Raw genomic sequence first — 279293 nt, 5'->3', positions numbered from 1 at the left:
TCTCCAAACTGCACAACCAGAGCTGTTTAAAGCTAAGTTAAGAAAAAGCATGAGAAAGTATTTTTTTTTTATTGTTTTGTGATGTAAATAATTTAGTCATGTGTTTTTGATTGTAAAGAAAAACAAATTAGGTTGGGGGTGTCAAACTCCAGTCCATCAGGACAACACCTAACTCTACTCAAGTCATTTTAAATAAATGTAAGTGTTTGGAAAAATGTCCTTCCAAAGGTACTTTTATTGCACCATCTTCATTCACTCATGAGCTGCTGTAACATGAACCGAACGGCTGAATCACCCACTCAGCATGCAGTCAGGGCTATAGGGTTTTAATGACATGCTAATTTTATTCAGGTGTGTTGCAGCAGGGACACGTGTTTAGTATTTGGATTTATCGTATGAAGTACATGTACCTGCAGCTGCTGTGAGTTAAATACAAATTCTGTGCACTGTTCGCTCTGCTGTTGTACTTCATTACTGACGTTTATACCCTGGGCTCCTGCCGTTCCTACATCCTCTGATACCGGCCAAGTGAAATCTTTGTTATACTCACTGATTAACTGTAACCAGAGCTACAAAAGCACCTTTGGTCATCTGTGGTTCTGTCTTCTGCTCTTATGAAATCTAAGCTCCCTTTTTACAGGCTCTCATTCAAACTTCTTCACAAAGCTGCTGAGTGTGTTTGCTGAACAATCCTAATGAAGTTTCAGTGTTTGGATGTTTATTAGCAAGCAGGAGGTTCCTGTTCAGCTCAGGTCTTTCTGAGGGAGTTTCCATGTTCTTCCTCTCCCTGGTGCTCCAGACGTGTGTGTGTCAGGTTAAGTAGGGATCGTTGTTGTCGGTGTGGATGTCAGAGTGTGTTTTCTGTCTCTGTGGGTTGGACTGGTAACCTCTCTGAGACGCACCGCCCCTCTCGCTCTGTGACAGCTTCCTGTGGCTGTAGTTGGAGAACCAGTAAAGAAAGTGGATGAATGAACTGGACTGTACAGTATAACTGCAGAACACTGTATCTGTGTTCTGATACAGTGTCTGTAATTCATAATCAGCTCATGTAAAATTAGTGTGAAGCTGCTTGAATTAAAGCTGAAAGTCTGTAGTGAGGTGTAGAGAGGCAGAACCATAAATGTGTTCTTAGTCCAACAGGTTAAAACTTATCAGTTTACATATAATACAGAAATATGTGATTTGGAACGAGCTCATGAGCCTGTCAGCGACGGCGAGGTTCCTTAAAGATGAACACTAACACTTTAAAACAGGCTCTGAAGCTGAAGCTGGACTGATGATCATCGCAGCAGAGCAGCTGATTTCAGCTGTTACTCTCCTGTAGTCTTCCTCTTTGAGCTGTAGTCGAGTATTTAATTACACAAAGCTGACAATGATGACAAAGAGCAAAGTGTATATTTAAAAGGTTTGTTTCTCTAAAATAAGACACACTGACTGAAATCAGCTGATTATACTGGTTTATAGGGGCTCATGGTGGATTACTTACTGTTTCTGCTGCTGTGGAGCCTGAGGATTATCCTCTTTGTCAGCTTTGATACACGTACTTAAACAGATGTTTCAAGCTTATGAAGATTGCTTTTGTTAAACAAACTAAACTGGATGTGAGCGAGAAATATGAAGACAGTTTCTATTAATCACCCATTTCTCAAACTCCGCCCACAGCTTTATACAACGTTTCTGAAGTTATGTTAGTTTTCATACACATGACATTAAGGCAAAAAGTTGTAAATGTGTAACTGTTAATTTTGGTTCTTGTTGTTAAAAATCATCATTAGTATTTGTTCCATGATGAGCCAGTGTTACAGTTCCCTCTGTGTCTCGGGTCTTCTGGTTCTGATCGTTCTTTGTTATGTTTCCAGTAATGTGAGTTTCACCACTTTAAGGGGCCTGGTGTTAGCAGCTGTGTGTGTGTGTGTGTGTGTGTGTGTGTGTGTGTGTGTGTGTGTGTGTGTGTGTGTGTGTGTGTGTGTGTGTGTGTGTGTGTGTGTGTGTGTGTGTGTGGTTAAAGGTTGACTTCCCTCTAGCTTCTGCTGCCTTGACTCTTGCCCTTCCTGTGTGCCGGAGGATGTCTTACCATATATGGAACAGCCATGTGTGGCATGTTTGATCAGTTTGGCTTTTTCTCCTTTATATTCTGGATCAGGTGAGCTGAGGCTCTGCTGGATCAGTTGGTCTTTCCTGTTTTGTAATAAGCCCATTCTGGTCTAGAGTCAGAGAAAGATCCAAGAATCCTGTTGGTGCAGATTCTTTGGGAGTTGGGAAGAGATGCTCAGTCATGATGACACAGCACAAAAGCAAACACAGCGAGCTTCAGTCCCCCCCCCGTTCAAGCCAAAAGGACCGACAGGAAGTGGGTCGATCACTGGTTACTGTTTCCTGTATGAGCAGTGATCACATGACTGAGACCTGTTTGATTGTTTCTATTTTAATATCCTTAACACTGCCTTAGTTTGCTTTGTGTTTTTCATCTTTTTATTGATTTTTTCTGGAGACAAAAAGTTGATTTTCGTTTGTTACACTTTGTCACTGTGAATCTGACAGAACAGTTAGGACTCATAAACCCACAGGCCTGAAGGGTTGAAGGTTAAAGCACTCAGTGTTTGTGAGAAACCACACTCCCCCACTGCACACACACGCACACACACACACACACTCAGCAATGGGAAAACAGCGGCCTGTCTGTGGTTGGAGTGTGGGTGCTTTACAAGACTGGTGGTTTAGGCAGACAAGAGGAGGAGAGGCTTTTTATGGTTTATAACAAAGAGCGGCTGATGACGGGAAACAGCTATCAGCCAGATAGCCCAACCAACACGAGCGGTGCAGTACAAAGAGATGTTAATGCGAGCTGTGAGGGGTCTGAAATCAGAGTTCTCAATGTTGGTAACCATGGTAACACATGCTGAACATATCCTGGTCCACAGCTGAACATTTTCCCTGAATCACAGTAACACAGGAAGATGTGCAGTAAAGTCACAACCACAGAGTGGTAACAGACCACACGCTGTAATAACAAGAGAGCAGAAAATGGATCCGTTTGTTAGTCGTGTTTATCACTGAGGATTTAGATTCTGTGGGTTTTATGTTGTTTTGGCCACAAGTTAAAGTTCCCACATCTGCAGCACTCAACATCACAGCAACCTGTTTCTCTCATGTGCAGCTGTCGTGTTGTAAGCTGCTGAAACTTTCTTAGTCAATTTAACCAAAATAAGTAAAGCAGTCAGAGCTGAACCTCTGCCAGCATGTCTGCACATTGAATATTGTTCCTCTCATTATTCACAGTCTTCACTTCACAGTAACAAAGGAAGCGACTGCTAACAGGTTAATTTAGGTATGTTTTCCAGTTTGTGCCAAAGCTGCACTGGTTTCCACGTGCAGCCAGTCTGATGGCCGAGGGCTGGACTGTGTCATACTGTGATTACCATACATGATTAAACTTCCTGCCCCCTGACAAGCCCCCCATCATGGTTTTGAGTTTGTGGAGGGTTATTCATTCTTCTTTGGTATCTTATTATTATAGTTTCGTATAATTTTATAGGGTTTTTTTGGTTTATTCCAGGTTAAGAAGAGTTTTGGGTTGGAGCTCTTCTGCTTCTTCTTTTTCCCAGTGCCTCTGAGTTTCATTGTCTCTATTTCTGCCTCGTAGTTTCTTGTTTATGTCAGTTTCCTTTGTGTCCAGTGTTCCTCATTAGCTTAGGCAATATTCAGTTATCATCTTTTGTGTTCCTTGCATTTAGTTTTTTGTATTTTTGTTCAGTCCTGCCTGCCTCTGCTCATCATATCTGCTTTGATTGTGAGGGACCAGCTTTTCCTCTAAACTCTGCTCTCTCTCTCTCTGCATGGCTGCAGTGTGACCAGTCAGATCAGTTTACAGCAGCTCTACAACAGTTGCATCATATTACAGCTAGATAGAAATAAGTATTTTCTGTTTCAGATTTAATCGCCTGTGTTTACACAGAGGAACCGTGAACACTGGCATCACGTCTAATAAAAGGATATTTGCACTGGAGTAATGTGATTACTGCAGCAGGAACCTTAACAATGGCCTCATTATGTCTCCTGTCGACTTTCCACAGCAGCCACGTCTTGTTTTTTATGTGGGTGGTGATTCTTCCCTCTCTCTTAAACTAAATGCTGACATATCACATAATGATTTTAACCTGAAATCTGTTTGTGGTTTCTAGAAGTCGGCGAGGAATAAAGAATATCTGACTGATGACTCATGGTCACTGGTTCATCTGTTTCAGTCAGAGTGATACCTGCCACTAACTGAGTACATGTGGGGGTTTGTAGTACAGCCTGAACCACAGAAACTGTGAATACTGAATACTGTAGCTGTGGTCTGGATGGTGACCTGCAACCAGTGCACATGCTAACTAAACAGAAAGGCCATATATATCAGCTAGCTAAAACTAGCTAGCTGATATCTGTGAATGACTGTTGACCAACCGTCACATGTTAAACCAATGCACACATGTGAATTTTCCCTTTATGATGACAAACCAGGACATTTTCTTGGGAAACAGGTTAAAACCACCTCAGAGAAACCTGATGTTAAGACCTGTTGAGCTTCAGCCTGAAAAAACTTCCGGGTTAAAATGAAGTAAGGGGTGTTCATCAAAATCATGAAATACCGGTTTGGGCACGTAAACATCTCCGTAACAAAACTGTTTTACTTTTTTGAGTTTCATCATTGAAGCACTCTGTGGGCCTGACTCACTGTGCACATTTCCACAGTGGCTTGTTGAATGAGTTGAGGCTTGTGGCCGACCTCACAGTGAGAGCTGTTTGTCTGCACTGCACTTCAAATGCACGCCGCAGACTTCCACAGTTACTGTCACAGTGCAGACAGGATAATCGAGTCAGTCCCAGAGTGATGGTGAATTTGGACCTCTCATTGTTTTGGCCTTTTAATCCTTCTCAGGTTGATAAGCAGCAGCTAGATTCTCTCTGATTATTACTGATGACCAGCAAACTGAAGCCTCTGCTGTAACAGAGGTGCTCACACCTACTGATGATCAGGTCATCAGCGTCACCTGGCTGCTCTGAACTTACCCTTTTAATTACCATACAACAGCTGGTCACAGATACACAACAGTCAGTGCAGAGAGAAAGTGCTTCCTCCTTCAAAAAGGGGAGTCATACATAAGTCCTGCTCCGCTGTGCTCTTCCTCTGTTGTTTAAGACAGCTTTGTGTTTCAGTTTGACAAACCTGTCACTGAGCCTGGGTCGCTTTGGCCGTATGTTTTCGGTCGTTGCCCATCTGTGTTTAAAAGCATGCACTGTCTTTGAAAGAGACTTAGCAGGCTACACACACACCCTTCATACCAGAGAGGAAGAAACAAGTGCACAAAGGTGGCCTCGGGTAGAAATAGAAACAGTTTGTGGTTGGCAGCTGTGTAATAACAGCTTTAAAATCCACAGCAGCTACATTTAAATGATTTCTAATAATAACTGAAGCTCCTGAGCTCAGAGACTCTGAACTGACTCCCAGATGATGTTTGACTCCAGGAACAGTTTCCTTTATAATTTCACTAATAAAGTGAAATTATGTCAAATAAAGATCCATTGAAACTACTGTCTTTTTATGATAAAGGCTAATTCTCATATAATAGAGTCTAAATGTAGTTCATGTCAGAGTGTAATTTAGTGTGTAACAAAGACTCACAACCAAAGTACAGCTTGTTGGTGTTGTTCGTGTAAACTCGAGACATTTTTGGCTCTTTGTCAAAGCGGCCTCTGCAGTGGAGGTGGGAACGGTGTCAGAGTTATGAAGAATTATTCTTCTAATGAAACGGGAAGAACAAACACATGAATGACCGTGAGTCATTTTCACAGGCGGGACGACATCAACCTGAAAACAGCCCAAATAGATGAAAGCTAAAACTCTGGCTTCTCCACTCTGATCACTGGATTACAACATGATCCCTTAAGAATCTAAAAACTAAACCAACATTTGGATTTTCAATCCAAAAGTTTAACCTGAGCTAACAGGGCTGATTATGGGCCTGTGTGTGTTTGTGTAATCCTCATGCTTCGTCCCCGTGCATCAGCATTAACTGCAGCAGACAAGAATAACTGGAGTCTGGGTGGTGCTGAGTTAGTCTCAGCCAACTGCTACCACTGCCTCAGGCTCCGTGGCAACATTAGTGAAAAGCAACAATCAGGAAGTCCCTCATCCCAGACTGTTACTTAAACCCTGCAGCTGAGTTTAAAGAGCGTGCAGCTGTAATTTGTCGGGTTAAATTAGGCAGTTTGTTGTTTTCTCATCAAATATTTAAACTGGAGTGTTTCATGGTGAGCATTTTGTAAAACATACGAGGTGATTGGTGCACATTAAAGTGGAATTCACACGCTAACAGTGTCGAATGTGGACTGAAGTGTAAATACAGCTGATTCACTGCTTTACTTATAAAGCACCAAATCACAACAACACTGAGCTGCTTTATATTGTGAGGTAAAGACTCCACAGTGATACAGACACTCAGACGACACCAGGTTCAGGGAGGGGCAGCTATCATGGGCGGGTGGGGGTGAGAGGAGGGACTGATGTCACTGAGGATCACCAGGTGTGTTTGAACACACATAGTTACAGAGTGGTTTAAGAAACACGGGGATGTGACTGGTCACGGCTTTTTAAGTTCCAAACAAAAAATAGTCTGAGAAAGGTGGGAGCATCGGGTGGTTTGTTTCAGAGCGCACTTCTGACTTCACTCTTTGAAAAATATATTATGTTTATTTTGTGGTAAAATATAAACCAAAATTCATCCCAATCATCTCTGACAATTTAGACGTAAACTAAAGTTAACGTAACCTCGTTCCACAGGTTCAAAGAGTGGTCAAAGCTGGGCGCCGGTTTAGCTCCGTGAGTCTGACCGGCGGCCCTTTGCTGCCGGTCCTCCTTCTCTCTTCTTTCCTGTCCTCTCTTCACTGTATCTGTCAAACAAAGCTGAAAAAGGCCAAAAAAGTGGTCAAAAAATTATTTATGACCCTTCCGTCGTCTCACCTGACATTTGAGTAGAATCAGGGCTCTAAATGTCCCGCGGACACTGAGGCTTCAGCACGAATGAGTATTTTTATTCAGGTTTAGAGCAGAACAGAACCAAATGAAAGGCTGAGTTCTGGCATTGCTGTTAACATGATAACTGTAACTGTGTAATTTCTCTAATATGATCACAACTTCACACCTGCATGCATGAGTCATGCCTCCACAATGTGGTGAACAAACCGGTTCCACGGTATTATTAAGCATTAAACTGCATTCAGATTCAACCACTCATTAACTGAAAGTGTTTCAACTTTTTCCCTGGTTTTTCTTCACATCTTGTAGTTGTGGTTGATTTAATAGCGAGCGGTACTTCTGTGAACAGGTCTGAATAGTCTGAATGAAATAACACTCAAGCAGGTGACAAAGTAAGAGAGAGTCAGCAGAGAAAAAAGGGAGGGTCTTGAGGTGGGTCTATAAATACCTGCAGATCTGTCACACACTCTCATTCTGCTGCTGCTGTGAGGAATGAGCTGCTCTCCTTCAATGCACTGCCTCATCTTCCTCGTGTTTGTCCCTCTGTGTGAGTAATTCTCCTTTTTCAACATCATTTACCTCTTTTGCCTTCAACACAGCAAACAGGTCACGTTAGAGTTCATTGCATCAGCTGGGATGTTAGTGCAGAGGACTAATGTGTGTGTAACAGTAACGTGTGTGTAACAGTAACGTGTGTGTGGTTATGCTCTTTGTAAGTCCCAAAGCTTTTAAACAGGAGCTTCTGGCTGAATCACAGAGCCTGTAACTGTGTGTTATTTGTGTAATGAGTAAAACTAAGTGTCATTTTAAGACCTGGTCCTACAGTCAGGAGTGTGTCTGTCATTGAGGTCATGGCCTTGTTGATAACTATGAAAGGGACTTTTTATTTTCTCTATGCTGAGTTCTTCTGTTTGTCTTTGAGACGTAGTTTTGATCAGCATCTTTCCTCTTTGCTTCAGCTCTGTTTCATCTAAAGTATTAAGTGATTTGTTTCTCACTGGGCTGTTGTTCTGAGTGCAGGGGGTCTGCATGTGCCTCATCTGGGATTGAGCTAATAAGCACACTGGTAAAATATTTAAGTCTGCCCACCCGAGCTAAAATTATACTTTGAATTTGACTTCATTGGAATAATGATGGAAGACCCAAACATGTTGGGAGTGTTTAAGTGCTAACAAATGCAGCATCTGATCATAAAGCAAACTGTTTTATCAGCATGAGGATTATAAAGAGGTCCTTGGAAAAAATGTACCCCTGTTTGAGAACACCTGTAAGACACAGAACACACCCTGATAAACAGGTTTTCCTGCGTGCCACACCAGATCAGTGCTCACATGTGCACCTTGATTCAAGAAGTGTTTTTTTTTTCCTTTTGTGTATTAAAACTATTTAACAGGAAATTCCCCTGTTTACACACAGACAGTCTAAAGAGAGGAGGGCTGGGCTGCATTAAATGTTCACTTTGGTAGTTTTTCCTTTTCTTTGATGTTATCTGTACGTAAAAACCACAGTGAGACTGAATGATGCTGATTTACTGAGAATTTCATGTATTTGTACGGATGGTGGATAAAATTCTGGTTATAAACTTACATTTACATCCATTTAAATAAAGATTGTGATTAGAATCAATTCACTTTTACTTTATTTATTTTTTGTGATCAAATTGGTCCTTGAACATCAGGATTTCTGTTGGCAGTTTGTCAGCTGTCACGTTGTTGATCTTTATATACAGTCTGTGGTTTGAAGCCGCACGGTTAACTGTTGTCACAGACCGCAGATGTAGTCAGTGCTGTCAGATTACTGACACACGGTAATAAAGAAGAAAGCTTTGTAACTATCCCGACTGATGGTGAAGTGTGTCTGTCAGTGTCCAACCAGTTTGAACTGGTTTGAACTTTAACCACGGCAGCGCGAAACTTTTACTGGGTACAAACAGTATCCGCAGGGCGCAGGGCGTGACCGCGGGCAAGTGAGCCGTCATTTGTGAGCCGGGTCACACACAGCAGGAAGCAGTGAGGCAAGAAAGTGAGAGATTAAAAGCGGCTCAATCCCTCACACTCGCCCAGTCTGTGGCTGCTCGTGCGTGAGGATGCGCTGCTTGGTCTTCCTCGTGTTCGCTCTGTGTGAGTAACTCGCCTTTTTAATTATAAATGGCCTCTTTTGCCTTTTTTTAAAGACAAATCTGAGTTTGTCAAACTTTCGCACAGCAAACAGGTGACGTTAGAGGTTATTACATTTCGGATATTAGTGCAGATGACAGTAAGGTGTGTGTCGCTCATTGAGGGGCGGGAGTGGGGCTGGATATGTGGGGCGTCGTGCCGGTGACCGGCCTGTGCGGAACGAGATCCAGTCAGAAGGTTGAAGGCGCGATCAGCTTTCGGCAACTTTGACTTTATTTAGTTAAAACTCCAGTTAAAATTGTCGCTGACATTATAAATGTCTTTCTGAGAGAGATTTGGCCCAGAGGAATGTTACAGTAGTTCAGTACCGATATTTTAAGAGGCCAAAAAGAACCGGATTGGTAAAAATGCAGGTACAATATCACAGTTATAAAGATACTTGAAAAACTGGTGAGTGTCAGGGAGTGTGGGGCTCGGGTGGGTGCCGTTTGGGGTCTGGTTGTCTCGCTCGTTTGGGGGTGGGCCGTTGCGGCTGGGTCGTGCCGCCCGGTACCCTGCTTGGGCTTCGGTTTCTGCGGTGTTCTGAGTCCTTCTCTCTGCCTGCCCTTTAGCAGTAGCGGTTTTTGATACGGGCGACATGTTGCCCAGGGCGGCATCACGGGCATCGGCAAAAAAAAAAAATGGTGCTGGCACTCATGCTGCCGACGTCACGCCAGCGCAAATTGGGAATGGCTTAGGCACCCAGTGGCGGTCCTAGCCTGTTTGGCGCCCCGGGCTAACACTCCCTCTGCCCCCCCCCCCCCCCCCCCCCCCCCCCCCCCCCCCCCCGCCCACACACACACACACACACACACACATAAAACATATTAAGGATTGTACATTAACATAAAACTGTTGTCGGAACCATACTGAATTTCACCAGAGAAACACATGTTTCTCCTCCTCTTCTTTTTTTATTTTTTCTAAACTGAGCACCTGATGGCTTTGAACTTTTCTTGTCCATCTTCCATTGGTTTTAATTTTATACTCCAGTATAAACACCCATCCCCCCAGTGGCGGTCCTAGCCTGTTTGGCGCCCTGGGCGAACATTCCGTTTGCGAGGTGCGCCTGCTGCTTGCGGCACAGGGAGGAGAGGGCGGGGCGGTGGGGGAGTCTCTGGCTGGCTGGAGCAGCATCTAATAACCAACTCGCAAAATAAAACAAAATAAAAACAAACCAACAACACGAAAACAGCAGACATTATGATACAGACTTATAATTTGCACCGATGTTTTTTTAAAATTCTATAAAGTGAGCGCGAGAGCCCTCGGTGCGCCTGCTCGCTGCTGAAGTCAAAGTAAACTTTATTGTCATCTCTGCTACATACAGTCCAGTATCACACAGTTATCACTCCACTTTTAGCATTAGCATGGATGAATTGTAAATGTTCTTTAATGGCAGGAAAAATGTGAGAACATGAAAAGTGAAACGTGTTGCTTCTAAAACAATTCATTTAAAATGAGGGAAAAAGAACAAAGGTTTGATTCCCGTTGCCCTGCTCTGTGTCTCTCTCAGGGACAGTTGTTCCATCTGATGGAACGAGTGATGTTCAATCACTGACTGGGAGCTTTGGGGAGACCCTGACCCTCGACACTCCAGAGACTCAGCTGATCGGTGAATATAGGATCATCTGGTCTCATGTTCAAGGGGGAACCACTACAGTCTTAATTCACTACAACGCTGGAGAATGGGAGAAAAATTCAACAGACAAGCACCAGCTGGATGAAAAGACCGGCTCACTCATCATCCAGTCCCTCACTGCTAATGACAGCGGACGTTATCAGAGGCAGCTCTTCAAAGGGAGCGAGCTGATCATGAAAGAATTTAACGTGACTGTTGTGGGTCAGTAGTAAAATATTCACACAACACAAACACACTGTACATACTCACTTTAGTTAGCGTCACATTATTCACCATTATTTCTTCTTATTATAGAAATGTCACATCATGAAGTCACATTAAAAACCCTTCCTGCGTCCTTCACAATAAAAGCATCAGCATCATTAACTCATTTTCAGATGTGACAGTGACCCTGTGACACTCAGAGGATGATGGGAATTGGAGTTTCATTTAAACTTTATAAGCTTTTGCTTTAATACTGTCATGAGTGATAATATTATATCAGGCACACAGTAAAATTTAAACACAGCCAAAATCATCTAATTTAATTACACACGTGAGCTCATGAGGCGGGCGGCTGTTTAACAGATGTCACATCGATTCTTTCTGACACTGAACGTCTGTTTCACTCATTCATTTATGCACATTATTGTTCAGAGATCACTGTGTGATTTCCCACCACCGTCACACCTCAGCTCGCTGAGTGTTTCAGCTGCTGTGGTTATTGTTTGATCTGAGATATTTGAGTTTGCTGTAAATGAACTCCTCCTGTTTCCCCAGGACCGTCCAGTTATTCTGCAACACCGACACAAACGTCAGCTGATCACAGCACCGCTGGTGAGTTTTCAGCGAGGGCTCGTTTCCATATATCAGTATGGATACATCAGCATTTATTACTGAAGACATGGATAGTTTTATATTTTTATTCTTCTCTGGCAGAGAAGGGCGCCTTTCTTAATTCATAGTGTCTATTTTTTGTGATGTATTTGGGTTTCCTATTGAAGTTTTTAGTTATAATATTTAATATTTCACAGGAATTTCATCATTGAAATAAACATCACTGATATTAGTGAAACTACTTGTTATCTCCTTTTCGTCTGTTCCAGGTCCAAAACCAACTACACCTCCAAAGAACTGGATACCCTGGATCGTTGGTGTTGGTGTACTGAGTGGGTTTGCCGTTCTTCTCGGCTGTGCTGTGTGGAAATACCGTGAGCCAATCAAAGCTCAGTATGAGCGTAAAAGTAAGAATGTGGGTTAGGGTTAGTTTCCTGTGGGGTTACCCTGATGAATGAACTTTCTCAGTATGAGACACGATGAGCTGACAGATTCTCAGTCTGTGTCACTGAAAGTAAAACCAAGAAGTCAGATTTCAAAATCCTTTGAAGGTTTGATCATTTCTAGCTTTTATCCAGATATTACTACAAATACCATCACACGCTGTGGTCAGCAGCCTGCATGCATCAGCTGCAGCTGTTTGTTAATATGAACTTAATGAAGTGTCCACCACACTGAGAGAAATTAGGAGTCACAGTCAGCATCTCTTGTGTCCGTTGCTGTTTTCAGTCTGGATCTGTAGAAAGAGCTCGACTAAACCTCAGTGAGATGTTCAGTGTTGTTGTGTCTGCAGAGCTGCTCGTCTTCTTTCAGAGAGCAGCGTGACGTCTTTAACACGTGATCCACTGTCATCAGTCGTATTTTGTGTTTTCTTTTGTTCACAGAAAGGTTTTGGGCTCAGTACGCAGCGTGTGATCGAGAAGATCCTGGAAGATCCTCCAGACAGGAGAATGTAACACAGGATACAGCTGTGCAGGATACAGCTGTGTAACGGACTTCCCACAGACGTCCAGCGTTACAAAGGTCATGTTTAATGCTGAGGACCTGACAGCGAGCATTAAATATGGCCTTTGTTTTAGTATCTGTGTCTTTAAGATCCAAAGAGCAGCTGCTACACTGTGAACCTGTAACATCCATGGAGAGAGTCGTAGGTTTTTAAAGCTCAGACACATAATGAAGCCTTAAAGTCTGGCTCATGTATCTCAGTGGACCTGCTCTTTCTGATATGCAGTGCTGCTTTTACATTTTCTTCATCAGGTACTGAATACATGTTACACTGATTCTGGATGTCAGTCTCTAACACCAAAGATGCACAAGAAAGAGACATTTGTATATATTAGATCATCTTAAATGTGTAAACTTTATAATATATCATATTATTTAAGTAGTTTAGTCTGTTACTGTTGGTGTCTTGGAGCGACTGTAACCACATAATTTCCTTATGAATCACTGAAGTGCTCCGATTCTGAAGAGACCAAAGGTCACCTGAGGTCACTGACACTGACTTGAACTCAGGGCTGTCTCATTTCTCTATGAGCTGCTTTAAGCTGCTGGATGAACTCCACCCCGTGTAAAGATGGATGCTGTGCCATCATCTGATCACACTTTATAAGAATGAAGCCAAACTGTCACAGAAAGGACATCTCTGTGGGCGTCATCAGTGAGTGCGCTGTAGTAACAGGAGGGTTGAGATCTGCTGCCTACCCGGCCAAAACCATGAGAGCGCACAACAAATGGACTTCCTGTTGCAGAGCTGCTGCGGTGCTCACTGTACAACTAATCTGTACTGTTTCCTGAATGACGTCTTTCCAAACAAACCAAAACTGGATTTCTGTTGGTAGTTTGCCAGCTGTCCAGGATCTGGTTCAGTTTTACTGTAGCTGTGGGGCAGGTGGCCGTTTCACTCTAAAACACTTAGGTGTTCAGAGCCGTTCACGGTCCGCTCAGTGACTAAAAGAGCCCAAATCCTCGCCCCTCCACTCTGCTAACACTTGGTGTTTGTACTGAGTATCAGTGACTCCAAACGTGCTGCTGTGCATTGTGGACAAATGTTTCCACTTTGGTCTGATCTGTCCAAAGATCTTTGCTCCAAGCAACTAAGCTGTGCTTTCATGTTGTTTTTAGAGAGAGGGTACTTTCCCCTGCAGCCCTTCCAAAGCAGCCATACTTGTTTAGTCTGTCTGTTTGTTACTGTCATGAACTTTAACCTTCAACTTGCTGACTGAGGCCCTTAGAATCTGACATGGAGCTCTTGGGTTATTTAATCATTTCTCTGAGCATTGAAAGGTCTGAGCTTGGGGTGAGACTGGCAGCTGTGCAGTGTTTGAAAGCATCCATTTCAATCAGTCGCTTACTTTATATATAAAGACACAGAGTTTACAGAGCAGCCGTGACTGATCTGATCAGGTCACATCAAACAAAGTGATGTGAAACTTTCCTTCTTTCTTAAACCTGGATGTTTGCAGTGTGGAATCAGGCTGTCACTGAACACCAACCAGTAACTGCTAAAGTTGTGGACTGTGGAAACTGATCACTGAGCACCGCTGAGTAAACTGGTGAGCTGCTGGAGTGATGATGTAATGCTGTATGCTGAGCCTCTTTATCACAGTAACACTCAGTCCTACAGCGCAGGAACACCAGCAGGAAAGTCGTTTAAATAACGGAGCTTCTCCAAACACAGTGAGCTGTGGCCTCGTCTTCATGGTGACTCACTGTGACTGGAATATCTGGATATGTCAAACATGTGTGCAGCAGATAGGAAATACTCAGGGTCATTTCCAGCTTTTAACCTCCTTAAAAGCAAAAGGTCACCTACCCAAATACTGCAGACAGGAAGTTCAGCTGTGATTGTGTAACACTTTGTGTGTGCTGAGTGTGCTACGTGTCTGAGTCACAGCACACTTTCTTTTGTGCCTGATTGTTTGTCTGAACAGTGCAAATACTTTGTTTGTCTCCAGGTGGTTTCTTGTTCCTGCTGCTGTTCAGGAATAAGTGCATGAATCTCTGTGTTATGCAAAACATGCTCGGGGTATTTCAGACACAAAGAGCAACACTGCAGCAGTAGGGCTTTGGAGTTGACATCACGCCGCAGTGCATTGTGGGATCGCAGCGCCATGTCAGAAGGCCACAAATCAAAACAAACACACTGTGTTGATAGCAGGACTGCCAGAACCCTGCTTAAAATCAGCGCAAAAGACAAAGGGCTGTATCGCGACCGATTGTGCCCAGACGCCAAGAGACGGTACATGGAAAAAAATAGCGTGCATCGGTAATGTGGACCCGTATGAAAAAAGGCAGTGGAGCGGAAACCCAGACAGCCTACCGCCGTTGTCCTATCCCGATATCGTCGCGTACCTTGTCTGTGGAGTCAGCGCATACACGGCGAATCATTTCCGGAATTATAAATTCCTGGAGGAGCACATCTAATTCACAAACGGTTGGGTACAAGATTTGGCCGTTTTTAAGCCTCCACGTTGTGAGTACGTTGACCATATGACCAAGATACAGCCAGAGGTTGCCAGCTGTGCGTTGCCATGTAAATAGTTTGCATTTCATGTGTATGTACTTGCTAAGTACATGTCAACAGATCTTGAATAAAAAAAAATAAACATACTTTTCTTTTCTGTTTCATATTTCATATGCTGGTTTGCCTGCAATAATGCCAAATAATACGCTACTCCGTCAACATGACGTGGTTCTGCAGCATCACACATTAGGATGTTTATCTAATTATCTATGACCTCAGCGCATTCAAAATAACACGAAAAGCCTATTAAGAGAGATATGAATTTATTTAGAACTCACCGGAAAGAAAATGCCGCGAGCAAACCAACAAAAAATTGGGGATGGCAGAGAACTCGATATCCGCTCGTCTGACCGCTGCAATCCAAGCCTGACGTCTTCGTTTAGTAATATCGGATACATGAGATCCCTCCCGTTGCCTCCAGGAGGGGAAACGATGAAAAGAGAGCCCATTTTCCAGCTTCTTGCCTTCCTTATCGTGTGCTCTAACGTTGCAACACAGCACGTACGAACCATAGCTGACGCTTCCGTGTGCCTTCCTTGGCCTACTGTCATGGCGGGAGGGGGCGTGGCCCCGCTCCCGTGACATCACGCTCCAAAGCCCTGTACAGCAGGGAGACACTCCATCACTGCAGTAAGCACAGTCCTGAGTTTAGACTGTAAATCATGGCAGACGCCACCCGCAAAGCGTTTTGTAACCAGACCGTGTGACTGAGACGTATCACAGATTTAAACCCATGGGGTCAGATCTGACCCCATGGGTTTAAATAATAAATACTAAAGAAACTAAAGCAAATGAAAGGGAGTTTATGCTTCTGATCCTCTGAGTTTTAACATAGTTTATAGTTTTAATAAACTCTGAACTATGACCACAGCCACCGCCCCCCTCCTGAGTGTGCAGCCACGTTTGCCTGATCAGGTCTCACACACACACACACACACACACACACACACACACACACACACACACACACACACACACACACACACACACACACTTCATCATCACTTATCTTCCACAGCAGGAATCACATTTCTCCTGGAGATTATCAGCACAGTTATCAGCTACAATAGAGACGAGTGACGATAAAAAATGGTGAAACTTCTAAAAGGTGAAATGTGTTTGATGACAGAGAGCTGCTCTTTTCATCACTCCTGGTTAAACAAGCTCATGTTCTTATGAACTGACTGACACAAAGAGCCACACCGAGTCAAACCTCCAACAGTGCAACACGTTTTACTGCATCAGCCACCAGCTGCATATTAACTGTGTTGTTAATAGAGATGGACCGATCCGATATTAGGTATCGGTATCGGTCCGATACTGACGTAAATTGCTGGATCGGATATCGGTGAGAAATAAAAAATGTAATCCGATCCATTAAATATCAAAAAAGCACCTCACAAAACTTGCGACACGGCGTAACTCGGCTTGTAACCGTAGCATGTCGCGTGATAGAGCGGCTGTGTTTATTTGTAGCCTCGCTACCAAACCAGCATTTCATCTCCGAGGAAGTGATCCCAGAGAGAAGTAAAGCAAGTGTGTAAGTTCATCTCTGAATGTTTGTAAAGCGTACCTACGTTAAGCTTAACAACCGATATATGGAGCGACTGCCTCTTCTCTCTCCCTCTCCTGCCGCTACTTCATGAAACTGCTTAATGATCAGCTGATCGGCTTTTCTGTCGCGAGTCCGTCTCTCTTCTTTGTTTTTGGCCCACTTTGCACCAGAAAGAGGAAACCAGCGGCTGAACAACAGCAGCACGTTTAACATTGATAAGCTGTCGTTAGAATTTATTTAATATTACTTTCTAGACCAGGATCCTTTTCTACGTAGCTGACGGCTGGTAACTGTGCAGGGGCGGATCTAGCAAAGTTTAGCCAGGGGGGCCGATAGGGCATGAACAGGGAGAGGGGGCACAAAGACATACTTATCTTTCTTATTCTCATTTAAAATGTCTAGCTTTTAATAAATAATTATCTGAATCTTACACCCAAAGTTTTAATCTGATGTAAAATGTATAGAAGTCCATTACTGTATATAGTAACTGTTAAGTCTAATATACCCTAGTATGCTATAGTACTTTTTCCTTTGGGAAAGTACCATCTGTGCAGTCTGCAATTCTGTTGAAGAAAGATGTTGAATATATTTAATTATTCTTGAAAAATAATTTATTTCTGTGCATTTTTTTTTCACACTGCATCAAATTAAAGTTGATTACGTTAAGCATCATGAGGTGGAGGGTGGGGGGTGGTTCCCTTTTTTTTTTTTGCTGGGAGTTTGCAACCCTATTAGTTAGGTTGCTTAATATTTCTGCTAAGTACTCTTTAAAATACCAGAATAGGAGGGATGGAGTAGGTTTAAGTTTATTAGATTGGTCAGTGTTGCTGAACTATGAAATATTTTGGGTGCAGTGTATTTTTTACATACAGGTATAACAGAATAGCTTTAGTGTTGTTGTTTATTTAAACTTGAGTATAAACTTATACAAAATGCAGCAAGATATTAAAAAAACAGTTTTATTGATTAAAAAACACACTATATCGGATTAATATCGGTATCGGCAGATATCCAAATTTATGATATCGGTATCGGTATCGGACATAAAAAAGTGGTATCGTGCCATCTCTAGTTGTTAATAAATTAATTAATAGAATATGTGATATTTACTGTATATGTAAAATTAACATTTCTGTGTAAATATTAATATAAATTCACACAATAGGAGTGTATAATCACAGCCATCAGATAATAAGCTGAGTAAGTGTGTTAGTATAAAAGATGAGTTGATCAGTGAGCGGGCAGGGCGGTGGTGTCAGACAGGTTGGACTGGGTGGAGAAGATTTCAAGATTTTTCTCGTGGGTGTGTTCTGTATTGTATGTTCAATATATTGTACATAGTTTATTTGAACAGGTTCGTGGGTTTTTGGACAAATGACAGAAAGGAGAAGAAGTAGCAGTGATATATTTCCCAGCATGCTCTGCTGCTGTTTTTGTGGTAAAGGCAGAAACATTTCCAGCTAAAATCCAGTTCATACAGATAAATGCAGACTCTCTAACAGGACCATGACTTAAACAAACAACAGGACTCTTATAATCTGTCCGAGTCATTAAACATAGCAAACTGTGATGTGAAGCATAACAATCATGCCAAGTGAGCCACTGGGACCACTGGGACCAGAGGAATTTCCCCGATAAACTGCTGAGATGCAACAACAGCACCTTCCATCAAACCAGTTGCTGACAGGAAGCTGATGTAACAATAATGGTGTGGAGTCCTCAGTAAAAGACAGAAGGACAAACATGCCCCTCCCAGAGACAAGTGAGGGCAAGGTGGGGCTGCTGGTCTGAAGACTCTGAGGCGTGAACAGCTCGTGCTGTGATGTGCTGCTGTGTGTTCGTGTGTGCTGTGCTGTGTGAGTAACTCTTCTTTATGATGCTTCTGTAAACTGAAGCCTGTAAATGTTCACACAGAGTTAAATCCAGGTCTGATTTTGGACAGTAGTGAGCATGAGTCTGGATGTGTAACAGCTGACAGCAGGGACACATTAACTCAAAGGTCTCAGAGGATTCTCTTTACAGCCTCTGTTCTTCATTTCTAATGTGAAACACTGATAAACAGACGCTGGAGTCTCTGTATGTATAAGATGATTTTGCAGCAGAGCAGAGAGATCAGACTGAGGAATGTATTCAGCTGTTTGTTTAGTTATTGTTCATTTCTAATCATAAAACGGAAACATGCTAACAAACCACCGTATGATTCATTCAGCCGCATATTTTAGATGTTTTGTTCTCTGGTGTCTCCTCGGTCACTGTGTGCTCTACAAACAATTAAATGTTCACAACTGAACCACCAACAATCCTTTTCTCAACAGTCTGTTTACACAGTGATAACATAACGGAGAGAACACTGTCTCTGAACACAGGTGCTAAAGTGTTAGCATGAGTGTGTGACAACATCCCTACATACATGTGACCCTAAGTCTAACCTGCTCATGGTTCATGATTAAAGCTGCAGTGCCCTGATTCAGATTCTTCAGTGTTTGGAGGAAATATGAAGGGGAGCTGCAGCAGGATGTGGTGTATCTCTCCCACTGTTTATTCTCACACACACACACACCTGAATCTGGTGTGTGTGTGAACAGGCATTGCCAGACTTGCGTCTCCCTCTCTCCTCAGCATGGTTTGCTGTGGAGGCGTTGGTACCATGCAGCTCTCTCTCCTGGCACCGGACAGGGTGGGAGTGGCGTTCTGGCTTCCTTCCCCTTTTCTTTGCTGTGATCTTGTCCCCCCCTGCGTTGTGCTGGCCTGTGTGGTCCCGGGCTCCTCCCCAGTTCGCTCTCTCAGCACAGTTTCCCACACTAGTGTACTCACCTTTGCTTGAATATTTGGTCTCTTGGCCTCATCATGATGCACTTTGCTGGCTTTTCAGGAGTGTGGATATTATGAAGATTAAGGGAACAACTTCGCAAATGTGCACTTGCACAAAGCAGAGATAGCAGTAAGGGTCAAAGGCCAAAGATGGCGGCATGCCGCTGCTCTTTATGCTGTTTCATGAGTCATGCTGCATTTCTCTCGTCTGCTGTCCCGTGGGAGGAAGTCTGCCATGAAGCTTCACACACATTTCAAACAGCAGATGAACAGATTTCTTTGTTGGTCTTGATTGTTGCCTGAGGCAGTGACATGCTTCACCTCAGAGAACATGTCTGTTCTAACAGTTTAGCCTCTTAAAAGCCCCAGAGAACAGAGGTTTACTGTGTGGCACAGAGCAACAGGAACTCATCGCTGACTCGGCTCTAAAAGAAACAGTAATACTGAAAATCTGCATCAGAGTGAGTAGTGATCACAGTCCATTATGATACAACGATAAGATCCAGAACATTTTAAAAATACTATTTTTTATGTCAGAAATTTGATTTTAAATATTTACAGTTGAGTCAATAAATGGTAAATGGCCTGTATTTGTATAGCGCTTTACTAGTCCCTAAGGACCCCAAAGCGCTTTACACATACAGTCATCCACCCATTCACACACACATTCACAAGCTACATTGTAGCCACAGCCACCCTGGGGCGCACTGACAGAGGCGAGGCTGCCGGACACTGGCGCCACCGGGCCCTCTGACCACCACCAGTAGGCAACGGGTGAAGTGTCTTGCCCAAGGACACAACGACCGAGACTGTCCAAGCTGGGGCTCAAACCGGCAACCTTCCGATTACAAGGTGACCTCCCAACTTTCCCATAAAGGTGCTTTGTATTCTTTCTATCATGCAAAGGACACTAACGCCGGCGTGATGGTGAGGGCTGAAAGCACTGATGAAGCAGTGAGATGTATCAGCCTGAAGGTCTATGCTTGTGTGGTCTCGTAAATTTGTAAAACGTTACTTAAACATGATCCTGATTTGTCTTTGGACTTTGGACCGACAGGAACCAAAAGGACTGAATGGATCCATCTCCATTATCCATGGCTCACTGTGAAAGTGTCCTGCATGCTGAAATGTTTCAATTTGCTCCTTCAGAAATAATAAGAACAGCTGTAGATAAGAAAAAATGTCTTTTATTGGTTCTTTGGGTGCAGAGAGCTTTGGGAGGGTTATGATGAGTCTGCCTCAGAGTTTGTCAGCTCTTTGTTTTCTGCAGTGCATGTTTCATTTTATTTATAAGAGACGTTTTCCACACAACCTGTATCTGCAAAGTTACCAGTGAAGGGCCTGTGTGCGCCCCCCACCCCCACTAGCAAAATGCAGACTGTGCTGCAGTTTGTTCCCCTGAGAATAGCACAGCATGATTTTCGGTGGAGTATCTTCCAAACTCTGGTTTGAGTTCACTGACACAGGCGGGGCTGAGTCATAACACCACCACTCTTCTCTGTGGCCGTGTGTCGAGCTCGTAGACAGAGTGATGTTTAACCAGTGGTGGGGAAGGTTGGAGGGGATGTGTGCTCTGGTAGAGGGAACTTTAGCTTTTCTGCAGTGAGGTTAGCAGTCTGCCTTCATGTTTGACTTTATTATTATTATTTTCTTTAAATAAAAGCTGCATGCAGTCATTGCATGAATGTGATTGAGTGAATAGAGTTTAAATGACAGTAACATCCTGTCTGAATATAAGCACTGGACTGTTTCCAGGCTCTTTATTATGAGGCTACCTCATCTCTGCAGGCAGCTCTGTGTGTCTCTGTCTGATTCAGAGAACAAGGAGCAGCTGTTTACTCCTCAGGGCTCATTTAATGGTCTATTAGGGGAAACTGGGACTGTTCAATAAGCTGAGCTCATTTAACTATTGTAGTATTCATTTGATCTTTTTCTGAACTGCTCCTGGTAAGAGTCCATATTACAGGTACAGTAAAAACACCAGAGTATTATTCTTTAATCAACATTCCCCAAAAGAACTGAATAAAATGTGCATTTGTTTGTAAAATTACAAAGACTGAAATTCATACAAAGTGCAATTTTACTTGTAGTTTAATTACTTCATCTCCTTCCTTTGTCTGTCATTCCCAAACTGTTAGACCCAATAAAGCATGAAGTTCCATCCATCCTTTATCTTCCACTTATCCGGGCCACTTCCTCAGCAGAGAAGCCCAGACCTCCCTCTCCTTGACCACCTACTCCAGCCTTTCTGGGGGAATACTCCGGAAATGCCCCAGAAATGCCCCCAGAAATGCCCCAGTCCTAGAAACGTGTCTTCGGCCCAGGGTAGACCCAGACAGCAGCAGGGTGTATTTTCTTATTTGTAGTTCTCAGCCCCTGTTCCTCTCTGTGATTTCTTTCATCCAACCTTTGATGCTGTCTTTTAAGTTTTTAAGAAAAGACGCTCTGTCTTAGTTTCCCGTCTGCTTTTGTTTCCTCATTTTTAAAAGACAACAGAAGGATGCAACTATTTTAACTCCTTGAATTTCAGCGAACAGAAGAAAACAAACAAATGTGTGTAGTTGCTCTCACTGTGGCTGAAACAGAAGCGAGCGTTTCAGGAAAAGCTTCCGATGTCACCCTGTTTGTATAGCATGTTCTGCATGCATGTGATCTGTTTTTATAACCATGTGTCAAACCTGATTTGTCTAAGAGGCCACCCTGGGAAATGTTTCCTATCAAAGGTCCACCCAGGAATGTAAAAATATACTTCAAGCTCACAGCTGCTTTAGAAAGTTCCCACTGTGTCACACACTGTGTGGGTGTTTTGAGTCACTATCACTGACTGACTCTGCATTCTCTGTAAGCAACAGAACACAGGGACTGTGAATGGACCCTCTGAAGTCCTTACAAGTCCTGAGTTTTCTCCACATGCAGAAGTGCACAGAGGGCTGCAGTGAGAGAGGGTGGGGGGTCGACCTCATAGTTTCATGTCCACGTGGTTTTCGGGGGTCTTTGTCACTTTAATGTCATCATCAGATTGGATCTGCAGCAGTTCACATGGACTGATTTGCAGCTGTGAGAACAGCAACTGAAGGTCTGTTTGAGGGTCATCGTGGCACAAAAGCACAGTCTGTATGTTAGTGCTGTATGAACACTAATCCTGTGCACCAGCAGAGCTGCTTTTTTCCATTTATGGACATGGCTATGTCCTGATGCAGTTATGAACTACCTTTCTATGTCTCACACACTAACACACATGCAAACACAAGGACAAGCACACTACTACACCCTCCCAACACTGTGGCCTCATCAGGGGGAAAACAAACACAGCGGGAGCAGCCACGCCCTGCAGCAGTATGCACCCAGGAGCAGCATCGCACAACTAAAAGGCTGATTGATGTCTCCATGCACCATTTTCATGGCTCACATATTTGCTAATTACAGCAGATGGAAAGATTACCATGAAGTCATCTGTGAAAATACACAGATCAGGAACACCCTTTGGCAGCTATTCTTACTCCTGTTAAAGACCTGAGTGTTTCAGTGAGTTCAGCTCTCGACTTTGATCAGAGCCTCGTGTGAAATGCTTACACAGCAGATTTAGGAAGTACAGACACAGGCACCCAGAGAGGCGTCTGCATGAAGCTGTGGCCTGCTTATGTCTGAGCTTTAGTCATGGCAGCAGCTGGAAAAATCACAACTGAGACTTTATAGGGTGTACAGCGCACACTATAGTTTATAGCAACAACAAATGAATTGAAATAAATGTGCGTGCTGTTTGTGCGACAGCGCCACAAACATTACATGTCCTTTTATGAACTGCACAAGTAGTGGTGGTCATTAACTGCTAGCTCACTGGGTAAGGGTGTTACAAGGGGGTCTGTAGCTCTGTCACCGTTTTAGGGAACATGTTTTGTTTTAAAGTAAGTTACAGGGCTTTTATTTCACTTAAAACGATCCAATATGGATATCCATATAATTATGGATTATTATATTTATGATATTCAACCACCACCACCACCCCCAAACACACACACACACACACACATACACACACATACACACACACACACACACTGTTTTTAAAGAAAATATATTAAGTAACAGATGATATTAGGTTTATATTTCAAATTAGATAAAATGCTGATTTTACAGCAGTAAATCTATTGCATCTCTACAGTTTAAACATTTAATAAGCACAGCATGTGCATGTGTGTGTGTTTTATGTGTATAGATTTTTAAAAATTATTACTAATAATATAACAAATATTCCAGAAATGCCTCGTAAGGAGAGGAGGAAGAAACAGCTACAAAAGGAGCTGTGTGAGGCTGCTAAAGCAGTGGATCCCTCACCAGCTGGATTAGAAAGAGCACAGGTAACAATAACACATGTACCACTTGGTGCATTATAGAGGTATTCAAGGATAAAAACAGCAATTAAAACAGTTACAGTGTTTTGGTTCTATAACATTTTCTATCATTACTTTATCATGGACTTGGTGCAAAAGTTGTTAAGTGTAGATAATTAAATAATAGATTAATGAGATATTAAATTGTGTGTTGTTCTCAGATAAACAGCAAGTGGAGGTTGATAGTTCAGATGAGGACATGGAAGGAGGAAGCGAGGCAAAGACTGAGTCACAGGCAGAGCCTAGAGAGAATGTAGAGGAAAGGACAAGCCAGGAGAAAGAGACTGGAGTGAGAAAGTCAGAGAGTGAGTCAGAGCCCAGAGAGGAGGAGAGTGAAGCTAGTGAAGCCATAGAGAGGACATTCTCACACCTACTTGGACTTGCACACCCAACTGATCCTGCCCATGTCATGCAATTCCACATACAGTATGATGAGGCCTTTATTCCAATGTGTGATAATATTGGACCTTCCCAACCAGTACTGTCATCATATCCAAAGAATGAAGAGGGACGATCGTTTCAAAAGAAGTGGTACGAGAAAAATCCATGGCTAGAGAATTCTCTAGTGCTGATGCCATGTTTTGTTTCAGCTGCCGTCTTTTCTTAAATGATGAAAAGTACACGTCGCAAAACAGAAGGGTTCAGTCGGCGGAGAAGGGCTTTAGAAAGGATTAAAGAGCACAGTGCATCAGAGTCTCACATGTGTGGTATGGTGAGGTGGAACTCATTTAAAAAAAACCTTGGAGGCAGTTTTGAAGTAGCTGACCAAGTGTCACAAGCTGCAAAAGACAAAGAAAGAGAGAGAAACAGAGAAATTTTGTCTCGTTTGATAGACATCACCCTTTACCTGGCAAGACAGGGTATGCCTTTCAGCGGAGATGATGAGACCTTGTCAAGCCAAAATTGAGGAAATTTCTTAGATTCTGTTGATTTGTTCAGCAAGTATGACAGCGTAATTAAATTACAGCTTGATGCCATAAAAGAGTGACAGGGACCTGGAAAAAGACCTCTCGTCTCGCTCTTCTCAAACAGAAGTCAGAACAACATAATCAAAGCTTTGGCCACATCAGTAAGACATACAAGCAGAAATTCAAGAATGTGAAACCTTCTTCTATCATGATGGATGAAACCACAAATGTGTCGCACACAGAGCAGGTTTCCTTTGTTGTCAGATATGTGCACAACATGGAAATCAAGGAGCACTTCCCTCAGGTTGTAATGTGAAGTCCCGCCTTCGCTGTTGTGATTGGTGTGGGGGTAGGGACAGGCTTGGGGCGCCGGGGGGTTCCCCAGGAGCATCTTCCTTGGGGGACTCAACCCGGGGTAGCGGTCATGGCCTATTAAGGGCTCTGTTGGCTCTTAGGTGACAGTTTCCTCGTTGCTGCGTGCAGCGGGGCTAGGGGAGGATCTGTGCTGACGGACGCGGGTTACTGACCTGGTAGCCTGGCTGCCCCTGGGTAGGTCCGGGACCCTACAAACGTCACTGCTGTTTAGTTTTCTGTCTTCATTTATGTTGTGATAACAGAGCTGTACGTTTTAATTTGTTTCCAAAACCCTGCAGTCAGGACATGCTGTATTGTATTTAGATAGAACTTCCTGCTAACTTCTAACTCCGTTAAATGTCATAAATTCCGTTTTCATGGATGCTTGGATGTTAAACTCAATTGTTACACCTGGTAAAGCAGCACACTGATCATTTTATTAAAGATGAAAGACTTTAGACAGTTTTTCAACTCTCAGTAATGCCATAGTGATCGTTTGATATTTGAACCTGTAGCAGAGTTTAGGCCCAGACACGGCTAGTGACGTCAGACGAGCCCGTTCTCACTCCCGAGGCGTAACATCCCGACGTTTTGTCACGTCCTGCGGCGTTCCTGAGGAACGCGAAAGGTGACCTTCCACGTTGTTATGGTACGCGGCGGTTTCCAGCCCTGTACTGCAGCCCTAAACTTAACCTTATCACTAAGCCTAACCATAACCTTATGCCTAACCTTAACCATAACCTTATGCCAAACCATAACCTTATTCCTAACCTTAACCATAACCGTATCCCTACGCCTAAACCTAACCTTATCCCTAAACCTAACCATAACCTTATTCCTAACCTTAACCAGCACTTTAATGAGGTGAAATAGTGTTTTCTAAAGCGATTTTAAGGGAAAAAGCGAAGATGTGTAGATTGAGTCCAAACGGTTCTCATGTGTCCGCAGTTTTCCGATGTCGTGACGTAGGAACGCCTTGGGTGCCCAAAAACGTAATATGTTGACGATTTGTCACCTAGCGTAAAATGTTACGATTTGGGAGTGAGAACGGGTTGGTCAGACTGAACGACCGGATTGTCTTGTGTAGTCTGGAAGATGAGTGGATGATGGGGTGGGTGCAGGGGAGGCATCCCCCCCCCCCCCCCTCTGCCCCCTTCTGGCTGCCTGTGCCTCAATTTTATCTCACAACTTAGACATTCACATTACTCACACTCTCATAACACATACATATTGGATCTTGGGGGTGGGCACGATACACGGACTCCAAAAGACCATCAGGGTGTACACCTCACCCCTGGCGTCGTTGTAATCTGGGTGGAGAGTGTGGTGGTGTTGCACAGATGTGGCTTTTATGTGCAGTCCACAAATTTTCAATAGGGGTGTGGAGATCGTTGTGTATTTGGGATCATTGTCCTGTTAGAGCTGTGGATCTGAAGTGAAGTCAAAAAATTGTGATAGCAAAGAGTCTGAGATGCATTTACACAAACACACACAAACACACACACAGGAAACTGTGAGGGGGACTGCCCCCCCTTTGTTCCTCTGATACTGATGCTGGTCTGACTCACTTCTTCCACCAACAGGGTCTTTTAGCCCCGCCCTCCTGTCACTCTCCTGCTCTCACCCTTAAACATCCTTAAACACTACTGATCTTATGTTAATGGGTCTGCTGGGAGAACTGGATTTCTGTCCTGTTTGGGGTTCAGTAGGTGAACTGTTTCACAGCCACAGACCAACAAATAATACAAACAGACAGGTTCATGAAAGATTGCATAAAATTTATTGCTACCATTTTGACTGGATTGAAGAAGAAAACATTTCTCCACCCTCTTTACCTGTGTACCTTCAGACAGGTGTGCACACTCCATATGAAAGCTGATGGAGTTTAAAGCTCAGATCAGGGCACATTTCACAAACTCTGTACAAACTCACTGTTTTCAGTGAGAAATGTTTTTTAAATAAATCCAATAACATCACATAAGTTCGTTTGGATAGTGTCATAGTCAGTAGCATATCAGCACCGTCAGTCAAACATGGGAATGATTTGAAACGAGCTGTGACATAGAACTGTGGAGTACAAATACATTTCTCCTTATTGGCTCCTTCATTTGGTCTCAGCAGGACTTTGGTGAGATGTGAGAGAGGCTGAGATGATCTTTGGCCCAGAGGTTTGCAGACATCAGAGGTCACTGTGGGAACAAAAGAAACAGCTGCATTTGGATTTCACAGAGAGATCTGTGCCACGCTCAGTCAGCTGTAACTGTAGGTTTGCTAGTTTTGCCTTTTTACACCACTGCACTGGGTTTAAAAAGAAGCCGTTAAAAAGTGCCGACTCGGCTTTAATTCCAATGTGAGTCGTCCAGCATATTCCTCTGGGACTCTGGTGATTTCTCCCCCATCACAGAGGAGGAGTGTCTGGTCAGAACCATAAATCCAGAGGATATCGTCACCATTGAGCCCAGTAAGTCCAGTCTGTAGAGTGACCGAGTCTCCAGGCCTCACCATCAGATTCTGGATATTGTGACTCGTAATGCAGAAAAGGGCTATTAGACTAATAAATCAGGAGGGGTATAGGGCTCACACAAACCCGCTCTTTATTAAGACGCAAGCTATAAAATTCCAGGATCTGGTGAAGTTTAAAACAGTGCAAATAATATATAAGGCAAGGAAAAGGATGCTCCCAATCGAAATAAGTAAATGGTTCTTAGAAAGAGAAGGGAGGTATAATTTTAGAGGGAAGTGGAATTTAAAATTACAAAAAGTAAGAACAACATTGAAAAGGATGTCTATTTCAATAGCGGGAGTTAAATTTTGGAATGAGTTAAAAGAAGAAATAAAGGTCAGTAGTGATATAAACCAGTTTAAAATAAAACTCAAAAAAGAAATTTTAAATAAGTATAAGAATGAAGAAAATGCAATTAACCCAAGACAGCAGTCAAACTGATGTTTATTTTCTTGATTTTCTTGTTGAACATGACAATTTTTTTTATTTTATTTTTTTGTGATGTTATTATGTTCTAAGTTGAAGGCATTGTAAACGTTTTGTTGTTCAAATTTAGATGATGAGGATGTAAACCTGAGGGGGTAGGGCTAAATAAGTATATACTTCAGCCTACTCCTTTTCAAACAACTGCATGGAATGATTTTATGAAATGTTGGTGAATGTATATGTTTGAAATAAAAATGAACTGAACTGAACTGAACTGAACTCATTACGTCTCTCAGTAGAGTGAGAGCTGAAAGGAAAGAGAGGAAGGAGAAGATGAGGGGAGGTCACAGGATTATTATTTCCATATTAAAGCGATTTTCCACTGCTGTGCTGCGGTGCACTAGTGTGGAGTGAGAGATCATCAGGTGTGCTGTGGGACATTATTTAATTTCACTTCACTGGTCCAAAAAGTATAATTTATCATTACTGCAGATAAATTGAGTATCTGTGCTTTCAACGCAGTGACTGGTAGAGTACCTGTCAGTGAGTGACAGTGGGTGGAGCCTGTGTGCGACAGGTGGACATGTGCAGCAGTTTGGGGGGAAAAGTACAGAGTCTGGACTGGGAACTGGAAAAATGATAATCGATGAGCTCACTGCTGGTGAGGGTAACAAACAAGGCAAAAACGGTGAGCTCGAGTCAATGCAGCAAACGTTATCTTTCGCTTGGATTTACTTCCACTGGAGACCCGACTGCACCGACTCCGGTATATTCAGTGTTTGTGAAAAGCTCTCAAACAGCAAGAGTCCCAACCAAGCTGAAACATCCGTCACGCGTGAACACGCTGACAAACGGATAATGAGAAGAAACACAGGGTTTGGAGCAACTTCGAACAGACGCTGGTTTAAAGCTAAGCTTTGTTGTTGAACCTCTGGACAGTTTGGGATTTAATGACATTTTAAACTTTAATGTGTTTGCCAAAACATCCGCTGAGCTCAAGCTTCTGTTTCTACTTTAAAGCAAGTGCCGCACACGTGACTCATAGGCGAATTAAAGTTAAGGTGCGGCAGGTACCTTACCGTTAACGGGCTCAGAGCCTGCTGGGCTCCTATATCTAACATTTCCCCTTTCTGCAGTACCAGCGCAGGGAGGCTGTGGTTTAATAGAAAAAGGGTCTCTTTGCCAACCAGTTGTCCCGGTACGTACGGTACCTCCTGGGCATTTCGAGATAAGGACCGTGACAAGATAAGGACCTCAGAGTTCGCGTCCCGGTGCAAAAGTTCCTCTTTAGTCAAACCAAAGGCACAACAATAACGCAGTAAAAGCTGAATAAACTACTCACATGCGAGAGCGGCGATCCATGAAGGTATCCTTCTGCCGCTCATTCTGTATCAGCACGTCTGCGCACTGTCACAGGAGGAGGGAGGGAACGTGTAACAGCAGTCTGGCGAGGAAGGAGCGGCTAGCAGGTCCAGCGAGCGTGTGGTGTGGAGGTTAGCCGAAGCCAGTCGGTTAAATCCAATAACAGACCTTTATTCGCCGTCAGGAACAATACACTTTATAAGCCAGGTCTCCTCGGCTGTACTCGTCCGAGCATACATGCGCGGGGATTGGTATCGGTTGTTAGCGGTATTGGCCGCTAACAACACACACCCACTAGGAGACGCCCCCCCTAGTGGTGCTATAACCCAAAAGGGTTGTTACAAACGCCAGGACGCGCTGTCATTATGACATCAAATAGGGAACACCACCCCTCGTCTCTCTCTCGTTTCTTTAATGGTAACAGCGCTTGTTACCACGCACGCAGGAATGAGAGGAACGTGAAAGAGAGACACGACGAGTGGCGTTTAAGCTGGTGAGAGTGAGAGCATGCTCTGGCATCCCCGGAGTAAGAGTGTTGATTTAGGCTCAAGATGACTCGATATCATACTCGAGGGATACATTTGACATGTTTCAAATATTTTAGAACAAAAAGTTATTTATAGCAAATCCTGGAAATCAGGTGTGCATCGCTATGAGCAATGAAATGATGTCTATATGGATGGCAGCCCATCGTGAAAATACCCACGATAAGATGTTCACTGTGTTGTGTTCTGCAAATTAACAAAAGAGGGGATTCGGCTACTCTGTTCAATAAATGAAGATCTAACCTTTTTTTCTCAGAAGTATCTTCCACTACTGCATTTATGAAGAAAGACCTACAGACTACACGTAACCCCATCCCTGTTCACAGGGTGCCCCCTGGTGGCAGCAACATATAACAATTCATCGCTGATTAAGATGACCATCTTTATTGCTGTGTCCTCAGCCAGTTGTAATGATTGGAATTGTCTTTCTAAAGCTGGGATACCCTGAAATTAGTAGGTTGATGATTTTTTTTTTCAAAGATTTATTTATTGCTTTTTCCAACAATTTTTTTTAACCAACAGGAAGAGAGAGTTAAAGTAAAATAGAGGAGGAAATTAATAAAAAAGAATTAATCAGAATCAGAATCAGAATACTTTATTGATCCCTGGGGGAAATTATTTCTTTGTTACAGTTAAGTGTATAATAATAATGTATATTCATCGTATATGAACAGTGTCAGAGAAACACATAGATATAGTTATATGTACTCTCCCATGTAGATCATTTAGATATTATTGCAGAGAAAAAAATTATATATAGATAAGTAAAATAAAATAAAACAAAACAAAACCCCCAAAGAGAAAGAAAAAAAACAGACAGTGTTCCAATAAACAGGTATAACACAGTGAGACAATAGGTGTAAGTGCATTATTCCAGGGCTTCGGGCTTCGGTTTACTCCAAGGGTGTCAAGTTAGAGAGGTATCCAACCTAGCGGTTGCGACGATAAGCTGTGTCTTCTTCAGTTCCAGTCTATTTAATTTCACATCTCATCTCCTGTCCTTCTATTGAGCAGTCCAGCACTTGCAGGCTCCCCAGGTTCTCTTCAACAGCAACAGCACTACTTCTCCCATACAGATTAAATGGGTATTGTCATATCTGTTCACTATCAATCATCTCCTCACGTTCCAAAAATAACAAAAAATTTCCCCACATTTTTTTAAAGGAAGCATGTTTACCCTTTATCATAGACATAAGTTTCTCCAAAGCAAGGGATTTTGACAGTGTCGACAACCAAGTTCTCAAGTGTGGTCTACTAATGGATCTCCATGATTTGGCTATGCTATATTTCGCCTGTAACAGGCAGAAGATTGTGGTTTTTTGGTGAACTTTGCTCAGCTGGGTTTCAGCAGGGAAAATTCCTAGGATACATAGAGTCAGCTTGACACTTGTAATATGCGCAATTACATCTAAAACTTCTTTCCAAAACTTTTGGATTTCTGAGCATTCCCACAGGCAATGCATCAGTGTGCCTTTTTCCCCACATTTAACACATATGTCCGGAGTTTGGGGGTCAAATTTGTTTAATAATATTGGGGTGATATATGTTCTCATTAGCCATTTATACTGGATTAGTTTAAATCGGGTGTTTATGGATTGTGTTTGGGCTTTCAAGCAGGCTTTTTGCCATTCCTCTATAGTTATTCTACACTTTAAGTCTTGACACCATGCGAGTCTTTCTTTTTCTGAGGATGTTTGGGAGCCATCTCTAAGATTGCTGTAAAAATGGGACATCAAACCCTTCTTCAGCTGATGGTTTATTGCTATGTCTTCTAATGAGTTTAGAGTGGGCAGTGTTAGGGATTTTTGAGTTTTTAAAATGAAGCTTCTGATTTGAAGAAATTTGAAGAAATGTTTAGTTGGAATACCAAATTTCTGTGTCAAGCCATTAAAGCATAGTAGGGTGTCCTTGTCAAATAGGTCTGCAACTTTGCACAGACCTCTGACGGCCCACATTTTAAAACCCAAATCTTTCCAACCTGGTTTAAATGCCCTATTGCCCCAGATAGGTGAGAATTGGGATAGTGCTGGTATTTCATTTTTAAACTTGAGTACATCGAACCAGACACGGATGATATTTTTAACAAAGAGGTTCGATGTATCTTTCATCAGATCTTTATACTTTGCGGAGTACAGGTAAGTGCTGAGCGATAAGGGGGTAGTACTTGTCCTTTCTAAATTTACCCAGGGTAAGGTTGTCGTTGAAAACCAGCATGAGGCCGCAGAAAGTTGGGCAGACCTCCCCTGTCATACGGTAGATATAGTAGCGAAAGGCGCAGTCTGGCTCGTCTATTATTCCATATGAATTAAATGAATATTGATTTTGCCTTTGTAAAGAAGTCATCTGGAGTGCTGAGAGGGATGACTTGGAAGAGATATAAAAATTTGGGGAGAACGTTCGTCTTGAGAATATTTACGCGTCCAATCAGAGAGATTGGACGCGTAGACCATCTATTGAATAAGTCAACAACAGAGTTGATTGTAGGAGAATAATTTGCATGTACCAAATCGTTGATTTTTGGAGTGATTTTTATACCTTGATAGGTAAGACTGTCTTTGGCAACTTGAAACATTGTTTGAATAGGTGGTTTAATTCTTTCAGAATGTTTAAAGAAAAGGATGGCTGACTTAGATTCATTTATTTTATAACCGAAGATGTTGCCAAAGGAGTTAATTGTTTTGAGTAGCTGGGGAATTGAGCTCTCCAATTTGGACAACATTAAGATAATGTCGTCCGCGAATAATCCAGTTTTGGACTCAATATTATTTGTTCTAATGCCAGAGATATTTTGATTGCTCCTTATCGCAATAGCCAATGGTTCAATTGCTAGGACGAAGAGAAGAGGTGAAAGGGGGCAGCCTTGGCGTGTACCTCTACCTAGATAGAATGGTCTAGATATGATGTTGTTAGTTCTAGCTGAGGCTATAGGTTTATTATATAATATTTTGACCCAAGTCTTAAAGTAACTGCCAAAGCCAAACTGAGACAGTACCTTATAGAGATAGTTTATTCAACCCTATCGAAAGCTTTTTCTGCATCCAAGGAGAGCAGAGCCATGTCTGGATGTTCTGAATTTGAGTAAAATACATTCAGTACTCTGCGAATGCCATGCTGCGCTTGCTGGCTTTTTACAAAACCATTCTGGTCAGTATCAACGAGGAGATGAAGGTACCGTTCAAGTCTATTTGCCAGTACTTTACTTATTATCTTGGCGTCAGAGTTTATTAATATAAGATTCACATTTTGTAGGCGGTTTCCCAGACTTGGGGAATACCGTTATGAGTGCATTACGCAAGGAGGGGGGAAGCTCTTTTAAATCATAACTTTCCACTAGCATGTCATATAAAGGGAGTATTAATTTGTCTTTAAATATTTTGAACAGGTCTAGTGGGATTCCATCTGGGCCGGGAGTTTTTCCCGTTTTTAATTTATCAGTTGCAGTCGACAGTTCACTCATAGATAACTGAGAGTATAATTCACATCGAGCTTCTTCAGAGAGTGAAGGGGTGCTTATTGAGTCAAAGAAGGACTCTAGTGACTCTTGGGTCGCATCTACTGTTGACGTATATAGTTGTGAGTAGTAGAGTTCAAAGAGTTCATTTATTCTGTGAGGATCTGTAGTGTTTTCATCTGGAGTTCTAAATTCATTTATTGTTTGTTCATTCAGTAGGGTTTTTATACGCCATGCCAAAAGTTTTTGTTGATGGTTGATGATTTAATTTAATCTTACTTCCATCACTATCACAGACAGAGTCTGTTTCTTTATAGCTGTGGGGTTTAGTCTGTTGTGTTGGGCTCTAGAACAAAAACTCCTGCTCAAGCAATAACATGGAGCAATAATAATTTTAATACGGTTTGTCATGGCTGTTCACATGCCATCCCATTTCCCTTTCTGAAGTTAGGTTGGTACATTCTTTTACTCTTCAAAGAAAAACCGTAGCTGCATAATATTTTTTCCCAATACAGACCCCGGCTTGTCAGGAAACATTAACTTTGGTACTTTCATAAACACCTTCTTTTACACTCGTAACACAAGTTGAACATTCTTGTCCTTTTAAACATGCTATTCTCAAAAACAAAACTTAGCATTTCGAAATATGAACTCTTTTTTTCCAAACAATTAGCTTCACAGATCAAGTCCTTTTGGTTTAATCACTTCCCTACCAGAACTGGTTCTAACCACACCCAGTGTACAGGGTGCGCTTGGCTCAGAAACTCTCTGTAGGAGTGGACTGCATCTGTTTTGCTTCAGTTTGAGTCTGTTTGTGGGATCAGCATGGAATGACTGCGGTTCCTTCTGATTGTGCCTTGAGGTCCACTGATGATGTACAATCGTGGAGTCGGTTGGACTGATGTCACTGTGCTTTTGCATCCGTGATCCAGACCGGTTGCCCTGGTAACAATTTATCCAGCTCTCTTGTTCTGTGTCTTTTGTTAAAACATTCGGTTTGTCTCAGCCTTTTCTCTCTCTCAGAACGACAAATGTGCTGAAAATCAGGCAGTAGTACGAAGTCTGCGCCCCATGAGAAGTTGAGCCGGGCTGTAGCCATTCGCCAGTGCTGTTGTTCTGTATGCCAGCAATACTTTGTATGTATCGCTGGCTTTTTTGAGGAGATTTTTGAAGGTCTGGACGCCTCTCTCCGCCTCGCCGTTGCTCTGCGCGTATATGGGACTACTGGTGACATGCTCAAAACAGTAGTCCTTTGCAAAGTCTTTCATTTTTTGACATGCAAATTATGGGCCATTCTCGGTAATGTACTGTACCAGTGTACCTGCACATGTGATGTGACAATAAAAGTGATTTGATTTGATCTGCGCCTGAGTCTAATTTAAATGTGATGCTTTTATAATAATAATAATAAATTTTATTTATGAGCGCCTTTCAAGTCACCCAAGGACACTTTACAATAGGATAAAACACATAGTAAAACAATGGCAGAATAAGAACAATAAAACAAAAGCAAAAGCTAAAATTAACAAACAGTGGATTCACAGTGAATATGCAGATTTGAACAGATAAGTTTTGAGTTGGGATTTAAACTGGGGGAGAGAACCAATGTTTCTTATTTCTGGGGGTAGAGAGTTCCACAGCCTGGGAGCAGAGCAGCTGAAAGCTCTGCTTCCCATGGTGGTGAGACGGAAGGAAGGTACAGCAAGCTGGATAGAAGAGGAAGATCGAAGTGAACGGGCAGAACAGGTAGTGGTTAACAGGTCAGAAAGGTAAGGAGGAGCGAGGTTATGAATGGCCTTGAAAGTGAGCAGAAGAAGTTTGAATATTATCCGGAATTTAACAGGGAGCCAGTGAAGTTCCTGAAGAACAGGGCTGATGTGCTGGAGGAGGGGTTCTGGTGATAATGCGAGCAGCAGAGTTCTGAACCAGTTGAAGCTTATGGAGGGATTTTTGGGGGAGACCATGCAGAAGAGAATTGCAGTAGTCAATACGGGAGGTAACAAGACTGTGGACAAGAATGGACGTAGACTGGGTGGAAAGAGAAGGAAGCAATCTGTTAATGTTACGTAGATGGAAGTAGGCAGAACAGGTGAGATTATTGATGTGAGATTTATAGGAAAGTGAACTGTCTAGGATGACACCAAGGCTCTTAACCTGAGGAGAAGGGAAAACTGTGGAGTTATCGATGGTGAGTGAGAAATGGTTCGCCTTCAGAAGGTTGGATTTGGTGCCAATAAGGAGGATTTCAGTTTTATCCTCATTGAGCTTTAGAAAATTAGAGGTAAACCAGGATTTTAACTCAGATAGACATTCGGAAAGGGAGGAAGGTGGGAGGGAGGAATCAGGTTTGAAAGAGAGATATAACTGGGTGTCATCAGCAAAACAGTGAAACTGAAGATCAAATTTGCGGAAAATGGTACCTAGAGGGAGGATGTATATTATGAAGAGAAGAGGGCCTAAAACTGAGCCTTGAGGTACACCAGAGGTGACGGAGAATAGACGAGAGCGGAATGATCTTAGTTGAATAAACTGGGAACGGTCGAGGAGATATGATTGAAACCAGGCGAGGGGTGTGTCAGAGATGCCGAGAGAGGAAAGTCTGCTTAGAAGTACAGAGTGAGAAATGGTGTCGAAGGCTGAGCTCAGATCTAAAAGGACGAGAATAGTGAGAAGACCAGAGTCAGCTCCGATTAGAAGATCGTTAGTGACTTTAAGTAAAGCGGTTTCTGTACTGTGACATGAGCGAAAACCAGATTGAAATCTCTCGTAGATATTATTATTAACCAGGTGTAAATGAAGTTGAGCTGCAACCACTTTTTCAAGTATCTTAGAAATGAAGGGTAAATTGGAAATCGGACGGAGGTTGTTAAAGTTGTTAGGATCTAAAGAAGGTTTTTTCAGTATAGGAGTGACTAGAGCAGTCTTCAATAAGGAGGGAACGATACCGGTGGTGAGAGAAGAGTGAATGATAGCAGAGATGAGTGGGAGTAAAGAAGAGAGGCAGGATTTCACAAGCCCCGTGGGCATGGGGTCAAGATGACATGTGGCAGGCTTTGATTTACATATGAACTCGGAAATATCAGATAAATCAGGAAGATGAAAAGTGGAAAACGGCTCAAAAAGGAGAAAAGGTTCTGGAGAGGACGTAGACACAACATTTGATCTGAGTTGCTGGTGGATGTTATTGATTTTCGTGGTCCAGAACAGCATCAAGGAGTTGCAGGTTTCAGAGGAATAGAAGTGTGGTGGTAAAGCGTTGGGGGGTTGAATTAGTTTGTTGAGAACTGAAAACAGGGTCCTTGCATTACCCTCATAAGAACTGATAATACCAGAGTAGAAGCTTTGCTTGGCCTTGCTGATGGAGTCTTTATACTGAAGTACGTGGTATTTATAGATTTCTGAATCAACAGTTAAACCAGATTTCTTATATTTACGCTCTAGCTGCCGAGCTCTGGCCTTCAGAGCTCGGAGGTCAGAGGTAAACCAGGGAGCAGAGCGAGCGAAGGAAACAGAGTGGGTTTTTACAGGAGCCAGAGAATCAAGGACAGTGCGTAGACAATTATTATAATATAACAACAAATCATCAGGAGTAGAATAGAAGTCCGGAATCTGAACATTGTCCAGTCTGGTAGTGAGAATGTCCATATCAATGTTCTTGATGTTGCGGAACGAGATGAGACGGGTTGGCTTGGTAGAAGAGCAGCAGAGAGTGAGTTTAAATGAAAGGAGGAAGTGGTCAGTTATGGGGATTTCAGTAGCAGAAAGAATAAAGGGAGTAAGACCAGAACAGCAGACCAAGTCCAGGGTGTGTCCTTTAGAGTGAGTGGGAAAGTCGATAAATTGTTTAAATTCAGAGCCTTCGAGACAGGAGGAAAAGTCTCTGGTGAGCAGAAGGTCATTATTGTCCATGTGAATGTTGAAATCTCCCACCAAGATCACATTTGGGGAGAGAGATGAAAGATGAGTTAATAGATTAGCAAAGTCACTGAGGAAGACAGGGTTAGGTTTGGGGGGGCGGTATACAGTAGCTATGATGGTGGGAATGGGTCCAGTCAGCTCACATGCAAGGACCTCTAGAGAACTAAAGGTACCAACATTAACTGGCAGGACTTTCAAGTGCTGGCGAAAGAAGATCGCGAGACCACCCCCACGACCTGAGCAGCGGGGTTTAGAAAGGTAAACAAACCCCGGAGGAGTAGCTTCATTTAGCTGAGAAAAGTCATCAGGTTGTTGTCAGGTTTCAGTTAAGCAGAAAAAGTCAAACTTACGGTTAGATAGGAGGTCTTGGATGAGAGGTCCCTTACTTGTCAATGAACGAATGTTTAGAAGACCGAAGTTGAGTGGAGTAATTTTTGCCTCTCACGCAGATGTTGGCAAGCCACGGGTCTTCTCTTGAATCCAGTTCACCTAGGAAAAGTCCGTCTGCACTGTTCGCCACCTCATGCACAGTTGTAGACCTACAAACTCTCCCTTAGTGTTCACGTTCCCCACAGTTGTGGCATTCTGCATTTTTAGCTGGGCACTGTGCTGTGGGGTGCATTGGTGCTTTCCCACATTTAGAAAATGTTTTATTCTCTTGTTTTGTTATTTGTGGTTTTTGGTGCTTGAACTGCTTTTGGTCTCTGTTTCTAAATTTATTTGTCTTTGATTTTCTGACATGCATGGCATCCACGGCTGTTTTGCTAGTGCTGCCAGCGAGAGCATATAGAGCTGTTATTGTAGCTGACCACTTGGAATTACCACTCGTGACGCAGAGAGCTTCGACTGATGCAACTTTATTCTCTCCTCTTTAAACCACCGACAATATGGCACCGTGAAAACTATAAAGATGCGCTAACAAATACCATTAAACATTTGCATAGAAAGTGCAGAAATGTTCACATTTTACTATATAGAAAATTATTTTGATTAACTCAAATAGTGACATTGACATGAATCAATAACTTTTAAACAATTTATGTTACAGCATTTAAAAAATGAATTTACGACAACCTTTCTGTCTCTTAAATACATAAACAATCATTTGCAATCATTAAACCAACCTCTTTCTGCTTCCAAGGGTGCTAATCATGCTAAACCAGCTAGCCAACCTCCTCCATGCGCATCTCTTAGCCAGTCTTATCACACCACAAACAAATGAGATGCATATACACAAAAAACGAATTCAACCACATTGTGTAAACTTTCCAAAGTTATAACATGTGACAGGTAAATAAAATACATAGTTTTGCATGAGTATTTTCAAAAAATAAGTGTTTTAATCACTCTGAAGCAACGTGTTTGTGTCGTTTCACTGAGAACAGAACAGGAAGTCTGACACAATATAAGAGGAAGTGCTAAGGTACTCTTCAAAATAAAAGCGCAAAGTAAGGTGGCTTTACCGACATTTACAGTTATGAAGGAGTCAACGGTTTCTGCTGGTTGTTGTACTCGCTTATTAAACTTTGCCCTTTCATTCTTTCTGGGAACAAAATGTTGATCAAATGCATTTCTGACTGCATCGTACTGCTGGCGCTGCCCGTCTGTTAGGTCAAGTCCCCTTAGGATGCCGTCAGCCTCGTCACCCATGCAGTAAATTAATGTGTTCACTTGATTAGCATCTGGTGAGATGTTCAGATTACTTGCAACTCTAAAACGCTCAAAACCTCTGATCCCCTTCTCCCACTGTTGCGGCTTTGCGAAGTCGAATGGTTCCGGTGGCTTGATGGTGAAAGTAGCCGCTGGTGGAGCTGCCATAACCGGGACAGGCGCCGCTGCTGTCACCGGTTGAGCCGCTGCTTGCTCCGTCATGTTTGTTGCTTGCCGATTGCCAAGCTGACTTTCTTTTCCTTTTTCTTAGTTCACCGCTTAGGGCAGGTGCACTTCTGACACCATGTTGTGTTGGGCTCTTGAAAACTCCTGCTTAAGCAATAACGTGGAGCAATAATAATTTTAATACAGTTTTCTTGTGGCTGTTCACATGCCAACCCATTTCCTGTTTAGTGGGTAAGTACTGCTGCCTAGTGGCACATGCATGTGCATTAGTGATGGGATTTCCGGCTCTTTTTAGAGAACCGGCTCTTTCGCCTCCCAACCGGCTCTTCAGGTTGTTTTGCTGCTTTAATTAATTTATTATCAAAAACAATATAAAATTATGCACAAAAGGAATTACTAATGTAAAAAAAAACTTGGTTTTATTTATATATGTTTATATATAAATATGTACGGTGGCCCCTAGAGACAAAGCACGTACAAACTCCAAAACACATTTCTAGCGTTAACTGAACTTCCAAAACAGAGCTACCTAGATCACTTAAATTTCACAATTGAAAGCATGAAAGCATATGTGTATTGTTTGTGTATTTATAGACAAACACTCAAATATATTCAAATAATTAAAAAGAAAATGTTTCATTTACCTGTTACCAGTGTTGGGTAAGTTACTTTAAATTAGTAACTTAGTTACATTACTAGTTACTTCTATCAAAAGTAACTCAGTTATTTCAAGTTACTCGTTATTTTCAGAGTAACTAGTTACTATGGAAAGTAACTTTGGTTTTACTCAGAATTCTCTTGTTAAGGTGTTGCTTCCGTAAATGGATACCCAGCAAGTTTGCCAGTCTTCTAGCTTGCTTACTTGCCACAAGTGCACTGTGCCACCTACCAATAGAAAGGAAAAAATAATGTGCACATTTCCACGAGAGAAATCCCACGCCTGGACCGTCGTTGACCGCCGCCATGATTCTAGCCTGCTTTTTACATCCAACACAAAAACTGCAGTCGTGGTGCTTTCGATTGTACTCAGAACTCGGAAATTCTGCCTTCTGAATAGGAAGATGTAGGTAACACCAGACTGCAGATGAGCTGCATACAGGGCTGGACTGGGACAAAAAATCGTCTCGGGCATTTTGACTAGAGTTGAGTTCGTTACGGTGTGGGATTTAAGTCATATGCGTAAAAAATATACATGATATATGTACATATATTATAATAGAACACTGTACTGGCCTCGTAGAACCACTTTCTACTATCCAGGAGTTAAACACCTCCACACAAAAGTCACTGACGCCAGAGTGGGTTTAGACTTGTTTTATACGGCAGGTGTGAAACTGTAACAACAAAATACAGTGTATATGAGTGTCAAATTAAAATAATTATTTGAGGAGCTGCGTGACCAAGTGCTAATGCTAACACCAAACAACTGTCTACAACCATAAATTAGCACACGTAATACAGGACCTAAGTAACTGCTATTAATCAACATAAAGTGCCAAACAATAATGCATACTCACAGGGAATGCCTTTTATCAGCCTTTCACAGCATAGACCACATTAATCAGTCGATTGTCCGAGTCTTTTTTCACTTCCCCTGTCCGCACACAGACCATGCCTTTTCTTAAAGGGCCAGTGCACTAACCAAACAAAACATGTACAAATTTGACAATAGTCAGAACACTCCCCGCCTGGTATCTTAGGGATACCACAACAGATATCTAAACATCACTAGATAACAGAAAAACCATTTCAGAAATGGGTCTATAATAAGTCTTAACATTTCCCTTGGAAGCAACTCTAACTTCGGCCTTTCTGATGATTCCATCTTCACTCGCAACTGTCTTTACGATTACGCCCATTGGCCACTCATTTCTTCTTGTTTGTTTGTCCTTGAGGAGAACGACATCTCCCTGTTTAATGTCAATGTTCTTGTGGTGCCACTTTTGACGAATTTGGAGGCTGTGCAGATACTCCTTGCGCCATCTGCTCCAGAAAGTGTCTGCAAGGAACTGAACCCGCTTCCAATGGCTTCTGAGCATTTCTTTGGGTCCTACATCATCACAGATGGTGGGTACAACTCCAGTCTTTTGTGTCAGCAGCATCGCCGGTGAGAGAATGTGAGGATGTTCTGGGTCTGATGATACTGGCAACAACGGTCGTGCATTTAATATAGCTGTGACTTCTGCAAGAAATGTGGTCAAAATCTCATGAGTGAGTTGAATATGACCAGTTTGCAGCAGCATGTTATCAAGTATTCGCCGTGCTAAACCAATCATCCGTTCCCATACTCCCCCCATGTGGGAAGAATGGGGAGGATTAAAAACCCAGGAACACTTCTGATCCTGCAGAAAGTGTTGCACTTTGTCCTCTGGTGCATTTGTGGCCATCTCTTTGTGAGCACCAATGAAATTAGTGCCGCAGTCCGAGCGCAGTTGTTTTGCGGGTCCTCGGAGGGCGAAGAAACGCCTCAGTGCGTTAATTAAACTTGAAGAGCTCATCTCCTCCACTACTTCAATGTGGACAGCCCTTGTACACAGGCACGTGAATAATATTGCCCACCGCTTTCTGTTTGCTTGTCCCCCTCTTGTTCGCCTTGTAGTTACTTCCCATGGGCCAAACATGTCCATGCCCACGTAAGAAAAGGGGGGCTCAACTTGGAGGCGATCTACGGGCAAATCACTCATTAATTGCTCCTCAAACTTCCCTCTCAGCTTCTTGCATGTCACACATTTACTTATGACTCTGCTAATGCATCCTTTCCCTCCTACAATCCACAAGCCACTTTCTCGGACAGCGCCCTCTGTAAAATGCCTGCCTTGATGGCTTACTTTCTCATGGTGGTGGCGCACAAGGAGGGTAGTGATGTAGTGACTGCCTGGCAAGATTACAGGATTGGTGTCTTTTACTCCCAGCCCCGCGCGATTAATGCGACCACCAATTCTCAGCAGATTGTCACTTCCAATCACAGGGTTTAGTTTTACCAGCAGGCTGTTTTTAGGGAGGTTCTGTTTTTCAGAGATCCGCTTTATCTCGTCTGCATATGTTTCAAACTGCACATTTTTAATGATCATTGTCTCTGCTTGATCTAACAGTTCTGGGGTGATGGCCGTTTTACAAATGTGCCATCCTTTACAGTTTGGCTCAACGTTTGATTGTGAAAAGCATTGTGCGATGTGAATCAAGTTTGACATGGTTTTCCGAAGTGAGCACCATGTGGAGAAACGCTCCCAACGTCCTGAGCCCAAAACTTCCTTTGTTATATTAGTGCAAAGTGTCTTTACCTCTGGGCGCACCTCTGTGTCGTTGTCTGGGTCCAGCAATTTGTAATCAGTCTGCTCTAGATGGATGTATGAAGGGCACTGGAGAAACGCTGGACCTGTGAACCATGTCGTGTGTTCTAACTCAGCAGCTGGAACTGATCGTGAGCCGTGGTCAGCAGGATTCTGGTCGGTCGTAACGAAATGCCATTGCTCTGGAGTAGTTGACTCTCTAATACGACACACACGATTGTTTACATAGACATAAAAACGTCTGGATTGGTTGTGAATATAACCAAGAACCACCTTGCTGTCTGTATAGAAACTAGTTTTGTCTATAGGGTGATCAATCTCTTCACATATGACCTCTGCCATTTCAACCGCCATTACTGCGGCGCAGAGTTCGAGCCTAGGTACAGTGAGCTCTGGCTGTGGAGCGAGTCGTGCCTTACCTAGGGCAAACCCAACCTCTGTCTTGCCATCCCCAGTGGTGACCTTGAGGTATGAAACTGCACATATTGCCTTCATGGACGCATCTGAAAAGACACAAAGTTCTACACATTTAGCCTGTGACAGTGACATTTTAGTGTAAGTGCGTGGAACGTTGACTTTGCTGAGGCATTGGAGGGACTGTTGCCATTCTATCCATCTGCCTTTCAGATCCTCTGGGAGAGGTGAGTCCCACTCTGTTGTCTGTAGCGACAACTCTCTTAGAAGCAGACGTCCTCGAACGGTGACTGGGGCCAAAAACCCGAGCGGGTCAAACACACTGTTCACAGTTGAAAGGACTCCTCTTCGTGTGTATGGCTTTTCAGCGTGAGGAATGTGAAAAGTGAAATAGTCCTCCATTATATTCCACTTTACTCCAAGACTGCGCTGATCTGGGAGTTTGTCAGAAGATAATTATGTTTTGATCAGTTACATGAAATGCATTCTTTATATTTATCAGTGAAGCATATTTATACATGACTTTTCACCTAGTAACTTGTGTGCTGAACTTCTGCAGATACTAACCGCATCCTGTTGTTTTTAACACTTAGATGTAGAGAAGACCAAGCTCAGCTCTTTTACGAGAACATACAGATGTAGAAAAGGGAAAGTCCCGCTACTGGAGTGACGTTGTTATATTTGTACCACACACACACACACACACACAGACACAGACTTGTATAAATAAAGAACGCAGGCAGTGATGAGACGCAGGTCGTGCGTCCATGGCTGCCCTCGCGAGTAAAAATGGAACTGCAGTGTTTGTGTGTTTTCTAACTCAGACGTCTCAGCTGAAGAACGGCAGCGTGATTTAAAGAAATCCCCTGTCATTTAAATTGGTCCTTCGAGCCTAGAGATGGAAACACCAGACACGTTTCTGTGACTCCAATAAGGTCTGATTGCTGCATCCTGACGTCGTGGGAAAGCCAGAACTGAAGTCTGTCGACACCCCTCTCCAGGTAGAGGTGAAAGCCCTGGGCGTAAATTCGTATCCAGGCCGGGCCTGGTCCACGACGTTGGGGTCCAGCCAGATGACCTGAACAACCAGCAAAAGACGACTGAGGGTGAGAAAACACTTTTTAGGTCTAACCCAGTTGTTATTGTTGTTTTATTTGCTGTAAGACGCTGAAGTACTGGTGACAAAGGAAAAGTAGGTTGGATTCTGTCCCGTAAAACTGACACCGTTCCGCGGAAGTAGTCCCGGAGTAGAAGGGCGTGTCAGCAACCACTCCTGAGTCTCATACCAGAGAAAGCTCTGCAGTTGTGTTGTAACAATGGGGAATCAGCCCAAAAAACTCACTGCTGACGAGCAGTGGCTAGAAAACAATTGTCCAGGCGCCGGACAAATTAGTGCTTGTAGATGGAGAAATCCCCCCCAAAAAAAAAAAACCAAAAAAAAAACCAAATGTCCCACTTGGGAAGTTACACAGTTGAAAGAAGCTCTTTTGCAAGAAATAGCAGAAACAAAAAACTTAAAAAAGAAAGGAAAACTCTCGCAAGAATCACAATATTTCCAGGCCTGGAAAGAAGAAGCAGCTAGACGAGAATGGAGAATAAACAAGCAAAATTAACACCTGATGAGAAATGTTTAGAAAAACAACAAACCAGATCAGGCCTAATCCAAGAGAAAGACAGAGGAATGCTTAGTGGAACAGCAAGAGGTAGAGGTAGGCCTATACACACACCAAAAAATAGCTTTAAAACTGCACGCTGGAGATGTGGAAAAGAGGGACATTTTGTACGTGACTGTAAGAAACAAAGAAGCAGTTCAGACTAGGAAGTACTTAATAATCCCTGGTTAAATTAAAGATTGGAGATCAAAGTAGAAGTTTAAAAAGGGTTGGATACAGACCCAACTGAATATATATATATATATAAATACTCTTAGGAATAAAGTGGAATAAACAAAAGTTTAAATCAAATTAGAGCTTATCTCTACTATATTCAAACTAATAATAGGGAGCATAGCAACCTGTAAATTGGCATTACCAAATGAAACAAAATTGGTTAAATAACCATGCCCAGAATGAATAGAATGAATGAAAGTAGATAATTCACACGAAAACATTTTAAAATAAAATAGAGAGATGCATAAGGTATATTAAGGCTGCGTCATTGTTCAGCCAAGGACAGAGTGTGAGAAGGTAGATGTCTCCAGCTTGGGAGGGGGTGAAACTGCAGATCACCCCCAAGCCCTGGATGGACACATAATAAAATATAAAAAAATAATTTGTGTATATTAGTAGTATAGTAGTATATTCTAATATACTAATAAATATTGTAATGTACTATTGCTGTTATAAAACAAAAAAATAACATTAATAATATTAATATTGAATAATAAGAGGCACCTCAGTCAGTTATGATGTGGGGTGGATAATTGTTAAAAGTAGTCTGATTCAAGCTTAAGGTTTGCTCAAACTCAGTACAATGATATATGAGTTGAAGAAAATAAGGAAAATACCTAATCTAATCAAGTGCATAGAGACACTTGACCTGTTTGTAAACCTGTCATCCTGGATGAGACTTTGTTGTGATGAAGAGCAATCCTGTACTAACAACTAATAAGCCAAACCCGGTATACAACAGCTAAAGCTACAGGTTTGAGAAGCTGAGTTAAATATGTGGACACTACCAAGCTGTTGAGCAAGTTACACATTTTTTATTTTTATTTGTTTTTTAGACTAGAAGATGCATGTCTGTGAGCTCAGTTTTTTCCTCACATTTCTGCTTTGTTACTGGCAGCAACTTTTTTCTTTTTGCGTCCTGACTCGTGTGTAAAGCCTTAATGACATCGGCAATTTGTTTTTGTTTTTGTTTGTTTGTTTTGTTGGTTTGAAAAATAACTTTGTGATCATACTTGTGGATCACAGTGACACATAATGATTAGGCATATGACTTACTAATACCTAGTTTTGGAGCTGTGAGCTATGAGCTGTAGACAATGCCTAGTTTTCTTTTCTAACTTAAAAGTTTGAAATATGTAAGATGTGTGAGATGTGTGAATTCGTTGGAAAAAAATAGAAATGACCTAAAATGCTTTAAATAAAGATGTAGTGTTGCATCTACAACGGAGAAAAAGAAGCATACAGTAACTTGAAACTAGCATTATGGACAAATACAGTTTTAGCATTGCCTGACTATGGTAACCCTTTCTACTTACATGAAAGCAGTTTTGACAGCAGTAGCTTCAGTTTTACTCCAAGCCAATTTGTCCTGCCTCACACGTGCAAGACAACTGTCGTATGTTGGAATCTTGTTGTCACAATCTCACATTAGAATCCAGAAGTGTGGTCATTTGAACCCGAGCACACTTTTGGCCTCACCCGAAGAAGGTCATCCACACTGCTGTATGCGAGAATTAGATGAGGAGACAAAGCCACGTGCTGACATTTACAGCACACCACAACCCGGCTCAGCGTCTAAAAATAGTCATAAAAAGTGAAACCACTAACATCCTCATACTCCGCTCAGAGTGCAGAACTCAAAGCAGTCATATGTGCTAAATTGGCCGCACAACGAACTGTAGACATATTAATGTCTGCATCCTCTATGCAAATACCACTTGATGTTCTTAAGGATGGACAGAAAGCAGCACCAACCATAGAACAGAAGAAATGGTTAGAAGTGTGGAGCACAACTAAAAGATGATTTAATGACTTGTGAAGGAAGACCAATACTTCCTAAATCCCTATGTCCCTGCACAGAACAGCAGCATTAGTGACACATGGGGTGACCCATGTGTCCTCAGGGCGGATAGTCCAGGTCCTTAATACACTTTTTTATACTCTAGTGATTATAGATTTATTCACAAAATGGCCAGAGATTTATCTAGTGTAAAAAGCAGATGCAATCTCAGTTGCAAAAAGTGACCCTTAGAAAAATCTGTCGGAGAGACAGCTCTGGCAGAATGGATGGCAAAACTACTAGAAAATAAGGATATTGTTTTGAACAATAAACTGCCGTAAGACTCTTCTCCAGTCTCTTGCAGGTTGAAACCAAGTGCTATTGACAACACCCATAGCATAAAATTGCAGAGAGACCATCTTGGATACATTAGAGCCACTGCAAAAAGGTTGAGGTCCCGGGAAGCCCAGACACCGAGGAGGAAGCGCCTATGCCTGGTTGTTTCGGGGGTGAGGGTGGTAAGTGCGATTCTTGGGCCCCCGTGGGGTAAGCCCGCACTCCGCTCTCTATCCGATCAACTTTAGGTAGCCAGGTGTAGGTGTGAAGGGGAACCCTGGTGGTTACCTTGACTACAAGGCTCACCCTTACAGGACCCCAGCTGATGCCAACAGCAGCCGAGCCACGAGGCAGAAAGAGAAGATGGACGTACGACAACTTATACCTAATGGACATGACACAAGATCACATCCATCTGTGGATGAAAAATGCCTGATACAGATATGTGTTTAACAAAACCACAGAGTTACGTCTGCTCGCACATGCCGAGCACATTAACACAACCATATATGGGAAACACCCTGGGACAGGTGCACTAATTCTGATCTCCGACCACCTTCAGAGTGACTTTTGTAAAGTGCACAACAACAACATCGTCATCCTGATCCAGGAAGAAACGCTCAACTTCAACAGTCAGACCACATGACTCAACCTGGGAAACCGATGTACCTGAAGAATTCAAACTTTGGACAATTGGACAAAAGGTACTCAACTCACTCTTCCTGTGGGCAGGAGTTGGAAAACATGTTCTCAGAAGTGAGATACTGGACTATAGATTCGGCTTGTTTCTCAAAGCATGCTGCAAGGTCAACGAGGGACAACATCAAGAAATAGCCGCTCTCAGAATTGCTGTAATGCATCATCGTGTAGCACTGCACATGATTTTGGCTGATAAAGGAGGATTGTGTTTTATTCAACACAAACGCCACATGCTGCACCTACGTACCAGATAATGTACATTCTTTAAACATGGCTTCAGATGCTATAGAGACTGTTGATTGTCGTTGGACTCTTCCTGATTTTATTTTGTTTTCTTTATTTGAGTTATTCCTTGTTTAAAAGCTGTAATTTCACAGATGATAAGTTTATCATTCACAGCATACGCAGATGTACTGAAATCTATGAAGATCATGAAGACTTCTTTTCCTGTTTGTATCATGAAGGTGAAGTGTAACAAATGATGTACTAACTGAGAATGTGAAAGACAAGTAGTTACTTATTGTACATTTCATTTTTCTGATAAACAGGGCCGGATGTCAGAAGATAATTATGTTTTGATCAGTTACATGAAATGTATTCTTTATATTTATCAGTGAAGCATATTTATACATGACTTTTCACCTAGTAACTTGTGTGCTGAACTTCTGCAGATACTAACCGCATCCTGTTGTTTTTAACACTTAGATGTAGAGAAGACCAAGCTCAGCTCTTTTACGAGAACATACAGATGTAGAAAAGGGAAAGTCCCGCTACTGGAGTGACGTTGTTATATTTGTACCACACACACACACACACACACAGACACAGACTTGTATAAATAAAGAACGCAGGCAGTGATGAGACGCAGGTCGTGCGTCCATGGCTGCCCTCGCGAGTAAAAATGGAACTGCAGTGTTTGTGTGTTTTCTAACTCAGACGTCTCAGCTGAAGAACGGCAGGGTGATTTAAAGAAATCCCCTGTCAGAGTTCATCCTTGAACAGGTCCAGATTTTGGAGATCCTTGGCTCGGTCTTGAGGTGAGAATGCGTCCATCACTTCAACCTTATTTGATGCTATTTTTAAGAGGCGAAGGTTTGAGTCTGCTAGCATGTCTTGTGTCCGTTTCAGGAGGTTGATAGCATCATGTTCGGTGGGGACAGACTTTAAAGCGTCATCAACATAAAAATCACGCTCAATGAAATGGCGAACATCTGACCCGTATTTGGCTTCTCCCTTTTGCGCAGCCCTCCTCAAACCATATGTGGCTACAGCAGGCGAAGGGCTGTTTCCAAATACATGCACGCACATCCTGTAATCCACGAGCTCTTTCTGTGGATCATTGTCTTTATGCCAGACAAACCTCAGTACATCTCTGCAGTCCTCGCGCACCAGGAAGCAATAGAACATCTGCTGGATATCTGCGGTTACTGCGACTGGATGTTTTCTGAACCTCACCAGCACACCTAATAGACTGTTGTTCAGATTAGGTCCTGATAACAGCACTGTGTTGAGCGACATACCTTCAAACTGTGCGCTGGAGTCAAATACCACTCGAATTTGTGACGGCTTTTGAGGATGGTACACTCCGAAATAGGGCAGATACCAACACTCTTTGCTCTCTTGTAATGGGGGTGCGGGCTCCGCGTGCCCATTGTCCAACATTTTCTGCATAAAGTCTATCAGGTGAGCTTTCATTTCTGGGTTTTTGTCTAGAGTTCGTTCAAGTGACTTGAGGCGACTGAGTGCGTAGCGGCGATTGTTAGGCAGCAATGCTCTGGGCTGGCGGAACGGCAGTGGAGCCACCCAGCTCTGTGACTCATCCTGCAAACACTCATTGTCCATGATATTCAGGAACTGCAGATCTTCCATGGAGGGTGCAAGCTTATTGTCGTTCTTGGTCTGGCAGAAAACATTGTTTCCTATAGTTCTGTTTTGTGTTCTGTCCTTTATGTTTGAACCACCAAGTACTAAGTGTCGATTTAAGAGACTGGTGTCTGGCTTGACAGTAAAGTGGCTTTCGCACGGGGAAAAATGAGTTGGCCTTCCATCTGATAGAACGTGAGTCTTAAAAGTAGAGACTTGGGAAGGCTTATGAGTATTGCCTAAGCACACATCTCCTATTATCACCCAGCCTAAGTCCAGTCTCTGTGCGTATGGTGCATTGTGCGGACCATTGATCTGACTGCGCACTTTATGAACTCTCAAAATGTCTCTTCCAAGCAACAGCAAAATGTCTGCACCACTGTCCAAGGGTGGTATTTTGTGTGCTATGCCTTTGAGGTGACTGTGTGCATAAGCCGCGGAGGGAGTGGGAATTTCCTCTCTTTTGTTGGGAATCATGTTGCACTCGATTAACATGGGCAGCTGAATAGCGAGGGAGCTATCGATTGCCTCTATCATATACCCAGAGGCTCTTCTGCCAGAAGTGAGACCTATGCCACTGCATGTCTGGAGGGTGTATGGCTCTGCCTTACCATTAACCTCGAACATGTCAAAAAACTCAGAGTGTGCTAGTGAAACGTTACTCTGGTCATCTAACATGACATACATTCTCTGGCGTTTACTAGGATCGTTGGCAGGATAAACATTAACCAGACATATTTTTGAGCAAGATTTCCCAGAAAATCTTTCCCCACATACCTCAGTGCAACTTGAAACAACTGCAGTCTCTTGTAGTTCTTGTTTCTCCCCGCCGTGACTTGCTGGGGGCTGAAGAGCTTTGGGAAAGCGAGGAACATCTGAATGCAGAGCTGTTGGGTGCTTATCACTGTTACATTCAGAGCATTTGATTTCTGTTTGACAGTCGCGAGCTACATGTTTGTTAGAAGCACAGCACTTGAAACAGATGTTGTGTTGCTTTAATATTGCCTTTCGTTCCTGAATTGGCTTTTCTCTGAAACTTCTGCACTGTTGTAAGGCGTGAGGTTTGTTGTGCACAGGACAACGTTTGTCCGGTCCTTCCTCAGATATGGCTGTAATGTTGGTTTTATGCACTGAAACTGACCTGCGGTTGTTGCTGTAACCATCTCCAAGCTTGTCCCTTTTAACTCCAGAGTTGCAGGTTGACAGCAGATTGAAGCTTGGATCGTTGCGTGCCTTTGCTTGTGTCTGTATGAACTGTAAGAAGAACGTGAATGGAGGGAAGGTCACCTTGTGCCGCTGCTTGTAGTGTGAGCCTTCCATCATCCACTTGTCTTGTATCCCATACGGCAGCTTATCCACAATGGGAGCGACACCTCGCGCTGTATCGAGATAGGAGAGTCCATGCAAGTACCCTTCTTGTTTTGCTGCATTTATCTCCTGCAACAGATCACTAAGCTCTCTTAGTTTTTGATTGTCTCTGGGCCCTATTTTAGGAAATTGATCAAGTTTGGCGAAAAGAGCACTTTCAATGGCTTCTGGCGACCCATAGATTTCTTCTAGCCTCTCCCAGATTAGCTCTAATGCCACAGCTGGGTTTGTTATGTTTACAGCTTTAATGCAATGTGCATGCTTGGTAGATTCTGGGCCAAGTGATTTTACAAGGAGGTCGATTTGTTCGGACGCCCTAAGCTCTAGAGTGTCAATGGTGTTGATGAAAGATGACTTCCAAGATAAATAGTTCTCCGGCTTGTCATCAAACTTGGCGAGTTCAGAGGTTAACAACTGACCTCTCATTAAATATTTGGCAAGCTCATTAGAGTCCCTAGAGGAATTTGGATCTGGAGGGTAGTACTGAAAACGTCCAGCAGAGGGCGGTGTAAACCCTGGTGAGACATGGCTGAGGTGCTGCTGATAGTTAACGGAGTGTAACTGTTGTCCTTGCCTTTCAGGTGAGTGATGTCTTTGATCAGGGGGTCTGTGGGAGCCATAGTCCCTTGGTGCTGAGGGCAGTTCATCCGGTGACATGTCCGGTGGCTTAGGTCGATTTGCATACTCGCCTTTTTCTATTTTGATGTCCTTTGATTTGACTGAATCACTGCGTGCCTGATGCATATTGGCATAGTCTGTAGTTCGCTCATGAGAACTCTGTGTCTCCTTTGGTAAGCTCAGGTGCTCATCACTCATGTCAAAATTTGCAACAGCAGACTCCAAGACAGCTGCTTCAGCGGCTGCGGCCTCAGCTTCACTTTCTTTTGCTAGAACAGCAAGCTTTGCATCTAATTTGGCTCTTTCTATTTTAAATTCAACTTCCTTCTTTGCAAACTCAGCTCTTTTTTGGGCAGCTTCAGCCTTAGCACGGGCAGTAGCGGCGGCTAACATTACGCTAGCAGTGGAAGAGCGGCTAGATTTCGTTGACGTCGTGGATCTTACTTCATATCCTTCTTTCTCCATCTTTAAGCTGATTGAATGTGCATTTATGCTGACTTGATGTCACTGCGTCTGTTGTGCTGGTCTGGATACAGCGTGTAACAATGCAGTCTTCATCGTCGTTGTAGTGTGTCCCTTTTCACTGTACTGGCCTCGTAGAACCACTTTCTACTATCCAGGAGTTAAACACCTCCACACAAAAGTCACTGACGCCAGAGTGGGTTTAGACTTGTTTTATACGGCAGGTGTGAAACTGTAACAACAAAATACAGTGTATATGAGTGTCAAATTAAAATAATTATTTGAGGAGCTGCGTGACCAAGTGCTAATGCTAACACCAAACAACTGTCTACAACCATAAATTAGCACACGTAATACAGGACCTAAGTAACTGCTATTAATCAACATAAAGTGCCAAACAATAATGCATACTCACAGGGAATGCCTTTTATCAGCCTTTCACAGCATAGACCACATTAATCAGTCGATTGTCCGAGTCTTTTTTCACTTCCCCTGTCCGCACACAGACCATGCCTTTTCTTAAAGGGCCAGTGCACTAACCAAACAAAACATGTACAAATTTGACAATAGTCAGAACAAACACACTTCAAAATACAGCAATTTCCAGTTTTAAAAGGCATCAGTAAGCATTTCCCAAAATGTAAGAAATAATTAGAGAAGAAAGAGCTCTATGGTGGTATCCACCATTATGGGAAAAATCATAAAGCCTTTGAATGAAAACAAACACTGTTGTGACAGTGATGTACACTGTTCTGATGGTATATATGTATCAATCTATCAATTGTTTGTTGTAAGACTCAGATAATTATTTTTTTAAAAGCGAGACATTTTAAATGAGAATAATAAAGAAAAGTATTTCTTTGCCCCCCCCCTTTCCCTGTTAATGCCCTACCTGCCCCCCTGGCAACACTTTGCTAGACCCGCCCCTGCACAGTTACCAGCTGTCAGCTACTTAGAAAAGGATCCTGGTGTTATTTGTCTCTCAGAAACAGTTCATAACTTCAACTCATTCATGTCACCTAAAAGGTAAACCTGTTTCTCCATCACCTGTTCAGCTCTGATGATTCAGTAAGGACATCTCCTGGTTTCATCTTCATGTTTCCCTCTCACCAGATAACCAAACTGACATCCTGACCAGCAGCTTTACAGCTGTGGCTCCAGCAAACATCAGCTGATACTAGAAATTAATATTAAATAAATTCTAACAACAGCTGATCAAGCTTAAACATGCTGCTGTTGTTTAGCGCGACATCTGCTGGTTTCCTCTTTCTGGCGCAAAGTGGGCGATAAACAAACAAGAGAGAAAAGCCGATCAGCTGATCATTGATCAGTGTCATGATTGAAGTAGAAACAGGAGACAATGAGAGAAGAAGAGGCAGCTGTGCAGCTCCAGCTTTGTGTCTTTTTCATTGTAGCTGAAGTCCGGGACAAACTGTGTTCCACGATCGTTGTGGGGCGATCGTGGCTCAAGAGTTGGGAGTTCGCCTTGTAATCGGAAGGTTGCCGGTTCGAGCCCCGGCTTGGACAGTCTTGGTCGTTGTGTCCTTGGGCAAGACACTTCACCTGTTGCCTACTAGTGGTGGTCAGAGGGCCCGGTGGCGCCAGTGTCCGGCAGCCTCGCCTCTGTCAGTGCGCCCCAGGGTGGCTGTGGCTACAATGTAGCTTGCCATCACCAGTGTGTGAATGGGTGGATGACTGGATATGTAAAGCACTTTGGTGTCCTTAGGGACTATTAAAGCGCTATATAAATACAGGCCATTTACCATTTCACCTCAATACGAAACGCGTAATATTTTCTCTGAATACGAGACGATTCTGTTTTTTACGGGATGGTTGGCAACTCTATTAACTAAGGAATAAAATAAAGTTCACTATCAGTAACATCATAGCACCCACCCAGCTGTATAGAAACTCCGTCATGCTAGCTAGTACACAGTACGAGAAAGTCAGCATAACGAAAATAAACTGCACCTAAACTTGGTTTATATCTGACTCCGATAGACTGCAGGTCATAGCTTCTTACCTGAAGTTCAGTTCACCTGACACTCGGACCAGCTGCCGCTTCGGGTCTCTCCTCTTGCCTCCCTTTTCCTTCATCCACCTGCTGGCCTCCACCACTTGCTAATGTTATTGAATCTGTGGAAGCTCCGCGATAGCCACCACACGAAGTAACGAATAACGAGCCTATCTAAATCCCAGTTACGAGTAACGCGTTCCTGGTTTTGGCATAGTAACTAGTTACCGTGCTCGTTACCACAATAATAACGTAGTTACTGTAACGCGTTACTTAATAACGCGTTAGTCCCCACACTGGACGTTACCGCCCCTCCCTCCTCATCCCAGCGTAAAGCACAAGGCTCGCGTGCAGACTGAAGCGGAAAAAAGTGCGAGAGAGAGGGTGAGAGAAAGAAAAAAAAAAAACACGGCTTGCGATAAGGAGCCGGCTTGCGTCGTTCACTCCAAAGAGCCGACTCTAAGAGCCGTTTCGTTCATGACCAACACATCACTAATGTGCATTAATATAGAGTACACCACAGTCTGTGTGGTAATGCTGTACTCATGTATCACACTTTGACCTGAATATGTGCACTGATGTCTGCAGGTGTAAGTGAAAGTAAAGCAGCCGGTTCAAGCTGTAGTCCAACAACCTGGAAGTGGAACATGTTACGATGCTGGTCTGAGGGTTTTTCCAGTTTCCAGTTCCAGTTTCTTTCAGTGTGTTTGTTCTTTAACAGGAGTTTGATTAGAGGAAATAAAGTTGTGATTTACATGAGCTTTAGTCTCTTTTTTTTTTCAACATTTTTCCATCCTCATTAATAATGCTCTTTATCCTAATCAAAAGTAGGCCAGTGATGGTCTACGTGACCCCCCCACCCACCACACACACACACACACATCATCATCTGTTTTTTTGTTTTTTTTTGTGACAATAGTTTTACTTAATAGTACAGAGTGAAAAAGCACATTTCCTGTCACCTGATGTGGAAATATTGAGTTTCGCCAGTAGGTGGCAGTGGCGATTCAGATGAATGAGTGACTGGCAAAGTAATCTCTTACAAATGTAACACAAGCCAGTCAAGGTAATGGAAGCCAACAGTAGCACTGAACTGCTATTTTGCTGTTTCATGTGAGAGCAGTGCACGAGCACATCTATGTATGATTTCTGTTTACAAGGAGTTTAATGTGACCCAATGAGGAAGATCACTCAGGTTAGCCATGATGAATAACGTGAATGTGCCAGCTGAATGATGTTAGTCCTGTGTTAGTGACTTTGTATGTATGATGGTGACCCTCTTGGCGTGGATGGTGCACAGGTTGGTGTCGTCGAAGAGGCTGACCAGGCCTCCTGGTCTTGCTGGCCTCCTGCAGAGCCATGACGGCAGAGCACGAGAAGTTCTGTTCGGTCTTGAAGTCCTGAGTAATCTCTTACACCTGTTAGGAGCAGCTTGCAGATGAGCAGGTTAGAGGATTTCTGCTAACAGCAGACCTCTCAGAGAACCACGGGCCAGGGCCTGTAGCATTGAGGCTTCTGGTACTCTTTCGGGTCACTGCTTCAGAGGTGCTTTGCCTCCAGTGGCTTTGTGCTCATCCTTTCTTTATGTCTGCTGTCAATAGGAGAATATGAAGGAAGATGGGTGCATGCACTGTAAATGGTAAATGTCCTGTATTTATATAGCGCTTTACTAGACCCTAAGGACCCCAAAGCGCTTTACATATCCAGTCATTCACCCATTCACACACTGTGTGCAGGAGCTGCTGTAATGCTGTGGCTCCTGATTGGTGAGGAGACCCAACCATCTCAGCGCGCACTGCTCATGTATAGCAAGTCAATAGTGCCATATATCGACACATTTCCATTTCGTCCAATGAACAAATCAGCACTATTTGCTTAACATACTTGTTGGAGGACAGCACATTAAAAATGTGATTCGTTCCTCGGGTGAATCTAAGGAGCTTGGAAAGAAAAGCGTCTGGACTTCTTTAAGTTGCTTGAAGACGTTTCACCTCTCATCCAAATTAATTCAATTTTATTTATATAGCACTAAATCACAACAACAGTCCGAGAAGCTTCTTAAGTTCTAAGAGTCAATGGTGGAGAGTCCCAGATTTAAACCCAGTGGGAGTTTCCCCCCCAAAGAGGGGCAAAAGGATGGTGATCCTCTATCAAATCAAATGAGCCAAGGTGTGAAAACAGGTGTGGGTCACAATCAGCCAGGGTATCAGGTGAGCTAATTGTGAAACCTGGCCCCACCCTATCATGTGATTTCCTGAGGTCAGATGGCCCAGGATGTGAGTGGGCATTAAGGCGTCTGGGGAGGGAACTCAAAACTGGATTATAGATGGCAGACAGTTGGTGTCGTAAACCACCGCCTCTGTTCAAAGATGGTCGCTCACAGTGGACGTAAACGGCTTCTTTCACTCCTCTTTCAAACCATCTGTCCTCTCTGTCCAAAATGTGAACGTTGGCATCCTCGAAAGAGTGACCTTTGACCTTTAGATGCAGATGGACTGCTGAGTCTTGTCCTGTGGAGGTGGCTCTTCTATGTTGTGCCATGCGCTTGTGAAGTGGCTGTTTGGTCTCTCCAATGTAGAGGTCTGGGCATTCCTCGCTGCACTGTACAGCATACACCACGTTGTTAAGTCTGTGTTTTGGAGTTTTGTCTTTCGGGTGAACCAGTTTCTGTCTGAGTGTGTTGCTGGGTCTGAAGTACACTGGGATGTCATGCTTGGAGAAAACTCTCCTGAGTTTCTCTGATACACCGGCTACATAGGGGATGACCATATGATCATACGGATCATACGCACAACAACGAGGATCTCTACAAGCTGCTGGTTGGAGTCACCGTCACTCAGGGTGGAGTGTAGCCCAACATACAGACAGTGCTGCTGCTCAAGAAGACCAAAAAGTCTGTGAAGATCCAGGAAGCAACAAGCAGCAACACAACTCCTGCTGCAAACAAACACAAAGACTCTCTTAAGAACCGCACACTGTTCTGTCTCAGCAAAAATCCTTACCAGGTAAAAATATTCATCATTACATTTTTTTTATTTTATACTAACTGTTTTCCAAACTATCCCAAATAGGTAGAAGAAATTAAAAATAACCCCCGAAGGTTAAACTTTTAAATAAACTACTTTCAGCAGTAACTGAATGTCACGGGTCCCCAGTCATCTCCCGGAAGCTTTCTGGTTGTTGGCGATGAAAGGTGTATGGCTCAACATATTCAGGGGTGACCTGCCTCTTCACACATGCTCCAGGGCCATACTCGTCCTTCACATTAATTTTCCTGACCTGTTCAGTCACAGGAAGTTGACTGTACCGATAAGGTGACGTACGTCTGAAAGGAGCTGAGGCTGCTGCACTAGCAGGAATTTCTGACACCAGAGGTGGTGGAACAGGGAATGGCTCAGCCCTCTGAGGATCAAGTGGAAGTGATGCCTCTGGCCAAGGTAAATCCTGTATTTAATCCTCTGGTATATGAAAGGAACATACAGTGTGTGGGTAGTGCCTGGAGGCATGGTCAGGATGAGGAGACTGAGGCATGGAATTAGTCCACTAGGAGTGCCTCTGGTTCTGGGTACTGGGATGCAGAAGGTTGGGGAGCTGGCGACGTCTGGAGGGCTGAGGACCGGAGAGAGAGAGCACCAAGCAGAGTTTGAACCTCTCGTCTGAGCTGATTATTATCTTCCTGCATTTCTCTCAGTGCTGATAATACCACGTCTGAGGTGCCATGCTAAGAGGTCTGGTCAGCTGGAGTGGCTGAGGTGTTGGGATGTGCCCCATGGTCATCAGGGGAGTGGTTGTGCGACGCATGCACCTGTGGTAGTGACCTCCTCGGCAACTTCACCAAGAAGTCATCGAGGTAACGAGGCCGATGACCATCGCGACGACGAAGAGGAGTGGATGAGTAATGGAGGATGTCACTTTAAGAGGGATGGACTTGACCTCCTGACTATGAATAATGTAGATGATAAGGTGCTGACTCAATGAATCCACAATCTCAACAGGGTTGTCCAAAAAGAACGGATGGCTTATCCACAAAATCCACTGCCACTCAGGTATCTGTCGTTCACTCATTTATTTAACAAGAATCCGAGGTACACATCCATAATGTGAGTAAGGGCATTTAACAGGCTGTAAAATGCTATATACCATGTGGTGATGTGATGGTGTGGTTTCTGCAGCTCTGACCAAACTCGCTGCGTCGAAGCGTGTGCGTAATGATGAGATAGAATTGTGTCTTCTGATTGGTGAAGAGGATGGGTTGCCTCACCGCTCATTGGCTAACCGGCAGTTGTATGCTGATATCTTTACTCAGCAGATTTGGCTCTGTTCATGAGTTCTGCCGACTGGCGGGCCTTTTGTACACATAGGCTGCAGGCCTGGATGCGCTGTCTACACTGGCTGTCTCTCACCTTTTACCCATCCCTGTTGCTTCTCATGTATTTCTTTGGTGTATTAAGAGTTTTTCATGTGCAGAGGTGTTTTTTTCTGTTCTCAAACTGATCTCCCTGTTGGAGCTCAGTCTGGGGGGAGTTATTTTTTCTCCTTGTCTCTCCTGATGGTGTCTGTTTTCCACTGTTCAGTTCTGGGTCGCTGCTCGTGCGGCTGACCGGCCAGCTACCCAGCCTGACCAGTCTCCCCAATGTGATGTTTGTGTATTGTATGTACGGTCGGCAAGGTCAGTCTCTCAATTGCCCCTTGGGGATAAATAAATTCTTCTGAATCTGAATCAGTAAAGTAATTGGATTGCTTTCTTGGAGAAGTAATCAGTAATTAGTAACTATTTACTATTTTCAAGTAACTTGGCCAACACTGAGTGTTACACACTTAATCGTTAGTGTTACTCATCTGCTGTTGTTCATTGTCGCTGAGAAACTGGCAGATGATTTGCTAAACTGTGTGTTTATATATCAGCTTTACTATGTGAACTGAGTCTGAGCTTTTTGAGGAAAAACCTGTTTAATTACCTCATATTAATCAATGTATGTAACTATCAATTACTAAGTGTTGGTGAGTTTCTTTAGTGCACTTCTTAAGTTTTTCAAAGTAACACTTCAAACTTCTTCTGAGGTGAACTGTTTCTGCTTTTGATCAAATATCTATAGTCATTACTCGCGTCACTACGATGAGTTAAAGTTTTTGTGGCTGTTCCAAAATAACTCAAATTTTACTAGTTTGTTGAAAATGTGAGCAAGATTTAGAACAACTGAGTTTACACACTGCAGGGACATTTCCAATAGACCAAGGAGTCTGTGGCCGACACGTTCCTGGTTTCCAGAAGAAATGTTTCCAGTTGAATTATGACTTGAAGATTGTTTTATGTATTAAAAAAAAGACATAACAATGAACTCCTTCCAAAAAAGCATGAACGTCGCAACAAATTAAACATTGATCCATAAATATCTGTGTCAGTGAGACTCCTAACTTCTCCGCCTGCCCCTCCTCTTCCTAAACCACACAGGCTTTCATGTTTCAGAATCAGAATCAGAATCAGAATCAGAATACTTTATTGATCCCTGGGGGAAATTATTTCTTTGTTACAGTGCTCCATTATACACCAACATTAACAAAACAGACAACACGCTAACTAAGAATAGCACAATATATATATATCTATATATATATACATAAGTCACACAATAATAAATAGCAGGAAAGAAACATAAGTCACACAATAATAAATAGCTGGAAAAGAACCGTGTAGTTGTAGCAGTAACCAGTATGTTAAGCAGATGCATTATACAGGGAGATGGACACAGGCAGGAAAGATTTCCTGTGACGTTCAGTGGTGCTTTTCGGTACTCTCAGTCTCTCACTGAACGTGCTCCTGTGACTGACCAGCATGTCATGGAGTGGGTGGGAGGTGTTATCCAACATTGTCTTTATTTTGGACAGCATCCGCCTCTCCGACACCACCTTGAGGGAGTCCAGCTCCATCCCAACAACATTACTGGCCTTATGGATCAGTTTATCGAGTCTGTTGGCATCTGCGACCCTCAGCCTGCTCCCCCAGCATGCAACAGCATAGAGGATCGCACTGGCCACAACAGACTCGGAGAAAATCCTCAGCATTTTGTGGCAGATGTTGAAGGACCTCAGTCGCCTCAAAAAATAGAGACGACTCTGGCCCTTCCTGTAGAGTGCTTTAGTGTTTTTAGCCCAGTCCAGTTTATTGTCAATGTGTACTCCAAGGTATTTATAGTCCTCCACAATGTCAACACTCACCCCCTGGATTGAAACAGGGGTCAAGTGTTTCCTGGTCTTCCTGAAGTCCACGATCAGTTCTTTGGTCTTTGCCACGTTGAGCTGCAGATGATTCTGCTCACACCACGTGACAAAGGAGTCGACCACAGCCCGGTACTCCGTCTCATCATCCCTGCTGATGCATCCAACCACCGCGGAGTCATCAGAAAACTTCTGAAGATGGCAGGTCTCTGTGCAGTGGCTGAAGTCTGTGGTGTAGAGGGTGAAGAGGAAGGGGGAGAGGACAGTCCCCTGTGGTGCCCCTGTGTTGCTGATTACCTTGTCAGACACACACTGTGGAAGACGTACATATTGTGGTCTTCCTGTCAGGTAATCAACAATCCAGGTCACCAGAGAAGCATCTACCTGCATCGCAGGTATGGTGGGCACCTCTGGTAATCCCAAACAGTGATATTTCATTACCTCACGTAAACATAACTTACATGCTCTAATTTATAAACCAAACATGAACTTAATCGTAATTCCAAGTATAAAGTAGAGGTCTGGTGCAACCAGAGTCAGTCCCCTGCAGGAGTCTTTAGTACATGGAGAGCCTGCTCAGTGTGCTATAACGGCCTCAAGCACGGCACTTTTTGATAAAGATGAAGATGAAAAATGTTTTTTTTAAGTCTTTTTCACAGTCAAGGGCTCCACATCATCTGATCTATAATGAAGGATGAGTCCACATAAAATTCACTGAGACAAAAATGATAAAGTTTGTAATAAAAACAGGAAGTAGCTCTAATGGGGAAAAACAGCTCACACAGAGACAGGGACTTGTTCAAACAGGATTCAGACTGTACGAATAATAGAAGTAACAAAACTCAACTCAAATTTACTGAGTGGTACTAGTTTGGGGTAAATGTTACATGTTGTTGGATTTTCGTAACATTAAAGCTCTCAGACTCACTACCCGTGTAGTTTATGTGGCCCAAAATTACACCATGTTTTCACCACACAGTAAAGATGTGAGGTGTGGACTTTCAGCTTTATTCAAAAACTACTGCATTACTGTTTAGGACAGCCCCCCTTTTTTGAGAGGTTCAAAAGTATCTGACAAGCAGTTTCATGGGTGGGTGAGGCCTGTTCTAATTATTCTATTATTTAAAATCCATTGTGAATTCCAGTGGTGTGTTATAGTCCTTTAATTGGACTGAACGGGAATTTTGTAAGGAAAAGATTTACACCCACACAGACACCCCGAAATATGTGTAGAGAGTTGTCTTGATGAACTCTAAAGATGTACCCTTAGGCTACAAGATACATCTGTCACCATCTTACAATGCTGTGATTGCAGCCATTCCCCAACTCTCTGTGAATGGTACTCATCGACATTGATCAGTGGGCTTTGATCAATAAGCTTTGATCATTGGTTGTTGATCAGTGGTCATGAGAATTTGCATATTAATGATTAAGGAACTGACCCCCCCCCCCACCCACCCATACACATTGTTCCTTCAGTGGGCTGGTTTAAGTCATTATGACTCTTTATTGGATGCTTTGTCATCATCAAGACTCAAACAGCAGAAAAAAACGTTTTTCACTCCATAACGATGATTATTCTGACCCTGTTTTGGTCTGTAGGATGGCCTGGTTTATAAGATTGAGTCTGTAACAGCATCATGACAGTTTTATGAAAAACTAATTATACTAGTCAAACCCCAGTTATAATTTGTTGTTTTTCTTTATTTCGAGAGCCAAAATGACCAGAAGAACTAGTCATCCAAAAAGCAGAAGTGTTCATCTTCATCTGGTAATGACTAAGCATGTTACAGCTCGCACAACTGAGGCTGGGATCACAACGCCTTCGCTCATCTGCTTCCTGCTTGTTTAAATTGTGTTAAGCTTTAAAGCTGTGCTGCTTTGAGTGACATGAGGCTGTCAGCAGTGCAGCTCCCACTGCTAAACGTTATCCTAAAACACAAGTGTGTGTGTGTGTGTGTGTGTGTGTGTGTGTGTGTGTGTGTGTGTGTGTGTGTGTGTGTGTGTGTGTGTGTGCGTGCGTGCGTGCGTGCGTGTGTGCGTGTGTGCGTGTGTTCCTTTTACACCCATGGCTTAAAGACATGTTCAAATAAGGGCATGAAGCCATTCAGAGGGTTTGACCATCACCAGCCTGCCCTCTATAAAGGTGTGTTCTCCTTGTAGCTGCATCCACTGCAGCAGCATCTCGTCCTGAACAGAGCCTCCAGCATCACTCAGACCTTTCTCCACCACTGCAGGTAACAAAGGTTTAAATTGGCACAATATTGATTACAATTCAGAATAAACCACAGAGAGAATGTTTTTTTTTTCATCATCTCAAAGTGATGACTAAAATTAACGACAGTAAACATAGAAAACAGATGGACGTGTTTTTTCAGAGTCATCCTAGAGGAAAAGAAAAGTTCAGTGAAAATCAGACTAAGACCAAACTCATGTCTGTGAAACTGAGCCTAAAACTCTTATTTAGTCCTGACATCCTGCAGACTGTGAGAGGTTTTTTGTTTTTTTTATTAAAGACACTTTAAAATGAATTTTTAGACAAACATCTCCTGAAAGAGCAGAGCTGATAATCTGGTGAATGACGGTCAGTTTTAGAGAATAGTCTGCAGATGGACACTGTTATATATTCACTCATCTAATTTTTCCATCCTTGTCAAACCCACTCAGATGGCTGCTCCTTACTGGGTTTCTGTAGCTGTCGTTGTTTTGATGACTGTTAGAAACGGTGAGACTGTTATTGAGCCACACGACCTCGCACCAATTGTACAAGACATTCTGAACAGGTGAGTGAACTTTCTGTGAAATACAGAAGAAAAACTGAACATGAACTGATCATGATGATGATGATGTTGTTAACAATAGCTATTTTTAATGTGTTAAAGCATACAGAGTACCATGTGATGTGCTATTGAAAATGATATTACTGTGTTGAGCAGTGCAGAATCTACAGCGATGAACTTGAAGGGAAAATGATGATGGAGTCAAAAATATCCTTAAGTAAACTTTATAAGTAAACACATCAGCACGCAGTACATCCTCTCTTTCAAGGCTACCATCCCTGTGTCCTGCTCGCTCACTTGGCCAGTGGTGTGATGTCACAGCATGTTCCTTCACAGTGGTGCTGTGCCCCTTTGTCGTGACAACCAAACTATTGTGTCCCAGTTAAATAACAATAACAATAATGCACTCCAAAACATTTCAAAACTTGAATACACAAATTGAATATCTCAACACACTGGACTCTAACACAGATCAGCTCCTCTGTCCTTTCTCAAACTCTCAGTGAAACAAACCAACATTGTTGTGGTTTCATGTAAATCTTTCCAAATGAAATCAACATCAGAACCTGTGTTTGTGTCTTTTGGCAGGTACACACCAAGCTACATTAGTGCAAAAAACAACAGGTCAGTAACAAAGGTTACTTTAATCTGCAGCACAGTACTTACAGTGTACTTTATAGTAACAGAAGCAAGCTGAGATCATTAGAGCTACACGTAGAAGCAGAGACTGACAGAACAAATGCATCATTATATGCTCACTGTTATTGACAATAATAGTCTCTGTTATGTTCTTTAGCTCTGACACGCTGGGTGTTACTGAGACGAACATGAAACTGTCTTTAACCACAACCTGTCAATGTATCATGCAGACTTTATAGATCAATAAAACAAGTGTTGATTATTGAAGCAGGAGCATAAACACACAAACACAGCCAAAAGCGGTTTGTGTGTAATGGTGAGATGCAGGTGGTAGAACACTTGATCCCAAAGGTTGATTCTGTTCATCTGGGAGAAACGTTTCATCATCATCCAGCTGATTTCTTCAGTGTCAGCTGACTGCAGGTTTACAACCTTATAAACATCCAGATGAACAGAATCAACTTTTTGTGGATTTCCTTACCTGATGCTTGAGCTGCATGAAGATGTGTTGCTGTTACACTTTCAAAACAACCAAAAGATTTTAATCAATTTTCCAAAAGTCAGAAAAAGACTGATTTACTGAGCAAAATGAGACTAAACTCACTTTGGCTGGTTTAACACTCTGAATACTTTAATCTACACGTTATAAATAAAATGTTTTACAGGTGAATATTCTCTGTTTGCTTTGACAGAAAGTTTCCCATGTTCAGTGTGGCTGTGAGCGTCCCGTACAATGAACAAACAAACAAGTTTGATATGAATGAAGTCCGTAAAGATGATGGTGAAAAAGTGAGGAAGACGATTCTAAACTGTGACATATACAAAGGTGACAGAGTGGTGGCAGCCACAGTGCTGAGATGGCCTGATGTCTTGGATCAGTGTCCTAATGGAGATGTACAGTGGAAGGATGTTTTGCAGAAATGTGGTAAACAGCAGATTAACACATGGGCTGAAGTTAAGTTGTGTGATAAAATTAAAATACGGGATGGCAGAGCTGATCATGCAGAGTTTCGAACCCTGCAGGATTTTCAACCTTTACTCGCAACACAATCAATAAATGATCTGATGGTTTTCTACGTCCGTGACTCCCCATGTGATGAAACATGTACCAACCCAAGAAATCCTCAGAATATTCTCATTAACATACAAGAGATAATGCACTGGAAGAATTATGTTGTTGTGTTTTCAGATGTATTTAGACCTCGTGATGGTGGGCACATATCTATGGAAAAGCTGGGTGAATCACTTAAGTGGCTTGGGAATGCAATCGCAGATCCAAAGTCAAATGGTCTTCAGCATATATTCCGATGCTACAGGCAGCAAAAAATGAAGTGCTTTAGGTGCAATGGTGACAATGGTGAAGTTGCATTTGAATGTATTTTAGATTTGGTTAACAACCTAAAAAAGCAAACTGTCTGATGTTGGGAGAAGTCAGGATAGTGGGGAGAAAGAGTAAGGGCAAGAAGAAGCAGAAGGGTAACATCCAGAGAGGAGGAGTAATGAGAGAAAATCATCAGAATTAACCAGAAGAGGGAAAAAGAAAAACAGAAAATGTAATCCGTGCTTTGCATCGTTTTCCTGCTTCCATGTTTAACTTTAAATGTGTCTATACGTCACAGCAAGATTAACATGTGCTCCTGAAATCACAGCTGCCATCGTGCACTCTGGTCCTTCTAGTCCACGATACTGTCTGCGCCTCTGATTGTGTCTGTGAACTGAAACACAAACAGTGTATGTGGAGCGAGTGTAATCCATTTATAGCCTCTGATACTGTTTCTGATTAAAGCTTAATAAGCTGCATTAAAACATGTCACAGCTTGGATCTGGTCTGTCCTTCTTTTAAAGCTTGATGTTGTATTTACTGTTTCTATGATTGAATATGAAGTTTGAGGTAAAGATGCTGCAGGTTTTCTATTCATGGGTCACTCCACAGAAACTCTGGTTATACAAGCTGTCGGCTCCCAAATTTTAAAGCCAACATGATAACTTTCTCCAGCCAGTGGTGTGGAGATCCAGCTTTTTAGATCCAATTACAATCCAATCACTCAAAAAGATCCTCTGGAAACAGCAGAGTTATTGAAACAGAACAAACAGAATCACCTGAACACTGAAACATTACAACACACAGAACAGCAAGACAACACATTGTTAGGATGCCAGGGTCGGTGACCCAGTGTTTTTGGTTCTGTACTTTTACTTTTGATGGTTTTGTATTATGACTGTTGTTTTGGGGTTTAGTGGTGTTCCCTCTGTTTGGTGTCTTCCCTGCTTGTGCATCACCTAAGTGTAGTTGGTTTCTGTGTTTGGTCCGCGGTTAGTTAGCCCAGTTTAGGTTTTCCAGTTTCATGTTCACCCACCACTTCTGTTTGTATCTACTTCTGTTCAATAAATATTCACCTGCACCAGAGTTGCCGCCTTTTGGGTCCTATCTTCAATTCCACACGTCTGCCACACCGGACATGACACACATAGCAAAGCAAGCTGGGCAAAGCCCGGGTGTAGAGCCCCGATGTCACCTCTGACCCTCCATAACTCCTCCTGCAGCTGATGGGTAACTTTCCCCTCCTTGTCATCCAGACAAAAACAACAGATGTAGGTCAGGGGTCGGACCAGGCGCCATCTGCAGATGGGCCACCTTTGCTTTGTCACAGTTAGGGTTGCCAACTCCCTGAAAGATAAATAAGGGACACCTCGTGGCCAGGGCTGGGCGACCCAATTGTCTTCACCCTTCCCAGTGTGTTGAATTTTCTAGCTCTTTTTTTGTGTGTGTATTAGTCATCTATTTGTTGTAATCATCTATCCTTGCAGTTGTTTATTACACAAAATTAATTATATTATCACACTTCTGGCCACATAGCGCTGATATTAATCTTAACCATAAGGTTTAAAAAAACAAACCAGTGTTTACATACCATATCTGCTTCTGCCGTGGCCTGGTGGACACAAAATTGGTTAAGGGTTCCCCGAGCTTTCACGCCCCTCATGTTCTTCATGTGCCCACCATTAGAAGCATGCCTATGGAAAAAGTGCACCGCACACAGTGCAGTGCGCTTTGTAACGGTCTTTTGCATTTGATGTTTGTTGCATTTGATGTTTGTTGCATTTGATGTTTGTTAAGCTGTATGTCTGGATTTTGTTACTTTGCGCCCTCTGGTGGTGAACTGTGTAGGGTACAGCTTTGCTGTTTGGGTCTCCACCCAGCCACTTTTCTTTTGCTAGCGCACATGGTGTCTGCATGCTGCACCTCACAGTTAGCTCCACACATGGAGAAAATATCGTTTAAAGAGTGGAAATAATTGACAAAGAAGATGGAAGATAAGGCAATAAGGCCATAAAGGACTATTTAGCACCTCCTGGATGTCAGCGTTAATTCCATTAACATTTATAGACTACTTTTGATTCTCACTGTATTACGGGACAAAGTGCGTCCCTTATTAGCTCAATACGGGACGATTCCGTTTTTCAAGGAACGGTTGGCAACCCTAGTCACAGTCGGCCATAACACGATTAAAGTTACACATCGGTCCTAATTATGAAATCTCACTACAAGCAGTGCAAATCAAGTTTATGGGTCATGTCACAAACCATTTCATTTTCATTTATTAATTTATAAAGCACATTTAATAACAACAGGGCGTTGACCAAAGTGCTGTACAACATGACAGTGACATTAACAACAACAACAGATATAATTTAAAAGCAGATTAGGATAAAAGAATTGGTAACTCTCCTACAGTTTCGAAAGCCAGAGTAAAAAAATATGTTTTAAGATGCGATTTAAAAAGAGTAACAGTTGGGGCCTTTCTAATGTGGAGAGGTAGATCGTTCCACATTTTCGGTGCCACAACCGCAAATGCCCGATCTCCTCTATGAACCATCCTAGACTTATGTAAAGTAAGGAGTAAGTGATCACTTGATCGAAGGGCTCTAGAGGGCGTATACAGCTGCACAAGGTCAGACAAATAGTCCGGTGCCTGGCCATTTAGCACTTTATAAGTTAAAAGTAAGATTTTGAATTTAATTCTAAAACGCACTGGAAGCCAATGAAGGGAAGCAAGCACCGGAGTAATATGTTGGTGTTTCTTCACACGAGTCAAAAGGCGAGCTGCAGCATTCTGTACAAGTTGGAGCCGGGCCAAGCTGGATTGACTAACACCCACATAAAGTGAATTGCAGTAATCCAGTTGAGATAAAACAAACGCATGAATTGCTCGTTCCAAGTTTCTAAAGGATAGAAAAGATCTCACTTTGGATAGGAGCCTTAATTTAAAAAAGGACCGCTGGACAACTGAATTAATTTGTTTCTCAAATGTAAGTTTGCTATCCAAGAAGACCCCCAGGTTTTTTACATGCGTTTTAACAGCACATGTTAGGTTACATAAGTCCAAATCTGGGGCATTGAAATTACAGCTTGGTCCAAAAATAATTACCTCTGTTTTATCCTCGTTGAAGGTAAGAAAATTTGAGGCCATCCAGGTTTTAACTTCGTCGAGACATTTGACTAGCGATTCCAAGGGCGTAGAGGTGTTTTTATTAAACCGAAGATAAATCTGGGTGTCATCGGCATATGAGTGAAAGCAGATGTTATGCTTCCTAAAGATTAGGCCTAGGGGCAACATATAGATTGAAAAAAGAATTGGGCCTAATACGGAGCCCTGCGGGACACCACAAGTAAAAGGGGCTGGGGAAGAAATACAATCATCAAGGCTCACGGAGAAAGTCCTCTTGGAGAGGTACGACCTAAACCATTCCAAGGGGATGCCTTTGATACCACATTGCTCCAATCGGGAGATCAGAATGCTGTGGTCGACAGTATCAAAGGCTGCAGTTAAGTCTAGGAGCAGGAGCACAGCTGGGTCTCCTGAGTCAGTGATTAATAAAATATCATTAAGTATTTTTAAAAGGGCAGTTTCTGTGCTGTGGTGGGTTTTGAAGCCCGACTGGAACTTCTCAAAAATATTATGACTGTTTAGAAAGGATTGTATCTGCTCAAATACAATCCTTTCTAGGATTGCTGTTCCCAGGACTGCGCTCTTCTGGACAGGGATCTCCGATGTTGTTCCCGGGATCTGCTGGAGCCACTCGCCTAGCTTGGGAGTCACTGCACCTAGTGGTCCGATTACCACGGGGACCACCGTCACCTTCACCCTCCACATCCTCTCGAGCTCTTCTCTGAGCCCTTGGTATTTCTCCAGCTGCTCGTGTTCCTTCTTTCTGATGTTGCTGTCATTCAGAACCGCTACATCAATCACGGTTTCTGGGTATCAGCCACCTCCTCTATCTGCCGGTGGTACATACCTGGGGCCTGTCCTGCCATGTTTGTGCCTCTTCTTCCTCCTCTTTCTTGGGTTTCTGCTGCCTGAGGTATTCACTGAGCACACGAATGGTCGTGGCCATCTTACTGATGTATTCGTGGATGTTCGTTGTCTCATCCTGGACTGTGGTGCTGACACTCACCAGTCCCCGGCCTCCTTCCTTCCACTTAGCGTACAGCCTCAGGGTGCTGGACTTGGGGTGAAACCCTCCATGCATGATCAGGAGCTTCCAGGTCATCAAAAAAATCCACAACAAAACCTGCTTACATTTTTCCCCTTCTTATAAATCTCACACTTTTCATGGTAACAACTAGCTTCATCCGCATTGATTACATGATTAAATATTTTTCTCACTTTTCTGATTCAAAATAAAACACAAAGTTGCTTATTAGCCACACAAGCCTCTCCACCACAGTGAAATAGCGACTCCATGTCCAAGTAGCTTTAGCATGTGTTCATGCTGCTTTTTGTTTGCTGTTGTCTGTGTCAGAGTTTGGGCTCGTCTTTCTTACTGATGCTGAAAACTTATGACATGTATTTGTGTATTTATGGTGCTGCAGGATATAAAATACTGAAGTTGATGAATGAGGTTCATCTCGTAGTAACTACTTCACTGTTTCACTGGTTTGTTGGATGCATGATGGCAGTAATGTGGTTTATTGTTAGAAAACTGGAGGCCAGAACAAATTTCAGAGAGCTGAGGCTTCCAGCTCATAACCAGGCACCAACACACAGTCTGATATGAGGTCTCCAGCAGGAGGAGGACAGGACACTAACTTCCACATCACAGGAGCTGCTCAGCTGACACTGCAGCAGGAGGCGGAGCTCCACAGGTTACAGGAAGTGATCCAGAAGCACATTTACTCTGACACATGATCAGTTTAAACACCTGGTGGGCTCTTCGCTTTCTCTTTTCTTTTCAAACAAACGTTAGTGAGAGTTTGTCAGAGTTCCCCATCAACACAGCAGAGTGTCTGTGGTGAGTACGGCTCATGTCTTTAAACATTCATGAAAACAAAGCTGATCTTTGCATCTTTTAGCTTCTCAAACAGCTTTTTTTCTGATGGAATATTTCATGCAGATTTCAGTCTTTGTATTTCAGTCCTTTGCATCATGTAGAGCTCAGTAAACTCATTTATCTTAAAGAGAACCTGTTTGAAGGCTCATATTTCAGCCACTCATCCTCCTCGCCTGAGCTCACTCTGTCTGACTCTTGTAAAAATCAGCTGTTAAAAGTCTTATGCAATAATTTTTAGTGTAAGTCTTAAATCAGTTTATTCTAAATGTTTTCATTCAGAGGAAATTAAACAGAAACATCCTGTTGCCTTCAACAGGTTTGATAACAGGTGTAAACTCGTCGTTCACTCAGATCCATGAAGACGTTTCCAGCAGTGACAAACAAATAAACACAAACATGCAAACATCACAGACACTTTTTAATATTCCTGACATCTTTCCCGTCTCAGTGTTCAAACATGGCTGCTGCCGCCCGTCTGCTGACTGAAGATCAGCTTCTGTGCTCCGTCTGTCTGGATGTGTTCACCGATCCGGTCAGCACGCCGTGTGGACACAACTTCTGCAAAGCCTGCATGTGTAAATACGCAGATCCTGACGTCCCGTTCCAGTGTCCCGTCTGCATGAAGATGTTCTACCCAAAGCCCGAGCTGCAGGTCAACACTCTGATCTCTGAGATGGTCAATGCCTTCAGACGCTCAGAGCAACAGCCAGGTAGACGGGTGGAGGTTCTCCATGGGGAAGGCTTCAAACTGATGGCGATTGTGTGCATGGTCTGCCTTTCATTACTTTGGGACTGCATGAAATTCAATCATCCTCTGAAATGAGTAAAGGAGAGAAACTGGTGAAGATGGAGGCTGAAATCCAGCAGACGATCGAGGAGATCCGACTGAAGATTGAGGAGCTCAAACGCTCAGTGGAGCTCGGCAAAGAGGAAGCAGACAGAGAGATGGCAGATGGCGTTCAGGTCTTTGCTGCTCTTAAAGAGTATGTGGCCAAGCTCACGGAGGCCATCAGAGAGAAGCAGAGACAAACAGAGCTGCAGGCTGAAGGCTTCATCAGAAAGATGGAGCAGGACATCCGTGAGCTGAAGAAGAGGAAGACGGAGGTGGAGCTGCTCTCTGTGCTTCAGCTGGAGGAACCACTGTCTGAGGAGATGAAGGAGAAACTACCCAAGATGCTCGCCAGGTTCGAGCTGAGGCGGGTTCAGAGCTACGCAGTGGACGTGACGTTTGATCCAGACACAGCAAATCCTTGCCTCGTCCTGTCTGATGATGGGAAACAAGTTCACGATAGTGATGTGAGGCAGAAGCTTCCAGACAACCCAGAGAGATTTTCTTACTGTATTAATGTTTTAGGAGAGCAGAGTTTCTCTTCAGGCAGATTTTACTTTGAGGTTCAGGTTAAAGGAAAGACCGAGTGGACTTTAGGAGTGGCCACAGAGTCGACCAACAGGAAGGCTCAAATCACACTGAGTCCTCGGGACGGTTTCTGGACTGTGAGGCTGAGAGATGGATACGAGTACAAAGCTAAGGCTGACCCTGATGTCGCTCTCTCTCTCCGGTCTGGTCCTGAGAGGGTGGGGGTGTTTGTGGACTATGATGAGGGTCGGGTCTCTTTTTATGACGTGTCTGCTGCAGCTCTGATCTACTCCTTTACTGGCTGCTCCTTCACTCAGAAGCTCCGCCCATTCTTCAGTCCTGGTCTGAATGATGATGGTAGAAACTCTGCACCGCTAATCATCACCCCCATTGATTAGACCGGCCCCACAGCACCAGAGTAATGAGGTCAGGTTTCCTGGTCTTATCCTAAACCACACTGTGAACTTGAAGCTCCTGTTGCTCGGTGCATCCTCTGGTATTCCAGTAAAAGAATACTTGGATTACTTGTGTTTCCTCGAGTTTCTAAAAGTAGAATGGGAGGCAGAGCCTTCAGCTGCTGTGGGAGCAGCTCCCACTTTGGATTCAGGGGACAGACCCCCTCTCTACTTTAAGACTCGGCTTCAAACTTCTCTCTTTCCAAAACAGTTGGGACTGGATCAGGTGACTGTGAGCCAGCCTTTAGTTTCACTGCCATAGGCTCAGGCCGGTTTACACCAAGGCCGAGTGAAAGATAAGTAAAGATTATTTTTGAATTATGTAAAGTTACTCTAGAAATGCAGAGCTGATTGGGTCAAACCAACTTTACTTCTTTTTGTCTTCTTCTTCACATTAAATTTAATAATCAGACTCTTCCTGTTTATATCACTGATTTTATTTAGAAATGTTATTTCATTATTCATGTTTCCACCCATGCAGGTCATGCTACTACTGACTGATAGCATTTAGCCTCTGGGAGGTTTAAATGCCACAGATTCATTTTCCCCTGAACGACACATTTTTTAACAGAGGCCAATAACTCATATATTTTTTATACCTGAGCTGTGGGAATGACATTTTAACCTCATCAGCATGGCCGGTATTAACAGCCTACAGCCTTTCTAGTTTGAAGACCAGCTGACTCAGCTAAGTCAGAAACAGTGACCTGAGACTTTATTTAAATTTATTAACGAGCATTTATCATATCAGAAGATTCATTCCTCACTCCAGTTTCATTCAGTTTCAGACTTGTTCAAGCAACAGAAGTAAAATCGAAAGATTGCAGCAGATGAGCCAAAATATGAAAGAAAGCCTTCCAAAAATCTGATTCCTGTCATATTAAAGCTCGTCTGTTCTGTTTTTGCTTATTCTCTGTCAGCTCTGAAACGCTACAGCGGTGGAAGTTCACAAAGTTTCAAACAATGAAATGTGTCTTTGTTAAAGTCATCGCTGTGAGGCGAGAGCTCGGGCTGCAGACTGCTGTGTGTGCTGGATCATGTGATCTGGTTATTAGAATGAAGTTACTGATGATGCTGCAGTTTGGAGCCGACTGAAAGGTTCATCAACATTTCCATGTCAGACTCAGAGACAGTCAGCACACTCTCCCTCCATCATGAAATAAATTCCCAGGTATTCCCCTCAGTGTGGACTGTCACAGCATGTGGAAATGTCCTGTGATAGAAGAGGAACTTTTCCATAAACAGGTGAGTTAGAAGGAGCCCCTCATTGATAATACACCTGCAGAGCTGCTCACGGGGAAACCGGTACTTCCAGTAATGTAAACTGGTTTTCTGTTAGAGTCAATGGGGGAGGAACCTCACAGGTAAAGGCAAACATTTAGAGTAGGGCTGGGTATCGTCACTGATTTCTAGAATCGATTCGATTCAGATTCACAAGGTCCCGAATCGATTCGCTTCGATTCAATTCGATTTGATTCTGGGAAATTTTGACAGAGAAATATTATAATTCAGATCAGTACATTTACATATTTTTGTATCTATAAAAAGGAAGCTGACACACGCAAGACTTTATCAAAGGTGTGAGCGTCACAGCAGATGCCTTTGTGTCAAAGTAGCTGAAGATAAAACACAGAAAAACATGAAGGTGGTTTTCCTGGCCTGGGATTTTATAAAAAATATTCTGCAGTACATCAAAAACGAAAGAAAACCATTAATCAACATATGAACGTTGATTGGACGTTCCAGCGGTTTTATTAGAGACACGGCTAAGCGTTTTGCATTTTGCATAATTTTAAAAAGTTTGAATTTGTTCAGTATTGAACGGCAGAAATTAGGTTTCCTTTTCGGAAGTATGTAAAACGAGAAAAAAAAACAGCGTCCGACAGCGCTGTAAACAACAGTAGACTTGTGCGTAACAAGCAAGCAAATAATGCAGAAAACAGATTTTTAGACGGGAAAGTGTTCTTGAAGTACAGAGAGAGAGAGAGAGAGAGCTGTGCATGACGTGTGATTTTTATCGTGGTGGAAGCAAAACAGTAAACGTCAGAGGGAATTCATGATGATGTTTATGTGAAGCGTAGTTTGGATCTTCTTTTGCTGCTGGTTCAGTCAATATTGTTTGGAGAGAGATAAAACTAACAGCTTTAGAATCGGCGCAAAACGGCGTGAAAACAAAGCGCGGACCCGCCGACGGATCAGAATCAGCGAGCTGTCGGCTTTCAGCCCCGATCGTGTCCGTGCCGTCAGGTGAGAAAGGCGACATCTCACTGATTTTGATCCGCGGGTCCGCGCTGTGTGTTTACGTCTTTGTGCAGAATCCGTGTACCTGCTCTCATTTACTGTCTTAGCTGTTTGGTGGTTGTTGAAACTTTGTGAGGTTTCACCTGAGATTCTGGCATTTCGGGCAAAATAAATTTATATTAAAAAATCGATTCAGGATTTTAATGAATCGATTTCACGTTATCCAAGCCAGAATCGATTTTAATCGATAAATCGATTATAAAAACCCACCCCTAATTTAGAGCAGGGGTGTCAAACTCATTTTAGTTCAGGGGCCACATGGAGAAAAGTCTATTCTCTAGTGGGCCGGAGTGGTAAAATCATTGTATATATAACTGAAAAACCACAACTTCAGATTGTTTTCTTTGTTTTAATACAATCAACATAAAAAATAAAGCTAGAGCCTGTGGACAGTATGTTCAAAATAGTACAGGCACAACATAGCTTATTAAAACACCTCAAGTTATTTGAAAATTCTGAGGACAAAGAGCACACAAGCACACAGTGTCTCAGTGATTCACAGAAGTATATCAGGGTGTCTCATGCAGCACTTTCAGTGGGGTTGCATAGTTTATTTGACTCCTGATACCTGGCATCTTTTAGCTTTCACCAGCTCATCAATATCAGGCTTCACATCCTGAGCGGCAGCTAATTTCAGGATGTGATTCAAGTGCTTGTGCGTGAGCCTTGAGGGCAGTTTTGTTTTATTTATGCTCATTACAGAGAAAATTTGTTCACAAAGATACGTGGTTCCGAACATGCACAACAGTTTTGCAGCAAGGAGTGTCAAGTTGGGGTAACCTGGCAAGAGATTCTGATAGAATGTGTTCAAGCCAGCTGCAGCAAATTTGCCCTTCAAATCCGAGTCACACTGCAAGTCTATTATTTCAAGCTGGATCTTGACGGGCAGATCAGAGGGATTCACGGTGAGCGGCGAGCAAAAAACTTTGAAGTCTTTCTCCAGTTCACCAAAAATCTGAAATCGTTGCTCAAACTCTAGTAACAGTCCCGTTATTTTATCTTTGAACTGCTTCATATCTGCCACACTTTGGATCGTGCACACATTTTTCAGACAGGGGAAGTGAGCTGCATCACCACCAGCGAGCTGCGTCTCCCACAATAACAGCTTCAACTTGAAAGAACGTATGCTGTCATAATACTGCGTGACAACTTTGTTGCGTCCTTGCAGCTGTTTGTTCAAGTTATTCAGGTGCTCTGTAACATCCACCATAAATGCAAGGTCCTGCATCCATTCTGCGGAATGAAATTCTAACACTGGTTTGCCCTTTTCTTCCATAAACTGTTCAATTTCTTCTCGTAAATCAAAGAAACGCCTCAGCACAGCACCTCGGCTCAACCATCTTACCTCAGTGTGGTATGGCAGGCCATAGATGTGGTCTTTCTCTCTGAGGAGACTGTCAAACTGACGGTGATTGAGGCTTCTGGATCGGATGAAATTAACAGTTTGGATGACCACCTTCATGACTCCTGGTGCAAAATACAGTGAAAAGTCCAAAAATCACGTCCTCCATTTGCAAACTGCACTTTATCTCTGAACTTTTTTACAACGCCTGCTTTCTTCCCGATCATTGAGGGTGCACCGTCTGTAGCCAGGCTGACAGCGCGGGACCAGTCCTCTCCGACCCTGTCCAGCGCGCCGACGAGTGCGGTGAAAATATCAGCTGCGGTCGTTGTATCTGTCATCGGCACCAACTCCACGAACTCCTCGGTGACGGTCAATGTCATCAACTCCGCGGATGAAAATTGCCAGTTGTGCAACATCTGTAATGTCCGTGCCTTCAACAATTGCAACTGGAAACACAATAAATGACTTTACTTTTTGCTTCAACTGACTGTCCAAATCCGCTGAAAGATCAGAAATCCTGTCGGAAACTGTGTTTCTTGTCAGGCTGATATTTGCAAAGGCCTGGCGCTTTTCAGGGCACACAATCTCCGATGCCTTCATCATACATGTTTTTACAAATTCACCCTCACTAAATGGTTTTGAAGCTAGTGCAATTTCGTTAGCAATGAGGTAGCTAGCTTTCACTGCAGCGTCACTGATGTCTCGGCTGTGAGTAAACACAGACTGTTGTTTCTTCAGACCCGCCAACAGTTCATTCATCTTCTCTCTTCTCCGCTGTCCTTGAAAGTTGTCATATTTGTCGGCATGAAGACTTACATAGTGGCGACGGAGGTTATATTCTTTCAGCACTGCAACATGCTGGGAACACACCAAACATACAGCTTTCCCATTCACTTCCGTGAATAAATAGGAGGATGACCATTTTTCTTGGAACACTCTGCACTCTACATCCACTTTTCTCTTTTTTGACAGAGACATATTGGGGCAATGAGGGTGCCAAAGCACATCAGGTTTAAATTTCGCGGGCAAAACAAAGTAGCTCACAATTGCTATTGCGCCATCCAATGGACGCAATTGGAACAGCAGTTTCTTTTTTGAAAAATTGCAGCTCATTTTTATACTTTACAAAATGATCTCGCGGGCCGGATTAAACCCGTTTGCGGGCCTGATCCGGCCCGCGGGCCGTACGTTTGACACCCCTGGTCTAAGGCGTTAGAAAGAATCTTGTTTGACAGAGTTAGTGTGTTCATCTCTTCTCTGCATAATCAGTTTGGCTTCAAACCAAAGCGCAACACTGACATCTGCATATATGCACTCAAGGAAATAGTCAGTTTGTCTCGGGCTAAAAATTCATCTGTCCTCGTGTGTTTCATTGATGCCTCTAAGACCTTTGATCGAGTGAACCACAGAAAACTTTTTGATAAATTGAAGAGACGGGGAGTTCCTCAATACATCGTGATGATTCTCTCTTACTGGTACGCTCATCAGAACATGCAGGTTAAATGGGGAAGCAGTATTTCTGCCCCCTTTGGTGTCAGCAATGGTGTTAGACAGGGTGGGATTTTGTCTCCAGTTTTATTTAATTTAAATGGTAAATGGCCTGTATTTGTCTATATTTTATATATTTATACCAGAGACTGCTGGTGTCTTTTTACAGAGCCTCCATCGAAAGCATACTAACGTACTGCATAAGCATCTGGTACGCTAGCTGCACAGTGGCTCAGAAGAAAGCACTACAGGGAGTAATCAACGCTGCTCAGAGGACAATCGGCTGCCCTCTCCTCAAATTGGAAGACCTACACAGTTCTCGCTGCCTCAAAAGAGCCCATAACATTATAAAAGACATCTCACACCCTGGACACTCCATGTTCGAACTGTTGCCTTCAGGTAAACGGTATAGAACAATATACACAAGGACTAACAGACTCAAACACAGTTTCTACCCAATTGCAATATCCTGTCTCAATGCTACTAAAAGTAGATGACGTTCACTGCCCCTGCTGTTATTTATGCCCTGCTGTTGGAATGTTTTAGACATGTCTTGTTGGATACGCTAAATTGACTGAGTGTTTGATTGTTGAGTGATATATCAACTAGGACGTATGTTGAATGACTGTATGTGGCATTAGGCCTGGATTACTTGGGTGCATTTACTGTATGAGAAGATTGCACTTTATTTTATTTTCTACAGTATTTACAACATAGTTTTTAATATTTACAACATAGTTTTTAAGTATTTATTTTCGTGAATGTTGCATTGACCAGAGACATCTCTCAATTTCATTGTACTTATGACAATGACAATAAAGAATATTCTATTCTATTCTATTCTATTCTATTTATGTATATTTTTTATGGTTTATACCTTGTGTGTGTGTGCATGTGTGTGTGTGTGTGTGGGGGGGGGGGGGGGGGGTCTTGTTTTTATGGACATGAAGTCTGCCGATAAAGATTGAATTGAATTGAATTAACAAAAAAGGGGATTTGGCTACTCTGTATAAAATAAATGATGTTTTACCCCTTTTTCTCAGAAGGCAGGAAAAGGACATTTCACTGTGTCCTTGTCAAGTAAGCATTTATAAAGAAAGACCTGTTCACAGGGTGCCCCCTGATGGCAACAACAATTAATCGCTGATTAAGTGGACTAACTGAATAACTGTAACATCAAATTCCTTTAAGGAGTGGACTTCCTTTGTATTACTCACTCGCAGCTGTCAGGTTAAATTTTTGTGATGACTGGTTTTTACTGATGGACTGCTGTCACTGATGGTGACTAATGAACTCACGGTGAGCAACCCAGTCTTTAAATCCAGCTGGAACCTTTCTGATGGTTTTGCCACCCTCTTTCCATTATAGTGAACGATGACTTTGTTCTCTGGACCATAAGACCAGAGGCTCTGATATCTACGGTGCTGTTCTGTGATTTCACTGACCACAGTGATCTCTAACCGGGACTGGAACATGTTACGATACTGGTCTGAGGGTTTTTGCACTTCCAATTTCTTTCACTGTGTTTGTTCTTTAGCAGGACTTTGATTAGAGGAAAGAAACCCGAGTTGTTTTAATGTGGTGGTAGATTTTTGTTGTTGTTGTTGTGACATCATAGTACCAGTCACCTGATGTGAAAATATTGAGTTCTGCCAGTAGGTGGCAGTGGCGGCTCAGATAAATAAGTAACTGGCAAAGTAATCCCTTACAAAAGTAATGCAGGCCAGTCAAGGTAATAGAAACCAACACTAACACAGAACTGCTATTTTGCTGTGTTTCAGAATAATAAATCTTAATGTGCACCTGGACGAACACTGCCTTCCTTCAGTGTGTAATACAGTGTTGGCATTATTTTAACACATGCTAAGAAATGTCTGTAAACATTAATTTGTAATTATGAAGGAGTTCTAGAAACAACAGCTTGATCTCTTCAGAAGGTTAAGACGAACTCTGTCAACTAAACTACTTTCAGCAGTAACTGAATGTCTAACACTCCCATTTAATGATTGACCTATTACTTTCTTTGGAGGAGTGTGCCAGGCCCCGTGGATGTCTTTGTCAGCAAAAGTGCTGCAAAACAGAAAAATTTTAAACAGTTTTTAAAAAATCTGCCTTTTTGCTTCTGTGGGTTGGTCCTGGTGTGTGTTTCTCTGTGGCTGTGGACGAGAGCCAGAGAGAAAAAGTCAAGATTTTCCACTTTGTTTTTCAACGTTGCAGGTTTGCTGCAGTGTCCTCGATGCACCTCCTCACAGTTCTTACAGTTCCCCTGACATTCTCAAACACAGTCTCCCTCAGTGATAAACTCTGTCAGTGAAGGTTTTTGTGACTTTGTGGAAAATCAAAAATCTGCTGTCGACTGCTCCATTCTGGATGTGCAAAGCTTGCTCAGTCTCATCATCCAGATTCAAACTGTAACAGGCTAACAGCAGCAAACTCAGCACAGCTTTGTCTCTGACATCACTGAGTATTTAGACGCCCGGGTCAGCTGATGTCATCTCTCATAAACGGCTTTTCTAAACATTCACTGTGAAGCTGCGTTTGTTTGCACATGTAGTGTTACACACTTACTCGTTAGTGTTACTCGTCTGTTGTTGCTTATAGTCGCTGAGAAACTGGGCAGATGATTTGCTAAACTATGTGTATATATATCAGTTTTACTATGTAAACTGAGTCTGAGCTTTTTAAGGCACCTGGAAAAAAACATGTTTAATTACCTCATATTAATCAATGTATGTAATTAGCAATTACTAAGTAATAGTGTATTTCTTTAGTGCAGTTCTTAAGTTTTTAAAACTTAAGAACTGCACTAAAACAATTTCAAACTTCTTCTTCTGAAAAAATCAGTTGTTTCTGCCTTATGGTCAAATATCTATAGTCATTATGTGAGTCACGATGATGAGTTAAAATTTTTGTGGCAGCTGCAAAATAAACCAGCTTCAAATACCAGAATTCTGGTAGTTTGTTGGAAATATAAAGAGGATTTAGAACAACTGAGTTTACACACTAAACGCCCCCCATGCAGGACTGAGTGCCATTTTGGGCACATTACTCTTTCTGATATATTTTTTTGCATTTTCCACCTTTGGATGGTGTAGAACAGAGACTGCACAGGAAACCAGGGACAGAGTGGGGCTGACACACAGGAAATCATCTGGTGCAACCTCAAGACAAGGCACCACCTCATACCTGAAACAGAAAATGCCGTCTGATCTGGACTTTCGGCCTCGGTTGGTGACCTCAGGAACACAGCTGCTTTCCCATCGTGTCGTTGCTTAGATTTGTACAGTGGCTTTAACTAGTTTACTGTTTTCATTGGTTTTTTTAACGTGTTCTTTTGTAGAAGTTGTTCCCGTTTGCTTAATTATAGAGGCACTGGCTCACATTATACTCAGCTTTTTCCTTCTCTCACTTGTTTTGTTTGTGACTGCGCTCACTACCTGTGTACTTTATGTGGTGTAGTTTTACAACATGTTTTCACACACAATAAAGATGTGATGTGTAGACTTCAATTTAGACTTTAATTCAAGGAGTTTAATGAAAATACTAAGACCAAAGACATGCATTTTAGGTTAACTTGTCATTTTAAATAAACTCATTGCTTTAATATTATAAGCAGACAATCTTCATATCAAATACAAGATACAGACGCAAAGAATAGCTACTAGTGACTACTCTCTACTCAAATGTATGGTAGTGGGCCTATGGCAATGATAAAATGTAATTTTTCTTGCTACATTCTCTTCCCACAAATATCCTCAGTCACACAGCATGAGGGTGCAATGGATGGTTTCATGAAGATGATGTGAATTAAACGCTGTCACTAGAGCTCAATCCAGGTAAACACCTCTGTCAATATTTACTGACATAGATTGAAGCAGCTCTTCCTCTTACACCCATGGCTTAAAGACATGTTCAAATAAGGGCATGAAGCCATTCAGAGGGTTTGACCATCACCAGCCTGCCCTCTATAAAGGTGTCTTCTCCTTGTAGCTGCATCCACTGCAGCAGCATCTCGTCCTGAACAGAGCCTCCAGCATCACTCAGACCTTTCTCCACCACTGCAGGTAACAAAGGTTTTAACTGGCACAATATTGATTACAATTTAGAATAAACCACACAGAATAGTTTTCACTATGTTCAAGTGATGAGTAAATTTGTCTCTCTTTAAAGACAGATAAAGTAGAAAACAGGCAGACAGTTGTTTTTTTTTTCAGAGTCATTCCAGGAGAAAAGAAAAGTTCAGTGAAAATCTGCACTGAAAAAATGTTCAGACTAAGACCAAACTCATGTCTGTGAAACTGAGCCTAAAACTCTTATTTAGTCCTGACATCCTGCAGACTGTGAAATATTTTTTGTTTTTTATTACAGACACTTTAAAATGAATTTTTAGACAAACATCTCCTGAAAGAGCAGAGCTGATAATCTGGTGAATGACGGTCAGTTTTGGAGAATAGTCTGCAGATATTTGGACACTGTTATATATTCACTCATCTAATTTTTCCATCCTTGTCAAACCCACTCAGATGGCTGCTCCTTACTGGGTTTCTTTAGCCGTCGTTGTTTTGATGACTGTTAGAAACGGTGTGACTGCTATTGACCCAAACCAGCTCGCACCAATTGTAGAACAAATTCTGAACAGGTGAGTGAACTTTCTGTGAAATACTAAAGAAAAACTGAACATGAACTGATGATGATGATGTTTACAGCAGCTGTTTTTAACAAAGAAACTGTAGCAAGGTGTGTTAAAGAATACAAAGTAACATGTGACAAATATGCTATTAAAAACTGTAAAAACTGTATTACACTGTGTTGAGCAGTGCAGTGTCAACTCGAAGGGAAAATATCGTTAACTTCTCTGGAAACACATCCATACACAATACATCCTGTTAGAAAGTCCTGCTGTCCGGTCATGCGTTACCTGCATGGGAGGAGCGTCATCCCAGCAGTTGACGATAGAAACAATCTATCAGCCAATCAGAGTGTGCGCCCGTCCTCTCTTGCTTTGGCGATTGAGAGCGTAGTCGGAGAGTAACGCTGCTGCAGGCAAGTTATGGATGCATAATCAGTGAAAGAGATGTTTATTTTATTTCTTATTTGTACTAATTTCAGAAGCACATCCCTACACACCAGAGTGTGTGTTCAATGTGGGCCAGTTATAAATAAAGTTCTTCAATACTGTGACATCGTTCCTTGTCTCTGGCCGGGCCTTATTACCAGGGAACAGTGCAGAATCACGTTTCAGAGATAGATCCTGTTATAGGATGTTACAGCATCTCTCACATTAAATATTAAAGAGAAAACCATACAAGATTAAGCATGAGCAGAAACAGATACCATGAAAAGATTATCATAACAACATTACAGGATGGCATAAACACAGAATTATAGCCAGTTTAGCTTAAATCTCTCATTTGTGGGTCAACATCACCCTCTAGTGCGCACAATTGCTCACTCAAATGCTGCTATGGTTACGGGTGCACACTCTGATTGGCTGATGGATATCTAATGGACTCCTTCCATGCAGGTAACGCCTGACCGGGCAGGGAGACTTCTTAACACATCCTTTCTTTCAAGGCTACCATCCCTGTGACCGCTGGCTTACTTGATCAGTGGTGTGATGTCACAGCATACATTCCATCACAGTGGAACTGTGCCCCCTTGTGGTGACGACTAACATACTGCGTCCCAGTTAAACAACAACAACAATAATGCACTCCAACACGTTTAAAAGCTTGAGTGCACAAATCGAATATCTCAACACACTGGACTCTAACACAGATCAGCCCCTCTGTCCTTTCACAAACTCTCAGTGAAACAAACCAACATTGTTGTGGTTTCATGTAAATCTTTCCAAATGAAATCAACATCAGAACCTGTGTTTGTGTCTTTTGGCAGGTACACACCAGAATACCTTGGTGCAGATGGCAACAGGTCAGTAACAAAGGTCACTTTAATCTGCAGCACAGTACTTACAGTGTGCTTTATAGTAACGTGGCAGAAACAGAGATATTTAGAACTACACGTAGAAACAGAGACTGACAGAACAAATGCATCATTACAAACTCACTGTTATTCATAACTGGATGTTTAAGTTGTTCTCAATTTCAGGGCTTAAAAAAAAAAAAAAAAAAAAAGAAATAGACTGGTTTCCTCAGCAAAATGAGACTGAACTCTACCGCCCACTTTGGCTGGTTTAACACTCTGCATACTTTAATCTGCACATTATAAAGAAAATGTTTTACAGGTGAATATTCTCTGTTTGCTTTGACAGTTTCCACCCCATGTTCAGTGTGGCCGTGAGCGTCCCGTACAATGAAGACAAGTACATGTATGATATGAATGAAGTCCCTGATTCTGGTGAAGTTGTGAAGAAGACAATTGTGAACTGTGATGTATACACAAGTGACAGAGTGGTGGCAGCCACAGTGCTGAGATGGCCCAGTGTTCTAACTCAGTGTCCTAAAGGACCTGTACAGTGGCCTGATGTTTGGCAGAAATGTCGTGGAAAGCCGATAACAACATGGGCTGAAGTTGAAAAGTTTTGTAGCATAGATAAAATCAAGTATGCTGAGGCTGATCATGCAGAGTCCCGAACCCTGCAGTATGTCAACACTTTAGCTAAAAACAAACAAAAAACAAAAAATGATCTGATGGTTTTCTACGTCCGTGCCTCCCCATGTGATCAGACATGTACCAACCAAGAAAATAGTCGGAATATTCTCACTAAAATACAAGACATTATGAAATGGAATAATTATGTTGTTGTGTTTTCAGATGTATTTAAACCTGATAAAGGTAATCTCATACGTGAGAATGAACTGCGTGGATCACTTGAGAGGCTTGGGGATGCAATTGCAGATCAAGGTTCAAAGGTCAAAGATAAAAGATCGAATGGTCTTCAGAAGATATTCCGATGCTACAGGCAGCAAGAAATGGATGAAAATGAAATGAAGTGCCTCAGCTGCAATACCAATGGTGCTGTTGCACATAAATGTGTTTCAGATGTTTAGCAACCATGGGGAGAAAGAGAATAATACCAAGAGGAAGAGTAACATGCAGAGAGGAGGATCCATCCATGTATAACTTTTAAATGTGTGTGTTCGTCACAGCAAGATTAACATGTGCTCCTGAAATCACAGCTGCCATCGTGCACTCTGGTCCTTCTAGTCCACGATACTGTCTGCGCCTCTGATTGTGTCTGCTTCTGTGAACTGAAACACAAACAGTGTATGTGGAGCGAGTGTAATCCATTTATAGCCTCTGATACTGTTTCTGATTAAAGCTTAATAAACTGCATTAAAACATGTCACAGCTTGGATCTGGTCTGTCCTTCTTTTAAAGCTTGATGTTGTATTTTCTGTTTCTATGATTGAATATGAAGTTTGAGGTAAAGATGCTGCAGGTTTTCTATTCACGGGTCACTCCACAGAAACGCTGGTCATACAAACTGTCGGCTCCCAAATTTTAAAGCCAACATGATAACTTTCTCCAGCCAGTGGTGTGGAGATCCAGCTTTTTAGATCCAATTACAATCCAATCACTCAAAAAGATCCTCTGGAAACAGCAGAGTTATTGAAACAGAATAAACAGAATCACATGAACACTGAAACATTACAACACACAGAACAGCAAGACACACATAGCAAAGCAAGCTGAGCAAAGCCCGAGTGTAGAGCCTCGATGTCACCTCTGACCCTCCATAACTCCTCCTGCAGCTGATGGGTAACTTTCCCCTCCTTGTCATCCAGACAAAAACAACACGTGCAGGTCAGGGGTCGGACCAGGCGCCATCTGCAGGTGGACCAGCTTTGCCTTGTCACAGTCGACCATAACATGATTAAAGTTACACATCAGTCCTAATTATTAAATCTCACTACAAGCAGTGCAAATCAACAGGTGGCATAAACCTATGATATACATGTGAATAATACTTGACCAAAGTTTATGGTTCATGTCACAAACCATTTGAATGCTGTTCCCAGGACTGCGCTCTTCTGGACAGAGATCTCCGATGTTGTTCCCGGGATCTGCTGGAGCCACTCGCCTAGCTTGGGAGTCACCGCACCTAGTGCTCCGATTACCACGGGGACCACCGTTACCTTCACCCTCCACATCCTCTCCAGCTCTTCTCTGAGCCCTTGGTATTTCTCCAGCTTCTCGTGTTCCTTCTTCCTGATGTTGCTGTCATTCGGAACCGCTACATCGATCACTACGGCCGTCTTCTTCTGTTTGTCTACCACCACTATGTCCGGTTGGTTAGCCACCACCATTTTGTCCGTCTGTATCTGGAAGTCCCACAGGATCTTAGCTCGGTCATTCTCCATCACCCTTGGGGGCGTCTCCCATTTTGACCTCGGCACTTCCAGGTTATACTCGGCACAGATGTTCCTGTACACTATGCCGGCCACTTGGTTATGGCGTTCCATGTATGCCTTGCCTGCTAGCATCTTGCACCCTGCTGTTATGTGCTGGATTGTCTCTGGGGCATCTTTACACAGCCTGCACCTGGGGTCTTGCCTGGTGTGATAGACCCCAGCCTCTATGGATCTTGTACTCAAAGCTTGTTCTTGTGCTGCCATGATTAGTGCCTCTGTGCTGTCTTTCAGTCCAGCTTTGTCCAGCCACTGGTAGAATTTCTGGATATCAGCCACCTCCTCTATCTGCCGGTGGTACATACCGTGCAGGGGCCTGTCCTTCTATGATGGTTCCTCGCCTTCGTCCACTTTCTTGGGTTTCTGCTGCCTGAGGTATTCACTGAGCACGCTGTCAGTTGGGGCCATCTTCACGATGTATTCGTGGATGTTCATTGTCTCATCCTGGACTGTGGTGCTGACACTCACCAGTCCCCGGCCCCCTTCCTTCCACTTAGCGTACAGCCTCAGGGTGCTGGACTTGGGGTGAAACCCTCCATTCATGGTCAGGAGCTTCCTGGTCATCAAAAAAACAACAAAACCTGCTTAAATTTTTCCCCTTCTCATAAATCTCACACTTTTCATGGTAACAACTAGCTTCATCTGCATTGATTACATGATTAAATATTTTTCTCACTTTTCTGATTCAAAATAAAACACAACGTTGCTTATTAGCCACACAAGCCTCTCCACCACAGTGAAATAGTGACTCCATGTCCAAGTAGCTTTAGCATGTGTTCATGCTGCTTTTTGTTTGCTGTCGTCCGTGTCAGAGTTTGGGCTCATCTTTCTTACTGATGCTAACAAGCTTATGACATGTATTTGTGTATTTATGGTGCTGCAGGATAAGTCTGTGAAGGTTCTCAGTCATCCAGGTCATGGTAGACTAAGGAGCTTGCAAAGAAAAGCGTCTGGACTTCTTGAGTTGCTTGAAGACGTTTCACCTCTCATCCGAGAAGCTTCTTCAGTTCAAAGGTCAAATGGCCGAGAGTCCCAGATTTAAACCCAGTGGGAGTTTCCTCCCCAAAGGGGGACAAAGGACCCCCTGATGATCCTCTACCCAATCACATGAGCCAAGGTGTGAAAGTGGGTGTGGGTCACAATCAGCCAGGGTTTCGGGTGAGCTCATTGTGAAACCTGGCCCCACCCTATCATGTGATTTCCTGAGGTCAGGTGGCCCAGGATGTGAGTGGGCGTTAAGGCGTCTGGGGAGGGAACTCAAAACTGGATTATAGATGGCAGACAGTTGGTGTCGTAAACCACCACCTCTGTTCAAAGATGGTCGCTCACAGTGGACGTAAATGGCCTCTTTCACTCCTCTTTCAAACCATCTGTCCTCTCTGTCCAAAATGTGAATGTTGGCATCCTCAAAGAGTGACCTTTGACCTTTAGATGCAGATGGACTGCTGAGTCTTGTCCTGTGGAGGTGGCTCTTCTATGTTGTGCCATGCGCTTGTGAAGTGGCTGTTTGGTCTCTCCAATGTAGAGGTCTGGGCATTCCTCGCTACACTGTACAGCATACACCACGTTGTTAAGTTTGTGTTTTGGAGTTTTGTCTTTCGGGTGAACCAGTTTCTGTCTGAGTGTGTTGCTGGGTCTGAAGTACACTGGGATGTCGTGCTTGGAGAAGATGCTCCTGGGTTTCTCTGATACACCGGCTACATAGGGGATGACAACGTTGTTGCGTCTGTCTTTCTTGTCCTCCCTCGCTGGTGTCTGATCTTCCTTTCTGTGCATCTTTGCTGACTTTATGAACGCCCAATTAGGATAACCGCATGTTTTAAGTGCTTTCTTTACATGTGTGTGTTCCTTCTTTTTTCCCTCAGGCTTAGAGGGAACATGTTCTGCCCGGTGGTGTAGGGTCCTGATTACCCCAAGTTTGTATTCCAGAGGGTGATGGGAGTCAAAGAGGAGGTACTGGTCCGTGTGTGTGGGCTTCCGGTAAACTTCAATGTTGAGGTTGCCATTCTCTTCAATGTGCACGGCGCAGTCCAGGAAAGGCAAACAGTTATCCTTTGTGTCTTCCCTGGTGAACTTGATGTTTTTATCCATGGCGTTAATGTGCGCAGTGAAGGATTAGATGATAAGATGCTTTTCTTTCCAAGCTCCTTAGTCTGCTGCAGGATATAAAATACTAAAGTTGATGAATGAGGTTCATCTCGTAGTAACTACTTCACTGTTTCTCTGGTTTGTTGGATGTATGATGGCAGTAATGTGGTTTATTGTTAGAAAACTGGAGGCCAGAACAAATTTCAGAGAGCTGAGGCTTCCAGCTCATAACCAGGCACCAACACACAGTCTGATGTGAGGTCTCCAGCAGGAGGAGGACAGGACACTAACTTCCACATCACAGGAGCTGCTCAGCTGACAATGCAGCAGGAGGCGGAGCTCCACAGGTGAGTCAGAAGCACACGCTCAGTTTAAACACCTGTTGGGCTCTTCGCTTTCGCTTTTCTTTTCAAACAAACGTTAGTGTGAGTTTGTCAGAGTTCCCCATCAACACAGCAGAGTGTCTGTGGTGAGTACGGCTCATGTCTTCAAACATTCATGAAAACAAAGCTGATCTTTGCATCTTTTTGCTTCTCAAACAGATTTTTTTCAGTCTTTGTACTTTAGTTCTTTGCATCATGTAGAGCTCAGTAAACTCATTTATCTTAAAGAGAACCTGTTTGAAGGCTCATATTTCAGCCGCTCATCCTCCTCGCCTGAGCTCACTCTGTCATGTTTGCTTAGCTTTCACAAGACTTGTTCAAACTGCTTCATGAGCTCAATAATCATTAATACACAAACACTGTGGCAATCTGCTGTCACACACATTTAGCACAAGTTTAAAGGGAGCAGTGACAAAGGGAAGTAATAATACAACAGAATGAGGACAGGTTGTTGGATATGAGTCTTTGTGTGGATGAAGCTTCAGAAATATTTGTAAAAATCAGCTGTTAAAAGTCTTATGCAATAATTTTTAGTGTAAGTCTTAAATCAGTTTATTCTAAATGTTTTCATTCAGAGGAAATTAAGCAGAAACATCCTGTCGGCTTCAACAGGTTTGATAACAGGTGTAAACTCGTCGTTCACTCAGATCCATGAAGACGTTTCCAGCAGTGACAAACAAATAAACACAAACATGCAAACAGCTGTGTAAACATCACAGACACTTTTTAATATTCCTGACATCTTTCCCGTCTCAGTGTTCAAACATGGCTGCTGCCGCCCGTCTGCTGACTGAAGATCAGCTTCTGTGCTCCGTCTGTCTGGATGTGTTCACTGATCCGGTCAGCACGCCGTGTGGACACAACTTCTGCAAAGCCTGCATGTGTAAATACGCAGATCCTGACGTCCCGTTCCAGTGTCCCGTCTGCATGAAGATGTTCTACCCAAAGCCCGAGCTGCAGGTCAACACTCTGATCTCTGAGATGGTCAATGCCTTCAGACGCTCAGAGCAACAGCCAGGTAGACGGGTGGAGGTTCTCCATGGGGAAGGCTTCAAACTGATGGCGATTGTGTGCATGGTCTGCCTTTCATTACTTTGGGACTGCATGAAATTCAATCATCCTCTGGCAGAAATGAGTAAAGGAGAAAAACTGGTGAAGATGGAGGCTGAAATCCAGCAGACGATCGAGGAGATCCGACTGAAGATTGAGGAGCTCAAACGCTCAGTGGAGCTCGGTAAAGAGGACGCAGACAGAGAGATGGCAGATGGCGTTCAGGTCTTTGCTGCTCTTAAAGAGTATGTGGCCAAGCTCACGGAGACCATCAGAGAGAAGCAGAGACAAACAGAGCTGCAGGCTGAAGGCTTCATCAGAAAGATGGAGCAGGACATCCGTGAGCTGAAGAAGAGGAAGACGGAGATGGAGCTGCTCTCTGTGCTTCAGCTGGAGGAGAAACTACCCAAGATGCTCGCCAGGTTCGAGCTGAGGCGGGTTCAGAGCTACGCAGTGGACGTGACGTTTGATCCAGACACAGCAAATCCTTACCTCGTCCTGTCTGATGATGGGAAACAAGTTCGCGATAGTGACGTGAGGCAGAAGCTTCCAGACAACCCAGAGAGATTGCATTTAATCTGTTATTAGACTCAATTGGCTTCTGTCAAAATGTAAAAGAACCCACCCACCACTTTAATCACACTCTAGATCTTGTTTTAACATATGGCATAGAAACTGAACATTTAACAGTGTTTCCTGAAAACCCTCTGCTGTCTGATCATTTCCTGATAACATTTACATTTACAATAATTGATTACACAGCAGTGGAGAGTAGACTTTATCAAAGTAGATGTCTTTCTGAAAGCGCTGTAACTAAGTTTAAGAATATAATCCACCCACTGTTATCATCTTCAATGCCCTGTACCAACATAGAGCAGAGCAGCTATCTGAACGCTACTCCAACAGAGGTCGATTATCTTGTTAATAATTTTACCTCCTCACTACGTACGACTCTGGATACTGTAGCTCCTGTGAAAACTAAGGCCTCAAATCAGAAGTACCTGACTCCGTGGTATAATTCTCAAACACGTAGCCTAAAGCAGATAACTCGTAAGCTGGAGAGGAAATGGCGTGTCACAAATTTAGAGGATCATCATTTAGCCTGGAGAAATAGTTTGCTGCTTTATAAGAAAGCCCTCCACAAAGCCAGAACATCTTACTATTCGTCACTGATTGAAGAAAATAAGAACAACCCCAGGTTTCTCTTCAGCACTGTAGCCAGGCTGATAAAAAGTCAGAGCTCTGTTGAGCCAACCATCCCTTTAACGTTAACTAGTAATGACTTCATGAACTTCTTCACAAATAAAATTTTTATCATTAGAGAAAAAATTACAAATAATCATCCCACAGATGTAATATTATCTACAGCTACTTTCAGTACCATTGATGTTAAGTTAGACTCTTTTTCTCCAATTGATCTTTCTGAGTTAACTTCAATAATTAATTCCTCCAAACCATCAACGTGTCTTTTAGACCCCATTCCTACAAAACTGCTCAAAGAAGTCCTGCCATTAATTAATTCTTCAATCTTAAATATGATCAACCTATCTCTAATAATCAGCTATGTACCACAGGCCTTCAAGCTGGCTGTAGTTAAACCCTTACTCAAAAAGCATCTCTAGACCCAGCTGTCTTAGCTAATTATAGGCCAATCTCCAACCTTCCTTTCATATCAAACATCCTTGAAAGAGTAGTTGTGAAACAGCTAACAGATCATCTGCAGAGGAATGGCTTATTTGAAGAGTTTCAGTCAGGTTTCAGAGCTCATCACAGCACAGAAACAGCTTTAGTGAAGGTTACAAATGATCTTCTTATGGCCTCTGACAGTGGACTCATCTCTGTGCTTGTCCTGCTAGACCTCAGTGCTGCATTGGATACTGTTGACCATAATATCCTATTAGAGCGATTAGAGCACGCTGTAGGTATTACAGGTACTGCACTGCAGTGGTTTGTATCATATCTATCTAATAGACTCCAATTTGTGCATGTAAATGGAGAGTCCTCTTCACACACTAAGGTCAATTATGGAGTTCCACAGGGTTCAGTGCTAGGACCAATTCTGTTTACATTATACATGCTTCCCTTAGGCAGCATCATTAGAAGACATAGCATAAATTTTCACTGCTATGCAGATGACACGCAGCTCTATCTATCCATGAAGCCAGGTAACACACACCAATGAGTTAAACTGCAGGAATGTCTTAAAGACATAAAGACCTGGATGGCCGCTAACTTTCTGCTTCTTAATTCAGATCAAACTGAGGTTATTGTACTCGGCCCTGAAAATCTTAGAAATATGGTATCTAACCAGATTCTTACTCTGGATGGCATTACCTTGGCCTCCAGTAACACTGTGAGGAACCTTGGAGTCATTTTTGACCAGGACATGTCCTTCAGCGCACATATTAAACAAATATGTAAGACTGCTTTCTTCCATTTGCACAACATCTCTAAAATTAGAAATATCCTGTCTCAGAGTGACGCTGAAAAACTAGTTCATGCATTTATTACTTCCAGGCTGGACGACTGTAATTCACTATTATCAGGAAGTCCTAAAAACTCCCTGAAAAGCCTTCAGCTGATCCAAAATGCTGCAGCAAGAGTCCTGACAGGGACTAGAAAGAGAGAGCAGATTTCTCCTGTATTGGCTTCCCTTCATTGGCTTCCTGTTAAATCCAGAATTGAATTCAAAATCCTGCTCCTCACATACAAGGTCTTAAATAATCAGGCCCCATCTTATCTTAATGACCTTGTAGTACCATATCACCCTATTAGAGCACTTCGCTCTCGCACTGCAGGCTTACTTGTTGTTCCTAGAGTATTTAAAAGTAGAATGGGAGGCAGAGCCTTCAGTTTTCAGGCCCCTCTTCTGTGGAACCAGCTTCCAGTTTGGATTCAGGAGACAGACACTATCTCTACTTTTAAGATTAGGCTTCAAACTTTCCTTTTTGCTAAAGCATATAGTTAGGGCTGGACCAGGTGACCCTGAATCCTCCCTTAGTTATGCTGCAATAGACGTAGGCTGCCAGGGATTCCCATGATGCACTGGGTGTTTCTTCTTCAGTCAACTTTCTCACTCACTATGTGTTAATAGACCTCTCTGCATCGAATCATATCTGTTATTAACCTCTGTTTCTCTTCCACAGCATGTCTTTCATCCTGTTTTCCTTCTTTCACCCCAACCGGTCGCAGCAGATGGCCCCGCCCCTCCCTGAGCCTGGTTCTGCCGGAGGTTTCTTCCTGTTAAAAGGGAGTTTTTCCTTCCCACTGTCGCCAAAGTGCTTGCTCATAGGGGGTCATATGATTGTTGGGCTTTTCTCTGTATTTATTATTGTGCGATCTACTGTACAATATAAAGCGCCTTGAGGCGACATTTGTTGTGCTTTGGCGCTATATAAATAAAATTGAATTGAAAATTGAATTGAATTTTCTTACTGTATTGATGTTTTAGGAGAGCAGAGTTTCTCTTCAGGCAGATTTTACTTTGAGGTTCAGGTTAAAGGAAAGACCGAGTGGACTTTAGGAGTGGCCACAGAGTCGACCAACAGGAAGGCTCAAATCACACGGAGTCCTCGGGACGGTTTCTGGACTGTGAGGCTGAGAGATGGATACGAGTACAAAGCTAAGGCTGACCCTGATGTCGCTCTCTCTCGCCGGTCTGGTCCTGAGAAGGTGGGGGTGTTTGTGGACTATGAGGAGGGTCGGGTCTCCTTTTATGACGTGTCTGCTGCAGCTCTGATCTACTCCTTTACTGGCTGCTCCTTCACTCAGAAGCTCCGCCCATTCTTCAGTCCCGGTCTGAATGATGATGGTAGAAACTCTGCACCGCTAATCATCACCCCCATTGATTAGACCGGCCCCACAGCACCAGAGTAAGTGGTAGTGCTGCTTTCACCTCTTAAATCAGTTTGCTGTCTTTTTATTTCCGCAGATTGTCTCGCCATTGTGATAGCTTTAGTTAGAGTCAAATCTCTGTCGCGCTGCATTCTCTCCGACAGTGATGAATCTTTAAGACCCACAACGAGCCTATCCCTCAAAGTTCATCGTGAAGTTCACCATATTCACAGTTTTTGGCGAGAGCATATAAAACTGTTATGAAGGAGTCAACGGTTTCTGCTGGTTGTTGTACTCGCTTATTAAACTTTGCTCTTTCATTCTTTCTGGGGACAAAATGTCGATCAAATGCATTTCTGACTGCATCGTACTGCTGGCGCTGCCCGTCTGTTAGGTCAAGTCCTAACAGACTGGAGAGCATCCTCACACAGGACATCACATCCTGATTTGGGAACAGCTGTGTTAAGGACCAAAAAGCTCTTCAGAGGGTGATCCATACAGCAGAACGCTGCCTCAGGACACCTACACCAGGAGACGCTGGACTAGAGCAGCGCAGATACTGAAGGACCCGTCCCATCCTGGCAACAAACTCTTCCAACTTCTGCAGTCTGGTAGAAGGTTCTGCATCATCCGGGCAAGGACAAAGAGACTCAAGAGGAGCTTCTATCCCCAAGCCATCCGGGCCCTAAAGCATTTTGTAAAAGATTGTCTATTCTTTTTTAATTCACTTAATGTACAAAATTCTCCTGCTTGCTGCATACATGCTACTACTGCACATTCACCTAATGTATATATTATATATAATGTTCTTATATATAATATATCAATATAGATTACACCAGAGTCTGTGTGGTAATGCTATACTCATGTATCACACTCTGACCTGAATATGTGCACTGATGCCTGCAGGTGTAAATGAAAGTACAGCAGCCGGTTCAAGCTGTAGTCCAACAGCTGGAACACCTGCAAATTTCACTGTTAAGAAGATGGATGGATGGACTGCTGTCACTGATGGTGAGGGAACTAATGGTGAGCAACCCAGTCTTTAAATCCAGCTGGAACCTTTCTGATGGTTTTGCCACCCACTTTCTATTTTCATAGTGAACGATGACTTTGTTCTCTGGACCATAAAACCAGAGGCTCTGATATCTACGGTGCTGTTCTGTGATTTCACTGACCACAGTGATCTCTAACCTGGAACTAGAACATGTTACGATACTGGTCTGAGGGTTTTTGCACTTCCAGTTTCTTTCAGTGTGTTTGTCCTTTAGCAGGACTTTGATTAGAGGAAATAAAGTTGTGATCTACATGAGCTTTAGTCACTTTTTCCAACATTTTTCCATCCTCATTAATAATGCTGTTTATCCTAATTAAAAGTAGGCCAGTGATGGTCTACGTGACGCAGGACGTAGACCTGGCTCAGGACTGCAGTTCCCCGTGGGTCGTGTCCACAGGAGCCAGAAACGCTGCCCGTGGCAAGGATCATACGGATCATACGCACAATAATGAGGAGCTCAACAAGCTGCTGGGTGGAGTCACCGTCACTCAGGGTGGAGTGTAGCCCAACAAACAGACAGTGCTGCTGCTCAAGAAGACCAAGACGTCTGTGAAGATCCAGGAAGCGCAGCAGCAACACTCCTGCTGCAAACAAACACAAAGACTCTTTCACTGTTTTCCAAATAATCCCAAATAGGTAGAAGAAATACATCCCAAAGGTTAAACTGTCACTGAAACTACTTTCAGCAGTAACTGAATGTCTAATAGTGTCATTTAATGATTTATTCATTACTTACTTTGGTGGAGTGTGCCAGGCCCCGGGATCTATATGCCAGTAAAAGTGCTGTAAAACAGAAAATACAGTTAAAAGAAATCTTCCTTTTTGCTTCTGTGGTTTGGTCCTGGTGTGTGTTTCTCTGTGGCTGTGGACGAGAGCCAGAGAGAAAACTTCAAGATTTTCCACTTTGTTTTTCAACGTTGCAGGTTTGCTGCAGTGTCCTCGATGCACCTCCTCACAGTTCTTACAGTTCCCCTGACATTCTCAAACACAGTCTCCCTCAGTGATAAACTCTGTCAGTGAAGGTTTTTGTGACTTTGTGGAAAATCAAAAATCTGCTGTCGACTGCTCCATTCTGGATGTGCAAAGCTTGCTCAGTCTCATCATCCAGATTCAAACTGTAACAGGCTAACAGCAGCAAACTCAGCACAGCTTTGTCTCTGACATCACTGAGTGAGTATTTCGACGCCCGGGTCAGCTGATGTCATCTCTCATAAACGGCTTTTCTAAACATTTACTGTGAAGCTGCGTTTGTTTGCACAAGTGTGTACATGTAGTGTTACCCGAGATGGGCAGTAACATGTAATCCGATTACTTTTTAAAAGTAACGAGTAAAGTAAGGGATTACTTACTTTACTCGTAATTAGATTACTGTTACTTTCCTGTAAGCACGCTGCATTACTGCGTTACTAAACTGTGATGTTGTTTGTGAGAGTGTCTCATGACAATGACATATGAGCGTGCGACGTCCGTGGCAACAACAGACGTGTGCAGATCAACAATGGATAACATGGAGTGATGGAGAGAGTACGACCATGCAGCGTTTAAAGCGTGGAAGTAATCACATTACTTTGAGTTTGATTCTGTAAAAAGTGTCTGAAACTTCTTTTTACAGCGAAAAAAATCCTAAACTTCTGATCAAGCAGCGAGCACGCTGCCACGGGAATGTGACATTCACAGAGAAACCCCCGGATCCTCCCACTGACATGACCGCTGTGGGCAAACCTCCACCCACCCCACTCCTGCTAAACAGCTGATAATAGATTAGACAGATCTATGATTTTAATTATTTTCTGCTGTGTTTTACTTGCATCTATTTGAAAGAGTGTAAACACAAAACATGATTTTATTTTATATGCTGGAATATGCAGGAAATAGGTTTAAATGTTAAACACATTTCTTCAAGTCAAAGACTGTTGCATATAATATAATTTTTGCCTAATGCAATGTGCATAAAGTTAAAAGATTAAAACTAATAAAACAATTTTAAAAAGAGATTTTTTTCATTTGATGATTATGCAGAAAAAATAGACTCGTCTGTTGCTTAATTACATATCCAGGTTGTGTATCATGTTTTTTTTTTTTTTTTTTTTTTAAACTAAGTAATGAAGCAACTAATTACTTTTGAAAATAAGTAATCAGTAAAGTAATTGGATTCCTTTCTTGGAGAAGTAATCAGTAATTAGTAACTATTTACTATTTTTAAGTAACTTGGCCAACACTGAGTGTTACACACTTACTCGTTAGTGTTACTCGTCTGCTGTCGTTCATTGTCGCCTGGAAAACTGTGTGTTTATATATCAGCTTTACTATGTGAACTGAGTTTGAGCTTTTTGAGGAAAAACATTTTTAATTACCTCATATTAATCAAAGTATGTAACTATCAATTACTAAGTGTTGGTGAGTTTCTTTAGTGCACTTCTTAAGTTTATCAAGGTAACACTTCAAACTTCTTCTTTTGAGGTGAACTTTTGAGGTGTTTCTGCTTTATGGTCAAATATCTACAGTCATTACTCGCGTCACAATGATGAGTTAAAGTTTTTGTGGCTGTTGCAAAATAATTCAAATTTTACTAGTTTGTTGAAAATGTGAGCAAGATTTAGAACAACTGAGTTTGCACAGTGTAGGGACATTTCCAATAGACCAAGTTCAACAAAGGACAGAGCTGAGTGGATTTTTACTGAGTGGTACTGGTTTGGGGTAAATGTTACATGTTGTTGGATTTTCATAACATTAAAGCTCTCAGACTCACTACCCGTGTAGTTTATGTGGCGTAGAATTACACCATGTTTTCACCACACAGTAAAGATTTGAGGTGTCCTTTATTCAAAAATACTTCATTACCTGTTTAGGACAGTCCCTCTTTTTGAGAGGTTCAAAATTATCTGACAAGCAGTTTCATGGGTGGGTGAGGCCTGTTCTTATTATTCTATCATTTAATAATAATAATCGTCATAATAGGGTGCCTTTCTAAAACCCAAGGTCACCTTACAAAGAGAAAAAAGAGAAAAAAATATTATTACTTAATTATTATTATTATTATTATTATCATCATCATTAAGGATACATCTGTCACCATCTTACAATGCTATGATTGCAGCCATTCCCCAACTCTATGTGTCTGGTACTCGTGGCCATTGATCAGTGGTCATGACAATTTGCATATTAATGATCATAACCTGACCTCCCAGCCATTGTTCCTTCACTGGGCTGGTTTCAGTCAAATGTGCTGTTTATAAGGTTGGAAACCTGCAGTCAGCTGAGACTGAAGAAGTCACCTGGATGAGTGATGAAACGTTTCTCCCACTGAAAACATCCAGATGAACAGAATCAACCTTTTGGGTTATGTGTAGACAGTTTTTTTTACTGTGTGTCACCAGCTGCACACAAATGACTCTTTATTGGATGCTTTGTCATCATCAAGACTAGGGATGGGTATCGTTTAGGTTTTATCCGATACCAGTACCAAACCGGTACTTTTGAAACGGTGCCAGTGCTTAAATGGTGCTCAAACCGGTGCTTAAAGAATGGAGAACACAAACTTCGTCCAAAAACCTCTCATGTTATGCTGTTATTTTGTAAAAAGATAACAATGTTAGCCTTCTGCAGCTATAGGGCATATATGGTATCACTCTTGGCTGGAAGCAGTGCTTAAACAATGGTAAAACCACAAACTTTGTCCAAAAACCTCTCATGTTTAGCTGTTTCCCACTTTTTCTTTGGTCATTTTAGCCTTTTTTGCCAGGGTGAAGGGAGTATCTGCCATCAAACAAGAAGACAGCCGCATGTAACTACGACGGTGTTTGCTAGTTCACCTTACATGCATTAATGTAATAACGTGGTTAGCCTACTCAACGTAAATTACACACGAACAACATTAAGCTACTCACGCAGAGAAGAACGGCGGCTGCTGCCATCATCATCCTCATCATTTCTGCTACACTGGCAGGACTAGGGGCCAGGACTCTCCTCTTCGGGTTCTTGGGGGATGTTGCTAACTCCAGTTCCGATAACAGGCACCACACCCGCAGTAGATGTGCTCGGTGTGAGGTCTCACAGAAAGCTATCAAATATGGTGCATTTCTCGGCTTTTAAAAAAACGCTATGCGTCGCCAGGTGTTTCATCAGGTTCGAGGTGTTACCTCCTTTGCACAGTATCACCTTAAAGCACTTGTTGCAGGCTGCTGAGTTTGCCTCTTTTGCTGTGAAGTACAGCCAGACTTTTGACCGCTTCGCCTTGGGCATTTTTAATCTGTAGCTCTGCTCTAAAAGAACGTACGTACCTGGGCCCGCCTACTGCGCTTGCAAAGGTAAAATGATTGGCTAGAATCCAAAGTGTATGACATCTCAGTAAAAAAAAGCACCGAAATAAAGCACCGAAATGTGCGCTGCTTTTCGGTCTGGTTACTACCGTTTATGTCAGAACGACACCGGTACCCATCCCTAATCAAGACTCAAACGTTTTTCACTCCATAACGATGATTATTCTGACCCTGTTTTGGTCTTTAGGATGGCCTGGTTTATAAGATTGAGTCTGTAACACCATCATGACAGTTTTATGAAAAACTAGTCATACTATTCAAACCCCAGTCATAATTTGTTGTTTTTCTCTATTTCAAGAGGCAAAATGACCAGAAGAACTAGTCATCCACCAAGCAGAAGTCTTCATCTTCATCTGGTAATGACTAAGTAGGTTACAGCTCACACAACTGAGGTTGGGATCACAGCCACTAAACCGACATGTCTGTCACAACAGATCACAACGCCTTCGCTCATCTGCTTCCTGCTTGTTTTCAGAAACCTCTGCTTTCATTTGAGACAAAAAAACTGAGAGCAGGGTGACTGTTGGGGTGGAAGTGTTAAACTGTGTTAAGCTTTAAAGCTGTGCTGCTTTGAGTGACATGAGGCTGTCAGCAGTGCAGCTTCCACTGCTAAACGTTATCCTGAAACACAAGTCTCTGTATGTGTGTCTTCCTCTTACACCCATGGCTTAAAGACATGTTCAAATAAGGGCATGAAGCCATTCAGAGGGTTTGACCATCACCAGCCTGCCCTCTATAAAGGTGTCTTCTCCTTGTAGCTGCATCCACTGCAGCAGCATCTCGTCCTGAACAGAGCCTCCAGCATCACTCAGACCTTTCTCCACCACTGCAGGTAACAAAGGTTTAAATTGGCACAATATTGATTACAATTCAGAATAAACCACAGAGAGAATGTTTTTTTCATCATCTCAAAGTGATGAGTAAATTTAACAACAGTAAACATAGAAAACAGACGGACGGTTTTTTTCAGCGTCATTCTAGAGTAAAACAAAAGTTCAGTGAAAATCTGCACTGAAAAAATGTTCAGACTAAGACCAAACTCATGTCTGTGAAACTGAGCCTAAAACTCTTATTTAGTCCTGACATCCTGCAAACTGTGAGAGGTTTTTTGTTTTTTATTAAAGACACTTTAAAATGAACTTTTAGACAAACATCTCCTGAAAGAGCAGAGCTGATAATCTGGTGAATGACGGTGAGTTTTGGAGAATAGTCTGCAGATATTTGGACACTGTTATATATTCACTCATCTAATTTTTCCATCCTTGTTAAACCCACTCAGATGGCTGCTCCTTACTGGGTTTCTGTAGCGGTCGTTGTTTTGATGACCGTTAGAAACGGTGTGACTGTTATTGAGCCAAACCAGCTCGCACCAATTGTAGAACAAATTCTGAACAGGTGAGTGAACTTTCTGTGAAATACTAAAGAAAAACTGAACATGAACTGATGATGATGATGTTTACAGCAGCTGTTTTTAACAAACAAACTGTGAGCATACGGAGTAACATGTGACACATATGATATTAAAACTGTATCACACTGGACTCTAACACAGATCAGCTCCTCTGTTTAAGTCTGTCCAAACTCTCAGTGAAACAAACCAACATTGTTGTGGTTTCATGTAAATCTTTCCAAATGAAATCAACATCAGAACCTGTGTTTGTGTCTTTTGGCAGGTACACACCAAGCTACAATGATAAAGACGGCAAAAGGTCAGTAACAAAGGTCACTTTAATCTGCAGCACAGTACTTACAGTGTACTTTATAGTAACAGAAGCAAGCTGAGATCATTAGAACTACATGTAGAAGCAGAGACTGACAGAACAAATGCATCATTACAAACTCACTGTTATTGACAATAATAGTCTCTGTTATGTTCTTTAGCTCTGACACGCCGGGTGTTAGTGAGACGAACATGAAACTGTCTTTAACCACAACCTGTCAATGTATCATGCAGACTTTATAGATCAATAAAACAAGTGTTGATTATTGAAGCAGGAGCATAAACACACAAACACAGCCAAAAACAGTTTGTGTGTAATGGTGAGATGCAGGTGGTAGAACACTTGATCCCAAAGGTTGATTCTGTTCATCTGGGAGAAACGTTTCATCATCATCCAGCTGATTTCTTCAGTGTCAGCTGACTGCAGGTTTCCAACTTTATAAACATCCAGATGAACAGAATCAACTTTTTGAGGATGTCCTAACCTGATGACTGAGCTGCATGAAGATGTGTTGCTGTTACATTTTGAAAACAACCAAAAGGTTTTAATCAATTTTTCAAAAGTCAGAAAAAGAAAAAGACTGATTTCCTGAGCAAAATGAGACTAAACTCACTTTGGCTGGTTTAACACTCTGAATACTTTAATCTACACATTATAAAGAAAATGTTTTACAGGTGAATATTCTCTGTTTGCTTTGACAGTTTCCACCCCATGTTCAGTGTGGCTGTGAGCGTCCCGTACAATGAACAAACAAACATGTTTGATATGAATGAAGTCCGTAAAGATGATGGTGAAGATGTGAGGAAGACGATTCTAAACTGTGACGTATACAAAGGTGACAGAGTGGTGGCAGCCACAGTGCTGAGATGGCCCAATGTTCTAAAACAGTGTCCTAATGCTCAAGTACAGTGGGATGATGTTTTGCAGAAATGCAGTAAACAGCAGATTAACACATGGGCTGAAGTTGAAAGGTTGTGTGGTGCTAATATAATCAAGTATGGCAGAGCTGATCATGCAGAGTTTCGAACCCTGCAGGATTTTCAACCTTTACTCGCAACACAATCCATAAATGATCTGATGGTTTTCTACGTCCGTGCCTCCCCGTGTGATCAGAGATGTACCAACCCAGACAATCCTCGGGAGATTCTCACTAGCATAAATCAGATAAAGAACTGGAAGAATTATGTTGTTGTGTTTTCAGATGTATTTAGACCTCGTAATGGTGGGCACATACCTGAGAATAACCTGCGTGGATCACTTGAGAGGCTTGGGAATGCAATCGCAGATCCAGGGTCAAATGGTCTTAAGCATATATTCCGATGCTACAGGCAGCAAAAAATGAAGTGCTTTAGCTGCAATAACAAGGGTGCTGTTACAGATGAATGTGTTTCAGATGGTTAGCAACCTGACAGCAAACTATCTGATGTTGGGAAAAGTCAGGAAAGAGGGAAGAAACAGAATAAGAGCAAGAAGAAGCAGAAGGGTAACAGAACATGGGGGAATAAGCAGAGAGGAGGAGTGATGAGAGAAAATCATCAGAATTAACCAGAGAGGGGAAAAGAAAAACAGAAAATGTAATCCGTGCTTTGCATCGTTTTCCTGCATCCATGTATAACTTTTAAATGTGTGTGTACGTCACAGCAAGATTAACATGTGCTCCTGAAATCACAGCTGCCATCGTGCACTCTGGTCCTTCTAGTCCACGATACTGTCTGCGCCTCTGATTGTGTCTGCTTCTGTGAACTGAAACACAAACAGTGTATGTGGAGCGAGTGTAATCCATTTATAGCCTCTGATACTGTTTCTGATTAAAGCTTAATAAGCTGCATTAAAACATGTCACAGCTTGGATCTGGTCTGTCCTTCTTTTAAAGCTTGATGTTGTATTTTCTGTTTCTATGATTGAATATGAAGTTTGAGGTAAAGATGCTGCAGGTTTTCTATCCACGGGTCACTCCACAGAAACTCTGGTCATACAAACTGTCGGCTCCCAAATTTTAAAGCCAACATGATAACCTTCTCCAGCCAGTGGTGTGGAGATCCAGCTTTTTAGATCCAATTACAATCCAATCACTCAAAAAGATCCTCTGGTTAAAGTTACACATTGGTCCTAATTATTAAATCTCACTACAAGCAGTGCACATCAACAGGTGGCATAAACTCATCATATATATGTGAATAATACTTGGTCAAAGTTTATGGGTCATGTCACAAACCATTTGGACATGTGGGTTGATGGGTCTGTCTAGCACACCCCCCTCGCTGGAACGAGACAACTACAACAGCAAAAGCAAGACGCAAGTCACCAAAGTTCTTTGTGTTACTCATGCAAGAGGGAGAGAACTGTGACAAGCATGTTCCTGTCGCTCACCCCAGTCGCTCTCATCTGCTCCCTCGTGACACTGCTCTTTATTGAGGTTACATGACTATGCATAGGTTCATTAACATATGACATCTTGCATGTGAACACAGAGTACCTTGTCTGTGTGTTGTGTGTGTGTGTGTGTGTGTGTGAAACCATACATTTCACACCTGAGCCTCAACTCTCGCGGCCCGGTACCAAACGACTCACGGACCGGTACCGGTCCGAGGCCCGGGGGTTGGGGACCGCTGATCTAAACAAAAGGCACCTATACTAAAACAGACACAGAGTAGGTTTCCTCCCATAGTATAAATCAGTAAGAGAAGGCACGACTTCTCTCATGACCTTAAGATGTGTGTGCATGCCAGAGTGCTCTGGGAGGCACACAGAGTCACTGCAGACTGCTAAGGATCAGACATCCTATCAATATGCAATTGATTATAAAACTCTAAGTGTGGCAGGATGAATGTTATCCCTCGGTCCAACCCACTTTCAGCCTGGCGCATTAGGGGGCGCTAGTATAAATAGTGGCCATTTGAGTGTCCCTGGATCGCTTACCTGTGATCTCCTTTTTGGTCACCTGACTTCCTGTTGGTGTTGCTGAGATTAGTTGCGGGTTGCTCTTCTGAAGCCTCCATCGCAGCTTGTCGTAGCTGTAGAAGCCTCCTCTGAGCCATTCTGCTTACGTTTTATGACACGGCTTACTTGGAAGTGTGGGCCTTAGTTTTGCGCCAAGCTACGCAAACTGAAGGGCTGCTGCTTTGCTTTGCTGTGCTTATACCGTCTGTTCCCGTTGCGAGATTTCTTTCCCTGCTGCTGCCAGCTTTTACAGTGGACGGCGGCGTGGACAGCGGCCATATGCATGCCGGTTATCGGACTTAGCTGGCGTGCATATTGATTAACCGTTAACTTGTAGTCGTGTAGACGGCAAGTTGGAGCAATACGGCGATTCCGTTTGCTCCAGATTTTAGAGTTTTATCCAGATTGTATGTTGTTTTACTGTATTTGATTTGTAGTTTGGCTTTTTGTTACGCCACTGGTGGGAGGCCCTTTTTCTAGCTGTAGATCACCAGTGTGGTCCTGCAGTTGGGTTATCCCCCAGCGCTGCATATTAGTTTTGTTGCAATATATTAAAATTTTCTTTGTTTCTTTTATTCAGATGCGGAGCGCCGACGTGGAGGAGACTAGGGTGCCTTGGTGGTGGGAGCCTTTGAGTGTACACACCTGCCCTGTTTAGCTTATTAGTGTGAGTGTGTGCTGCACTGTCTTGGTGTATTTTCTTCTTTTTTTGAGTTTGTGTGTGGCATCCCTGCCCTCCACTGGTAAGCCTCAGCTCTGAATACCTTTTTTAGCATACTTGTACACTGATATTTATCACTGTGCTTTTAAATGTTGTTTTAATTAATAAATTGTCAATTTATTTTATCATTGAACCTCGTCTCTGTATTGAGTATAACAAACCTAACTGCCTTCGTAGTGATTAGTGTTGCCTCCAGTATTCTCTGGGTGAAATTCCCAGGGTGGCGTTGTCTTTTTAAAACTGTGAAGAGTAATTACTTTATTTCCACCTCGTGTTGCCACATAAGCATATATGAGTATATATTTCTAAGCATAAATGACAATCAACAATATAAACCTTACAGGGTTAAATGTTTAACTTCTAAACTTGCTGAATCCACATTAAAGAGCCTCATGTAATGTTTTTTTTTTTCATTGTCCCCATTTTTGTCATCTGCATTGATTACATCAGTGGTTCCCAAACTTTTTTTGCTAGGCCCCCCTTTGTTTTTACAAGAAAAATGTTCGCGCCCCCCGCCCCCTTCTCGCGCGTGCACGCACGCACAAGCACATCCTCCAACCACACACCCCCATATTTTGCTCCATTGCGGTTTATTTCACACCTCAAACATTTAGTAAACAATTAAGCAAATACAAGTAATCTGCAATAAATTACAGGTAGTAATAAAATAAACTACTAACTCTTTTAGGCTACGTCCACACCTACACGGGTATTTTTGAAAACGCAGCTGTTTCGTCCACACGGAAATGGCGTTTCGAATCACCGAAAACGGAGGTTTTTTAAAACTCCTTTTTTGCGTTTAAGTGTGGACGAGGAATACAGAGTTTGTCACTCAACGTCAAAGGTATGTGCCTTTATTCACATCACGTTATTGTTTACATGAGATGAATTGCACAATGGGAGATAGAGACAAAATACTGTTAATCTGACTATCTGCAGGTTTTACTACGGAAGAGGATTAGGGCCACTGGAAAGAAAAAAAAAAAGAATTCTGACTTTAATCTCAGAATTCTGACTTTTTTCTCAGAATTCTGAGATTAAAGTCAGAATGACTTTAATCTCAGAATTTTGAGGTGGGCATTTGCATGCATTCAGCTTCAGTGACAGGGATGTGTCCAGGTGTGCAGGTGGAGACCTAATTCACTAAACATGGTGGATATAAGTGATTTTTTGCGTGGCCGAGGGGTCCCCGAAGATGCTATTTTATTAATGGAAGAGCAGAAGGTGAGTAAAAAAAGAGAGATACTTTGGTGTCTCTTATTTTTTACAGGAAAACAGTTACGGTACAGTTACGGTTAGCTGTTAGCATGCTTGTTAGCTTATAATGTTATATAGGAATGAACGTGTTTCACGATGTTACAGTATACTAGGTGAATTGACGTTTTAACTGTTGTTGATCGCAGGATCATCCCAGATGGGTTCGTTGCATTTTATTTTATTGTTCTACTATTTCATAGGTTTTCAAGGCAGTTAAGCGGAGCTGTGTTACAGATGCTAGCCGCCTGCCAATAACACTGATATATTTGATATTGGCAGTAAGTTACACCTAGTACAGCGGAGGAGAGAAACTGTAATGAATGTTTATGCGGATATTTCACTCAGAAAAATGGGTGGCGTTCATACACAGCCACCGACACAGCCCCGGTTGTTGTTCTGACGGTGGCCGACTGACGATCCCCTCACAACATGTTAGCTAACACAAACTAATGTTGTGCATGTAACTGTGTATACGTTAGTGGTACAGCGTCGGAAGAAATGAGCAAACTGTTAACTGTTTATAATGTCAGAATGACGTCATCGTTCTCCTGCACTGTGTAATGTATGTCAGCTCAAGAAGGAAATCATATCTTATACTCTGAGCTGCCCAGTGCACTTAACGCCTGCGTGTGGAAATAGTAGGCTGCACTACAGTTCACTACCGGTAAAAAATAAACTTAATACAGTATTTGGGTTTTTTTTTTATAGAACAATAAAATAAAAAGTGCTGGCTGAGGAGCGCTGCCGCGTTGAACTTTGACCTCGGAGTGACGTGACGTTTGTTTGAACAACCAATAGAAGTGCAGAAAGTCGCAAATCAGGCATATTGTTCGCATAAACACAAAAATAAATAAATAAATAACGAAATAATCCCGATGTTGTGCCAAAGAGTGATTTGCAATGTTACTTTGTGTTCTATGTGTAATACCTTTGCTTAAATGACTAAATGGACTGTGTATTTATGACACTGTGTTATAGTCCTACATACATAAGTAACATTCATATGTACAGATAAAAATGTACAGAGATATGTACACAAGCGTGTACACAAAAGTCTACTGCTGATCGAGCTGCTCAGTGTTCGTACAGTCTCATGCAGAGGGCGTGGAGGTGTTGTCCATGGTGGATGTTAGCTAAGACAACATCCTCTCCTCCCCAGTCTGCTCAGTGGATTTTAGCGGACCGCTAAAGCTGGCCCTCCCGACCAGTTTGTTAAGTTTCCCCCTGTCCCTCTCTGCCATTCCACCACTCCAGCAGACCACAACATAAAAGACAGCAGACGCCACCACAGTGTCGTAGAACATCCTTAGAAGACGTACTACCTACATCATAACCAATCAAGTCCTGCCTTTTTTTAAATACAGATTAGGATTTACTATTTACTGAAAGGCTATGCATTAGTTTGCTTCTTTCATTATTGTGTTTCGCCCTGCATAAAATAGATAGCTTTCCTGATAACTACAGTCAGTACTCTCCTGCTGCCATTAGCGGTGACCTAAGAGGCTTAACCATAATATTGCTTTGCAGTGTAAATGTTGCAGAAAATGACTGTCTTTACTTTCTTCTTGTGTGCAGATGGACTGTGACGTCATAGCACTGATGGATGACGCAACTTTGGCAAACTACATTCCCTCGTACGGAGACCGAATTGCCCTCTTCAATTTCTGCAAAAGCAAGCAACCACTGTCAAAAAGAAAACTAGGACTTCTGCAAAAACTTCGTGAGAAAATGAAAACCAGAAAAGAAAGTCCAAAGGAGAACACTTCACATACAGATGCAGGAATAAGACAGACAAAGAAGCAAAAAGCAACACGAAATGTTGAGATAGGATGGATGCATAGTGATGGAAAAATAGCCAAACAGGTGAGAGCGAAGCAGGGAGGTGGCACTAGAAAAATTCAAATGGCCACTGATGCTGGATTAAAAGATATTCTTCAAGAAGGAAAGAAACTTTTTTTCCTGATGGCATATCTCCTAAGGGATGTGAAACAGATTTTGAGTTTGAGGTTTGGGACTTTAAACAGAACCACCTTACTGATGATACCTGCCAGTCTATTGGCAATATGTATGAGGCAGCGAGACTGACAATGTTACGCTTCTACATTGCAACAAAACCAAAAGATCCTGAAGAAGATGCCAGCGAGACATCTGAAGTGGTGTTTGTCTCAGAAAGCAGTGGCAGTGATATTAATCCATTGCAAGTGGGGGAAGTCAGGGGTAATTTTGATGAAGTCATCACTGGTTCAGAAATTTCAGATGATCCAGAAATAACTTTTGGTCCAATTTTTGATGCTGAAGAAGATACAGAAGACACATTAGTCTATGAGGGTTTTCTTGTACCCCTCAGTCCACCTAATTCAGAGAACGTAATAACAATCACCATACGTCATACTGACACTTTACGTGACATGATTACTGCTTTCTCTGATGCAGAGATTTTGAGAAAAACACTGAATGTGAAGCGCATACTTCCAGACAACACAGAAGAACCAGGCACTGGATCAGGAATACTAAGAGATGTACTCACATGCTTCTGGCATGAATTTTATGAGCGATGCACCCTAGGTGCAACAGTTAAAGTGCCATTCATTCGCCATGATTTTCCTGCTGTAAAATGGAAGGCAGTTGGGCGAATACTCTTGAAAGGTTACCAAGAATGTCAGTATTTTCCAAATAAACTTGCAATCCCTTTTCTGTAGCAAGTGCTTTTCAATGGTGTTTACAGTGATCTTAAAGCACACTTTCTACAGTTTGTCAGCAGCCAAGAATGTGATGTTTTGATGGAAGTAGTAAAAAATTTCTCTGCAGTTGACTTGGATGATCTTGTGGAAGTTCTTGACAGCTATGGCTGTAGAAAAAGAATCACTGCTGAGACTCTTCCTACAATCCTTGATGAAATAGCACACAAAGAGCTTGTCCAAAAACCAATGTTTGTTATTGACTGCTGGAGGGAGATCATCAACCCCCATATCTCCCTCAGTCCGGAGGGACTGACCAAGTTATTCTCTGAACTGCAACCAACTTCAAAAAAAGTGTGCCAGCTGCTGAAATTTGCTGTGGATTTGACTCCACAACAAAAAGAAGTGAAAAATCATCTCAAAAGATTCATCAGAGAGCTGGATAACATTAAACTTCAGAAATTTATGCGTTTCTGCACCGGATCTGATCTTATAGTAACAAACAGTATTTATGTGGAATTTCAAGATATGACAGAGTTTACAAGAAGACCAGTCGGACACACGTGTGGGAATGTTCTGCAGCTAGCTAACAGCTATGAAAACTTCCCAGATTTCCGTTCTGAATTTAATGCAGTTCTTGAAAGTAATGTCTGGGTGATGGACATTGTTTAGACTCTCACAGCAATGCGCTACATTTGAACTGCTCATTCACACTAGAGCATAACTGTAAAGAGATGTTAGGAATATGTATTTTTATGTATTTTGAACTTATACAGTATACTTTTTTTAATTAGAGAGAAGTTTCCCATCTCTGTTAGAAGTCCAGTTTTGGCTAATATTTCAGTTTCTTTTATCATTTTGAGTTTTACATGATACAGTCACAAAACAAAACGAACAGGTACACTGTTTACTACCATATCCAGAGCTGTCTTCACCAAATCCAAGCTTTCCAGCTGTAATCCAGAAACCTTCAGCAAAAGCATGAAGAAAGAATACTAAAGATCTATAAATTATAATTAAACTGCTCTTAAACTTTCTTTAATGCACCATGTGTGGTGTGAGAATTCAGCACAGTCAAATACTTTTTCAAGTAATTAGTAGTAAGACTAATTCATTCAGATGGTATTTTCTTATTAGGTCAGGGCTAAAACTGAACATAGTTATAATGTAAAAGTAATGCTGTTATTCAACACTATTGTAAAAGGAATACGTACAATTTTATACATTTGCATTTGTCATGTCTGAAAATATTTTGCTTTACAGTATATGCAATTTTTAGTTAAGGTAGGTTAAGGTATCAAAGTTTGGCATTTGTTGTTGATTACAAAGGTTCTATTTAAAGTTGGTGAAAATATTTTTTAAAATTCCAGTATTTTCTTATTGTCATATTGTTTCTAAGCATACCTGTTATTCATCCATCAAATTGATTCAAGCTGCTTAAAGGATTCAGTCTGTTTTGAAGACAGTTATTGATTACTAAGATCATAAATAAACACTGTACAGTTCAGTGCAGTGGTCAAGTGCTGTGATTATTCAGGCATCCTTTTGTAATGCCAAATTGTCATGTTCTCAGATATAGTATTAATCTTAACACCTGAAAAAATGTCTTTTTACTGCCAGAAATTATGCATTTTTATTTGTATGCATGTATGTTCTCAACCATTCACACTTGTTTTTATGTGATACCACAATAGCCAGTGTTCATGTTCTTTACAGTAAGTCACTGATGTATACTGATGTGTAACAAGACTGTATGAGATCTATAAGTTTGTTTTAAAAGTTGAGTCATTCTTGTTACAGGGCAGCTTATACGGTTATGAGTTTTAGCCATGTTATTGGCATTGGCAAGAACAGGTTTCTTGTAAACTTTTTCCAATAAAATGTTACTGTACACAGTACATTTGTATTGTTGTTTTGAATATGTTCATCAAGCTCCTTATCTATTTGAACATGCCAGAATTCAAGAGACTGCCACACATGAGCTCAGTAACATGGAAGAATAACATTTATTTTTAATTTCAAACATTTCATAAAGATACAGAAATATAAATGTAAAACATGTTGCACTTAATGGGACAATAACTTGGTTCCACTTGCAGGAACTGTTTTGTTGCATTGTTGCAGGGCAGGGATACTACAAATAAAAGTCAAAATATTTTTGGTATGTTTCTTATAATTTTAGGATTCATATCATAAAGGAGCCTTGTATACGACACCTCACACTGCATCAGTATAGCAATGACTCATGGTCATTTTACATGAAAACCAGCTAAAATATCTTACAACTAACAGAAGTGAAATAAAATAATAATTAGGTGATGGATCTTCTTATGGGTAAATGATTATAATAGCTTTGCTTTAATATAATTGCACTAAAAGCTCCCCAAAAGGCATAACGACTTGAAATATTAACAATGATACGTTTATAGAAACGTTCTGTTGTCAAGACCTAGAAATGTTAATGCTACTATGGTTTGCTGAAACATACCACAGATAACCTGGGCACCTAGCATATTATATGCTGGTGCCTGGGTTTCCAGCCATGAATATTAAGAATAAAGGTTGATACAGAAAACAATGAACAGGGAGCTGGTCAGTTTATATTTTATATACTATGCACATATCTGGCAACAAAACACAGAAATTTATATTGCAATTGACTGGTAGGCAGGTTTACACCACTTATGATTCAATGAAAAATATAACATTTGTAAATGCAGTTTAATGTATGGCCTTTTAAAAGGATTAACATGTGTTTCATAACTGATTGATAATATCACAATATTCAGCTTTTTCAAGCAATATATAACCATTTCTGTTTATTGGTAGTGTGAATGTAGAAATAAATCTTACTTGGGGGGGGGGGGGGGGGGGGGGGGAGATACCAACCAAACTGTATTTATTACTATGATCAACATAAAATGATACTAGTTGGTGCCGACCTCCTATCAGCACTCTGAATTTACATTACAGCAGTAATAAACAGCAATATTCTGACAGAATGACCTGAAAAATGGCATGTTCGGTCATACCTAAAAGATGTCTTTCATTTAATGCAGTGCAGAAATACTTGCATAAAAGGTACCTGTAAGACATGGCACCTACTATCAAGTCACGTTATCAAGATAAAGAGAAATATTTTGTATTTATTTGTACATTTACACACTGAAGTTTCTTAAATACTTTGCAGTATTTCTTCTCTTAACCTAATATACAGATCTGCAGCACCAAGTGGATCTCCTGGGGCATCCCATTCATTTTCTACCATAAGCAGACAACACAGTTCAAAGACTGTTTCATCACAGGGGTATTGACCTTTTGGGCTACACTCTTCCATACACAAAGTGATATCCTCCATAGAAATAGGTTTCAGTCTGTCCTCAGCACTGTGCAGCTCTGGAAATGAGTACATTACTACTGGTCGACCCGATGCTGCACTACCACTTGGCCGGATTTTGTGCGAGTTCCATGTGTTCACAACTTCATCAAGTTCATCCTACATGAAAAACAGCACAATATAAGTGTATGAAACAGACCATGTACCAGTAGATTTAGCCAAAGTTTAGGCTTATTAACTCATTAATCAACAGACATAGAAAGTGACCTCTAATTAATGTAAAACCAAGCAGCAAAAACAAAATAGCACTGTCACTAAAAAGCACATGGACACAGAATGGTGCTACATGATTCTACTGTTGAATAGATAGCCCAACATTTTATACTCAGTGTGCAATGATTCTACAATATATTTTCAATAGAGAATTTACCAAATGATAAGATTGCTTTCTGAAACCGTGCCCAAAGGACCACTAGGTAACAGACTCCATAGTAATTAAAACCATGTGGCAATAAAAAAAATGTAATGCTCAATGCACCTGTGCTGAGAAAGGTGCAGTTAGTTCCACTGATAACATGAGTACAATTCCATCAAAGTATTAAAATGGAATCCCAAAAAGTTGATTCTGTTCATGTGGATGTATTGTTTTCAGTGTGAGAAATGTTTTGTCAAAAATCATTCCTTACCTGGCTGATTGAGCATGCATCAAGACATATTAAAATGGAAATAGAATTCATATTTTATTTAAAGAAAAAAATGTTCTAACCATATTTATATTTTCTATTTTTGCAGCTAAGACATTACATAGCATGAGCACATGCTTTTACCTGAATAAGATTGAGAAAGCAGAACTGGATAAGACTTTTGTCCAAAAAATCCCCTGTGAAGTGGCCATCATCCTGAAAACTTTGAAATAAGTTCATCCAAAATTGTGCACTCTGTTTGCGTAGGGTAGCCCACCATCCTTCTATACGTTGGTTGGCTGTACTTCTTCCGTAAAGGAAACTTTTCTCACCTGCAAAACTGTCTGTGTGGTTTCTCCGTAAAAACATCTGCATTTGTTCGACACAACCATTTTCTGTACCTCGGTCAGCACGTAACCTCTCTGGACATCCACTGATGCATGAAACTGTTTTCAGAAAATAACTTGCAATCAATTTAGGGTCATTGTTTGTGGTATAAGCCTCCATCCATAAAACATAGCGGCTAAAACCATCTATGCAGCCACTGATAGCAATACCATATGGTTTCAACTTGTCATAGCCATACATGTGCCAGAGAGCATTTGGCCCTCTGCAGCTGTACTGACGTCTTCTCAACCGTCGAGCTCGTCTCAGTTCCACACCTTGAGGGTCTACCAATTTGATTATGCATCGTACAGTATCTTGTGACACCACAAATCCATGTTGAATTGCACGAAGATGTAGCCAACGATAACCTTGCATCTGTCCATTTGTCATGATCTCTTGTTGGACAAAGGCTAGCACTTCCTCCAAGTTTGATTGATTCTTCCTTCTAAAAAGCCCAAGTCTTTTACAGATTCTCTTTAGAGTTCGAACACTTATAATTGTCTGATGACTATGTGCTAAAATTGAAAGTATTTCTTTGTTACTGAAGGAAAGTCTGAAATACAGTCTTATTAAGTCATCCAAATCTGACATGTCAGCGACTGTTTCTCTCACTTCAAGAGGTGAAGTTTTTGCAGAAGTCCTAGTTTTCTTTTTGACAGTGGTTGCTTGCTTTTGCAGAAATTGAAGAGGGCAATTCGGTCTCCGTACGAGGGAATGTAGTTTGCCAAAGTTGCGTCATCCATCAGTGCTATGACGTCACAGTCCATCTGCACACAAGAAGAAAGTAAAGACAGTCATTTTCTGCAACATTTACACTGCAAAGCAATATTATGGTTAAGCCTCTTAGGTCACCGCTAATGGCAGCAGGAGAGTACTGACTGTAGTTATCAGGAAAGCTATCTATTTTATGCAGGGCGAAACACAATAATGAAAGAAGCAAACTAATGCATAGCCTTTCAGTAAATAGTAAATCCTAATCTGTATTTAAAAAAAGGCAGGACTTGATTGGTTATGATGTAGGTAGTACGTCTTCTAAGGATGTTCTACGACACTGTGGTGGCGTCTGCTGTCTTTTATGTTGTGGTCTGCTGGAGTGGTGGAATGGCAGAGAGGGACAGGGGGAAACTTAACAAACTGGTCGGGAGGGCCAGCTTTAGCGGTCCGCTAAAATCCACTGAGCAGACTGGGGAGGAGAGGATGTTGTCTTAGCTAACATCCACCATGGACAACACCTCCACGCCCTCTGCATGAGACTGTACGAACACTGAGCAGCTCGATCAGCAGTAGACTTTTGTGTACACGCTTGTGTACATATCTCTGTACATTTTTATCTGTACATATGAATGTTACTTATGTATGTAGGACTATAACACAGTGTCATAAATACACAGTCCATTTAGTCATTTAAGCAAAGGTATTACACATAGAACACAAAGTAACATTGCAAATCACTCTTTGGCACAACATCGGGATTATTTCGTTATTTATTTATTTATTTTTGTGTTTATGCGAACAATATGCCTGATTTGCGACTTTCTGCACTTCTATTGGTTGTTCAAACAAACGTCACGTCACTCCGAGGTCAAAGTTCAACGCGGCAGCGCTCCTCAGCCAGCACTTTTTATTTTATTGTTCTATAAAAAAAAAACCCAAATACTGTATTAAGTTTATTTTTTACCGGTAGTGAACTGTAGTGCAGCCTACTATTTCCACACGCAGGCGTTAAGTGCACTGGGCAGCTCAGAGTATAAGATATGATTTCCTTCTTGAGCTGACATACATTACACAGTGCAGGAGAACGATGACGTCATTCTGACATTATAAACAGTTAACAGTTTGCTCATTTCTTCCGACGCTGTACCACTAACGTATACACAGTTACATGCACAACATTAGTTTGTGTTAGCTAACATGTTGTGAGGGGATCGTCAGTCGGCCACCGTCAGAACAACAACCGGGGCTGTGTCGGTGGCTGTGTATGAACGCCACCCATTTTTCTGAGTGAAATATCCGCATAAACATTCATTACAGTTTCTCTCCTCCGCTGTACTAGGTGTAACTTACTGCCAATATCAAATATATCAGTGTTATTGGCAGGCGGCTAGCATCTGTAACACAGCTCCGCTTAACTGCCTTGAAAACCTATGAAATAGTAGAACAATAAAATAAAATGCAACGAACCCATCTGGGATGATCCTGCGATCAACAACAGTTAAAACGTCAATTCACCTAGTATACTGTAACATCGTGAAACACGTTCATTCCTATATAACATTATAAGCTAACAAGCATGCTAACAGCTAACCGTAACTGTACCGTAACTGTTTTCCTGTAAAAAATAAGAGACACCAAAGTATCTCTCTTTTTTTACTCACCTTCTGCTCTTCCATTAATAAAATAGCATCTTCGGGGACCCCTCGGCCACGCAAAAAATCACTTATATCCACCATGTTTAGTGAATTAGGTAGGGGTGGGTTTTAATAATCGATTCATCGATTAAAATCGATTCTGGCTTGGATAACGTGAAATCGATTCATTAAAATCCTGAATCGATTTTTTAATATAAATTTATTTTGCCCGAAACGCCAGAATCTCAGGTGAAACCTCACAAAATTTCAACAACCACCAAACAGCTAAAACAGTAAATGAGAGCAGAAACACGGATTCTGCACAAGGACGTAAACACACAGCGCGGACCCGCGGATCAGAATCAGTGAGATGTCGCCTTTCTCATCTGACGGGCGCTGCAGCTTTAAGCGGCTGCGCGCGCTCCCACGGAGGGCAATCACTTTCTGGCAGACAATTACTTTTTGGCACAACAACTGGACAGACACGGTCGGGACTGAAAGCGACAGCTCGCTGATTCTGATCCGTCGGCGGGTCCGCGCTTTGTGTTCACGCCCTTTTTGCGCTGATTCTAAAACTGTTAGTTTTATCTCTCTCCAAACAATATTGACTGAACCAGCAGCAAAAGAAGATCCAAACTACGCTTCACATAAACATCGTCATGAAATCACTCTGACTTTTACTGTTTTGCTTCCACCACGATAAAAATCACACTTCATGCACAGCTCTCTCTCTCACTCTCTCTCTCTCTCTCTCTCTCTGTACTTCAAGAACAGTTTCCCGTCTAAAAATCTGTTTTCTGCATTATTCGCTTGCTTGTTAAGCACAAGTCTACCGTTGTTTACAGCGCTGTCCGCCGCTGTTTTTTCCTTTTTTTCGTTTTACATACTTCCGAAAAGAAAACCTCATTTCTGCTGTTCAATACTGAACAAATTCAAACTTTTTAAAATTATGCAAAATGCAAAACGCTTAGCCATGTCTCTAATAAAACCGCTGTAAGGTCAGAGGTAACGTTCATATGTTGATTAATGGTTTTCTTTCGTTTTTGATGTACTGCAGAATATTTGTATAAAATCTCAGGCCAGGAAAACCACCTTCATGTTTTTCTGTGTTTTATCTTCAGCTACTTTGACACAAAGGCATCTGCTGTGACGCTTACACCTTTGATAATGTCTTGCGAGTGTCAGCTTCCTTTTTATAGATACAAAAATATGTAAATGTACTGATCTGAATGATAATATTTCTGACTGTCAAAATTTCCCAGATTCAAATCGAATTTAATTGAATCGAATCGAAGTGAATCGAATCGAATCAAATCGAATCGAATCGAATTGAATCGAATCGTGGATCAAATCGATTCGGGACCTTGTGAATCGGAAACGAATCGATTCTAGAAATCAGTGACGATACCCAGCCCTAGAATTAGGTCTCCACCTGCACACCTGGACACATCCCTGTCACTGAAGCTGAATGCATGCAAATGCCCACCTCAAAATTCTGAGATTAAAGTCAGAATTCTGAGAAAAAAGTCAGAATTCTGAGATTAAAGTCAGAATTCTTTTTTTTTTCTTTCCAGTGGCCCTAATCCTCTTCCGTATTTTTCACGCTTACATACACACGCAGTTACTGTCCCTCCATTTAGAAAGGCAGAGGCGTCACGGTGTGATTATTTTACGTGTAGTTGTTTTTTTTCATGTGTAATTATATTCAACATTGCTATCAATACATTTTTCAAAAAATGCCTCTCTGTGCAAAATGGGTTTAAAAACATAAACAGCTGTGGGATACTGTTTGTCCGTGATTTGAACAGCCCAGCGCTGCTCCCAACACAGGGAAAACCAATTCTGCAGGGGAGACCTACCTCGGCACTTGTGCAGGTGAAACCAAAGGGCAGATATGCTTCACCATATTTTCTAGTCTTTGACTTAGAATGAAGTTGGTTTGGAAACATATTCAGCGATGCTTCATCTCCTGCTTTGCGTTTCTGTGGGCGCCCCGTGCTAGCAGTGTCCAATCCCCCCCCCCCCCCCCCTTTTCATTCCGCGCCCCCCCTGCAATGGTTCTGCGCCCATTTCAGCGTCAGCTACAATATTTAGCTGATGTTTGTGTTGGTTGCCATGACAACACCAGTAGCGTGTCTGAGATTGTCATATTGTTTTCTATTTGTTTTCTTTATTTGGTACTCATGTTTGTGTACATTTGCAGTAGGAAAGGATAATCTGTGAATCCAGTGATACATCTTTCTTATAAGAAATGTTTCTGTTAAAAATTATTGTGAAGTAGTCACTTCCTGTGAGACGCGGGAACCGGAAGTTGTGCGCGGGAGAGACAAGACAGAACGGTAACACGGCGGACTTTTCGGAATGTACAACTTTTCTACTGCTGGTTTTACACGGCGTACACGGTAAAAACATTATGCTGTTATTTGTTTAGCACTTGTGCACTTTGTGAAAGGAAATAAGTGGCTGAGATGAATGTCATATGTGCTTTTGACTTGTTTCTAGTTTCCACGGTGCTCCATGATTGTGAGAGGAATAAAAGAATTGTGGACATCAGTACGAAGCGTGGATGCTTTCGACCAGAGTAGATACAAATATTTTTCTCCCTTTTGTGATTCAAATTTGAAAAAAAACAAGTTTCTTATTAGCCACACAAGCCTCGCCACCACAGTAAAATAGTGATTCACCTTATTGATTATATGATAATTGTTGCTAAATAAACCTTCAGCACGGGGGCAGGCCTAGAGGAGTATACGATATGACAGTGTTGTTTGTTAAAATAAGACAGCATTTACACTTTGAGCTCAGCAACATTTCAAATTGAATATAAATTCTTAAACTGAATATATTGCATAGTGTTACCCCCCTCCACCATTAACAAATGGTTCAGCCCATAACATGGACCGGCTTTATTTCTTGTTGTCAGTAGCAACCGATGCCGATGATTGTGCCACACGTTCTCACTCCCTTAGCGTAATATTTTACGCTAGGTGACAAATCGTCAACATTTTACGCTTTCGGGTACCCAACACGTTCCTACACGAGGAGATCGGAAAAATGAGAAAACATTAGAACCGTTTGGACTCAATCTACACATTTTCGTTCTTTTTCTTAAAATCGCTTTTGAAAACACAATTTTATGTCATTTAACTGCTGGTTAAGGTTAGGTTTAGGGCTGGAACGTCTATTACCGCGGGACCGTCATTCCACTGCAATTCATCCATAACCCACCGCGTACCATAACAACGCGGAAGGTCACCTTTCGCGTTCCTCACGAACGCCGCGGGACGTGTCAAAACGTCGGTATGGTACGCCCCGGGAGTGAGAACAGGCTGTTGTGCCAGAGCACATTTTGAATCAACGCCATGGGCATTTTTAGATTTCACACAGGTGGTTGGTTGTTTCACTCTGGAAATGGAATAAAGCTGAGTGTTATTAACCGTCTGTGTGCCGCAGCTCACATGACCGATTTAAGCTGACAAAGCAACAAGCTGCAGCCACGCGAGTCTCTATTTCAGCCCGTGTTGAAAGTTCGGACTTCAAAGTATACTCAGTTTTTACATTTTAATAACTTAATGACAAAATCCAGAGTTATGATTTTAAAAAAGTATGAACGGTTTTTAAAAAAGCATTTTCTAATGACAGTAAAACAGTAAAGAGAGGAAAAAAAGGCCAACTCTTTCCTATTGGTGGAAAAATGTAGCATGTCGACCAATAAAAAGAAGGCAACATGTGAGATTTGGTTGTTTAGGAGCTCCCGTTGTCTCAGCAGGGCCAGAAACATCTTAAAGGACACTACCCACCCCGGCTACCATGTTTTTAACCTACTACCCTCTGGCAGGCGCTTCAGCTCCATACGGGCCAGAACAAACAGACTCAGGGACAGCTTCTTCCCCAGAGTCATCACCATACTCAACTCAAACTTGCACAAAAAGTAATCTGCACTGAAATATCATCAATTCTCTGCCTGTCTGTCATCCACTACTGTACTGTGTATTTATATTTATATTAAGTGTATAGTTAAATGATTGTATAGTTTTTATAATGTGCTAAAGCATGTGTGCACATTTATAGAGCTGTTTCTAATCTTGTTACTATGTATAATGACAGTAAAGGCTTTTACATTTCACACTGAAGGACCCGTCCTATCCTGGCAATAAACCGTTCCAACTTCTGCAATCCGGCAGAAGGTTCAGATAATCCAGGCAAGGACAGAGAATCAAGAGGAGCTTCTATCTCCAAGCCATCCGGGCCCTAAACCATAACATGAACCTTGAGACCCAGAACTGTGAGCCATGCAACCACAGCCTGCTGCACCACTGAGGATTCCAGCTCATAGCCCGGCCACCAACAGACAGTCTGATATGAGCAGTGTGGGGGAGTAATGGAGTACATGTACTGACTAGAGATGGCACGATACCACTTTTTAATGCCCAATACTGATTCCGATATCATAAACTTGATATCTGCCGATACCGATATGAATCTGATATAGCATATGTTGTAATCAGTGAAACTGTTTTTTATAAATATCTTGCTGCATTTTGTATAAGTTCATACTCAAGTTTTAAAAAACAAGAGACTGAAGCTATTCTGTTATACCTGTATGCAAAAAATACACTCCACCCAAAACATTTTATAGTTCAGCAACACTGATCAATCTAATAAATTTAAACCTACACCATCCTTCCTATTCTGGTATTTTAAAGAGAGTACAGTTACCAGCTGTCAGCTACTTAGAAAAGGATCCTGGTGTTATTTGTCTCTCAGAAACAGTTCATAACTTCAACTCATTCATGTCACCTAAAAGGTAAACCTGTTTCTCCATCACCTGTTCAGCTCTGATGATTCAGTAAGGACATCTCCTGGTTTCATCTTCATGTTTCCCTCTCACCACATATCCAAACCGATATCATGACCAGCAGCTTTACAGCTGTGGCTCCAGCAAACATCAGCTGATACTAGAAATTAATATTAAATAAATTCTAACAACAGCTGATCACGCTTAAACGTGCTGCTGTTGTTTATCCACTGGTCTCCTCTTTCTAGCGCAAAGTGGGCGATAAACAAACAAAGACGGGACTTGCGTCAGAAAAGCCGATCAGCTCATCATTGATCAGTTTCATGTTTGAAGTAATAACAGGAGAGGGAGGGGGAGAGAATGAGAGAAGTAGATGCAACTGCGCAGCAAAGACAGAATAATTCCAGCTTTGTGTCTATTTTTTAATTCTAGCTGAAGTCCGGGACAAATCGCTTCCTTTTCACCTCAATATGGAACTCGCCAGTCCAGCTGTGGCTCAATATATCAGTTGTTAAGCTTAACGTGGAAATACTATGCAAACATTCAGGGATGAACTTACACACTTGCTTTACTTCTCTGGGATAGTTTTCGCCGAGATGAAATGCTGCGGTTAGGAAGCATGTAGCGAGGCTCCAAATGCTCCAACAGACCGCAGGTCTCGCAGACAACAGCCGCTCTATCACGTGACACATACTGCTCCGATGCGCCGAGCTGGGTTACGCCAAGTAGCGCGTTTTGTGAGGTGATTTTGTGATACTTCGGATCGGATTACATTTTTTATTTCTCTCTGATATCCGATCCAGTAATTTAGGTCAGTATCGGATCGATACGTAATATCGGATCGGTCCATCTCTACTACTGACATATTTAAAATACAAAATATGAGTAACTGTATTCTGTTACAGTTACCTTTTAAATAGGTGAAGTTCACGATAGTGATGTGAGGCAGAAGCTTCCAGACAACCCAGAGAGATTTTCTTACTGTATTAATGTTTTAGGAGAGCAGAGTTTCTCTTCAGGCAGATTTTACTTTGAGGTTCAGGTTAAAGGAAAGACCGAGTGGACTTTAGGAGTGGCCACAGAGGCGACCAACAGGAAGGCTCAAATCACACGGAGTCCTCGGGACGGTTTCTGGACTGTGAGGCTGAGAGATGGATACGAGTACAAAGCTAAGGCTGACCCTGATGTCGCTCTCTCTCTCCGGTCTGGTCCTGAGAGGGTGGGGGTGTTTGTGGACTATGACGAGGGTCGGGTCTCCTTTTATGACGTGTCTGCTGCAGCTCTGATCTACTCCTTTACTGGCTGCTCCTTCACTCAGAAGCTCCGCCCATTCTTCAGTCCTGGTCTGAATGATGATGGTAGAAACTCTGCACCGCTAATCATCACCCCCATTGATTAGACCGGCCCCACAACACCAGAGTGATGAGGTCAGGTTTCCTGGTCTTATCCTAAACCACACTGTGAACTTGAAGCTCCTGTTGCTCGGTGCATCCTCTGGTATTCCAGTAAAAGAATACTTGGATTACTTGTGTTTCCTCGAGTTTCTAAAAGTAGAATGGGAGGCAGAGCCTTCAGCTGCTGTGGGAGCAGCTCCCACTTTGGATTCAGGGGACAGACCCCCTCTCTACTTTAAGACTCGGCTTCAAACTTCCCTCTTTCCAAAACAGTTGGGACTGGATCAGGTGACTGTGAGCCAGCCTTTAGTTTCACTGCCATAGGCTCAGGCCGGTTTACACCAAGGCCGAGTGAAAGATAAGCAAAGATTATTTTTGAATTATGTAAAGTTACTCTAGAAATGCTCAGCTGATTGGATCAAACCAACTTTACTTCTTTTTGTCTTCTTCTTCACATTAAATCAATAATCTGACTCCTCCTGTTTATATCACTGATTTTATTTAGAAATGTTATTTCATTATTCATGTTTCCACCCATGCAGGTCATGCTACTGCCAGGAAATAACGCACACCTGACTGATAGCATTTAGCCTCTGGGAGGTTTAAATGCCACAGATTCATTTTCCCCTGAACGGCACATTTTTTAACAGAGGCCAATAACTCATAGTTTTTTATACCTGAGCTGCGGGAATGACTTTAACCTCATCAGCATGGCCGGTATTAAAAGCCTACAGCCTTTCTAGTTTGAAGACCAGCTGACTCAGCAGTGACCTGAGATTTTATTTAAATTTATTAACGAGCATTTATCATATCAGAAGATTCCCGTCAGTGAAGAATTCATTCCTCACTCCAGTTTCATTCAGTTTCAGACTTGTTCAAGCAACACAAGTAAAATTGAAAGATTGCAGCAGATGAGCCAAAATATGAAAGAAAGCCTTCCAAAAATCTGATTCCTGTCATATTAAAGCTCGTCTGTTCTGCTTTTGCTTATTCTCTGCCAGCTCTGAAACGCTACAGCGGTGGAAGTTCACAAAGTTTCAAACAATGAAATGTGTCTTTGTTAAAGTAATCGCTGTGAGGCGAGAGCTCGGGCTGCAGACTGCTGTGTGTGCTGCATCATGTGATCTGGTTATTAGAATGAGGTTACTGATGGATGCTGCAGTTTGGAGCCGACTGAAAGGTTCATCAACATTTCCATGTCAGACTCAGAGAGAGTCAGCACACTCTCCCTCCATCATGAAATAAATTCCCAGGTATTCCCCTCAGTGTGGACTGTCACTGCATGTGGAAATGTCCTGTGATTGAAGAGGAACTTTTCCATAACAGGTGAGTTAGGAGGAGCCCCTCACTGATAAGACACCTGCAGAGCAGCTCAGCTCATCCACTGCTCGGGGAAACCGGTACTTCCAGTAACTTAAACTGGTTTTCTGTTAGAGTCAATGGGGGAGGAACCTCACAGGTAAAGGCAAACATTTACACAGAGCACCTTATAGTAACGTGACGCAGCTACAGGCATTCACACTTTCTCTTCACACATAAACCCGTTTTTCTTGTGTTCACAGAACAGCTGGATGTTTATTTAGTCAATAAACGCTGAATTGATGCAGGAGGTGTCCAAAATATTTTACCCAGTCTGGTGTTTATTCCTCCATCTAGTGGCCGATTAGATTTACTGCAGGACATTTACTGGTTTAGACTCAGACTCGTGTCTGAAGAGAGCAAGAGCCTCACACAGGAGTCATTTATGTGAATGATTTAGTTTCCGGCCACTCGGTGCTTTTGGGTCTGAAAACAGAAAACAAAAGATTTGAAAACCACCTGGTGGGAGGAGTCTTCATCTCTTCTGTGAGATTCAGATGTTCGGGTTAGAATCTGGTGTGAACAACATGAAGTTGTGATCCATCCTGCCCTGTATCAACACTTCAGGCTGTAGTTGGTGGTGTTTCGTGGGATGGATCTTTTGCTGGCACACTTTGGGTCCTTCAGCACCTCCTGAGCATCATTTTAACAGCACGACCTACCCGAGTGTTGTTGCTGACCGTGGCCACAGTGTGGCATCCTCTGCTGGCTGCTTCCAGGACGGCACACACACAATGAGTTTGCTGTGCTCAGACGGCCTCCACAGTCCACAGAGGTGGAACGACAGCTTCACATCATTTATATCTGTGTGATGGTATCATGTCAACGTGGATCAGAGTGTCAGAGGAATGTTTGCAGCACCTCAGTGAGTCTGTGAGACTGAAGAGGCTTTTAAAAGAGGGTCCAACCTGGTACCTGCATGGTGTACCTAATAAAGTGGCCTACAAGCATATACACAAAAATGAAAAGTGCGTGAATATTTCTCACAATTCCTTGTATGAACTATGCAGGTGGAGATCGTGTTGTGAGCTGCGTTTCTCTGCTTCACTGAGAATAAAAAGAGTCGGGAGGCTTCACTGCAGCTGTAAGGCCTACTGCATGTGCACGAGCACGTAAACACGTGCACGAGCACTTATACCGAGAAGATCTGTGCATGTTTACCTGCAGTGCAGTTTTAGCACTTTTTCTGTGCACCAAGTTTCCTGTTGTCATTTTTAATGACACGTTTCAGTGAGTGGAGGATTTTCCCCACCTTTCATTTTTGTTTTGTTTAATCCAACATAAAAACTTTCAGTCTGTTCGCCACAAACAGGTTTAATCACAGCTGTAAGTCAATGCATTAGTAATATATTTGTGCAGCATGTTGTTGAGCGGCTCTCGCTGCATTAATGCGAGTGTGTAAAACTTTGATTCCCGTTGCCTCGGGCGGCTTGTCAGGCGCTGAAATGAAAGCACCTTTGACTTTGTTGGAACTTGTCGGGTGAAGCTGTGAGTCACACAAAGCTAATACATAAACTCTCCAGACACACGCATGCATGCACATCGCTCCCCTTCAGCACCTGGACTCCACGTCTTCTTTATTTGTGCTGAGGAGGACGAGACGCACTGGTTTAGCACAAACGAGCTGAGAGGTAAAGTAAACCTTCATCTTTACTTTCTTTATTTCAGCGTTTCTCAGGTGAGACTGAGGCTGCTGGTGTGGGTGAAGCTGCTGGTTCACCTGTGTGTTCCTGATCAGAGCACCAGCCTGTGACGGACTCATTTAGTTCATCTGAGCAAAATTAATAGAAAATATTCTTTTTAAGCTTTAGGGTTTGTTAGAAAGTGAAAAATAACTTTTTAGACTTTAGTGAATCTTTGAGGGGAAGCTCAGACCCTCTGTGTATTACAAAAACAAGAAGAATTACAATGTTTAAATATATGTAGTGGGTGAAGAGTTTCATGTGTTCATGTGGCATCACTGTCCAAGTGTAATCAGGTTGTTGTGTGTTTGTCAGCACTTTCCTCTGAGCTGTTAAACACACATGTGCAGCCTTTGCAGGGGGTTTGGGGGGAGTGTGAGTTACACTCTGCCCCGTTAATAGATTCTCCTGTTATATCAGGATCATTTATTTCCAAAAAGATGCCCAGCATTAATCTCAGTGGAAACATCTCCCCCCGGTCCAGCGGTTTAGCATCATGTGTTGGTCTGGGTTTGCAGAAGGCTGCTGGTGCCGAGAGGGCTGAGCAGCACTCAGATATCCAGAAGCTGTTTACAGAAGCTCCTGTTCAGACCAGCCTGTCACTTTCTCTGGCATCAGTGAAACATTGTTTTCCAATCAGCTTCACACATCAGCAGAGCTGGAGGCACCAGATTTTGGCATTAGTGACAAAAACACTCGAGGCCACCATTTCTTTACTCTTCCTTCTTTAACGCCTGCGAGGAAGTGAGGTGTCGACGTTCTGAGAGTAGATGAGATGTTGTCTTTGCAGGGTAACTGCTGTGAAAGCACTTGTTTCCTCCTGAACTCTGTCGTTTCCTAAATGAAGCCAAATAAGTTTTAATGCTCAGACACAACCAGAGAATGAAAGCTGCCATCTGACAGCGCAGCGCGATCTCAGTGACGAGGCTGTTGTGATTACAGTGCATTCATTTCTGTCGTGTAATATTTGAGAACTGTCACATCAGAATTTTATTGACTCTGATTATGATGTAAGGATGTTATTTTCAGATAGGCAGAAGTTAAAATGTCCCTTAAAAACTCTAAAACTCAAAGTTCTCTGAGCATCTCTGACCCACAGAGGCTGTTCGTTTTGGGTCTGAATTTAAAGATGTTGTTGAGTTGATGATAAAAATCGCAGCAGTGAGGAGTTAATCAGTCCCGGTGTTCCTAATAGACTGTCTCTAATTATGTTTTATTCTAATAAAACCTCAAATGTTTACATTTCACGATTTGGAAGAAAAAACCATCAGCAGTGCGTCATAATTCAGTTTAGGGTTTAATGTCAGAACCTAGAGATTTTAAAAATTTGGGCTCAGAAGAACAAGGAAGCAACCAAAGTACTGCAGAACAAATTATACTCAGTATTTTTTCAGAAATGAGTGACGTTGGATTATTTTCAAAGGTATATAAAGGTAGTGCATGTTGATTCTGCTTCTCTTCAAATGACCCAGAGTTTCCTACATGTGATGCTGTGAACGTCCCAACACAGTCGGAGTATTTTTAAACGTTTGGAAACTCACAGGATGAATTATGAGGTGCTTTAAAAACGTTCTTACACCGAAGCCTTAAGGTAGTATTTTCATGTCTTTAAAGCTGTTAATTCTTGTGTTTTAAAAAAAAACTGAAGAAACAATGACTTTATGTTGACGTGTAGAAGAGATAAACAAAGGCTGGACTTTTCTGCAATACCACTTTGTTCCACAGCAGGGCGCAGCAGCGCCGTGTAACCTTTATTTAAACACTCCTATTCACAAAGTTGGCTTTGGAAACATGAAGGACGACGGCCAGGAAGTCGACTCTGTTCATCTGGACGTTTTTCATTGAGAGAGACATTTGGTCACTCAGCTCAGTCACTTCTTCAGCTTTGACTTGGTTACGTTGAGATGAACAGAATCGACTTTCTGGCGTTTCCTCACCTGGATGTCTGAGCAGCATCAAGACACGTAAAGAAGGAATTCTGGACTTGTTCACGAAGCAGAATAAAAACTGAGACGTACTGTTGGCCCTTCCTTTTCTTGTATTGCGATATCTTGGGGACTAAATGTGCAGATAACCTACTTTACACTGACAGGAAGTGGATTTTCCCCAGTCTGACCCACTGAAGGTCACAGTGGGCTGTATGTGTGCCACCGTGTAATGTGAGTGTGGCATCCCCTCCTAGGACCTGGCGTCCACATATGTGGACATCACATCAAATACTACAAGGGCCTGAAATCCTCTTCATCAGGTCCCAGTCTGATGAAGAGAAATTAAAAATGCATGCCATGGAAGAGTTCGGTCCGCAAACTCGTCTCCAAGGTTACGCTGACTCAGGGCGCCATCGTGTAAAAGTACAGCCCGACCCGTCTTTAACTTCAGTTAACATCTCTCAAGCACAACACACTGACTCACAGTCCTGAGTCCTCAGCACTCTTGGTCAAGTTACTTGAAAAAAGTAATCAGTAACTAATTACTGATTACTTCCCCAAAAAGTAATCCCGTTACTTTACTGATTACTTATTTTCAAAAGTAATTAATTACTTAGTTACTTTTTAAAAACACGATTTACAACCTGAATAGGTGATAAAGCGATAGATCTTTCAGCCCAATTATACTTTTTCTGCATAATCCATCATACAAAATGTAATCAAATGGAAATGTCTCTTTTTATTAGTTTTAACCTTTTAACTTTATGCATCAAGCAAAAACTTAATTATATGCAACATTCTCTGACTGGAAGAAATTTGTTTAACATTTAAACCTATTTTCTGCACATTCCAGCTCATAAAATAAAATATTTTTTTGTGTTTACACTCAGTCTTTCAAATAAATGCAAGTGAAACACAGCAGAAAATAAATAAAATCAAAGACTCAGCGGTCCTGTTGCTCTATTTTCACCTGTATAGCAGGCGGAGGTTTGCCCTGGTGCAGGTGTGCCGCAGCGGTCAGTGGAAGGATCCGCGAGTTTCTCTGTGAATTTCCCATCACGTTGTAGCTACTCGGTGCTTGCTCAGACGTTTAGGGGTTTTTTCGCTGTAAAAAGTTTCCTTCCCACGCACAGCAGACAGTAATGTTTTTGTCACTTTTTATGGAATCAAACTCAAAGTAAGGTCAGTACTTCCACGCTTTAAACGCTGCACGCTCATACTCTCTCCCGCACTCGATATATTATCCATTGTTGATCTGCACACAGCTGTTGTCACGAACGTCGCACTCGCTTACGTCACTGTCACGACACAGTGACGTAACGGTTTTAGTAACGCAGCGTTCCTACAGGAAAGTATCTGTAATCTAATTACCGTTTTTGCAATAGTACTTACTTTACTCGTTACTTCAAAAAAGTAATCGGATTACAGTAACGCGTCTCTGGTCCTCAGTGAGGTCACTTTTTAGTTTTGATGATGCTGTCAGGGATTGTGCCCTCCAGGTTTCACTTCCTGTCTTTAACAGTCGCTCTTCCTCGAGTCTTCAACTTCCTGTCTTTGATTCCCTGACTGTTTGTCTCACGCGCTCTTCTCCGAGCCCCCTCCCTCCTTTTCTCTGTATGAACGGTCTCATCTCTCTGCTTTCAGAGTTCTCTGTGCCTTCCTTTGTGCTTTTGTGGATTCTGTAAACTTTAAACTTTTGGTTTTGAGTTGATCCTGTTTGCCTCAGTCCTCGGTTCTTCTCCCTCCATCAGATGACAGATGGGCCACAGTGCTTTGTTTTCAGCATTGATTCTGGAAGCCTTTAAATTATTTTAGTTGAGGAGAATTCAGGTGTTTTCAGTCCATTTGTTGGCCTGTTGAAAAGACCTTTGATGCCACCTCCCAGTTCATGAGTAAAACCTCAGACCTGCTTCAGTTTTGTTGAGGATTGTTTTTCTACATTCGTCCCATCTGTTAAAAGCAAAGCCACATTTATCAGGAGAACAAAGAGCTGCGTCCTTTCTGCAGAGCTTCAGCCGCTCTTTCAATCATTCTAAAGAGCTTTTTCCACCAGAGACACAAAGGAGAGAAACACGAGCTCAGAGAAATATCAGTGTGCAAACACGACCTCGGGCGTGCAACAAAGTCCACTTCACTGTAAGAAAATCAGGCTTTTTACGAGTCGTGCTCTTTCATCTCTCACACAATACGAGAGCTGCTTTGTTGTGGACTGACTGCAGCAGCATGTGTGTTGTTGCAGCAGTTAGCGTTGGATGGACAGGTCGACAGCGGCGAGGACGGTCGGCTCAGGCGGTGGCGGCGTAAACAAAGGTAAGACCAGAGAGGTTTGTTCTAAAGTGCAGCTGGTTGGATAAAGGAAAGTCAGTTTAATCGAATCACAGCTGAGAATGTATTTATCATGTTTGGACTGAATGTGAATGCACATTAAAGGCTGTCAGGATTTTGGGAAACATGGTGGAAAATCCTGTGAGAACATCAGAGACGACGTATTAACAACCAAATATTTCTTCACAGTCTTCAGAAAACCACCAAAGACTGCTCGACTGACATCGCCAAGTAAGTTTAGATGTTTTTACTTTCATGTGGATATCAATCAATAACTCCAGAGTCATTATCCATGGAGACGAAACAAATCACATCAAACACATTAATCATCATTATGTTACAGGAATAAACAAAAGTTGTTTTTAGAATCATTTTTTTCTCCACTTGGAGACAAAAGAGTAAGAAAAATATTTTTATCCTGTAGTTATCACACATTTATCATCATAACATGTTTTTATTGGTTTTGAGTCAGTATCCACTCTGCTTTAGCACATTCATCATCATTGTTTTATTTTTGCAGTGGAAACTTGAACATGTAAAAAGTTCAATCAAAAACTTTCTATGAAGAAACTAAATGTTGTTTGTTGTCTCGTTTCTGTCGCCTCCAAGTGGCCACAAATCAACAAAACCAGGTTTACAGAAATCCATGAAAAGGAGAGTCAGCTCTCAGTCAGTGTTTCGATGCTCAGTCATCCAGGAAACCACAGAAAGTTTGTTCTGTTCACCAGAATCAACTTTTCAGACTTTCAGTGAACAAGATTTCCGCGGCTCACGGTGTCCTGTGACAGAAGCCCACAGGAGGCTCGCGTCTCCGGCTGGAACTGAACCAGACTGAAGATTTAGGAGACAGAAATTTACAACCACATCTTTAACGTTGTTTGAGATTCAAAAATCATCCAGCTGAAGGATAAACTTGAACGTCTGGCAAGCTTGGATCCTCTCATCGCACCACAGGTGCCAACACAGAAGCTCTCGGCTCATCCAAATCCAAACCTGAGCCTCGGGAATCATCATGTTTTTTCTTGGAGTAGTACCTGCAGAACAAAGCATGTGTAGCTGCTGCCACATCAGTGTTGCACTTGTGCTGCTGAAGCTAAATGCTTCACTTTGTTCACGTCAGTGTTTTCTGGCGATGTGTTAAAAAGAAGAACATGAAGCTGAACCACAGCAGCACGACTGCGAGCTGTGAAACTAAAGAAAGACCTGAAAGGTGTTCAGATGACAGCTCTTCATAACTGGCACCGTGCTCTGTACAGACTGAGAGTGATGCTGCTGTGCTTCTGTCTCGTGTTGTTCCTGGCACAGGCTGGTCGGTGGCAGCTGACAGCTTATCATTTTTAATAGAAATAGAGACGATTACTGTGGGCTGCACCTGCTGTGCGCCTGGCATAAATCACACCTGAGGCTGCAGGGCTTTAATGGCACACAGTCATAAAGCATGCTGAGACACAGAGAGGGAAGCGGAGGATCATCTGAGGAATGTTATTACTTTTCTTCTTTTTTTTAAATTAAAGGTCAAATATGAACTCTGCCAGTTCGGTCTTGCAGTTCTCGCCCGGCTCGGTCCCGGCAGGCAGACAGTTTGAAAAATTACTGAACCGATGACAAGAAAAACAAAGATTAAAGAAGGAAAAAATATATTCATTTAGTTTTAACTAAGCTGTTTGTCTCCAGTCTCTTTGCCTTCAGGTGATCCATCACTGGGTGTCAGTGGGTCAGGTGGTGGAGCTGCACCCGGAGGCTCTGGAGCGACCACATCCAGCAAGGGAATCAGCACCACCTCTGTGGGAGCTTCCTCTGCTGCATCTTCAGGCGGAGGGTCTCTGGTTTCAGAGGCTTGGGAGGCGTCGGGGTCGGGTGAAGAGTTCAGGGCTGCTGCAGGCTCCTCAAACATGTCCTACAGTGCAGGAAGTGGTGGCAGAGAGGGGGCGAAAAGGGACGGAGGTTTGGGTGCCGTGACAGTTTCCACCGTGAACAAACCCGGCTACAGCTCAGGAAGATCAGGGGAGGCGAAGAGGGGCTCCTCCTCCTCCTCCGTGTTCACTTCTTCACCTGCTTCAAAGGAGAGGAAGAGCATCACCACCATGGCTGCAGCGCTGTCAGAGGCCTTTGACGGTGAGGGTCAAAGGTCAATAAGCAGTAATAAGCCAGCTTTATGTTACTGAGATACCTGAAAAAATGTATATTTGAAAATAAGATTAATTATTGAATCAGTACCAGCAAATTACAATCAGCGCCAAAAAAGTAAAAACAGACATTTTTCAGCAATCGACCAGTTCCTGTAGAAAACATGACAAGTTGTAGTAAACATTTTAAATCACCTTAATAAAATTAATGTTTTTTAATAAAAACATCACAGAAATCAGCTAAAATCATAAACAGCCTGAATCATTGAAGGTTCAGCCTTCATATATTAACTGGTTGCAGTTTGGTCTGAGTTGCAGCAGGGGGCGCTGGCAGGCTAATCCTCGAGTCAATGAAGCTAAACAGCTAAAATAATTATTTACACTGTTTACTAGAAAGAATCAAACTATCACATTTATTCTAACTGAACGAGCTTCTCAGGTCAGAGGTGAAACATCTTCAACAAACTCAAAGACGTCCGGTCACTTTCTCTTTAAGCTCCTAAGACTTTTTATTTTAGCTTCGCGAACATATTAATTATTTGTCCAGCTGAAATAAGTCATTAGCAGAGCAATTTGTTCACTGCAAGCATGAAGTGAGTATATTTAGATGTTATTGCATCAGGTAGATTAAAAAGATGCAGCTGAAGTCGACCAGACATCGATTAGCACGTCAGTATCCAGATGTTAGAGGTAAATAAACTGAACCTCTAAGCTTGTTAGGAATCCTGGAACCTCCATCGAGACCGGAAGCCTCAAGTGGTCATTTGAGGAACTGCAGTGTCGGTGTTTCTGTATTCATAGTTGTAGTAGTTAAAGCCCAGCAGAAGCTTCCACGGCTGGTTGTGGTGATGCAGCTCCCATCCCTCTGCTGCTCGGGCTGCTGCGATGACCTTCACTCACAGAAATGATTTTACATCAACTCAAACTGTAAAGAAGAAACTGAGCTTTAACTATTGTCTAAAACACGTCTACTGAACCATGATGGACATTTCCAGAAAAACAAAAGAATATAAAATATCTGTTTGGACTCTTCAGGTTCTCGTTCATGCTGGACGGTCTCGAATGTGCCCCCTGTGGAACAGGAAGTCCAGCTTTCTAACAATTAGTTCTTTAATTTTATGTTTCAGAAAGCTCCAGTCCAGACTCCTCTCCAGAGTACAACAGGAAGGATTATGGTGAGTTTATGCTTGAATTTCAGATTAAAAGCTGGAGTTTACACGTGCACTATAACAGATTTTTGGACGTTGTTTTTTTACAGGAAGTTCAAGCGCACCATCCACTTCTGTCACTAGAGGAAGAGCTCAGAGCCGAGGTACGCTCTGACACGCTGAAACCACGTGAACAATAAAAATGAAGCACGGCTCAGTTTTGTTTTAATCTAAACGTATCAGGTTAAAGGTCAACTGATTAGTTTGGGTTGCTTTCAGAGAGTGAGATCAGAGTCCGGCTGCAGAGTGCTTCTCCTACAGGAAGCTGTGAGTATCGCCCTCCATCACACATCCAGACCCTAAAGCATTCATTCATCAGCCATCATCCTCTGTTTGGTCCAAATGCACCGGTTCCTGTGCTTCAGGGACGGAGCTGGACGACGTGAAGCGCCTGCTGAGAGGAAACCGCTCCACCGGCATCAGCCCCACCCAGTCCCCTAACAACACGCTGCCCATCCCCAAGAAGGCCAGCGTGGAACCGAGGACCCTGCCTGACAGCTCCGGTGCAGGTTCGGTCACTTTAAAGGCCTCACATGTCACTCGTGTAGCAATTTAAACTGAGATGATGCACAGATGGACCTCAGGAGTTGCCCACCTCTACACACAAGCTTTAGACGGGCAACAACCGGCCTGGATTGAGAGGATTGATCCAGGATGGATCTGACTGCTGGAACTCAACCAAAGGTCCAGCTTATATTTGTCAGATGTGACATCTAGATCACATCGAGCCCATGCAACCTTTGTCAGTGCTGCAACCGAGCAATGAAGGCTGAAAGGAGGCCCAGTTAGGCCCATACATGTCTCCCATGTGAGGAGGAGGTCAGTGGATGAATATCTCCTCTTGTCTTTCTTCCCTGTTAGATCAGTACGGCAGCCTGTGTAGTGGGTCGTCTGTGAGCAGCTACATGTACAACCACAGCAACATGAGCAGCCTCTACCAGCCAGGTCAGTGACAGGCAGGGTTTCTGTTTGCCTCAGAGAGGATGGTGTCATGATGGAGGTCACGAACTTTGTTTGTTAGGCCAAACTTTCTGCTTCACGCTCTGTATGGATCTGCTGATGTGTTCCTTCAGCAACAGTAAATAAAAATAAACATGAATCCACACAATTTCAAAATTCTGCTCCAGATCAGCTCGTCTGTTCAGCATCAGTTACCATGGTGATCCAGACAGGTCACAACAGAGAGGAGTTCAACTTAAGCTTAAGCTACTGATCTGTCCTTGAATACACCAGCATAGAAAAAAGGTTTGTTTACTTTGGTGAAGAAAAATGAAAACATTCACGACTCAAACATTATCTGTAGACTTTGTTTACTTTAATAAAAAAATAATATTTTTATAAACACTGGTATAAAAACAAACCGTGGGGCAGTTTTGTTTACTTCTGAAAAGAAAAATCGTGTTAAATATTGAACATATTCAGAGACTTCATTTTAAATTTACTTCAAACAAAAAGAAAAAGCTGAAGACTTTACAATCATTACAAAAACTAAAAAGGAAGATGATGAAGATGATTTTATTCACAATAATGTGATGCAAGGAAACAAAGACAACAAAGGGAAAAATGACTCGTAAAATAAGCTACAGCAAATCTTTTGTAAACCTTTGTTTACTGAAAACATCGATAGACGGTTATTAAAGCTGCTGGGCATTAAAACACACTCCATATATTACATGCTGCATGCATGTCCCTGCTATAGATGAACTGAGGTACCTGAAATATTTCAGAAAATGAATGAAAATACCTTTTATGTAACATCATTTCCTCTGGCAGTAACAAAGTACTGTGATGTTCTCCCTCAGATCGCCCTGCACTGCATGTTTCTGCTGTAGCCCTGTGCAGGCTTTTAAAGCCTTTTCTTTGCCGTCTGTGGCAGATGGACTAATGAGGCTGTTCTGTCACGTACAGGAGTCCAGAACAACCTGACACTCGGCTCTCCGTCTGTGAACGGTGGCCCGTCTCCGGTGCAGAACGGCAGCTCCGGTGAGCCTTTTCCTGCCGTGTTACAGCGCAGCGTTCAATGCTGAGCTTCACGCTGTCACCGGATAACGACGCTGTTTGACTCTGTTTCAGCTCCAGTGTACGGCCTGCAGAATAACCTGACCAGTCCCACTCCCACTGCCCTTTCTCCCACTGCAGCCAACACACACATAGGTGAAGCACTGATCCTTTATCCAGTCTGTCCCACTTCACCTCCTAGACGTGCACATGACACTAAAAAGCACCCGAACACATTAGCTCACAGCTTTCCCCTCTCCCTGTTAAATGAGGACGTGTTCCTGTCTCTTCACAGTTTACGGCGTGCAGAAGAACGTGTCTGGAACGAGCACAGCCGCCGGTGAGGACATGATGAAGATAACGCTCCAGCTGCTGGCTGTGAAAAAGATTTAAGATATTTAATTAGGCGCAGGTCATCACTGACACGAATGTCTCGCTGTCTGTGTCTGACAGTGAGACCCAGCAGCCCCACCGGTGACGAGGCCTCGGGGAAAGACTTTAAGTTTGTGCTCACGGAGAAGGAGAACGCTCCAATCAAGCCGACAGAGCGGCTCATCGTGGCCAAAGACACCGGGAAGCAGTTCATGTCTGCTACACCTGCCAGTTTACCCGGTAACACAAACTAAAAATCTGAGCTTTATTATTTGAGGTTAAATTTGAAGATAGAATGTCTAAAGCACAGCTGTGTTTGGCTTTTGTAGATATATTATTATTTTAATGGTCCTGAAGATCTAATTCTTGATCAGGTGTCATTGATCTGTGTTCAGCTTTCTTCTCTGATGACACCCTGAAGACTGAGAAACTGAAATCCTTCAGCACAGTGGACAGAGGAACAGAATGTAGGCGGGATAACTGTCACATAGGTTATACGACTGGTTTGCACTTATTAATGTCATCTCTGTTTCTGTCGTAGCCTCGACCCTGAAAGCTGGGACTAAAGACAAAGCCACCTATGCAGGTATATTAACCGTCTTAATAAACTCCTGCAGATTTAGATTTAGGGTGTGATGTTACCCACACATCGTCAGCTGTTAGCTACAAAGCGAAACACTTAACGTGTGCACTGGGAACTGCTAGCCTGGCTCTGTGTGGAGGTCTCCTAGTCCATCTGAAGATTCAGATGGAAGTCGCAGCAGATGGCCCCGCCCCTCCCTGAGCCTGGTTCTGCTGGAGGTTTCTTCCTCTTAAAAGGGAGTTTTTCCTTCCCACTGTCACCAGCGGGGACCACTTGAAAAATGACAAAATATCATATTTTGCATGTTTGGATCTTACCAAGGTTCCAAGTAGAACTTCAACATCCAACAAGAAGAAATGGGAGTGATGAAAAACATTTTCTGAGCAATTTATTGAAAATAACGCTTAAACTGAAACAGGCTGTTGCAAAATGTGGATTCATTGTCATTTTCTGTCAGGTAGTCACACTGCCATGACGTTCTGATGGCAAAGCCAAACAAACGTTACCTTTTAGAACGTGGTCGGGTTGTTGAACTGCAGGAGCAGGGTCACAGTGCCCACAGGACAAGAGACTTCTTCCAGGAGAAAAACATCACTCTCTTGGACCATCCTGCGTGTTCCTCTGATCTAAATCCAACTGAGAACCTTTCAGGATGGATGGCAGGGGAAGTTTACAGAAATGGACGACAGTTCCAGACAGTAGATGTCCTTCGTGCAGCCGTCTGTTCCCCCTCACCTCATGGAAACGCTTGAATCAACCATGTTGCAACGAATTTTTGAGGTGATCATCAATAACAGTGGAGCTGCTAATGACTGAGTTCATGTTTGGAACTTTGATTTCTGTTTTGGGGGGTTTACAGGTTTTTTCGGAGGTGTGGTCCTAAAGATCAGGTGTAAAACAGCCTGTTTCAGTTTAAGCGCTGTTTTCAATAAATGGCTCGAAAAAAAGTTTTGTGTCACTCCCATTTCTTCTTGTTGCATGTTAAAGCTCTACTTGGAACCTTTGTTACTTAAGATTTTTCAGATGATCTTAAACTTTTGATCGGGATTGTATGATTGTAGGGTCTACCTTACAATATAAAGCGCCTTGAGGCGACTGTTCATGTGATTTGTCTCTGTATAAATAAAACTGATTTAAATTGAATTGAAATCATGAAACCGGACTTTTGTAAAAATCTGACTCGTTTTTGCAACAGTCGCCCCCTGCTGGCCATTAAAAAGAATGCAGGTTTATTTTTATCTTGTATGTAAAAATAGATCCAATATGACTAAACAACATGAATCTCTTTATTTCTCAGACATCCATATAAAAGACATAAAACAATCCAGTTTTGGCTTCTGCTCCTGCTGCAGCTGGTGGCAGTGGCTCCTGGGCCTCCTGCTCAGCCTGTTGCTCCTCTTCAGCGTCCTTTTTGGACTCATTGCTTTGGGTAAGATGGAAAGGCTTCACCATCACAGGGGTCTGTGAGCGTGATCTGCACAGGTTTACCTGCCAGCCTGCGTCTTGTCTCACAGGTGAAGAAGTCAGACGCCTGAAAGGCCGCGTGGACGTTCTGGAAGCCATCACCAGATCTGCGTCCGTCAGTCACTTGACGTCTTCTGGCAACAAAATCTCCGAGCGGGTGGAATCCACATACATCGAGAAGAACGCCGCTTCAACCCTCATCCACTCCGACAACGGGCTCAACCTGGATGGGGCTCCCACAGGTGGAGGCACGGGAAACAGCCTGGTCCAGGACAGGGCCACCCTGGAAAGACTCATACAGCAGCTGGTCAGGGATGAGCTCCGCTCAGGAGCTGTAAGAGGTGTGAAAATGTAACGCACTGATCAGCTGTCATTAACCATTTCTGGACATTTAACAAATACTGAAAACTTTATTTGGGTTTAGAAACTCTGGCACACTCACTGAAAGGAGAGAGAGGAGAGCCGGGACCTAAAGGTATGTTTGAAATCATTTAAAAATCTTTTAGAAATTCATATTTTGTTTGTGTTTATCGTCTTGGCTTCTGCATTACAGGTGACCCAGGGCCATTGGGACAAAAAGGTGAGGAGTACTTCTAGGTACACATAATAATGTACAGTGTAATATGTGGAACTGCTGACACTTGTTTTGTTGCAGGTGATATGGGAACCTCTGGCCCTCCAGGTAAGCCTCAGAACTGTGTTGTAGTGTTTCCTCCCCGGTGAGCCGACAAACTTCTTCTTTGATGTCCGACTGCTTTAGGTCTTCCTGGGCAGATCGGGCACCCAGGTTTGGAAGGACTAAGGGGACCAAAGGGAAGTGCAGGTATATTTATTTTTTTTTAATAATTTTTGTAAAGACAACACTAAAAGGAAAAAAAAAGCCCTGACTCCTCCTCTTTTTTGCCCAGGTGAACCAGGTGCTGAGGGACCACAAGGTCAGAGGGGTCGGGAAGGACCGGTGGGCCCCCGAGGAGAACCTGGATCACCTGGCTTTGGAGCCAAAGGAGACAGAGGTTTGAAAATATACACAATTATGTCAGCAAGCTAAATACATGAGAGGATTTATTGATTGTATTTTGGCTTTGAAAGGATTCCAAGGTGAGCCAGGGAGACCGGGTCCCGCTGGTATTGCTGGACCTGCAGGTCCAAAAGGTAAAGTTAAGCTTGTGATGATCAGACCAGATTAGTTTAGATTCAAAGAATCAAAAATGTTATTTAGCAGGTTTTAGGTTAAATGCTAATTAGCAGCTATAAGCATGTTTTTCTTGTCTGCTTTAGGTGCCACAGGAGAGCCGGGTGCCGCAGGAAGTCCCGGTAAAGACTCAGTTTCACATCTATATTAAAAGTGTTGATTTGTATCGAGAAACGGTCTTTTCTTCATTAAAACTGTCAAAATGTATCCAGGTGCTCCTGGATCAAAGGGATTCCAGGGGGAGGCGGGGCCTCCAGGAACCAAAGGTAGACGGTTTCTCTTCTGTTTTTTTAGACTTGTGTATAAACTGGGATGCTGACACTTCTAAGTGTGTTGTGACAATATTACCCAAAATCCATAGACCATGTGTACATTCAGTGGTGCCCAGAAAATATCCCCACACGGCTACATCACCACCAGCAGCCTGAACCTTTGATACGAGCCGGGATGGATCCGTGCTTTGTTATCCAAAATTCTGACCCTGCTCAAATGTCGCAGCAGATGTCAAGACTCATCAAGTAACGTTTTTCCAACCTTCTGCTGTCCAGTTTTTGTGAGCATGTGTGAACTGTAGCCTCTGTTTCCTGCTCTTAGCTCACAGGAGTTGCACCCGATGTGGTCTTCTGCTGCTCCAGCCCATCTGCTCTTAGGTTCAACGTGTTGTGCATTCAGAGAGGCTTGTTAAAACTGCTAAACGGTTTTAACGAGCAGTTCTTTGAGTTGGTGCCTTCCTATCAATCAGCCCTGGCATGATCCAGATCACTTGAATCCCCTTTTTTCCTCACTTCTGGTGCTCCGTTTGGTCTTCAGCAGCTCATCTCAACCATGTCCATGTACCTAAATGCATTGAGTTCCTTAACGGATAAGCATTTATCCATTTTGGACAACTCCCTGGTCACCCCACCTTTCTCCACTGTCTGTAACGCAGGGGACCGAGGAACACCTGGGCTCCCGGGAATCAAAGGAGACCACGGAGAGAGGGGACCACGTGGACCGGCAGGTGTGTCTCAGCACACGTCTATGATCCACAACAGGCCACGCAGTCATTCTGTTACACATGAAGAGTTCACTCATGTGGCCTCTCTGCTGTGACCCCCAGCACATAACTAATATTAAATATTTGAAAATCCTACAAGATTTTCAGACACATTGACCTCTGACCTTGAGGTCAAGGTCACCAGGATGTTCACAAACTCTGGTTTCCACAATGCCCGCCTGCTGGCAGGCTGACAATCCCATCAACATTTTACAGCTAAAGGGTAAAAAGACTCTGTCCGCAGAAGGGGGCAGTTTAGTTTTAGATTTTAGCCCCACCCAGATTCACTCTGCATCTTTAAGAATAACTAAAAATACAGTCATGTTGAATGCTGATATTTTGCCCACCACCATGTTTGGCTTGTAGAACTAACAGTTACCAAAAGTGTGTAAGGACGCGCTACGTTGTCAGCCAATGCAAGCTAGCAGTACATATGTATGTTGGGTTGAGGTTATGCTATTACGATACGAAGCAAGAAATAACTAGTGAGACTTAAAAATGTCATCTTCAAACCTCAACCCTTTATTTTTGCTTAAGGTGAACCCGGACAGCCTGGACCTCAAGGACCTGCAGGATTAAAGGGATCTAAAGGAATTGCAGGTGAGAAGAAGTTTGGACAAACACTGAATAACTACAGAACTGTTGACAGTGTTGTAAATGGTATAAAACATCTGTGTATAAACTGTAGGTGACCCAGGTTCAGTAGGACTTCCTGGTGCCAGAGGACCACCTGGAGTTCCTGGAGATGCCGGTCCCCCAGGTATCAAATGCCTGTCCATCTATCTGACTAACCTGAAATAAAAACCTCAATCTCTCACACATTACAGTAACACTTTTTTCCCCCAGGCCCCCCTGGGTTGCAGGGACCTCCAGGTATGATAATATTATACATACAAAAACTAACTTCTTGATGCATTCTCAATCATCCAGGAAAGTAAATCTCCAAAAGTTGAATCTGTTCATCTGGACGTAGCGTTTTGTGGGAGAAACGTTTCGTCACTCATCCGAGTGACTTCTTCAGTCTCAGCTGACTGCAGGTTTCCCCAAACCTTATAAACAGTACATTTGCATAATGACTGAAACCAGCCCACTGAAGGAACAAAGGGCTGGGAGGTCAGTTCCTTAATCATAATTATGCAAATTCCCATGACCATTGATCAACAATCACTGACCAAAACCCACTGATCAAAGAACACTGATCAATGGCCATGAGTCCCATTCACAGAGAGTTGGGGAATGGCTGCAATCACAGCATTGTAAGATGGTGACAGATGTACCCTTAGGCCCCCTCCTCGATTCAGAGATGGTCTTTCCCTTTTCACGTAAATGGCCTCCTTGACTCCGCGCTCAAACCAGCGTTCCTCCCTGTCCAGGATGTGTACATCCTCATCATTGAAAGAGTGTCCACTGGCCTGTAGGTGTAAATAGACTGCAGAGTCCTGGCCTGACGAGGTAGCTCTTCTGTGTTGTGCCATCCGCTTCGCCAGAGGTTGTTTGGTTTCCCCGATGTATAAATCCTGGCAATCCTCCTGGCACTTAACAGCGTACACTATGTTACTCTGTTTGTGTCGGGGGACCCGATCCTTGGGGTGGACGCTATGTCCAGATGAACAGATTCAACTTTTGGAGATACAAAAACTAAGCTACAGATTCAAATGTACATATTTAAATGATCATGTTTTGCTTTTGTGTTTGTGATCTGTTGCTGCAGGTATTGCAGGAATCCCAGGCCAGCCTGGTGGTAAAGGTAAGGTCTACTTTTCTTTCTAGTCAGGTTATTTATTTCCTATGAAAATGAAAAAAGTTTGGACCAACAGGGCAGAAGGTCTTGAGCTCATAACCTTAAAGCATATGAGGCTATGCTAATGAATAAAACTGGAGCCAAAGTTCCCCTAAAAAACTCAAAGAAATTAATAAATACTGTTACTTATTAAAATATATGAAACACCAAAGAGTGGTTTTCTCAAAAGCTGGTGGAGGCGTTGATATATGTTTAGACTGCATAGGTGCTTGATGAAACCTAACGTGACGCTGTGTTTCAGGTGAACCAGGAACACCTGGTAAAGTCATTTCTCCAGGTAAGAACAGCAGGTTTTGTCATACTCACTACATGCCATTCATTTTTGGTCTTGTAAAGCTTTACCTGGTTTTGGTTTATCTTCTTTTTGTGTATAGTTGGCTCTGATACTGTGGTCATCCCTGGACCTCCAGGACCAGCTGGACCTCCAGGTCCTGCTGGACCACCTGGTCTGTCGGGTCCAATTGGCCCTGCTGGCATCCCAGGACAACCAGGTAAATCTGCCATCTTGTCCAATGCGAAGCATCTGGGATGGAATAAAAATGTGGACTGATTTTTTTCCTGTGATAAAATCATTTAGGATCTAAGGGAGAACGGGGAGAAAAGGGAGAGAGGGGGCAGAAGGGGGAGCCAGGTGAGCGGTACAGAACTCTTTAGTTTCACTAAAACCAGTACTGGTTTCAGCAAAAACATATTATATTAATATGTCCTCTGTGTTTTCTTACCTAGCAGACACTTCCTCAGTGGTTGGATCCCGTGCTCCACCAGGACCTCCAGGGCCTCCTGGAGTACCTGGTCCTCAGGGTCCTCCTGGTACGTTTAGAGCTATATGTAACAAATATATGTACACTGTAAACTATATGTAAATAGATCATCAGCATAAGAGATGATTTTGGCAGCATCAGAATAAAACAGTTTTTCTCCATATTAAACCGATCTGTGTCCTCACAGGTATCGGTGAACCTGGACCTCCAGGCGAGAAAGGAGCACCTGGGAGCTTTGTGCCGACATCAGGTTGGTAAAAGAAAACTAATTTCACACAAACAGTTATTTAATAACAAAAAACACACTGTCCTCTGGTGTCTTTGCATGGCATTTGGTGCACTTTACTTTGTATCTCAGAAACCTTCTTTGCTGGACCACCCGGACCTCCAGGACCCCCGGGGCAGAAAGGGTCACAGGGTAGGTGCAGAGGACCAGATGAATATTGATGATTGAATATTTTTGAAAATTAACTGGCCAGTGTTGAAGTTTGAACGTTTTCTATAATTCTTTCATCTTAGGTGACCCAGGACCACAAGGGTACCAAGGTGAGGAAACTGCGTCGTACTTTAGAAACTCCAGGTTTTCACAGACAGTCTAAATGTAATGTTGGCTATTCCAGGTGAACCAGGACAACCAGGCCTTCCAGGAAGCCCCGGAGACCCAGGTGTTGGTATGTAGGAACTTTTTACCATCTCAATGTGTTCAGGTGCCCCTGAGGTATTTCTGGGGTCAGTAACAAACAGTCAAGCTATGATTGGATATGAATGGTTTTCACTGCAGGTTTCCCAGGTCAGCCTGGACCTCAAGGTCCACCAGGTCCAGACGGGCCACCGGGACCTAAAGGTAAATTCAAATCATTTTTGAGCTTATTGAGCTTTCCGATATCATTCACTTTTTATGTTTGCACATTGGTTGTTCTTTCTGTCTTTCTGTCTGCTTCCAACTCAGAAAGGCTCTAATTTACTTTAATTTGATTTATGTTTCCTTTCACAGGTGATGTGGGAGATCCAGGACCTCCAGGATTTCCAGGAGTCTCCGCAGGTAAAATCATCCCTTATATATGTTATATCTGTGATGTATCTTCAAAGTCTCACAGTTTTACATTATTGGAAGTAATTTGTCCCAGGGTGATGTAAAATAATTAAAGGAAAGCCCTCATTTACAGCCTATTCATCTCTGCCTGATTAGCTGCTGCTAGCACACCAAACCCAAATTTTCAGAACCCTCGGGCATTAGTTGCTCTGTATCTGGTTTGGACCAAAATGATCCCTTTTCTTTCTTTCCAGTGTGAGTTTGACAGTGTTAGATTAGGAATTAGGAATGTTACTTAAACTGTTTCAAACATGCTTTCCTTTGAACAACCAACAGGGGGCGACTCCTCTGGTTGTAAAGCGTTCAGCACACTATACAACTTGTGGCTGTATAGAAGTCAGTGTCACTGCTCGGCCAGCGTTAATGCCGCTCGCTCGTGTTTTTCTTGGTGAAGATGTAGCATGTTCTGTTATTAGCAAATATTTTTAAACTGATATTTGAGCTTATTGTCTACATGTAAATGACATTCTGGGAATTCGTGTTATCGCACCAGGTAGCTTGCTCAATCCTTGCCCCCCAGGCCTACCTGGACCGCCCGGTCCACCTGGAAGAGATTGTCCTGGATCTGGATCACTTGGTTTGACCCCGTGCATTGCAGAATTCCTTAAGAGTAAGCTGTGCACTGGCAAAGCTGCGCAGGCACGCTGCTTCTCCCTTTTCTTATACATCTCCATCAAATTCTTCTTCTTTGAATCTCCCCCTGGAGTCCATGGCAGACACTTTACAAACATTAACAAATTTGGCAAAAAGTTCCTGATTTTGGTTTTTTTGTGTGTGTGTTTTTTTCACCAAGCTTCACATCTGCGGCTCAAGCACTCCAGCGCCACCAATGGCCTAGAATTAGACTTGTGTTTATGCATGTAATTTTGAACTGCTTTATACAAATGACGAAACTTGGAATCCTTGGATCTTGTTGATTTTAAAGCATCCAAAACCACTGAAATTCGGGATTAAAGAAAAATTCAAAGGTCACAGTTGGGATAAAACTGGGATAGATGATCTTCGGGCCAAGCCTCGCAGATGTTAGGGTATAGATTTTTCATTTTTAACGTCCTCATCCATCACAGCTAACATAAATCAGCCACAAAGTTGGGAAAATTGGAAGTATTTGTCAAATTCCAATTTGGTACATTTACTTGAATCACATTTTAAGATGGCACAAAACATCCTGCAACTAAAAAGGATGCGGCAATAATTAAAAAATAACTATTTTAAGACCAAAACATGAAAAGTTGTACTATCAGCTGTCAGTTGTCATATGTCCACTTTGTTATTCTTTGAGTTTAAATATTTTCCGAGCCATGATTCCGTTTTCCAATCCACAATCTTGGACTTGTCGCCCCCTCATGAGCATCACCTGAACACTGGGAGGTGCTGCGAAAAGCAAAAAGTGCTTTCAGCCTCGCTTTGGACATGGCGCCCTGCTGAACTGCATGGCTGCTTGTAGCTTTCATTGTACTTTGTCGCTGCTTGCAACTATATTTGAAGCTGGTATTTTAACTCGGTATCTACATATGGATAAAAAAATGATGAATACATCTGCTTTGACATCAGGTGGTGGCATCAGAGAGTACTTCGTTGGACCTCCTGGGCCTCCGGGGGCACCAGGCACACCTGGACATGCAGTGGACGGGCTGGTTGATGATGTCGCCAGCAGAGTCATCGCCTACATCCACAGTATGGTCAATCACATGATAACGCTCCACAGGATGGTACACAGGACGTGTGAGTGAAGGTCTGTAACTGTTGCTCTTTCAGGTTCAGGCAGAGGTTATGACGGGACCCCAGGCCCTCCGGGTCCACCTGGTCCACCTGGCTCCGTCTCTCTCAATGACATTATCAGCCTATTACAGAGTAAGTCTCTGCTACACAGGTAACATCTGCTACAATGAAAGAAATACAAAATTGTTTCATGAGAATCCAAAAGTGATGAATCCTATCATTTGTTTCCAGGAGAGGACGTGAGGCGATACATTGCTGGTCCTCCGGGTCCACAGGGACCTCCAGGAGCTCCAGGCTATGGCAGCTACAGCTTTAACACACAGGAGGTGGCTGAACGTGTCCTTAGTTTGATGTCTGGTAGGTGTGACAGTCTTACAGGCGACCTACCAAAAAGGTCCTCTGTTGTGTCTGACTGTAGTCCTGGTCTCTCTGCAGAGAGGGAGGCACTTGGTGTCCCTGGACCTCCTGGACCTCCCGGACCACCTGGAGCTCCTGGTTTTCCTGGAAACTTTTTACCAGGTAAGAAGCATCACAAATCTCTCCAGTTAGACCAAATGGTTGACCTTGAGGCCAAACCATTTTGGCCTGGGTGAAACAAACAGGTCTTGTTCAATGTTGACCCACAGCCAGAACCCAGCTGAGTGGGTCGACTTTAAGGTACCTCAAGTTCACCGTGATTTAGTACCATTATTAATCCAATAAATATATTATCCAACTAGATGGGTATCAAACTTTAGTTGGCCCTCAGGGGCCTCCTGGTCCCCCGGGTATCCCTGGCCCACAAGGTCCACCTGGCCCAGAAGGACCACCTGGACCACCTGGATTTTTTAACTACATCAGCTCAGACATTCGTGACTACCTGCAAAGTGAGTTTGACAGAAATCTTTCACTCCACCTTCTCAAAGAGAGAAACTGCGTCTCACTGTTGGTCTTCTTCTCCACTGTCCTCCTACAGATGTTGCTTTCAAAGGTCCTCCAGGCCCACCCGGACCCCCTGGACCTGAGGGACCCCCTGGACCAATCAGTGGGTTGGTTACTTTTGCTGACCATCTCAACAGAGACACACTCAAAGCTGAACTACAAGAATATATCAAGAGTGAGTTTAAAGCAATGCTTCACCCATTTAACATCCAGATATTCTTTGGTTCTGGACCTGTTTTTGGGAATAGATGATGACAGGTGTTACAGAGAATTGTGGGTAGAGAAGAGGCTACAGTTTAATGAACTTAGACTGTGCTGCGTTTTCCACCAGGCGATGATGCGAGTGCCGCCATGTTTGGAATTCCTGGTCCACCAGGTCCTCCTGGACCCCCAGGACACAAGGGAGAGCCAGGTTTGCCTGATGACTACTCCAGTATGGCTCTCAAAGTAACTGATTACATCAAATGTAGGTGGCCGTCACGCTTCATAAAAAATATGATTGACTTCAGACTGAATCTGTTTAAACACATTTTCTTAAATCATGCAGCCCACGGTCTGCTCCATGATGCCATGAGCAACTCTGAGCGCGTGGTTCAAGGACCTCCAGGACCTCCAGGAATGCCTGGAGAGGCCCGATTGGTTAGTTCCCAACAAAATGTCATGGATGTGGTGGAATACTTAAAATGTAAGTCAACGTGACCTTTGGTTTCCTTTATAACTGACACTGAAGTGCACGGTTATGTATATAAAATGGTAAATGGGCTGTTCTTATATACTTTTTTCTACTCTGATCACTCAAAGTACTTAATACAACACTTATATCTAACATTCACACTCTAATGGATGCATCAGAGAGCAACATGGGGTTAATGTCTTTCCCAAGGATATTTGGCAGGCAGACTGGGATCAAACCACCAACTTGGTTAGTAGATGAGCTGCTCTACCTCGGGAGATACAGACAGCCCATAAAAATGATGTGTCCACTGTGATACCACTAGCGGATTTGTGGACTCTTGTGTTGAAGCTATAAAATGCTAGTTTAATGTGTGAGACCTTGTTTTGTATCCAGAGGTGCTGCCCCCTGCTGGACGTTTTTTAAATAAACAATGCTAAACACTCTTTATTTGTGACATTTGTATCACCCTGTTTCCTTTGATCTGCAGCTCATGGTGTAGTGCGGGACATTATGAGGGAGTACAGACATGTCTTTCAAGGCCCTCCAGGGCCCCCAGGACCCCCAGGTCATCCAGGATACAGCCACTGGCTTGATTCCCATGGTAACGCCACAGATCTGGTGGAATACATCAAATGTGAGTGACTGTACTATTGGGCCAAAGTAAAGCACGTCTGAAAGGACTGCTGGTTAACACTTCTCTTCTTCTCGGTCTCGTTGCAGCTCGTGGTCTCCTCCGTGACACTGAACGTGTCATCCAGGGACCCCCAGGGCCACCGGGACCTCAGGGTCCACCAGGATACAGCAGACTGTTTGGTTCTGACACCAACGTTTCTGATTTAGTGGAATACATAAAAAGTAAAGAACACATAGCAGGGCATGGTACAGCAGAATGTGGATGTGTTTTAACCACTGTGTTCTCCACAGCTCATGGAGCCATCGTGGGACCACCTGGGAGACCAGGCCAGAAGGGGGAGAGGGGATTTCCAGGACTGAAAGGAGAGAGAGGTGCAGTAAAAGGAAATCATGGACTTCATTGGTAGTGTCAGAACATTTAACGCATTGGTTTATAATCTTAAGATGTGTTTTGTGTGTGTGGACACAGGTGAGCAAGGCCTTCCTGGACATGAAGTGTACAGAGGCCCAAAAGGGGACAGAGGTCAGTGTTGCACTCTGGGAAACAGAGTTTAAAAGAACAGTTAAAGGTTTTCCTCTGGCCTGTTGTGCTGTTCATCCATCCAGACTCTTCTGATGTCGTTAACATTTCTGTAGCTACTTCACCAAAACTGGCAAAGTGCTCACTTCTCTTAAACTCAACTAAACGGCACATCAAAGTGAGCAAACAGGACGTAGGCACCATGGTAACGCAGTAAAGCCCCGATATGAAGCCCCGATATGAAGCCTCGAGCTGACGGCTGTCAGTGAGGGATGAGTCTGAGAAGGGGCGGGACTCAACACGCCCTCGGGGTAACAAACTGTCAAACTGGTAACAATATTCACTGAATGCAGTCTTTACTGCGAACCTATACATCTGCAGTGATAAGCTGTTTATAAATGTTCAGCATAGCCTTCATCAGCCACTGGGTTGGTACTCTAAAATAACAAAAAGCCATAAACATGCTTTTTAATGCCGCTTATTTGGCATTTCAGTGGTAGCTGAACTTTTTTTCTCTGGAGGCTGATTGTTTGCAGCTAGACGAGTCGGCCCCTGCTGGTCGTTTGAGAGAATGCAGGCTCAACACGCTTCATTTGGGCTCCATGTTTGAGTCAGCAGACTTTCCTGACTCAACCTCGAAGGCATTTGTGTCTCCTGCTGGAATAAAGCCAGCGACCTTTTGCTAGACAAGCAGATGTCTAAACCTCTACCTGAATTCCTTTTTCAGACCCAGAGCTGTTTTTGTTTTTCTTTCCAGTCTGTGAAAAACGCAGAATTTTGACTGAAATGTTTTTGTGAGGATGATCGGGAACGATTGTCTTTCTGTGACTTTACAGTAAAAAAAACCTAACTGAAGGTTTTCTGTCGTTTCAGAATTCACAATGACGAGTAAAAGGAGGAAGAGGAATGCTGGTGTTTGAGCTGCTGAAAGTAGTTTCCTGTTTCGCTGGTGTTTTAACTGTAAATGTGTTTTGAACATGAAACACATGAAATCAGGGACGTCGTATTGAATTAGGTCATCTGTGACGGTGTTCAGTGGTAACAGCAGACTTTACCATTTCATTTTTTTCTCATCAGACCAACAAGTATTTTATGTTTTTTGGAGTTTGTTTCAAGTCTTGGGATCAATATAAAGAATGAAACAGCACAACGTTAGAGAGAAAAGTTTATTTACATGAAAATGAAAATCAGCATTACAGGCCTTCTAAAAACTATACATGTTATAAAATGTGATGTTTTTTTGTTTGTTTTATAGTCAACATTCAGAAGTTAAGAACCAGAATTTTGTAACTGTTTGTGGTGGACGATCAGCTTTCGTACATAAATAACTGCTGAGGACGTTTTGTAAAAGGTGCACAGCACTCCTTCACTGAGTTTTGTTTTTTGTACATATGATATGAAACACCTTTGACTAACTAATAACAGCCAATCAAAGAAGATGAGATGATCAAATGAACCAATCAGAGGAGGAGATGGCCTAAACCAGTCAGGTCCAATTTTTTTTTAACATTACATCAGATTTAATAATAATAATAATAATAATAATAAAAAACTGCAAAAAGCTCATGTTGTGTATTTTTTAATAAAGAGCCGTCCCACCTCCTCAATAACTGTTAATAAGCTTCAGAATTCTTCAAAGGCAGTCGCAACAGGTATGCAGGGTATCCACGTCTGTAGCATTAAGGCTAGTAGCTAAAACAGTGTTACAGTCTGAATCCAAACCTGCTGAGCTGCATGTGGCAGCAAAAATACAGACGAGGCAAATATGAGGTGTGATGGAGTCGTATGACTTAGTTTGATCTCTCAGTTAAGATCATCTCCTCGTGCACCTCGGGACTATATTCTACAGCAGTGGAAGACACTTTGTATCACTGTGCCTGTGTGAAGCGCCTCCATCAACAAACCTGCCGAGTACAGCAGGTGGTGAGCAGAGATCTCTGTGAAAGCATCCTTCAATAAATCAATAGTGGAGGAGAGACGAACACTGAATCTAGAAGAAAATAATTTGAGAAACAGGCGAGAACGTGAAAGTCAGATCTGTGTGCAACAGATGTGCAGAAGTGTTTGTGGGGAAAGTGGTTCGAATTCCATCGAACGTTTTAAAACGAGCAGAAATAATCCAGAGGAACACAAGGAGATGACCCTGAAGGGAAGCTCGCTCTAACCCTAAAATCAGATCGCAGCGTCACATCATCGTCCGGTTATTTGTCTTAAAAACTGCAGTTTGTATTCCTTCTTCATCCCTGAATATCATTCCTACAGACAACAACAAGGAAAATGACCCGGCTGACGGGTGCGTAAATGCTTTCCTCCTGTCACCACAGTGACTTGCTAACAGTCTCCGCCCTCCTCACAGGGCTTGTTCCTAAACAACTAATAGTCTTGAGCTCAAGACTGAAGGCATTCTGAAGAAAAACCTGCAGTAAAAGTTCCTAAACGCTGCATTAAAGTCATGCAACAGATCACGAGCTAAGGTTCTAGCACACACAGATATGTACGAGTTCATCAAACGTCATCAGTCCTTCGACAGGAGGGTCCTCTTATCTGCAATACATTCTCCTTCATCATCACTTAAAAGTGATACTTACTGATCTTATTTATTCAGATTTAGTGGTAAAACTATTTTTCATCATTTCCTTTGTGCAAAAATCTAAACGGGAAAAACGTCGAGCAGCAAATAAAACTGGAAATTAACTGAATTTAAATGCCGACACTCTGCAGGCACTGCACTGTTTAGAAACATACTTCAGGAAGGTTGGACTGAGCACTTCACACGAACTCTCCTTCAAATGGATCCTGATAGAAAACAGAGGAAAAGTCTCTGCAGCTGTCAGAGGCAAGGCAGCACGGCTTTGTCTTCACCGTCTCCATCGGTGCATCCGTTCGTTTGTCCGTGTGTGTGTAGACGTCGGTGTCCTCTAGAAGCCGGTGGACTGGACGCTGGGGATTGGATAGAACTTGGAGATGCGGGTCTGGGTGGAGGGATTAAGGCACTCCGACTCGCCGCTCATCTTGAAGAACACTTCCTGCTCCTGCAGCTTCCTGGCGAACTCCTCCTCCAGCGCCTGCAGAGCACACACACGAAAATGCTTCAGTTTCCTTCGTGTAATGAACCTCAGGTAAACTGTGGGGTCACCTGACTGAGGTGATACGACTCACAGTCCAAACCTTTAAATCCTTCCTAAAACACATTTTTAGACGGTACGTGTAGGGCCGGGCGATATATCCAATATACTCGATGTATCGCGAGTTTTTCCACGAACGATGGTTAAAATGACGTCATTGTAACTATTGAGTATAGGTTGCCATGCAAATATTAAGCTGTCTGCATGTAATTCACTGAGTTTTGTTTCTCCCACGCACTGAATTAATCCCCCCTCCCAACCGGAAAATGTTCTACCCGGCGCACAGAGCTGAGCATGCGTGTTTATATCCTTCCACACAGGGACAAACATGGCGACATCGGGAGTTTCAGACTCGCTGTCGTTTGGATTTCAGATGTCGAACAAAATGCAATAATTTGAAAAACATGCCGTAAAACTGTTGCCACAAAAGGCAGCAGTGCCAAGTAATTATTCCACCGGCTGACAAGTCATGCACTGCAACATGAAGAGTGTTTTAAACTCAGCATGTGAACGTCACACCAAAGAAACCTTTGAATAAACCAGCTGTGATACGAGCTGCAGCAGCTATCAGCCAGAGAAACGGCTCAGTGAGTCTGAATCCACGTTATTGTATGGTGGGTCACAGAGGGTTAAACTGCAGCTGACCCCTTTTACGCACTGGGGCTCAAAACATATCGTGATATACATCATGTATCAGGATATAGCCAAATAAAATACTGTGATATTAAATTTTCCTCGTATCGCCCGTGATGTCGCCACTCCAGAAAACCTTTTGTTTGTTTACCTTCTTCCTGGGTCGCAGTTTCTCCCTCCACTCCTTCAGCTCCAGGCTGTGCTCCTCGTCCAGCTCCTTCAGCTTCTGGGTCTCGTGTTCGATCAGCAGGTGGCACTTCTCGTTCTGAAGCACACACACAGAGTTACGTTATTTTAGCGCAGTCTTTTATCAAACGGGACTTTGGTTTGGCGTGGTTAACGGAGCCGACCTGCAGCTGCTGCAGCTCGCGGATGTTGGCGTCACACTGGAGCTGCAGGTCTCTCATCTGGTTTTCGTGCTTCTGCTGTTGGTGGAGCCGCTCGTTCTTCTGCCTCTTCTCTTCCTGAGCTGCGAACTGGAGAAGCGATTATTGACTAAAGGCTGGAATTCTTTGAGGGAACGTTTCACTCTCCGAGCTGAAGGTGGCGTCTCACCTGTTTGACCTTCTCCCTCTCCTGCTCGGGGCTGATGATGGCTCCGGTGATGCGGAGGCTCTTCTTGAACATGGCCATGCGGGTTTTGGCTTCGCTGCGCTGAATCTTGGGCAGTCGGGCTTTCTCCTGCGTCTGCTTGTTCTTCATCTCCTCGATCAGACGCTGGTTGTAGCGCTGCATCTGCTCCATCTCCTGTACCCGGGACACCGGCCAGAGTTAATGTGGTCGACGTGAAACACATTCATGAAGGTTTCCATTCAGATAGAATCAAAAGTAGCAACAAGAAAGACGACAAAGAGTTTTTAACCTCAGATTTTATATACCCCATGTTTGCCTACTGGTGGTGGTCAGAGGGCCCGGTGGCGCCAGTGTCCGGCAGCCTCGCCTCTGTCAGTGCGCCCCAGGGCAGCTGTGGCTACAATGTAGCTTGCCATCACCAGTGTGTGAATGTGTGTGTGAATGGGTGAATGACTGAATGTAGTGTGAAGCGCTTTGGGGTCCTTAGGGACTAAGTAAAGCGCTATACAAATACAGGCCATTTACCATTTTTGTGCATCTTTCAGTAAAGTTGGCTGAAAAAAACATTGACAAGTTTGACAGGAAGCACAAAGAGAAGAGAGGAACAGGCTGGATAAAGTCATGAAGGGTTCAGCAGGACATCAGCGGTTGGCTCAAGAACAATCACTCGACTCAGCTTCTAACAGCTGAACAGGATGTTCAGAGGATTTGCTGTGTTGAAATGGCCAGAGTTTAGAAATGCTCGTTGGATTTAGTGGGAAGAGCCACTCGGTGTCTGTGAAGCTTTGTTGTGACCTTCAGCAGAATTTCAGAAGCTGGACATTTAGTCTCTAAGGGAGCGCAGTGTTGCCTTTCCCCAAAATCTTAAACTGCCTCGCTCTTCATCCATCTGTCCATCCCACGGACTACTCTCAAATCTTTCTGCCTTCTCTGTGGCAGGTCCCAGACTCTGGAATAGTCTCCCCCTAAATATTAGATCTGCACAAACACTTGAGCAATTTAAATCACTACTAAAGACACATTTTTATGCCACACTATGACCCCAGCATTCTGGTCTTATTTTAAATAGTTTTAGTTATTGTTTTAATTCTTTTCTTGTCCTATTATTGTTTTATATTGTTATTATTGTATTACATTGTTGCTTTTTAATGCCATTTTCTATTGTTAAGCACTTTGTGCAGCATCAGCTGTTTGAAATGTGCAACATAAATAAATTTGACCTTGACTTTGACCTTCAATGCAGCTCGTGCCGACTAAAAGAGAATCAACAGGATCTGAAGTAGAAGTAAAACTCTCGGGGTTCGAGAACATGCTGAAGAACCGGTTATGTTTACGGTGGCACAGTGGTTAGCACGAGGGTCCTTAGTTCAATCCCACCATCAGACTGTGGTCTTTCTGTGTGGAGTTAGTGGGGTTAGGTTAACTGGTGACTCTAAATTGCCCATAAGTACAAATGTTTGTCTGTGTGTGTTAGCCCTGCGACAGACTGGTGACCCTGCCTCTCCCACTAAGACAGCTGGGACAGGCTCCACCCCCCTGTGACCCTGACAAGATAAGAGAATGGATGGATGACTTTGGTTAGTAAATCTGTTGTGTGGGTTTGATGCAGAGGTTACCCCCACACGACGAGCCTGACTAGCCCAGGGAAACATTTGTCCTCCTTTATTCCTTTTTTCTAATAACGGTGTTAAATCATCAGTTTTTCTTACACACACGGCTGAGACAAACCTCGAGTCAAACGCTTTAGTTTCTCGACTTAAATGAACAAACATCAAATAACTAAAAAGTGACTCAATCAGGAGGACATCACAGATTTTCATCCTTTTAAGGTGAACGATGTTTCTCTGTGCACGTCTGAGGTCACCAAACTAAACCAGCAGCAGCATCCACACTGTACCTTCTCGTGTCTCTTCAGCAGCTGATGCCTCTGCATGAAGTACTGGTCTTTGAGCTGCTGTTTGAGCAGCTGGTGTTTCTCCTGCAGATGGCGCTCTTCCAGCTCCCACATGGCGGCCTCCCGTGCTGTACGCAGACACAGATTAAAAGACAAAGCTGAAGCAGTGCACAGAGGAAGCATTCACAGGCTGACAGGAGAACGTCTTCTTCACTACATAAGCAGCTCCAGACCTGCAGCGGCAGATCTGTCCTTCTTAGAGAAAAAGGCTCCAAACCTCAGCGTCAACTTTACTAATGACGGTTCACATTTGACCTCTCTCTGCACCCAGCCGGAGCTCTTTCTGAGCTCCTGAAGCACAGCTGCAGCCTCCCGTGACCTGCATTTCTGAGAAGTCTTATTTGTGCAGCTCCTGGAATATTAATCATGGGATTAAGTCCCAGTCTGTGCCAACGGGCAGCCATCCACCTCGCTCCGACTGGAAGGGGTCACGGTCAGAAACCTCAGTTTTTATATTCTGAGGTGAAAACACCTGCTGACATCAGTCTGAGTGCAGCTTACAGTGTCGGCACAGCAGGAACCATCTCAGGGGAGGAATGCTCTTTGTTATATAATACTAACATTCATCTTTGTTGAGTCGGGTTTATTTTATTTATTTTATAAACAGTCATAAAAACTAGAAAAACACTGTTTTTTGGGGGTGAGGTTTGCAGCTTATGGTCGCAGTGAGACCTTCAAGGCTCAGTCATACGAGTGATTTCTGCAGTTATCACAGAAATCCAAACCGTCTGGGAACCGACTCAAACCCAGACCTAATCTGCTTATTTAAGTTTAAGTACTACGTTTAGTTATGCTTATCATCATAAAACAGGAAGTATTTGTTGCGGGTGGGGCGAATTTAACACTGTGCACATGACTCAGACAAGCAGACCGCATTGGAAAAGACTGAAACTGAAAAAACTGGATTTTTTTTCAGTTTTAAAGTCCATCCTTAGATGGTGATCTTCTCTCCGAACGCTTACCTCGGAGGAGCTGCTGCTTGTGGTTGAGGCAGTCTCTCTCGATGGTGGCGAGCTCGTGTTTGTGCTGCTGGATGATCTTCTTCAGGGCGCTGTCCAGATCCTGCTGCTGCTTCTGCAGAAACTCCTGTTCCTGGATGAGCCAGATTAGAAATGATGTCAGCAAATCACAGATCATGTGATCATCATCCAAACGCCCTTAAATAATGTCAAAGAGCAGAGAGGGAGCTTCACATTCACACATGACAGTGTGTGTGTGTGTGGACGGGTATTAACATCTTCATGGCGACCAAAAATTGGTAGTTTACTATACTTGTGGGGACAAACAGCCCTCGAGCCCCACGAGTTTGAAGGTGTCAGGGTTACAATTAGGTTATGGTTAAGTGTAGGGTCAGGGTCAGGGTTAGGCATTCATTTTTGATGGTTAGGGTTTGGGTAAGGGGCTAGGGAAAGCATTATGTCAATGAGTCCCCACAAGGATATAAATACACACACGTGTGTGTGCCACAGGCGTTCAGCCAGGTCAGGCTAAGTGTGGTTTGAACTGATGAAGCAGACAGTTGCAGCTGTCCTTAAAGGACATTTCACCTGCCTGTCACATTAATCTGGCCTACTTGGCCCGGTGAACAGAGAGGAGATGATCTGTGACTCCAGCACGGTGACACACGCCGGCCAAACGCTTGAAAATGAGCTGCTCTTAAAGAAAACACAGAGCAGACATATTTATGTCTTTATCAATACAGCGGACTGCATTTCAGTTTGAGCAATGACACCAGAGTGATTTTATTTCATTTACAGTGTTTGTTCCAGTTTGCTCGCTCTAAACGAATAAAACAAACTAAAAATAATTATGTGAAATTATAATTCTAATCAAGATGAAAGAAGGGTTTGTTAGTGCCGTTTCCTGTGTATGATACTTTTACATCACATAATCAGTTCCAGCTGTTTTTCCCCTGAAGTCTAGTTTTTCGTGTTTCCAGTCAGAGTTAGTTTCTCTGCTGTTATGCAACTTCAAGCAGCTCTTCTTCGTCCTGCTCTGAAAGACAAAGAGCTGTGACGTCTCTGATTGACGGCTGGTCCTGACGATTGTCTGCTTTGCTAACTGGAGTCACTAAACTGGACCTTTCCACTAGGGGTGGGTTTTGAATATCGATTTATCGATTAAAATCGATTCTAGCTTGGATAACGTGATATCGATTCATTAAAATCCTGAATCGATTTTTTATTATAAATTTATTTTGCCCGAAACGCCAGAATCTCAGGTTAAACCTCACAACATTTCAACAACCACCAAACAGTTAAAACAGTAAACGAGAGCAGGAACACGGATTCTGCACAAAGATGTAAACACAAAGCGCGGAGCCGCCGACGCATCAGAATCAGCGAGATGTCGCCTTTCTCACCGACGGCAGGGACACGGTCGGGGCTGAAAGCCAACAGCTCGCTGATTCTGATGTTTCGGCGGGTCCGCGCTTTGTGTTTACGTCCTTTTTGCGTGAGATTCAGAAGCTGCAGGTTTTTAGTTTTGCTGTTTTGCTTCCACCATGATAAAAATCACACTTCATGCACAGCTCTCTCTCTCTCTCTCTCTGTACTTCAAGAACAGTTTCCCGTCTAAAAATCTGTTTTCTGCATTATTCGCTTGCTTATTACGCACAAGTCTACCGTTGTTTACAGCGCTGTGGGCCGCTGTTTTTTCCTTTTCCTTTTTAAACTTTTTAAAATTATGCAAAATTGCAAAACACTGTCTCTAATCAAACCTCTGTAACTTTGCTCTGCTTCACTTCAGCAGCATCAGGTAATGTTCATATGTTGATTAATGGTTTTCTTTCATTTTTGATCTACTGCAGAATATTTTTATAAATCCCAGGCCAGGAAAATCATCTTCATGTTTTTCTGTGTTTTATCCTCAGTTACTTTGACACAAAGGCCTCTGCTGTGATGCTCACACCTTTGATAAAGTCTCACAAGTGTCAGCTTCCTTTCTATAGATATAAAAATATGGAAATGTACTGATGCGTGATCTGAATTATAATATTTCTGACTGTCTGAGGCAAAATTTCTCCGATTCAAATCGAATCAAATCGAATATCGAATCGATTCTAGAAATCAGTGACGATACCCAGCCCTACTTCCCACCATGCTGGTGCCTCCTGGATCATTTTTAACTGAATTACAATTTTTTTTTTTTTTTAGATAATTACATTTTTAATACTTTATTACTGTGTTACTTATCACTAATCACCAAGTGTCTGTGACTGCACGCCTGTTAAGCTCAGGTTAGCTAAAAACATGGCTAGCTTCTTGCATGACATCAGTTCTCTGTATGTTGTCTGCAGGTTAACTAAGAGTACGTGACTTGGTGCACCATCCTGTGATGGAAGTTTTAGCACAGATTAAAGTCCAGTCCAGCCGCAGCTGAACTTTGGACTTTGAGTCATAGGCGTCGTTTCATCACGTTCAGATGATTGGATTCATTTTGGAAGATTTAAAACGCTCTTTAAATACAGGAATTTACAACAAGTATCTTTGTCTGATTTGCTTTTCCACACAGTTTCAGTCGAGTTTTAGTTAAATATTATAAGATGAAAGTCCAGAAATGATCTGAGGAGGCCTCAGTGACACAGAGCAACGTTCACTGACATCCTGCCCAACGTACACGAGGACAACTGAAAGGACTGAATCACACCGTGAGCCGCTCCCTGTGGATCGCAGCACGTTACACTCTGTGTCAGGTACAGCAGGCTCAGGTTTTCAAAGACGAAAGTCATAAAAACTGCATCAGATATCAACTTTCTGTTACTTTTTTTACATCGAAGAACAAGTTCAAGTTCAAAACAGCTTTCAAGATTTCAAACTCCACAGCAAACGGAGCCCTCAGACGGGGTTGGATAATATCGTCTTTAAGGTGTTTCACAATGCTTTGGAGAAACTCCAGCTGTGAGGAGCACATGGAAATAAAATTAGAAAAAGCTGCGGGTAGTTTAGGACTCGATGAGAAAGTAAATGAGAAGTGGCAGCGTAGACCGAGTTAACCCTCACCAAGATAAACACAGGTTACGCAAGCTGTTATAAGACAGATCAGAGAAGTGGGTGTGGGTGGGTGTGGGTGGGTGTGTGCGGGTGGGGGATAGGGTGGGTTGCAAATGTCAAAACAAGCTACTATAAATAGAAAGCTATCCCGTCCTTCTGAGGGCTACGTGTGGAGGTGGGAGGTGAAAGGCACAGAGACGCGTCTAACCTCTTTCTTGCGGTTCTTCAGCACGTTCTGGTACTTGGCGAGTTCTTTCTCCTGCTCGCCTTTGATGCGTTTGGCCTCGTCTCTGAGCCGGCTGGTGTGCTCCTGCTCCAGCCTCTCAATCGTCTGCTTCTGCTGCCGCTCCAGGTTCTCCACCTCCTGGTCGTACTGTCGCTTCTTACTCTGGAGGACAGACGGGAACAAGTAACCTCAGACGGAGAATCCAAATGTGATCGTATATATTACTTACTAAACCTTCATAAATCTCTGGAATATTATCTGCATCAGATAAAAAAAAAACAAAAAACTATCAAGTGCAACACTTCCAGCAGTGAACTGAGCTTTTCCTGCAGCACCTTCACAGGAAGGGAAACAAGCTTTGCAGGTTCTGTGTTATTCCCCCATAAACAGGCCGGGTGGCCTTCACAGAGGAACATCACAGGTCTAACACAGGCCAACTAATGTGTGACAAATTGTGACTCATTTGAATATTTTCTATGCTGACTATAAAAAAAGCTGAATTTGACTTCACCACAGAATGAGCTGGAATTTAATCATGCAGGAGAAACGATGATGCAAAGAGAGATCTGCAAAAAGATCAAGATTCCTCTGCAGAGCGTGAGGAGTATCTGTCCTCACACAGGTGCCCACTGCTCACACACCACATATTTTACCCTTTCATTCAAAACTTTGGACCTTAAAACATTACTCATCACTGAGCTGTTCAGTTCATAAAGCGAGCGTATGCAGGTTATCAGGCAAACCAACGTTCAAGCATGACTGCAGGTGTGCGGCTGTAAAATGATGTGACCGTTCAAACAGTAAAGACTGTTTCTGAAACACTGATGCAGGAAATCCTTCCTCTTTATGGAGAACTCATCAGCGTGCTTGGTCAGATGAGGCTACTAAGTAAGGCCTAAACTTTAACTGCTTTTCTTATAGTTATATCACGTTTAAATGGAAATTCAATTCAGTTTAGTTTATTTATGCAGCACCAAATCACAACAGTCGCCTCAAGGTGCTTTATACTGTAAGGTAGACCCTACAATAATACATACAGAGAAACCCAACAATCAAATGACCCCCTGTGAGCAAGCACTTTGGCGACAGTGGGAAGGAAAAACTCCCTTTTAACAGGAAGAAACCTCCAACTAAACCAGGCTCAGGGAGGGGCGGGGCCATCTGCTGGTTGGGGTGAGAGAAGGAAGACAGGATAAAGACATGCTGTGGAAGAGAGACAGAGATTAATAACAATCGGCCTACGAGAGACTGACCGTGGTCTCCTGCTCGAAGCGTCGGTAGATCTGCTCCTTCTGCTGCTGCAGCTTGTTGCTGAGCTGCTGCTGGGCCCTCTGCTCCTCCTTCTGCAGGAGACGCAGCTCCCTCAGCTCCTGTCGCCTGAGGAGGAGGGGGGATGTTAATCATGTGTCATTTTTTAGCTTAACGTGACACAGTCGGGTTGTGCTCTAAGCTTCCTGTATGACTCATTTTCATAATATTTGCATTAAAGTGGCGCCTGCCATTTATGCAAAAGCAGGGACTACCTGAGGAATCTCATCTCCTCGTTCTTGGTGTCATTGTCTGTGATGATCTTTGATGTCGTGACGCTAACTTCCACTCCATCCACAATGAATTTGCGAGTCTTCTTCAGCGTCTTCTTCTGCCGCCTGGTGTCCTGAAAGACCCCAGAGGAGAGTTTTTAGATGCCTCTGTGACATTTTGTCTTTGCGAGTGTGTGGACTGTGTGTGTTACCTGTATGGAAACAGATCCAGCCTCTTTTGCTTTGGACAGGAAGCTTGAAATGGACAGATTCAGGTCTACGCTGCTGTTATCTGCAGCTGAGCTGTTTCCAGAATCCGAATCTCTCTCTTTGTCGTCCTTCGCTCTGTCTGGCACCGTCTTCTCATCCTTCTCTGTGGGCTTCTCTCCATCCTCCTCCTTCAGGACAGCGTTATCTTGATCTGGTAGTGTCAGAGTCACTTTTAGATGCTTGTACCGATCTTCCTCCTCCTCTTCCTTCTCTGCTGGAGTGTTTGCTTCCTCTGTGATGGGCGTCTTTTCCTCCTGAGAGGCCTCAGTGACCTCTGAGCGCTCCTCATCCTCGGCTGTGTCCACCTCCTTTTCATCCTCCACAGCTAGTTCCAGCTGCTGTAGTTCCTTAGCAGGTGTCTCCGACTCAGACTCTGGCTCTGGTGGGGTGATATCAGCCAGAGGAACTTCTGGAACTTCTTCCTCTACCGGCTTCTTTTCTGCCTCTTCATCCTTAACTGGAGTGTTTAATGCCTCCTCTGCAGGCTGTGCTGCAGCGGGAGTAGGAGCGGGAGCAGGAGCAGGAGCAGGAGAAGCAGGTTCCTCTACGAAGCTGGTGCTCACCACGTGGTTGGCCACAGGGAGTTCAGCAGGTATGGGCAATGGAAGAATTGGCTCCGCCTTCTCAGGGACTGATTCCAAGCTGGAGGGAGAGAGGGGGATCTTCTCATCCTCAGAACTGCCGACGCTGACATCAGAAGGAGCGCGTTTATGACCCTAAAGAAGAAGAGGAGGATGAAATGAAGACAAATTACTGTGTTGGAACTCACTGTGACCGTTCTCCTTATAAACTGAGGAGCAGAATCTAACATCCTGGCTCCATTAGACAAAGTTTCTATTACAGGGTGACAAAACTTGGTCTGCAGATTCTCCTCCACAGTCGTGTGATTGTGCAGAGAGACTAACACTAAAAAGAAGGATGCTCACTGTGTTTTACTGCAACAGCAGGACATTAAAACTTGCATGCACCTCTTATCCTTTAAATGCATTTCCAAGTAAGGCACTTCATGCAAGCTGCAGATCACTGGTTTATAACTGCATTAAGCTGCAGTTGCAGCTGTAAGTTAAGAAATGAAACAGCAGGAAGCTCTTTTCTGGTATTAAGCTTCACGTATTTTTCACACCTACAAACACACAGATTCACAGTACTGCAGCGCATTTTTAAACTCCAACAGGTTCCATATCCACTCACCAGACGTGCCTCTGTCTCTTCCTCCTCTTCTTCTTCTTTGTGCTCTTCTATCTCCTCGGTGACCTCAGCCTTCGCCTCAGCGATCAGCTCCCTCAGTGGCCTACTGTCCGTCACGCTAGACACGAATGAATGCTGCTCGTAAGAGAAAGAAAAACAACACAACAGGAAATAAAGACTTTATTTAAAAAAAGAAGCACCCAGTGGGGGGAACATGTTGTGGTAAGCTCTCCATTTTAACTGCCAACCGAGATATAAACTCTTCACAGTACATCAAAACAACCTGAAATAACCATTTCAGGTTTTATTCTTCACCGTTCTTCTTTCTTGTGGTCCGAGCGCAAAAACCAACAAACAGATCAGCAGGCTTGTTCAGAGAGAAACGCTAAAGCTCACCTTCTTCGGCTTAGAAACGTGCTGCACATATTCGATCGCTGGCCTGAGAATATGCAGCTTCTTTGATATCAAAACCTTCATCGGCGGCAGACCGCTATTTTGTATTTTTAAGCCCATTGAGCTCTTCGTCCGCACAGAACAATCCGTTAGCCTCGGCGTGCTCCGGTGTACCTGTGTGTACCGACGTGTCCTCTCTGTGAGTAAGTGGCTCAGACGTGGCCGAGCACCTTAAACCCTTTGGAAAAAGAAAAGCCCGCTCTGCTGACGTCAGCTCAAGCACACGGGGATGAGCCTCGCTGGGACAGACGGTTCAGTCCGACGCCGAGCAGGTAAACAGATGTCGGCCAGCTTACGCTCTAGCGGCAGGTGGGCTGTGGGTAGGGGTTGGGGAGGGCTGCAGCATGTAAGTGTCCAGGTGTGGGGCTTAAGGAAAAGAAAACAAGTGCTCAGGGGTTTAGCTGGAGAGATGTTTGAAACAAAGGTACCTGCAGAAGCTGCATCGCACTCCATCTGTTGTCGATGTTCTTGTCCAGGCAGCGCTTCAGGAAATCACTAAAATCTGGAGACCTAAAGGTGGAAGTCATGAAATGATGCAGAATCCAAGTTACAAAGTCCAGATTTACAGCAGAGGTTCACATTTACAGCCTGACACAAAAATAATTTTGGTTTCTACAGTGAATTTATTTATTTAAGTGTGTGTGTGTGTCTACTTATCTAAGAAATAATATGGTTATGGTTTTGTAGTAGCATTAAAAAAAATCCAGCTATATATATAAAGAAGTATAAAATACATGTTTTATAATTCTTTAAAAGATTGAAGCAAAGTTGTGTTTTACCAGCGTGACGGCTGCATCAGCATCGGAGGATCGGACTTGGCTATTTTCAGCAGAACTCTCATGGGGTTCATCTCATGGTTTGGTGGCTCAACCTGTGCCATCTCAATCAGGGTGACCCCGAGGGACCAGATGTCAGCCTTGTAGTCGTACGGACGGTCCTTGGATGTCTCGCACATCACCACCTCTGGAGCCATCCTGGAGTTAGACACAAGAAGAAAAGAAATCTGAGCTGAGTGAGTGTGTTTTTCAGTTTTTATAAGCCAAAGCTTTTTTGTTTTACATTTGACTCACCAGTACGGCGTTCCAATGAAAGAGTCTCTTCTCTGGAGTGTTTTGGTGTTCTTGGCAGACACACCGAAGTCCGCTGGAAGTCATGTGATTCAAGCAAAATCAGAAATTAGCCAGAGGAATGTCACTGTCATCATTTATTTTCCAAATGCAGCCTCAAAAGCCAAATGTTCAAAATGGAAAACTGAGAGGTTCAATCACAGATTTCTGGGCATGATCTGAACACAGCATAAAACATCATTCTGCAGCTACACGTGCATGAAGGCATCATTCTTTGTATCATGAGTGAGTCACGCACATCTGCGTCCCAGCAGGCAGATGCACAGGCACCTCTGTGTGTGTTATGTCACTGGACAAAATGCTCGCTGTGTGTCATTTCCCCAGTGACTCATCCCCGTTTAAGTAAGCGTCAGTGCTGCATCTGCTGAGGATGTCGGCACAGACGCTGAGCAGCTCCACCGAACAGCCTCTGCTGTTACAAAGGCTTTCCAATTTTTGGTCCCCACAAAGATATGAATACACGCTTACACACGCACACACACACCTGTGAAACTGTTATATAACATGCTGAAGAGTCTGAGCTTGGACAGGAGTGTGAAAGAACTGAACCAGGCACAGTCTTTATCGTAGACTAACAACTTTTGCACACACTCTTCTGTTAGTGTGTATGTGGTGTGTTCTGAGTGGTGTGTATGGGTGTTTACTAGCTGAGCTTTGCTGTGCAGCCAAACTACAGCTGACAGTTAAAATGAGAAGTCAATGAGGCTTAAAACAGTCCCTGACAAGTTAATCTGACTCAGCATGAGAACAAATCAAAGAGGTTTGAAGAATATTACCACAGCATGGTGAGTAACCATCAGCCTGTCATTGCATTGATCATATTACTGATGTCAGCGCAACGGTGATGGGAACGACCCAAATACACCTTCCTAACGTGGGAGTCGACCAACAGGATTACTTCCTCCATCATCATCATCGATAATACAAGAAGACACTAAAAGCCAGAAGATATTCAATGAAACATCTGGATGGAGCTGTGCCTCTCTCTGAATCATAAAGATAAAACCACATTAGCAATGAAGCTCAAAGCACCAGCAGGATCGAAGGAGTTTAAAACAAATCTCCCTTTAGTTGTGACCATCTCCCCTCCCTCCAGAGACACAAGTTCATCATGTCATTACTGGCAGAAAATAAATCAGGTCAAATTTCTAGCAAATATTTGTGTTTCTGGAAAAACTGTCGGAACAAGCTGCACAGAGTCATGAGAGAAGTCATGTGAACATCCAAGATTCTTGTATTAGAAAGATTAAAAAGGAGGAAAGTTTGAGAGGAAAAATCTAGATGATGCCATAAAAAAACAACAGTTTTCATGCTGGTTCATCTACATCAGACTGAACTCTTATGATTCTCATGAGAAGCATTTACAAGCACAAATTCTTTTTTAGTTCTTAGGTTTCTCCCTCTCCACTTTAAACATCAGTGAACTGAGGGTCTGAGTCACAGTCTCGATCCTGGACTATTGTTGTTAACAGCTGGGTGTCACTTGGCCCTTACCCAGCTTGACGTCACCGTCCAGCGTGAGGAGGATGTTGCCGGCTTTCAGGTCTCTGTGGATGATTTTGTTTTCGTGGAGGTAGACGAGCGCCTGCAGAGTCTGCCTACACACCACCCTGATCTGAGGCTCTGTCAGGGGTCTCTCCAGCTCTGTGGGGAAAGGGTGAGGGGTCACACGAAAGCACACTTACAATTCCTCACATACTAATGCAACCTAATCATAGGTGGTAATGAGGGCTAAAGCTGCATTTAGTGTCTTGGAGAAGAACGCTGTAACATGTGGGTGGCCTGCTGAGAAATGTCTCAAGTTTAAAACGGGCTCTTTTCCCTTAGCTGGTTAGCGCTGCCATGAGAGCAGCTTTCTTTAATGTTGTAACCTGTGTGCAACGTGGGAATGCTGACTCACCGAGCATAACAGCATCCACGGCCCCTCCTGCGCAGAACTCGATGAGTATCTGCCAACACAAGGAAAGAGAAGAGTGAACACATGCATTTGTTTATGTAAAGCACACGGTGTATCGTTATGTGCAGAGAGGGCAGCGCTGCAGAACATCTCCAACAGAGTGCAGGTCATTGACGAGGCAGCAGGCTCCGGGTGAACCTGGTTACCTCTGAAATCTGTTGTGAGGCTCTGGAAGCTTCTCATCAGGGGTCCACATAATAAACATTGAGCCGATGGCCCAGGGCCAGCAAAAAGTATGGTGGGCTGTTTGACTGGATTTCCACAACTCACAGCTACGTTCACCTGTGAAGCTAGCTGAGGTGGACCTGTAGTCAGGATGAAGGCCTCGGTCACAGTAACGAAGACCGTCTGGGAACAATGTGACTGGTTGGAGGTTTGCTGGCTGTTGCAAAGAGGCTGCTATACTAAAAACCTCCCTGTGACTGCACTGGTTACCAGCAGGTTGCTGCAGGTGTCTGGAGTTTGCATGGAAGACATCGATACTCGCAAACTAACGATAAGCCGCAATGAAACTTGAAAAAGTGTGAGCAGAGAATGTTCACCTCTAAAGTAAAAGGTGAACATTCCCAAAAGGAGTCTCTATTTCTGCTTTATGTCACACTTTTCACAGTTTCCTCAGTTTAAACTGAAGTGAAGAGGCAACAATCACCTCTGTGTGATCAACTTCATGCCAACAGCTCCCAGCAGCGCTGAAACAGGTCCAGCATGGTCCTGGTTCAGACTTCCACGCCCTCGCCTCTCTTCCAGGTTAAACAGGGTGGTGTCCAGCCTAGTTTATGGTCACACTTCATCATCTCTGAGCTTCACACAGGATGAAGATGAGATTTCCTTCTGCGTCTTCACTGATTCACTTTGATGTTCAGATAGTTTATTGGTTAAGGTTGATTGTACATTAACAGTTATAACATTATTAAATCCCAGGACACTGCTTCTTTTTTAAATATGAAGACGTCACGGCAATTTTAATCTTACATATAAAACTGAAAGTTAAAAAAATAAAAGCTTACATTTACTGTAAATGACTTTAAGGAACACCTTCATGGCCCAACAGACACTGGCTCAGAGAAATATTACTGGAACATCCACTGTACATATTAAAAACACTCAGCAGAGCTCCTCCTCCTCCTCGTCATCATCATGTACCCTGATGAAACCACTGTGAGAATGAACGTCGCCTCCTCCTGCATGAATGAAACACTCTGAGCTCTTAAAGGCATTTAGGAGCTTTGAGTATGGCTGCTGATGTAAGAGGATTGGCCCAGTTGGGGCCACATTGTGGAAAGGCTTCACACAGCTGCTACCTAGCCTGCTTGATCGCTATCTTTCCAGACCTTATTCTGCTAACAGGATTATCTCTGGGCACAGAGGCTCAGGTAGCAATGAGGATGATGTGCAGGAGGTAAGACAAAGCATCTGGAGCGTCTTTTGTGAGCTTAGCTCAGCCATGTGGCGTGACGTTCACTCACACACCTGCAGAGATTTGGGGAACATTTGGCTGAACGTCACACCCACAGAAGAGGAAGTAAAGCTGCACTTCTTTAATTTTGGAAACCATTGAGAAACGACTTGTGGTCAATCGGTTGGTTATGGCCCAAACTTTTCACACAGGGTCAGCCCGAGGTTAAAAATTGAAAATCTTTCAGGAAGTACAGAGGAAGGGGGAAGACGGGTTGTAACGTAAAGTTTGAACAGTCTTCCAAGACAGCTGAGCTTTTCAAGACTGCTCCACTTCCCAAAACAAAGCCCTTACAGGACACACAATGCCTCCAGTATCAGAGCGGTCTTGTGCGCTCACACACACGGTTCTCGTGTTTCTCTGTAGGCGTGTTGTTGTTTTAGTGGCTCCGCTATCGCACAATGGTCCTCACAGTCGCGGCGGCGCAGAGAGGAATCGTGGGCCAGGGCTGTGGCTTCCTCTCCTATTTGTTTATTTGACACATACATGAATGCATGGAGAACTGCGCACCCGCATACTTTCTAATCCATTCATGTGGCACAGAGAGGGAGGATGTGATCTCACCTGCAAGTTCAAGGCCGGGAAGCGGCACAGAAATCAAAGCAGAGCCTCGGAAATGTTCCGTTTAGACAGCGCAGTGAAAGAGAAACAAAGGTCAGCAGGTGGCATCGATTCACGAGGCAGTTATCAAGAACGTCACCTGCCAGCTCCTCCTGGGTTAATGTGGGATGAAGCCTCTCATCTCCACCTCCTCTGTGCATGAATGTGGCACCTGTTCAGCACCTGACAGACATCAGCCTCCATCAGGCGGCAGTTCTTGTTCACAGGACAAAAGGAAGAAAAGGGCAGAAAGCTCACATGTACAGGTGAGCGCGAGCGCTTATGAAGGCCCAATCTTCCTTTGAAATGTTAGTGCAGACCCACATTTCCTGATTTAAATCAGACATGCTTGAGCTGTTTCAGTATGAATTTATACATTTCAGGCTTGGTGCAAGTGGCCTTGAATTCATAATTTTCCTGTGACATCACATCCTCACAGGAACACCGATTTTCAAAACAACCACAGTCGTTCAATCAAACACAGCCACTCTGTTTGTTAGAGTATGGCTATAGAAGCTCCAGAGCAGCTCAGGGGACGTGTCTGAATATTTTATTTGGATTTGAAAAGCTCCCAAATGACTGAGGTGACCCTGCAGCCACAATAGCTGCAGCATGGCCGAACGAATACTGAGGAAAGGTGCTTCAACGCTTCCTTTATTACCTCTTGTAGTACATATACCACTCTACCATCTGTTAATGGAAACACACAATCATAATAACTGACAAGTGACTGAGTTCATCATCAACAGGCTGCAGTGTTTCAGTGGTTGTTGTGAAGTTGTTGCCTTATGTGCTATAAATAAAGAGCGCTGTTTAGTGTAACCCAATTTGCATTGGTTATTGCGCTCGTGCACACACGCACACACACTGTTTAATTTAAACTTCAGTGCTGACTTTGTGCAGTTCCTATGATGCAGTCTAGGTAAGAGCTTCCAGCGTTTATACTTGTGGTGCGCCTGCTTTGCTCTGCAATTTGAAAGCCACTGGAATGCTAGTTTAGTTAGCAGTGGGAGTTTCTCTTCGTCCTTTTCCTGAATGTTCTCTGCTCGTCTGAGGCTGTCTGATAACTTGCCTGTTCATTTGTCATTAGTGTATCTTTGTAGCCAATGCCATCGTTGTTCCCTTATTAATGCTGATGATTTCTTGCTCAGTCTTTGTCTCTGCCAGAGAGTCTAACAAGCTGGGAAAGAAAGCGACAAGACTTCTTTCAAGAAATGTGAAGAAGTCCAGTTTACTACCATGACCTGGATGACTGAGAACCTACGCAGACCTGTTAGAGAAGCACACCCATCAGGTACAGCTGATTATTAACGTTTGCCTGACTTTAATCACTTCAGATAGCCGACAGTGAGTCTAGGCTTCCTTCAATGTAAACGATTTGAGCATCAATCCAGCCGTCACCAATGACGTAGGAAATCTTAAAACAACCAGAGACAATACTGGCTCTGATAATCAGATGATTCCCAGTGTCATACTAATGCACATTTTCCCCCTCCAGTACTCTTCATCAGTCATGTGACTGAAAGCTATGAGTCCCCCTCACAAGCAGCACATTTATCCAGGAACATGGCCTCAGTCCTCAGGCTACGATCACGTGTGCCGTCAGCACGTCTGAAAAGCTCATCAGTGTTTACAGCGATGCATAAATCAGCTTCTATGATGTGAAAATACCTAAATGGGTTTTTTTCACTTGAATTATAAATGTCATCAAAACACACTCATCTGTGTTACATAAATAGCTGGGGAGAAAACAAAGGCATTAAATATGAGCTCCTATCATAAGCGGATGGATTATAAACCAGTATGATGATTAACAGCACTTTAGGCTCTTAGTTTCGGCAGCTCGTGTGAACTTTGGCCACACATTTTGATAAGAATACTACAGCAGCGAATACTGGAAGAGCCTTGCACCGACAGTGCGCAGCAGACACGGGTGTAAGTCCTGAAAGCTGCACTGACATCTAGCCTGCTCTAATTTGTGATTCTGCAAGCTTTGTATTGGATCCATAATCCCCCTCATTAGGCAGTCACACAGTGATCACACAGCACATCCTTCTACTCACCCACAGTTTGCTCTCGTAATAGAAAGCATCGAGCAGTTTGACAATGTTTTGGTGGTCGCAGGAGGCGAGGATGTCAATCTCCACCATGTAGTCCTCCAGCTCCTCCTCAGTCTTTGTGTCAATAACTTTGGCTGCAGCGAGGACGCCCGTCTGCTTGTTCTGAGCCTGTAAGATTAAAATATTTTTAGGAATTATGAGAACAAGTAACTTTCCACTCCTCTAGACACTTGTCCTAAAGACTCAGGAGGCCAGAGGTGGTTTATATTAGATCTGAAGTGCTGTTGACCCCAGACCTCAGAGAAATACCTCAAACTGAGATCAATGGCTCAACAACCAACAAACAAACACTGGGCTGTGCTGCAGGTCTGAAAGTGTCAGCAGAACATGTGACACGTCTCGCCAAAGTGGAAATTCCTCCTATTTGTTTTGGCTTCTCTGCAGACAGGAAGCTCTCGATGAAGTTGCTGTTGCGATATGGGATTCAGCCACTTCCTGGTGACCTGAGTGCCAAACACTGATGCACCCCCTACAATATACTAATACTAATCCATTCTTCAGAATGGAGAACTCGTATTGCTCTGAATCAGAGTGTGGGTACTGCCCTGGTGATGTGATGCATAACTGCGACGGCCCAAAGCCCAGACATATAAACATAAAACTGCAGTTTACTATTTGTGGATCTCCTGCAGCTCGACTCTGGAGTGCAGCACAAACATGCAACAGTTCTTTGGTTTGTCTTTCAACAGAAAATAAATGTAACTAATCTGATCATTTAGGATCTTAATCCATCAAAAAAGACACAGCTTTATTCATATCTCAGGACCCTACAGTATTAGAGAACACGGTGATGGTGTCTGACAGAAAAAGACCTCCAACAGAACCTGGATTATGGAGAGGTGGCGACTTTATACCCTTTAAAGGTGTATAATATTAAATTTGCAATACATATGAGAACAGACTGATGGAAAAAAAGGTGGGGAATTACTTGGCATGGTCAAATTTCCATTATCCCTGCAAACTCCTGTAAAAGGAAGTTTGGAAATTTACAGTTAAAATATCACAACAGCATATAGAAATATATAGATGAGGACAAAATAAGTGATGAAAGGCTTGCGGGTGAAATGCTGGGAAACTAGCAACCCTGGGGCTGAATGTGGGGGAAGATTAGGCTTAACGTAAGTATGATACACTGGCCTGAAGTCTTGGGTAAATCCAACTATTTAAAAGTCTCCAAATATAGCATCCGGCAACAAAGGGGGCAAACAGAACATGCAGACTTCCTGGCGTTGGACTCCTGTGTGATAATATTTACTGTCTCTCATGGTAATGAGGCTCCAGCTAGGATCAAATCAAACCACGGACCTAAACATCCAAACAACCGAAACCAACCTGTCAGCACAAGACCATCAAAGGTGTGTGAATGAAGCTCGGCTGGATCACAGCACTCTACCTGACACCATCTCTGGCTGTTACAGAGCAGGTGTAGGGGCAGGTGTAGGGGGTGGAAATGACTGAGGTGGCCCTGCTGCTGGCAGGGTGCCCCCAGAAACAGGAGTTCATGCGAGTGGGAAAAACACAAGACACTCCAAAGGAAACACTATCATTAAAACCGAGCAAGAGACGTGTGGCACAGAGCAACGAATGGATGGTGGAGCACAAAATGCCTACCTTGAAGACTTTTCCAAAGGCTCCATCTCCCAGCTCACCGATGATCTCCCAGATCTCCTCCGGGTTTTCATCCCTGCGGACGTGCTCGTACTGTTTCTTCTTCTTCTCCGCTCCCAATTTGAATATTTTACGGAAATTAAAAAACGACATCGTGGTTTATTCAGCTGGAAAGTTCCTGAAGGAATTCAACTTTAACAGAAGTATAGATTCAGCGTCGGTCTTTGGCTGATCATGTGTGTGTCATTAGTTATAACGACTATGAAGGCTTTTCTCAGACCTAGCTTAGCCTTTGACACTGTTCTGGACGGTCCACTGAAACGCGCTTTCTCACATCACGGGTCATTGTTAACGCCTGAAAACACCAACGGATCACCTAGACGTCTTCTAGTATTTAAAGTTCGTCCAAAAAAAGATTATCTGTTGCTGTAAAGTAATAAAAGTGTTACTGGAGGCTCGTCGTTGTTCCAACTCCTGGCGACCCACTGGCCCGACAGCCCTGCGGAGCTCTTTCTTCTGCCAAAAACAAAAAAACACGGGATAAGAGTCCTTTAAAATGACCGAGTCGCTTTCCACGGAGTAATTCATTAGTTTCCTTCAGGGTATAAAAAACACGTACAGTTGGTCCGTGTATTATTATTCGCTTAAACGGTTAAAAACAGTCATCTTTCCCTGGTGTGGGACGGCTTTAGTATTCTAGCGGATTTAGTGTCGGTGCGCGTCCACGAGTGCGCGTGCCTGCGGTCTTTTCTTTCCCAGCTCCTCGTGCCTAAAGGTTGGCGCGCGGATTCCGGTCTCCTGCTGCCCCCGTCTGTCCCGGAGACCGATCACAGCTGACGGTTAAACGGTTCCCGTGCTGCATTCCCACCAGGAAAACAACCGACACACCCAGCTTTACTCAGTCGTTGTGGTGTTATTGCGTTCAACGGTCTCTGTCATTTCTATAAACAGAACAGTCGGGGTTCTTTGTGTTCGTGGAACTACATTTCCCATCAGCCACTGCAAACGTAGACGCGCCGAATTGGCGAGACAAAATATGCCTTGAAATATTTAGTTTCACACACAGAAATGCTGCTAACGTACCCTTTTTAATACGTTGTACATACACGAAATCCTTCTAGCACTTTCAGTTAGCATTTAAGAAAAGTTAAAAAGTCGATTAAAGGTCACGTGACCGAAAAACCGCTCTTTCTAGGATTCTAGTCCCGAAATAATCCAGAATGAATAACACTCTACGGATTAGATGAATTTCGTAGGGTTAGCACTTTTTTTCTGTCAGCGTTCTTTTATATGAGGAGTTTGGACATTTTATTTAGTTTTTAGATAGTTTTTATAGCTTCTCGTACAGTTTAAAAAAGAAATGAAAAGAATATTTATATTGGGGACTTTTCAGCACCTTGTTCCACTTTACGGCATTCGCCATTTTGCTTTCAGGCATGAAGCGAACATCCCCGGAAAATCAGTAACAGCGTACGCCTGAAACAGTCGAGTTCACCCACCACAACCAGATAACTGTTATAAACACATGATCGTGTCTGTTGTGGTTGAACTTCACTGATAACGCCTGATTACTTTTTCATTTGGCTGCCATCAAGGTAGTGTGTCCTGTCGTAAATCCTGACTTTGTGGGCAAAATCAGCTTTGTAAGAAAAAGTGAAACGCGTGTGGTTTTACTGTATTTTGAATGCATTGGAAAATAAAATTTGTGAAACCTGAAATAAAACCTGGATTGTATCTTCTGGATGAAACTGCACATTAAGTTCGGTCCACTTTTATTCATCGTGAGCGCCCTCTGCTGCGCCTCCGGATGAACTACAGGTTCATCTCCCGTGGGATTAACAGGAAGTGACGCCACTGAAACCGGCTAACTTTGTCCTGGAGTCGGTTTGTGTGGCTGGCGGGAAACCAGTGAAAACAGGTAAACCATCAGTGTTTGATCCCAGGATGAAATGCAGACAGCTGCGATGGATCCAGCGGAAGAGCCTCCGTCGATGTTGTGGGGACTGGATCCGGTGTTTTCCGCCTTCGCTCGGCTGTATATCAGAGACATCCTGGAGATGACGGAGTCCACCCAGGTACCAGGTAACAAACTGGACCTGTCCCTCACCTTTTACTTGGTCGTCACTCCTGAAGCTCTTTTTAATTTGAAATTAGATTTTGTTAAAGCTCCTGTTAGCCTGCACCACGCATTGTGCAGAATTTTACATTTATTGAGCTCCTTTATTTTTATATTAGCATGTATTGTAGTTATTTATACCGTTTTAAATCCTCCGTTATTTCATTTAAACTACACCACCTGATGGTGTGCCAGGTGTGATGTGTTGTAGTTCCTGTCAGCGTATAAATGTAAACCCTGCAGGGGTGATGGAGTGGACCAGGTGCCCCAGCTCAGAGGTCCACGGGGTCAGGCCCCATGTGATGACGTGCAAAAAGACAACAAAGAAACCTCCAAAAGTTGAATCTGTTCATCTGGACGTAGCGTTTTGTGGGAGAAACGTTTCGTCACTCATCCAAGTGACTTCTTCAGTCTCAGCTGACTGCAGGTTTCCCCAAACCTTATAAACAGTACCTGCAGTCAGCTGAGACTGAAGAATGCATCAAGACAACAAAGAAACGCAAACATTTGCAAAGTTGTGCCAAATAAATCTGTGATATCCAGACTGATATCACAAAGTTTTTACTGTCTGGATATATTTTAGAAACCATAGTCTGTAAATCAAAGAAGGACATAAACCATTAAACACAGCAGCCATATTACTGGTCATGTAATTGCATTAAAAATAGTCCAACAGTACAATCCCCGTCCAGAGGTCCAGTTCAGGGACTCCAGTTAGCTCAGGTGAAGTCTAGCTAGGCTGGACGATCAGGAGCAGCTTCGCTTCAGTGTTTTGCTCAAAGACACTTCAGCACGTGGAGAGGAGAACACGCTGCTCTCTCACTGGAGCCACACATTCACCTTTAATTATCTGTTGTTTTCTACTCAAAGGGATTTACTTCTACAACCTGCACCCGATCTCCAAAGTCGATGTGCTGGGAACGGTGGTCTACAAGAGGGAGAGGGAAGACTTCTTCTGCTATGGAGGTGCTCTTCATCACTCACTCCCATTTTGGAGTTGTGCTCATCACTGCTGTAGTCGTGAGAACTCACGATTGTATTCTGGTCACATGTGCTCTGTTTTTGCCTCCGCCCACGCTCTGCTGCTGCGTGCTCACAGTGGATGATGGTACGGGTGTTATAAACTGCCTGTGCTGGAAAAGTGACCTCCTGAAAGAGGAGCGGGAGCCGAGCAAGTGTGAGTTCATGTTTGGATCTCAGTGTTAGCGTGGTGTTGCTTTCAGTTTGTTAGGTAAAATGAAGCGCTCTGCCGCCAGCAGACATGTCCTTGTTTCTGATTGGTCGGTTGCTGCGTGCTCGTAGATCAGGAAACCCCGGGCTGACTTATCGACTCCATAACCTCCTTTGTCAGCCTGGTGATGCTTCAGATGCAGAATCGATACAGAGCGAGTGTCCTCGTGTGATCTCCAGCAGGGGCACAACTCGGCGCCGCGGCTCAGGGAGGCTTCGACCCGGTGGAGGAGCTGCAGAAGCTGAGACGAGCCCAGCGGACGCGCTGCCGCCTGGAGATCGGAGAGCTGCTCCGAGTCAGGGGACCGGTGAAGACGTCGAGGCAGCAGAGGGAAATCAAGGCCTCCACCTACTGTGAGCGGAGACGGCTTCATCCGCACACACTCTCATAACCACCATCGCTGCAACACCAACTGTCTGCAGCTGTTTATTCCACAGTTAGCCCACAGTCCTCCACAAATAACACAAAGAACCACAAACGGAGCGACACATGCACTAGAAACACACACAGAAACACACCCACAGTGAATATTTGGATGTGGGCAGGCTCCGCCTCCGTCCTCACCCGTGTGCATGTGCGTCCTCAGATAAAGTGAGCGACTCGGTGATGGCGGTGCAGATTTCCTGGATGATGGAGGCTCCTCAGCTCTACAGACAGTGTTACGACAAAGTGCCTCAGCTGGAGCCTGACGCGGCGGGGTACGAACGTCCACCCAACACACCAGAGAGTCAACATTCAACCCTAAACACACACACACACACACACACACATCCAGTTGCTGAGTTTTCCTCAGTCCACATCAATAAACCACATCTGACCCAGGATCAGCTTTTCTTTTAAAAACAATAACTTCAGTATATTTAATGAAGCCATTAAAAGTTTTATCTTCCCACTCTGAGTGATTTCACAGCTGTGGGGCCAGAATACACACGAGTGGGTCAACATTTCACACTGTTATGTTTTTTCTCCATAATTACAGGAGATTTCATCATCACATTTTCAGGCTCTGTTTGAAACTGCAGTCTAAACTCCAAGTGTCACAGTCTAAAGCCCAAATCTGTTCAGAGATCAGTGTCACAGGATTTCAGTTGGTCTGCTTTCTGATGATTCACTGCAGAGAACCTCTGAACGTCCTCGGAAAAAGAGGAGAAGCTAAAATGGATGCAGATGTTTTTTATTCCCACCTTGTTGTGCCTTGAAATCCTCGAGCTGTGGTTATTTCAGGCTTACAGTAAACCTGACTTAGTGTTTTTACTAGAGCAGCTCGAAGGGTCACGATGAACATCTGTCTTTCAGAGACTCGGCTGTCAGCTCCCTCAGCAGGGCAACAAAGATCTTGAAAGACTTTTTAAAGCAGAAGTCGGTGAGCAGGTTCAGACCCTACGATGTCCAGGACCTCCTGCAGCCTCTGATCTCCAGCCAGCCTCAGGCAGCATCCGCTGACCAGGTATGAACTGGGAGGGGACGTGGAACCAGTCGTCACACCTCAAAGCCTCCTTTTGAAATACTGAAATAAACACCAGGATTTGATACTTTGCAGCAAAGTAAAACTGATTCTTCTGACATCACATTTTAAGATCTCAGAACCTGGTGTGCTGCATGCTAATACCAGTGTTAGCATGCTAGCTAGCAAAGATTTGAAGATGTGAAAGCATGCCATCAAACGGCGCGTGCATGAGGCGCGTGTATGTTTGATATTTTCCCCAGAGAGTGTTTCTGATCTGATGCCATGGCAAAGAAGGAAGCTGAAGCCTGACATGTTAGCATTGGTTAGTGTTAAAGCCTAGAGCAGGGGTCGGCAACCTTTCTGATGATGAGTGCATCTAAAATTCCCTCAGAAGTCAATGTGCCATATGATTGCATTAGCAATAAATTTAGTAACGCTCTATATGAACAGTTACACACTATATAGAACAACTTTATAGAATTATATTTGTTTTTATAATTTTATAGAATTATATTAATACAGGGATACACATGTTAATGTGATCTCTGGTCTCCCACTCAGAGACACAGGTCTCCGAGTGTCCAGCATTCAGAGGCTACCTGAGGACACTCATGTGAGAGAAAATCTGCTCACACAGACATGTAGAACCAAATACTGTCAATAAGGCCTCTGCAATGTTCTGAAGACAGTTAAACTTGTCAGGTAGTGATGTCCAGCAGGTGAAAATGCAGCTCCATGAACACGCACAGCTGTGGATTCCAGCTGTGTTTGTAATTCTTCAAACTTTGACCCCCACAGAGTCGAACTTTTCAGTTCAATCAGCTGCATTTCGACATCCTGTGTGTCCAGCCAGTTAATGCGAGACAAATCCAGCTGCTCATTAAAGCTTTCTGGTTTGATCAGAAATGAAAACATTGGTCCATACACCTGAAAGTCCAGAAAATACATTGTGAATTCTGTCTCGAGTCTACGGATGTATCCGTGTATTTCCGTGGTGCTGATGCTGCGCTGAGCGGACAGCTGCTGAAGCATTTGAAGTGTTGGAATGTGGAAATTTCAACATCGCTTGAAAAAACTGCCAGCTAGCAACGTCCCTCTCACCGGTAGGCGAAGTGATTTTTAGTCTGGTAGTTGGGGTTGTTAGCTAAGATACCGTCATTAAGAAGCGGCAGAGCTAATGTGTCTATGCGAGCTAATCTGCGATGTGCACCGCTGGCCCGGCCATTTATTTTTAATGCACCTTCTCAGATTAACTCACTGCGTGTCGTGTCCAGGGCTGGACTGGGACAAAAAATCAGCCCGGGGATTTTGACGAGAGACCGGCCCCCCAGGTATTAAAGCCATAAAGCCTTTGAATGAAAACAAACGCTGTTGTGACAGTGATGTACAGTCTTGTTGGTATATGAATGATTTCTATACATTTTACGTCAGATAAACACTTTGGTTGTAAGATTCAGATAATTATTTATTAAAAGCGAGATATTTTAAATGAGAATAAGAAACGTATATCTTTGTGCCCCCCTCTCCCTGTTAATGCCCTACCTGCCCCCCTGGCAAAACTTTGCTAGACCCGCCCCTGCACAGTTACCAGCTGTCAGCTACTTAGAAAAGGATGCTGGTGTTATTTGTCTCTCAGAAACAATTCATAACTTCCCTTCAACTCATTCATGTCACCTAAAAGGTAAACCTGTTTCTCCATCACCTGTTCAGCTCTGATGATTCAGTAAGGACATCTGCTGGTTTCATCTTCATGTGTCGTCCCCCCCCCCCCTCAAAAAAGAAAACCCATCGGCCCATAAAGATGAAAAATCACCATCGGGCATAGGCAAATGTCTGGTATGCCCAATGGCCAGTCCAGCTATGGTCATCAGTTAACCCTCCACGTGCCAGCGGTGGCACGCGTGCCCAGGGTTGCCGACCCCTGGCCTACACTAAACCTCCACCAGTGATTTTAACATGAGTTCCCTTTAGCATTGAAATGTCTAACTCATGTGGAGGTGAAGTCGGCCTGTAAGTTGAGTGACAAATGTGTTCAGATCTGAAGCAAAATTCCTTCTTTCTTCGTTTCATTGGGTTTTTCTGTCTCGTGCTCCTCTGATGCTGATTAGGAGCCTGTCGCGGGTCCGTCTGCGTGCCAGCAGCTCCGTCAGCTCCTGAAGGAGGCCCTGCAGATCCTACAGGACGAGGGTGCCGTGTACCGCAAGGTCAAGTCCCAGGACGAAGTCTATCTCGTAAGAAACTGCAGATACATTCATCTCTGGGAGCTTTTTGCTGTGCCGTGTGTGACGCTGTTGCTCCTCATCAGGTGAGCGTGCAGGACAAGGATCTGCTCGTGGCCGTCAAAGACATCATCAGGGAGGACTCGAGGAGGGAGAAGTGTGCGTGGACTCGCTCTCAGTGCAGTACAGACAAAAAAAGTTTAGATTAGTGATGCCCTCACAGCTTTTCTGACTCTCCTCAGAGGCACTAATTATTTTTCAGAGGATGTAATTAAGAATGAAAGCTTTTACCTGCTTGTCAGAAATCAAATTAGCACAACAATTACACCTGTTACTCTCTAATCACAGCTCCGTTTTATCGTACTTTTAGATCTCACTTCTGTGTGTGTGTGTGTGTGTGTGTGTGTGTGTGTGTGTGTGTGTGTGTGTGTGTGTGTGTGTGTGTGCGTGCATTTCCTCCTCCTGCGCCTGCAGACGTGGAGAAGGGCTGCCATGTCCTGCACATCCTGTCAGCAGTCAGGCAGCGGTACAGCCTCAACGTGAGCCGCGCCGCTCTGGAGCTCGTCCTCAAGACGCTCGAATGCAACAGTGACATCATCAGCACCAGCGACAGCCACTACACCGCCATCTGAGGAGCTGCCGCCGGCCCCGAGCATCAGCGCTCGGTGCATAAATCATGTTTAGCTTTTACCCAGCTGCTGTATGAGCGCACAAATGTTAAATATTAAGTTATTAAAGTTTCTAAAAACCATGACAACCACATGTAAACAAACCATCACTGTTGTAAATATATGTTCAGTTTTTAAATAAATAAGAAACAAAGATGGGCCTCGAGCGTGGCTGAAGTAGCCTGTGGGAGGTTCCCCGCGGCAGGCCAAGTCTCCTGGGCTCCATTAAGCACGTCTGCTCAAGAACATCATCAGATAAGGTGCCAAGAAGAAGAAACCCCACATAACATTTCCCCCGTGGCTGCCTCCTCATAACATCAGTCCATTACCTCCTTATCAGCCCGGCTCCCCCCACAAGCTTCATTAGTCACAAACGTTACATCCATGGAGGATAAACATGGAGAAGATGGTGTTTAAAGCAAAACTCGTGGCTTTATTATCGCTAGGAGGCTGGAAACACGTGATGACCATGATTACACTCACCTGCTGCTTCAGGCCTTATTCCTGATTTCTGTCGTTGATGATGGAGAATTGGAAATTGGACAAAGAGACAGAATTCATAGATGATGAGTCTCTATCCTACCGTTTTAACTTTGCCACAGCTCACTTAACCCGACTCAGTTTTATATGCAGTACTTTTAAAGATGAGCGCTGCCTGCAGTATGTGAGTAAATTATTAAAGTGAAGCAAACAGTAATGTAATCGATGTGATGCTGCATAACGAGTACTCTTACTTTCATTACTTCAAGTACATGTAGATGAAACCTTTGTACTAAATTCAGGACTTCAGATACAGTACAAAGAGATGTTTAGGCCTTTGTGCAGCATCGTGGAGGTGGAGGTGTGGGCGTCTGTACTTCGACCGCTGTGTGCGCAACCAGGACGGAGATAAGAAGGATGGATGGACAGGCGGACCTCCTGCACGTGAGCCAGAGAATCAGGCCCAGTGTTTCCTGCACCCCACCCCCTCCCTGTGCCACCTCCCTAGAAACACCCCTGACTGAAGTTTGTCTCCTACATTCTTCACTAACTTCCACAGCGGCTCAGAGTGGAAACATCCCTGTGGCGCCACAACAGCAAAAACACACAACGGCCTCATTGTCACGGCTCCAGTTCATCATGTGAAACTGGTGAAGCGCTGCTTTCAGCAGAGATGCATGTTTTTTTCCCACAGACACCCAGGTCCTGAAGCCTCTGAGGATTCAAGCGCCTGGGGCAGATTTGTGCATTTTGCCTGCTTGGTAATCTAGCCTTATAAATGTAATTAGATTACCACGGAGCAGATGAGCCTGCAGCAGGAAACCTGCAGCTTCCAGGCAGCTGCCCAGATGTGCTCCTGCTTACAGCAAAGCCTCAGATATGAGAGGGTGGGTTTTTTTTTAAGTGATTTCAAACATGTTGAGGTACTTGAGTGTTTTTAAGGTAAATTATTATCTTTAAAAGTAATTTATTTATTTCTAAATAAACTGAAACTATCATCAGATTGTGAAAAAAATCGCTTTGAGTTTATGTCTTAAAAAATCGACTGAACATGCGGTGCGCCAAACTTCTACGGAAAGCAACCTAGGACCTTGCAGTACTGTGGTGTAATACCACTTTGTACCACAGGGTGGCGCACACAGTGAGTCAGAGTAACTTTTATTTAACCAGTCAGTCTTATTTACACGTGCGGACTGGGAAAGAGCTTTGAGGAGATGCAGGACGTTACAAAAGTAACACCAAAGGTTAAACAGCAGCACTCATAAGACACGTGGAGCGGTACCACACCGCCCCCTGCTGCTGGGAGTTATAGCTGCAGTTTGCAGAGCGGGATCACAAAAAGGGTCTTTAAAGGGTGCTGCTCCGTGCGCAGGGGGGCAGTGTTTAGTCACTAATTGGCTCCTTCATGTGGAGCAGAGGGGCGGCCGCTGATTGGTCGCCAGTGAAACATCTGTATCCATACTTCCACTTGCGCGTGTCTCCGGCCAGAAAGCTGCCGCTGCGTGGGACAGTGGTGGTTGTGGTGTTTAGCCTGTGACGTTCCCAGCCGCACGTGCTGCCAGATGTCCACAGCATTTCCGGTTCTCTGAGAGGGGGACGCTCGGGGGTGGTCGTACAGATTTCGGGTTCCGTGTCAGGGCAGCGGGATGGAGGCGCAGCCGGTACCGGCTCGTTCTAGTCTTCAGCCGTGAGGACGCGCGTGAAGCCCCGCCCCCCTCCGCCGGCAGCTCCAGGTATGCAGACCGCAGACACAAAGGCAGCCGCCGCACGTCGTTTCCGTTTGTGAGGTGACCGCCCGCCGCCGGCTCAGCCTGTGGAGGCTGCAGGCGAACCCGCTCACGGGCACGCGCTCAGATGGACCGTCGATAAGTTTGGGGTCGGATCGGATGCTGGTTGCGTCACGAGTACGGAGCGCCGAACCGTTAGCCGACACCGGCGATGCGCGCGGTGATTTCTCTGCCGCGATAAGAGTCAGCTGACCGGAGCCCCGCGGCCGCACGCACGCGCCTCCATGCAGAGCCTTTGCAGGGTGAAGATGCAGCTGCGCACCGTGCTGGACGTCAAGGTGGTGGACGTGGAGAAGAGGCGCAGTCCGTCCAAGCACTACGTGAGTCACCTGCACCCCCGCACCCGGTCCCGCTCACGAGTGTGTGTGTCTGTCTCTGTATGCGTGTGTGTGTGTTTGTCTGTTTGTGTGTCCCTGTGTGTGTGTCTGTGTCCCTGTGTGTGTGTCTGTGTGTCCCTGTTTGTCCCTGTGTGTGTGTCTGTGTCCCTGTGTGTCTGTATGTGTGTCTCTGTCTGTGTGTGTCTGTGTCCCTGTGTGTCCCTGTGTGTGTGTGTCTGTATGTGTGTCTCTGTCTGTGTGTGTCTGTGTCCCTGTGTGTCCCTGTGTGTGTGTGTCTGTATGTGTGTCTCTGTCTGTGTGTGTCTGTGTCCCTGTGTGTGTGTGTCTGTATGTGTGTCTCTGTCTGTGTCTGTGTGTCCCTGTTTGTCCCTGTGTGTGTGTCTGTGTGTCCCTGTTTGTCCCTGTGTGTGTGTGTCCGGCCTGTTCACAGTCACAGTGTGACACCTAAACGCAGCGTTTAGCCCTCTCTCCGTGCGGCCTGGCTGCTGGGGGAGAACAGCCGCTAAGCTCGGCTCGAGTTCCTGCTATCAGTGAAGGAGGCGCCGGAGCTCGGGCAGCAGCCCGCTCAGTGCTTCAGCACAGAGCACGAGCACAGGTGAGCTGTCACACAGCCAGCCTGCTGCCTCTGCTCATCAGCTTCATCGTTATTCTGAGCTCCTGACATGCTTTGGTGCAGTGTGGACACACAGGCATCACTGTGGAAACACTGTACCCACAGTTTACCTTCAGGGAGGAGCTGTGCTCACGAGCATGACACATTAACGGTAACGAGTCGTGTTACCTTCCTTTACAGACATCTGAGCGTTTCCTCTTACTTCTGTCAAGAATCTGTTTCATTCTTGAGGAAACGATGCTCCAGTTAAAAGAAGTTTGCTGCAGATGTTCATATCTCAGCCTGCTGATTTCCCTGTGGTGAAAGCCCCAAACCTCTTTGGTACCAAACCCTGGTGCTCCGTTTGAAGCAGCAACTCACAGATGACTTCAAGCGCACAAGGAAAGGCGAGCAACGCCTAAACAGTGCAACGGTGAAGATAACACTGATAATACTACAGTAATGTGTCCTCATCGTGTGATGGCACATTTCAGATTTATTTGTGGAGATTTTCTCCATTTAAAGCGATGCATTATCAGGGATTGTAACATCTCGTCCTTTTACTGAATCAAACTGTTTCTAAAATGTGTCCTCTGCCTGTTTCTGAATCTCTTTTTAACGCATACATTTGTGTTTGTGAAGCACTTTGCAAGTCTGGGTTTTGTCACACAAACAGCTGTCAGTATTTATTAGAAGTTACTGTAAGAGTGACGTGTACAGAGGGTCTCTGCCTCTCAGCCTGTAACAGCTCAATGAATAAGTGGAGGATGATGGTAGATGGATGGGTGGATGTTGGGTGGATGTATTGTGAGATGATGTTCAGGCAGAGAGCAGCAGGAGACTTTCAGCACAGGATAAACATGATAATCTTGTCGCTCCATGTGTCTCACGGCTGTGTTCGAGCAGCTGCTTCTAGAACAAAACCAGATTCTGTTAATGCAAGAGGACGATGATAAAGTTCCTGCTCACTCTGCTGTGTTTGTGCTGCAAACCTTAAAGCTGTTCTACATCGTTGTGCGTCGTATCCAGGGGTCGGCTGGCCTGTCGTAGACTCAGAGAGCGTTTCCTGCTTATTTAAAAGGATCTTCTCGCTTTACCTTCTGACTTACACTCATGAGAAAAGTGCAGGAGGTTATTTCGTCTGTCCCAGGACTCCGGCTGCTGTCCCCAAAGCTCCCCTGAGTTTGTAGGAAACGGCTGACTGAAGTGTCTGCTCTCACCGAGTGACCGAATGAGTTTAAGGTGATGTTTGGTGAGCTGGAGGCTGCAGGTGTTTTGTCTGGATGTAAGGACCCTCGCCCTTTACCCGAGTCACTGATGTTTCAGGCTGTAGTGAAACATTTAGATTATTTATGGCTTTTACATCAAACACTGATTTTACGCAGCTGTGTTGGATATATAAAAGCGGCTTTATTATCCTGGATAAATACAAATGTTATTGTCTGTAATCTTAAGTGTAAAGAACAGAGCGCGTCCTCGCTGACAGGCCATTCGACGTGTCGGACATTGCAGCCGTGATAAAGTCTCGTACGGCCGTCACTATCGGCTCTGGATAAGAAGCTCGGGGCCATTTTTAACCAGGAAGCTGAAGTTTAAGTTGATGTAAAATCACGAGAGGATAAATTCTGTACATTAAATCTCTTCTTTGTTTAAAAGTTTGTGCCAAGGTGAGATGACCCTGCTCCGCACTGAGCATGTGCAGAGCGGGTTTGTGCACAGTGGCTTGATTTTATTCGTGTGACAGCCAGATCGGTCATTCATCCTCCATAACCTGTAATAATCCTTTTTGCAGTCATGTGCCAGTTGCTCGCTGTTAATGTTGTATTTAATCTCTTAAAGGCCTCGTTGCATTAAACCTCTTTCCTGTAGGAATCTCGGTCACTTTATTCTCCACTTTCTGGACCAAGCGAACCCTCGTGACAGGCTCCAGTGGTTATTATTACTATCCTGAAGCTCACCTCCTGTGGCCTCGCTCATCAATACCACACTTGTTATAAGCGTGACAGCGAGAGTTTGTGCCGGGGCTCTGCACCTCACATCCCCGCTTCAGATCCTATTTCAAGCTCATAAACAAGTCAAAATAAATGACCGCCATGAAAGGAACACGATCTTGCTCATATGCAATTACATTCCTGCAGGCCCTTAGGCTCAATGATATGTGGACACAATTAGCGCACTTATTCTCCTCAGTGTGCCGGGACACAACGAACCTGCTGCAGAAAACGAAGGAAGATAAAAAACCTTGTTTTCAATCATTTAAGGTCTGTTTAGGAGCACGTGACACGTCCAGCATCACAGCACAGTGCAGGCACAGAATTCTGCAGTGCACACAGACTGTAAATAAAAGATGCAACTGCCTCAATGTCACCGATTGGCTGCCACCGTCTTAGCTTTCTGAAAACCAGGAGTGATCATATTTGGAGATGAGGCTGGAGTGCTAAGTTAGCGCTAGGGCTAGCTAGGTTTAGCACGGTGCAGAGAGCTACAAGATGGCAGTGAGACCTGCTGTGATGGTTTGCAGACGATGGAAGATATTCAGATGTTTACTGGGAGTGAGCAGCACGGACAGGGTTAGAGACCAGTCCATCAGAGTGACTCTGGGTGGATATACTGGACAGAGGACGATGAAGAAGGAGCTGCCAGGCAGGAGGAAAAGAGGAAGACCTGAGAGGAGATTCGTGGGCTGGTGTGACAGAGGAGGACAGCAGGGATGAGGGACGAGCGATGGATCTGCTGTGGTGACCCAAAAGAAGACGACCACCCTGTGTGGAGCCATCCATTGGACCTGATTGGAGCGTTTTGGTTACTTTTACCTGCAGTGACACTTCAGTCAAAGCAGCCACATCTCCTCATATGGATGAGTTTTAAAAAACACACAAAAATATTCCTTTACTTCTGTTCTGTTGGGATAAAGGCAGGAAAACCAGGTGGTGCAGATCCTTCTGGATGTAGTCAGCTGTCACTGCACCAGATCTTTGCTCTGTCCTGCCTTATCCACTAATACATTAAACATAGAAGTGACAGATTAAGAAGCAGGGATGGAAACCACTATCTTAGCTTAATTTAAGATATTAGGATGATAAAAGTCACCGTCTCCTGTGTCCCGCTGTGCTTTTGGACGGAGCCCGGCTGGCCGGTTGCTCCTGTCTGCAGTGTTTGTGCTCATTAGCATAAAAATAACTGGAGCTAAGCTGATCTCTGCGTCTCCAGCTCCATACTTAATACACAGACAGGAGATCAGTCTTCTAAGCTCGCCCTCGGCAGGAAAGCGAATAAATGCACTCCTCAGAATGTCAAATTATTCCTCAAAAACACACACACGGAAAGCAAATAATTATTCTTAGCAGACTAATTGAAAATACACCCACAGGCAGGTGCTCGGAGACACTGAATTAATGGTCTACTGTTGATAATATAGACACAGTTTCAGTGCAGCGTGGGCTCTTTTTCCCTTAGAGTGGATTAGTCGTGTAACACGAGCTTCCCAAATCGGTCCTGCTCTATAGGAAGACTTGCTGAGCGCTATCCAGGCCACTCGTATGTACAGTGAAGGAGTAAGAGGAGCTTCTCAGAGCCGTACTGTGTTTGGAGCTCCACGGTCTCAGCAGGCTAGTCTGTGGCCTAGTTTCCCTAGCTACCCGGTCTCAAGGGACGAGGCTAGTCACTGTGAGAAGAGAAAAGTGGGAGGCGGGGCGAGAGGGAAGCGGAGAAGACGAGAGGAAGACACAATCTGTGGCAAACACTGAATCCCATTTGTAATGTTTGTGAAACCAGCTGGAAATGCTTATCCTGTGGGAGGGGAGGGGGGGATTAGAGCCCGGCTTTTGTCAGAGGGAAAACTGGACCGCTGAGTCGCAAACACGAATCAAACACACACTTTTTTTAAAGGGTTTGTGTACTTGCAGCAGGAGGAGGAGGAGGTGATAAAAGAGAAAGCAGGCCGGGCACGGCCATGTTTACTTTAAGCTTCTGTTTCCCTACAAGTCCCAGTCCCATAACCTTTCATTTTCCAGAGACTCCTGCGCTGCGCGAGGCCCAGGCTGGAAGACGCCGTAAAACATCTCTTCAGAGGGCTGTCCACACTCACATGTTTATTGGCCTATCAAACACAGGCTGATATCTCAGTAAAAAGAGTGCCTTTTTTCCAGACTCGCCTCTAACTGGGAAGACGACGGTTTACGAGGCCGCCTGCTTTTTGTTTGGGAGAGGTTGATGAGCAGCGGGCGGTGCTGCGAGGCAGGGGCTTCTGCTGGTGTCAGTGCGTTTGAGGCGGGTGCCGTCACACCGCGCTGATATCACCAGGACCTCGGGGTCGTTTTCGTGCGTTTGATGATCGAGGAAAGTTTGTCTCGTGCAGAACGACGACTGCGTTTTTGGTGAAGGCACATGTGTGAACACCTCCTGGCTTTCTTCTGAGCAGCTTGACTTGCGATGACGTCATAACTGGAGATGATGAGAGATGGAGTGTGTGTGGGCATCACGTGTGGCCTGCACGGTGCTGGCTTTGGTTTTGTTGTTTGGGAAACGGTTCGATCTTATGTGAGAGAGCAGGCGGAGTGACGGAGGGAGATGGAGTTGGCTTGCAGCTCTTTTCATGAGATTACCAGATAGTCAGGGAAATTGGTTAAAACATTATTAGAATTAGACCGGCTTGATCAGCATGACAAGATACTGTTTCTCTCCCAAAGCACAAGGGTGATTTACGAGGAATATTTGAGCACAATCAGCTACGGTACAGCAGCAGTTAGACTCAGATAGTCACACGAATACTTCAGTTTAAACAGTTAATCCAGTGACTTAGACTGTTGCTGTAGCCGGCAGTTGGAAGATAAACTCCCATCAGTTTGGTTTCCAGAGGCAGCGGTTAGCTGCTATCAGCAGGAAGCTGCAGACAAAGCCAACAGACATCACCTGTCAGATTAAAGCGCAGGTGTGTTGGTAGTCTGTAGCTGCAGCGCTGACGTGCACATCCCTGGGAATCACTACTGTGATTGGCCTGTTCAGTAACGTTTGGTTCCTCCTCAATTCAGTTTTTTTATAGCTCCAAATCACAACAGTCGCCTCAAGGTGCTTTATATTGTACAGTAGATCCTACAATAATACATACAAAGAAAGCCAACAATCATATGACCCCCTATGAGCAAGCACTTTGGTGACAGTGGGAAGGAAAAACTCCCTTTTAACAGGAAGAAACCTCCGGCAGAACCAGGCTCAGGGAGGGGCGGGGCCATCTGCTGCGACCGGGCAAAAGAAGGAAGACAGGATAAAATCTCTTCGGGCCTCAAATGAAGGCTCGGTGATCTTCCATGGAAACAGCGGCTCGCTCTGTGCTATCCCTTCTTTTAGTTTGACCTCACGTGGCTCTGCCCGTCAGTGCTGCACAGGTTATGAAGTCATTGTGACCAGCGCGTCTATAACTTGGGTTGCGGCTCTGTCAGCCGTCTAACGTTGCTCTGGGTTTCTCACACGAGCGCCGATGTTCAGACTCAGAATCCGCCGTGCAGGGCCCGCCTTTGAAGCGGCGTTGGTAGAGTGATTTATTTGAGTGCACGACCTTGTCTGCTTTTTCACTTCGCTGGAATCTAATATGGAATAACTTGAGAATTGTTCTTGTGTATTGTGCAATTGTATGAAGGAGGCTTCAAAGGTGCACAGGACTCTACCTGCTGAGCAGACACTTCCTGCGGCCGCAGCTCGGGCACGCGAGGCGTGACCGGGCCCCTTCAAAGCGGCTCGCTGACAGTTTCGAAGCATCGCTGCAGCGTCCTGCTGCGTGGCTGCTAAAGGCCACAGCTTTGGCTGCGGGAACAAAAACTGCGTCTTTGGAGGGGTTTCCAGAGAATGAGCTTGTCCTACAGTTTGTTTCGCTGCTTTGACATTTTTGTCTGCAAACAGCTTTAAAGCTTTACTGTCAGTTGCTCGGGCTGAACCGAGAGACTAAGTGACCCTATTAGACTCGAGTATATTTAGACCAGCTCCATGTGGAAAGACTTGAATTTTTCCAGCTCGATTTTTTTTCTTTGATGGTTTGAAAGTATGCCGTCCGTCTGTTTTATAAGTTCCTTTAAATATAGTTTAGGCGGGGTTCAGCGCATTTAGTGGCTGGGCCCACATTCAGTGCCCCACCAAGAGCTCGGCTCCTTTGCCTTCTTCTCCTGGAAACGGCGAGGCTGGGTCCTGGCTCTTCTCCGACGCTGTAAGTTTTGTTTTTGTGTTTTTATACGTTCTCTGCGATCTGCGATTGTCGATGAATTATTTTAACGTCCTGGTAATTAGAGGAGCGCTCTACAGAGGCGAGGCAGGGGGGAAATAAAGCGAGCTGTAAGCTTGGCATGAATATTCATAACCGGTTCAGATGAACACGATGAAATAATCAGAGGTCCAATTTGTTCAGTCGTAAGAACTCGTGTTTCTGTCGTTGCTTCAGAGCATGAATAAAACTTTTGTTTTCAAGTAGCTCTTCCTCTGTGGGATTAACAGATGTGTGAGTGCTTTTCTTCCTATCTGGGACGTGCTTCCCTCCCAGGCCTTGTTTTTTGGAGTTTTTTCCCCACGTTTTTGTTTACGCTCTTTATGAATCATTTTTTCTGACTGGTTTGAAGGAAGAACACGTCAGTGCTGTGGAGCCTGAAGAGAAGCTTCTATTCTTACATATATATCTTATGTATTTCTCCTGTTCTGTAGCAGCTGTGGGCTGTTTCTCACGTCAGTCTTCTCATCTCATTGTTTCCTAATCTCGTGGTTTTAGCGTCAAACACCTTCCTGTTTCCAGATGTAGGCCTGGTTATTATCAGCTCACTGTTAGAGACCCCGAGATCACGCAGATGTTTTAATGTGGCCACCTCACACAAATCTCAGCCTCGGTTTTGGCCTTGCAGCAATGCCTGGTCCTGACATGCCTGCTGTGCAGCAATCGCAGCTTTTTTAGCTCACTGTCTGTGGTGATGAAAAATGTATGCGAGTTAATTTGGAGATTTGGATTTATTTAATAGGCAGACAGATTATTTCCTAACTGACATTTGAGTGAGTCAATCAAACACTTGATTCGAGGCATTTAGGCTCTCACGACTGGGCGGACTTGAGCTCTGAGTCATCTCAGCTCGCCTTATTTTAGTTGCACGAGTGTCTGGAAAATGCAGCTACCATGTAAAATGCAAACAGAAATGATACAAATGTAATTAGCAGCCAATCAGACGATGTTTGCTGCTAGATTTATCCTGAGAGGCGGCAGCGGCGGGACCGAGCGTGTGCAGTTTTTTTTAGGGAGTGGGAGGGCGTTCTGTTAAAGCGTGATATTTTGGGCTCGAGCAGACCTGGGACCTCGTCGGTTGTGTTTTTCACTGCGGTTGCCATCACATACCCATCTGCTTCTGGGGTTTGGATCCTTTCACTGAGTCCACATCCTCCAGCCTGGCTCCCGTCTTACACTTAAGCTCAGCACGGATTTTCATCCGAGTCGAATTAAGTGGTCCAGAGGCATGATGGGAGGATGATAGTCTGGCATGCCATTAAGGTCAGAGGAGTTTATAGAGCACTCATTCACACACAGCCACTTGGTAAAATTGCACTGCTGCGTGCTGTTAGGTCCAAGTTTGTGTCGGCTGATTCATGTCGAAGTACTGCTGCAGAGACATGACAAAGACTTGTTTTACGCACACAGTTTGCTCCCACACTCGATCATCCAGGCTGATCCTCGTCACATGGTTCTGCATGACATCAGCATGCCAACAGCATGCCAACGCTGCAGTTTTAAACTCTGGAAACAGAGAAAAAGTCCAAACTCTATCATAAGCTGTTTTTCTAGGACTTACCTGACCGGATGTTAGCCCATCTTTAACCTCCACACTACAGTCTGACAAGCCCGTCGGCGTGACATCGACTTGCACTGATGGAGGGCAGGGCAGCTTCCTTACCTAACCCACGCAACAGTGGGAATGCGTCCACAGCAGACGGCGTCCAGCTGTGTCCTACATATTAGACAGTTGTGGAAAACATCCCCAAATTATGCAAAGTTCATGGGAAAAATGTCTTTTGTAGCCCAAAGGAACGTGTAACTCTCTTTTTTTTTTCTCCTGGAAGTTTCAAAGTAATTTGAGTTAGAAAAGGTCGTGGAGGAATCGCATTTCAACTTAATTAAACTTAAACCTTTCACTACATCTGGAATCAGATTTGAGTTTGTGGAAACGCTCACTGGCCTCTTCATTAATGGCAACAACTTCATGTCTTTAGGCGTGTAGGTCAAGCTGACCTGCTGAAGATCAAACAGAAAGTCAGAATGGAGAAAAAAACGACTGATCAGTTAGCAAAGCAACAGTAACTCAAATGACTGCAAGTTACAGCTACGGTATCTCTGAACAGCACAGCGTGGCTTAAAGCAGATAAGAACAGGAAACTGAGGCTAAAACCTTTGCCTGGTCTGATGAGTCTCAAAATTTAAAGACGGGAGGGTCAGAATTTGGAGTAAACCACATGAAAGCATGGATCCATCCTGCCTCGGATCAGCGGGTCAGGCTGGTGTAATAGTGTGGGCGCACTTTGGGACCCCTAATCCCAGCTGAGGGTCCTTTAAACTCTGGTCAACAACGACAGTCTGAGTGTTGTTTTTATGATCTTTATCATGGCTGTCAACATGGACCAAAACCTGTCGTGGATGAATCTGAGCCACGGGAATGAAGCGGCCGGTGACTGTGTGGTGTTTGTATCTTCTTTGGTGACCCCGTCTGTCCAGGAGACAAAGTCATCCAGGTTCAGCATCGCGTCACTCTGTAGGTAATCATATAGACAACAATGCCGGAGTTATTTAGCTGCTGCTCAGCTGTTACTGAGCACAGTGACACTGATGAATCTAACAGTGGTACAGATATTTGAATCGCACCAGCTTAAACACAGCGATGTCACTGGTGTTATAAACTGATTTTTTAAAATAAACTGCTTAAAAATAATCATCATTAAGCAAAAACAAACTGTGAGAAGAGCCGGGGGCAGACCCTCCATCCTCCCTCAGGCCAAGTCTGATGTGGGCTGCCATTTACAAGAGCACATGTTTGTGTTTCTGCTTCCTTATGTATGATTACATGAAGCTTTGAAGGTGGGACGAGGCCTCGTGTTACCCGAGGACACCTCAGCCAGCTGATTTAGTTTCAAAAACTCTTTTCTTTGATATTAAGGAGCAGTAAAACAAGCTCTTTGCTTCTTCTCACAAACGCTTGTTACGCTACAGAGACACTTGGATGTTGCTGACTGTGGCTGAGCCATTTTTGCGACTCAGCATAACCCCGGGAGCACATTTTCATAGCAGTAAATGCCAGAGCTAATCACTGTGGTGACACCCCACCGTGCACGTTTGTCGGTGCAGTGTGACAGTCGCAGCTTCTGCATGCCAGCAGCCGTGTTTGCATGAGAGTGAACGTACAGCGGTGGCTCACTGCCAGCAGCAGCGAGACCTTTTAACCCTCCGCCTTTGTTGTGGAAGTTCCTTTGTTCGGGCTGTTGCCCTTCCTGCGTCAACGTCAGGGCTTTTGACTCAACCTCATTCATCTCGCCGCTGCTCTTGAGACTCTTGGCAGGTACGGAGGGTTGGAGCGACGGCGTAAGATCAGTCCCAAAAGATGGAGTCTGCTGAAATAAAGAGCAGCAATGGCTCACCGGGGAAACACACACCGCCTGTTTAATGCTATACGTGAGGCAAAGGCAGTTGTTTGCGCTGCGTCGAGACCACTTTACTCAAATGCTTTGGCTGGGTGACAGTGCTATTTTACTGCAAACCACTTGATAATGGCCGTTTCAGTCGTGCAGAGAGTACTTGCCAGATGTATGTAGCTTATAAGTACAGCAGCAGCACCACAAGTGAAGTTTGGATCGTCTCTGGCAACAGCAGTGGAAAAACCTTGATCCTAGATTTGAAACCACGATAAACGTCAGTGTCTCTTCATCATAGTTACGATCCTTATCTTGACTTCAGCAGCTTTAGTTGCCTCAAACCTGCAAGAACTAAAGTCCAGAGACTGCCACGAGGATGACCGGGAGTTCCTCCCACAGCCAAAATACTTTCATTGTCTAAACGTAACGAGAACTACAAACTGAAATTCCAAAAAAAGTTACAAACTTTAAATAGAACCGATACTTTATTCCCACTACGACACAGAAAACATGTCAACGTCTAAACGCACGTTTGAACTGAGACATTTTAATGTTTCGTGAAAAAAAGAGCACATTTTTAATTTGATGACTCAGAAACGTTGTGATGGGGCAACGACCGGAACTAAAAAGAAACAAATCAAGTTAACTGGCAACATGTCACATGATCGGGTCCAAAAAGAGCATCTTTGAGAATCTGACTGTGCATCTACAAGCTGTGGAAGAGTTTCAGTTTTGAAGAATGAAGACTATCTGATCAGTTACAGGACATAATATCATCAAAACATGATGTCATGACGTGTCGCTGCCATCGGGTCCAGAATGAGCTCGCTCAGTTTAAACATTTGTTGTGTTTAGATCTTAAAGTTATTGCATTAAAGTCACTTTTAACCATGAAGGTGAACTTTTATGTAAAAATCAGCCTTTTTTCTGTTAAGCAAACTTTTGTAATGAAGGTTTGTGTCTGATATGCTGTCCACTGTGTGCTCACTCAGCATTTCTGTATTTGCATTTAGGGTGTTTCATATTCGGCCTTTAACTGCACAGAACAGGAAGCACTTTGTGCAGCCTTAAGTGTTGCTTGGTGAACAGTTGTTTCACATAAATTGCTAATAAACACATTCAGAGATGATTTTAATATTTATTCTCACTTCCTATCATTTTGGCGGTGGCTTTGTTTTAACATTTTTTCTCGGGGCTGACTAAAACCTCTTTGGGCTGCGCCAAAAATTCCTTTATGCAGGAAAAAACTTTCAGTTTTATTGACTATCTTCGATTGTGCCCACGGCAGCTCGAGCTTGCAGTCTGTTATGTAACAGCTTATCCACTCGAGTAATTTCACATCCAGGTCTTCTCTGAGCGCCTTTATAACAGCAATTGAGAGATCCCACCTGCTCTTAACGTCTCTGATGAAAATTTCCTGGCCTCCGGATCCGTTACCTTGGTTATCTATGTTTCATTAGATTAGAGATGATGGCAGCATCACTTAGCTCCTCTTGACAGATAAATGGACTCTATCTCAATCTTATCAGGCCTCTCAGGGCTGCAGCGTGGCTTCGTCTGGCAGGGTAAAGGCCGCCAGGTCAGTGTGCGGGGAAAAGAGGGATGATGTCACCATCCATCCTGTGGCTGGATGGCGGTTTTATGACCGTCAGCTACTGTGACGCATCAGTGCTTTAGGCGAACGATTGCGAGTTTGTTTCCACCAGTGCTGCGAGGATGAGCAGAGCAGCTGGACAGACAGAAAACCATCACGAGTACAGTTATTGATGATTTGTTTGCCCTTTACCAATCGTCCCTCTATTACCCCTCAGCCGGGCTGTTGTTGTTGCATTGAAACCCAACCTTGTGCACACGACAACTTCAGAAAGAACCTCACACCGTAGGTGCATCTATGTGCTTCGTTTCTGTCACATGTGCTGCGTTTGTGAATTTCACAGTCCAAGCTTGTTTGCTTTTTTTCAGCTGGAAGTGTTGAACAAGTCTTCTGGATTTAAAGATTAAACCAAGCTGCAGTTTTAACTGTGCCTTCTTTGTCTCTGCAGGTGTATCTCATCAATGTCACCTACTCGGACAACACCTCCCACATCATCTACAGAAGATACAGCAAATTCTTTGACCTACAGGTAATCCCCCGTCAGTCTCGCCCCGCTCTGCTGCCCTGTGTGGGCCGTGCTTGGATTGAAGTCCCCGATGCCGCCGCCCGCTGATGTATTCTTCAGCAGGTCGAGCGTGTGAACTCGCAGCATTGTTTTGTATAGATTAATGTGTAAACCTGGCACCCGTTTGCTGCTGCCGTGTCTCTGGCCGTGTTCGCCACACCTCGCCGCCTCAATGAATCGATGTGTGAGTTAGTAATTGGTCGGGGAGCGGGGGAGACGTGGTTTGTATGCCTCAGCCTGCACCTCTCTCTCCTCCCGCTCTTCTTCTTCCTTTCTCGTCTCATCGCTGGCTTGGCCTCAAAACGTCAGGGAGCTGACAGGCCTTTTTTTATGGTACAAGCAAGAAAGCCACATGGAAGTCAAATTTAATGTACCAGGCTTTGCAGTGGCTTGTCGTTAGATTCTCTTGCTACGCCTGCTCTGATTGGTGGCTTCTTTAAATAGAGCCTCATACGGAGGAGGCTTTTTCTGCTTTGCTGTCTTGGCTCAGACGCTTTACTCCCTTGTTTAAAATGTTGTTGCGGTGTCTCTGTGGGACTATTTATTTTGGAATGAGGCAGGAGTGGGAATGAAAACCTTTCCTGTATCTTTCACATGGACTCTTCCATACTGAGAGAATGTTTATGTGCACTCCTTCAGCCCCCTCGGACCTTTGCCCTACTGCAAGCTGATACCATATGTAGAGTGCACCAGGGGTCTACCAATAACTAGTAAATATAACAGAGCCATAGTGTGAGCGTTACAGGGAGCACATCTCAATAGCTCCAGTGTGCCCGTCCAGCAGGGAATGATGTTTCAATCAGCAGAGGAAAGGTCCTTTCTGAAAGGTCCCATTGATGACCACTGGGGCAGTGAAAAATAGACCCTCACCCCTACTGCAGCTGATTAGTCCCAAACTGGAATAAAGAGAGAGGTAGAGTAATAAACACAGAACAGTATGAATGCTTCATACACTCCGAAAGAACAAAGTACCTTATTGTAGTGGTTGAACAGCTGGGGTGGTGCCCTCTGAGGCACTACTTTGTGTAGGTGGACTTATTTACACCCTTGTGGTTTGTACTCGAACCTCTGGTGACAGTTTTTATTTTGGTGCCAAACTAGTTACAGTCTGTGATTAAAGCTGCAACTCTAACAGTGAAAATAATATTTATCCAATGTCTTTGTGTATTTTGCCAAACACAGGTCTACAGATATCACAGATTGTGGAAGATGTGGTGCAAATATGCACCTTTTTAAAAATTTGTTCCTTTCTGGTCCTTAAATGTCCACAAATGCCATAACGAGCCTCAGACGGCACATTTGTGGCGGTTGTACCTGTGGGGACGTGAGTGGACTTTGGATTTATCACAGCTAATTGCTGAAATATCAGAAACAGATTGCATGTAATTTCTAGCTTGGCGTCATTCAGTAGTAGATTGTTAGACTGATGGTAGTCTGGCTCCTTCTTATGGCAGCACTTATGGCAGATCTTAGTGACAGTGAGAGAGGTTTTTCCTATTTTATAAAACAGTTATTAATGATAATAATTTTGTATAGATGTGGTGTTTGGTGATTCGCACCTCTAATATTCACCTCGCCTTCTATAAGAGTGAGGTCCTCAAATTGCCTGGGAGAAAACTAATGAGCCTTAATGGTTCCTGGATAGCTTTGTACAAAATTACTCCCAGTCAGCAGCAGCAGGATTGATTTTGTTAGGTATGTGAGATGTCACGGGGGCAAAGGTCGTCTAACTTGGTTCCTTTATTTAGTCAAATACAGTCATGTCAACAGAGTTTGGCTGCTTTTCAGTCAGCTCTGTTGTGAAGAATCTTCTGGTAAATATTTCAAACATTTACCAAATGCCGTCTTTAAATCACACTGCAGTGCATCAGCTCCAGCACAGCTCTCCTCGCCCGCTTTCCCGATGTTTCCTTTTCCACGGTGACATTCATGAATAAAACCACCGCTGGCAGCAGTGACAGGCCAGCTTTCTAATCCTCATCTCTGTCGGTGTATGCACTCAGAGTGAAGTTCTCCCTGCCAGACTTTGATCTCTCTCGATGGCTTTGATGGTGCCTTTTTGATCTCATTGTTTCCAGTGAGACCTGGAGCCTCTCCTGTCCAAACATTTATCTGCTGCGGGGTCCCCGCTGCTTTTAAGCCGCCTCGCTGTAACCCTGAGGGAGAAAAACACGGACTGGAGCTCTGAAAACTGCCAGAGAGCAGTTTAACCAAATCCTTGGCAAACACCGCTGGGGATTCCAAGACAGTTTCCTAGTAATAACCAGACCGGGCTGTGTTCCTGGAAACACTGGCCCCGCTTCCAGGCTGCCATCCAAATGAGAGGGACCACAGATGTTGCTTTGACTGACTTTGTATAGGTTGAGTCAGGGAAACAGGCTCTTTATGTTGCGCTGAATGCACGGGCAGTAAAGCTCACATGCTTTGATATTAGACACACATGAAGAGTGGTTGTAATGTAGCCAAAAACTCTGAGAAAACTGAATCTGAAGTTCACAAATCCTTCAGTTTCAAAGCGCTTCTGTCTGCACAGCGCAGAGAATGTGTTAAGGTAAAAATAATAGGAGCCATATTAGTGCTATTTTGTGTCCCTCTGTGAAAAAGGAAGTCATTTACGGATAATAGAGTGAATATATTAGTGCAAAGTGTTGCCAGAATTGCCCTGGAGGGAACCATTTTTTCTGCACTTTCACTCTGTTAGGAGTGTGGATCCCACACTCTTTAGAAAAAAGGTTGTACCTCCGTCTGCCACCGTCGTCCATCCAGTATCACTTTATTGGATGGTGTTTTTTCTTCTGGCTGGAGCTTGGCGTCGGCAGTTTTCCCGACATTTCACTCGATGGCGTTTCTGTTTAAATAATGAAAAAAGTCAAAGATAAACTGCTGATGATGGAAGTCACAGACGTCACTATTGATTTGACTAAGCATTTTAATTTAGCTGCCCTCGCTATCTGGAACCAGTTTGCTCAACTAATTAATGCTGTGATTGGTGTGCAACCAGTAAATGAGCAGGGCTGATCTGGTCTGTCAAACCAGCATCCTCCCAGTGGTGTCTGGGCCGACTCTCAGAGATGGAGAAGCTCTGTCATCTTGAAAGTAGCAGCTTGCATCTCCTTCAGTGTGATTGCTCGATGTCCCGGTGAAGCTTGTTGCTGTTGCAGACACCGACGCCTCAGAGCTTCTTCAGCCACAAAGCTTTGACCAGCTCACGTTCATCAAGACGACTAAAACCCCAAATAGTCATAAATAGTTGGTCAGTTAAACTTTGTGTTTCACAGCTCGCTGGGCTCTGCTTGGTGGCAGAGTCATTGACAGTGTTTCCACTCGTCCTGGTAGAGCGCAGTGCTGTGATGCCACATGAGTTCACTTTGAAGCTGCTCCTCCAGCACACATACCTGAAGCATAAGCACATACATGTGCACCAGTCCTCCTCATTGACTGACTCTTGCTGGCTGCTGTGCACGGATGTGGTTTTGACTCAGACCTGACTCGTGAGCAGCTCTGGAAGAAGTGCCTGAGTTAATCATCAGGTGGATGGAAACTGGGACAGGGAGCAGCCCGGGTCAGCCAGCGGTCCCGGGAGGAAAGGTGGAATGATGATGACGAGGTGATGAAGCAGTGGAGAGCTGGAACATGAAAGCTTTAACGGTAAGTGACGGTACTGACGATTAAGATTCAGGCTGATGACGACGCCGGTGATGCAGACGGAAGACATGAGTATTCTGATCATCTGCGTTTCTTCGAGGTCACTTTTTACAAAATGGCCTTTTGTATTCCAGGAAGCCGTGAGGAGCGGGTGATGGCGCTCCGGGTGTCCTTGGGCCTCTGCTGAAGTTAGTCTATTTAAAGCTGTGGCGTGGCTGTCCATGTGAAGGAAGGCCTCTGACTCACGCCTTTACGAGGCTCTTCATTTGTACTCTGTCGGCACGCGCCTTCACAAGCACTCTTTTTCTTCTTTGTCCGAGTCCGCACTCACACGAGCTTCCCTACAGCTACTGAATGTGCGGCTCAGGGAGGTTTTCATGCTGCGGCTTTCCAAAAATCCCTTTTATTAGTTGCTGAGTCTCAAGGCTGGAAGCAGCTTAACAGATGCTAGCAGCAGGCTTCTGGTAAAACGGGAGCGCGTATATATTCAGCAAATTACACAGTCGCTGTGGTCAAATCGCTTACAAAGAAGGTCACTGACTCGTGAATCTCTAACCTCTATGTGGGCTGTTTGATGGAAACGTGTGTCTAGACCGCGAGGCATTATCGGTATGCCATCCTCGAGGACAAACTGCTGAATGGACAGAGCGCTAGCTCAGCCTCTTTGTCCTTGAGCTGCTTTGTGGACGAACTGTAACTCAGCCCATTGTTTCAGGTCGAGGATAAAGGCTGCTTTATTTTATTTATGGGCGTGTGCGCCTGAGAGAAAAGAGAGAGGGAGGTACAGACAAAGGAAGGACACCTACACGCCAAACACTGGACGTGTCCCTCTGAGTTACAATCAAGCAGTTGAGAAGATGGCTACAGGCCGGGTCCTCACTGGACCCAGAGCAGAGGGGGGGGAAGTATGCAGCGTTTCCCACAGTCACAGCGAGGCGCTCGGGAGAGGGGCTAAATTTAGGATGAATGAGCACAGTTCATTTGTTTGTGGGACGTTTCCGTGGCTTGAAAAAGTCAGCAGTGTGACTGGAAGTGTTTCAAGGAGTGAGAGAGGCGGCAGAAGGAAGCGCGACAGTCGACATGAAACACGAAGCGTCTGTGCTGACCAGAAATGCTCCGTGTGGTTAAGCTGAAGGCAAGATGAAGTAGCCTTCATAATGAGCACAAAGCCTCCCAACGCCGATGGTGTGTCGTCACCAACAAACAGCCAGTTAACCCTCTAAAGCCAGAAGCTGTGTCTGTGTTCCTCACTGAGCTTCTGATTGCTCTCGCTCCCAGACACTGGCAGCATGAAGTGCATGCTGGGAGTTGATGGCTGCACGTCTGTCACATTCTGTTTTCATGCCATTTTGTGGCCCGACTCAGAGGTCAGTGCAGACTTAAAGCTCTATTTTTACAGTAGTTTTGTGTTTCTGTGCAGCTGTATCCTCCCTCCTGCACTTCTTCTCCCGACTTCTGCCGGTTGCAATATTTGATTAGATACGGAGGCAGCCTGCAGATATAAGGCCTCTGCACGTTCCCACAGTGTGCTTCCTCTGTTTCCTTTGCTGCCTGTTACCTGCGATGTATGTGGTAGCTGACAGACTTCCACCGTCGGCTGTCTCACTCTGGTTTTCTTTCCTCTCTCTTCTCCACGCTCAGCTGGTCAGGCTTCGTGTTTTTGTGCAGCTCAGGGTCTTCTCCGCCGCTGAGCTCGGAAGGAGACTCGATGAAAACTTGGGAGAGCTCCGGCAGCTTCACGCTGAGCTTTGAACAAAGAAGTTGCTCAAGGTTTTTTTTGCTTTTTCATTACATTTCTGCCCAAGAATGACGTGCCTCTGTTCACCGTTTGATGAATAACACAGTATTTATTTTACACTCCTGCGGCGTCTGTTGTTCAGAGAGGGCGGGTGGTGTTCTCTGTATGTCCGGATATTGTTGAGCACAGGGCAGCTTTCACTGTTCAGTGACTGAACAACAGATGTTATCAGCAGTGGGGTGAAAAATAAACACATGAAGTATAAAACATGACTCTGGCTACTGGTGAGACTGAGACGTGGAGGAAGACTGTTTGGCCAATCTGAAGCAACGAGTGTGTTCAAACTTTATTTTGGGGGCTCGAAAAACAGAAGAGATTGTCATGACATCGCTCCGACCGGGCTTCACAAACAGCTGATCGATCTGGGACTTGGTGCCCATGTAAGAAGCAGCAAGCAAGAAGAACCAGGAGCTGGTGGAAAGAGACTGGAAAGTGCTCAGAGAGGCTTTGCAGGATGGCCATTCTGCAAAATCCTCAAACGACTGAGCCAATCAGGGCCTCAGTCTGTGAGGCACTCGGTGACTTTGGATTAAGAGGTTGATCTGTGGTTGGTTGCTGGTGGGATGCAGGTCGGGGCTTGATTAATCCCGGCTGGGTCTAATGTTTAAAGACAAGAACCCCCCCCCCCCGTGACCCCACCACCGCAGATCGCTGAAGATGCATCCCAGAGAGATCATCTAGAAGATGGATAGATGCATCCTTCACGCGCTGCCAGGAAGCCGCTTCGCTTCAGGAACCAGATGGTGGGAATGTTTGCAGGAACGGGTCCCAGCTGAGTTGGGGGAGAGAGAACCGACGTGCAACCAGATGTTGTTGGTTTTGGTGGCGATGTTTAGTGTCCACAAGCAAGAAGGGGACAAACTGAAGGGCCTGAGAGTGCTGCCAAATCAAAGACAGGAACAAAAGCAACCAGCTCACAGGATGACTAAACTACAAACTGCTGACTCCTCGCCAAGAAGAAAGCACCGCTGCCTTTGCTCCTGGTGTGTGTGCAGTGTGTCTAAACCCGGCCCAGCCTTAGGCAGCAGCGAGTAACTCCACCCAGTATCTGCCTGTTAGCAGAACACATCCTCCCAGTGTCTGCCTGTAGCATTTATGAACTGAATCACAGGCACAGAAGGTGCACTGCTCACATTTAATCACAGCCCACCCTGAGTCACAGCCCTGTTGGGCTTAAATAGGGCAGCAACTAGGAGGACCCGCTGATTGGTGGGTTGGACTCGGCTCCCTTCCAATCAGTAATAAGTGCAGCGAGGAAGCGGAGTGACTGGCAGTAGCGTCACCGGGGCCAAAGGACGGCACGGTAACGTCTACACTTCCCCCAAATCACTGTGATAGTGGACGGTTCCCCAGAACAGATATGAGTGGAACTGTGAGCCAAACTAAGAGACTGAGATCATTCGCTTATTTAAGGTTTAACCAGTTAGCACGAGGCGCAGCAAGGCCGGGCGCAGGACTGCTCTGACCTTTGTGACACAAACACAGACAAACTAGGCCCACTCATAAAAACGATGCACCACTCGTGGTCAAAACGTCACTAATAAAGCTTTGCAGCATGGAGAGCCTGAAGCCGTTAGCATGACTTAACATCACGTTCTTTTTAATGGCCACCAGGGGGCAGTACCTGTGGTCCTGCGGCGTCACAGAGCAGTCGAGTTTATGCGCTCGTTTAAAGTCGCACTGAATAAAACATTAAGCACTTTTGTAAATTATGATAATTCCAAGAGTCAGAAAGTAAATTATTCAGGATTCGCAACTCATTAACCAAGGAGTGTGCTCATTCTCTCATTTACTCAGGAGCTCATAGCAGGAATATGCAGCGGCTACATCCATGTGTCATACAGTGTGTCCTGCAAATTAGTGACAGTAGGCCTCCTCAGTTGTTACTAAGATTCGCTCTTTTTGGTTTTAAAATGTGGGCTCAAATATGCCCGACACAGTCTGCAGTTTGCCCTTTAATGCTATAAACGTGCTAAAGGAAACCTCAGCCTAATCCGGTGTATTTGAAAGTAAATCGAGCGTGCTTCCTTAATCTGACGCCATCTACGCTCTGCTAGCGCCTGGAACGTCTCCCATCATTCCAAACACAAACTTGTGCTGAATCCAGGACTGAAGTTCTCACAGTGCTCCTTATCTGCAGTATCGGTGGCCGGTCCCAGCCCAGCTTTATTTCGCTGCCTGTAGGTTAATAAACAAGGACTGAGTAAACAGCAGGCAGGATAGGACACATGGGAGAGGTCGAGGTAGAGGAGCACAGAGATAACAGATGAGGGAAAATCTCTCACGCTGTCGTCTCCCTTTTTCGTTTGCCTCCCTCCGCACTTGTCACGTCTCCCCTGCTGCCTCACACTCTTCGTTCACATCAACTTCCTGCGACTTGTCGATCTGCGTCTCTGCCTGCATATCTGTTTTCTTCCCCCGTCTCTAGCTCTCTGCAAAAATGCCTCCCTGGCTTCAACCTTCATCACCTGTGCGCCCTCCTATCTCCTCCCCAGCCAATCCAGCGCAGCTTCCAACCTCTCGGGGTCGAGCGCTTTCGCCAACTCGGCGCACATCTCGTCAGTTTGCATGTCCGTGGGCGTGCATGCACACGTTTGCATGTGGGTGTATGCGTGATGCCTGAGTTGCTGGCGTTTTCTCCTGATTACCCAGGCAGTCTTTCTGTTACGGCGTGATCCAATTTAACCCCGCGGGGACCTCTCCATCTCAGCCGGATTACATTTTATAGTGCAGACACAGGAGGAGCTTTAAAGGAAATAAAAGACCTTTGAATTAAACCCCTTTAGCAAACCATAATACCATTTACATTTGGAAAGTTGGCCTCTGGGGGCTGACCCTATGGAGTTAATTATGTCCCTAAAAGGAAATGGTAAAAATGTGAGCGCGCAAATGAAAACAGCAACGCAAAAGTGTTACTGCTGCGTAATAACAAACGTTTACATTTTAATGCACGGAAATATGCATGCACATTTTTGCAGCTTTGGCGTGATGGTCTCACCTGCTTGAGGATAGTAAGTTTTAGTATTCATTGATTAAATGTTTCACTATTGGAAACTTGATGTGGTGTGCTGCCTCTTCTATGGTTTAAGACACACAGCTACAGTACTGTGCAAAAGGCTCAAGCTCCTCTAATTTCTTTATATTTTGCTCTGAGCATGGGGCATAGGTGCATGAATGTGCTGAAACATGAGCAAATATATATGAAAATCCACTGTAGAGGCAAAAACAGTGTTTGTCCAACTCTAACAAGCTTGAAAGTCGATATTTGGTTCGAGCGCCTTTATTCTGCAGCACAGCCGGAAGTTTCTGAGGACGCCATGGAAGGAACAGGAATAGTTAGGAGTAGTTCAGGAATAGTTTTGGACTGACGTTCAAAGGTCTTCTTTGGATGTTTCTGCCTTCTTGTTCTGTTCTCTGTCACAATGATCCGTCCCTGCTTCACGATGCTGAAGTCTGGGCTCTGACGAAGCTGATCCGTGACTAGTTTGTGTGTTTGGGATCATGGTGATGCTTTCCAGATTGAATTGCATGCTGGATCAGAATCTGATGGTATTTTCTCAGGTTCATGATTCCTTCAACTTTAACAAGATCTCCAGCACCTCTGGCTGAAGTGCAGCCCTGCACCGTGACCGAGCCTGCACCGTGTTTCAGCGATGTCTGCAGACACCTGCTGCTGTACCTCGCTCGCGACTCTCCTTACATGTTGATTGCTCCCTCAGTTCTTGTGTGAGTTTCATACTTCAGCCTTCCTCTGTGTCCAAGCCAGCCGCTCGTCCACGCAGACATTTCTGTTGAGGCTTCAGTGAGCAGTAGATGGATCACCTGAAGGTACAGATCAGTCGTCAGGTCTCTGCTGGATTTTTCCTGTTTTCTTTATGATGTGATTTTTAGATATTATTCATCTGCTGTAGTTTTTTTAGGCCTGTCACTTGTTCTGTCCTGTACGGAAACGCTGCACACCGTGCTGAGACCAAGTTTGCAGCTAATAGCACTTCTGCAGTCCCCGTGCTTCTGCAGAAATGCTATTTTATGCCTGTCAGACTGTGTTATCTTTGGCATTTTTCATAGTTTCAGCTAAAGAAATGGAAATGAATGATGTGTTTTTGGCTTCTGGTAACAAAGAGCCTAAAGATACAATTAAAACTGAGTCTTTGCCAGCTTTTCTCTTGTGTGCAGACTCGTTGGTTGATCTTCTGAGTTGGGGGGCCTTTTTATGGTTCGAGGACTCAGAGGTGTGTGTGTGCGGTTCGAGGACTAACTGAGTGAAAAAGCAGCCAAAGTCCAGAGAAAACGTGACAGACCTTCAAAAAACCTCCAACTATTACTCAACACCACAAAAATTATGCAAAAGATATGAACCATTGCCCAGTTCTCATGAATGGGAGCAACTGGTTTTATAGTCACAGTTATAATTCTGGTCTCAGTGAGATTTTGTTTTCCGTTGGCGTGCTGTGCGTGACCACTGGTGGACATTAGCAGCAGGGTTGGTATTAGTATCCAAGTCCACGAATGTGTAAAACACAACAGTTGGTCCAAAGTTTGATTTCACATAAAACAGGCTTTTATCCTCTCCACGAGTTCCTTGTGTATAAATAACTTGGCACCAATCAGGGACGGCTAATTCGAATCCACTGGTTTCTTCCACTTGGTTTCCAGTATTTTCTGCCTCCTGCTTCTCTCAGCCCACTCGTGGTTGTATTCCAAACCTCACTTCTCATATACCATCCCCACCCTCAGCCATGCAGTGCACTGAGAACCAACACACACACACACCGATTCACCCCGTAGGGAGGAGAATGAGGTTTAGCCACGCCGCCCGAGGTCGGTCCTGGCTGTCAGCATGGAAACTCTGGAGACCGCCAGCATGGCTAAATTAGGTCCTCAGCTGCTTTATTAGCACTGAACTCTGGCTCAGGTGAGGGCCTCTCCTCTCTGCCTGTAGTGTAACTGTAAGCTGGCTGGCCTACTTTCTTAACCCAAACTAAACACGCCCATGTTCTTCGTCCTGGACCGAGGCTGCAGCTGCTCTAAAGAGCAAAGATATTGTTGGTTTACTCCGGCAGGACTCAGCCAGGCTGCTGAAGCGATGACTGGCCTGAAAATGCCACTGGAGCATTTAGTCGGTGCCTCTATTAAATGTGAAGGGAGGTTAAACTGCTCGGTGCAAATAAAGGGCAGAGCTCGTAGGATAAAATAGTCACTCTTTGATTAATTTTGCCCTTCAAAACTGCTTTTTATTATGGATTAAACATCAAGTCGACGGAGCTCAAACGCCGGTAAAATAAACTCTGTGAGGGGAAAAGCAAACAGCTTCTTTTCATTCTCTTTTGCACTCGGCGCACCGACTCAGTCTTCAGAGTTTTTCACAGCAAATGCTGTTTTATGTCTGTGATTAATGTATTTTTAATGGCCGTTTGTGAGCGAAGCACCCACTTGTCTGAACCTTAACACCGCTACTTGTGCCGAACTCTTGAGATAGACACGGAGAGGCGTGCGGATTGTTCGAGTGCCTCACAAACTGCATTTTTCTGCCAAGCTTCTCCTCCAGCACAGAGTTGACACAACTGGCAGTCCAGCTCACGAGTCTTAAATGGTTTTTCAGTGAGAGTGCTTGGATGATATTACCCACTTCATCTGCACCTTCAGCTGCCACGTGGAGTGGATTCAGAGTAAACTGAGCCGAATACTCAAAGTTTCAGTCGTAATTTGTGGCCGCACGTTCACCTGCTGATCTTTAAAACCAGCTAAACCAGTAGCTACTGGAGCCTGACTGATATCCAGTGTTTTTAAGCCGATACCGGCATTCAGTGATTTTAAAAATGGAAGTATCGATATATGAACCAGTTACACGACGTCTCCACAGCTCGGAGGTCAAATCATAGATGGGAGAGATTTTTAAACGGTCTTTTTGTCACATGACCAGAGAAACTCCTGGCTGATTAAAAAGCAGAAATGAAAGCCTTAAAACCTCAGTGGGCTGTCCTCTTCCTCTAGATTCTGACAAAGCTGACAGCTGATTATGTTTGGCCCCACATCCCGACTCTGGGTGGCTTTACCCCGGCTTCCAGGAACACTGGGAGGAACCTCGGAGACTGGGATATGTCCTTCAACGCGTGCCTTAAACAAATGTAGGACCGCTTCCAATCATCGACAGGATGATGCTAAAATTAGAAGCATCTGCTCTCAGAGTGATTCTGTCGCCAAACGCTGCTCAGAGCAGATCGTCTGATTGTTGGCGTGTCTCTCAGCGCTGTCGGGGCTTTACTTTACTGTAAAGTACCCCGAGGTGACTGTTGCTGTAAATTGGTGCTAATAAGATAAAACTGAATTGAGCTGATGTTGATTAATTGCTAAAAACTCATAGAAACCTAGTTTGTATGCTACTTAAGCTCGGTGAGGGACCTGCAGACGTTGCACCTCGCACAGCTTCCTAAAAGACCCACTGCAAACATGCTTTAGCGGAGCATGCAGGAATATGACTCAAAGCTAACATTTATATATCAGAGTTATTAGAGACACGATGCTTGGTGCTCATGTGAAACTACAGAAGAGGCAGCAGCAGTATTGCAGATACTCAGTGTTGAAAACAAATGCTGTCTGAAGCCCTTTAATGTTGCAAAGATTAAAGTTCTTCCTGTTGGTCTGATTATGAGTATTCGTGTGACTGCAGATGCCACAAGGAGTTGAGATAAGCTGGAATTCCGGTTCATCCTCTAGAGAAAACAGGATCTCATTCCAGTAAGGGAGTTTCCCGGTCAGAGTCCATTTCTCGAGCCTTGTTCCAAAGCTCACAGCGGGCCCTGCAGCTCGGGGTTGGGTAGTGATGACGGAGCGACTGCAGATGGACGAACATCAACACACGCCTGCACCTGTTGTCGTACTGAAAGCGAGGGGAGCCCGGCTCGCCGCGTGGGGTTAAACACCCTGCGGCGTCGACATATTCGTGAACAGAGCCTCAACTTTTAGACAAATCCAAGCCCCCCGCCTTACTCCCACGCATGCATTCGCTGCTTAAAGCGTTCAGGAATCCAGCATATCATGTTCCGACCTGATATAATGCGCCCACCACGGGCAGTGATCTGTCCGGATCTGCTGCCAGGGTGCCGGTCTAAATTTAGAGACACAACTGTGAGTGATTGTGGTTGGAAAGGAACGCCTTCCCTCCATAATCTGAGACATCTGCCTCTCTGAAACTGAACACTGCTGGGTGCTAATGCATGCTCATGCTTGATTCATGTGCTCCATTAGTTTCTGCTTGTTGGATTCGAGCTGTGATGAAATAAAGATTTCAGGAGGCTTTCTAATGGAGACCCGCCATGTTTCTGCTTGTTTTCTGTCATAATGGTGAATCTTTTTATTAAACACGTCCAGATTTTCAATTAATGAGGTCGACATTTGACCCAAAAGCTCAGGTTACAGACTGCTCGCTTCTGTTTGGGAGGGGCAGCCAATCAGAAGATGGTTGGCTTGAAGAAGGAGGAGCTTGTTTCAAACAGTTAAACAAACAAAGGGTTGCATTCATGTACATAAGGATTATTTTGAACTGTGAGTCATGCCGAGCTTCTCTGGTAGCGTCCGAGTAATAAAATCTGAATCTGGGAATGAGCAGAAGGAATCTGACAGCTCCGGGGTGTAAAAGCGAGCGCCGGCATGTTGACTTTGTCTGTGACGGGATGTTTGCATACTGACACGACAGCGAGAGCAGCGACCTTATCGGGCGCTCGCCAATGAGGAGAAGCATGCTCGAGCCGGCGGCCTCACTCAGCAGATCACATGGTTGCTTTGTCAGGACAGTCATGAGTTGTTCCAGACGTTCGTGTGTGTGTGTGTGTGTGTATTTCCATTCCACTCTGTTCCACTCCTGCAGAGCCCGGGGTAAACCCACATCACCCACAACAGGAAGTGAGGCATCAGTTGGCTATAATGGCACTATGGCATCCCCCAAGTTTGTGCCAAGTGACTCTCACAGCTCCTTATAGAGCGGCTCTATTCTTAGCACATGTGTATGAAGCAGAGCTGCTGTTAGTCTCTGAGCCCCGTCGTTCCTGAATGAAGCTGAACTGAAGTGAACGAAGACTAAAGTGAGACTAAAGCGCTCCTATAATAACTGTATCGCTGCTAAAGCTAGTTTGACCAAACGCTGAGCTGGAACGTTCTCTTGAAGGTGGATGTTTCTATGTTTTCAGAGACAGATGTCTTTAGGTTTCATGTGGAAAAGATGAGCGACCTCTGCTGGTTACAGTTACATCTTCCTGCTTTGTCTCTGTTTTAGTCACAAAATGATGGTGCACATTATGATTTTTTTCTTTAGTCGACTAAATGAATGAATACACAGTTGAATCATGGTGAAACAAATGTTACTGGAGCCTTTTCATCATTGCCCAGTTCCTGCGTATCTATGCTAGCCACAGAGGCAGAAGTGCATCCAAATATATTTCTAAATATCTCGATTTTCTGACTCGGTTTGTTAGCTGTAGAACAGAATTGGGGGAAGAGGACTGAATTCTGCTTTTATAGGCAAAGTTTAATAAGCTACACTTCCTCAGTGACTGTGTGGAAATCATAGACGTGTCAAAGATGGACAGCGATGTTTACGGCTCTACAAAATTCAAACTGCCTTGATGTTTTTATGAATTCAGCCATTGCACGTGTCAGCCCTGTGGGTCCCTGATTGGTGGAAATTCTCGTGCAATCAGCGCACACAGACTCTCCTGATTATTAGAGACTGTTGATGATAAATGTTAGTTTTCTATATGCATTCTGTTTGCCGTCATCCTAAAAAGAGGCAAAATAAGTCAGTGGATATTTCACTTACCCACAGTTGTAGTCCGGTGTCATTAATGGTGGACGGTTTACTTTCACTCACGCACAGCACGAGCCGTCAGCGTTCACGTGTGTTAGTTAAATAGAGACACAACATGTCTAATATTGTGGCTGTGACCATCAGTGATTACTGAAAAATGAAGTACTGTCTGTTACTGACTAGGACTGGGACACATCTAAACCCTGCAGGACACCGGCCCTCGAGGCCCGGAGGTCCCCACCCCTGCTCCAGCCGATGTGCTTTGTCCAGCACATCGGCTGGACAAAGCACATCTCTGTCAGTACAGTCTTCCTCCATGACCTACATGCTCGTCTTGTTATGAGAAGTAGCTACACCCTCACACACACAAACATTGGGAAATGTTCAGCATTATTGGGTTTGGAAGGCAGGAGTCTGTCTTTTCACATAGATGTATGAAATGTATTTTAGAACACCTGACGTTAAAGTCACGATGGGAAACACAAGCAGAGTCATTGATAAAGGATTTCTGTATAAAGTGGGACTGACCCCACTCACGTCGTCGCTGAAGGAGCTCGGCTGGTATTTTTGTGCTGCTTCATTTTCAAGGTTTTGTTTTGGACTCTAAATCCAGAGCTGCTGAATTGTAGTCCCGAGGCTGTCTCAGGACTACACACCACCTTCCTCTCAGTACCTACACTCTGATCACGTTTATGCTTTTAGCTCCTGTGGTAATGTGGAAATAAGACGAGCGTCAGCGCGAGCCGGACAGTAAGCATTACATCATTGCTTCCTGGATTCACTCTGAGGGGAGACGAAGGAGAATCTTTTTTTTTACCTGACTCCCAACATTTACACCAGTGGTCCAGAGCTGCACCGCATCATCCAATCACATCTCCTCACAACTCTTCTTCACACTCTCTCTCTGCTGGTTACCAAGGAGACAGTGAAGTCTGAGAAGTGGAGCGATGGTTTGGCGTGGATGTGTTTCTTTCTCTTTTGGCATCCTCAGAGTGGAATTTTACCACCTGGACTCCTGATCGTCTGCTATCGTGCTGCAAACGTGCACGCTCGCAGGCCGTGCACGTGCAGCCTGTGTGCATGCATCCATGTAAAAGAGCAGTTGCGCCCGTGGCTGTGTCACCCGATCCCCGCCGTCCCACCTGTTCTCACCATTCTCTCTCCCTCGGTGATCCTGTAACTCCCGGCAGGTCGTGAGCACGCTCTCTCCTGCCAGGAATCTGTCAGCGGCGACAGGAAAACATGTATTTCAGGACAAGCTTCGACCAGCCGGAGAGTGTCTCGAGTAATGAGCTAACCTTGATTCGAGTGGATCAGTTCAGGCTGCACCGGCAGAGTTTGAAAAGGAGGGTGGGGGTGTAATTAGTTTGTTGAACTGAGACAGAAAGCTGACATGACGACCCTTACGGTTACGTCTGTCCTCTCAGTGTGTCGCACCTGCACGCAGGTGAGCACGTGCCGCACCTTACATCTTTGCCTTCATTAAGAAAGTGGAAACGGTGGCACAGTCACACTTCAAACCTGCGAGTTCAGCATCGGTGAAATGTTCTGTCCATCATCCATCCGTGTGTCACGGACACAGATCCTGTGAGCAGGATCCAAACCGTTTAGTGCCGTGGCAGCGTTAGAGGAAAAGAGTGGGGCATTGTCAGTGGAGTGTAAGACTTCAGCCCAGTGGATGAGTGGAAAAAAATAAGACAGGAATTCAATGAAAAGGTGCAGGCAGACTGACAGATGGACGGGGGAAATGGGATCAGGTGACGGATGTTTCCGGAGTGGGCGCTGGGGATTAGTGCGAGTGTTTTCTGGGTATCTTCTTGCGTCCAGAGACCCACCCGGCTGTTTGCTCGCTCGGTTCCCCTTTTACAGCTTTCAGCCATCACACACAGACACGGCCGACAGCTCTCATCTCCTGTTATACCTCTTTATACCCCTACACACACGTGCACACATGCTCCTTCCCGTCTCTGATTCTGTAGGAATCCGTTTGCTGCAGTGCTGTGCAGTATGCCTGCTAACCCTCTGCATCTGTCCTCTGCTGTTTTTGCTTTCTCTCTAATCTTGATTGATTTATTTGAAGAGTGGAAAAGAGCAGGAATCTGCTGCGTTCCCCTCTTTCTCTTGACTTTCTCCTGTTTTTGTTTTTTCTTTGTCTTTGTGCTTCGCTCTGCACGCTCCCTCTCTCTGCGCCTCCTGCTCTGGTGTCAGCACTTCTCTCACCGTGTTCATGTTGTTCATGCTGGTTTGACTCCCGTGAACCCTGCGGCTCATGAATCCGCTGCACCTCGGACCCACGGCGTGCTAGTGGACTTGTTTTTTGTTTTTTTTATTGATACCAGCGTGCAGCTTTGGGACTGAGGTGTAACGCTCGATATGATGCACAATCACCCCTGAGCAGAAAAACTGTTTCGTGATTATAAAGAAGCGCTTTTAGTAGATTAAGAGGTAGTTACTGTTTTGACCGAGGCTCTCTTACTTCATATTTAAGAGTTACCTTCATTCTTTTTGTTTGGAAGACTCAGAGGAGGAAGTTTGGTATCAGCAATACGTTTGCTGCTAACATGTTCCAGCAGCTAACCAGATACAAAGAGATGCTTAATGTGTTGAACAGACACTACTGTGGTGATGCTAAGCTAACTGCTACTGGTCTTTGTCCTCATGTTAAACCATTGTCTTTTTTTTTTTTCTTAAACCTGATTGGTTACCAGCCCTGTGGTAGCTGGGATAGGCTCCACCCTGTGCTGTGGGCTTTATGTTAGCATAGCATAGAAACAAAACAGAAACTTGGCAGCGTCAGGTCTTAACCTACATCGGCACTTTATCTGACGATTTAATCGCCATTAACTGTGATTCACCTTCATATCTTCCTTTTAAAAAGGAGTTTTTCTTCACCACTGTTGCCAACTGCTTGCTTGTATGTTGCTGTCGTATGATTGGAGGGTCTTCAGCCTTGAAGCAACTGCTGTTGGAATACAAATAAATACATTTATTATAAATAAAAGTGAATTGAATTCATGGCCAGGGTTGGTTTATAGCGTTTACCTTTTTGTGCAGCCTCCTGGTTTCCCACAGGGATGAATAACTGTTCTGGTGCTGCGCTAACTTTGCTGCAACTTTGCTTTTCCTGCTGCTGTGACAGCAGTGCATCATTTCCCAACTATATGGTGTTTGAGAGACTGAGGGTGCACACAGGAGTGAGCACCTCATTGATTTCTTTAATTAATAAATATTAACTTTGTGACAATAAATCAGCTGCCTCTCCACTTTCTTTCTGATCATGTGTCATTGTCTTGGATAACTGATCTAAATCTTTAAATTCACTTTTGCATTACTCTTTATCCCCCAGTGTTCCTCCTGCATCGTGTTTTGTCTTTACATCCACACATGCATGGCCAGAGTAGCAGATTGTGTGCATTTATATTTGTATGAACACACGGCTAAAGATTTACTGTTGCAGAGGCCTGAGGCTGAGCCTAACCCATTTTTCTATATAAATAATTAATGACAGTCAAACATTTTTGAATATTGCTCACAAATAAGGAAAGAGTTTAGGTCTCTATAACTAGAGCTAAAAAGGTAACATGCACACAAGCTGACGCCTAAGACGTTTTGCTTTTAAGGAATGCCATCCTGGAATTATTTCATGCAGGGTCGTTTATCTTTGGTTTTTCTCAGTGTCGGTGAGAATGATCTCTGAAGCTGCTCTCAGGAATATATTTGAGCTAAAGAGCTAGGCTAGCTGTGTTTATGCTAAGCTAATTGCCTCCTGGCTTCAGGTTTATACTCGACATGACACACGAGATTGATATCGATCTTTCTTATCTCGTGCCCAGGAGAGACGGCAGATGATTCCTAAAACGTGAAGCTGAGCCGAACATAAAACTAAAGCCGTTTCCTCTCCTCGTGTTTCCACAGATGCAGATACTCGACAAGTTCCCAATTGAGGGAGGGCAGAAAGACCCGAAGAAGAGGATCATCCCATTTCTCCCAGGTGATAGCCTGCTCCTGAGCTCTCGTTATCTGAACAGGCTCCCATATTAATAATGTATGACTGGCACTCGCGGGGCGTCAGAGTGTGTGTGTGTGTGTGTGTGTGTGTGTGTTACTGCTGATGAGGCATTATCTGTGACTTTCAAATCTCAGCTGTGTTTTCGTGCCTGTGCGTCTGTGTGATGTTCATTTTTGGATGTGGAGAGCGTCTGAGTCACATTATGATCATGCATGAATGTGATCACTTGATTATGCGGGTCTTGCATGTCTCTGTGTGTGTGAGATTGACAACACATGCTCGTCTCTCCTCACATTCAGGTTGATGGTGACCTGCAGTAGTGGGCACGATGCTGCGTGTGTGTGTCCACCTGTGTGTGTCCACCTGTGTGTGTCCACCTGTGTGTGTCCTCCATGTAGATTCTCCAGCTCCGTGTGTGCTCAGGCAGTAAAAGGCTTCTGTGTGTTCACAGCAGTTTATTTTGGTAACCGCTCTGTTTAAGCCCCCCGGCCAACACGTGGTCCCAGCATCAGCTTTATAGCCCCCACCCCCCCACCCCAGCCCTCCTCATCCTCATCCTCACACTCACAAACAAAACCAATCTGGAAACCCACCAAACACAAACCTCCCACTTTGCTAGAAAGCCAGTGGCGCCACATGCAAACATAACCGACTGTCTGCGGATCCACGCCTCAGCTCGGACTCTAAGCCGCGCAATTCTTAATGGACTCTTTCAGTCTGAAGTTGCAGGCCAGCGTTTTAGTTTCAGAGCTCGGCAATAAAAAAAAAAAAATGAAATCACCAAGTGTGCAGTTTTTCTACTGTTTCGAGTATGGAAGCCAAAAAGTGCCAAAAAAGATTTGATTATTAAATAAATGCAAAAACAGGAGCAAAATAACGGTTTTGAGTGTTTGGGAGCCCACACGGTGAGTGGGTTTAAATTTGTTTATATTCAAGAGGATGCTCACGGCCCCACAGCGGGGACTGTGGATACGTTCAACATATAAGGTCCACTTCAAACCATTCTGCTGTCGCCACACTGAGCTCTCAGAGATCTTCTGTTAATGATCACGCTGTTTTCCTGAGCGGATTGGTCAGTAAGCGGCTGTTTAATGTGTGCTGAGCTCCTCGTTGGAACATAAGTGGCTCAGAGGCAGCTCAAGTCAGAGGTGAAACACCTGTACAAGACCAGAGACGGTAACATGGAGACTTTAGATTCTGTAGAGAGAATATGTGCAGTTAGGTGGTGTTTAAGGTCAAACTTTTCAGGTTGCAGTGAAACAGTCATGTTGGCCTCTGGGTCATTTTTCTGGGATCAACTGAAAAGAGAGAGTACGACTGCAGTGAAAGTTATTGTATGATTTTTGCATTTATATTCTGGTGCCACTGCATGTCTTCATGCAGCATGTAGCATTTGAAAATGTCTGCTTCTCTTTACTGCGTGCATGCGTGCGCCTGTGTGCGCGTGTGTGCGTCACAGTGTTGACTGATGCTGTAACATCACATTAATGCTGCTCCAGGTCCAACGTTGCACTGTTTTTGTAACTCACGGGGAAAAATGGGAAAAGGTCTGTGCTGGAGGATTCCCCTTTAAACAGTAATTCCGGGGTTCCTCACACAACAGAGTGCACAACCCCGGGCCTGCCGGGGTGGGGGGGTGACACAGCTGGAGTGTGGGCCTGAGATGTCATTCATTACTGACATCTCCTGACAGGTCTGAGTATTACAGGAAGCTTTGAATGCTCTGCAGAATCAGCTTAAATGTGTATTTTTAGGGATGCTGTGCATGTCTCCAGTATTTACTCTTCTCCTTTCCTCTGTTGGCCTTCACCTCCATCCTTATTATTTTTTGTCCCCTTTCCTCCCCTTCCAGGCAAAATCCTGTTCCGGAGGAGTCATGTGCGAGACGTGGCCATGAAGCGGCTGCGTTTCATCGATGACTACTGCAGGGTAAACATCCCTCAGCTTCTCGTCTGTCTGTGGGGGGCATCCCCGAGCCTGTCAGGGGTCGAGGGTCACGATCCGCGCTGTCTTTCACACGCTGTTCAGACGGGGGGGGGGGGCTCTGATGGGAAATGTTGTAGTTGTGCATAAAACTTTCACACCTTAAACTGACCTCCATTATTTTAAAGTCCCTCTCGCTAACGACCTCCTCCCCTCGTTTGCTGGTTTTGTTTCCGGCAACAAAATCAAACTTTAAAGTGACGAGCGTTTGTAGTCCTGCGGCTCCAGAGTGACTTTCCTTATCACTTCCTGTTCCCACTCTTATTAGTTTTTTTTAACCCTCCATCGTGCCCTCCCCCTCTTCCTTCCTTCCTTCCTCTTGGCTCAAAGCTGCACGAGCAGAAGGGAGATTCAGGCTCTTATGTTTGTCTCCACGCATAATTATGGAGCAGTATTCCTCGCCTGTGTCAGGCAGGGTTACCCACAGCATTAGCTCAGTAATTGGGACTAGTTTAAGAAGCAGTTCCACACATGTGAAGTGAAGCTGGTCCTCAGCTCAGCACAGGCGAAGGTTCACACAAAAGCCTTTTCATTATCCAAATAACCTAAAGCGCTCCAGTGTTTACAGTTGCTACAGCGAGCTGGTGTTTTTCAGCCAGCGTTATGGAGCACGCCGCACTGTTTACTTCCTGCATCCTGTTTATGAGGCAAACACAGAGGAAGAGAAATTATTCTCCAAGGATGGGCTCCCCGGAGCCTGCAGGGTGGAAACCCGGCCGGCTGCGTTGCACATGGCCTCTGCTGTGGATAATATAGGATCCGATGAATGAAACATGAAGGCAGCTCAGACTGTGGCAATTTAAATAAAACGCCTACGCCGTACATATGTTGTGTATATTTCACGGTCCAGCGCGCCGAGCTGTACGAGAGTCACTCCTACAGCTGGAGCCAGTGACATCATTAAATATAGTTATTTAGACTGACATGTGATCCTGTCTCTGACTGCGGGCTGCTTCTGTGTATGAACAGTCATTGATTGTGTGTTTGTGTTCTGCAGATGTGTAGCCAAGCAATCGTTTGCACACACATGCAGTAGTCTGTATCATTCAGCTTGTATTGAAACCTTAAATATAAAAGTCACTCCAGAAACAAAGATCTAAATTTAAACTGATGTTATTTTTATTTATAGCGCTCAGTGGGAGAAATACAAGCTGCACGCAGCTCTGCTATATTTTCACTTTATAGAGATTGAAGTGCAATAATCTGCTGTATGTCTGAGAAGTGTAGCTGGTGCCTTAGACCTGCAATGTCTCTACTGACCAGCAGGGGGCGCTGACTCTGAAGGCCGATTACGATCATTCTAACCCTGCTCATTATTCTGATGAGTTTATTAGCTCGATCACTATTTTGCAGTCTTGCTGAATACAACATAATGTGCGTTTTGTGCGTTTTGTAATTCATGGTCCCGTTTAGAGCTGAGAAAGGATAAATCAGGGTTTGCTTTGAAGTCTCTCCTGTATGATTCTTCATTAATCTTTTATTTACAGGTCGTGCTTTAATATAATAAACAGTTTTGATTTAAACTCAAACTTATTTTCAAGCTGCTCAGGTAGAGTCTGAGGATGAAACTGTGGAGCGTCTTCAGAGAGGCGCTCACTGTCGCTCTCTCTCTGCAGGCGCTGGTGCGACTCCCTCCTCAGATTTCTCAGAGCGAAGAGGTGCTGCGCTTCTTCGAGACGAAGGCTGAGGACATCAACCCCCCCGTGGAGTGAGTGAAGCACACGCTGTGGACAAACACCGCACACACAGTTTCTGTATAGGCTAATCCGCTGGCTAATTTCTGTAGCTGAATCAGCTTTACACACCTTTCCAGGTGAGAGTGGGTGTGGCTTAGATTGGCATCACTTTTAAAGGAGGGCTATGACATCAGCATTATCAAACTTGACGTGTTGCTCTTCCTCTCAAAGATGAAGAGTCGAATGTAAAAGCATTTAAATCCACAGCTGCTCTGTGTCTCAGGGGTTTAATCACATGACCAGCTGATGTCACGTGTGGCGTCACTGTTAGCTGAGCGTAGCTAATATCAGCTACTGTTTGCTAGCTTTACTGTATGACAATTCCATTGTTTGTCACTAAGCTAAATGTTGTTATTAAAGCAGCTGAAAGTGTTGGCAAAGTGAAAATATGTCGTTTTCCTGGTTAATTAACAACATTTTGATAGCCACCCGCTGCATTAGCATGTAGCTAACTGTACACACTTCATGGCAAAAGAAGCTAAAATCATTTGATGGTCATGCTAATTAGCGTGTAGTTTGTTGTAGAAACACTCGTGTGAAACAGGAAGTTTTTAGTGTTTCTTGGTAAAATAAACTACAAACCCACACAGGAAGTTGAGCGTAGCATGTTGATTCGATGGCACAGGTTTACAGCCGAGATGCCGCCACAGGAAAGGCAGCTTGTTTGCTCTGCCTCCAGCCTGGATTAGTCTATGCAGTACACACGCACACACACGTGCATGCAGACACTGTAAATTGCTGGCACTAATTGCATTGCGCTGCATGCAAACATGATGCTAAACGACGGAGTAAATCTCGTGTGTTGATTGATAATGGTTAGCCTCAGATGTTCCAGTACTCCCAGCACTCACTGGCTCAGCTCATTGCCTCTCTGTCTGTTCTCGCTTTCTAGTCTATTCCCAATTCGGCTCTTTCTCACTGAGTTCGTTAAAACCTCCTACCAGGCCAGGCGGAGAGGGAGGGAGGGCTGTTGTAGGGAGAGCAGTTGATGGATGTGAGTGTGGGAGGAGGAGAATGACTTGTTTCATAGCAGGAGATGGCCCCTTTGGGTAGTTGTTAATTAGAGAACACACTCTCCCCTCCAAACCTCAAATGCCAGTATCGCAGTATTCACTGGTAATGTGCTCCTGTATGCACTGAGACAGCTGTGCCCGAGGCCGCTCCTGCTCCGTCCAGGCTCCTCTTCTCTGCACGCCTTGCTCACTGACCTCTTGCTTTCCTGTGTTTGCCAGTAACGGAGCGTCTCTCCTCGCTCATTTTCCTCCTCCTCCTCTAACTCTTTGTGTCTAACTCACCCTCGTAAATTCAAGTGTGTTTAATTGACGAGACAGCTCAAGGTTACAAACAACGGCGCCGACACGGTCATTCTTCGCTCAGCTTTGGTCCCCTCGCCGTCCACACTCTGTCACACCTGCGTTCTCATCTCTCCCGTTTTTCTCATTTGACTTCTGCTCCTCATCGTCTCTCCTCCAGCCTCCTCCTCCTCTCTCCTGTATGCCCAGTGCATTAAGAAATCCCATTAATCTTGTTGCCAGAGTATGTGGGAGATGAAGTCATACATGTAGAGCATCAATAATGTGTGCAAGCACTGACCTCATCACATACAGCCTGTTATCCTCCATCTGTTACACACGGCGGTATGCAGAATTACTTTGAATACTTAATTTAGCTCCTCTGAAACTGAACGGATGCCAAAACAAGAAGCAGCGCATGAAAGTTGTTACAGGACTTTCAAGGATGTGCGAAACACCGACTAACAAAGTGCACTAGGTGAAGTCTGTGCACACAGAATGAACGGGGGTACAACGGTTGACCCCTGAGGAACGCCATGATTAAGGGGACCACAGGCGTGCTGCAAACCTTTGCTTACGTAGCGTGCATTTCAAACCTGCAGCTGCCACTGAGCAGAGCTACAGTCAGACGAGCAGCAGGGGTGAAAAATGATGTTAACGTTCCAACAGCTGCAGTTCCTCCAGTGGCCACTTGGAGGTCGGCTCTAAAAGTGAGTCAGTTTTCATAGACTTCCATGTATGGATTTCCCCCTTCATAGCAACCATATAGATGATTATGTTTATTATTTTGACTAACTTGTCTGCATTTTGTTAAGGCTTAAAGTTGTTGTAGTCCCACTGAGTGTCAGGTGTACCTACATTAGCATCTGTAGCTGCTAGCTCTCTGCTAAGCTACACCTCAGCTAACTGGGTCCCTGAACTGGACCAGTGCACCGTGTTTGTGCTGTTGGAGCCTTTTGGAGCATTTTTAATGACATCATGTGACCAATAATATGGCTGCTGCGAGGTTACTATAGTGACAGACCTTTACAGAAACCTGTGCTTCAGTTTTGGTGAGTGAAATTCAAGGATTTTAATTGGATGTTGCAGAATTCTAATTAACAGGCATTTGTTATTATTATTATTATTATTATTATTATTATTGGAGCTAGCTAATAGCATAGCAGTCCAGCCTCCTCCAACATGCTCAGTGATGTCTTTTAAAAAAGCCACATGGCTGTTAGAGCTGAGAATAAAAGAAAGCAACATCTTTGTCGGGACCTGCTTTGTTGCTCTGCGTGGAGATTCAGTCGGACTTTAAAGTGAAAATGTGTTTTTTATGACAGCTCTGTGTTTACAGGAAGGGTAGCTAGGACAAAAAACTGAAAAGCACTTTTCTTTCCTGCTTTCACAGCTGTAAATTAAAAGGAAATGCATTTCCCATCAGAGTAGAACATCACAGCACAGTTTCCCTTTTATTTCATCACAAGATGAAATAAAAGGGAAATTTAATTGTAACAACCAGCTGTTCATCCTTACAGAGGGCTCTTTCTAATCTCCCTGCCTTTTACCAAGTAACCATTTAATTTGGGTATTTCATAAGAAGAAAGTCAAATCAATACATTAATATTTTAAAAAAATCAATGTGTGTTTTAATCTTCCTAAATAAGTCCGTCTCAGTGCCCGGCGTCAGGGCAGTGAAAACCACATTTGAACTCATTTTCCAGTGAAAAAAGAAAAGTCTCATTTATATTCATTGATCACGTTCAGATTGAAACCAGCTATAAATCATAAGTGAATCTAAATGGAAACACACTCATTTAAGGTTTATGCATGAAATTCTCTTGAACGTGGCTGTGGAACGACGGAGCTCGCAGGATGTGAGGAAGCGCTGCACTTCGGGTAGATTTGGATCAAATGGAGCTCCAACCTCTCCTGGCTGCTCGGTGTCCCTGCAGGCGCTCGCTCCGCCTTAATAACAGAAGGAAATACTCAGGAGGGTGAAGCGCCCGCCGTCTGCTTTAACAAATAGCTCTGCTCGGTTAGTTAGACGTCGTGATCCAGACGACTCGACTTGTGTCTCGGCTAAATTGGATGGGCTCCTTTCATTCCCTACCCATAATGCATCTGCTAAATGAAAATGAACCATGGGGGAGGGGGTGTTCGGCAACCAGAGTGGCCATTGATTCCAAGCCATGATTGGACAGTGTGTGTTTGTGTGCCACAGTGAGTGCTGTGGAAGAAGAAGAAAGGCGATTTGGGCCGGGCAGCCGTGTGAACACACCCTGCTGTGTGTGTGTGTGTGTGTGTGTGTGTGTGTGTGTGCACTTTCACGAGTCAGGTTTTTAGATCAGCTTTGGACACTCTTTGTTTTCACTGCCTGCTTCACTCTGTCGTCACCCGGCGCTTTTCCAGCAGTTTTCCAAGGAACCATCTGCAGAATTAAACGGAAACCTCACCAGCAGGGGGCAGTGCTTTACTAGTGGATATTTCTTTGTACCTGCCCCCAGCCTGCCTGTAAATACGAATGTGTTAGGATACAGTGACTCACTGCATGACACTATAGTACCGTCTGGTTATTTCAGATCTCTTCAACAGGATTCACAGACTCTGGGACATAAAGTCACATTTTAAAGGTTTGCAAACTAATTTAACCACATACATTTAAAATTGGGACTTCCGGGCACCTGTTGGCAACTTTACTGCCAATCTGTAGTCCAGCAGGACCCAAACATCCTCAGCTGATTGAAGGCGAGGTCACCTGGTGGAGCAAGGTGGCCTCATCCATTTTTATATGGTAGCACCTCTGCAGACTATCGAGTATTAAATAACAAGCAGCAGGAATAAACCACCAACACTCGGACACCCTCGAACTAAAACTCTCACACTGGGACTCTTAGGAGTCCGTTGAAGGTTCAGGTGTGATACCTGAGCAGGTCCTACAGGTGTGCACAGCAGTGGTTTCCTAGCAGCAGCTGGACTGTCACAGCTGCTGGTGCTGAGATGTGATGTAATGAAGGCTTTGATGCTTTTTGCAGCTGAACTTGAAGAAACGTTTAAAGTCGTTGAGTTTTTTGGGAGCTTCATGTCTTAAGTTAAAGATGGACTGTTGCTTCTCGCTATGAAATGGATTCCAGCAGTACCTGAGCGGTTTGCAAAACCAGCTCATTACAGCAAAGAGTGCAGGAAACCCCACAGTAACTATTGACGGGGCTCCTGTGGTGATGGTCAGATATCAGACACTGCAAACCTGCGGTGAAGGTAAACGATGGCTGCTCGGAGGAATCTGAATCATCTGTGTTCGTTGTGTTATTGCTCAGTTCGGCTTTCCTCTGATCGCTCCCACAAAACTAACAACGGGACCGAAAAGGCTTTGAGTTTGTCCGTGTCCAGACTTTAGTCTGCTCGTCTACTTCCTGTCACTTTCACACATTTATTTCTTTAAAGCAGAATTTTTGAGCAGTTTTATAATATTTCAGAAATCGTAGCCAGAAAATGTTAAATGTTTCAAATCACTGGACCAGCCAGCTTTGATGCTTCATTTTTCATGACCTATTTAATCCAAATATGAGAGGTCTTGAACTATTTGTTAATAAGCCTAAAATATTGATGTGGATTAACCGGAGGATTCTGGCTCCAGGCAGACGAGACCGAATCACCAGAGACCATCTTCACTGAACAGCATCCACTCGCACCGCTGCTTCCCCGGCTGCTGATGAGAGCGTTAGCATACTGCCAAGAGTTATTTTAGCCTTATTATTTAGCACGTGATAGGATAACTACTGAAAATGTTGACCTAAACAAGCGAAGCATCCATGAAACTGGAGCTCTAATCATGACGTTAAAGTTTATTTTCTATAAAATACAAATATAAGTACACTTCATGTTATATAGATGTGTCAGTGTAGCTATAAATGTCCTCACTGTGGAGGTGAGCGCAGTGACTAATTCTGTGATGTCACAGGAAACTGTATAAAGGCGCTCTCGCTTGGTTGTAGATGCTGCTCGCCGCTTTTATCCAAGCAGCTGTGAAATACGGTTGGCGTGCAGACGTCCTCGCTGCCTGGTGCTTCTTAAAATGCACGACACGCTGCCAGAAGGCGCCACTAATCTCTGAACACTCTGAACGCCTGCACGTGTGTTTATCTCCTTCCCCACTTTTCCTCTCACCCCGCGTAACGAGGCGGCGTTTTGATGAGTCGACATAATTTGGTACCCGAGTGCTAATTGGAAAGAAAGTGAATGACGACAGCTTCTCATCAGCTTCCAGCCGCAGAGAAAAGAACAAGGAAGGGAAGCTGACGGGCGCACGGGCCCCTGCTGTGGGGAACTGTTCCCCAACACTGATGAAAGCACCTGATGTTTCGCTTCATTCATGGTAAAAACGCTCATCATGAGAATATTTTTGATCAGACTGAACTTGGAGCTGATTATTAGACTTGTGTGCTGCTGGACCTGTTTGGTAGACACTGTGTATCTGAGTGAGTTTGTCAGGTGTTTCGATCATATATGGGCCAACAGGTTTGGAGTATCACGATTAAAACTGCTCAGATATTGAGTGACAGCATCCTGTGAGGGGCTTTCAGAAGAAGATTTGGACGATATCTCTAGACGTGGCCGAGGGTCCAGAGTGTCGGTGGTCTTGTGGATCGTGTTGGTTCGTTAGCTTGCACCGAGGTCGTTCACTGGTCTGTTTGAAGCGGCGCAGATGAGAAGGAGCACCTTAAAGGCTGATGGCGATGAATCTCAGCTGGGTGGAGGGTGGAGTGCCCACTCTGGGAGAGGAATCGCGTCCCAAGTGATGGAGGTGAAGTATGTTCAGGTCTTGTTCTCAAGTGACGGCAGAGATGGATGCCACGCTGGCCTGTTGCAGTAACCAGAGAGGCGGAGCTGTGAGTTTACTGGAAGGAGACCAGAGGACAGATCCAGGACATGAATCTCAGACCTGGAGGAGGTGACTGGGGAGAACGAGGTGTGGACATCTCTGCTCCCATGTCCTGGATGGGTAGCAGAAAGCAGATTAATGGATGGATCCGAAAACCATGTTTATGTTTAAGCAGAAGCTCCAAAGTCTGAGCTGAGCCTGGATCAGCTGTGTCCTCGTCCTGCAGTCTTTCTGTCATCCAGGAAGCATCCGTCTCCGTCCTCTCGTCCTCCCGGTGTCCCGTCTGTATCAGTCCGTCTGCTGTGAGCAGCAGGCAGGCGATGTGCTCACTCACCCGTGATGGATAAGCTGCTTCAGTATCAGGGTCGACGGGGGTTAAAGTGTGTCAGAGTGGCGAGGAGCGGTCAGCTGAGCGTGCGTATTTATTGATCCGTGTCAGAAACAGTGACCTCGTGCACCTCACACAAAAAGACACGCAGCATCATCAGAGAGGGTTTTCTTTTCCACGGCTGAATATTCCTGCACGTTTGCAGCTACTTCAGCGCGCCTCTCGTCTGCTCTCGGCTCGGTTTCTTTCCCGCCGTCACCCTTCACGGATGCACTCGTTCACCCGGATGCAGCGTCTGACTCACGAGCACTCGCACACTTACTCGCTGGGCGCTGTCAGCCTGGGGAGGGAGCTTCCTACCGTAATAGCTTTGGGAGGGCCTGACTGCATGAGAGTGTGATGAATAGAGTGGGCCGCGGCAGCTGAAGCTACTGTGGTGATGAAATGTGTGCACTTTATCATTTCCTGGAAAATGAGGAAGGAGAGCGGGGAGAGGAAAGGGGGATCTGCCTCGGGGGGAGGAGGAGAGCAGGTCAGAAAGGAGGAAGGAGGGACGTTATGGATCCGGTCGTGACGTCTTATTCTTTATTGGCCCTTTATAAAATCTCATTGCAGGAGTCATGCCTTAACTGTAGTCGGTGTGCTTCTGCTATGAAAGATGGAGTCCTGTGACTGTGATCTGATTAGAAATGGAGCCGCATGCCTGGCAGGGCGGCGCAGGAACCAGCGCCATCAATCAAAGCTCCAAAAGGAGCGGAGACCCCGAGCGAAGCCCACCGTCACGCTCTCCGTGTGCGAGCGTCTAAGCAACGTCGACCCCTGTCTGCAGAGGAGCGTACTGCAGCGCAGTCACACGTGGGACTCTGAGCTGATGTCACTCTCCTGCAATCATCAGCTGCTCCTTTTTGAAGTCCGGCAGCCTTCATGATAAATGAAGTTTTAATGGAGCTTTAGTTGGATCGCCGCTCTTCTTTTTTGTTTGCTTTTTGATGCGTCGAAATGCCCTGCAGAGAGAAAACCGCAAACATGTTTCTCTCCTGTGATGCAAAAGCCTGATATCAAAGCAAAGGCTTTGTCTTTGGAGCTTTTATGTCTCCAACACAACTGCACGCGTTTTTCACACACAGGGAACGGCTTAACTCCTCCAAACATCAGACTGACGCCTCTGCCCTGGTTTCCAGTCTGTGTGCTAAAGATGCTAAATGATGATTACTGAGGTAGAATATTAAAGAAAATCTAGGTTTTTCTTCATCTGACAGGAAAGTTGTTACACTACAACTCAGCTCAGAGTCATGAAGAACAGAAGAGTCCACCTGAGGAGACCTGATGCTGTAGATCGTGGCGGCCTGAGCGACATCCCCCCCTCAGCCTCCCCAAACCCATCTGTGTGTGTTACGCCTGCCCAACCAAGAAACACCAGCTGAGACTGAGTGTTTAAATGTGTGAGCGGTCTTTAGGACAGTAATCTCAGAGTCTTGACTACTCCCTAAAAACTGGCCACACGGTGGCGTACTCTGCATCACAAACCCATCCGGTGGAGCCCACGCCTCCCCCGGGCTTCATGTATAAACGTATCGAGCGTCTGGCCTCGTAGCCGAGCCTCTCTCTGTGTGAGATATATTTCCACCGTGTGGAATTTCTCGGCCGGCCAAAGCTTCCTGCCCTCCTCTCCGTCTGTTTTCCCCTTTTTTCTGAGACATATTTTATTTCCTCTTCTCTTACTTGGCATTTTTTCCCGCAGATCTTGCATTTTTATCGAGTCAATTTGCATGGCCGTGGGCAGCGATTTGTTTTATCTGTCGGGGCTCACGGTTGGTAATCGTATAACTATCAGCTTAAATGGAGTATCCGTCCTCTGCGGACCATAACGTTGACAAATCACTCTGTTATTATGCGCATGCTGTATTTGAGCCACGATGAAGGCATCGCCCGCCGCCCTCCTATAGGCCGGGGTGATGCTGTCATCATTCATCGTGCCCCTCACAGCCCTCTCTGTGAATACCAATAGGCTTTGACCTTGGCTTGTGTCTGGCGGGGTAGAGATGCTGCAAGATTATCAGATTATTGCTGGATAAGGCATGAACTCGTGTGATTGGTCAGTTTTCGGGCTCCCAACAGGGGGCTGCTTAAGCGGCAGTGTTACCCCTGGTGATGGGGCTCGTTGGGAATAGTTGTGGGCGATGACGTGTTGGTGTAACCCAGGAGGTCGGCTCTATCACCGACAGGAGACGGCCTCACATCCAACATGCTGGTTCACACCATGTTAATGACATTCTTCTTTTATTGAGGTCACCGGGGTTAAAAGGTCGTCTCTGTTCCCTCAGAGGAACGCTCTGTTGTCTGTCATGTGCTGCTAGTGAACTTCAGACGTTGTTTATGAATTGTGACTCATCAGAATCCATCCATCCATCCATTCACTGGGATATCCAATTAACCTATCCCCACAAACTGCATGTCTTTGGACGGTGGGAGGAAGCCGGAGTACCCGGAGAGAACCCACGCAAACACGGGGAGAACATGCAAACTCCACACAGAAAGACCCCGGCCTGATGTTGGAATTGAACTCAGGACCTTCTTGCTGTGCGGCAACAGTGCTAACCACCGTGCCACCGTGCTGCCCTCATCAGAATCATTAAAATAAATAATGAAAGCAGCCTGGACAGAAAATATTAAACACAAGTCGATGACATGTTAAAGTGGGCGTGTCCTTAGCATCACAGGTGTGTGCCATCTCAGGAGATGGAGACAGAAATGTTAAAGGTGAAGGCTATGAGGCCGTGTCCGAGCAGCTCGATGTTCCTGTGACGACCCCTGACCTCTGACCCTAACCTGCACAATCCAGGTCATGATTTCTGAGCTTGCTGCTGAGGCTTTGAGTGCTGAATCGCTCTGCAGAGAGCCAACATGTGAACCTCAGGCTGAAACACTGACTCGGTGAACTGACCTCGAGTCTTTCTGCAACCTTTCCCATATTTCATTCACTCATCGTTCATTTTTCTTTCATGTGCACTCCTCACCTGTCTGCTGCTTTTACCATCTATTATTAGATGGTAAAGTTACAGGACAAAATCAAACATGAGATGGTGTCAACTTGGAAAAATTGATGGAAAATTCATCGACGGATGATAAAGGAAACACTTTTGAGTAAATGATTTTGCTGTTTTCACGATAAGTCACTGAGAAGCGTGCGGTGGAGAGGATCAGGAGAAACCAAACTGAATGCTTGAGCCTTCAGCTGCCTACTCCATGCCAGCTGTACGTGCATCTCTTCTGTGCTCGCCAAGTGTGACAGCGCTCCCGCGTACAAAGCGGTTAATTGATTCCTCCAAACCCGTCTGGACAGCTAATGCCCAGAGTGCGCCTCAGTCTTGTTGTGGCCCCGAGGGTAATGAGGGGGTCCTCGGGGGGCTTAGAGTAGGCGGGCTCACGGGCGGGAGGTTGGAGCTGAGGTCTGGATTTGACGAGGCTTAGAGATGACCTCGGCGGGGGGGGAAGCAGCGAGAGGCTAAGGCGATAATCTGGGGAAGTGTTTATTTACTGGTGGTGCAGGGTAGCCTTGCAGGAGGCCAATGAGAATCATTAAGTTGCATCCATTATGCTAATGCTAATGGTAAACACATCGATTAGCCCTGTATCTGCCAGCCCCACTCATACACTCTAATTAGGAAATCCATCGTTTTTGAGGCCACTAAAAAGTTTCTTTTGTGAACTGAAGCTGCTGAAAATCAAACAGCAGCTTTAGGACAAGACTTACGAGGAGTTACCAGGCACCTGTGACCTCTGACCTCGTGTAATTCCTTTCAAAACACGAGGTCGCGGTGCTAAAGATGCAGTATTCGTTTAGCTCTGCTCCTTTAGTCATGATGGTTTTCTTTAACACCCTGAAACCAGCCTGTTGTTGAGAATTTGAGGGGAAAAAATCGAATATTCAGCAAATCTTTCACCCTGGACTGAACCTCTCAGTCAGCTGACCACGTGCCACACGGCTCGCAGTTTTTTTACACATCTGTTTTGTTTCGACAGTCGATGCTGAGCGCTCAAAGCTCTGGAAATGATAAGAAGTTCTCTGAAGTGCTCGCGCTGTCCTGTGACTTCTGAGCAGTGTGCTGATGTTTTTGTTCTCTCTCTGCTTACCTTTCACACAGAATGCCGTCATTTATTTTGACTGTCATGAAAACACCGCCGCTATCAAAACAACATCCATTTTTAATGAGGCATGACTGATCACCGTGAACATCTGTGCGCTCAATGATCTGTCATCACAGATAGTTTGTTACAGAATCTCTAAAATACGGGAAAACAAAAGCTCAACAACAACCTCTGTGAACACTGTCACAGGGACCAGATGAGCATTTTCTCCCAGCACTGCTTCTACACATGACCTCTCACCTCCTGCTTCCTCCTCTTCTCACCTCCAGTAGATCTGAGCTGGCTGCTCCAGGGAAGTGTTTGATTTCAGCCTCAGGGACTCTGGTCACTGGCTAAACTCTGGAGCCCGAGTTTCTGTTCTCCCAGCTTCTCTTGGTGCTCTTCCCCTCGTTTGTGGCCTAATGCTTTACAGATGCCTCCAGATCCATACCTCGATAAATAAAGCCAAAACTAGCCAGCAGCGCTCCCGCTGGCACGTCCTGGTTTAGTGTTAAATGTTAGCTGTTTAGCCAAAAAGACTCTTTCTCTGATTCTGCTGCAGACACTCTCTCTCTTCACAGTAGTTTATTTTCTGCTGCTGTAATTAACTGCTCTGTGTCAGTATTGCTAATGAGTTTGTATTTGGAGTAATGCGGCTGTTGAGCTGTTTCATGCAGGTCTGAAAGCTCACACATGATACAAGCTCACCTTTATTTTGACGGCTGTGAACAGACATGCTGTCAGTAGTTGCTCTGTTAGGATCTGATGGTTTAAGAGACCTGTGCAAACTTCTACAGCTGGACCAGGACTCGCTCACGTCCCAGCTTCTCTCCTGATTGGAACTTGTTGTTTAGAGCGTTTCAAGGTTGTATTTGCCTTTCAAACCATGCACAGCGTGAATAGCTTAACAGGCTCCCAGGGAGCTCGCTAAAGCAAAGTACTTTTCATTCTGCTGCTGTTTTCCTCGAGGAAAAAGCCTCATTCATTGGCCCTGTCCTCACCACCTTGATAAGTTACAACCAGCCATTTCCAGGTCTCACACTTGCACCTATTGTGTTGCCACTCGGTGGAGATCGTTTACCGTTAGCTTGTTCAATTAACCCAGCAGGCATCCAGCATGTGTATGAAGCTTGTGGCTGATGGAAAGGTGATCCTTTTACATACTGGGTCGTTTGGAGTTTGCCATACAGTTCCCTTGTGAATTTGGCCTTTTCAGTACAAAGGGAGACCTGTTAGCCTAATCCTGACTCCAAACGGGTCACTGGTGACCCGGTCAATGTTGTGAGGCTTAAAAACATTTAACGTCCAACCCTGCAACAGACATTTACGTTCTCACATCCACCTCTGTCAAGTAACGTCCAGAGAAGTGCATTGGTGCTGGGCTGCATGGCTGCATGGCTGCAGGGCTGCAGGGCTGCAGTGCATGTGTGAGAATGATGTAAGACTTGGGAATAACAATAAAGGTTATTTTAAACCGCTGCAGATTAGGTGGCTAAAGGAAGAGCACCGGGCATATGGAAATGTGAACACGGCAGTTAACATTCCCTGGAAATGTAAAACATTCCCTCGCACCCCAATAGAGGATATCGGCATCTTTCAAAGCCGCGACGGAAAATCCTGAGTGAAAAGGGCAAACATCTTGGCAGATATCCTGCCCGCACTGAGGCTCGGTCGTTCTGAGGCATACTTTCCACTTAGACCCATCCAGACACTCTAACTGGTCGGCCACTGGCAGAAATGATATCCGCTCCCCATGTTTTAGAGGTCGTGTGTCCCGTGTAGCCCGAGATGGATGGGATGAGATGAGGGGTCAAGTCCCGCTCACTCTGTGTCCCACTTTGGTGACAATGAAGCATATTCTGGTTGCTAGCACGCAGCGATCTTGGTGGAGAGGTCGGTATAAAGGCTTTATTCATCTGCTGCGGGCGGTCACAAAGAGGCAGATACAGCTCATCAGATCACAGGGGACTGGAGGAAGGGATGGAGAGAAGAGAGCGCAGTGACACGAAGAATCAGGAGCTGCTTCTTCAACCAGGCGTTTGTGCCTGATGTGTCCAGCCGGGACCTGAGTGCAGCCGAGAGAGCCAAGAGAAGGTGCTCATTAACCTCGTGCAGTGAGAGGGCATCGCCTCCACCGCCGGACACACCGGCCACCCCGCCCCGGGCTGCTTCTGCCCTCGTCAGTGTAATCAGCCGTCCTACATGACCAGATGAAGCCCCTCATTAATGAAGTGGGCCGTGTCACAGGGACCGCCCACGCCACCTGTCCAAGTAAAGGACATCTCAGAGCTGCAGCTGAACCTGAGAGTCGTTTATTTGTGTGTGCATACATGTAAAGACCACACATGTGCCTACATGCACTTATGCACAACATACTGGGGCCAAAATCTGCACCAGCTGAGCGCCGTATACTGGTAAATACTGGAAGATGGTCCACTGCAGTGACGGTTATGACTTCAAGACTTCCTGAGCTGTAATCAAGGTTCAGTTGAACTGTGTATCTGTGAACACAATGTGTTGTAACATAAGCAAACGTCGTCTCACCTGATGAGTGAAAACGCTGCTTTGAGTCACTGGTTTGGCACCAGTGGGGTTAACACCAGCTCTAGAGCCAAGTTGGTCAAAACTTGGTGAGACTTGGTTTGTAGGTGCCGGAGAGTTTTTATGGACAGAAGAAATCTGCTGGACATTAGCTGCTTACTAAAGAGCCTCACACGAGGTGCCTAATTCAGCCGTCCCCAACCCCCGGACCACGGACCGGGCCGTGAGTGGTTTGGTACCGGGCCGCCAGAGTTGATGCTCAGGTGTGCAATTTATGGTTTTCAGGGTTTTTATCGTTAACTCTGTTTTCCTGGGTCTCTTCCTGTGTTGTGGTTGTGTGTCTTATTTTGAAAGAAATGTTTACGCGTTACCATAGCGATCAGAGAGCATTAAGGGGCAGAGAGGAGGACGTTACTCTCAATGTTGTTGGTGCATTTCAGGAGGACGCTGCTAATAAAGTTACACAATTATACAGTGAATTCATGTTTATTGTTATATTTACAAAATACCACAGTTTTTTGTCTCGGTCGTTTCATTTTATTTTGTTGTATTTATCCGCCACGCCTTAAAGGCCGCTCCGTGAAAATATTGTTTGACCTTAAACCGTTCGGTTGGGGACCGCTGAGCTACATGATTAAACCTGCAACACAAATCACAGAAACTTCTTAAAATTCCTTCAAGAATTTCTGACCAACGCTCCAAAAACACTCCAAAAGCATTGGTTACTGTCTGCTGCAGGCACTGCTAAGTTACTTGTTTATTAAAGAATGAATGCAATGCATAAGTTTGTCTTTGTTCAGTCCTACTTTTCATTTATTTAGCTCTTAAAATGCTTTTTACTTTAATAACCCTGAACGTGGCTAATACCAGGCGTAGGTATAAGTCACCTTTGTGGTTTTCTGTCAGCTGATACTTCAGCACAGGTTTTAGTGGGATCCGGGTCTTTGCTGCAGCACCATGCAGTAGTTCTACTGCCTGTGTTTGATTTCCAGCTGTACTGTAGCAGGGATGACGTGGCTGAATTTGAGATTAGATGAGGGTTTTATTTGTCCTCAGGAAAAGTTGGAATTCTAGCAAAAGAGAAAAAGAAGGCTGGGAGGAAGGAAGGAAGGAAGGAAAGGAGGGATGATGGGAAGCGTGGATGGACAGGTTTTTATCAGGTCTGTCTTTCTATAAATAGCTCATTCTGCCTTCATCTGTCTGTTTTCACAAAATCACCACACTGCCTCAGTCCAAAAGTCGCTATTGATTAAGGACGGAAGCAGACGCGCTCTGCTCGGCGAACCTCACATACAAATCTGTCACTGCCGATTTATAGCTTAGGCTTGTCGCATAATCCCATTAGAGTCCTTTAAGCAAGGCATCTTCAACTGATCCTCCTGCTTTCAAAAGTGGGGAGAGGTCTCCTCCTTCTCTGACAGGGAGGATGAGGAGGAGGAGGAGGAGGAGGATGGTGGTGCCGCTTTAGAGTCACATGACTGATTTGTGTCTGTTGCGGGGAGTGCAGGCAGCTGGCCAAAGTCGTCCCTCCCTCTCTCTCCATCCTTCGCTCTGTCTCGCTCTCTCTCGCCCTCGAACACACGCGTTCGTTAGTGCGCTAAAGCAGATTGCATGCGTGCGTCCGTGCATGAGTGCAGCCGCCAGCTTCTGCATATCCACATGTGGTGACCGTGTGCCGTGCTGTGGCCCGAGCTGCCCGATCACTAACCATGTCCCTCTTGTGTTGCTTCTCTCTCAGGGACTATGGCTCCAAGCGCAAGTCGGGTAAGTCCAACGTTTTTCTTCATAGCTCTTCCCTAAAGTTGACTTTAACCTTCCTTCTCTTTCCACTTGTTGCTCCCTGAGATCCACATCCAGGGGGGTGGGGGGTTGTGCCGTGTCACATACGAGTCTTAAACAGGACTGCGGATTGTCTGCTGCCATGTGATGTCAGTGTGTGGTTTGTAAACTAGCCCCGCTCTGTGCTTTGGGCTGGGTTCAAACAGCTGTCAGGCTGTTTCCTTCTGGCTGCAGATTTGCCTCACAGCCCAGGGTGGGGTTCAGAAATATCTAGTAGCTTTTTGGCATGTCAGAATAAAGTCGTTAGAGATCTGATGTGGCGATCGGAACGACTGGATTGTTTCCCCGAGTTAAGTCGACTTAAGTCGAAGTGACAGGCAAAGCATTCTGGGTGACACACGTTTAGTTTCCTTAATAATTCAACATGAAGATGAAGGGATGTGTCTGAAGGTACGGAGATCAACCTGATCAGTCAAAAAGAAGCTTTAATGCCTCCATTGGCTGTCACACATGGTTGTAACAGAATGAAGGTTAATAGCATTCAGTAATAAATGTCATGGCTTGGCTAATAAGCAAAAACAGCAGAAAACAACCATCTGACTGTAAAACCGAGACTGTGAACGCTCTTTAGCCTCATTAAGAAGGTATTAGCTACAGAATAGCTGCTTAACAAAGGATTGGTACATGTGAGTCACTCGTATATGGGAACCCTGCGTGTTTAAGGCTTGGTAGGCTGTAGAAATACCTCCTTATGAATTATTGAAGGGAAAATGCAGGAAGTAGGCTGTTGGTATCGGAGACTATGGTTCTCTTGGCCTACTTGATGACTTTGTCTCGATTTTTAAGCAGCTTGAAGGTTGTGATAGGTGATTTCCTCTGAGAAGAACACTCTGGCAAATGATCGTGAGTTTATTTTTGGCCTGAAAGCACAGAGCTGAGAGAGACGGGTTATTATTCAGTTACATCCACGTACCTCGCAGTGATTTGATTTCTCGGAGGCTGATTGCTTCTGCGGAAAAGCAGCTTGTGATTTTTCATTGCAGGCTCTGAGGCAGGCGGCTCCTGTAACCTCCGTGTCTGCCGACGCAGTCTTTGGGATGTTGCCCAGTTGGACGGCGCCCCACTGACCCACTCGTCTCTGCTGCAGCACGACCTCAAGTATCATGAAGTCAGTCAGTGTTGCAACAGGGTGTCTGAACTTCTACTTTAAATTTCAGAGAGATTACAAAACGTCTGAAATATTTCAGTAAGTGCAAAGTAAAGGAACAGTATCTGTTAACGAAGGAAAGGCGCCACACTTCTTCTGTGGTTTGGTTCTGGCAGAGACCTGGAAATGGCAGAACCAGATCGAGTTCTTATATACCAAACATGTCAGAGTTTACACGCAGAGGTGGTGAGTTACGCAAAGCTGATTAAACCGTTTAGCTGTCGAGCGTTGAAACCATTCACTATGTGCTGTACACACAGAGAAACCCCCACAATCCATCCTGGTTGCTCCTGTTCATTTACCAACATTTACACAGTCATAGCTGTTAGTCTCACTGTTCATTGTTCTTCATACTGCAAGTCATCGTCGTCTTCTCCGGTGGTATCCTTGTTGAAGTTTGAGGGGACGGTCCAGTTCTGTTTAAACGTGACCATTAAAGCTCATCACAGCTAACATCCAGCATGACCTTTAACCTTTCACATCCACACTGCAGAACAGCATCTTTGTGACTCACATGTCCATAATTTCACATTATTGATTTAATAATGAATTATGGTCAGCTAACTGTTTTAGCGGTCCATCAATAGCTCTGTGCCAAAACGTAGGCTGCGTCCTCCTGAGGCCGATTACGTCACAGCGACGCAGCGAAGGCTGTCCCAATTCAAAGACTCCTCCAAATGCAGCGACAAATGCGTCCTCCTTTTCCCCAGATTTGAAGGATGGGTCGGGTGTGTCCTTTGTCACCCACCATATCCCAGAATTCATAGCGCGTCCCAGCCAATTCCAGTTTTCAACAATGGCAGCAGCTACTTAGTTTTAATATTACTCTTATTTCTCTTTCTGGGTCACAAAATAAACTTTTAACATATTTTCAGGCGAGAATGTAGCTGTGTAAACTTCAAATATCTGCTCGGTTTATCAAGACATCGCATACTTGCAAAATTGGTCCAATGTTTTCAGAGACGTCTGTTACCCACCCGCTCGATAGCTAGCCGGGAGGTCAAGGGTCACTCGAGCCAGCAATAACAGCAACCCCCCCCCCCCCCCCCCCCCCCCGCAGTCTTTCCCTACTCAGGTTAAACATGATATATAAGTCACTTAGATAACTTAAAAATGTTATTGTTTGGCTTTTTTCAGTGTTTCATTTGTTCCTGAGTAAATCGGTTTGGCTGAGATTAAAGTTACAGTTTTCACACAGCTGATTAAACAGAAGTGTCACATGATCGAGAGTTTACTCCATGTCCTGTTAGATTTTAGATAGCAAGGAGCAGACAGCTGAGGTTATTAAACTCGACGTAATTCTGAAGGCTAGACCGTCCCATTTCACGGCCCACGTAGAGCGCGGGGCCCGGGTCCACAGGAGGATGCGGCCTAGGAATTGGGCCACCGCTAATATTAGCTTACTGTTAGCATTGTACTCCCGACTGCTGGCTAACAATTTAACAGCTAGCCATACCTTTAGCTTAACACATTTTATTGATTGTTAGCTAACAATATATTCATGCCTATATTAGTCGATGGCTATACCTTTGGCTAATTCAACGATTTACTTTTTGAACAATTGCTTATTTTATTATTATTATTAATCAAGTCATTAATCAAACTCAGGCTCAGACGTGTTCAGCTCAGTTTTTTTCTTCTCTGGTTTTTCATGTCTGACTCCTGCAGGGCTGTTCGGCTCACTGAATGTAATATTGAACAAATCTCTGATCTGACTTTTCTCTACAAACGCCAGGCGTCTGCAGTAACTCTCTCCTGTTTTCTGTCGTCTGCACTAATTAGCCTGATTAGGAGACCCTGGCTGTCGCTGTGTTGCGCAGACGACACACGGACGATCTGTTGATGCTTTCAGTTTTCCTCTGAACTTCCAACAACACAGGACATAAAAATGAAGAACTAGTCCTTTCATTTATTCCACAAACGAGGCATAAAGCACAGCTTTGTGTTGGTAAAAGTAAAAATTGGTTTCTTATATTGTTGTTTAATCGTTTATAAAATGAAAGAACACAATGGAAAGAGAACAGCTGATCACTGGTGACAGCTGCAGATGCTCATCTGTGATGGAGGGTTTGTGCGACGTGGATGTGAGGCTTACAGGAAACCAGTCTGAGTGCTGGTTATTATTCTCTGGCCTTCACTTTGTGAAATCATAGGCAGGTTCAGTCTGTTGCCACATTATTGTGTTTGGCCTTCCTTTGTTTGCTGTGCGCAGAGATGATGTTGGTTGCATCTGCCAACAGCCGGCCTTCTGTTAATTTGAAACAAACCGTTGGTGGCGGTGCATCCATCACTGCCCCTGAATCAAAACACTTTTCCCAAAAACACAAGATGTTTCTCACAACAGACGTAAACTGATTGTGTAATGTTAAGTACACAAATTCACAACAGATGAGATGGAAGTTGTGTCGCTTGTTTAGCGCACGTAATCCCCCACGATGAAGGTCAGATGCCATAGACGTGATGAAAACAGTCAGCGGGTGTCGCTGACGCAGTCGTTTGCGGGTCTCTCGGACGTCAGGCGGACACATGTGTGAGTTAAACATCGTCAGTTTGAGGGATTTGAGGGGAGCGCGGCTCGCACTCCTCCATGTGAGAGGAGCGGGCGGAGGAGGGAGGCGCAGCTGTGCGGCAGGAGCTTGTTTGTTTACGTGGCGCAACAGATAAGATTTCAGACGTGACAGCGTACTGACGTGTGTGTGTGTGTGTTACAAGCAGTGACTGTACAAAGTCATTTAACAGTTTTACAGTCAGTGTTGAGCAGTTTGCATGTAAGCTGTCCATCTCAGGCTGCTGTTTGCACATCAGGAGCTCCTCTGTCAGCGCGCGCGCGCGTGCGCACACACACACACACACACACACACACACACACACACACACACACACACACACACACACTTTCATGCTCCATTAGCTGCCACTTTGTAACGATAAAGCTCTTGTTTTTGTTGACTCTTCCTCCTCTAACGTCACACTGAGCACCTGTTTGAAGCAGCAATGATGTCAGCACAGTGCTGTCACGTCAGGTAAAGACGGTAAAGTGAAGATCGACTTCAGCTGAAAATGATCATTGTCTTCTCGAGCTGCATCCACGAGGCTTTGCAGATCCAGTAATACGGAGCGGCGAGAGTTCGTCCCCGAGGAGCGCTCAGTTAAATTTGGAGGAGGTGATGTTTGAGATGGAGGTGATTGGGGAGAGTTTGGACTGAAGTGATGGCGCCCTTTGTGGGCAGATGTGATTTGAGCTCCTCGCTGAGATCGGGGGGTTTCACTGGAGTTTGACCTTCACGCGTCTCCTCCTTGTGTTGTTTGCGCACAAATGTCGTTTGTCTGTGATGTTTGTGTCGCAGTCAGACTCGGCGTCTCTCCTCGCTAAACGTGGCATCAATACGAGTTAGGTTTTGCCCGCGGTTTGACATTGTTAGTGCCGGCGTCCCCGTCGGCCGCTGTGCTTTTTCACGAGCGCTGAATTGGTGCTGGTTTCTGTGATTTGTTACTGGTCCCTTTTATCTTGGTGACGGGGTGATGGTGTATCTTTGCTGTGGTACTGCAGCGTTGGCTGGCTGTGTAATGACTTTTCAGAGGAAAGGCTGGAGCTTCACTTTGACATTTTTAATGGGGATTAATGGACTTTGCTTATCTGATAAATATTTAAAAGTGCAGAGAAAATGCTCACGTACTCCACCCAAATTAAATATTCTATTAGAAGTGTCTTTGGCTCCGTCTCCCCCCGACAGGCTCAGCCTGCTCTCCACTCTCAGTGTTCAGCACCAGTTAAGCACCAGTGGGTCCCAGCTGTGTGCAGTTAGGTTCATGCTCTGTATCTGACCCCAAAGCTTTGACCTCCTGATTAGATAATGACTCACTGAGACATTAATCACTGACACATTCTTATATTCAGTTGTGCTGTGTTGGAATGTGTGCTGTAGCTTTCCTCCTTGTTTTTTCTTCTGATGTTTAAATGCAAACGTTAGCATGCTAAACTGCAGCGGTGCGCATGCCAACAATTGTAGCTGCTAGCATTGTCACATCAATGGCTAACTGACATTAGCACTTAGCACAAGGTACCACTGTGCAGACTCTCAGAGCTAGCGTCGGTGTTGACTCTTTGTTGTGTTTACAGTCCGATGAAAAGCCACGTGCAGCTTTCAGCAGGTGCTGCTACTCAGACGTGTTTGGTTGACTGATGGTGAAGAAGCGTGACGATCACGGCAGTTTTGGTAGTTTGCTGGTCTGAAGCATTCAGGTCAGAGAAACTCCTCACACCAGCTGTCGGTGGCACGGTGGTGGAGGGATGATGGTTTGGGCACCGAGCAGTCGCTCAGTAGACGCTGAATGCAGCAAATCAGACGCTGATTTTTGGGGGAATTTAAATGCATCATATTCAGATTTCAAATCAAAGCGTTCGTGCTTCCTGTGGTGCTTCAGAAAAGTTGTACAGATATACAGTTATGCTGGATGTTGTAGTCCTTACAGTCCTCAGGCAACGCGTTTATCTTGTTGATGGACTGATTTATCAGGATGTGCTGTCAGCAAAATCAACTTTTGTACTTATCATCAACGTATCTACTTGTTGAGAGAAAAACTGGACAGACAGCTGATAGGGCCCTTCAGTCCAAACACAGAATAAAGGACCTCAGAGATGTCACTTCTGACTCTTAATTGCTGGGTAATGTAGACGTCTGGGGTCAGAAATCCAGGAAAATTACAGAGGAAACGCTGCCGGGTCGGCTGGTGTGTGGCATCATCTTCCAAACCTGAAAAGAATTAAGTGTCCGTGTGCGTGTTTGTTTGAAGGGGGAGAGGGTTAGTGTGGAGGACGTAGGGTGGAGAGCAGAGCTAATATCATTCAGATGTTGCGAGCGGCTCTGAGAGCGGCGGGTGGGGAATAATAACGGTAGGCTGTCAGTGTGTAGGATTTGACCCTGGCTGACCTGGGACCAGCCGTATCCCTCCCTGTGGGGCTAACTTCAATCCACCGGAGCTCCCGAGGCTCAGGAGGACGTGAGAGGGGATTTAGCTTTTATTATCTCACGTGAGTCCACGGAGGAGAGCCGCGGCCTCACGACAGGGACGGCGCCCAGTACAGCCGCGAATCAGAGCCTCCGTTTACCTCAGTGCTGAATTTAAATGTGGACAGCACCTTTGACTCTGCTGTTATTTGATAAAGACCTGCTTTTGATCATCTTTAAACTGCTGTTCGCTCAGAAAACATACGCACAAACCTTTTTTCTGTTTAGCTTCTTGAACATTTTTATTCCAGTTTATCAAAGATATTTAACACTTCCAGCTTTAAGCTTTTCCCATCTTAAAGAAGTCTGAGAACCTGCTCAGCCGTCTGCTGCCGTCAGCGTTGTGTGCTGCAGAAAACAGATGATGTGGTTGGAGTATCCACTGCTTGTATGTGTGCTGGTGTCCTGAACGACTCCCTGTAGTGCACTCCACACTCACTGTCTGCCGTTTTATTTGAGAGTGTAAAACTGTCAGAAATGCTCCTGTGAAAAAGCTCGTTTGATGCTCGTTTCCACAGCTTTGATAGAAACACTGTGAGAATGTTTCGTCAGACTCGTTTACCCTGTTTGAAATTCTGCTTATTTATACTACAACACTCCACATACATAAGTTTATCCTTGTGTTTATTCTTTAGTGTTCAAATGAAACATTTTCAATGACTTGGCTCCGAAACAGAAGACTGCCATCGGCCGGGTCACCAGCGAACCGCTGGGGTCGGGTTAGGGCTGCGTCTCAGCCACACGCTGCACAGTCACTGTTTCCAGAACTACGAGACGCTTCAGATGTTGAGCTTCAGATGAGGTGCTGTAGATGCATTTAGGCCTCTGCCGTTGGGTTAAATAAGCTGCGTCATTTCTAGTGTTGTGGAGGCCTCCATGCTTTGATCCTTGCTATGACTTTGACGTGCTTCTTTGAGTTTGGTCTGGTTCGAGACGACGCTTTAAATCATCACAGTGTAGTAGCTGTGTCATGCTCGCACCTCCCCGTCTCCTCTGATGCATTGCGTTTCCTGGTTTGGGGCTGCTGGTGTTTTCGGTGTGGAGACGGGAACGTCTTTAGAAGTGGCTCACGCACCTCAGACATTCCTCACACAGTGGTGGAAGAAATGGAGAAAGATGAAAAGGGCATGGTGGGATGGGTGTAGCAAGAAGTGGAACTGGTGTGTCATTCCTGGATCCGGTGCTAAATGTGAAAGGATCTTATCTGTGCCACGTTTTATTTCGTGTTCAGTGGGTGTGAGAGCGGCGTGCTGCAACATAGTTTTGCTTCTGCATGCCGTCAAACTGAATAATCTCTCTCTGCTTCTTTCCTTCCTTCTCCTCGTCTGCAGTGTGGATGTACGGCTTTACAGACAGCCCGAGGAAAGAGGCCTCAGGTAGATATGCATGCGCTGCTGTGCTCGCGCGACATGCCAGCTGCATCCCTTTTAGATTTTCGGTTTATTTCTTTTCGCACTTCAGCTTTCTCTCAGCATCTGCTTTGCATGCTCCCCCTCTTTCCCCCAACCCATCCGCTTAAATTCAGCTTCTCTCTCTGCAGCGTTCTCATCCATCTCCGGATGGATGGAGCTGCTGGAGCCATAAAGCAGCTGGCTGCAGAACGTGGACTTCGGGCCTGCATGTGGTGCATGAAGTGCATTGGTCTGAAATAAGGTGTCAAGTCTGATCTTTCACATTTGTTTTGATCGCTGCCGCTGAGCTCCGTTAATTGTGGGAGTGCAGGAATGATGAGTGAGGGCGACCAAAGAAGAACATCAGCTGATGTTCCGGCTAAGAACATTTCTCCTGACAGTATACAAGCGCGTGGCTTCGTGTAGCTTCACGTGTCCGAGGCTCAGATATCAAAAGTTGTTCCTTAAAACTGTCAAAGTGCTGCTTAGGGAGAAAAAGTAATTGTAAAACTTTCAAAAACAGCATTAATTTAGACAAGGAATGTTTTGCAATCAGTTCTGGAATATCGAAGAAGGAAACAGGTCTTTATTGCTCAGCAAGGCGTGGTTGCCATTACCGCAGCGTAAAGCTTTTAAATAGCTGGATCTGTGCTGCTTTATTACTTCAGGCTGGCTTTGACTGCGTCCTCCATGTACGCTGCTTACTTACTCACACATTAATCCTACTGGAGGAGATGCTAAAGTGGAATTCCCGCCCTCACCCAGTGGTGAAGTAAATTTATGAGCATTCCAAGGTGTTCGATGCCAGTTCTGCTTCACATGCGAAGATGCTTAACTGTGTTTTAGGCGTACTAAAGCACTAAATGCCTAACATTTTCCAAGATGCTTCAATGCTAGCTGCATTCTGTGTACTGCAGGACTAAAGACAGTTAACCTTAACAGTTAACACCCACTGGGGTGTCCAGACTCTCCCCTAGAGATAGGGTGAGGAGTTCGGCTGTTCAGGACAGGCGGCGAGCAGCATCGCTACTCCATCATCTGACTGCCTCCTGGACTCCTGGGAGGACACCATAAACCAGGGGTGGGGACCTCCAGGCCTCGAGGGCCGGTGTCCTGCAGGTTTAGATGTGTCCTTGATCCAACACAGCTGATTTAAATCGCTAAATGACCTCCTCAACATTGCCTGGACTGGGGCGCACTCAACACATCCGGTTTCGATCACAAGCTGTTAGCCAATGTCAGGATTTACAAAGTGGCCTTAATTTAGTTTTTTATTCAATATGATCCCAAATACGTGACCATAGGCTCAGCAGAAAAGTCTTTACTGAGGTCAAGTCAGAAAGCCGTTTTCCCATCACTCCCAAGGCTTTTTCTTCAATGGTATCGCCCCCTGGTGGTCATTATAAAGAAAGGGAGTTTGAGGCTATTCCACATTGACGTCACCTTTGAGACGTAGAAGCGGTGTCCAGAGAGCCCGGGACAGACCCCGATGACGTCTCTGGACTGGCTCGTGTCTCATCTCCTCCCAGAGGAGCTGCTGAACCTGTTTCACCACAAATCACACACGTGGCAGAAATGGACGAATTTTTCATTTTGTTCGCTAAAATCTAGTGAAATCGAGGGTTTTGGAGTTCGGGGTTGGAGTTATCACCAGTAATGACCTCAAAGGGTCCAGTTATTGGACCAGTTTGGAAAGTGTATGTTTTATAGTGTTTTGGCCCCACAGCACCTGTTTATTTTGACTTCCTGCATTAACGTTCGGTTCCTGAAACTCTCGCTAAAGCGTCTCTGTGAACAACAGGATGTGGAGTAATTGCTAGTCAAGTTCATCTGAGTCTGCATGGGGTCACCTCCCTGTGGCCAAACAGGCAAATAAGCGTTTCTGATAGGCAGCATGTAAAGTAAAGCGCTGGCGTCTAAGAGGTTAAACACTGGAGCGAAGCAGAGGGAGAAAACAGAGCGGGCTAACCCAACTGCAACTCTTTCTTCTTTTGTTTCACATAAACATGGACCCAGCCTCCTTCCCTGTTTCTCTCTCTCTAGTCGCCTCATATGTTTCTATTTAAGGCCAGCAGTGCCGACTGCTATGATTGGTGTGCTCACCCCCCCTCGGACTCCCCCGTCCAACGGCTGGCTCCCAGAGGCAGCGGAGGGGAGGCCTTTCCTCTCAACCGCACTGTTGATTTTCCACAGGGAAACTTCACCATTCCTCCACTCATTCGCTCCCCAGTCTTCCCTTCAGACCGTTAGCAGCTCTGCTGTTTCTCCTTTTTCTTTCCCCCCTTTTTTCTCTCTCTTTCCTTTTTGGATTTGGGAGTTTGCCTCAGGTCATGGATCCTCTGTAGATGTCAGATGGAGCGCCTACAAACTTCTCCCTCCGCTTCTTCGCTTGTGTTTTGACTCCTTCCGATGCTCCTCGGTCTTTCGCTGCGGGCCAAGGGTCAACTCAGCTGTATGGCCAGACGTTTGGGACTATGCAGCCAAGTCGTGAGGTCGCATTCTGATTGGGCAGGGACGCACATTGGCGGGGAGCGGGGTTCGGCCGATGGAGACGTACCGGGCGCGCGGCGGCAGCGCGGTTGGTTGCGGCGGGCGTTCGCGGGGTGCCACGGCGGGCAGGTGGCTGACGGCATGTTTCTTCCCCTCAGGGATTGACAGCTCGGAGCCCATGGTGCTGGAGCAGTACGTAGCCGTGGCCAACTACGAGCGGCAGGAGAACTCTGAGATCAGCCTGAAGGCCGGCGAGACTGTGGACGTGATCGAGAAGAGTGAAAGCGGTGAGTGGATTTTTTTTTTTTTTGCTCTCAGTTTACATGCCAAGCATCAAGTGCTGACTTAGATCTACAACCAAACATCGTAGCTCACAGGTGTTGTGTTGAAAACAAAGGGAAAAGTGCGGTTTTTCCTAAAAGCGGCACACGCTTTGAACTGCTTGACATTTAGTTTGATTCTTCCTGTTTGTACAGTGGCATAAATACACAAAACCACGCTCACTCAGCGCCTCTCTGGATGCTGTCTCCTGTCCTCTTGATTATGTTTCCTCCTTTTAAAACCCCGTTATATACACACGCCTGCCTCCTGCTTCTCCTGGCTGGGCTTGGCACCACCTGGAGGTGCTGTTTGGCTCTGAGAAGTCGGGATATGTGGACAGGAATGTCCAGTAATCATATATGTGCACACACACCACCTCGACAGAGTTTGCTTCATCAGCAGACGCTCCACGCTCTACCTTGCCCTCCCCCCGTTGGAATTCTGTTTAGCAACCTCGGAGCTGGATCTGATTTTCCGTGCTAACAGCCACTGACAGCCAGCAGCTTGCACAACTCACAGCAGAAACTCTGGCACAGACACAGCACGTCGCTGCGTCTCTCAGCTCTTATCTGTACTCTGATTACACATGAGTCCATTCTCTTTGAGATATCTGGAGCTCGCACATCTTCGAGTGATTACGTGCCTTATTGAGTCCGTTTAGGCTGCAGCTCAACATTTTTCAATTTTTGTTTATTTGGCGTTTTGTTTGTTTGCAGTTTGAACACAGTCAGCATAAATGAGACGATTTTTATGGGAAGTTTAGACCGAGTAAAGGCGTCGCATGGGAAGCTGGTTCTGTATCGATGTGGCTCAGGAAGTCGAGAGAACTCCTGCGTCTCGCTTCAGCTTTGTTTATGATGTTATGAAATATCGTGTAGGACGAAAACAGTTTTATTTTTCCTTTGAACTTGAAAGATAATGTAAATACATGAAAGCAAGTAATGCTGGAAAAGGTGAGCGTTTGGTGGGAGACAGACTCAGCTGACTGTAAAGTCCCTGCAGTGACTCGATGTGTCAGGTCTGACAGCCAGTCCATACGTAGGTGGTGTGCGGTGAAAATCTCACCTGATCAAACTTTCTATGACTTTTTCTAAAAGTTTTTGAGTAAATAAACTGTTTAGAGTTTGGAGGTGGGTGAGGGCTCCTGATCCTGTTCATCCTGATGTGGAGGAAACATTTCATCATCATCCAAATGACTTCTTCAGGTTCCTCCAACTTTACAAAGAGCTCATTTGCATAACGAGCGCACCGCAGACTTCCCTCAGACCCCCCCCCCGCCCCGGTTCAGAGATGGTCATTCCTTTTTATTACCAATGGCTCCTTGACTCCTCGCTCACTTGATGCATATCGCTAAGTGAAAGAAAAAAGGACTCCGTTTGTTTTTGTTTTCATAATCGTTCAAAGCTGAAACTGTAACAAGAATAAAAACCAGTTATTAATGTCAAGTGTTCTTAGAAACTCTCGACTCTTCTCATATAACTTTGATCGCAGGCCCCGTTTGGTGTTAAGCGCACACATCGCTGAATGTTTTATGTCATGAATATTCATGTTTGCTCAAGTTGCACAGTAGTTTTTCCCTGTGATCCTGTTTCTGTGTATGAGGCCTGACAGCGGCTGCTCACCAGGCGTGTTTAAAAGCAGCGTGGATGCAGAACTCGGAGCGATAGGAGCGGCTTCTGAGCTCTCGGGAACTCTCGTCTCAGAGCTGGATGTGTGTACTGTCGTCATCTGCTGAGCCAAGGAAGTGGAGCAACGGTGACAATGATGATGATGGTGACATCACTTGGAGACTATGCCAAGGCAAACACATCTGAGAGCTCGTATAATATCCCACAACCCCCTTCCTGCTTTTCAAGGCTTTCCTGCAGCCTCCTGGTCCGATGTGCTTATGTTCTGTCTTCAATGCAAAGACACTGACAGTGGGGCAGTTAGTTACAGCTTATTTTCTTTTAGTGCGTGTCAGTGGAGTGGTATGTTATCCTCTGATCCTCTCCAGGAAATGCTGAAATCCTTTTGTGTACCTGATGTTTTTCATTCACATGCACATTTTCTTTTCTCTGCACACTCGACGCACATGTTGTTATGCATTTGCTTTTATTTATTCCAGCAGAGAAGAGTTCAGTCGGGTTTTTCAAGTGTCTGCAGGCTTGACCTGACATAATTACGGGTTCAACCGTGGAGCCGGATGTCGTTTATTTTTGCCTCTGTGAGAAGCTATTGGCCTTACAAGTCAAGACCCAGCTGTTTCACTGTAGTGTCGACAAGCTCCGTCTTCAGACTGGAAACTGGTTAAGTCATAAGCTCTGTGTGAGGTGGTGTGCATGCAGCTCGCTTTGTGTATCACTGAACAAGTATCTTACAATTTAGGAGCTGCTGATCTAGTAAAAATAGATTTATGAAGCATCGGGGGGATGGGGCGAACCAGAATCATCCCCGAGTGAGGGATAGAGTCGGTCTGGGCCACCATCCTGGATCTCTCCCTCTGGTCTGGACATGGGAACCATTCAGTGTCTGGAGAGGCAATGTTCCAGCTGGAGAAAATAAATCTGCATATGTGACTAGTTAAATTATATGATGTGTCGGAGTAAGAGGAGGCAGTGATGTGAAGGGACAGAGAGGGAAGGCTGGTGTTTTTAATTAGTCACAGACCTGCGTTATAGCTGGTGCTTGATCAAAAAAAGTGGTCCCTGACCCACGCTCCTGGTCCCTGTTCCACTCTCCTGGTCCCCGTTCCACTCTCCTGGCCCCTGACCCACTCTCCTGGCCCCTGACCCACTCTCCTGGTCCCCGTTCCACTCTCCTGGTCCCTGTTCCACGCTCCTGATCCTTGGTCCACTTTCCCACTTAGTAAAGGGTCTCTGCAAATCAATACAAAGTCGCTCTGAGAGATTATGGTTATGATGAAGCCTGTATGGCCTGGAGGGATCTCAGGGAATTTGATGAGGATGATCGAAACACCAGCTCGTCCTGCCACAGCAGTCCCAGAGAATCACTGTCATGGTGTACTCAAGCTGTTCTGGCATCCTGTGGTGATCCAGTATTTTACTGGGACTTTGTCTGCCTGGACTTTACCATGGAGATTAAGCAGGTATCTTCTTATCTCAAAAAGACCTTGTAATGCAAAAATGTAGTTTTTACTCAGGGACAGCAGTGAGCATATCGACATGCTCGCTGTGGCAGTGTTTTTGCCACGTGCTGCCACCAAAAGGCTGACGGGGTATGCTGTTTCCCAGCATGGGTGGTGTGGGCACCTAAGTTTGTCAATGTGATAACTCGAGAACGAGGTGACACAGGAGCTTCAAACTGATGCCAAAGTGTATCTACTAAAATTCTCAAACGAGTTTGAATCTCTGTGACTTTGACCTCAACGTCAGCGTAAACCGACGTAAAAATCTTGTGAATGTCATAACTTGAAAGTCATAGATGTGTTGATCTTGCGTCATGGGGCTAGAAGAGAAGTCGAGGATTGCCTAGATTTGCCAGATCTAGTGACAAACATCCCTGCAGTCTGTTTATCTGCATTTTATATGAAACTAGGAAAACAACATGGAATTGATTACATTTCATCACGATGCTGAGATATTTCACAGCAGAGTTAGAGCTTGGATATTTATTGTTGCCCGTGACAGCAGTTCAAAGCATTGCTAAAGAACTGAGGATCTGTCCACTGGCACTGTGGACATCTGTACCAGACTCCATCAGTCCAGCAGATACAAAGATTCAATGAGTTTCATTTAAAACCACAGGAGGAGGCTAATGAGAACACAGCAGTCATTATGGTCCATTTTGAGGAGACCACAGTTCAGTCTGGGCCGTAATGGACCAACAAACAGAGTCGTCCCCTGAGCTTTCCTCCAGGCACCTCTACAAAACGAGTCCCTGCTTGGCAGACTTTTTATGACTCCACAGGTTAATTGTTTCTGGTTAAATTATGCTTGGATCTGTTGGTATCAGGGCTGACTTTATGTCCTCTGTTTCTGCATCAGGCTGTTCTAGATCATGGACTTGATTTCAGTGATGGATTCACATTTTTTTAACCAAATCCAGCTACATGTTGGCGTAGGGTCTTAAACATGACCGTTGCTTCATGTAATCCCTCCTATTCTTCTTTCATTTTTTTATTTCTTTAAGGTCTGATGGCCAACAAGTTCAGAAATGATGTGAAAATTGTACAGAATAAAGATAAAGAGTGTTCAGCAGATTAATTTGTCACCTTCTGAGATCTTTGACAGTGAATTCTGAATTGCAGCGACTAGCCTTCCTCTCTGTGGGCAGACAGAGAATATATGTGGAGAAAAACACCCCTCTTCCCCCTGTTTCATCATCCGAGACTAATGGATGTACCAGCAGGACCTTGACTCTAAACTGCAAACAGGATTCTTTGGGTTAGTGTGCCGCCCAAGCCCCACCAGCCGGAGAAGCCATTTGCCCAAATATCTTGGCCTTGCTTACTGCCAGGGTTCAAGAACATTTTGTCACAGTTGATTTTAAGAGATTAGACAGCTTTGCTGCTTTTTCTCTGGTCTTGACTCAGCACCTCATAGAGTATGACCTCTTGCTGTGTTCCCAGATAATACTAATCCTCCGTTTAAGAAAGTTACAGCAGTTTCTGTCATAAAGCTGAAGTCTACATGGAAATACTGAAGCCACATCTTAGTTATGTTGAATTATTGTCAGCTGCTAAAATTCTGTTGGACGGAGAGTCAACGCCAGAAGTTTTGGCACCATTTTCCCACCACACCTTTCCGTGTGCCCAGGGGAGCTGGTAAGAATGGCAGCACTTAGACTAGCCCATGACGCCTTTCCAAAGCCCTGTCCTCAGTGAGGTTCATAAAGAGAGAGCCATGAGCTAACACACTGAGTGAAACCTCAGCATTAGATCATTTACATTAAACGCTCCTGTTAACTTGGGGCAAGCCTTAACTTTCGGCTGTGAAATAATTTATTAATTTGCACCGGACTGCTGGATGAAAAATGTCTCTGAATGTATTTAATTTCTTCTTCTGCTGCAGTTGCCAGAGTAGCGCTCCACCTGCCCCTGAAGGCTCTGCTCCTTGTATAAGGATACTGTATGTTTACTTACAACTGTGGTTTAGATTTATGAGCAATTATAAAAGAAACGTAGCTTTCAGAACTGTATCAATAAACCCACTGAAAGTACAGGAAAGACACAATAAATATATCCAATAATGTTACACTGGAAATATTGAATGTACCACTGTGGGTCATAAAAATCACCAAAGTGCCAAATTGTGAAATAAAAACTTTATGAAAGCCTCTTAAACATTTTGTATTTAACCTAGCTTGACATGTCCGTTGCTTCAGGCCTTCAGTTGTAGATTATGTCGTTAATTAAGATGTGCCAAGGCTAACTCGGAGGAGGTTCTGGATCAGAAAAAGGCTGTTTCGGACAGTGTTCGCACGCACGCTCGGGGCGAGCATTAATACTGACAGCCAACATCAAACAAGCTGGTTTATCCAGAAGATGGTGTGCTATCATCTCACTACACCCTCAGGCAGTAAAAAGGCGCTGAAGTGCTTCAGTCACTTCTTAGAGTCGGGCTCAGAGAGGCTGGGAATACTGGAAGCTCAGAGGAGCTGCTGTACTTGAAGCTGGCCACCTTCAGGGGGTGGAGGTGAACACATGTGAACACACATGCTCAGTGCAGAGGTTTAGCCTCACTCCACTGATCGTGATGTTTGGCCAAAAATGGTTATTGAAGTTCCTGCTGCCAGCTATCCCCTTTCACTTGTAACAAGTCGGCTCAGTCACAAGACCCCCAAGTTTTATGAAAACTTCCAGGAGGTAACATGAGCTTCAAACTGGGATGTAATGCTTCCACCATTGCTCATCAGTAAAGACCAGAACCTTGACATTTGTCACTAAGAGGATTGGGTGCCCTTTTATATACTCTTTTGAGACTAGCTTTGAAGTGCTTTAAAGTGACACACCATGTGAAATCTGTGCTTTGAATATGAAACATTAACCCAGTGAAGGTTTGAGAGGTGGATGTATGATGTAAGCCTGTAGATTGGGAAAGTAGGTTCTAGTTATTTCCATAGCAAAGTTTCAGTCTATTAAATGTACTGTGCTAAGTCATTAGTGAGATGGGTGGAGGGGAAGTTTCTGGAAGGATTTTACTCCAGTGTAAGCTGACTTTCAAAAGTTATCATGATAACCTTAATGTTGTTCTTGGAACAGACAATAGTAGGTCGAGTAATCAAGTAACTCCGTGAAACAAGGAAAAGGTTTCAGGTTAAAAAAAACCCTTTCATACAGAATTAAATAAGAAGCTGGCGAGTGAAGAAACACTGGCCTACTGAATGCTGGGACACTTCTGCAGGTTGTATAATGACAGGGTAGCTTAACCAGGCTAGACAAAAGCATAGATAATTAAAAATAGCATGTTAAAAGTATGGCTAATCAGTTGAAAGCTAGCTATAGCTTTCGGTCCCAGTTGAAAGCTAGCTATAGTTGAAAGCTAGCTATGTTTTTTTTAGCTAACCAAACCTTAACCCTATGTGTAGCAGTTGGGTTGCTAGCTAGCAGGATGGACAAACATGACATTTTTGGCCTAAACATGCTGGATAAACAGTTAAATTAGCTAGCTAAAATTATACATAAAAAACTAGAAACAGTTAGCTGTCGATGAAGGGGCTCTCTGCCTGTGTGGCTGGGCTTTCAGAAGCTCTAGTTTTACAGACAGTACTTACCGCAGTAGTTTTGCCACCAAGCAGCAGAGCTAGAAGTAGCTGCATGTTTCCAGCAGGCAGTGATTTTGGTAAAGTCTATTGAGCTGTTCGATGTTGAGTCGCAACTTGGCAGTTTATAAAGGGACCGAATCGAGCAGCCAAATTAGAGCTGTTAAATTTCAGAATGCTTTATTATCCCAATCAGTAACAAACCACAAAAAAATGACCCTAAAACCAAAATCAAATGTATTTTATGTGCTGAATGCTAAATGCTGTGTGTAGTTTGAGCTCACCGTTGGCGCTTGAACTAATGAAAGTTTTAAGGATACTGATCAGACACTTGTTACAGAAATGAGTTTTTGGATAAAGCAGCAGATATTAACACTGATGATTCTTGGCACTGCCATCTGCTGAACAAATGTGACTTCTACCTACAGCCTTGACATGTCTTCTTCTTCTCTCTTTAACGACTTTTATAGCTTCACAGAGTTCAGTCTGTGGAATCCCAGCTTTGTGTAGGTACACAGGTTTAACTGGGGACGGTCTGGGTTTCAGTTGGAAACATTCAGTCACCAACATTTAGCTTGTCGACTGGATCAAAAGGATATTTTTGGATGATGATGATGAAAATCTCTGGTAGAGAAGCACTGCTTCAGGCTAATCTCATTTATGAAGCTGCTGCAGTTCACGGTAAAGATAACACTGTGGCTAATTGTGCAGCTGGTTTTAGGCAGCGAGAATTGTTGTTCTCCTATTCTTTGAATCTCTCCTCCTGCTAACTCTGCAGAAAGATAAGCAAGTAGTTCAATGCTGAAAAGCAGCACTGCGTTCCAGTCCTCGCCGCTCTCCAGGGGATCTGTTCCCAATTAGAAGCTGAAGGGAACGAACAAAAATGACAGTCACCTCGTAGGTAACCCCTGCATATCACATTAATAAAAGACCAACTTGTCGAAGCTGATGAGTGTTCATCAGTCCAGAAAATGAGAACGTGAGAGGAAAGTGTGAGGTGCTGTTTTTGGAGGGGAATTAGCGTGAAACACTCGAGCTTTGAAGCTCCAGCCAAACATCTGCTCCCCTCCTTTGTCTTCCCTCGGTCAGTCTTTGCCCATACCACCCTTTTAATCTCACTTTCCTCCTCCCGCTCTGGCTCTGTTCCTCACCTCTGTCTTCTTTTTATCGCTTTTGCTCTTAAGAACTTCGTGTATCTCCTGTTCCTCCAAAGAGCCCCCCCCAGGCCCGTTTCAGTCACTGATAAGCCAGCTCTTCCCGGGTACTGTTCCACTATGTTCACTGTGACCTCCACTTTCCCTCTGTGGGGAAAAAAGGCAATTATTGCCTGCCAAGGTTTGGTGTAGTTAGAAGCTCCAATTAGAGCCCAGCGCTGTAAGAAATGCCAATTACTGCCCCTCTGCTGTCTCCATATTTATGCTTTGTGCTGTGTCTGTGTATAAATGTGGCAGGCAGCGAGTGTCGCAGCACAATCTATCTATGTGAATATTAGTCATTAGTTTCTGAACGCCTCATAAATCCCCAGAACAGTTGGGTGTAGTTTGTCAGACAGACTCTCAGGAGCGTGTAAATGGGCGCAGAAACGAGAGCGCGGCTGCTGCACGGGTTCTATTTTAGTGTTTGGGTAAAGAGACGGCACACGCTACAGCTGTCGAGAGGACTCAGAGAGCTCTGGGATTGCTCTGCTCATTGGTGATTCTCACACACACACACACATACACTGGGTGAACCCGGCCACCAATAACAAGGTATGATGATTTCAGCCTGTAAAAGCAACAGTCCGCCCCTGCGTTCTGCTGTACGTGCACATGCCTCTGCAGTATGCACTTCATTACCTGGACACCTTTTATTCGCCTCGTTCTGTGATGCTTCATTTTCACAGCTGCTGCTGAGTCACCTTCTTAATGTATGTGAGCATGTATGTGTCATGTTTCAGAGGGAAGGCGACTATCTCATGTGCTCTTTGATCGCAACTCCAAGCACATACAGCTCCGCCTGGGCTGTGTTTGAATCCCTGTATAGTAAGCAGATTTAAGAAGAGGGCGACAGCTCCATGTCTCTCCAGAAACGAGAAATGAATCTATTTATTGAAGGTGCAAAGAAAAGTTCTGACGCATAAAAAGAATAATAACCACCTGCTAGGCCTGGGTTTCCTGCTCTGAGCGCTTGCTCGTGCATTTCAGCAGTTTAACTCTGGACTTCACACTCGCTCAGTGTTCGTGGGTAAACCTGACCCACATCTCTGCTGAGGATCATCCCTGTTCAAGAAAGTCTTTAAAGAAAGAACCTGTGCCGTGTCCGAGCCCAAAGGCAGCGCGTCAGGTCAGGAGCACAACCAGGACATGCTTAGTCATCGAGTCGGAGGGTCAGACTGTCAGACAGAGTTCGACTGAAGCGTCCCGAAGAGTCCGGCATGCCGACCTCAGCCGTGTTTATTCTGAACTCACAGCACTCGTAGCTCACGCCAACACTGTTGCACCCGTGGCTTCATCCTCTTCTCCAAGGTTAAATTCAAGTTAAAATGTCACCACCTGCATCCTTCACACAGTGACAGAGAAGCAGAAAGCACGTGTCACAACAAACGTTGGATTAATGCTAGAGAAAATGAACAAATTTTGCATTATCGCTTCCAAAAGTAGACGTCTGGGGATCATTTTCAGTGGCTGGTCTCGTGCGTTGTCATGAAAATCCATGACTTTGTCTCCAAACCGATAAAATCGTGTTCTGACCACTTAGACTGTGGATCCTGCACCGCTGACCTCTCTGGTTTGGAATATTTAACTCGACTTTGCCTGAAAGCTTTCTTTGTACAGCTCTGTGCAGCATCATGAACGACTTTCAGGAGATAATGTTCCACAGTGTGCATCCTCACCTGAATCCACTTTAGCCCTACTTTGAAGTATTTCCATTCTAAAGTAGCTGCCAGTACTTTACTCTTTAGGTGTCACAGACGGTGGGATGGTTGGAGGATCCAGGCGACGCCAGCACGGGGACAAAAATCCACTCATCTTGCTGCAAGTGAACATTTAGCCCTTCTCGAGTGTTTCGGCCCACCACACACAGAAGTGGACAGTTTATTCCACACATATGCTGGGACAAGTTCTAGTTTGCTTTAATTGACTCTGAGAACAGTTTCTCCGTCTGGCTGCTGATCTCTGGTCCAGATCTCCTCCTACGAGACAGATTTTCAGTGAAAACTCTAATCTGTCCACAGGCGGCTCACACGCGCTCAGGTTTACCACGATGCCAACTGTCTGTTACAGCGAGAGAGTTTTTGTCCCAGTCTTTTATATTCACATCTGTGTCTCTGTGTTGTTTCCCCGTGCTCTGTCTGCAGGCTGTTCAGCACTTTGTGATTGCAGAGGTTGTGTGTGTGTGTGTGTCTGTGTGTGTGTGTGTGAGGGTGGGCAGCAGTGTTTCTGGTCCTCATTTATCTGTTTTTACTGTGCCCACTTTCTCCTGAGCTGGATTTATTAGAGAACTGGGCCCTGTCAAAAGCTTGCCTTATGATACCATGTGTGCACACGATGGAGGCTGGGCCTGCCGCGTGTGTGTTTCTGCCCTTTGAGATGTTTTGTATTGATGTGCATGTGTGAGACGGGCTGAAGAACCCCAGAACTCTCCCAGCCTGTTCATATCTACGCCATAGTTTTCATTTTTCTTTGTTTTCGTCTTTAAAACCTCGAATAAACGTTCTAACATCAGCTTTGATCAGCAGTGCTGCTAAAGAGTCGTGGCGTCTGGCTTTCTTCACTGGGCCAGTTTTTATTATTTAGCGGTCTGGAGGAAACTCTTCATGCTTTTAATTCCCCACATTTGGCTCCTGCAGTCCTCGTGGTTCTGGCATCAGTCGAGCCTTCCATCACACAGATATGCAGCAGAGATGTTCATGTTGCAAAGCTCTTGCGTCTTATCTGGCAGGTGTTTGATTAGTATTAGTGTTCAGCCGCCTTCTTTTTCTGTCTCTCTTCAAACTCCTGCTTCTATTGGCTTCAGTTACTGGAGGTAAGATACGATATGCGTCAGCTGGGGCGCTCACACATGCCACCGTTGATGGCAAACAGTCACCTCGGTCTCTTCCGCTGGCGTGGGAGATTTATGATTCTGTTTTTCCAGCAGGTACCAGGTGGGATGAAGAGAAGCTCCTGCTTTTGTCTCCGTGCTGTCTTCGGTACAGGTGGCTCCAATTCTTCTTCAGCTTTTTAAAAGTCGCAATGAATCAGCCTATGAAAGGCCTAATGTGTTTCATATGGCCCAAGCTATTCTTTCTGCTAGGTGGACCTTTCACACTGCAGCGAAAGAGAAAATAAAACGCACAACGTGACACTAAAATAGAATGATTCTGAATACATCAAAACAAAGAAAGTCATATTTAAATTCAAATTTTAAATCTTAATCGCCCCAGGGTTTTGCAACACTGACCATATATGGTATCAGATTTATTTAATAGGATTACATATAAAAGCGATTCCTCCTCATATCAAACCCTGTCGACTCCGACCTCTCCCAAAGTCAGACTGCACTGCTGCGTTTGCAGGAGTCAGAGCATCAACAAACAGCCAGTGTGACTGCGAGGAAGCTCAGGCTGGATGAGCTACACTGGAGCTACTGTGCGTCCCCCCTGCATGTCTGTCAGCCCTCAGGTTGAATCAGCTCCTGTGTTCACCCTGAGACGTGACCTGCTGTGGGGGAATTTCAGGCAGACGGGATTTTCTGTTCATGCTGGAAGAAGGTGTTTTTATGATGCACGTCAGCTGTCAGAGTCAGGGTGGCTCGGGCATCACGGGGCTTGTATAAGGAGGGATGAGGCCACGCTGATGGTGTAGAGCAGCGGTCCCCAACCTTTTTTGCTCCACCGACCGGTTTAATGTCAGACAATATTTTCACGGACCGGCCCTTAAGGCGGATAAATACAACAAATTAAAATTATACAACTGAGACAGAAACTGTGGTATTTTGTAAATATAATAATAGACAGAAATTCACTGTGTAATTGTGCAACTTTATTAGCAGCGTCTTCCTGAAATGCACCAACAACACTGAGAGTAACATCCTCCTCTCTGCCCCTTAATGCTCTCTGGTCGCTATGGTAACGCATAAACATTTCTTTCAAAATAAGACACACGACTACAACACGGGAAAAGACCCAGGGAAACTGAGTTAACGATAAAAACCGTGAAAAACCATAAATTTCACACCCGAGCCTCAACTCTCACGGCCCGGTGCCAAACGACCGCTGGTGTAGAGGTCTCAGAAGCTTATTTATCAAATATGATATATAGAAGGTTAGCGGGTTGACCTTTAACCTGCACTCATTTCCTGCAAGCTGCTTTGCAACCCACATTCCTCCATCCATTCATGCTGTTTCTGACTTAAACAGCATCATGTCTGCTCTGTTACGTGAGACGATCATTTAAATTCATAGTGCTACACTGGGTATTGATTCTGTCACCGTGCTTCCTGTTTTCTGTATAAAAGAAAAGCTGTGAGTATAATGCAGTCTAATAATCATTCATTTTACTGCTAAAATATGACATAAGGTAACCCAGTAATTTCCAGAAGACTGTATCTTTATCATGACTTAATCCCATTTAGCCTGAAGTAGAGGAAAATGCATTATTTTTGTCATAACTCTACAACTAAGAGTGGATTTTCCAAATGATGTGACTGTAGGCTCAGTTTAATAGTTGAAATGATTTGAATTCTAGCTGTGACTATTACTTCCTATCAGAGCTGTGAAGTTGAAACCAATGCTCACTCTCTGTTGCTGCAAACACACTTTTTCACTTCTACCACCTACCTCTCATTGCCATTACTGCTACTTTCCCTGTGATACAGCTCTATGTTGTGTGCATATTTTCCACATCATTCATAACACATATTATTGTGATTGGTGTCGTGCCGGGTAATAAAAAAAAGGGCGTGATGAATTGATTCACCCAGGCTCCTCCAACCGCATTAGAGAGCTGAGCCATATGGCTGTAAATACAGCGGAGCAGCGATGACTTAATTGTTGGACTCATTTGGGGAAAGAAAAAAACAGTTTGTTGCTATTAGCTCCTTTATATCCACTGCTAACCACTGCTTTTACATTATCACTTCCACTGCACGCGCACACTCACATTAGACCAGACAGACCCAGGACATCCACACTATTGTTGTATTTTCCACAGTAAGGAGTGAAATGCTGTCACGTATGACCTCACTCTTGCCGTCATATCATCCCTGTATAGGCTGGAAGAATGTATCACATGTTGGGTTGCAGCCATGCAGCACAGCAACACTAATGAAGCCACGTCTCCTCGCTTTTAGATGGCTAACAGGGTTTTGGTGCTTTCGATGTCGTCACTGCAGTCTGACGACAGCCTTTGCTTAGAGACGCATGCTAGCTGTCAGACTGTGATCTATGTAAATGGATTGGGTTCTTTTGGTTTTGGTCGCAGCCCAACGTGTCATGCGTTTCTGCAATTGTGTCAAGTCAGCTCAGCGAGCGCTGTAACAACGTAACGTAGACGTGACCACAAACTTCTCATTCGTCAGTAGTAATCAAGACATGATCTCTGCTGTGCAGCCACAGGGTGTGGGTGAAGAGGGGAACGCCACGGGATGTTGATGTGATGTTACGCCATGATTTAGGCCATTTGTGACTGGAAGCCTTTCGAGCCTCAGAAGGAAAGAGAGTTAAAGGTCGATAATCATGAAAGTTTCTGACCTCGTTCTTGGATGCGGCTGTCCTCCTGTGCAGGTGGACCAACCAGGGTCTGTAAGTTTGTGACGTTTCTGCTGTGGCTTTAAGTTAAGTTGGGTAAATGTAATGAACTTCATGGAGGGATTGGTGATGAATTGTGTTGGCTTTTGTTGTTTACCACATATGCCTGATTGGCACAAAATTTGGCACCAATGTTCCCAGTTAACAAACGCTGAATCCAGTAACTCCTGATCTACCAGGACCAAAAGCAGCTTTTTGTTTCACCTGAAATATTTCACAAAGTCTTCCAAATGTAAATTGGAAAACCCCAAATACTTTCCCAATGAAATCCTGTCCAGCATTTTGTTTGTAAACACCAAAACGGAGCGAAGGCTACAAGCTAGCTCGTGGCAGTCAGCTTGAGCGGCATCGTAGACGCTAACGAGCCATGAAGAAAGTAATGTTCCTCTGGCACCGGTGCTCAACACGAATACACAAAAGTAACAGTTCATCTCATACGAAGCTTGACTTTTCTATCACACAGTGAACTTAAAATGGAGACAAATTTGACATAACAGTGTGAAAACTTGCGATCCAAGTTAAAGCCTCCTCTGGGGGATCGTCACAGGGTTTAAACTCCTGTTTACTGTTGGAAATCGTGCTTTTCAAACCAAACCTGGAGGTGAAAGAGAAGCTAAACAGCAGCTGCAGGAACAAAGGGGAACTCAGGAGGTGTACACCGCGGTGTCCTAGCTCATAACCCAGGAACTCTGACTGTGCTGTACAGCAGCGGTCCCAAACCTTTTTTGCGCCACGGACCGGTTTATGCCCGACAATGTTTTCACGGACCGGCCTTTAAGGTGTCGCGGATAAATACAACAAAATAAAACTAGTACCGGTACCAAAAAAAAGAAGATTTATTCATAACACACGTGAAAACACCCAGGAAAACCAAGTTAACGATAAAAACGATTAAAACCCTGAAAACCATACATTTCACACCTGAGCCTCAACTCTCGCGGCCCGGTACCAAACGACTCACGGACCGGTACCGGTCCGAGGCCCTGGGATTGGGGACCGCTGATGTACAGTATGAAACATTATGTAAGACCTCAAGATGTTTGTCATTGTTTGTGTGGTTGAATCATCAGTTGGAGGAACCAGCATGGACTATGCATGGACTACAGGCGACTGCAAAACAACAGCAGCACAGCATGTTTCACTGTGAGTCACAGTGAAGAGTAGCAGCGTCTTTAAAAGCCCAACACGTCCTAGCAGGTTGATCTTCAGCAGTGTCACCGAGTGCTGTTTTAAACCACCGGTGATGAGTTCCTCCTAGCCCCAGCACTCCCAGCACTTCTGTGTCTTTCAGTGTCTGGTTTAGTAATGAACACCACTTTCCAGGAAGGTGAAACTCTGAGCTGCCACGAGTTCCCTTTAGATGTCCCTTTGACACTCACACAGACAGGAGCAGCCTATTAGACGTGCTGTTCTCCCACCCCTACGTGGGCTGTATCCAGTAACGTCTCTTTTTTGGTGTAAATTGTCCCAGAGCTGGTGTGCTCACCGGCATCCGTCAGGCTTTACTGACAGCACTAATGTGTTCTCCTCAGGTTGGTGGTTCGTCAGCACAGCGGAGGAGCAGGGCTGGGTCCCGGCCACATACCTCGACTCGCAAAATGGAACCAGAGACGATTTGGATCTGGGAACGTCCAGGACTGTCGAAGGTTAGTGCTGACACAAACACGGCGTTATTACATTCATAAAACACTGAAAGACATAAACGTCAGTCTGCGTGTGCAGGGGACAGCCCATCCTTTCTAGTTTCCTTCTGTGTTCACTCTCATCACATCGTCCACAAGTTAGTGCTGAACACACAAACACATTTCCAGTCACACATTGGGAACCTTGGAGACCACAGTCGCGGCAGCAGCACGGTGAAATGGTACCAGACTGCAGCCAACGGGGTTGCAATATTTTGGCACCACAGAAAATTCCTTCCAGCTCCCCCGGGACGCCACGGCTCTCGTTTTGTTGCGACCCTTTCCTCCTGAATGTTTAGTCTGCCTGCTGGGACGGAGCATTTCCTCACTGTGTCATTCCCCCCCCCCCTCTGAGATCTGGAGCGTGCAAACGCACAGACGCATGCGTGCAGTTTATTTGCAGATGCATGTAGCAGTTTATGGGATGTAGAATCCCGCTGGATTCTCCTGCAAACACTTTTCCGTCTCTGTTGCGACACATGCTGGGCTCCATGCTTCAGTGGGCAAACAAACACAAACAGCTCAGTTGCTGTTGTTTACTGTTCTTTTTGCGGAGTTGGCAGTGCCCGTAACAAAGATTTAGTGTTATTTTGTTACATTGTGACGTGCTGGAGTGTTTGCTGCCTGTTGATTGGATGCATGTGTTGTTAATGGTGTTTCTGTTTGTTTTTGAGTTGTGCTCAGAACTTGTTTGACATCTGCTGCAGATTCCCGAACACCAACACCCAGCTCTCGGGAATACTTTAGGCTTATTATATCTTTGTAGCTTTGCTCATTGATTCTGACGTCTCTGATTTATTCAGCTGAACTGAATGGATTTTGCATCACTGAATGAAACGGCACGCACGAGACTCGTGCTCTGACTTCTTGCAGGTTGACCGCTGCGCTCTTTTCATTGGCCTCACTAAATTTACTACTGGACACTTTCAGTTGAGAAAACTGGAGCTAGAATTTTAACAAAAACAGGAAGAGAGGGCATCGCTGCAGTTCTCAGCTCGCTGTGATGGTTTCTAGTAATATACAGAACTGAGTTTAAAGTCTGATTGTTTATAAATGATGAAATGGTTTGGGCCATAAATATGTTTCTGAGATGTTTGATGGAGACGAAGCATCTGAATGATCTGGTCACCTGTTTATCTGCTGGAACCTCAGCTAGAAACAGCTCCGTTCACATTCACGGGTAGCTCGACCATCATCGTTATTATTATTGTTTTTTTATTTTTGTTCGTTGTGTTGTTTTTATCGTTGGTCATCTTTATTTCTTTTGGTTTTAATGTGACCTCTAAAGCACCTTGATTGACTTCCTTGGTGTATGTCAGACAGCAGCAGGTGTTGGTTGGTAAAGCCTCTAAAAGCCCTTAGAGGAGGCCGGTGTGTGTTTGTTACATTTTCTGTCATATACAGCGTACTTTGACAAACAGATCAATGATGTCATCACAGCTCGTTTCTTCCATCTCCAGCTGCTCACAATAGTGAAGCTATTCCTTGAGAGAGCTATCCATGCCTTCGTTTCATCTTTACTCTGGTGTCTGTCTGTCATCGGTGAGCCGACTGCAGCTGGTCCAAAACGCTGCAGCACGGTTACTAACCAGCACTCGAAAGCGAGACCACATATTTCCCATACTAGCATCGTTACAGTCACTTTTTGAATTGACTTTTGTCCAGCATTGCACGGGTTCGCAGCCTCACACCTTTCTGATCTTTTGAATCGGTACACTCCTTCGAGGTCACTGAGGTCTGCAGACCGAACGCTCCGAGCTGTCCCGAGGTCCTTTGCTGTGACTGCTCCTGAACCGGGAACAAACTTCCCCTCCACAACATTAGACATTTGAAAACCCACTTTTATTCTATTTTTAAACCAGAATCAGTTCAGACTAATTTTATTTGTGTTATTTCTGATTTTATGTTTCTTTTCTGTCTTTTAATCTCATTTGATTATTTTAGATGTGCAACACTGTGAGCCAAAAGCTTCAGGCTGCAGTTCTTTCCTTTACGTGCGCCTCGATATGATGCCAGTGAGAGCAGATCTATCAATACAGCCACGTATCTCAGGCACGTGGAAGCTCCATCCACCTGCTGTTGTTTATGAGGAGTAGCCAATCAGAAGAAAGCCTGCTTTTTAATGACAGGAAGCCTAAACAGGCTGAGTATGGAAAAGTAGAAATATCTGAATTGTGAATCATGCTAAGCTGTCCTAGTAGACTTCAAAAATGGTTTCACTTTAAAAGAAGACGATGTCACATTAACATGCATATTGTTTCTTCTTGGGTAGTCTAACTAATCTCTGTTGCTTCTGGGACAAATGGCCATACCAGACGTCTAACCTCTGCTTACAAACAAAGCTTTAAATTATCCTGCAGTCACATTATGATTTCAGCTGATGTGCAGTGTTTGCAGCCTGTTTTCATGCTGTGACCACACAGCCACACTACACACCTTCAAATCACAAAGGATTAGCACCAAGGATGTGGTAGTTGTCAATTCAATTTATTTAATTCAGTTTTATTTATACAGCACCAAATCACAACAACAGTCGCCTCAAGGTGCTTAATACTGTAAGGTAGACCCTACAATAATGCATACAGAGAAACCCAACAATCATATGACCCCCTACGAGCAAGCACTTTGGTGACAGTGGGAAGGAAAAACTCCCTTTTAACAGGAAGAAACCTCCGGCAGAACAAGGCTCAGGGAGGGGCGGGGCCATCTGCTGCGACCGGTTAGGGAAAGAGAATGAGTGTCACCTCTGACCTTAGGGTTAGGGACAGTGTTGGACAGTAGGTTAGAGTTTTCAAAACAAAGCCTGGCTCTTCCTCCTCCTCTTCATTGGCTCAGTGATGCTAAAAAACATAAAAGTGGAAGCAATGTGGAGATCGTGTTTAGCTGTTGAAATGTGTTTTTTAAAAAGGCTTTAAAAGTTGACTCATCAGCTGTTTACAGGAGTTTGGCAACAATAAGTGGAAAAGTTGTTTAAAGCCTTTTGTGTGACTGAACACCAGGTAGAGGATCCGGATTACAGGAACGGCGTTGCGTAAGAATACTCTGTTAAAGATAACAAATATTTGAAAAGCCTCAAATAAACCAGAGTTACTCTTGAAGCCCAGTTGGCATCTGACACTGACGTTAACTGTCCAAAGCTCACAGCTACACATGCACTCTCTTCCCCCTCATCCTCCGTCAGTGGTCCCATTTTCCCATTAGGCCTGGTGTCTTTGTGTTTGCACACATTGTCACTTCTCATTCCTGATCTCTCCCTTCCTGCTTCCCATCGTCTCTTACGTCTCATTATCTCCGCGTGGTCCGTAACCTAATTCCACTGACAGCTCAGCTCGCTGGGGAGGAACCGACAGGCGCGCCCAGCCCTGCTGAAATTACCTCCAAATAACATTTCCCTGTGTCCCTTCCTTTAAGCCAATATATCAATTAAGAGGTCAACGGGAGCAGGATGGCGCTCGGTGGGATGGAAGGAGCGCCGGAGAGGAATCAAAAGAGACAGCGAGTGACAAGGAGCAGAGTCAGAGGAGCGATGGAGAGATGAGCGAGGACAGAAGACGGAGAAGAAATGAAATTACTGCAGGCAAAAGAAAGACGGAGGACAACTGCTGTTTCCCTCCATCCTTCCTGTCATTAATATTTTTCCCTCAGGAGGCAGCAGAACAGGAAACTGGCTCACGATGTTTGATCGCTGCTTCGTCGTACAAGCTTCGAGGTTAAGAGTTCGACACGCGGCAGCCGCATAATGTGTCGAGGCCCTCAGAGATCCTGGAGCTGTGTCTGTAATTGGTGTTCTCGTGTGTGTGATAACCGCAGACGGTATAATAACCATGAACGTAACCACGGTGACGTCCTTATTGGCTTTTGAAGCGTCGGTGTTAGCAGGATTAAACGTGGTGTGCATCTGCACCGCTGCAGGTCACACATCAGAAGCACATCAGTGAACTTTGACCCTCCTCTGATAGCTGCGCCGTGTAGCTTGGTATGGATTCTGCAAAAAATAGAGCCGGTACTATTTTAAGCAATGTGGAGCAGAGCTTCTGGGATGCTCCTAAAATAAGCTGCATTGTGTTTGTTGGAACAGCAAGCATGATCTTATTAGCTCTGACGATGACATCGGAGCCTGAACGCGACACCGCTGTGTTCCCGGGTTTGGTGATTTGTTAAGGCGGACGTGTCCACATTTGGAAGAGTGCTAAATTATCAGCTAGTGCTAACAAACAGCATGTAGCTGGGTACACTGATCCCTGATCATCAGTGTGGTGGGGTTTGTAGGGTCAGCTTACACGCTGGTTCCTCCAGCCGTGCGATGTTCTGCTGTTCCAGGCAAAATACAATTACTGTCCTCTTAAGTCCACAGACACAACACAATCAGTTTGCACCAAACAGTCCACATGCTCCCCTCATTTTACTTCCGTGGTACTCCAGAGGATTTGATGGCTGAAATGAATCGTCCCGCTTCGTTTCTCACAAACACACTTCCTGTAAGAGAAGCAGTTTGGATGTGTTTATGACGACTAACAGCAGCTCATTTTGCTAAAACGTGCTTCTTACACTAACTCGTCTGTTTTGTCTTTTGGTTGCTGCTCCTCCCCCTCCCCCCCATCAGTTACTAAGAGACGCAAAGCCCACCTGAAGAGGCTGGACCGCCGCTGGACCCTCGGCGGTATAGTTAACCGCCAGCAGAGCAGAGGTGAACATGAAAACACACAAACCCACACACGAACACACAAGGAATCACACGCTGAGTCATTTTCTCCACATCGAGTAACAAATGAGCACACACACACAGAGACACACACAGAGACACACACACAGAGAGACACACACAGAGAGACACACACAGAGAGACACACACAGAGACAAACACACACAGAGACACACACAGAGAGACAAACACACAGAGACACACACAGACAAACACACACAGAGACAAACACACACAGAAAGACACACACAGACAAACACAGACAGACACACACAGACAAACACACACACAGAGACACACACAGAGAGACAAACACACAGAGACACACACAGAGACACACAGACACACACAGAGAGACAAACACACAGAGACACACACAGACAAACACACACAGGACTTTTACATTTTCAGCTCCATTTTGCAGTTTTTGTCATCAGATGCTTGTTTCTCTGGTGACCCCGTCTGACCTTGTGTGTCCCTGTGTGACCCCTAGTATTCTTGTGTGACCCCCTGTGACCTTGTGTGGCCTTATGTGTCCCCGTCTGACCTCGTGTGTCCCCGTGTGTCCCCGTGTGTCCCTGTGTGACCCTGTAGCCAAGTTGGAAACAAACAGTAAAGTATTGCCACAAAGATCTGTGCAACAGTTGTCCAGGGTAAATGAGGTGATGTTAGAGGTTAATTTGGAGACTCTTTAAGATAAACTGATTCTTTGATGTGTGGTCCTGTCTCAGCAGCATTAAGTGGGACCTGTTGTGCTCTTCTTTATTTCCTGGATGTGGATGTTTGTGTTAAACGTGGCCAAAGTGAACGATTAAGTCAAAGTGAGCGCTCAGTGTTTGTAATCCCTGTGAGTTAAAAGCTCAGGCTGTTCTAACACGAGTCTTTTTGTCTTGGCTCGGTCTGCTGCTCGATACACTAATATAGTGTTTTTAATCACACAGCTGTAGCTGAAGCTCTCCTTTCACGTAGTCTGCATCTATGTGGTGAACAACTACACTTACACAAAAACAACAAGTGGCCCAGTATCTGCCAGCAGCAGCGCATTGGGTGGCCATGAGTCAGCTCTGACAGTAAAATCTCAAATCTTGCTCCCTCAGACGTGGAACGAGAAGCAAAATAATTGGACTGCATTAAACAGATTTAGATAATGAAGAGCGTTTGGCACCCGCAGCACGAACGCCGCGACCTCGACGGCCGCCGAGCCCCGTCAACATAAATGGTTGCGTAACAGTGTTGTTGCTTCATTAGGCTTTGAAAGGCTGTTAATGACTTTCACATTTCAATTTTAATTTTTGGATACTTGTGGCTTTGTCGAGTCATTTTTGCGTAAATGCTGAAACGTGTGAGAAACAAACAAGCGTCTCTTTGCTGAGGAGCGAGCCGGCGCTTTCTAATCCAGACTGCTGGTTTGGCACCTGTCTGCTTCATAAAGACGCCTTGTAGTTGTGCCGTGTTTATGGAAGCTCGTCCCGAGCCGAGAAAACAAGGGAAAACCTCTAAGAACCATCTTTGTTTCTCTTTAACTTTACATACCCCGACTGAAGCTCTGTGTCCACTCAGTCCTGGACCAGCAGGCAGCAGAGCACTGATTAATGATTAATCAGACCCGGCTGATTTACAGAGTGGGCCCCTGATGGAAGTGTTGGAGTTGACCTAAAGCGGGCTGTAAATGAGAGCAGTGTGATGGAGATGGAGTCGTACGTCACGGCCACCTTAGAGAAATGTGGTAGCGGTTGAGAAGCAGGGGGGCATTACTCATTCACATCTCCCACTCAGCTGGTTATGAATTCAGAGTGGGGACCTCTTTGTCACCAGCCGTAGTGGCTAATGTAGAAATATTAAAGGATTACCACTTCGTTCATGGAATGTGACCATACTGGTCGGCCATGTCCGCGGGAATGTTGCCTGACTACAGATGCGTCTCCCAGAACGCTCCAACCCAACGATCCAATGGAAAGTGTGAAACTGGGGCAGCGGCCCAATCTGTAGACTGCTTTTAATCACACAGCCCTCTGCCTCTGCAGCGTGGATGAGTCACTCGACTAGCTGTCGCCGCCAGAGAACCAAGCTGTTTTGGACGCCGTGCTCTCTAATTCCTGCTTTTTAAGACACCTTAGCTTTTAACTTTTATTGCTCGGTGGTGTTGTTCCAATTTTGTGATGTTGGTACACAACGTGCCTCCATTAAAATGTTTCTGGATGGTGAAAGTAAAATGTGAAAGTCCCAGACACACAGTGAGGCTGTTGGTGCGACGCTGGTTAGAAAGTTGTTGCTTGAACTGTGGATGATAGTGTGTGAGCAGGGCGTGTCGGAGCTCTCTACAGCTGTGAAACGCTGTGTTTACCTTTAAGAGCAGACTCTTCACAGGTAACCGCTATTACTTCCATTTGGGAAATTCCTGTTGTCTCTTCAATGGCGGGTTTTCCCAACCACCATCAGGCGCATTAGTTTGCCTCAGTTCAGCTGTTAATCAAGGACCCTGATGGAAGCAGCTTTTGTGGTGTAACAGGACTCCAGAAGACGACTGTGAAGATCTGCGTTATCAGTGAAGTCCCGACCTTTCAGGTGTTTACAGGGCATTAGCATTGCTAATTTGACATGACGGGGCGACCTGTGGTCAACACGGTTGACCCCGTAAACCCGTCTGTCACCCTATATGAATTGGAGTAACCATAAGAATATCAGAGCGATGGGACCTAAAATCTAAACTTAAATACAGAAACAGCAGATTTTACATGAGAGGCACACGATCTGTTCCCAGCATACGGCTCAAAAATATGAGAATTGAATCAACATCGATCCGCTACAAAAATGTTTCTGATCTGTCCTTGTAACATATTTAGTAACGGAGGCAGAGAACGAGCCTCAGCGCTGAGGTTTACTGGCTGAAAAAGTCGTCCCGATGACGTGAGGTCACGGAGGACTCGAGAGAAGCCGGGGACAGACGAGTTTCACATGGCAGCGAGTGCTCCTGGCTGCAAACAGGCTAAAGACTCTTGGACCGGTCGCCTTTTTTCCGCCATCAGAAACAGTCTCACCATTAAAGCTGGAGCAATGCTCACTGTAGTCATGTCAGACTTTAGTTCTCGTGGCTTTTTCGTCCACCGCTGCTCTTGACTGCGGGCCAACGTCCCAGTCGTTTTATGCTGCCTGGCAACCAGATGGTTTGGGTCTGCTAGCAGGAGCTGCAGAAAGCTGAGCGAAGCAGAGAAAGTGTGAAAAACGTGAGTTATTCCACTGAATGGAGTCCACCCCCCCACCCCCGTCCCCGGCTGCTAATGCGTTCCTGAGCTAGAGACGAGATTCGGGTGAATGAGGCTTCACAGCTCCATGCAGACGCTTCAGACGTAGTTTGATTTAGTAAAGGACAAAAACAAAGACTGATCACAGGAGATTTATGTTCTCTCAGGATGCAATTTGCTAATGGAAGAACAGTCGTATGCTCTCACACCCTGCTGACACAGCCTTCACTGGAGACCTTGACTCAAATTCAATTACAGCACATCTCCTCACGTTGATTCATCCTGACACAAAGCCAGGTCAGGGTGTCTCGACCTGTCGGTGGTGGTGGATCAGCTGCTGACGGCGGGGCCGGGGAGGGGGGGTGTCCCTGAGGTTTATCACCGCGCTGTTGTTTGCAGCAGCTCCTTCCACTGATTTATAGTCCCGCCCACTCGGCTCGTGGCTCTGTGACGCCAGCAGCAACGCGTGAACTCTGAGACGGACGCGCGTGTACAGCTCACGAAAAACAAACAGATGCGATTAATTGAATCTGTCATCTTTTCTTCCAGTCCTCGGGGAATTAGAGACAACAAACTGATGCACACGCTCGGCGCTCGAGACGACCATAACAACATTTATCAGATGCTCCAGATCTGACTTTTGTTATTCTCTGTCCATCTGCAAGTACTCACCTCCACACCCAGTGTGTTTTTTGAGTGCAGGTTCAGGGTCAGTAATTCCACTCTGCTCCACAATAGTGGACCAAAGACTTGAGCTTTAAAGGGAGTGCTCGTGCTGGGTGAAACAGGAAAGGCTGTGACATAGGTTTACTTAGGTTTAGTTATCCTTACAGGGTTTTAATTGTGGTAAAATACTGTAATTCTGTAATTATTCATGCATCAGACGTGCAGCAGCCTCGTGGACCACCATCAGCACCAGCTGCTGCTTCTGGATCTTCTCTCTTTGAGAGCTGCTTAGTAATGATTCTGAATCTGGGTTCATGTAGCCTGAGCGAGGCCTAAAAGAAATCAAGCAGCCACGAGAAGTTCAGCCTGTAGAGGGCGCTGTTTGCTATTTATGTGCAGGTCAAAGACGAGAGGTTTGTGTGGAAATGGTGTTTAAAGTGGGTCACACTGACCGTTTTCTCCCTCTGAGATGGTGTAATCTACAGCAGTGTGAGACTTTTCAATGATCACGTTTCACTCACTTTTCCGCCCCTTGTTTCCTCTCTCCTTTACCCCTGCAGAGGAGAAATATGTGACCATCCAGCCGTACACCAGTCAAGGAAAAGACGAGGTGAGCTTTGAGAAAGGGGTCACCGTGGAGGTCATCCAAAAGAACCTGGAGGGCTGGTGGTACATCAGGTGGGTAAACGTTGCACGCCAAACCTGCACATTTCACCGTGAGGCTGTTGCTCGTCGTCGTCTCGGCGATCAGAGCAACAATTTCCTGGGGCTCTCATTTGCATAATGGCGCTGAGAAGAAAGCGTTAACATATGGTGGCGTCAGAGCCGCCTGCGTGTTTGCACGTGTGTGTCGTTTACTCAGCCAGTGTGTATTTCCTCACAGTTGTTCAGTTCCTCGAGTCCCCGGGCGCTCCGCTGCACAGCTGATTACTATCACATGACGCCTTGTGGAACCTCACATACCAACGTGTACACAAACATGGATCCAGAGCTCCTGTTTGAGGCGCGTACGCGAGCTGCTGTGTGCGCACTTGTCATGTACACTAACTGCTTTTCTAACAGCTTGTTCGCTCTTTGGCACTCCCTGCAGTGCACACAGAGTCATTTCTGAGCACCGTGTCCAACAGAAAATAATCCTGCAGATGCATGTCTGAGTCACGCTGCTCTCAGTGGGCCCTTCTTTAAACAGCAAAGTCCATGCATGAAGCTTTTTTAGTTATGGGGACTCCTTGTGGTCGCAGTTGGGAGTCGTGAAACGCAAAACAGGGAACCGTCGCGTCTCTTCTGTCCCGGGGAAATGACTCGGAGTTTCATTTGGAGCATTACTTATTGTTTCACTAAGCACTCTGAAATTACTCGTTTAGCATAAAAATGACTGCTTAAATGTGGGGAAGCAGCATCTCTTTGCATCTATTATGCATTCTGTTTACTTGCCTTTGGCTACTCACATCACCAGAATTAAAATTGTGCCTTTATTGCAACACACAGGATCTGACTCGGTGTGATTTCATGCATTTTTAAACACCAGAAATTGTGGAATTTTTCAGTTATTTATTAACTGTACGTTTAGCTCATGATGCCACTGCTGCACAGTGGCTGCACTAAGTTAGAATGGTACTCGAGTGCAGGAGTGTGGAGTGCATTAAAGCTCTGCTGCGACACATTCAGTCATTACTCAAATCACACATGTTTTTTCTCAGTGTATTAAAATGCGCTAAATGAAGCTCCCATGCTGAGCTCATTACACTACTGTTACTACACAGCTGCAGTAGGAAATAGTAGCACACACACACATACATGTATGTACCAAGGTGTACTGAATGCTGGCTCATTGTTGGGAGCAGAGCAGTGATGGAGAGGGAAGACCTGAACGTCAGCTGGAGTTTTAAAAAATGTCTGTCATCAAGGCGTCAGTGAGAGATTCAATCAGTGTTAAAAAATAACATCATGATCTAATTTCAGTTTTATTTATACAGCGCCAAATCACAACAACAGTCGCCTCAAGGTGCTTTATATTGTAAGGTAGACCCTACTATAGTACATACAGAGAAACCCAACAATCATATGACCCCCTATGAGCAAGCACTTTGGGGACAGTGGGAAGGAAAAACTCCCTTTTAACAGGAAGAAACCTCCGGCAGAACCAGGCTCAGGGAGGGGCGGGGCCATCTGCTGTGATTGGTTGGCGTGAGAGAAGGAAGACAGGATAAAGACATGCTGTGGAATTCACTCCCAAATGCTTTATGTTGGAAAATTGCAATATTAAATAAAGAGAGCGCTCCCTCCACCTGTGAGCAAGAACTTGGCAACAGCGGGAAGGAAGAACTCCCTTTTAGCAGGAAGAGAACCAGGATCAGGGAAGGTCAGGGGAGTTGAGGGGAAACTAATAAGAGTGAAACCTGAGATTTTGCTGTGGCACAGCAGATCACTCCTGGCACAGTCTACTTCCTGCTCTGTGCTGTATGGAAAGGGCAGCTTTACCTGATCCTGACATCGTCTGGATGTCTGAGTTCAATCATAATAATGAAGGAAACATTAACTCGATGTCATATTAAACGTTCTGTCTTTATATGTTTGGGCTGCAGGTATTTAGGGAAAGAGGGCTGGGCCCCGGCCTCCTACTTGAAGAAGATTAAAGAGGATTTCTCCCCACGGAAGAAGACGCTGACGGGCCCCGTGGAGATCATCGGAAACATCATGGAGATCAGCAACCTGCTGCAAAAGAAGTCTGTTAGCGAGAAGGACATCCAGACAGACGGAGAGGGCGGAACCACGCCGGAACGCCACTTCTCCAAGAGCGAGATCAGCCTGCCGATGCCTTCCGAAATCAACGCCGCGACAGGCCGCAGGCTGAGCGCGGGCCGGGACACCAACAGCCCGTGTCTCGGAATAGCGGCGAGCGCCGCCCTGAATGAGAATAAAGCGAGAGGCGAGCCGGGCTCCCCGGCTGTTGCAAGAGTGGCACCGCACAGAGTGGAAATCGGTGAGAGAATGTGTTGTGTGTAAGGTTTAAAGTTCAGCCTAAAGCTTGAATGCAACATTAAGACGTGCCCCTTTCCATTTGTGCAGGATTCGACGCTGTAGGTGAGCTACACGGCTGCTGTATCTAACCGTGCTCTGTCACACTAACCTGTAATGTGATAAAACGCGAGTATTTCGAATGCTCGGCGTGTGTTTCGGCCTCGGTTTCACTCACAAACTAAGAATCTGTGGTCAGTTTGTGGTTACTAAGACATCGCTCGGCTCCGCCCATCCGGATGAGCCCATTTTTTAACAAACCGATGCTCCACACATGGCTGTCCAAACCCAGGACAAAATCAGTCTTTCAAATCTTACTTTTGCTTGTCTTTAAATATGTTGTTCTTTCCAGTGTGACATAATTCATCTCAGAACTAAATGTCTGGTGTTTGTTTGTTACAGCGAGTGTTAACCTTTTACTTTGGTCATTTTTCTGAATTATTCTTAATAAAATCTTATTATTTTTAATCAGGGTCTCCTAATCTGCGGCAAAAACCTCCCCCCAGAAGAGACACCAACTTGGTAAGACTCCAGAGTAGCTTCTGCTTACTGACAAACCCAGAGCGCCTTTCCTGCGTGCTCAGTGATGTTGCCATGCTTCTGCTGAAGTACACGTGATCACAGTTGAGACTCTTCTTGTGTTTAAGAAGACAGCTGCAAACTCTTTCAGTGCAAGGATAAATACCAATAAATAATATAAAAAGAGAAAAAATCTAATTGGCTCTCAGACTACTGCAGGAGTTGCATAGCAACCATTAAGGCACATTTACACATTTTCAGCATGTCTGCGATTGTCCCGGTCCAGTATCGTACGTGCACACCTTACATTTACCCTCATATTTATATATCATGATTGCATGCAGTCATAAATCACATCTTATGTTTTATGTGTGTCAGATACAGGATGCTCAACGTGAGCGGCTCACTTCTCTCTCTCTTTGCTGTACAGGGTTTCCAGTTACCCAAGCCACCAGAGCCCCCTGCTGTGGAAGCAGAGTATTACACTATAGCAGATTTCCAGTCCTCGATCTCTGATGGCATCAGTTTCCGTGGAGGACAAAAGGCTGATGTAAGAGGCCAGATCTACAGTGCTGTCGCTCAGATGAGACAGGGCCTGTTGAATATGTATGCAGACTGAGTGCTCCCCCGATAGGCAGGAAAGCTGAGGCACAAAGGAGACGACCTTGGGATATTGTGTGTGAAAGTGATGACGTAGACAGAATTCACTGTGCAGGATTCAGGATGAGGATGGAGATAATGACAGAGATTCCTTCAGGGGTTTTTTATTAAGTTATACTGAGGTGATTCTTTTACTGACAGCAGTAATAGATGCATCATTGATCTTATTACAGTATTCTGCTTTCATTAGCATGTCTTTAATCACTAGTATGTAGCAAACATGTATATAAGTGAGTATTTGTTCCAGTAACTCTTTACTCCTTGTTGTGCAGGTAATAGAGAAGAATCCTGGAGGCTGGTGGTACGTGCAGATTGGGGAGATGGAGGGCTGGGCCCCCTGCTCCTACATCGACAAGCGCAAAAAGCCCAACCTCAGTCGTAGGTCCAGCACACTGACCCGCCCCAAAGTCCCTCCTCCAGCTCCACCTGTCAAAAAACAAGAATCTGAGGAGGCTCCGCCGTCTGCTAACTCTTCCTCCAAAACCACAGAGGTGCCTAGCAGGGCTGTGTACGAAGAACCTGAATATGATATTCCTGCAGTCGGATGCGAAGGTGAGCCTGAACCGGATCCCCTGAAGGACGAGCGTTCCCGCGATGTGAAGATCAACAGTGTGGTCAGCGACAAGTACAGCAGCTCCCCTCCGTCCTGCAAGGCCTCACCTCCTGTCTGCAAGGCCTCTCCTCCTTCCTGCAAAGCCTCCCCTCCCGTTTGCAAGGCCCCCCCTCCTTCCTGCAAAGCCTCCCCTCCTTCCTGCAAGGCCTCCCCTCCTGTCTGCAAGGCCTCCCCTCCTGTCTGCAAGGCGTCTCCAGTTTTCACCCATCGAAGAACCTCCTTCAGGTCTGTAGAGGAGGTTGCTAAGGAGGAGTGTATCTATGAGAATGATGGCTTCAGGCCGAGCGGCGGTGTTGAAGGAACCCTGACTAAAGGTTCCAGTGAGCCTAACTCCCCACGGAGCTACCATTCCTCCACGGTCCCGAGAAAACCCTCCGGATCTTCACCTTTACCTGGCAGGCCCATGAAAACCATGACACCAGAGATGAGTCGGAGGAGCCAGACCCTGGGCAGACACATAGATATCAGCTTCAGATCCCAGGATAACAGCCCTCACTCGTCATCAGATGAATTGAGCAGAGGCTCCAAGAAAGGCCCTGTCTTCAACCGGGAGGTGGAGCAGAGAATAGGCCAGAGCCCCTCCACCAGGCCCAAGCCTTCCGTCAGACCTAAACCCCTTTTGACCAAATCAGAGCCCCAGAGTCCAGAGAGGATGGACATCACCTCTCTGAGACGACAGCTGAGGCCTACGAGTCAGTTTAGACATAGCCTCAAACCTTCTCGTGGGGAGGACTCTGAAACAGCTTCTGTTATATCATCAGAGGACTCGGTGTGTTCACGCAGTACCTCAGATCTCTCCTCGGTTTACTCCAAAGGAAGCCGTGGTGACTCCGATGTGGAGGGCCCCAATCTCTACCGCTCCGTGGATGCCTATAAGAAAGTCCAGGACTCTGAGATCAGTTTTCCAGCTGGGGCTGAGGTCGAGGTTTTGGAGAAACAAGAGAGTGGTTGGTGGTACATCCGTTGGGGCTCCGAAGAAGGCTGGGCTCCCTCATACTACCTGGAACCTGTCAGACAAATGGGCGATGGTGGTGGCTTAGATGGACACGGGAGTGGTGGGAGTAAGTCCAACAGCCTGGAGAAGAATGAGCAGCATGTTTTGGCCCTCAATAACATTAATATTCAGGGCCTGACGCAGCAGCATCAAGGCTTGAGGAGGAACTCTCCACCGATTCCTTCCAAGCCTCCCGGCGGCTTCTCGAAGCCATCTGGGATGGTTAATGGAGGCGTAAGGATGAGGAACGGGGTACGCCAGGTGGCGGTGAGGCCTCAGTCTGTATTTGTCACCACTACGCAGCCAGCCAAGGACACGCACTACACAACAGGGTCCTTGAGAAGGAACGAGTCACTGGGCAGGAGCGATCACTATGGTTCTGGATCTGCCACTCTTGGAGTTCGCCGAAATGCCTCATTCAGCACCGTGCGCCCACACGTAGTTGTTGAAAGCCAAACGAGGCCTGCCGAACGCTCCAGTCTGTCTTCGGGGAGCGCGTTCAGCACAAGCAATGTCCAAGACGCCCTGAGCAGAGTTAACCAACGCAACGGTATCCCCGTGTCCACGGTCAGACCCAAGCCCTTGGAGAAGAGTCAGCTGATCCACAATAACCTTGGCAGGGATGTGTATGTGTCCATTGCCGATTACCGTGGCGACGAGGAGACCATGGGGTTCACAGAGGGAACCTGTCTGGAGGTGTTGGAGAGAAACCCCAATGGATGGTGGTACTGCCAGGTGCAGGACAGCCTGGTTCCCCGCAAAGGCTGGGTCCCCTCTAACTACCTTGAGCGGAAAAAATAAAGGCAAGCCTACATCCGTAGCCACGCCCACCCCCAGCCCCCATACCCCGCTCTAGGCCCTTGGGCGGCGGCATCACTCCTTGAGAATGTTACCCGCAATCTCCCTTAAGCAATATGTCCTAGAAAATTTACATAAGGTCAGACTGTGTAAAGAGAAAGATGTTTTAATCTGATAAAAAAGGACACTTTTAGTGCTGGTTTACTAAAATTTATACGAAAGGAGTGGGAAGATTTTCAATATTTTACCTAGGAAGCAGAGACAGAAACATGGAATTGGCCACACTGGTTGAGGAAGTTTGAGGTGGATGCTGTGTCTGACATGTAAACTGGTCTAACTGGGAGCGATGACCTCTTAAAGAGGTTTGTGTCATGTAACACAGAAGCGGAGAAGAGTAGTGGCTACGCTCATCCTGCCCATCACTGACTACGATGGCCAATAAGTGCCTTTTGTATTTGGTCACCTGAACGAAGGTCCTAAATGGTGGATGGCAAACCAGTAAATCAACCAAATCTTTACAGAGTGCCATAGTCCTATGAACACCACCGAGAGCGTTTCTATACAAAGTTACGAGTTCGAAGCGCAAAGTTTGGATTTAGACGTCTTCAGTTCGATAAAGAAAGAAAAGCACGACTGAAGGGACTCAAGTTCCCAGAGGATTTATTTGTTTTAAGCCACAAAGTCATCAAACAAAGACGATAGTTGAATCTCATCATCACTACTTCTCTCTAGTTTGTTTCTGTTAACGTGTCTCGTGTTGATGCAAGTCTTCCTTAGAGAATTATTTCTGCTTTCTTGTGACATCTGTTTTCCACCGACAGCCTTGAATTGGACGAGTCAAAGCTCGACTCTGGCAGAATAGACGGCTGACGCTCGGCTTCTGTAAACAGTTTCTATCGAAGATACCACAGAAATATCTTATTGTCATTTTTCCTGGATGTAGTCGTCTGGGAGAACAAATTTATTTAAAAAAACAAACAAACAAAAACCAAAAAAAACCAACAAACCTGTGAAACTTGAAAAATACAGAACAAGCAACGGAACAATGAGACCTCATACAAGCGTAAGGGATAACCTCATTTCACAGAGATGCTTTTAGCTCCAGGAACAAATGATTTTGTGTATATTGTGTTGTCATAATGCAGCTATCGCGGTGATGAATTGCAAGCATACTGGAAACGTAGTGAAATAACTTTAATCCAGGGATTTATTTGAATAGATTAGTGGCCAAAATGTGATCGAACCAAAGAGAGATATCACTTCATTGGCAGTTTTGGGGATTTTACCGTTTACTTACGGTACAAATGGTAACACACTTTCACCAAATTGCCTAAAACGAGGTTTCTAAACTGACGTTTTCTATCAATATCTGGAAGCACTTGATTTTTAACAGAGCCAGGAAGTGAACAGTTAATTGTAATATCAGATATTGCTGTGCAGTATTGGGATTTAAACAGAGACTAGAGGAGGTATTTTATTGTTATTAGCAACTGTTTGAAATGTGACAGTAGAAATAATTCTTCCAAAAGGAGTCAAAGTTCAAAATTCTGATGGCTGATGTTCAAGACTGCTGAAATACATTTTCTAACGAACACAAACTTCTCATTATGTTCCTGCTGGACAGTATCATAGTATTAAACAAAGTGCAGTACCTGCTAGATCGCAGTTATCTATTTTAACAAAACCATATTTGTGTTTTTGTCGTCTCTCTGTGATCGCACACCGACGATAACGAGGAACGAAGTGGTTCTGTTTTGTGAGTTAGTGCACTTTAAAAACTGCTTTTATGGTGCATTAATGTAAAGATGCAGTAAATACACAGCATGTTATTTATTGAATATGTTTTTTTGTAATTATTTAATTTTTTTCCAAACATGAGGATGAATGAGTTCTGCTCTCAGTGACAGGAGATTTGGTCAAATTGGAGACCTCTTGTGGTAATTGAAAGGTACTACAACGTGACTTTGAGGCTTTCCCGCAGTCCTACCTCAGTGCAGTAAGAAATGCGCTGCTGGTCAGTGAGTCGCCACAAAAATTGTTTTGTTTTTAATCTTAGTGCAGCTAAAACTGTTTTATTGCACATTTTGTTTCGCATTGGGGAATAATTTAGTTTCTGAAAATTTAGTGATTTTTTTTTCTCGATGCTGTTTGCTGCAACTTTAGCAAATCATGGGCACTTCCTTCATCTTTATTGTGCTTTACATAATGCCTGATAAAAGCATATTTATAATAGTTCTCCCTCATTCACACAGAAACCATCAGCGTGTCCTGTGATGGTAATAAAATCACTGATGTATGGACCTATAAATAAAACTAGTAACCGTCTGGATGCTGACAGGCCCCATCCTTTGAGACGAAGGCATTATGTAAATGTGTCGAATCACTCTAAACATTTCGCTCCAGCACATTTTATTATTATTATTATTATTGCATATCGCTTTGTTTGATTGAGCTGAACTTACTTGCGAGGGAATCGTTCTGTGTCGAGCCTGCGTTTAGCTGTGTAGCATCGATCTTTATTCATGCTTTTACTTCGTTTTTCTTATTTCCTCTTTCTTTTCCTCTTTCGTTCTGAACCCACGAGGAAATGTGCAATAGATTAAAAAAAGAAGAAGAAGGAAAAAGACAAAAACACTTCACGCTTCAGCAAAAGGAGGAAGATCATAGTGGGACGGCCGGGAGTAGATATTCCCGGTCAGGCTGCCGGTCACGAGGCTTTTGCCGTCTTTTCCAGTGTGTCATGTTTAAGTCTGTTTTCAGAGAGCAGGTGTGTGAGGTCCTCACGTCAGAGCACTCATCGGACCAAAGCAGTGACGCGTCATCATCTGCGACGTGATGAACTAACATGAGGATGTCTGCTCCCGTGACCTCCGTCAGCCGTGGACGGAGAAGTCCGCTGACCCATTCTGTATCTGGGATCTTCGTCACAGACGTAGAGTCACTGGCCCATCATCATCATCATCATCATCGGAGGCTCTCAGCTGTCACGTTTGTGCCTGAATGGAATTCTTTGATTGTTTCTGTGTTGTTGTTTTCTTCTTCCTCTCCCTCTGGACTGTGTCCTCTGCCCACCTACGTGGATGCCTCTTTTGACATTTACCCCCACGGCTGTCAGACCAAGTCGGGCCTTTTCGTCAGCGATCACCGCGGCGATGTTGACCTTTGGGACCGCCGGCTGGCAAAGTGACGTCGACGCCAGCGTCTCGGCGGTAAACAAAACACCGGGGAGACGAACGCTCCTTCAAGCCGTTTCAGTTCAATCCATCAACTTCCAGGATAAACACCAAAAATAGAAAATCCTGTTTTTCCCCCCACGCTGTCTTTGCAGAGAGCTCTGCCACAGTCTAACGCGCGATCGTGCTGTTCGCAGAGGCCGACGCGCAGAGCCCGTCCTTTTGGGGGTCGGCTGACATTGTGTTTAACTCCACGTTTAACGGAAAAATCATCGTGGGAAATTCCCTTATTTCCTTTGTTGCTGAGAGGTTTGCACAGATTTTTGAAACTCGTTTTCAGTCAGAAGCTGGAAGCCAGTTCTGAAACCTTATAACTGTCACTGCTGACCGCAGAACAGACACGTCCGTCTGTGAGCTGTCTGTTTTCAGCCCGTTGCCTCTGCTCACGTTGGGTTTCTGACTTTTAGACGAAGAAACACAAAAACTGAAAGTGCAAAGAGCTCAAAGCTGACAGCTCCGAAACTCCCAGATCAACGTGTGTTTGCTGAAGATGAGATTTGTCAGCAGGTCACTGTACCTGGACAAGAAATAGTCCCTTTAAATCCCTCATTAGGGCAAAATGGCCAAAAATATTTATCACGATATACATTTGAAAATTTGCGATAACGATATAACTGACGATATAATTGACACGAGACAAAATACTTTACAACGCCACAACTTTATTAGTGCAAAAACCCATCAATGTATTTTCACTTAAACAAGCAGCTGTTTTTTATGTGCATTAAAGTTATATAAAAATGTAACAGTGCAAATGCAAATTCCTGCTGACAGTTTAACCAAAAGGCATTTCCAGTGGAAACTGGCCGACATATCCTCAGCATAACCATGTATAACATCCACAAAACTTAAAAAGAGGTTATACACACACAATACGGTAATATTATGTTGAAGCACAGTACGTATCACTCCGCGAGGCTCCTGCCTACGATAGCCGTAATGCTCCGACAATCCATCAAGCGGTGCGGCTTCGTAGCTTAGCAAAGTCGTATTAAAACATTTGACAGATTTTCGAGCGCCGTGTAGCACATAACGACGGCCCGCTAGCATGCTCTACCAAAAATAGTGCTTTGTTGTGTATCTGACGGACGAAAGCTAAACCAGTTCCACACCAGTGAAGTTGCAGCATTTTTACAAACCAGTTCTGGTTCATCCGTTTCACTCAACGATCCTCTTTCGTCCTTCTCATTCTCCGTCGCCGCCATGCTTTTTCCGCCATGTGCGTATGAAAACAAAGGCACTGCGCATGTGCGTTTTACCCATATTCTATCGCCATATTTCATTATACCGGTGTTACCGTGAACGGGATGATGTGGCCCAGCCCTATCCCTCACTTCCTGCTTTTCCAGTGTGTTTCATCAGTGCTGTCAGTCTCCTTTCACTCTCAGCAGCAAAGTGAAAATAGTCAGAGTATAATATGTTGGAGTTTTGCTCTTTAATAACAGCTCGGTTACCGTCCGCTGCTTTTTGCCTTTCACCTGCACAGCTCAGCAGGTGTGTCCACGCCAACACGGTTTCCGTGCCGATCGCGAGTCTTACAGGAAGCGCTCGAGTTTTCCATCATCTTCCCGGAGGTCAGCCGAGCGAGACGGCTCCGCTTGGCCGTCTGATTCCTCGCTCTCTCTTTTTATTCTAACAAACGGACAGCGCCTCCCAGGCGTGAAGCGCCTTTCCAGTTTTGTGTTTTTGATTCACCTCCGTCTCCTTCCTCGACACAGCCGGGCCGCTGAGATCACAAAGACACCCGACAGGGTGGAGTGTGTGTGTGTGCATGATGAGATGGATCGTTTGCAGGTGTGATGGAGAAAAGAGAAGTCGGAGGTCAAGGAGGGGTTTGCAGGATGCAGGCAGACAGACGACGGATCAGATAGAGGAGACGAGGCGGCAGGGAGGTGAGAGGAGCTCTGCTTTGATTGGAGGGAGATGAACAATGATGTCTTCAACAGGAAGCCCATTTTATCAAACTCCTTCTAACCACCTTTCTAGAAACCTCACACCTAATGAGCTCTCGTCTCCTGAGCCGAGCTGTGAAATCTCATTACGTCAAACACAGTTTTAATTGAGCCGCTTGAAGTTTCCAAAGTCTGTGAGAGACGAACGAGTTGAGGGTGCAGCAGCTTCTCTCGGCCTCCCCGCCCGTCTCCAGGAGAACTTCAGAACTGGTCCCACCTCTGATATGAGCTCCTTCTCCTGCTGCTCACATCTCACGTAGCCCCGAGGGTGAGAGAGCTGAGCCGGCTGGTGGAAAACAGTTTTTTAGAATAAGACAAAAAAAGCTTCATGTTTTGCTTTATTCTCTCGTGTTTTTGTTGAGAAAATAATTGAATGTTGTAAAAAGGGTGAGGCGGGATTTGAAGGGCTCGTTGGCTTCTAATGAAACGCCTTAAAGCTGTAAACGAAAGACGTAAAAAAGTTCCAGAAGTCGGCAGCAGGCAGAGCGATGGTGGAGGTGATGAAGGCAGGTTAGATAGGAAAGTTTCAGTAAGTGTGGGAGCAGGTGAGGTGCATTTAAGGGGGGGCTTTGTAGGTTTTTAATTAACGTCTGGTTTCTTGTTAGAGCGTGAGAGCAGAGATGAGCCGTGCATGCTGAGGGCTCTTTCTCAAGCAGGTAAAACAGAAGTGCAGAAAATCAGGCGATGCAGATTATTTATGTCACTCTGAAAACTTCCTCATGCAGTCGTTTGAGATGCCAGCAGGCATCAGCAGGAGCTCCAGAGGAGGAGGCTGTGTCGAGGAAGGAGGCGCGCCGCTGTGCCTCGGCGGCGCTTTCTTTGTCTCCGTTTGAATCCCCGTTTCCAATTAGCACAACAGTGTGTCTTAATTAACCTCAGCCTGTCTGACAGTATTCCAGTGCTAATGGCTTCCCAATAAAGAACGCCGTGGCCTCCTGCTGGCTTCCTGCGTGGGAGACGGCGCCCAGCGCTGCGGCCGAGGCGAGCTGTCACAAGTGACTGATGCTGAGTGACAGCTGAAGTAGTATTTTAATGGCAAAGGCGGTGCCTGTTTTTCTTTTTAACTCGCCGGTGCATTTGTAGAGTAGAATTTGTCCCCACCCTGCTGTGGAAAGCAGTGTGCCAAAACAAAGCGCCCGTGGAGCTCGCGATCTCTCGATTCTGACAAAAACAGTTCGTTACCAGCAAGTCAGTAACAACTACAGGCCTCGAGTTGGACCAAAGGAGGTGCTACTCTCTCACTTTCTCTTTTCTTTCTGCTTTTATTGCCATGTTTTTAAGCAGGTTCAAACTGTAGCGCATGACTTTAGTCGCCCCCTTCTGGCAGTGAGAGTAACTGCACACTGACAGAAGGAAAAGTTGCAAATGACAAAGATTTTACTTTGTGCTGAAAGGCTTAAAGGTCCTTTTTGTAACTGCTCTCTTCAGCTGTAACTAAATGTTTCACCACCAGGGGGCAGCATTTAACAGCGCACGTGTTGAGATGTTTCCAGATGTTTGCTGCTGTTTCATTGCTGCTGTTGGCCTCCCACTAGGCCACCATTGTGTTCCATACGCTGCACCACCCCGTGGAGGGACACGCCACCCTCGTTTTCCCCACATTTCATTGTGATTGCTTTTGTTAATTTTGGAAGGTTTTAAATTGTATTTACTCGCAGGAATTTACAACAAGTACCTTTAATCAGTGCGCTGTGAAGTCTTGGATTTATAACAAAGTCGTGCACTGCAGCTTTAAGCCTTGCAGAGTCCTTGTTTTCAAAAGATATGCCATGAAGAGCCAAATGCAGCTTTATTGAAGACCCCCCTCCCCACACACACACACACCAAACTAATGAGAGCAAACACAGTCCAGATCCCTTCCTGATTGGAGACCTTCTGCACATGTGCATTACTTGTGAAAACAGGACATTTTCTTATCTACGGTCTCATTTTGACGAGTCTTGTTCCTTTTTTTGTATCTTGTACATGTTTACATTGTATCTCGCATTGCCCAAAAGAGAAACAATATTAAATGTATAATCTTTGTTGTTTTAAACCGCCTCCTGTTCATTTGTCTCACGTGTTTCCACAGATAAACAGCAGCAGACGCCCCCCCCCCCGTCTACAGAGTTTGTGACAGCAATATTACTGATTGAGACATTTATCTCCATTTGCCTTATTGTGCAGGCCAGATTAAGTGAGTTTAGATGTGCAGGAGCAGAACGATGCAGCTGGTTATATATAGCGAGGCATGAGTTATGAGGGGAAAGTGTGAGGAGGCTGAGAGCGACGAATGAAGACGAACGAGCGCTCGCAGCTTCAGTTCCCCGCTAAAGAGCAGAGACACAAATTTTTGTTCTCCTGCATCCAAACGTGTGCTCGGAGAGATTTATCACTTCTGTCCAAGGGAATGTGAAATATATGCTCACACCTCTGTGTCGCAAATCTGCACCTCTTAAAGGAGAACACAGGTGTTCAGCAGGAAGTGCAGGTCAGGCCGTCACTCAGGAACATGAAATAGAAAGTTCAGATCTCTCCCCTCATAAGTTATTGCTCATTGTCAGCTGTTACATTGTAATAAGTTAGCTTCCTCACATTGGCTACGCCACGCGCTGTTTTTAATAGGCGAACTTTCCAGGTCTGACAAGTGAAGCCTTAACCCTGCGTTCTTTCTCATGCCCACCAGGGGGCGACTCAGGAGTTCTTCGTGTCAGTCATTAGTTTGGAATCTGATTGAATAAAATATGATGACCCAAACGAGTAAAACAGGAAGCTAAAGTAGGGTATAATCTTGTGTTACTCTCACATATAGTAGCGTCTTAGCAGGGTCCCAGGGGGTTTTTGGATCCACCCCTCAATGCATTCTGGGTAAAAGACAAATTGCATAAAAAGCTGTGCTGATTTATGTATTTTGGTTTTTTTTGACACTTTGCAGAGCAGCAAGCTGGAGATATTTGAGTTCAAATATTTACATATATATATACATATATATATATATACATATACATATATATATATATACACATATATACATATATATATATATATATATATATATATATATATATATATATATATATATATATATACCTGTGACCTCCACACTCTTGATTTGTTCCCGTTGTAAATTTGCAGCTAAGCTAATGTGGAAAAAGTCTCAGTGCTGCAGAGATGTGTATCATTTAGAAAAATAATCCAGCTGGTTGGTTTTTAAATTACACACCTGGGATCCAGCCTCCTCTGTTATGTCTCGCCATGCTTTAATTGGACCTGTTTCCACTGCTTCGTGCACATATTTCATAATACTGGATGGTAAAAAAAAAACCTTGGAGTTTCCATTGTTCTGTAAAGAACTGCATTTCTGGGCAGCACAGACTGTATATTTCACCAAAGTACAAACAGTACCAAACAAAGCCGCGTAGCCTGATCGTGGCCACAAACTCGCCGAAAGCCAGAAAAACATCAAAATGCTCCGACAGATCCTCCAGGAAGTTACCCAGAGACGCATCAGCGCTGACATCTGGGAAGTCTGGAGGCCTAAAATTTAAGAGGTACCACAGTCGGGTGATAATTCAGTTTATTACTCATGTAAAAATCATCTTTTGTACACTTAAACTAAAATCCTTCGTGGACACTTTCATTAAAACATTTAAATGTATAAATCTACATGTTAGGGTCTATTTACTCACCTTTTATAGACTCCATCATCGTCTTCAGCAGATGTTATCACATGACCTAATTTGTCAAGGTGATGCAACTTGTCACAGTTTTTACCTGAAGTGATTCTTCTAGTCCAGAGGTGGGGCGCTCCAGGCCTCGAGGGCCGGTGTCCTGCAGGTTTTAGATCCAACACAGCTGATTTTAAAGTTCTCCAGAGGCCTGGTAATGAACTAACCATGTGATTCAGGTGTGTCGACCCAGGGTGAGATCTAAAACCTGCAGGACACCGGCCCTCGAGGCCTGGAGGTCCCCACCCCTGTTCTAGAATAACCCACGTTTGCTGAACACACTTCCCAAAGATCTCCACTAGATGGCTCTGTTGGTCCGGCCTCGCCTCAGACATTTTCATATGAATAAAGCTGCAGATTCAAACTCAGTATTTATGCTGAGATTGAGTCTTGAAATGAAGTTCTATTATGATCAGTCCTTTTTAGCCATTCTCTACATTAAACCTAATAATGCTGGATGTTAACATTGACAGACGATGATCTCTGGCAGAGTTATGAATGCTCCATTGAACAATGATCAGTATTAAAAGCACTCGTCTGGTTTATTCTTTTCATGACATTATTACTCATCTTCTTTATATTCCCGACTCACTTCTATTATACGGAGATGTCTGTGAATCGGATGCAGACAGATGCTATCTGGCAGCTCTGAGCAATACATCTGGATGAGGTGCTTCATGAATTTATAGTGCAGTCGTTTTGGTGGAAGCGCACCAACAACTCGAGTTTTAAAGTAGATCTCCTGAATCCCCAGCCTGTCGCAGTGAAGCTCCCCAGCAGCTGGGCCCGAGGCAGAGGCCGAGGAACACGAATCCACAGAGCGCCAGGCCGGTGACCGGCTTAGCCCTCCGAGGGCCGAGGGGAACACGGCGCCGACATCTGTGCCCGAGGCCAAGCCATGAGGCAGGATGTGTCAAAGGTCAAGTGTTCACAAACACTACTAAAACTCCACTTAGAAAGTCTGGTGTTACCTCCAACTTTCTCTGGAGCTTTGGACCTCATCCCACAGCATCCTCCGGCGCATGTAGAGCTGTAGTAATACTTGAGTTTCCTTATTCCTACTTTCTTGTTATTATTTGACTGCAAAAGAACTACAAAGAAAGGACTGCTGGCTAAAACAGATGATTAAAAGGGCCTAAACAGAGTTGTCATCAGTGCTGTAGTAATGCAGGAAAATCAGTCTTTTATTTTCCCATCTGAGAAGGGAAATGCTCACAGAGCATGAGCGTGCTTTTAATCTGTAGCCTCGGCATGTTGACACAGAGGTTTTATCTCCAGATGTTAATAAAAACTGCTGAGGCTGTTGGCTAAAGTAAACCAGATCATCTCCACGTTGCATTGCTTTTCATTTCAACACCACTTTTAATGCTCAGCATGCAAAATCCACCTGATTTGGCAAAATAATCACAGTCTTGAATAATCAGGCCCCATCTTATCTTAATGACTTATAGTACCACGTCACCCTATTAGAGCACTTCGCTCTCACACTGCAGGCTTGTTGTTCTGAGAGTATTTAAAAGTAGAATGGGAGGCAGAGCCTTCAGTTTTCAGGCCCCTTTCTTCTTCACTCACTATGACCTCTCTGCACTGGTCACAGCAGAT

The 279293-nt window shown here is 44.4% G+C and overlaps 6 protein-coding genes, 3 long non-coding RNA genes and 1 pseudogene across 21 annotated transcripts; 7 read left to right on the top strand and 3 right to left on the bottom strand.

The window, feature by feature from the left end:
- The first annotated feature begins 62327 nt into the window (after positions 1-62327).
- Positions 62328-65406, top strand: LOC134629842 (uncharacterized). Its single transcript, XR_010573697.1, has 4 exons — positions 62328-62404; positions 62835-62950; positions 63536-63571; positions 64279-65406. It is a non-coding gene; the product is annotated as an uncharacterized LOC134629842 (long non-coding RNA).
- A 4970-nt stretch (positions 65407-70376) lies between these two features.
- Positions 70377-71674, top strand: LOC134629841 (E3 ubiquitin-protein ligase TRIM21-like). The gene is made up of 2 exons (XM_063477351.1): positions 70377-70629; positions 70749-71674. Exons 1-2 carry the CDS (start codon positions 70377-70379, stop codon positions 71672-71674), a joined length of 1179 nt encoding a protein of 392 aa, XP_063333421.1.
- Positions 71675-74582: 2908 nt separating this feature from the next.
- On the bottom strand, positions 74583-76355 carry LOC134629840 (general transcription factor II-I repeat domain-containing protein 2-like; annotated as a pseudogene).
- A 5419-nt stretch (positions 76356-81774) lies between these two features.
- LOC134629839 (E3 ubiquitin-protein ligase TRIM21-like) lies at positions 81775-92610 on the top strand. The gene is made up of 5 exons (XM_063477350.1): positions 81775-81893; positions 82761-82796; positions 83137-83335; positions 88465-89324; positions 92184-92610. The coding sequence occupies exons 1-5, from the start codon at positions 81775-81777 to the stop codon at positions 92608-92610; spliced, it is 1641 nt and encodes a 546-aa protein (XP_063333420.1).
- A 17551-nt stretch (positions 92611-110161) lies between these two features.
- LOC134629615 (uncharacterized) lies at positions 110162-114459 on the bottom strand. The gene is made up of 3 exons (XR_010573687.1): positions 114068-114459; positions 111450-112459; positions 110162-110781 (listed from the first exon to the last, which is right to left on the bottom strand). It is a non-coding gene; the product is annotated as an uncharacterized LOC134629615 (long non-coding RNA).
- A 1890-nt stretch (positions 114460-116349) lies between these two features.
- On the top strand, positions 116350-118711 carry LOC135933177 (uncharacterized). Its single transcript, XR_010573688.1, has 4 exons — positions 116350-116442; positions 116543-116621; positions 117810-117971; positions 118175-118711. It is a non-coding gene; the product is annotated as an uncharacterized LOC135933177 (long non-coding RNA).
- Positions 118712-127453: 8742 nt separating this feature from the next.
- On the top strand, positions 127454-146643 carry LOC134629838 (collagen alpha-1(XVII) chain-like). Its single transcript, XM_063477349.1, has 51 exons — positions 127454-127511; positions 127632-127757; positions 129201-129641; positions 130780-130827; positions 130911-130964; positions 131080-131127; positions 131226-131369; positions 131722-131805; positions 132769-132843; positions 132934-133014; positions 133154-133198; positions 133312-133470; positions 133626-133712; positions 133772-133816; positions 135111-135242; positions 135328-135618; positions 135702-135752; positions 135831-135857; positions 135933-135959; positions 136038-136100; positions 136186-136290; positions 136367-136429; positions 136556-136591; positions 136682-136735; positions 137398-137469; positions 138043-138105; positions 138194-138265; positions 138352-138378; positions 139217-139252; positions 139548-139583; positions 139681-139797; positions 139884-139937; positions 139988-140116; positions 140255-140317; positions 140426-140485; positions 140605-140613; positions 140688-140738; positions 140849-140911; positions 141062-141109; positions 142715-142837; positions 142919-143014; positions 143114-143239; positions 143318-143401; positions 143602-143748; positions 143838-143971; positions 144122-144269; positions 144967-145113; positions 145200-145334; positions 145404-145484; positions 145582-145635; positions 146506-146643. The coding sequence occupies exons 1-51, from the start codon at positions 127454-127456 to the stop codon at positions 146550-146552; spliced, it is 4566 nt and encodes a 1521-aa protein (XP_063333419.1). The 3' UTR covers positions 146553-146643.
- A 155-nt stretch (positions 146644-146798) lies between these two features.
- Positions 146799-169366, bottom strand: slkb (STE20-like kinase b). 2 transcript variants are annotated; one of them, XM_063477042.1, is made up of 18 exons: positions 168438-169366; positions 166770-166934; positions 162594-162642; positions 162188-162337; positions 160637-160709; positions 160346-160540; positions 159995-160076; positions 159117-159248; positions 157868-158641; positions 157659-157789; positions 157389-157512; positions 156118-156297; positions 152880-153009; positions 151861-151985; positions 149946-150137; positions 149741-149866; positions 149542-149655; positions 146799-148697 (listed from the first exon to the last, which is right to left on the bottom strand). In XM_063477042.1, the coding sequence occupies exons 1-18, from the start codon at positions 168585-168587 to the stop codon at positions 148551-148553; spliced, it is 3039 nt and encodes a 1012-aa protein (XP_063333112.1). In that variant the 5' UTR covers positions 168588-169366; the 3' UTR covers positions 146799-148550. The 2 variants fall into 2 exon arrangements, with proteins under 2 accessions (XP_063333112.1, XP_063333113.1); XM_063477043.1 differs by lacking the exons at positions 166770-166934; positions 168438-169366 and adding an exon at positions 163300-163513.
- Positions 169367-170279: 913 nt separating this feature from the next.
- Positions 170280-176821, top strand: stn1 (STN1 subunit of CST complex). Of its 2 annotated transcripts, none has more exons than XM_063475552.1 (9): positions 170280-170516; positions 171421-171516; positions 171650-171727; positions 171964-172134; positions 172368-172479; positions 173078-173228; positions 175337-175459; positions 175534-175606; positions 175922-176821. In XM_063475552.1, the coding sequence occupies exons 1-9, from the start codon at positions 170384-170386 to the stop codon at positions 176077-176079; spliced, it is 1095 nt and encodes a 364-aa protein (XP_063331622.1). In that variant the 5' UTR covers positions 170280-170383; the 3' UTR covers positions 176080-176821. The 2 variants fall into 2 exon arrangements, with proteins under 2 accessions (XP_063331622.1, XP_063331621.1); XM_063475551.1 differs by having other exon boundaries at positions 171961-172134.
- A 1216-nt stretch (positions 176822-178037) lies between these two features.
- On the top strand, positions 178038-275986 carry sh3pxd2aa (SH3 and PX domains 2Aa). 11 transcript variants are annotated; one of them, XM_063477031.1, is made up of 16 exons: positions 178038-178702; positions 190994-191074; positions 209272-209347; positions 211218-211294; positions 212965-213056; positions 227976-228001; positions 235564-235608; positions 238272-238400; positions 253438-253551; positions 258191-258274; positions 262758-262875; positions 264783-265180; positions 265267-265281; positions 265688-265737; positions 266165-266284; positions 266667-275986. In XM_063477031.1, the coding sequence occupies exons 1-16, from the start codon at positions 178607-178609 to the stop codon at positions 268800-268802; spliced, it is 3657 nt and encodes a 1218-aa protein (XP_063333101.1). In that variant the 5' UTR covers positions 178038-178606; the 3' UTR covers positions 268803-275986. The 11 variants fall into 11 exon arrangements, with proteins under 11 accessions (XP_063333101.1, XP_063333103.1, XP_063333106.1 ...); XM_063477037.1 differs by having other exon boundaries at positions 178322-178328; XM_063477033.1 differs by lacking the exon at positions 235564-235608.
- The last annotated feature ends 3307 nt before the right edge of the window (positions 275987-279293 follow it).

This window comes from Pelmatolapia mariae, linkage group LG6 (genome assembly GCF_036321145.2).
Source record: "Pelmatolapia mariae isolate MD_Pm_ZW linkage group LG6, Pm_UMD_F_2, whole genome shotgun sequence".
NCBI lineage: Eukaryota > Metazoa > Chordata > Actinopteri > Cichliformes > Cichlidae > Pelmatolapia > Pelmatolapia mariae.
Note: the sequence above shows the minus strand (reverse complement) of the source record. Positions and strands in the feature narration are given on the sequence as shown.

Coding starts and splice junctions, on each gene's coding strand:
- stn1 (XM_063475551.1), top strand. CDS start 170,384: ATGCAGACAGCTGCGATGGATCCAGCGGAAGAGCCTCCGTCGATGTTG. Junction 170,517..171,420: donor GGAGTCCACCCAGGTACCAG/GTAACAAACTGG, acceptor TTCTACTCAAAG/GGATTTACTTCTACAACCTG. Junction 172,135..172,367: donor AATCAAGGCCTCCACCTACT/GTGAGCGGAGAC, acceptor GTGCGTCCTCAG/ATAAAGTGAGCGACTCGGTG.
- LOC134629841 (XM_063477351.1), top strand. CDS start 70,377: ATGGCTGCTGCCGCCCGTCTGCTGACTGAAGATCAGCTTCTGTGCTCC. Junction 70,630..70,748: donor ACGCTCAGAGCAACAGCCAG/GTAGACGGGTGG, acceptor AAATGAGTAAAG/GAGAGAAACTGGTGAAGATG.
- slkb (XM_063477042.1), bottom strand. CDS start 168,587: ATGTCGTTTTTTAATTTCCGTAAAATATTCAAATTGGGAGCGGAGAAG. Junction 160,541..160,636: donor TTCATTGGAACGCCGTACTG/GTGAGTCAAATG, acceptor GTCTAACTCCAG/GATGGCTCCAGAGGTGGTGA. Junction 151,986..152,879: donor CAAGCAGCAGCTCCTCCGAG/GTAAGCGTTCGG, acceptor GTCTGCGTACAG/CACGGGAGGCCGCCATGTGG.
- LOC134629839 (XM_063477350.1), top strand. CDS start 81,775: ATGCGTTACCTGCATGGGAGGAGCGTCATCCCAGCAGTTGACGATAGA. Junction 82,797..83,136: donor CTTGGTGCAGATGGCAACAG/GTCAGTAACAAA, acceptor TTGCTTTGACAG/TTTCCACCCCATGTTCAGTG. Junction 83,336..88,464: donor CTCAGTGTCCTAAAGGACCT/GTACAGTGGCCT, acceptor TTCCCGTCTCAG/TGTTCAAACATGGCTGCTGC.
- sh3pxd2aa (XM_063477031.1), top strand. CDS start 178,607: ATGCAGAGCCTTTGCAGGGTGAAGATGCAGCTGCGCACCGTGCTGGAC. Junction 178,703..190,993: donor GCAGTCCGTCCAAGCACTAC/GTGAGTCACCTG, acceptor TTGTCTCTGCAG/GTGTATCTCATCAATGTCAC. Junction 238,401..253,437: donor GATCGAGAAGAGTGAAAGCG/GTGAGTGGATTT, acceptor TGTTCTCCTCAG/GTTGGTGGTTCGTCAGCACA.
- LOC134629838 (XM_063477349.1), top strand. CDS start 127,454: ATGGACAGGTCGACAGCGGCGAGGACGGTCGGCTCAGGCGGTGGCGGC. Junction 142,838..142,918: donor AGTCATCGCCTACATCCACA/GTATGGTCAATC, acceptor TTGCTCTTTCAG/GTTCAGGCAGAGGTTATGAC. Junction 143,015..143,113: donor CATTATCAGCCTATTACAGA/GTAAGTCTCTGC, acceptor ATTTGTTTCCAG/GAGAGGACGTGAGGCGATAC.